At 40.2% G+C, this 288,358-nt stretch overlaps 1 protein-coding gene across 1 annotated transcript; it reads right to left on the bottom strand.

Annotated features, from left to right (window-relative positions):
* Window positions 1-83,732: 83,732 nt before the first annotated feature.
* On the bottom strand, window positions 83,733-284,574 carry FAT4 (FAT atypical cadherin 4). Its single transcript, XM_075287307.1, has 17 exons — window positions 278,878-284,574; window positions 156,512-156,643; window positions 149,793-150,054; window positions 148,129-148,479; window positions 140,507-141,429; window positions 140,218-140,392; window positions 127,224-127,404; window positions 125,911-126,158; window positions 120,297-124,646; window positions 116,070-116,174; window positions 111,793-112,100; window positions 103,781-103,866; window positions 102,185-102,364; window positions 99,971-100,095; window positions 98,470-98,681; window positions 88,505-88,766; window positions 83,733-86,504 (listed from the first exon to the last, which is right to left on the bottom strand). Exons 1-17 carry the CDS (start codon window positions 284,056-284,058, stop codon window positions 84,646-84,648), a joined length of 14,940 nt encoding a protein of 4,979 aa, XP_075143408.1. The 5' UTR covers window positions 284,059-284,574; the 3' UTR covers window positions 83,733-84,645.
* Between the last annotated feature and the right edge of the window lie 3,784 nt (window positions 284,575-288,358).

Raw genomic sequence — 288,358 nt, 5'->3', positions numbered from 1 at the left:
ATTTTGTATATTGCCATTTTGCCAACACAATGTTGATGTGGAATTTTCTTCCATCCCTTGCAGGGATAACAGCAAGATAATCTGGGTTCTTTTTTGCTTCCCAAGACTTGTTCTCAGGGTCAGAAATTGAATCCTTTCCATTTCAGAAGATGTTCTAGCTTTTTCAGCTGGCAGGCCAGGCATGCTTATATTGTGCACAAAAGTTTGCCTGAAATTCTATAACTTGACTGTTCCATGTGCTACTGACACTCTGCTGGCTTAAGAAAAAGACAATAACACAAACAACCCTACCACTGCTCCTTCCAATATCTACAGAATATTGGTGTGACATTCTGTCCTCATGAACAGTTCTATGTGTTTGTTTCCAGGTTTCCCACATGAATAAGACCCTTGTTCTTTTGCAGTGTTCAGGTCTACTTGACTTAATTTTCCAGTGCTCTCCTGATGTTTACATTACAACCAATACTGCAGATTAAGGTTTTCATTGCAGATATCTTTAAGGACAATGAGGATCATTGGTGTGTGTTGTTAGTGTTAGCATTTTGGGATACACCTAGGGAAAGACTCATGAGAGATCAGAGTCAAGACTAGTTTGATCAACACACTATGTCTATCATCTGTTTGTTCCATCATCTAACTGCCACTACCATCATCTAATTTCCATTGTCACGCTCTTACAGTCACTTTTTGCTGAATTCTATTTCCTTGATTTGCTACCTAGTAGTGATGCGACATGTGCTTCATATTTCTTGCTTGCTACATTTCAATACAAGAATGACAGTACTCGTGTCAGGGTCATTGCATGCGGTGGTTGAAGGCAGCAGTGTGACTGTTATGTCTATGTGCTGGGAGGAGGTAGGATTAGGCATGGCCCAAGTATTGCTTGTTCTAGGATTTGCACATCTATATCCTCATAAGAAATACAATATAAATGTGCAAGAGCCACTCTATTCCCTTATCCCTATTCTTTATGCATGTAGAACTATCATCGTGGCAATGACTGGAGTTGACTGATTTCAGTCGCTTACTATACATTTACAGACACATCTTTTTGTGACTTATTAGACATTTTGATATAATCAATGCATGAAAATAGCCTAGGAGAACAATAGTCTAAATTTCAGCACATTTCCCTATGGAACAATAGCATTCATTTAGGTAACAAGGTACTTATTGCTTGTTTAAGATTTGCTGAACAAACAGATCAGCAAATAGAATTGCCATTGATTTAACTCAGCAGTAGAACAAAGTGCTTTCTAAAGCAAAGAATCCTGTCGAGAGACTCTAAAGCCCAAATACTAGATCATTTAGTTATTGTAAATTTTGTGAGCAATTTTACAAACAACATAGTTTCTAGATAACATTCCTGACAGGTTGCTACAGTTGTAAATTCTTTCGACTAAGGCTTCACAGTACTGTCAGTAGCAAAGAATAGTCCTCAATCGTAAGTTTATGGACACATAGCAGAGTACATTTGTTGGCATGGAAGCTGAAAAGGCAAATCTAGGGCTGCACCAGCAAGCCTCTTTACTGTGGTTAGGTTCTTTGCTAAAAGAAGATACAAAAAAGACATCTGCAGAGAAGACATCTGTAGAGACCCTGGTCTATAGTCTCTCACTCTGCCAAATTAGTATCCCTGCGTTGTCCATAGCTGGGAATCTGTTCCTTTTGGAATAGAAATATTAATTTGGCAATAAACCCCGCATCATGTCAGTAGGCTTATTAACTGAGTCATGCATGATGTTAAAGGGGCTGCCCATAGAGGGCAGCATACAGAGGCACTGTTTTCCTAATTACATCCTGAAGAATAGATTTGCACAATTTTTACCCAGAATCCCTAGCAGAGCAGGAATGACTTGTAAGTCTCCGTACGCCTATGTAGGCACACGCTCTCCCTAATGTGTATGATTATCCCCTGACCCAGGACCAAGCAAAGCAGCACCACTCTTTCCTTCACACTGTTCTGCTTACACCTGTTTGGGTCACACTCATGGTGTCATAAACTTTGATCAGCAGTGATGGCATAAGGGTGATTCAGGGGTAATTAGACTGCAGGGATCAAAGGGTTGCCATGAAAGCCAGAAGGTCAAGCAACGGCCTCCTGACTGCCTTTCCCTACTGCACTTAGGCAGCTGATGTGCAATGTACTGCAATACAATGTATTGCACTATATTACACTGGGGATCAACACATGCCAGGTTCAAGTCTCCTTCCGTGATAGAAAGTTCAATAAACTCACGTTTTAATTTAAAAAAAACAAAACATGATGTACACACAAAAAAATAAACAAATATATTAGGTATCCCCCTCACTTTCCAACAGGAGAATAAAAAAGTAATGAATTTTGGAAAAAGGAAAAAAGTTGCAGAGTATTAATTTATAAACTACCCTGCATCCTTAGGGCCCATTCACACGGCGTAAGAGCGCCGCTCATATAGACACGTATACCCGTGTCCGAGCGCGGCGCTTCAAACCAGAGCCCATTGATTTCAATGGGAAGCGCACATATATGCCGATATACGCATGCTTCCCATTGAAATGAATGGGCTCTGTTTTGAAGCGCCGCGCTTGTACATGTGTATACGTGTCTAAAAGAGCGGCGCGCTTACGCCGTGTAAAGGGGCCCTTAAGGTGGTTATAGTAGTTTTTGGTTGTGTGCTTAAGGGGGTACTTGTCAAATACAATAAAATACTTTTTCTACCATATCACAACACATTTCCTAATAGTATTTTGAGCTATTTCATAATATTATTGAGAGTGTCATCAAAGACCAAAAATATAGCATTACTTTGGATCCACTATGCAAGGTTATAATATGGAGCTGCGTAATCATTAATATGATATTATTAACACAATCACATTTTTAATTTCAATCCCATAATAGGTGATATTGCAGTATTCTATTGGCATTGTTACCAATCTGGATATCATTCGGGTTGTAGCTTTCTATATACACAATCCATATACCAGTGTAAAGCAACTGTAATTGGAAACAATTTTAAGGACCTATGGTAAGCTACTTTTTGTTCTATAGAGCATTAGGAGGTCCAGATATTGTGACTGTAATAGGGACACTAAAAACATAAGTCTACCTTCATTAAGTTTTTGTATTCTTAAATTCCATTGTCTATAATGTCCATTTATTTTACTGAGAGTAAAGCTGTTACTGTTTAAAGGAGTCCAATAATAATATGGATATCAGTTATCCTTGAATGGTAAATCCATTCATGCGTACACGTGTGTCCATGTGAGTGTTTGCTCTTCTAATTAATCTACATTTCTGACAGTCTTAATGGTTAATTGTGCATTATAAAACCTCCTTGTGTGGTCCTTAAGGCTTTGCTCCTATTTATAAGACTGTCAGAACCAGTTACCTCCATATGTGTTTAAGCCATTTGATAAATTAATGGACAATGTAAATATTATGGTAACTCTTCTGTGTTCCCCGACTCAACTTTCCAGAGTAGGATCATATTTTTGAGTTGAAGACCAGGCTGGCATGTCTCCTACGTCATCCGTAAATATCCTCAAGGATATTCTGTTTAATGGAAATGGGCAGATCACAGCCAAGTATTGAATGTATTGCTTTTAACCAGATGGTAAGAAAATTACTTAAATGTTTTTTAGAAGTAAATATCTACCCTACGAAAAACATTCCAGGGCAATGTTATGGGTGGCAGTTCTTGTATAAAGCATTATATAAAGTGCAACTTGGCGTAACCTAATCCCATCTGCAGCTGGTATTTTCGGATGGTGTCTCCAATACAAACACTCAGTAAATGGCACACAGTGGACTTGAGAAAAAAAACATCTTATAACCTTCAGGAAATGGAATTACAGGTGTAAAGCATCAATGAGAGAAAAATGTGAGGAGAATGAAAGAGAAAATGGAACAAATGACCACAGTCTTCTACTGTCTACTGTGGATACGAGGGTTAGTAACATTATTTTACAGTCGTCCTTTATACACTGTAAATTCTGTAACTTAGTTAATAGAAGGGAGATGGAGATTTTAGATCACATGGAATTCTTGGGAATTTACATGGGCCTACTGACATATTCAGATCTGAAGACCTTCAAGTCAATAAACAACCACATGATAGTTACCGCAGTGCAATGTCCCTTCATGAATAGGTATATGCACCCCCTGCAATGGCAATTCATATACAGATAGCCATGCTGAGATGTAAGATGTGTATAAAGGAACACCCTCTGTAAGGCCTTAGGGGATGTGTCCTTGCCTGTGTTATGGCATTCCCAATGGAACTTGCTCATACACCTGTTGCCTTTTGGGATTTAGCCGTTACTTGGACTTATCTTGCGGGAGTCCTGTGATTAAATGACTCATTTGGACTTCACTGCAAAATCTATTATTCATGTCATTGCCTGATGAAGGGACATTCCCGAAACATTGCATTGTATAAATAAAGAGTTTTTTGTGAAGCATAACCATAGTTGGTGTGCCGTTCGTTTCTATTTTCCAGTCCTCTTCAGACGTCCACCAGCCTCTTCTGTGATGTCATTCACCCCTGTGATTGTGGTGCAAAAAAAAGTCACAAAAAATCCTGGAAGACACCTAAAGAAAACTGAAGACACCTGGGAATGCACATCAGACACCATGAAGGAGTCCAGAAGAGGTGAAAGGTGAATATCAGCAATTTTTATTTCACCACACCTCCCCAAGCTTTCCACTTATTACAGTATACACTGAGGTTTAAAGAGACAAATTATTCCTCAAGTCACCATTGAAGACACCTTTAGCTGCATGCAGCGTATACATCTGAGCTGGAAATAGCTGAATTACATTATGTTTAAGGGGGACAGGTTTACACATCCAGTGACATCTCAGGTATAGAACATCAGACATTATCTCATTTGTGATTTTGCTATATATTTGCACCAATGCCCTTATAACTAATAGTATATTGGAGAGACTACCCTTAAATTCAAAACCCACTTGAGTCACCATAGGTACACGATCTGGAACAAATGACTGGATCTGTCTGTCATAAAAAATTTTACAGAATGAAGACACTCCAAGCATCATATGAAATTCAGAATTATAGACTTTGTATCCCCTTTGATAACAGGTGGAAACAGAACTGAGATTCTTAAATGAAAGGAACTACAATGGATCTATAGGATAAATACTCTTGAACCGCATAGCTTACATGTTGATATTAAGCTGAGTACTATTCTTTAAAGAGGACCTTTCATGGTCCGGGGCACAGGCAGTTCTATATACTGCTGGAAAGCCGACAGTGCACTGAATTCAGTGCACTGTTGGCTTTCCCGATCTGTGCCCCGGGTAAAGAGCTTTCAGTGCCGATACCATAGCTCTTCACAGTCAGAAGGGCGTTCCTGACAGTCAGTCAGGAACGCCCTTGTGCCCAGCAGCACCTATAGTGCTGTGCTGTGTGAGCGGGGAGGAACACCCCCTCCCTCTGTCACACAGCTCGTCCATGGATGAGTATTATCAGGAGGGGAGGAGGCGTTCCTTCCCGCTCACACTGGCGCTGTACAGTGTGAGCGGGACACTATCAGAGAGCTACAGTAAATCTTTTTTTCCACTTGAAATTTTTATCATTTTGGCATTTCACTAATTTGTCGTAACATTGATATGAACAGCAACTTTTTTTTTTTATTTCAACCATTTTATTGATTTTGCATATTCAATACATATTATGTAGTATAAACTATGACCCTTTAGTATTAACCTGAAACTGATAAGAGATGTAATAGGATAAATAGTAAATCCAGTGCAGGCCTCACACAGTATTAACTATTACTATGACCTGAAGGAGCTCACATCTCAGTAATTAAAACCACCTCACTGGCTGAGGCCCCACATTGCAGAAATGCAGCTTTTTTTTGTTGCAGATTTTGTTGCAGTTTTTTGAGACAAACTCAAGAATGGCTACAAGAAGGATGGGAAATATATAGCAAGTTCTTATACTTCTCCCTTCTGCTCAATCCACTTCTGACTTTGGCTCAAAAAACCGCAGCAAAATCTGAAACAACAAAAAATCCTGTGTTTCCGCAATGTGGTGCTTTAGCCACAGGCAGACTTCTGTAGCAACTATAGCAACCAATCAGAGTTCAGCTTTCACTTTACCTCAGCAGCTTCAGTAATGAAAGCTCCCTGTATAACAAGCAATAATGACAATCTTACTATGAGGCAGTTTTCGCCTGACCAATATTACTGCTCCGTAAGGCTGCTTGCACATTACAGGATTTTTCATGGGTCTCCGGGCCATGAATTCTACAGCTCAATAGACTTCTGTGGAGCCTGCAATATTCACAGCTTTGTGTACAAAAGAAGTCTATGAAATCTATGGCCTGGAGGCCTTTGAAAAATACTGTAGTGTGCAAGCAGCCACTAAGGATACCAGATGTGTTTTGTCAGTGCATGTGTGCACGCGTGTGATCCATATGTTTGTATGTGTGTGTGCATGCATCTGTGTGGTCCGTGTATATGTGTGCGCGAGTGTGTATGTGCATGCATGTGATCCATGTGTATGTATGCGTGTGTGCATGCACGTGTGGTCTGTGTATATGTATGTGTATATGTATGTGTATATGTATGTGCGCATGTGATCCATGTGTTTCTTCGTGCACAGTGCAAGTGTCCATGCATGCAGTAGTTATGTGTGAGTGCATGTGCTCTGTTCATCTGTGTGTGTAAGGTACATCCATCTGAGTGTGTTTGCGTGTGTGTGTGTGTGTGTGTGGTGTTTGCATGCTTGTGTGTGGTGTGCATGTGGCATTTATGGGGTGGTGTTTGTGTTGTGTGTGTCTACAGTGGTCTGGTGTTTGGTGTGTTGTGGTATTTGTGTGGTGTTGTGCTTGTGGGTTGGTGTATGTGTGCTGTCTGTGTGATGTTTATAGTCTTTGTGAAATGTTTGTGTGTTGTGTGTGGTGGTGCAGCCCCTTTAGCGCCGTCACTATATGCCTGCACCAGCATCCAGTCGCAGTTACTCGTATTTTGGTCCAGAACCAGAGATGGCCTCTGCCTCAGTTTCCGGACCGAAAAAACCCATGTGAATTTACCCTAAAACCTGGCCATGTTTTTCAAATCCACCTCCTTTAAGGTTTTAGTCATGGAAAAGTAATGTATGTATTTTACATTGAACACACAATTCTGTCATTATACATAACTTGAACAATTTGTTTCCTTTCAATTGGTGACTATGACAATGTTTTCTAAATGGTCAACCTAGCCAAAAATAATGGAAGGGAAAATGCATCAATGGTACAATTTTAGAAATATATGTATTTTTTTTTAATATATGATGAGTTTGTGGAAATTACGAGGATTAGAAGTTAAGAAACGTCTAGGATGTGTGCTGCCATTAAAGTTTGTGGAATTTGGATAGTCAATGAAGCGTATTGAATATGGATAAAGTATTGCTGCGTGTGCAGAACATGACTATTAAGCTAACAGTAGTTGACCTCATTTAAGAAATTAAGTCCCTTTATGCTCTGTGTTACTCCCTTGGTACATCCACTTATGCTACGCTATGTAGCTGTTGATGTTGTAGGGTTTTACATGGGAACTAAGATAGTGCCAGGTCATTATGAATTTACAGCAGACTTGGCAGACTCATCTGATCCTAGTAAAATATTTGCACCTAATAAAGCTAATAGGATGTTGCTAGCATTTTTCCATTAATTAAATCGGAAAATCTATAGCAATGACTCACAATCAACTCATCAGAATCATCTAAGCTTCGTCATTTGGCTTCTGATAAATACCTGTCACTTACACTTGGTAGGACATTTTTCTCAGCTGGACTTTTCTAGGTCATAAAATATATAAATCAGCTTTATACGTGTGGAATAGGATAGAAATGATCATATCATTGTTTCTTTTTTGCACTGACAAAATAAACTATCTATCTATCTCTCTATCTCTGTAACATACAAATGTTGCGAGAGCAGAGACAGAGCATAGGAAATTTGATGAATACTAATTGTTATGTACCAATATATTTTGGGGGTTCCTCTATAATAATTGATTAACATTATTCCTATGTGTACACACATAGCGATGCCCCACGTAGCAAGCTACATCCAAAATGCGTAAATACTCAAATTCTGCAAGTATATTTGACATGCTGCAATTTTCAAAAACATGTTTTTTTTCTGCTGCATTTCCACTGTGGCCAAAACGTAGCGAATTTGCAGCGTGGCATAAGGTTGAGGCCCCACGTTGTGGAAACGCAGATTTTTTTTTGTTGCAGTTTTTTTGAGCCAAAGTCAGGAGTGAATTGAGCAGAAGGTAGAAATATAGGTTCTTTCTATAAAGTTTCAATTCCTTTTGTAGCCATTCTTGGCAAAAATAAGCGGTCCCACATTGCTAAAAAGCTGTGTTCTTTGTGGCAGACTTTGCTGAGGTTTTTTTTAGCCAAAGTAAACATTGGTTTTGAAAGGAATGGAACATAAGACTGTGATACTTCTCTCTGACAATCTACACATGGCTTTGGCCCAAAAAATGCTGGAAAATCTGCAGCACAAAACGCACTGTGTGGCCTCAGCCTAAGTCTTATTTCATACAATATTTGGCAGAGGTTTTTGGTGTCTTTAACCATTTTTTTTTTATAAACCATCTCTAAAATGCAACGGCAAGATGTAAAAATTTACACTGACATAAGAATGTCTAATGACATACATAGTGTTTTAGGAGGTTGTGTTTTCGCAGCTCTTTTTTTTCAGTGTCTGTGGAGTGAAACGCAGAATGCTCTAAATATTGCAATTTCTTTTACATTTTTGCCAGACTTCTCAAGAAGACTTCAAAAACACCTGGAAAAAGTGTTCATACAAACTAAAAATGCATGTGCAAAACACCTTAAAACACTTCAAATGTCTGGCATTTTCACCTACAGAAAGAAAATACTGTCGGAGTAGACGTGAAAAAATAAAACTAAGGTATGCCATGCCATGCACTGGGAAAAAAGAATGAATTATTGATTTGCCTTAAATATTGTCTCAGCACATACATTTCCATTTCATGGAAATGTTTTCATGAAAAGTGTAGACCAGGCAAGTAATATATACCATATCTGAATATACAGAAATTCACTCATCATATTGCAAATAATCACAGTCCTACCTTTTAGGGTAAATTTACACATTCTATTGGCAATAAATAGAAGATAAATTTAAAAAATAAAAATAAAAAAGATTATTTAAAGTCCAAACATACAACACTTTTCAGGGTTTGCTACAATTTGTGAATCGATTTTTATATTATTTTAAATGGGTAGTCTGAAAATAAAATAAGTAACAGAGCAAATGTCTGAAAACAACAACTAAAAACATATGTTGGTATGGCCCATACGAAATACGTTTGCAAAACGCCCTATTGTTCTGTGATTATTACATCATGTAAATTTAATTGAGTTTTTAATATTATTTATTAATTTTTTGCATAAATCAAATAACTTCTAAAATCATCATGACACATTGATGGGTTGCACCACTAGATAACATATTGGGTGGAGGAGTAGGCTCAGCGGTAGCAGCAGCGGACCCAGACAGTCAGAGACAGACACAAAAATCAGGTTCAACAGGTTTTTAAACCTGTGTGTTTATTTTGCAACAAAAAGGAAGTGTCAGATAAAAAATAAACAAGCCTTAGCTTGAGGCAAAAATGGTAATGCAAAAACCTGCTCGTCTGAGCAACTAACTAAACAAAAATATTCTAGCTATATCTGTGGCTTGCTTCAGCAATACAGGAAACAAAAACAGAGACTGTGGTGCACACTGGTCTCTCACCAGATATTAGGCTGAAGGGATAGAACCCGACTCTTCCACTCTCCCCCAGGAACTGCTCAGGACTGAAGTCTTGACAGGTTGTATAGGCCTGTAATGAGGCCCAGCTCCCATCTGTGCATGAAAGCTCCTTCCTACCAATTGCTGGACATTCAGCGTTTATAAGGAATGAATGGCATCGGGGGCACATGTTTCGGTTCACTGCTCTATTCAGAATAGGTAACAAAAATAACCATACTTTTATAATCCATGGAGGTGTTAGAAGTCGAATCCCCACCAGTTTGAAGCGTATTCCCTATCCCTGTAGAGAGGGCATAAGTTCTTCGGTTATAAGTTAATGCTTATTGGATTCATGTATGCATACATGTTAGTTAGAAATACCCCTTAACATATCATATTGACACAGAGTTTTGCTGCAATATATATAGCTTTAACTACAGGCTCAGTCAGAACAGTAAAAGTAAATGAAAATACTGTGACCATCAATGTAAACCTTAAAAAATGCCATTTTTATGATCACAGGACAGGAGAAGATAGTGTTTGATTTGGCTCACTTTATATGAAAGACACAGAACATAAACATTTGTTATCCATTCATATCACTAAGAAAGAATATCCACCCTATATATGGAATGCAAGCCTCCTCATATAAGCTGCTAAACCAAATATAGCTCTGCTACCCAAATCAAATAAGCCATTTTCATAGTACATAATCTAATAAGTTTACCCACAGTTACATCCCTTGTGAGAACATGATCCCAGCCTTTAGCCCTGGCAGTCAGAAGATTAGTTTAAAGTAAAACACAAACAACATTAGCCAACATCAATTGGGTTAATGTGATTTATTTTACCATAGAAAAACAGTAACCCCCTAGACATCATGAGATCAGATTTTATATACAAATACTTGTAAATGGCTCTCTAATCACAGTAGTTAAATATAATATCTGAAGTTCTGCTTTGAAGTTCTGAAACTACTGGCAGACAGAAGAAGTGTAGAAGATGATAGCAGGACTGTCCCGCTGAGTGCTAGGTTGGCCCAAAAGAATGCAAGGTTCAGGCACAAAATCTGAAGCTAGCCAAGTATTGGCTCTATATACAGACTAAGGCTCTGTTATTATGTATATTTGCTAATAAGTTCATTTCTCATTTTGTATTATATGAGCAAAATGAGATTATGTAATAAATATTTCACAGACTTATTTCCAGGAAACAAAATGACCCTAGATAACTTCTACATAGAATTCCATAACTGTGTCTTTACCCATAAAGTGACCACCAGGATGGAGGGATATTGTATTCCTTACCAGATGTACCTCAGAACTGGTGGCATACACTCAGGGTTGGTGTCAGCACCCGCCAAACCGGGATAAGTTCCAGGGCCCTAATCCTCTGGGGGCGGGGGGGGGGGGCAATCAGCTGACTGCCTCATTTGGTTTACCCTCAACTTCCCCTTTAAGTCGGTGCTTGATGACAGCTCCCTCCTCAAGCCGGAGTATTGTACTTCAAGTAATGAAAGTCTGATCGATTACACTAAGCGTGTGTATACATGTTCTTTCTTCTGTGTGTGTGTGTATACATGCTCTCTCTACTGTGTGCATACATGTTCTGTCTCTTTTGAGTGTGTGTACGCATACCTCCCAACTTTGAAAGGACTGAAAGAAAGACAGAATGTATGTTGTGCTGTGTGCGCTACAGTGTATTTGACCCACTAGCTTACACTTTGATTCCATCCATTCCCATCCCTTTCTTTTATAATATAATGCCCCTTCAGTAACTGTAACATGTCTTTCTCCAGTTGCTCTCACAGCATTATGTCCAGCTCCAGCTGTCCCCACAGTATAAAGTCCCTCTCCTGGTGTGCAACAACAGTATAATTTTCCCCCAGCTGCCCCCCAGTTTAATGCCCCACTCTAGTTATCCCTCCAGGTTAATATCCCCTTTAACTTGTGGTTAATATCCCCCCTTAATTTGTGGTTGCCCCCACAAGTTAATGTCTTCCTCCAGTTGCTCCCAGTTTAATGTCCCCCCTCGAGCTTTCCCCCTCTAGCTACCCCCAACATTTAATGACCCCCCAGTTGCCCTCAGTTTATTGTCCCCTTCAAGCTCCCCATAGTATAAATTCCACCTTCCATTACCACCACAGTATTATATCCCTCTCCTGGTGCCCCCACAATATCAAACAAACATTAAAAAAATGAATCCCCACCTCTCCTCGTTCCTCTGCAGTGTTCTCTTCTTTCTCTGGTCCTGGAGGTTTCTGGAAGTAGCGGGTGTGATGTCGCTACATTGTGGTTACTACTTCCAGAGCGAAATCAGAGGTCAAATAGTGAAGCAGGTAGTGGACGGCTCTCTACTTCACCATTGCATTCAAATCATCTGTGTCCTCTCTCAGGGCTCGTTCACATCTGCGTTGTAGGGTCCTTATTGCAGGTTTCCGTTTCCTACATAAAACAGATGCAGGAGACGGAAGCCTGCAGGAGACTTTCTCACCCATTCATTTGAATGGGTGAGAAAGCTGTCCGGCCGTGCGCGGCAGTGAGCGTTTTGCGCTCTCCGCCGCGAAACCGGGTTTTATAATCCGGACACAGAGTCGGACATGCAGTACTCTGTGTCCGGATAAAAAAATCCGGTTTCGCGGCGGAGAGCCTAAAACGCTCACCGCCGCGCACGGCCGGACCCGGTCTATGGTTTCCGTCTTCTGCCACGCAGAAGACGGAAACCATAGTACGGAGACCCTGAACGCAGGTGTGAACCCAGCGTCACTGACCTAGACAGCACTAGAAATCTTGGACTTGGAGGTATAGTGTACAGTACCATTCAAATGAATATGTCTGAACTATAGCATGGTCATGTGACCAATGGATATGATGTCATTTCCTGGAAAGAGAAAGTAGAGTTCAGTATCATAGTCCAGGATAACCCCACATCATGCACAGCTTTGGCTTTCTTAAAGACAAAACATGAAATCTATACCTGCTATGAGCAGACATGGGTTTGCACCAAATTTTTCCCTAATATCTGAAATAAGTAATAGTTAAGCTGTCAGTACGCTGGAACTGTGCCTCCACCGGATTAACAATGGTTACATTTCTCCATTTGAATACCTTCTCCTAAAATCACAAAAGATAATTCTAGATTCTGAAATTATAAAATATAATTAGGAATTTCCATTGAGTCCACAAATTTGTCAGGACACAAGAAACATCAAGAGTACTACCTACACGTGTACCCCAAAAATGACTCATTGACATTATTCAAAAAAATCTTTAAATCTTTATTAAATACAATAAATATAGCCAATCCATTAAAAACGTGTAAAACGTGGAGGCTGGAAGGTCGTGACTACTGACACTGCACAAAATATAGCAGACCATTATATATGGTGTCCACTTCATAGGGAAAAGTTATATATAAAAAAAAAAAAAGGAATCAAAGGAAAATAATGATGCATCAAGTAATACAAAAAAAGTCCTTGCAGAGGGGGGCGGAATCTGACCACGCACTGACATGAACGTGCTCTTGTAAAGCTCCATAGTATCAGCCTATCTTAACCGCTTATCCTTAGCCTATCTTAATCGTGGCTGACGATGGTAAAATACGGCAAGGACAAAGGCCAGGAACCACCAGGTACCCAGAAAACGAGCAAACAGCAAGGAGATATGCAGTCTTACCTCAAGAAGAAGTCCACGCTATCTCCGGCGAGGTTTCTCAAGATGGTGCCGACTCCCTCCAGGAGCACCGAAGCGGGAGACGAATCGGAGCTGGAGAGCATAGCTGCAATGGAAAAAGCTGATGAAGGTACTGTGGTGATCTCTAAATCCTTCTTCCATCGGACACTGTCTGCTGCTCTCATGCTCTAATGGAGCAATTAGCAGACATTAGAGGTGTGATGGAGTCACTAGGCCTCAGAGTCACCGGCCTAGAATTGGCATATAATGCGGTCTCCACGCATACAGCGGCAGCAGCATCCCAGCTAGCTGCACATAAAGAATACATAGATAGATCGCTAATTTTAATCGAGGATCAGGAAAATAGAGGGAGAAGGAGGAATATACGCATAAAAGGACTACCGGAGTCGTGGGCACCAGGGAATCTATCTAAAATGGCATCTCAGCTTTTTATTGATTTGCTGGGGCAAGAGAGAGCAGCAACTGTTGTGATTGAGCGTATACACAGGGCTTTGAGACCAAAGCCACAAGCTGGTGACCCGCCTAGAGACATCATATGTGGGCTGCTGTCTTACCTAGATACTACAGCTATACTCGTAGCAGCTAGACAGCAGCAGAAGTTCATAATTGGGGAAAATGAGATTGCAATTTTTCAAGATATAGCCCCGTCTATATTGGCAAAGCGACGCATTATGAGACCCCTGCTGGAAATCCTCAGAGCAAGAGGAATTCAGTATGCGTGGATATATCCCTTTGGGTTGTCAATGACTTATAATGGTCGGAGATATAGCAACACCCAGAGATCTACCAGCGGTATGGAGAGCACTTAATATGGAACCTCTTGCTATTCCTTTCTGGATGCCGACTCCGGACCCCCCTGACTTTCCAGAGCTACCAGAGAATATTGGCGTATCCCCACCGATTAGACACAAATCACCAAGGAGCAAAGCAATTTTTCCAAAGAAAGCACTTATCTCTTTCTCAGTGAACTGTAGCCAGTGGATCCTTGTCACTGTAAGAAAGACTGGCCTTGGCAGCGTGACATACCTGAAGTCCACAGTCCTTATTTGTATCCTTTATAATACCAGTCCTCGACTTGTACTTCTGCAGCAAGATCACATTGCATTTTCTTCAGAGTTCTGAGAGACTTTTGTTGTCACTTGTATTTTCACTATATATTTTAAAGCTAAACCGTAATCAGCTGCACCCCTCATTGCTGCTACTTATGTTATAGATGATCTATGCCTATGTAAAGTAATAGTTCTCACCCATATTGCCGAGAAGCGGTGATAGGCGTTTTCCTGATCAGACATTGTTTTCTCCGCTAACTTTATTGATTCCACAGAGACTGGTTATATCTCTTGTTAATAGTGTTACTGGTTGTAATACTATACACCTTGACTACTTTGGGTTTTCCCTGGCAGAAACTCATTGCATTTGATTTAGTTGGACTTTAAGGTTTACATACAGATTCATTGTACCTGTGACTCTGGTGGCGCATTTTATGATATAGGATAGATTGTTCCCCTCCCCCCTTCCTAATCTAAACTTTAGATCGTGTTCCTCCTCCCCCCCCCCCTCCCTCATCTTTCTTTCTTCCATTTAGAGGTGTTGGACGATAAGAGGTCCTGAAATTATGGCTACCATTAGAGTAACATCTTTTAACGTCAATGGAATACTTACGCCCCAGAAGAGACATTCAGTGATGCAGATAGCCACCAAACTGGAATCTCATATACTTATGCTATCACTGACTACTGGGAGCAAATTCAAGAAATAATAGCTGAGGTTACAAACCAAAAATTGCATTTGACTCCTGCACTGATTTGTCGCTCAGCCCCTTCTCCGGAACTGAAGCCCTCCAAGAAGAACCTCTCAACACATCTAATAGAAATTGCCAAATCTCTCATCCCTCTCTACTGGCTACAAACTTTGCCACCATCCTTACCACAGTTTTTGAATAAAGTAGATCTAATAGTCAGGTTCGAAGAGCTATCCAGCTGGGTGAATTTTTCACATCACTGATTTTTGAAAACTTGGTCCCTGTGGCTAACTTACAGGAAAACTAAAATCTCTGCTGATTACCACGTTTAATACTGTCATTAACTGACTGGACCGGCGTCTCATGCTCTGTGCAAGAACCGCTCTATCCCTCAAACGTCCCAATCACCTCTCAGCAACAAAAATTGAAATACTTTCTCCCCTTCTACCTTCCTTCTATCTTTCGACCCACCACCCCTTTATTTCTCCAGTTCATGGCGCATTGAATGTACCCTTATAGATTCCAGTTTTATTACCTGCGGCAACCTGCTTGTGCCTTTTGTTACTTGTTGTAATGCTTGTAATATAAGCAAGTCACTCTGTGGAGATGTTTGACTAGCCGTGTCATTTCAACACTGTATTGTGGAATTGTAAACTGTTGTAAAATAATAAAAAAACTTTGATTTACAAAAAAAAAAAAAAAATGTCCTTACAGCTATGCACATGAATAAATCCCAGTGACAATAAATCTACTCTAGATACTACAATAATATGAACCATATACAAACCGGTGTAGGGATAATGCCATTGAATAGATAATCACGACCTCCAGCTGGAAGATAGAAGTGGGTTGGTTGTGTCTTAAATGAGCACTTTTCTCAACACTGCCAAAAACTTGTAGAAATGGTCTGATAAATAAAATACTTTCTCTCAAAAGACAATTCTAGATTCTAAAATTTTATGAAAAGTAATGATGGATGTACCAGACGACTTCTATCTACCTCTATGCTGCTACAAACTGCAAGTTCTAAACCGCAGCATTTGAGGGGTTTAATGTTTCAAGTCATTTACAAGCAATGTATATGGAAATAAGGGATTATTAGCAAGTCTATGATACATATTCATCCGCTACAGAATCTTCCATGCACCGATTGCTCACCAGCTACTTAGTATCTAAACCACTGAGCAATTCATTAACAAAGGAATCATTAATCCTGTTGTACCCCGCTAGTTTCCAGCTATTAGTATTGCTTCAGTAAGATCAAAAGGGTTCACAACATAATATTATTTTCCAAATAACGATGTTTGCTGCAAGTGTATACATTGACAATCAGAAACATTATAATAAGCAACACTGCCTTGAAGTAGCCTGAAGTCCTCCTACACTATCTGCTTGTAAATTCTATAGTGCACTTTAGGAGACCTTTATCATTCATGCCTTGCTTGGTTTGCGAAAGTCTTGAATATAATATTCTAAACAAAGAAATTTTCCGCAGAAAAAATACATATAGCATTATGTTGACAAAAAAAATTGTAGCAGCAAGCAGCCAGTCTGAAGAGCATGATCAGCTATCTTTACAACCCTTAAGCAGTTACTATTAAGGCAGTCACTGGGCTGTGGATTTTGCAAACTACAGTAAGCAAGTTCACCTGTATCCTCTGGGATCAATCTAACGCCTGATAAATGAAGCTTTTCTGTACTCTATACCCTGATTCTACAACACAACATATTACTATTATAAGTACTGCAGAGAAAGGGCTTTCAGACAGAAATGAAGAATGTTTTAATTTAATCTTTACTGTCTGTATAAGGGGCAATATCATTTTGTAATTTTCCTATTTGGATCAAGAGCAACCAAGTATCTATGTACTGTATGTACAGCAAGATAAAAAGATAAAGATATCATGTTTTTTTTTTCTTCCATACATTACATACACTTGGCAATTTACACATAGTTTCTGTCAAACTATTTTAGTTGCTGGGAATGTTTATTATTATTTGTATTTATATTTTAGTAGTGCAAAACTACCCAATGTACTTTAATAATTTAAGAGGCTTAAGGTTTATGGGCCTATTTTTAAGAACTCTTTTCATGTCCTCTAATATTGTGTACGTTATACACCGCTGCAAAACTGACAGTGTACTAACTTCAGTGCAGTGCCAATATTGCTTGCACCTGCCCTGATTGCAGAGATATCTGTACCGTTAGTTTTAGTACCTATATCTAATATCAGATATTGGTATTAATTCAGCACATTGTCAGCTTTGCTGCGCTATATACACTCACCGGCCACTTTATTATGTACACCATGCTAGTAACGGGTTGGACCCCCTTTTGCCTTCAGAACTGCCTCAATTCTTCGTGGCATAGATTCAACAAGGTGCTGGAAGCATTCCTCAGAGATTTTGGTCCATATTGACATGATGGCATCACACAGTTGCCGCAGATTTGTCGGCTGCACATCCATGATGCGAATCTCCTGTTCCACCACATCTCAAAGATGCTCTATTGGATTGAGATCTGGTGACTGTGGAGGCCATTGGAGTACAGTGAACTCATTGTCATGTTCAAGAAACCAGTCTGAGATGATTCCAGCTTTATGACATGGTGCATTATCCTGCTGAAAGTAGCCATCAGATGTTGGGTACATTGTGGTCATAAAGGGATGGACATGGTCAGCAACAATACTCAGGTAGGCTTTGGCGTTGCAACGATGCTCAATTGGTACCAAGGGGCCCAAAGAGTGCCATGAAAATATTCCCCACACCATGACACCACCACCACCAGCCTGAACCGTTGATACAAGGCAGGATGGATCCATGCTTTCATGTTGTTGACGCAAAATTCTGACCCTACCATCCGAATGTCGCAGCAGAAATCGAGACTCATCAGACCAGGCAACGTTTTTCCAATCTTCAATTGTCCAATTTCGATGAGCTTGTGCAAATTGTAGCCTCAGTTTCCTGTTCTTAGCTGAAAGGAGTGGCACCCGGTGTGGTCTTCTGCTGCTGTAGCCCATCTGCCTCAAAGTTCGACGTACTGTGCGTTCAGAGATGCTCTTCTGGCTACCTTGGTTGTAACGGGTGGCTATTTGAGTCACTGTTGCCATTCTATCAGCTCGAACCAGTCTGGCCATTCTCCTCTGACCTCTGGCATCAACAACGCATTTCCGCCCACAGAACTGCCGCTCACTGGATGTTTTTTCTTTTTCGGACCATTCTCTGTAAACCCTAGAGATGGTTGTGCGTGAAAATCCCAGTAGATCAGCAGTTTCTGAAATACTCAGACCAGCCCTTCTGGCACCAACAACCATGCCACGTTCAAAGGCACTCAAATCACCTTTCTTCCCCATACTGAGTGTACACTATGTGATCAAAAGTATCCAGATACCCCCAAAAACATTCGATTTTCATGTTAGGTGCATTGTGCTGCCACCTACTGCCAGGTACTCCATATCAGTGACCTCAGTAGAGATTAAACATCGTGAGAGAACAGAATGGGGCGCTCTGCGAAACTCACAGACTTCGAACGTGGTCAGGTGATTGGGTGCCACACATCACGCAGGTCAATGCCAAATGACGCCTCGCTTGGTGTAAGGAGCGTAAGCATTGGATGGTTGAACAGTGGAAAAACGTTGTGTGGAGTGACGAATCACGGTACACAATGTGGCGATCCCTGGCAGGGTGTGGGTATGGTGAATGCCCGGTGAACGTCATCTGCCAGCGTGTGTAGTGCCAACAGTAAAATTCAGAGGCGGTGGTGTTATGGTGTGGTCGTGTTTTTCATGGAACGGACTTGCACCCCTTGTTGTTTTGCGTGGCACTATCACAGCACAGGCCTACATTGATGTTTTAAACACCTTCTTGCTTCCCACTGTTGAAGAGCAATTCGGGGATGGCGATTGCATCTTTCAACATGATTGAGCACCTGTTCATAATGCACGGCCTGTGGCGGAGTGGTTACACAACAATAACATCTCTGTAATGGACTGGCCTGCACAGAATCCTGACTTGAATCCTATAGAACACATTTGGGATGTTTTGGAACACTGACTTTGTGCCAGGCCTCACCAACCTACATCGATACCTCTCCTCAGTGCAGCACTCCATGAATAATGGGCTGCCATTCCCCAAGAAACCTTCCAGCACCTGATTGAATGTATGCCTGCGAGAGTGGACTCTGTTATCAAGGCTAAGGGTTAGCCAACACCATATTGAATTCCAGCATTACCAATGGAGGGCGCCACGAACTTGTAAGTCATTTTCAGCCAGGTGTCTGGATACTTTTGATCACATAGTATAAATGAACTATGTTAGAGGACATGAAAGGAACTCGTTAATGGGGTTGTCCAGGATAAATTAAAACTTTACCACAAAGCTAAAACCCTCCCCTCACCTAACTTCTAATATACTCCCTTTAAATAAAAATGTATATTTACCCATATGCCTGGGGCGGTAATATGTACTTGTCTCCTTTCCCCCCATCCCCCGTCCCTTCATACTTACCAATGTCCACTTCCTCTTCCTCTGCTGCGCGTCGCAAGGGACCCAGAGCTGGCTCCTGCACAATAGAACGCTGTCAGAAGCAAAGAGAAGCAACATTTTATTGCGCACGCGTGTCTTCTGCCAGCATTCTATTGCACAGGCACCAGTTCCAGATCCCAGGAGTGGGCAGAAGAGGGGACAGCAGCACCTGAAAGTCATCTCCAGGACTGGAAGAAAAGTCAGTATAATGGGGAGGGGAGTGAGTGGGGAGACTGAGTTAGTTAGCTAGTTAGCTAGGTACAGTATATCTGCAGAGACCCCAGAGTATAATAGGTGGAGGCCCAGGGGAGGTAAAAAAAAAAATACTCATAGTCACCTTCTGTTACCTCTCTTGTGTCGCGTTGAATGGTAATAACTAGAGATGGGCAAATCGAGTAACAAGCTGGATTCGTCACTTTGACATAACTTTGGCTGTGTTTGCCTTAGAGGGCTACAAATTAAATAGATAGGTTCCTAGTAGCCCTGACAGTATTCTACATTATGTTTCAAGCCAGTTTAAAGTGTGGTTCATACTGAATTGCTTAATCTCAAAATGAACCATGGACCCAAGACACCAAACACAAAATGAATCTTAAGAGGTTCACCTACCTCTAGTAACTTTGGAATGCTTTAACTTACCAAGTGAATTTGATTTTTTTTTTTTTTCATGATACAGTGTATTAAAAGTAAATTTTAGTCAGATCAATATTTTTTCATTTATTTATGAAATTTGGTGAAAATTTGTAAAGATTCAAAATTCTGAACAACTCTGCTTTGCAGACAGATAGCCATACCATTTAAATGTTGGCATCATCTTTTAGTCATCATTCAATTTATTTTTGGACGTTAGAAAACTTTTCCAGATTTATAGGAAAATTTCCCAAACTCATGTTTATCCCCTTCCCGCCGACGGCATTTTTTGATTTTCGTTTTTCGTTTTGGACTCCCCTCCTTCCAAACCCCATAACTTTTTTATTTTTCTTCCCTCAGAGCTATATGAGGTCTTAATGTTTGTGGGACAAATTTTTCTTCGTAATGCCACCATTATTCTTTACAATGTACTGGAAAGCTGGGAAAAATTTCAAAATGGGGTGGATTTGAAGAAAAAGTGCATTTGTGCGACTTTCTTATGGGCTTCTTTTTTACGCTGTTCACTGTGCAGCCAAAATGGCATGTCACCTATATTATATATTTCAGTACGTTTCTGGGGATACTAAATTTATATCGTTTTGTTTACATTTTAATTCCTTATTAATAAAAGTCGCCATATTCTGACACTCGTAGCTTTTTTTTATACTTCCATGTACAGGGATGCATAGGATGTCTTTTTTTGCAGGGCCATGTGTACTTTTTATAGTTATACCATTTTGGGGACTTTTGCTGTGTTCACTTTTTATTTAAATTTTTTTCAAAACAGTGAAAAAACGGCGATTTGGCACTTTTGACTTTTTTCCCGCTACAGCGTTTACCATACAGGATAAATATTTTTATAGATTTGTAGAGTGGGCATTTTCAGACACAGCGATATGTAACAGGTAGGGGTTTCACAGTATTTAAGTACTTTCATATGTGTTCTAGGGAAAAGGGGGTGATTAGAATTTTTATTTTTTTTAATGTTTTTTTAACTTTTTAAAAATGTTTTTGTGCAGTTGTTAGACCCCCTAGGGGCAATGCATAGCAAAAACCCTACTTGTCTATTGCAGCCTACATAGAGTAGCCTACAATAGAATCCATTGAATGACAGGCCGGGGAGTTTTCACAAGGCTCCCTGCTGTCATGACAACGTGATCCTAGCCCCGGAAAATGGCGCTTTGGAGGGATTAATGCCCCCGATCGGTGCAATGCTCATTGTCTAGGGGCTATAGGGGTTAATGCTCATTGCCTAGGGGCTATAGGGGTTAATGCTCGTTGTATAGGGGCTAGACCTAGGTCCACAGGGTGTACATGGCACTTATGCTCATTGCTTAGGGGTTTCTTTACTTACCTGTAGCAATGTCAGTGAAGTTCTCCTTCATCCACTTCAATACACGGCCTGGATCGCTTCTCCGGGTCTTCTGTGCAGCCCTGTGAAGAGACGACTGCCTGATCTCACGAGAACTCACGAGAACACGCAGCTGGAAGCAGCGCCGACACTGTCCAATGCTAATTGGACAGTGTTAGACTGACGTAGCTCTTGTCAGAAACGCCCTTCTGACACTGAACGGCTTCATTAACATACAGAGAGCCCCAGAATTAACGGGGCTCAGAGCTCCAAAATGAGGGGGGCTAGGGAGATAATTCAAAGTGCACCAGAGTCTGTGCAGCAGCGCCTATAACATGGGGTAGAAAGCTGCACAGGCTTGGAGTGGTGAAAGGTCCTCTTTAATACAAACTTCACCAAACTCCAACCAAAATGTGGTATCGGTTGGAGATGGGAGCCAGTACATACTGCTGCTATCTATGTAATTGTAATCATAAGTAATTATGCACACTGATTCTTTAGTGTGATAGATTTTGCCTAACATAATTGATTTATGTTCCTATATAGATTATTGCTAATTTTGATAAATGTGATTTATAGGTATCTGAAATATCCCACTTGAAATTTGATTACTCTCTACTTATTATTCAATATTGTGTATATATCATGGTCTGTGATATTGATAGATCATCCTTGGGTGTCATTATTATTATTTAATATTATTTTACATTTGAGTGTTTACATACAGTACACAAAATATACATGTAGATATAATACTATCAATGACCGACTGGCACAGTGGGGTAGAGGACCCTGCCCGCGAAGGCTTACAATCTATGAGGGAAGGGGGGTAGAGACAGAAGGAGAGGGGGAGACTGTACAGATGGCAGTGCGGTGATAGTGTTATTGGAGGTTGTAGGCCTTCCTGAATTGGTGAGTCTTCAGGGCCTTCTTGAAGCCTGTGATTGTGGGGGTCACAGTCTTATGTGTCTTGGTAAGGAGTTCCAGAGTATGGGGGATGCACGGAAGAAATCTTGGAGACGGTTGTGTGAGGAGCGGATGAGAGCAGAGCGGAGTAGGAGGTCATTGGAGGATCTGAGGTTACGTGTGGGTAGATAGCGGGGATTAGTTCAAAGATATATGGAGGGGACAGGTTGTGGATCACTTTGTATGTTAACGTTAGTAGTTTGAACTAAATTCGCTGGGCTATGGGTAGCCAGTGGAGGGACTGGCAGAGGGGAGCAGCTGATGAAGATCGGGGGGAGAGGTGAATTAAGCGAGCAGCGCAGTTTAAGGTGGACTGAAGGGGGGCGAAGGTGTTAGCTGGGCGTCCATGGAGAAGGGTGTTGAAGTAATCTAGGTGGGAGATTATGAAGGCCTGGACAAGCGTCTTAGTAATTTCAGTGGTGAGGAAGGAGCGGATTCGGTGGATGTTCTTGAGTTGGAGGCAGCAGGAAGTGTTGAGGGTTTGAACGTGTGACTTGTCCCTTATTGTGCAATGGATTCCAACCTTTGATAACAAGGATTTCCAATGTAACAACGTTGGTTATATGTGGATTGGACTTAACATGTAGTTGACACCCATCCGACCTCTGATGACATGCTAGGTAGAGACTTTAGTCCCACAACAATTAACATGCTCCAAATACGAGAGTGTGCAGGAGGATGGATGAGGCTTATAATATATATATCTGGCTTTGTGCCGTGGCAAGTGTCTTTCCATGAGTGTCCACAATCAGGGCCCTGAGAAATTCAATTTTAACTGTATTAAATAGGATATCACTGAGTTGGCAGTTTATCTGCCATCACATCACGTCATCTTTATCACAAAACAACAGAAAACTAGAAAACAGTATACATAGCAGTTACATAATAGGGGTCAGTGAAAAGCACTTTGCTTTGTGAAATATGCCATAAACAATTAAGATCGAAAGTGATCAATTTTATTTCAGTAGCTGCAGTTTACACCTCTGACTGTGCAGAAATATGTATTATGACATGTCTATATACATGTATATCTTTCTGCCAGAAAGCATTTACAACACCTCTCGAATTGGTAACTTGTTGTCTAGTATAGGATTTCTATTAGTGCAAGGTTTTCTGAGGCCAACCTTTAGCTGTTCTTGATAAACCCAAGAAACTTTTATTGACACAACTGTCTAGCTGGTTGCCAAAAGCTTGTTTCTAGAAAAACCAGCCAGATTTTTTTCTCAATCCTAGACAACACCATTATATGATACCATCAGACTTCAAGGTCTGGAATTTGAACCATTGCAAATTCATTAAAGGGTAAGTAAAATTTCAATATTGAGAGAAAATATAGAAAAGTCTAACTTTGGGGACAAATATCCTTTAACAAATTGTTACTTTAGAGGCTGTAAAAAATATCTGTTTGGCAAATGTAATTTCTCTGCAAAACCAAAAAATATAACTAATATTATACAATTTAGAATGAGCTATCATTTCATGGAAATTTATGGAAAACTTGCTTAAATTTCTCATTCTTCGTTATTAAAAATATTTTGCTGTCATCACGGCTCCACTAAGTCTATAATTTCATGGTAGAAACAAATTATTTCTCTACTCTCTGGCTTGTACTAGTATAGTTTATTTTGCATGGAAACATTTTATCTTAAAATATTTCTGTTTGATTGACAGATCATTTCTATAATTTACATTATTTTGGTATCAAAGTAACACATTTGCAACTATTGCTAGCACATTACTATAAATGTAAAAAAATGTATATGTGTTAAAAGCTACAGGAAGCGACTAGAGGCTGTTATCTTTGCAAAAGGAGGATCTACTAAATATTAATGTCACTTTTCTGTTGAGGTGCCCATACTTTTGCACCGGTCAAATTTTGGTTTAATGCATATTGCACATTTTGTGTTAGTACAATAAACCTCATTTCAATCCTGAAATATTACTGTGTCCATCAGTTATTAGATATATCAAACTGAAATGGCTGCTGCAAACACCAAAATATTTAGAACTAAAAATGATTAAGATTAATAGGGGTGCCCAAACTTTTTCATAGGACTGTATATATATATATATATATATATATATATATATATATATATATATATATATATATCACCTATATTTTACTATCCCATATATATGTATCACTTATTTTTTACATATTATTATTTCTTATCTGTTTTGTTTTTCTGTTTGTAGATTTTTTTCTGTTTTCTTTACATGAATATGAAGCAGCCATCTTGTCTCAACTGCAATTAACAGCATTTAGAAATATGCTTTACAGCAGTCACATGGCCCTCATGATCCTGTAGGCTGGAGATGACTAACTGAAGTTTTCCAACATCAGTCCACTGGAGAGAGATGTGCCTAATATCAGCATCTATATATAGCTAGGAGCTAGCTATAATTTACTCCAAGTTATGATATAAAGTATAGCAAATGACACTTCCACTAAACTCCTCAAATAGGCAAAAATTCTCAACTTTCTTCTTTGTGACAAAATTCTGACTTTTTACAAATATTTTACCACTTTTTGGTGTAAAATATTTTATAAATTGCCAAATTGACTTCTATAGGATTGCATTCTAAACATAGTTTTTCACTAGTCGCTACTGGGCCTGGGTGCATAAATTATACCACCATGTTAAATGGCACCGTAGGGTCCCATTGCAGATTTTGCATTGGGGCCCAGCAGCTTAAAGACACGCCTTTGTTTCTCGCCTGTGCAGAAATCACTATGCAGGAAGGGGGGGGGGGGGGGGGGAGATGTAAGCATCACCTATTGTGAACAAAAGATCCTAAATAAAATAATAAGAGTGTTAACTTTGATTGTAATCCTGCTTGTGATGATTAGGAGATGAGTTTAAGAAGTTATCTGTACAAAATAGGGAATGTCAGTTAATATGAGGCTCAGTGGGCAGTATAAAAGCGATTTAACTACAAAAAATATTTGTATTCTAAATGCTTGACTATGGATACCCTTTATTCTCAGGGTTTAAGTTATAAAATGTAAGCCTATTACCTACTGCAATGTATGATATTTTATATGTAGAACATTACAGATTTCAGCAGATCCTCTAACATATCTACAAAATATAGAATCATAGAACAGCCTGAAAACAGGTGGTTCAGAATGAAAAAACTTCCATCGTCACCAACATATTAATATATTGTAGGTTTCAGGAACAGACTGGCTCATACAATATATTGTACTGACAGCTCTGTTTGTTCTAGGACAGAAATACCTAGTACAACAGGCAAAAAAAAAATGATAATAATGTATTGTTCTTTTAACATATAATAAATCAATCCAAAACAATTATTCAATTATATATCCCAGGTGAAAAGAATACTGTGTCTAAGACGTGAAGATGTAATACGAGGAAGAACTAACTTGGACACTTGCTTGGCTTAGGTGGTGATATTTTCCAGAAATACAAAACTATTTTAAGTCTTTGTGATAGCTTACTATCCTTGTGAATTATGTAACCTGGCAAATATGTTTTTACTGTTGAAGGTTTAACAATAATGAAGATCATGTCTGATAGGACTGCCAATTAGTTATTTAGGAAAAATTCACCAGATCCTTATCCAAATGATTTCCAGATTGACCTAGACTATGTGTAGTTCACCAATGTTACCATACATGGACTAGCTACTAAGTATAAAGTAGTGTTGAGTGAATAGTATTCGAATCCTAGATTCAAATACCTCTTCTTCCATAGGAATGCATGGGAGCAGCCGATGGCAAAGGGTTAAGCGCCGGCTTCAATGCATTCCTATGGGAGCGAGGTATTCGAATACTATTCGCTCAACACTAATATAAAGGCTTCCCATCAAATATTTACATACCCTCTACCCAGAAAATTCATTGTAAGCAAACTAGGATGCATGGAAATGGCCCAAGGAATATGAAATGTGTGTATAGATGGTGGCAAAATGATAGGCTATTCTGTTCTGATGATAAGGCTATAATGGGAAGTCTAGTTTGAGTTTCTATAGGGAGTCTTTTCTCTTCTTTGTACTCTTCTGTGTGCAAGTAATGTTAGTCCATGCAGTTTTAAAGCAGAGAATCACAGGGTTCCTAATTGTGAACATACCTGGTTGTGTTTGGAGCACTGTACATATGGAGGAATCAACTGTAATCCCTAGTGTATTGGATTTTCAAATACTCACTAAAGCTAGGAGTCATGTTTGAGGCTACATAACAGTTGATCTTCAATTTCCCTTCTATATGTCTATTAGGGATCAGCCAATAGACTTGTAACTAGCTGGGTTAGTTAGGGGGTGTTTACACTTGCACCCGTGTCCACCCACTTGATCTCTATCTTATTCTCTGGGGAAAATGCATATGGGACAGCTTCCCAGCAGTCAGTTTTAAAACCCATTCATTTGAATGGGTTTTTAAAGCAAACTGTCGGTGTCCGTATGCAGCCTCTCCGCAGGAAAACCATTGTTTTTGATGTACACAAAGTCCTGAATGTCCGACTTTGTGTCCGGCCAAAAAAAACGATTTCCCCGTGGAGAAGCTGCATATGGACACTGGCGGTTTGCTTTTAAAACCCATTCAAATGAATAAGTTTTAAAACTGACTGCTGGGAAGCCGTTCCCTATGCAGATTCTCTGAGGAATAGAACAGAGACCCGGCGGGTGGACACAGGTGCAACCGTGAATGCTCCCTTACAAATTTTACAAAAGAGGGAAATAAGACTGGGTGCAGCAACAGAGCCCCGGAGTGGTGAAGAAAGGCGAGTATGAGCTGTTTATTATTTTATTGCACCTTACTAGGGCCTTCAATTATTATACATTGGGGTGTTCAGAGACCCAAGTATATAAGTATATAACAATAGCACTGACAGCTCAGACCAAGATCAAAGCTTTAAGGCAAAGCTTGAAAAAAAATTTGAAACAAACATTGTGAGGTTCACCTTTCACTACTCTCTATCCATATATTTATCTAGTTGCCTATATATGTGCTAGATTCCTTGTATGTACTGAATTTCCCCAATTATCTTATCTTATCTTATATACGTCTGAGCATATGAAGGAATTATTACAGTCTTTTCAACATTGATGCAATAGATGAAAAATGCAATTTTCAACCTGCATCACAAAAGGATTGTTCCAGGCAGTTAGCTTGCATGTGCAGGGATGGTAAGGGGTCATAAGGGTCAGTGCAATGCATTTTACTTTGTGAAATATGCCATAAACAATTAAGACCGTAAATGATCCATTTTATTTCAGTAGCTGCAGTTTACACCTCTGACTGTGCAGAAATATGTATTATGACATGCCTATATACATGTGTGCTTTTCTGCCACAAAGTATTTACAACTCCTCGAACGGGTAACTTGTCGCCTATTCTAGAGTAGGAATTCTACTAGCGCAGGGCTTTCTGAATCCACCTTTCAGCTGTTCTTCATAAACCGGAAGAAATTTTTATTGACACAACCATCTAAATTGTTTGCCATTCTTAAATCAAAGATGACAACCCTAAACCGGATGCCAAAAGCATGTTTCATTTTGAATAGAAACTGTTGTGAAAGATCACTAGACCATCAATTTTTAATGCTGCATAGTGTAAAGCTAAAGAAAGTTCAGCTCACGTCCACTTCCTGCTAAATAGGTCAGATTATGTGGCAAGCAATTATTGTGAGCTATAGGTGAACTATAGATAGGACCACTATGAGAAATCTTCAGGCTTTATTTATTTAAATTATGGTATTTTTTCATTGGCATCTAATAATTTTATTCTACATCTAATTGTGGTATATGCTTTATAAGCAATTACATGCAAGCACCGAAAATTATTATTGGACACCAGTGGCAGAATAAGTCACAGGCAGAAGCATAACTGAGTAAATAGCTACTCCTATGTATAAACACTATTAATGTAACCACATGTTTTTCCAAAAACACCACTGAAGCATTAGCTGTACTTTATCCAATTTATTTTACAGATTCTCAAAGTGGAGGACAAATTAACAGAGGGGAAAGTAATGCAAACAAGGACTGGCTCCGCATCTTACATAACAAGAAGGCATCTATGAATGATTGATTTAGAATGTAAGACAGGGATGGCAGGAACTCATACACTGGAATGGCAGTATACAATGAGTTACTTTGTTACTTGTTTTATCAACGCTATATTGAAAAATTGAAGCAAAAATTAAAGTAATAATACTTATGATGACGAGAAAACGATGGGTGAAGGAAAAGTAGACAAAGGCATACTGTGAAAGGTCTAGATAGAAATAGCGATAGTTCTAAAAGGCTTGTAGACGGTAGTATATGTATTAGGGAATTATTGTTTCTTCTTCTACCATGTTCATTCATAATGGATAATCGAGTGAAGCAGAAGAAATTGACATATGATGTATCAAGTGGCTCCAATTTATTAAACTGCTATAATAATAGGTAAGTGGTGCCACTGGGAACAGAGTGGAAAACGCTGCACCATACATGAAGTAAAGTAAGGTCATGCCTTTCCCTGCAAGAGCACAGACTTAGTCCTTGTTTTATGCCTGGCAAGGCCAATCAGGAATACAGCAATTGCCACAAATAAAGTTTAATTGGCTAAAGTCATAAATAGTCAGATTATCTCCTAGGTCCTGAAATAATGAAGCTCAACAATTCAATGGTAGATGAATCCATCACCAGATCCACACTTTTACCCTTAACTCATCAATCAAAGGGACAACATTTAATCTCCAAAACTCTAATGCTAGGATCACCCTGAGTTATGGTTTCTGTTCATTGGTTCCGCTTGGGTCCGCCTGGTTTCCACCCGATAAATGTGAAGAGAACAGTTCTGCTTGTAGGACATTTCTTTCCACATTTTTTAAGCGGAATGGTGGACGGAATACCCAAACACAGATGTGAACCGGGCCTAACACATTCCAAGAAATGCTTATGCTCACATATTTAAAATCTGCATCAAAAACTGTCAAACCAAGAGTATAATCATAGTACCATGACAAACTTCTCTATTAAAGGGGCTTTCTAGGGGCTTTCTAGACTTTATAATTAAAGACTTAACCTAGAAAACCCCTTTTAGGCTGGGGTCTCATTTGGTCAAATTAGTGTGGCAAAAAACACTGCGTTTTACATTACCTGCAGCAGAAAAGCTGCTATTTCAAAAACATTTGCAAAAATTGCAGCATGTCAATTACACCTACGAAAACACTGAAATTTTCCCCATAGGTATAATAGGGGCAGAAAGTCCACAGAGGAAAACTCCGTGGACTTACTGTGAAAAAGGATGCAGAAAAAAAACGTGTTGCATTTCCACCACAGTCTTTTCTGCAGCGGTTCTGACTGAGCCTCACTATGTGGGATCTGAGCCATAGTGTCTGCCATCAAAAACCTAGAATAATAATTAGTCTCTTAATTGCTCCTTTCAATGTCACATTTGTATCTCTCAGAAATAGCAGAATATAATCTACCTAAATACAAAGAAAATCCTATCACTGCAAACAAGTAGACAAAACTGTCTGGTACCTTCCTCTAAAGCAAAGTCTTCAGGCAACTCAACTTTATCATATAGTATTAAAATCTGTCTCCTAAAGTTTGGGCCAAATTCAAACTTTTCTAATACGAAAAAAAAATCCCAACAATGAAATGCCGGACACATCAAGACATAAAATCGCACCTTCATGGTTTTCCACTCTCCAGATCTGAAGATATGCCAACACTGTAAAAATCAATGTGCTAGGCATAATTCCTGCCTGATCTTGCCCAAAAATATCCAGGATTAACTATGTTAATCTATTTTCTATATTCAAATTCCATTAAAGACTCCTTAGCAGTGGTTCCATTGGTGGAGGAAATAGTCCTGCACGGAGGACTTTTTCTTAATCATTTTAATTTTAAAAGTCAATGGGGTTCTGTAAGATCTACGTATTACTTCTGTATTAGCGGGCCACCTCTCAGTTGTTTGGGTCCCCAGATGGAGCCAGTGGTAAATGGCATTCATTACTTACCAATAGGTGGATTAATGGTAATATGGGCCTCATGCTGTTAAGAAAGCTCCACTCCACCTTCATGCCAAAGATCCATGTAACAGAATAAAGTCCCATAGCAGTCCTCCGCACAGTATAATGTCTCATAGCAACACTCCACATCGTACAATGTCCAACAGAAGCCTTCCAGGCAATATAATGTTCCATAGTGGCCCTAAAACATTATAATATTCCAAACAGTATAAGATTTGATAGTGGACTACATACAGTGTAATTTTCCATAGTGGTCCTCCATACAGAATAATATCCCATAGCAGCTGCTCTCATACAGTATAATGTACTATAGTGGCCCATCCATATAGCATAATGTCCCATAGTGGCGCTCGTGCAGTTTAACGACCCATACTAGCCCCAATGCACTATAATGTCCCATAGTGGACCCTACATACAGTATAATGTCTCATAGTGGCCACCATGCAGTGTTATGTCCCATAGTGGCCCTTCCATACAGCATAATTTCCCATAGGGGCCCATCCACACAGTATAATGTCTCCGAGTGTCCAATAAATTAATAAAATAAAAAATACCACATACATAGGAATTTTCTAACTATTTCCTGAACAGTATTTTTTGGGGTTCGGACAAACTCAAAATTTTGAGGGCTTCTCACCCACAACTGGTCTCTTCAGACCCTCAGAGCATATTTAGTGGAGGCTTGGGGGAGGTGAATAAAAATATCAAACAGTGTTATTCACCTCCCCTGAACTCTGGAACAGCTCCCTGTGCTCTTTGGTCTCTAGAGATGACATCAGGGATCTCTAAGGCTATGTACCTTCATGCCACATGACCCTGTGATTGGACCTCAGTTCTCTCTGGCATCATCTTTTGAGGCTCGAATAGCACAGGCAACAGCATCACAGTCAAGGGGAGGTGAGTCAGAAATGAACCCAGAACATAATTCTAATTCATGGGTGGCCAACCCCACATGGTGTGGGGGACTCTCAACACTGTGTGTACCCCTGGTGATGGCTGGATGTACCTGAAGAGTTTGTGTACCACACCTTGATTACCACTGGTCTAGTCTGACTTTTAGACACTATTAGTAAATCTGTCCCATTATGTCTTATAGGCCAGGAAGACATCCCTCCCATTACATATTTGTAATTTACAAACATATTTTTATTTTGGTCCCTCACCGTTAACTATTTATGCTGTACTTCCAAAACTGACAACCAAATCTTATTCTTTCCTTTTTGGGATTGTTAATATAGCTATTTTCTCTTAATCTTAACAAATTTACTACATTCTTCCTGTGAAATAGTGAATTTTCCTTTTTTAATAAGACCCTCAAAAATGCTTTTGGCGCCTCACAACAATAATGAATTGAAACTTCAACCCCAATTAGTGCAGAAAAAGAATTCTTAATCCTTATTAATAATCTCATGTATTGTGAAAAATTCAGAGAATTTAATTTAAATTAATTTAATTTAATTTCAGTTACTAGAGTGCACAGAATTCTCTAAATTAAGCAAGTTCATTGAGTAATCAGATAACTCTCAATGACTAAATCAATTCTAGACAATGCAATATGATAGAAAATATGAATATTAAAAATTATTTCTAGTTCTACGACCGCCATTTAATTACCAACCCAATTTCCTTAATATATTTACTAAAAAAGGACAAATTTGTCTCTTCTTATAATCCCCAATAAGTGAAATTATCCCAATTTAAAAGTGTAACTTAAAATTTCTAACAACTTTTGTTATTTGTGGCGGCACTGGTGACATTAATAAATATTGAAATAATCTGTTAACAAATTTTAATTTTGGCTCCTTTCTGTGAAATTTTGTGCTGAGATCATGGCTTGGTTTCTGAGAAGTCCCAGACCATAGAAATTTCCTGCTTTTGTGGTCATATCCATTGGCAACAGATCAAAAAAAAGATGGTTAAGAAAATCATTAAAACTGCAAGAATTTAAATTATTTCTATTTGCAAAAAAATGTTGAACTTTTCATTAACTACAAATTTGGTTTTGAAAAAACACTTTTAACATGCACACTAAGGAAAAAATCAGACATAAATAAAAAAAAAAAAAAAAGTGATACTGACACTACTATAACTGGTGGCACAACTGAAATAGGCTGATGCCACGCAACCGTACAACCTCAAGATGACAGCAAGGATGATGGTATCACCTGGAGGATCTCAGTAGGCGAGGTAACTAGTGCATTGTTGAGTCAAATTGGCTACGGCAGCTGGGCTTGTACAGTTGGGGGTGATGTTGGAATGTCTCCTCAACATGTTCTGAGAATGCAAAATTACCCATTCTCTGGAAGATCTCATGGATATTATCCTAACTCAAGAGTCGAGGATGCAATCACTCACCTATTACACGGGGTATACTCCCATCTTGATAGTAGGGGGCTTCGGCTTGAATGACATTCTTTGACTTCAGCAGTGAATTCAACACCATCTAACCTGGTTTTCTTGCAAGAAAAATAAGGAAATTGAATGTCCAGTGGTCCCTAGTGAATTGAACAACTGACTACATTTCATTGAGAAACTTAGCTCATATCAAGAGATATACACCAAAACCAAGGATTAGCAAAGTTTAGTGGATGTCACTAGTACTGATCCTGCTAGCAGCTCACATGGTGAAAAAGGATGATAGCTAGAATTCCATCAACACCATTAACCATCAGTCAGTTCCACTATAGTACAAAGAATTCTCTAGAAAATTTGGTAGATAGTATGTATATCAACTATATGTATATACTGTATGTATATCAAGTTCTCAATGTCTTTCGATAAAATCCACAGACTTTAAATTCTCTGTATGCAGCTTCCTACTATACCAGTGAACACTGCATGATACTAATGAAAAGGAGTCCCAAAGCTGCCTGGACCACTCAGCTCCTCTGTTGGGCCCTCATTCCAGTATAACCACAACAGGGACCACAAAATCATTCTCCACTGTCAACGTGAACATTAGTGAACTATACTGTCTCCTCTACTTCCAAATATATGTGCCCTACAATGGAAAGGTACACCAGACCTTAGGCAGGAAAGGAGAGGTAGGAGCCATAAGTGAAGCTCCTGCACTTCATAACCACTTACATGACCCTGACATGTGACTGTCTCTTTAGAGACTCGGCATATAGCAAATAGTAAAACTTTAATGGGCTCTGCTGGCCTCTTTGTTTGCTTCTTACAAATTGCTCTAGTCATATCAGGTAGTTATTAGAATTACTTTATATGCAAAATATATTACTTTGGACAATTTACTGTAAATTTTCTTTAGTTAAATTAGCCAAAAATCTAAATCTAATAAATATTTGTATAGTACTATATATTGAGTAGTCTAGCTATGTAGCTTATTTTCTCAGAAGTCTTCCACCGAGCATTTACATATGCTGACAGATTTCTCCTCTACTTAAGTCATTTTGTCTAGACAGAAATCAGCTGGTAGAGAAATAATTAGCAATGCCTTACTTATCACAGTGTGCGCCTCTGAACTTGTGTGTCTGGGGTCAGATGAGCTGATACATTATTAAAAAGTATATGCTCACATTGCATAATATAAACAAACCAAGCAAATGTTCTCCAGAAAGCCTGTCAAGAGCGACCATCAGACAATTATTGATAGCTCCATAAAGCTTAGAAAAAACATCATAGATGTATAGTGGAGATGGATGAACCTGTAAATAATGGATCCTAATTAATAACGGAAACGTGAGAAAAGTAGTCCGACATTAATCCATCCATTAGGGAGATAGATGGTTTGCGGTAACATTTTTTTATGCCATGATATGTGGACTTGTGCATAATCTACAGAGTATTACGGAGATCCTAAAAGTAGCGGAAGAATTCTCTGTCTATAAATCCATTGAGCACAATGATAGGTACTGCTGAGAGTAAAGGTTACAAACAAGCCCGTGACAAAGCCACATAGAGAATGGAAAATGGAAATATTGCCGAGTCCTCGTCACAGAGACCAATATATAATACTGGAATACTATATCATTGTCCCCATTTTGCAATATGACTATTCATACCCATTATAATTAAAAAACACTTAAAATGTAAAACTGATGAAAGCAGCTAAGCACGGCCATGTTTGCTATGAAGAAAATCATATCAAGCAGAATAACATGTTAAGGGGATTTTCCTTTCTAAATTATCTTTAAATGTTGAGTTCTTGTATATTGGCCCTTGTCTCAGGGCCATTTTAATTATAAGGCAAACGGTACATTTGCACCAGGTCCTATGGTAAGGAGGTACTTATAGGGTATGGCAAAGAGACTTACAAGGTTTGTCAATTTTCCATGTACGTTGCATGAGGCCTTGCACCTTCTTCAGAGCCCCCGCTCATCCTTAAAATAACATTGTTAAACTTACAGTCATGATGCCATCAGCCCAGGAATGGAGTGTGGTTAGGTGAGCACTAATTGTTTCTGCCATCCAATCTAGCTCTGTGTTAATGCCAAGTTGCCAAGTGTAAAGTAACACAGAGTAAGATTGATGTACCAGGAAAACTCCACAAATAGTGGTCATGGATTTACTTTTCCATTATAAGTTGTGGCTATAGGTATAGTATTACTAATAGTCTGACTAGGAAGTGGATATATGCTGCATTCACCAAATGACAATGACATACACTCACCGGCCACTTTATTAGGTACACCATGCTAGTAACGGGTTGGACCCCCTTATGCCTTCAGAACTGCCTCAATTCTTCGTGGCATAGATTCAACAAGGTGCTGGAAGCATTCCTCAGAGATTTTGGTCCATATTGACATGATGGCATCACACAGTTGCCGCAGATTTGTCAGCTGCACATCCATGATGCGAATGTCCCATTCCACCACATCCCAAAGATGCTCTATTGGATTGAGATCTGGTGACTGTGGAGGCCATTGGAGTACAGTGAACGCATTGTCATGTTCAAGAAACCAGTCTGAGATGATTCCAGCTTTATGACATGGCGCATTATCCTGCTGGATGTTTTTTCTTTTTCGGACCATTCTCTGTAAACCCTAGAGATGGTTGTGCGTGAAAATCCCAGTAGATCAGCAGTTTCTGAAATACTCAGACCAGCCCTTCTGGCACCAACAACCATGCCACGTTCAAAGGCACTCAAATCACCTTTCTTCCCCATACTGATGCTCGGTTTGAACTGCAGGAGATTGTCTTGACCATGTCTAAATGCACTGAGTTGCCGCCATGTGATTGGCTGATTAGAAATTAAGTGTTAACGAGCAGTTGGACAGGTGTACCTAATAAAGTGGCCGGTGAGTGTAGACCTCTTTTCCAGGTCCTGCAAGGGAAACAGGGACATGAAGCATTTGCTCTCTGGGATTTCAATGCACTTCTCACATGATGACCGTAAGCTCCTAGAGGAAGTTTAAAGCCTAAGGGGCTTCCAGGTGGTGTGTTGCACCAACTGGAAGCCCAAAATACTGTTTCTATCTTGTGCAAGCTTTTATATAGCAACATTATCTACACAAGCTTGCACCACATGCTCTTTGTATACAACAAGTGTGCTTTTGACTTAGTATCTACAATCGTAAGTGTGCACATGATTTTGCGTGCTTTTCAGAGTACAGTATATACAGTCTGCAATTCATATCCCTATATATGCAGTAGATCTATATAGTATATAGTACACACAAAAACATAGTGTAGATACTGGAAGACATTTATCAGTAGCTCTAGGCCAGTTTTCTGCCGTAGAGGGAGGGTATTGCAACTAACACTTGGTGCAAGGCCCTTTCTTGTGCCAAACGTCCATCACAACCCTCATTTTGCATCTCATTCGCCGCATGTGCAAATGTGGGCAGAGAGGGATGGGAAATCTTGAACCAACATATTCATTATAAATCACACTGATTTTCTGCAAGTGAGTTATAATGGAAATCTGCGCCAGTAACTGGCATAGACTTCCATTCTAATGCTGGTACATGCGGCTGATTTATGAAGAGGCCGGAGCTCCATGGCAATGGGGTTAGGTGAGTATAACTTTATTTTTCATTTGTATGTAATATATTGATAGAACGGACACCGAGGAGGCATTTATGTGGAGGTTACTTGAATAGATATTAAAGGCGTTGTCCAAAAAATTATGAAATTCTACATAAACAACATACAACAAAAACATTTTGGCTACATGTTAAATTCAAGAGTGTGAATGAGGAATGTGAAAAGTTGAAGATAGGCAATCTTGATAACTCAAGAAACAATAACATGATGAATAAATTCAGATTAAAATAAGGAAGTAGCAAAACAATATTTTAATACAATTTATTCTCCACCTGTATAGTTCTTGCACTATATGTCTAGGCATAGAAATAATGACCATACAAGTCTCGATGTATTATGAATAGGATGTGATTTAATATGGAATAGATTTATTATGTAATACATAAAACTGTAAAGCTTAGTATTTTATAATTTTTTTGTGATAATTTATGTCAGATTTGTATTTGTATAACATTCCACCCATTGGCATCCATCCTATGAACATACTGTTTTCGAAATTATGTATAGAGACTATAAAACATCATTTTCCAGAGTAAAAAAGAAAAAATAACCATGAGGAAATTGCTATTTGAATCTAAAATAAAAGAATAATAAGAATTAATTGAAATGATTGTGGAAGAATGTGTAACACAAAACTGTCAATTCAGAATAGCATTTTACAATTGTAACCCTAGGATCTGAAACATATATGTGATTTTGCTGTATCAAAGCATACTTAGGTCTTGAATATTGGATATATTGTGGTAAATGAACAACCAAATATGTATATTAAATACCTTTATTAACATTATAAGGTTTTCACAGATTTTTAGCTTATTATGTACTCTGCCATGCAGAAACATAATTTTGCTTCTTGGTTGATACAAGTAGTTGTTGAGCACTAGTTGAGCTTGACTCAATAACTCATTAGACTCAATGGGGACTACTGATTTTGCAAATAGGTAAAGAACCTGAGATGTAGCAGAGCCGTGTATACGGCACAGCAGGGAGGAAACAGAAGAGTAGTATGCTCCCATAGGAATGAAGGGATGCAGCCGGCAAGCAGGGGGTTAAGCGGCCAGACCTCGGCAAAGTCTGTGTGCCGGCCGCTTCCATTCACTCCTATGGATGCATGCTCATTCATCTGATACTATAGCTTTTCCCACAATGATTGGCCAGTAGCCAAGCATTGTGGGAAATAACCTCCGACCTCGATCCCGCCGGAAAAGATCGGGATCGGAATCAGAATCGGGAACATTTCCAATCCCGATCGCTCAACCCTATATATGGTGCATAACTGTATGCCACATAGCTGTCCCATACGTGTCAAAAATTTGTTATACTTGTTTATGTAACACCTTTCTGACAAGCGACGTTTATACATAATGCATGATGCACATTAATTTAGGGAATACAAATGACCCGCATATGTCAAAAATGTGTTTGTTTTTTTTCCGTTCAAAGTAAGCACTTTATTAGCTTTTTTAAAAAATTGAAATACCTGAATACATGGTGGAACAGCTCCTGAGAACAGTACCAAAAACAGTTGGTTACAGACAAGAGGAGAAGTGAAGATACTCCAATTGCCTATGTACAGTACAGCTAAACCTATATACAGTATATGGCAACTGAGTTTCCTCAAGTCTGTTATGGATGTACAAGAGGGCTGTTTGTTTCTTTACTTTAGATCAGTCAATGAATTTCTAGTGTCTCATTATATAACCAAGGTGATGGTGGAGGAACCCATATAAGATTAGGGTTATTTCAGCAGATTTCAGCGATGGTTAGGATTGAATTGGTAGCTTTATATATGCAGTCATAGCTATAAGAGACTCAAAATGGTATCACTAAGAGTAGGAATTTATATCCAACACATTTAATAGTATATTTGATCAGATAAGATAGAAACGGTCACTGTAATTTTAGATCATAGATTTGTTCACTAGAGATGAGTGAACAGTAAAATGTTCGAGATTCGATATTCGTTTCAAGTAGCCTCTCAATATTCGACTACTCGAATCGAATATCAAACCCTATTATAGTCTATGGGGGAAAATGCTTGTTTCAGGGGTAGGCAACGTTCGATCATATTATACTTACCAAGTCCACGAGTGAGGGTCGGGCTGGATCCTCCAAGAAGTCTTCTCCGTGCAGTGTCCCCGTGGCATCTTCCAGCTCTGAATTCACTCTGCCAGGCATCGGGCCTGGGCAGAGCCGACTGCGCATGCCCGCTTGTAGTGCAGACATGCGCAGTTGGCTTTGCCCAGGCCCGATGCCTGGCAGAGTGAATTCAGAGCCGGAAGACGCCGCGGGTTAGCTGCACAGAGAAGACTTCCAAAGGTAGGAGAAGAACCAGCGTTGATTGGCCAACTGTATAGCATTCGGCCAATCAATTCTGGTTCTGCATCGAACTTTTGCATTCGAATAGCGAGTGGTACTCGATCGAGTACGAGTATTTCGAATACCGTAGTATTCGATCAAATACCTACTCGATCGAATACTACTCGCTCATCTCTAGTGTTCACCAATTTCAATGTGATATGATTAAAAGTTATATTTTATAGGGGTAAAATTTGAACCTTAGTCCCTATATGGGACTGTTTCTCCTCACCTACTGAATTGGTGCCTATATTGAAGAAATCCCTTTTTTTACTATGCAAATGCACTGTATGGAGCTACACCAATATCCCCAATTGTATATTGCCCAAAACTGTGATAACGTGGCAACAGAGGCACCAGTTCACAAGTTTGATTCAATTTAACCTACCTATCGGGCTGGCTTGATATGATATATTGAAGATAAAATCTAGCTTCGATTGTGATGCAATTTATCCAAACATACATGGTATCATTAAAATTAACTTTTATTTAGCAAAAAGATTAAAAAAAAGTCACATGGCGACTTTGGGAATCAGTATACAAAAAAGCTACGTGTTTCGGGAATAGCTCCCTTCCTCATGGCCAAGGAATGCCATGAGGAAGGGAGCTATTCCCGAAACGCGTAGCTTTTTTGTATGCTGATTCCCAAAGTCGCCATATGACTTTTTTATCTTTTTGCTGAATAAAAGTTAATTTTTATGATACCACGTATGTTTGGATAAATTGCATCACAGTCGAGGCTGGATTTTATCTTCAATATATTGCTTCATCGCCTTCAAAATCCAAAAGGCTTCCGTGCTTCTTGGATTCAATGCCTGCACAAGTTAATATGGTGAGCTGGATTTACATATTTTGAGTTGCAAAATTTCTGGCTTGATATGCTTTGTTTTGGGGAAAAATTTCTTTAACCACTTCAGTACCGGGCCAATTTGTGGTCCAGGACCAGACACATTTTAGGTTTATTTTGTATGTGCGGTTTTGGGGGCTGTAACATTTTTCCCCTATGTCTCAGTCAACTAATTTTTGCGTCTTTTTTCGGGGACACATAGGGCTTTATTTTTATGTTGTTTTTATTTTCAAATGTGTTTTAATTTTTTTTATATCCGGGAAAATATAAACAAAATAGGAGGGAAATTGTGTCTGGTTTTCAATTTTTTTTATTTTTTATTTAATAACACAAAGTGTCACTGAAAAACTTTATAATATAGTTTTTCCTCTCCGTTATAGTAATTTCTATTTTGTATTTTTTTGTATTGGAGGCTGATTTCTCCTATAATTGGGGCTGCTACATTTAACCCCAGATGCAGGAGAAATACAGCCTCCTACACACTGTATACACAGCTTACTGAGCTGATCTGGGTCCTGTAGGACCCAGCAGCTCTTGGAAGACGCTGCTCCCGGTGGATCACATGACCACCGGGTCAGAGGACAGCTGAATTATGACAGCGTCCATAGCTGTGTATACAGCGCTCATTGAGCGCTATATACACAGCGATCGAGAAGGCAGGGGAGGTAATAAATCTTCCCTGCCATCTCTCTGGGAGCTCTGGCTGAAGTTACAGCCGGCTTCCAGCTTCAGTAGTTGCATGATCTCCGTGCAGCTACTGTGTTCTGACTGGATGTACAGGTACGTTCTGTCAGAACTAGGCAACCACTATCCGGACGTATAAAGTCTATGGGCGGTCCGGAAGTGGTTAAGAAAGGTACTTTGGCCCAAAGATGCTACATGTTATCAACCATTGATGCTCGAAAAGTGGCAATAAATACAAACTCCCTTTAAAGGGTTTGTCCAGGACAAACAAGTATATATTAATGTTTATATACTGAAACCTTATACAATGTTCCTGTATACTTTTTTAGATAAATACCTCATGGTTTTCTAAATCTTAACTTACCATAACATTACCATTACACAAACAATAACATTTATTTTCTAAAACTGTAATATGCCACTATGTACAATGATGTAATATGTTAGCGTTATATAATATCTAAATTATATTTGGAGATGGGCAAACCGATCTGAGGTTCAACCCAAATATTCCATATTGTTAATATTTTAACAAAATTAACTAAATGGTAATTTTTTTTTTAAATTATTTATTTGTTAGATTGTGAGCCTCATATAGGGCTCACAATCTATATTTTATCCTATCAGTATGTCTTTGGAGTATGGTAAGAAATCCACACAAACTCAGGGAGAACATATTAACTCCTTGTAGATGCTGTCCTTGGCAGGATTTGAACCCAGGACTCCAGCACTGCAAGGCTAACCACTGAGTCACCGTGTTGCCCCTAACTAAATGGTATTTTTTCTTGGGCAAACTAAAATGGCTGCTACCACATGTCTTTGTGACATTCTGTCATTAGCTGATAGCCTTTCATCCAATAGTCAGTGGCAAGTGGACACCTTACAGAGCTGATGTCATTTACATCATGTAAGGTGCTGTGGGCTGGAACACATGGCATTTTAGGGATGGTGGAAGTAGGGGATGTATGAGTTATTCATCACTGCATGATACTGAGTCCTGCATGCTGAAAACCTTGCAATATAATTAGAGAAATTTAGGAGTAGGAAAAGTAGAAAATACTTTAGTCAGATTTAATCTGTTATTTGATCAATTACAGGCAAATTAGTGATAGAAATCATAGATAGGAGTGATGGAGAATATTTGTACCTTGTCAGCCAGACTACTGCATTAATACAAAGAACAGTTCAACTTTCATTGCCAATAATATAATTTTGTCTAAGTAAATACAGCAGTTTGAGCTGTCCACAGAGTGTTAACATAATTTTTACTGTCAAAGTCACCCTTTATTTGTTTCCCAGAATCTCAAATGTACATTCAACATATCATCAGGCTCTGGTGAGAATGTATGATGAAAAGTTGCATGACATGGGTGGAGAGAACAAACCTTTCCTTAGCCACAATCACAAAGCGTGCAGCTGGTTCAGAAGAACCAGAAACACAGTGCAAGTGGTTGTTGAGAAGCTGGTGACCTATTCTGGAAACCCTGAAGATACCAGAATCCTCAATGCCTTCAATAGGCCCTGAAGTCCACAACCACAAACCTGTAGTTGCTAAGGTCAGACAGAGTCAACAACACTACTGAAAAAAACTGTTTGTAGTTGAATAAAGCTCCAGAGCTTCTTAACAAGGATGTTTTTATGCCCAATGTTCCTAGGCAGTTTAGAAACAGCGCAAAGTACTTGGACCCCACTATTTGAACCCAGTCTTCACGTGTACGTGGTGGCATCACTGTTGCCTTGAGACTTGTCACTTGACTTGACACATCAACTAGAGGATCCCTAAAATATAAATGCTCCCAGATAAAAGTCAAAAGCAGAGACAGAAAGGCATTTCAAGTCATCAGCAATCTATACATTATTAAAAATAAAACACAACTGTACACTTTTTTGTGTAATATTTTTTAAAAGACCATGTTAATGAAAATTGAATCATGCAAATAGTGGGATGGCATTATTGTGAAGATGAGAATAACACACATGTTAAAAAGTGAGGTATGTAATATTAAAATGGTACTATGGTCTTAGGAAACAAATTGTTACCTTGAGGTAGGTTACTATCATCCATTCCTCAGCAGAAATCAACCATCTCATGCTGGTCACCTGGTGGGTGGGACCACCCAGAAGAAACTTTGGTAGCCTATTGAAGATCTGAATGGATTTTCAGCAGAACACATGGAACTTCTCCATAGAGAAGTAGAAGGGTCCCTTTCAGGTCCACTGAGATATGATAGGAGGAGTCCAGTACCACTGCTTCTTCATCCTCGGTTCTTCTTCTCTGAATCACAGAGAAATCAACCATAGAAGAAGCAAAGGACCCATGGCTGATGAGCTTAGGATGGCAAGCCCAAAAATGTCAGAAACCAGTGCAGTGAAGCAGAGGAATCCAACACAGCTTTGTAGCCAGAGAGAATGGTGCCTCACTAATCATTTCCAGGGGATTTGGATAAAGATTTTTGGACAAATTAATTTTGTAGCACCCATTTCTGAATTGAGTTTTTGTTTTCCCCTAAAAACATGAGATCATTTTGGACGATTTTTGCAGCCAAGTACGCAGTTATTTTGGGTTCAACTCCCAGTACATAACCTAAGAACACTAAGTCACATTGTGACTGCATGTTAGTGAATGGATAGTACTGAGACTTCAAGAGAGCTGTGACTGCAACTTTTAGTTGCAAAAAAGTCAAATAGTGTTAAACTTGATGTCCTGGTTGCAGCAGTCTTGGGATCGCAATGCAACTCTATTCACTAACATGAGTGAAGAAGTAGAAGGCAACCTGTGATCTTTAGTTATGTAACGGCAGTCACAGCCAAAATCATCATGTAGCCCCAGCCGATTGCTTTCATAAAGGACTAGGATCATTTTATGATAACATTGTATATTTCTTTCATCAAATGTAGCCTTTCCAATTATAGGTATTGTCCTATGAACACAATCTCTTCTCTAGAACCCGAGCCCAGCCATCAGCTGATCCCCACATATCCTGTTCTTGGACCATTAGCATTCAGTAATTATTATTGGGGAAAGTTCTGTCAGTCCATAGACCACATACCCAGCTCTTGGACCCTTGCCATTTAGTTATTAGAGACAGAATATCTACTTCTAAGGAGGAACAGTGGAACAGCTCTGGTAATGTCCTGAACTGCACTTTCAGGTCATCTTGTGCTTGAAGGAGCTGCAACTTCCTGTGCTCAAAGCTTGAGAAAGAGACAAGTTAGTGTAGTAATGCAGAGATTCATTTATTTAATAGATATATTCTAAAAGTATAGGTTAAATATAAACCAACTTTTAAAAAAAACTCCAAATAATGCAACTCTATTCAGTGAAGAAGCCTGCTATTCAATGAATGCTTTTTAATAGAAGAAATGGCTTATTTTGCAGCTGAGGTCTGTCTGATATCCGTGGCTGCATTATTTTTCCTTCTAGCTGCTCTGTGAAAGCTGTCCCTACATTGTAAATCCACATATTCCATCTGACACCTGCAGACTTCTATAGACACTGTACAATAATCCTGTTTAACAAAGATGGATCAGTAAAACCATGAAAGTTATTAATGACTACACATTTATAGATCACAATACTTGAAAAGAAATTTATGCTAATGCATCTCAGCTCAATTAGCTCTTTATCTAAGGCAAAGTAATTGGGGGCTATTGAATGGGTGACAGCATCCCCTTTTACTTTGCTGACTGTGCTGCTTTTTAAAGATCAAAGAAGCATCAGTTCACAGTGCAAACAGCACAAGTGTTCAATCTTTTGTTTTATAGTATGAATCCACTTCAGTATCTAATGGAGGGATACATATCTGTGGTTGATGACGGTGGTGACTGTATGATAATTATTTCTATTATTACGCTGGGTTTACAATAAAAAAGCCCACATTAAATAGTTTTTGTAAATAATAAAAAAAAACTCTTTCACCATTTCAGTACGATCATCATCCCACAAACGGATTGCGGATTAGTAACCTGAAATGTGTTTGCTAGTGTTCGAGGTTTATTTGTGGACTAGTGTATTACAGAAAGGGCTATGATTAAGTTAGGTAGCTTTTAATTTATAGCTTCATTCTATTATACCTAACACTGTAATTACCAATAAGTTAGGACCAGTGGTGTAACTAAATTCTTGTGGGCCCCAATGCCATCTGTTGTCCGGGGGCCCCTACAGCGAATACTTGATAGTGATGGTTATGGGTGCTAAGGAGTTTAATCTACCTTAGTGTGGTAGATTAGGGTTAATCTGTGGGTCTCCTTGGCTTATGGGCCAATGGAAGCTGCAATCTCAATACTAATGCTAGTGCTTATGCGTACCCTAAGGCTCCTGGGTCCCGGGGCGACTGCACCCCCTGGATCCCCTCATCTTACACTCCTGGTTAGGATAGACTTTGTGAGAATATTATAACATGTATACATTAGTATAACTAAAGCCCTTGGCATTCTAGTATATTACAACTCAACCTTGTACCTAACCATAATATTACACTTATAGAAGTCTCAGGGCTCGTTCACATCTGTGCCCACCACTCCGTTATGCAGGTTTCCGTTTCCTGCATAAAACTGAGCAGGAGACGGAAACCCGCAGGAGTCTTTCTCACCCATTCATTTGAATGGGTAAGAAAGCTGTCCGGCCGTGAGCGGCGGTGAGCGTTTTATGCTCTCCGCCACGAAACCGGGTTTTTTAATCCGGACACAGAGTCGGACATGCAGTACTCTGTGTCCGGATTTAAAAAAATGGTTTTGCAGCGGAGAGCATAAAACGCACACCGCCGCTCAGGGCCGGACCCGGTCTGTGCTTTCCGTCTTCTTGCATGTAGAAGACGGAAAGCACAGAACGGAGTGGTGAACGCAGGTGTGAACCTAGCGTAAGGTGCATACTGTCCCTTCATATACGGCATCTGATTTCATATGAAGGAACACAGAGATTTTTACTGTTGACTCTCTAGAAACAGGAAATGTCTCAAAAGATTGACAAATAATAAATGTTGTGCCAATATACAAAAAGGGGTTAAAAAGTGATCCTGGAAACAATAGGCCTATCCTCAATGGTGGGTAAAATAGTTGAAGGATTTCTAAGGAATGCTATCATAGAATGAAAATAACCTTATGAGGAGTAGGTCTTCTCAGACTAACCTGATCAGCTTCTATGATGAGGTGAGTACTGACATGGGTGGATGTGGTGTATCTGCACATTTCAAAGGCTTTTGATACTGCACCACATAAAAGTTTGGAAAGAATGTTGAGATCAGTGGGATCCCACAGAAGTCAGTATTGGACCCTTCTTTTTTACTATGTTTCTTAATGAACTAGTAGAGGGTTTACAGAGCAGTTTCCTGGAACCATGGACAGAGATTTGGTTAATTAAGTTTAATGCAGACAAATGTAAGGTCATGATTTTTGGTTAAAGGAATAACATGAATGATTATGTAATTAATCATAATTATAATAATTATTGATATTATTACTGGGTAAGATTGCCGCTGAAAAAGACTTGGGGACTTTAGTCGACAGTAAGATTACCTTTGGTAACCAATGCCAGGCAGCTGCCACTAAGGCAAATAAAATTATGGGACACATCAAAAGAGGCATATCAAATCTATAAAAATCAATAGTATGGCCAGACATAGACCATTGTGTGCAGTTTTGGTCCCCAGTATACAAGGGAGTGTGTAGAGAAGAGTGACAATGACAACTAGAAGAATGGGTGGATTTGAGTACGATTCATACATTTGGGGTTATTCAGTTTAGAGAATAAACAGCTATGGAGATACCTAATCACAATGTATAAATACATGAGGGGACAGGACAAAGACCTTTCTAATGATCTTTTTACTCCTAGTCTAGTGACAGTATATTTCACCAGCATCATAGATGGGGAGTCTTTACTCTAACAACATACAGGCTATTGAACTCACTGCTACAGGATGTGGTGATGGTGGATTCATTGTGCAGTTGAAAAAGGGCCTGAATTATTGAATAGAAAAATATTACAGATTATGGGTTTTAGATTTTTAGTAGATAACTTGATCCAGAGTTTTATACTGATTTCCAGATTTGGAGTCGGGCAGTTGGCTTAAGCCTCATGGGGTTTTCTTCCTTTCCCTGGATCAACATTGTAGGATTATCAGTTGGACTTGATGGACCTGTGTCTTCATCTAACATCATTTACTATGTAATTTCATACAAATCTATTTGTAGCAAAAAATATCTATATGAATGGTAAGGTACCACGTCCACACAAATGTGGAGCTATAAGAAAAAGAAAAAGCCTTTATTAGATTTCCTACCAGTGACGGCCATTGAGCAGAGACTACAGAGGCTAAGTGTGTAGTCCCAGAAGAGATATAAGGATTCTGAGGCCACAAAGATATCTGGTGAGGAGGAGCTGAAGAAAAAAAGAAAGGTTCAGCCCCAGCATGTTGGCCATAACAACAGCAGCTCCAATAGCTTTGAGAGGGTAGTGATTTATAACCAGAACCTGCCTGAGACCTTTTGCAACTGTTCTAAGCTAGTACCTCTCCCAGAGAAGCAGTTCAGTAAAGACTATGGTTGAGCCGATCTTGAGATTTCAGGATCGTTTTTAAAATCCAATTTCCGATCATTTTCCATTCGAACCTGATCCCAAGCCCAATTCCAATCTTAATGCAAGTCAATGGGATCTTTTTAATAATCGAAGATCGGATTTTAAAAACAACCCTATTCACTACACAGCATGGAGTCTAAAACTTGAACGCTAGGGGCTACGTGGTGACTCAGTGGTTAGCACTGCAGCCTTGCAGCGCTGGAATCTTGGTGTTCAAATCCCGCCAAGGGCAAAAAAACCATCTGCAAGGAGTTTGTATGTTCTCCTGGTGTTTGCATGGATTTCCATCCCATATTCCAATAGGACATACTGATAGGGAAAAAAAAAAGTACATTGTGAGCTCTATGTAGGGCTCATAATCTACATTTAAAAAAAACAAAAAAAAAAACAACTTGAACTCTTTAATTTTTAGACTCCACACTGTGTAGTGATTAAAAAAAAAATCCTCTGGCTACTTTGTCCCCCCTGGTGTCCACTTACCTCCATAGATCGCTGCCGCTCTACGCTGCTCTTGCTCCTCTTCTCTCTCTCATTTACAGGCCTTCAGAGTGCCATGTGCGCCCCGCCTCCCTAGGCTAGTGTTAGAGATGCTGGGAGTAGGCAGGGCTTGTTGTGGCTTAGGAGAGTGTGGGCGGGTACAGGGCGTGGAGACGTGAGTGCATCACTCATGTCTCCCCTCCCAGTACCCACCCACACTCTCCTAAGCCACAAGCCTCGCCTTCTTCCTAGGTCTGTTACACTAACCTGGGAGCTAGGGGCGCGCACAGACCGAGAAGAATGGGGAGCGACAGCGGCAGCGGATCTGTGCAGGTACGTGGACTATTCTGTTTCTAGTGGACTATACTATTCTGTTTCCTCTCTGCTGTGCCATAACTGGACTCTGCTACATCTGCATTACTGTATATTGACTTGTCTATCTACTCTTCTGCTTCGTCCCGGCTTTACCCTATACTCAGCTCTTCTACATCTGAGATCTACATCTGTAAATAATATCTACATTTCTGTTTCCTCCCTGCTATACCGTAGGAATGAATGGTGCAGCCGGCACGGGGGGGGGGGGGGCTAAGCGGCCGGAAGCTGGCACAGGCTGTGTGCCGGCTGCATCCATTCATTCCTATGGGAGCGTGCACAGTTTCGAATAGTACTCACTCATCTCTAGTAGCTAACATTGTTAGCTTTTCCCACAATGCTTGGCCAGTAGCAAAGCATTGTGTGAAATAACCTTCGACCTCGATCCCACCTAAAAAGATCAGGATCGGAATTCCAATCGGGATCGTGAAATTTACTCGATCGCCGGTCGGAATCCTATTTTTTCCGATCCTGATCGCTCTACCCTAGTAAAGACTCATCCCCTAATGTACATGTTTTCTCTGCACCTTCTGTCCGTTACTGCCCAGAATCTTACAGTGGCAAAATGATAGCATTTTATGGGAACTGTATATTTTATGATATATATATATATATATATATATATATATATATATATGGTATATTATGATATATACTATTATATTATTATTATTGTTATTATTATTATTATTATTATTATTATTATTATTATTATTATTATATTGATTATAATACTGATGTAATAATTCATCAGTCTTACTCTCAGTTTAGTTTTTTCCAAAAAATGTGAGTAGGCCCTATACATATACTTTATAGGTCACTGTGGACTTGAATCCAGCCCTACACTCAAGCTTATAATATTATATATACATACTGTAGATAGATAGATAGATAGATAGATAGATAGATAGATAGATAGATATGCATTTACACACAAAAAAAATCTACCTGTATATAAGACACAGTAAGATTTTTACATTTTCATAAAAATAGAACATGAACCATACATTAATTATCTCACCATGCAAGATTATACAGTAGTAGGTAAATATTCTAATTTGTATTCTCACCTTTAAGAATTAGACTTTGTTCACTTCTTCTTTCGTGACTAGATTCTCACGATTCATGACTGTGCATAACGGTTCCCATGTATTATATTTGCACTATTTTACTTGATTAGAAATATACACTATTATGATCAGTTCTGAATTTTGACATTTCATGATTTATGGAGCAATTTTGTTAATTATATTTGTGTCCATGCAATGTTTTCTCAGCTATTTGTGAACCTAGCCATGCATTTGCTGAGTGGCCTCTTATGTACTTATTAGTCCCGTTTTCTGTATTTGCTGTACTTAATATTGTATTCTAAACATTGTCTTGCTTTATTCACATTTGGGGTTATGGGAGTATACTACTCTCTACTTCATAGATTACAATTCTCTACTAAATAAGGCTTTTTGTTAACTGAGTAATTCTGGTCATATAATGCTTCCTTTATTAAAACACCTCTACTGTATACTATACTGTATATAGGATGAGCTTTGTACTGTCTCATAGGATTGCTACCATGATTGTTTCGCTGTTACATACATTTCACTTTCACCTCAATTTTGCACCCAAATTACATTCTGGCAACCTATACGTTCTCAAGGATGTAATGGCTGAATTGTGCCAACCACTATAAGGAATCTGCCTCAAAATCTATTGCCAAAAACGGCTTCCATTGATTTCAATGGGAGCTGCTCGCTTCTTTTTTCCACTAGCTAGTAGCGCAAAAACGAAGCAGCATGCCCCTTCTTTCCGCGGATTCTGCGGCTGACTCAGCTACCAGGTCCGCAGCATGAGACTACCTCCCAATTAGGCCCATTCATTCGGGCCTAATCTGGAACAAAATGCCACAACGGGATGCCGGTGCACTGCACTGGCATTCCGTCGCGGATAGCCACGTGGAATGTTTGCACGCGAAATGCAAATTCCTCCATGTGAACATACTGTAAAGTCTTACATTTGTATATTCAATAGAAACAACATTGAACAGAGAAGTCATTACAAAGAACTCACCCTTCATCTATTCATTCCAAGAACTGGGTAATTCACATGGGAACATCATTTATGGAACGGTTGATTATACAAGACCTAACAATGAGAAGAATAAAATGCTGACACTATTTAGGTATAATCGGATTTAAGCAGCACTCCTTATTAAGTACAGAATGCTCTGATAGGACCTCACTCCTTGTATAAGTATGAAAAAGAAATTGAACACTTAAGATAATGTATTGGAATTATTTATCAGATAGTCCAATTACTGTATGAGGACTTTTTGTAAACCCTCACAGGCAGGGTCCTCTGTCCCTCTACACAAGATGGTCACCATACTAAATCAGCAAAAAAAAAAACAGGTCTCATAATAAACCAAAAGAAAATTTTTCAACCATGCAAGGTACAAAAAATTAGGGAACCCAAATCAATAGTACTCAAAATCTACAGATATTCTGCAAAACACATTAATCAATAATCTAAAAAATTCTATAAGTAAATCAATCTTTTGTGATTCAATCCATAATATATCATGTTGCAAGATGCAATTAAAAACAATTAAAACAAATTACAAAAGACAGTATGGTACAAATGGGCAACCGGCCATTAATAATACATCATATACATAAAATACACATATATATATATATATATATATATATATATATATATATATATATATATATATATATGGCAGGGGTTTGGGCTAAGAGGGTAGGGAAGGGCGGAATAGATAGAGAGACAGGGAGGGGGTATTGGGAGGAAGAGAGAGAGAGAGGAGGGAGGGAGGGACAGAGGAAGGGGGGAGGGAGGTAGGAGTTGGAGTAAGGTGAGTTAGTGTGTAAGTCACATAACAGGGAGCTGAACCAAATAAACAAATACAGGAGATACCAGGAGTTCACAGAGACAACCAAAAATCACTGAAACATGGCTCAAACCCCTTTAAGGCTGGAGAAGAAAAATATTAAGATGGTTAGAGAAAATCTTTAAAATTCTTCAAAATGTTTAATTATTTATATTTGCAAAAATGTTTAACTTTTAATTGTCTACAAATTTAAATATGGTTCTGTTCATGGGAAACCCCATTAAACTAGACCAAGCATTTGTAATTATCAGTTTATTAGCACAATTTTGCCTCCATGTTATAAGCCTGAATACCTGTGGTTTGGAAATGAATAATACTATTTAGTGATTACTTTTGTTGTAAATGTAGCTGGATAGATCATCTGTATATCTGTTGTGCAGTTGTAGGTATTGAGTCTTTTGGACCAGTGTCAAAAAAGAATGTTGAATAGACTATAATCTTTTATTACTTTTCCAAATTCCACTTCAGAGGTCATGACACCCCGATTTGTTCACAGTCATCATTGTCTTGAAAAAAGAGAAACAAAGCTGCCTGAAAAACATTGATGAGATGTCTGCTGAAGAGCGGTGCTTTATTCATACAGCTCCATGTCTGAGTCTATCGCATGCATTTCTATAGCAGTAAATATGCAAATGTATGTAAATTCTACCCTCATAGGCTTCACTTTCTTCTGATAAAATTGACTGCGTAGGCAAAACTGTTGTGAATAATAATAAGTTAATATTTATAGCTTTGCCAAGATGTAAAATGCCCATTTTGGCAAGAATTTATTATTTAAATCACATTATGATGTTAATGAACCTTTACCCAATCTTTTTCAATCATTGTGTTATATCTCTTTAAAGGGGCTCACTAAGGTTATCTATACATTTTAGTCATTCATCCAGTAATGTTAGTGATTCCCAACCAGTGTACCGCGGCAACAAGGGGTGGTGTGGGAACCTGCCAGGGGTGCCACGCTAAACTGGAGGGGAAATGGGCGCATATCCTCTGTCATTGAACAGAAAGGTGGAGCAGGAAGTTTTTAGCTAGGTATCGGCTAGTGATGTCTGGTGAAGACCTGATGCAACAAGCTGCAGACAAAAGCAGTAGAGCTTTAGGGCAAGAAGGATGGGTAAGAGTTACTTGTTCTTTTTATTTATTTAGCTCAATTACAGTGTGTGGGCCACTGGGGAACTTTACTATTTACTTGGGGTTCCTGGCGATTACTACTTGCCTATAACAGTTCAAGGCATGGACCCCACATGACTTTCAAAAGTGTACTTTGGCATCTGGCACCAACACATTATAAACAAAGTTGTGAAGTGGGGCCTCCATGGTCTCCTGTTTTTCATGCACTGATGCACAATTGGATTGATATCTGTAGAGTTTAGGGTGAGATAATAATCCACTTCATTATATACAGTTACCTACTGTAAGGGTCTGGGGTTGCTAGGTGGGGTGGCATAGACACACAAGTCCAGTTTCTTTAGTCCAAAACAAAGGTAGAGCTTTATTTTCACTCAAAAATACAGCGCAGCAACAAAAGGAAACAATACAAAAATAAATACCTGCCTGGCTAGGCTCTAACTAAACATAGAATAGGTTACTTCACCTAGAATGACAGAAATAAAAAAACAGTTGAATCTTTCAGGGCACAGCTCCAAAAATACGACCTCCAGCTAAGCTCTGCCCAAAGTCTGCTGCTGGAGCTGACTTCTTAAGCCTCCTTTGATGAGCAGACTCTCTGCAGCTGAGTCGCTGCCAGAACATCCCCAAAGTGTGGACTTGGGGGTGGGGGTGGGGGGGTGGAATGACAGGTCCCACTGCCATTCCTAAAAATCCAACCCAGTAACCGGAACTTTGAAATAATCCTCAGCAGACAATAGTTATCTGCTGAGAAACATTCTTTCTGGAGTTTCTCATCTCACCCACCTGGTCTGGGTGAGATGTACACCTCCTCCATTATCTGGCCAGCCATCGGCTTACACTACTCATCGACAATTTACATGTTATTTGTATATAACTATTTTCAGTGACATTTTTGAAAAGAGACAAGTGACACTTTTATATAAAACTAGGTTAGGAACATGCATCTCTATATAATTCGAAAGCAAGGTTTTATAAATTTCAACAAATATAATGCAAAATATGTGTACCCCAAACTAATGCCTAGAAACTACCAATTGCCCTAAAAAGGCCTTCTGCTGCTGTTGGGGTAAAAGTTAAAAACTTCTTACCCCTAACATGGTGAGAGAGGGGGAACAAGCTAGAGGACTAACTGGTCAGTTGTTAAGGGAATAATTTAGCATGAACAAAATGACCTAAAAATAATATTCGTTTTATAATATTATTTTTTTCCAATAGCAATAGAAATGACCATTAACTAAGGTGAGGTGCCTCAGAGGTCAACGTAAGAGATTACTCATGGCATTTCTTGCTACAACTTGAATAGAACAAGATAATATTAGCAGTAAATATTTTTTATCGTATTATTATGACCAGAATAATCAGGGTTGCTTCATAAGAGGGGTCCCCTTAGTTGATACAATGCTCCCTGTAAGTTGTGCAAAATAACATTGGTAAGATCCTCAAAATAACATTGCCGAACTCACTGTCATCATCCCATCAGCCCAGGAAATAAGCGTTGGTAGGTGGTCCCTAGTTGTTCCTTCTACTACTTCTTCCAACCCTGTATTGTGTACAGAATGGGCTTCGGAAGAGCCTCTGTACAGCTGATTGGTCCAGGGGCCAGGTGTCGGCCCCCTATCGATCAGTTATGCATGGCCGATCCTGAGGGTGGTACATAAAAAATTGAATTTTTAAATTCAAAATTAAAATTATGGTGGGTGGGGGAGGGAGCCCACTTTGCACTGGGCCCATTAATGTGTTAAAATGACCCTGAGAATAATGTAGTAGATCTTATTTTGCCTTCTTAGTACACTGCCAGGAGATGAGTGTGGCGCAAATAATAATTCACTTTATAAGATATATGTGCACTAGAATTGATTCTCAACGTGGATAACTTGGGCAGCCAAGCTTGCACTGTGTGTGAGCAGCTTTTTTGCCAGTACTATATTATTTAAGCTGATGACTTTGAATATCATTAGTAACATGACCTGAATTAGTTGGCAAAGATGGAAATGGCTTTCCTAAATCTATTCAGCATATGTACTGTACTTTTTAGGTAAAGAAAATGGAATATATGACTTGTCAATTCATACGAAGTATATACAGATAAAAAAAACGTGAAAAACAAACACCCATTGTCCTGTTTAACCACAAACAGCAAATAATTGTATTATAACTAATTTCAGTGGCTAGCATAGGCCCAAGAGCTGTGAAGGTGCCGTTAGCAGTATGTGCCAGTTGTGAGACATGGCCTAATAGTTTGAGGGATTACATAATAGTTTGCCTGTCAGTGTAATATTACTTAAAGGGGTTGTCCCGTCACAAGGATCCTATCTATAATGCTTGTAAATGTGAATGTAAGACTTTTCCTAAATACATTGCTTCAGCAAAACTGCTTTGTTTGGCCACTATCTCACTTTATTCATTTTTTTGTGGCCACAGCCCTGACCTAGCTGCTCCTGAGTCAAGTGATGTATCAGCCTGCTCTGAGGGGGGAGGGAGGAGGGGCTAAGTACACGGGAGCGAGCCTGGAGGGGGGGGGGTAGTTTACCCTTTGGGGGACAGGTGAAGCCAGCAACATTGCTATGCTTCTGAACTGCATGAAGCCAGCAGCGGCAGAAGCGATGCTGCTATTCCGGGGCGGAGGAGCGGAATAACAGCAGCGCTTCTGCCGCTGCTGTCTTCATGCAGGGCAGAAGCATAGCAATGTTGCTGGCTTCACCTGTCCCCCAAAGGGTAAACTACCCCCCCCCCTCCAGGCTCGCTCCCGTGTACTTACTGTTCCGCTCCAGGGTCACATATGCAAAGCCAAGCGGCGAGATGCCGCCGGCCCTGCATGCATGCTCATACACCAGTCTAGCCTTCACAATGCTAATACAGACCCGCAGGGTGTCGGGTCTGTATTCGCATTGTGAAAGGTAGACTGGTGTATGAGCGCGCATGCAGGGCCGGCGGCATCTCGCCGCTTGGCTTTGCATATGTGACCCCGCCCACCAATGACGAGACAAAGCCGGAAGACAGAAGATTTTAGAGGAACGAAGACGGGTAAGTATGCGACATGGGAGTGCCCCTTTAATCCCTTCAAGTCGCAATCATGTTTTTTTTTTTATTTTTTTTTATTTTTTTAGTCTCACCTTCCAAAAGACACAACTTTATTTTTCCACTGAAAAACATTCATTTGTAAAAGTTATGAGGGCTTATTTTTTGCAGGACAAATCATACATCATAATAATACCATTTAATATTGGGTACAATGTACTGGGAAGCCATTTACTGTGCAGATAAAATGTTAGCTATATTTTGGGGGTCAGTGAAATTACAGAAATACCAAATTTGTATAATTTTTGTTATGTTTTAACACCTTGACAAAAATTTAAAGCTTTGAAAAATAAAAACGTCTTTGAATAGTTATATTTTGGCATTCATAACTTTTTCATATTTCAATATCGTCGAGCCTTTACAAAAACAAAAAAGGAAAATCCCCTCACATAGTCAGAGGGTACTATAACATTAAACTTATTTGCATTGCAAAAAAAAAAAAACCCTGACTTCCACCTTGTGCCTACACCAATAATGTAGAAAAAATTTTTATATCCCTCTAAAAAGAGTCTAAAATAATAGCATCTAGCACTCTGGAAGCCATTTATACTATAGTATTATGGCCACTAACTTGTTTTCTGTATAGTAATACATAAGGAGACTAGCCTGCAGAACTAGCTCCAAACTAATGGCTACTAGACTAAAAAGCAAAATAAAAAACAAGCAAAGTGTTGGAACTCCCAATGTACAGCACCATTTTTTATATCCATGCAATTCAGTTTTTTGTCCATATGCTTACTTCTCATCATAACATGACTGACATGGAGCGGTATGTTAGGCCTCATTCACATCTGCATTGGTAATCTGTTCAGGAGAGTCTGCATGGGGGTCTGTGTGCTTTCACTGCACACCGCTTGTAAATTTGTTCGGTAGTCCGTTCAGGGGGGTCCCCAAACAGAGTACCAAACGCAGATGTGAACCAAGGGTTACCTGACATGTCACTCAGCCTCCTCCCTTCAAACACACTGGACCAGCACTAGAGTCACAAAGACTCAATTGCAGTTGGCAGGTACAAAACATCGGCATGGAGGAGGCTGGCTGACATATCCGTTCACTAGCCCCTTTCAGTAGCCATGCTATAGACACAATCTACTTGTATCCAACACAAAACAGAGGCCTAACAAGCGGGTGAGGTTTGCGTAAATGTAAAAATTGTCATAGTACATTAATAAAGGATAGATTAGTTAGCGATACATGTTTATCTTTCATATACATGTTTAATGTTAGGTAAAAAGTGACCAACCCTATTAACAAAAATTGGTTTGATATTGTATATAATTCTACCTGACACATCATTCTATAAATTGCTTGTTTTTTCTACTTAAGTTCCTTATTCTTTCTTCCATATACCTAACCAACCATATATTTAGTGTCTCCCACTTATATACTGTAACAGGTGACTGTGGTAGCATACCTGCTCTTATCCATCCATACTTTGTCCTAGAACAGCTGATCCAGCCTTCCAGAGTTTCAGAGTGTCTATCCAATATATCCTCATTCTACGCATTTGTAAAACTCAATATGGATAAAATAAAATTCATGATTTTCCTCCATTTCACATAACAAAACTATCAATGACAGTTAAAGAGGACCTCTCATGTCCTCAGGCACATGGGTTTTATATACTCCTAGAAAGCCAACATTGCACTGAATTCAGTAACTGTTGGCTTTCCCATTATATGTCCCGAAGCTGGAGATATTAGTGTCGTTATAATGGCACCAATCTCTGCCCACTGTCAGAAGGGTTTTCCTGACAGTCTAGAGGGCTGTGATGAATGACCACCCTGACAGGACTATCCATAGCCCTGTACTGTCAGAGGGGGCCTTCCTTACATCCCAGGTATGACGCTAAGCTGTGAGGAACGCCCCTAGTACCAATCTAAGGACGAGTACTGTTAGGAGGGGCATTCCTCACAGCTCAACTAGACTGTCAGAAACGTCCTTCTGACAGTGGTCAGAGATTGGTTCCATTATAATGGCACTGATATCTCCAGCTCCAGGGCATATAACAGGAAAGCCGACAATTCAGCACACTGTTGGGTTTCTAGCAGTATATAAAACCACATGTGCCCGAGGACAAGAAAGATCCTCTTTAAAGGCCCCACACTTCCCCCAGTCTGAATAATACACTACCACTGGTAGTCTACTTTTTTATTCTATTCTGTCTCTCTAGCCATAAATCATTATCTTTAATTCTATTGTCTGGTTACTCTGTCTCACCCCTTTTAGCTCTACTGCTCCTCCCTTCTGCCAATCCCTTCACTAGTCACTTAGGACAATGTAAGCAGTACACCTAGGCAACATTTTACTCTTGGCGACTATGTAACTATACAAGGAAATAAAGGAAACATGAAACCAATGTTTCCATTTTCTTGTCCATTTAGTCAGTATTATATATTTTTCTTACTATTTATATGTACTTTTAAATGAATCCATGTTCTTTTTGTGGTAGTAGTTATTTTGGAATGACAGAAAAAATGATAGCTTCACGGATCACAAATTTTCCTCCTAGTTTTCTTGTACAACTGTCCATTTTTATGAAATGTCAAACGTAAGCCAAGACAGTTCCTGTTCCTTGGAAGCTGCTGACTTTATTGGCATGTTGTACAGCATGAAGCATGACGATGATTGCCTTTTTAGTGGTTTTCGAAGAGAATATCAGAAGAGTCAACTTTTGGAATGTCAGGTCTCTGAAAGAACATTGGCGATGTCAGATGTTACCACCAATGTAACATTTCTGTTGTAAGAAATAATCTAAAATAATGGCACCTGCAGATATTATCACATAACACTAGTGTTTACTTGTATACAGGTGAAATCTTTAAGGCAGCATTAATAATGGTCATGAAACTTACTTATGTTTCTTTAATGATACTCTAACTTGTAGTTTATTTTTTCAGCGCCAGCTCTTAGCAAATAGATGCTCCTGTTATGTGAGTTAAATACAAATATCTTGGCTGAGGGAATGAAGCCAACTTCCCTAGTTACCATCAAAAGGTTAGCAAAGAAAACCATACAAAGCAGTACCCAGCCTAATGTATTCTGCACAATTCACATGCTGTGTCTATCAATCCCCCATCTTAAGACAGCGCTTTACTCAGAAGCTAAAAAAAATATTCTTCAGTGCAGCAGAAAACAAGTCAATGTGTGAAGCCGCTTACAAACAGTTTTACTTTGGAAACACAACTCTTGGGTGTGTTGATTTCTTTATTCCTAAGAGAAAATCTGTTGGCACTAATTCAGTCACTAAAGGAAGAGCATGAAGTTACATAGCTCATATAAGAACTGACAAACAGTTATACATCGCCTTGAAGACAGTTATAACATGTCGGAAACAGCGACACTCTTGTTCGTGGGCTGTGTCTGCCATGTCAGCAAGCATCAGTCATTAGAATAGCGATGAGATGCAATACCAGACACAAACCATGAACAAAGGTGGCAGAATTATTTCTGGAAACAAGCTGTCATGTTTTCTAATTTCATACAATAATATCTTATATTGAAAAACTGAGATTAGCAGATGGTACTCGGGAAGTTGGTTCCTCAAACCCTGCAATACTATACCTAGACTGACTACATTTTAGGCTAACCCATTTTACAAATATTGGATATTTCACAATTTGCTTTTGAGACAGATTACGCCCTGAATCTGCAGTCCATTGTTTTCAATGGGAAGCAGAGATTGAAGCAAGATGCTGAAAAAATAAGATTGCTGTTCAATCTTGCTGAAGATTCCCAGTCGCAGAATCCACTGGAAAAGGGCACTCTGACAGTCAGATCCATTCATCTGGGCTTAAAGGGGCTCTATCATTGGGAAACGTCATTTTTAACTAAGCACATACATGCATAGCCTTTAGAAAGGCTATTCCACACCTATCTTTTTATGTAAATCGCCTCAGTGGCTTTTTAATGAGCCAGTTTTTATTCATATGCTATTTAGCTTCCAGCCAGCACAGGAAGTTCCCAGCAGCACTCGTCTCTACTATTCTCTCCTATCTGTGTGTGCAAACAGGAAGCAGGAAATCAGCAGCAGCAGCCTGTGCTGTACACATACATAGGAAAGAATAGGCAGAGGGTGCACGGTGAGACTTCTGGGGTGCACCGAGAGGCTAATTAGCATATGAATAAAAACGGGCTCATTCAAAAACCACTGAGGCGATTTACATACAAAAGGTAGGTGTGGAATAGGCTTTCTAAAGACTATGCAAAGATGTGCTTAGTTGAAAATTACTTTTCCCAATGATAAAGCCCCTTTAATCCCTTAGTAAAATTTTGTAAATTCGCAAAAGTTAAAAACAAACAATAGGCTGAAAAGTTCCAGTAACGCCATTTTGTTTTCATACTAATATTATTATTTTTATGTATTATATAGGAATATTAACCTAAAATAACTTTCCTTTTAATCTTCAAAACATAAATACTTCAATTCAGTAATCTAATATAACAGAACTATTACAGATTAATGGCACCTTAGGACCTGCTTAAAAAGGATCCCTAAATACTTTCATGGCTCCTCACGGGCGGATATAATGCCAATGTAAGATATCCTTATTGACACGTACTTATGATCAGGGGTTCCCTAAACACTTGCCTGTTGAGGTGACTGTTTGATAAGGCTGAGATGGTGTATATGTGCTGGTAGCCACTCACCAGGCAGGCATTGACCAGCTAGCACAGGTCGACCCTTGTTCTCACTTGTTCTGAAAGTTATTTGTCAGACATCTATGGTATCCCCTGCGAATAAGCCATAAATGTGTGTAATGCCTCTTTAGCAGCTAAAATTATATTACATATATATATATATATATATATATATATATATATATATATGGGAATTTCCTCTTCTCTGCTCTTTTTATAAACATGGTGCAGCAGTATCAGTGGATTTTTAATGCCCTGAGGTTGGAATGTCAAATGAACCCATTGATCATTGGGTTTGCTCTGCTGCTGAGGATCTCAAGTGTGAAAAAGTATATAAAACGCCCATTGATTGCAAGCCTTTGGAATCCAGTGTTCACCGGTAGAACAAAAGATACTTGAATGTTCCCATCAGAATTAAACATATGAGGAAAACTCAACTAGCCAAGGCACAACTCAAGTTCCCACTAAATAAAGGAATGAATGTAGGGGCCATAATGTCTCCCAATCATATAACATAGAAATTTCTGAAATAGTGAACAAGTCTCTTCTTTGGATCTTTCCAAGCATAACTTTCATCAGACCTTTCTATGTAGATTTGCTGCATGCTGCCCCTACTCTTAATGTTCCGCAGCCTACTTCACTGCTTCCTTTTTTCAGATAAAATGCTCCTTTGTTGGCAATGGATACATAACAAATGCATCTCCTTTCAGTCAGGTTAGCCTATTGTTTCCTCTGGTGAAAAGCATCTCTTTCACAGACTGATTTAGCTTTTTTTATGTACTTGATCTCACTTAGATCCATTTAATGGTCAAATTACTGAATGTGAAATACTTGAGTTTAGAAAATAGCACAACTTTAATAAAACTTGTTACATGCGTTTTAAGTCTAATAATACACCGAAAAAATAAGTGAGATAATCAGTGCTAATAATAAGTGATATAATAAGTGATAATAATAAGTGAGATAATCAGTGCTAATAATAAGTGAGATAATCAGTGCTAATAATAAGTGATATAATAAGTGATAATAATAAGTGAGATAATCAGTGCTAACAATAAGTGATATAATAAGTGATAATAATAATTGATATAATCAGTGATAATAATAAGTGAGATAATCAGTGCTAATAATAAGCGATATAATCTGTGATAATAATAATAATTTATATAATCAGTGCTAAATAAGTGATATAATAAGGGATAATAATAATTGATATAATAAGTGATAATAAGTGAGATAATCAGTGATAATAATAAGCGATATAATAAGTGATAATAATAATAATTGATATAATCAGTGATAATAATAAGTGAGCTAATCTGTGATAATATGTGATATAATGTGTGATAATAAAAAGTGATATCAGTGATATAGCAGAAAGTAATCACCAAATAAAAGAGATATTACTGATATTACTGGATGAATTACTACAAAATTGCTAATCTGACTTCCATGATGTAATTAGGATGTCAGTGCCTCAAGTATGGACACCAATAGAGGGTGCTGACTGAGAATGTGCAAGTCTATCTTCCATGATGTAATTAGGAAGACAGAGTCTCAGTCAAGACATCCAATAGAGGGCGCTCCCTTTAACATCATGCCGACCTTCTCAGAGGCCTTTGTTTGCAATGATGTTGGGATTTTACTAGATACAGTCTCTCAGCCTAGGAAAGCTGTTTCGATGTATTTGCATCTGTATCTGGTAAAATCCCAACATCATTGCAAACAAAGGCCTCTGAGAAGGTCGGCATGATGTTAAAGGGAGCGCCCTCTATTGGATTGCTTGACTGAGACTCTGTCTTCCTAATTACATCATGGAAGACAGACTTGCACATTCTCAGTCAGCGCCCTCTATTGGTGTGCATACTTGAGACACTGGAATCCTAATTACTTCATGGAAGTCATATTTGCATATTCTTCCCATGTTCCTTTGCACAGTGGAGCGCTCATGGCTTAATAAGACTCCACACACCTAAATGGTGGTTCTCTCCCTATGGAGTGACGATATCCCTACAGAATTGCTCTCAATATCATTGGGGTTGCATTGGATAAACCATGCCATAAAGTGCACAGTTCAGTTCTTCAGACTAGGCTCCCTCAAAATCACAACACCTTTCCCAGTTAGGGTCAGTGCACACTGAGTTTTTTGGCGCTGATTTTGAGGGGGAGGCATTTATTCGGAGGCTGATTTTGAGGAGGATTCAGCGTCAAAATCAGTACCAAAAAACTCAGTGTGCACTAACCCTTAGGGATTCTTCCGCTCATTTTCTAAGTATGGGGATGTGGGTTGAAGTTCCTGATGGAGCAAACACTGCAAACATTTACAGTTCTTTCTGGGCAAATGTGCTTCCTGGACCATCAGATGTTACAGAAGCTATGGTCAGCTGTTTCCTGACAAAATCATGTGGTCATGTAGTGAACAACTTAACCCTTGACAGTTTTGAACTTATCCTGCTTGGGGTTTGAGAAATATACATTACAGTTTACCCTAAACTTGGCTTTAAAATAAGGCCATGGCTGTATCCCTGATATCACTGGTTAAAGTGGAGATTCATTTACTTAATCAGTGTACACAACAATACGTGCAGTAACAGAGAGAGAGAATTCCTCGTTCTCCTGTCCCTGTGACCATGGACTTTAGTTTTTTTTTTCAGTGCTGAATCTGACGTGGATTCCACACCAAATTCAGCACCATTTTCCTCCGTGTGAATGCACCCTTAGGGGGTTAAAGGGAGTCTATCACCAGGAAACCAATATCACACCAGCCACAGAGTATTGTAGGCTAGAATTATCAAACCCATAGATAGACCCATAGATGCATTATATTCTTGAAAAGGCCATTTTATAAAAATGGACAAGTGAAACTCAAATATAATGGGGGGGGGGGAGGGGTGTAAGAGACTCCCAGAGCTCTATATTCAGTTGAATTGCTTCTCTTGTATACTTGATTGACACCCTCTTCTTGTCATACAATTGTGATTGTACTTAAAATTTCCACACATAAGCCAGATGGAGCCTTTGGAGGCTTTAAATTTATTTGAGTGGCAAGTTGTACTTTTTATAGGTACCAATGTTTGGTATGTGTGACTTTTTGATCACTATTTATTACTATTTTTCGGGAAAGTGAGGTGACCAACATATGTTATTTTGCACATTTCATTATATATTTTTTTTGGCATTCACAATACGGTATAAATAACGCTATTTTGGTGGATTATAATCACATATGAATACTTATACATATTTGTTTATTTTTGTTTACGTTATGAAAGTAGGTGCCCAAAAACCGGAGCATTGAACCTTTGTTCTTCTACAACTCATAGTCATCAAGGAAACCTGCTTTTTCTCTTTATTATAAGTTTTCAAGTCCTGAACGTTGCTTGGGTATAAAGTGGAAATCCAAAGATGATAACCTGTCAGCTGCCACTAGACATGAGCGAATACTATTCGAAATGGCAATTTTGAATAGCACGCTCCCATAGGAATGAATGGGAGCGGCCGGCGCACAGGGGATTAATCGGCCAGACGCTGCGTCCAATCAATCCTATGGGAGAGTGCTATTCGAAACTGCTGTTTTGAATAGTATTCACTCATCTCTAGCTGCCACAGCTCTCTATGAGTTATAATTGAAAAGTTTAACCCCTTCCTGAGGGGGATCATCAGCTCCAACAACACGCTCATTACATGGTATCGCAGTGAGTTTCTGAGATGCTGGAACAATCACGGACACAGCACGAGGAACGAGTTCAACAGCAGGCCAGCTTGACAGCTGATGAAACACCAGAGCAGCCGTATCATCACGCCAACAATATGCTCATTATATGGCGTCCCAGCGAGCTGTTGAGATGACGGAACAATCACGGGCACAGTACAAGGAATGAGTTTAGCGGGAGGCCAGCTTGACAGCTGCTGAAACGCCGGAGCAGCCGGATCATCACGCCAACAATATGCTCATTATATGGCATCCCAGCGAGCTGCTGAGATGCCGGAACAATCACAGGCACGGCGTGAGAAACAAGTTCAGCATCAGGACAGCTTAAGAGCTGCCGAAATGCTGGAGCAGGCAAACCACCAACGGCAGCAATTTGCTGAATGTAGGGGGATCATCGACGCCAACAACACACTGACGAAGTCGCGGGCAGAGGCTAGTAGTATATATACAATCCTCTGATAGTAGGTCATAACAGAGGCAACAGTGAGTGAGTGCTGTATATATACAGGGGCGAGCCGGTCCTGGTGAGGTTACCACGCGGGGTTATTATGATGGGTATGTCTCTAATATAGGTTTATTTTCTTTGTGGCCACATATGCTGTGTGGTACTCTCTAGTCAGCATATCTCCATCTACGCTTATATAGATTCTATGTGTCTCAATATGTCCATGTATTTTTATATTGTGATCTTATGGGAGTTTCACTCTAGTCTTAGCTGACTTATATAAATGTCATCATATATGGATGTAACCATTTATTACTTACTAACGTATGTTTGTTGGCTACCTTACCTTCTGGCTTGATACATTTGTCTGCACTTGCAGGTATCTTGTGGGTTTCTCATAGTATTGCTGCATAGGTTTATTTTACCCTCAGGGTGATTTGATTCTGATTCTGGACTCTACTTAGTGACACAGATCTATACTCACTCTTTGATCTGACTACTCACTACTATGTGGCTTTATCTGATATGCTAATACTTACATTTATTTATTCAATGAAATTATAACTATATATTGTAGTTATATCATACTTACCCATCATTATACTTACCTCTAGTGCCTTTGGCTCTCCCCCCTTGTCTGATGGTGCTTTGACTTTATCGGTATTATGTTATGTGTATTTATAAATAAAGTTTGTATTTTGTGGTACTTTGAGTATTCCTTTCTGTTTCTTTTGTTTTGTGGTTCCTTGATTTGGATTTAGGAATAGAACTGTTGATCTGACCCTCACAGAGGGAATGCTATTATGTAGTTATTATTAGAGATGTGCGAACACTAAAATGTTCGAGGTTCGAAATCCGATTCGAGTAGCCCCTCAATGTTCGACTACTCGAATCGAATATTGAACCCTATTATAGTCTATGGGGGGAAAATGCTCGTTTCAGGGGTAGGCAACATTCGATCACCTTGCTAGCTTCGCCTATCACCTTGTTGGAAGTTACGGAAGCTATAGCCTCACTGAAACCACTAAAATCCCCTGGCCCTGACGGCTTTTCAGGGATCTATTACAAGAAATACGCAGATATTTTATCCCCTCATCTTTTAGCTGTGTTCAGGAAGGCGGCGGAGGAGCAATGCTTCCCGGAAGAAATGTTGTCAGCCACTATAGTGACCATCCCTAAACCCGGCAAATCTCCCACTGTCCCGGCTAATTTTAGACCTATTTCCCTCCTGAACACGGATATTAAACTGTACGCTAAAATCCTTGCTGAGCGGTTGCTCCTCCTACTCCCCCAGTTAGTTAGTCCTGACCAGGTAGGTTTTGTATTCGGTAGGCAGGCGCCAGACGGCACACGGAGGTTCATAGACCTTGTTCAGAAAGCCGAAAGAGATGGTGCGCCTTCTTTGCTTCTGGCTTTGGATGCTGAGAAGGCTTTTGATAGGGTCCACTGGGATTACTTAGACAGCCTTTTGGATAAGTTTGGTATGGGGTCAGTCTTTAAATCTGCTATTCTGGATCTGTACTCCCACCCGTCGGCTCGTGTGCTCTCATCAGGCTTCTTGTCTGAGCCCTTTCGGATCTCGAATGGTACCCGCCAGGGTTGTCCTCTTTCCCCTATTATCTTTGCGCTGGTGATGGAACCCCTGGCGGAGTCCATTCGGACGGCGGAAAATATTGAGGATATTACTGTGGGCCGCCAGCAACATAAAATTGGTTTATATGCTGATGATGTTATACTGGCCCTGACTTCCCCTGGTTCTTCCTTGAGTGCTGCTACGGAGGTTCTAAAGAGATTTGGTGAAGTTTCTTATTATAAGGTAAATTCCTCCAAATCACAGATATTGCCTGTTATCATCTCTCCCTCGTTGAGACGGGATCTCAGTTCTCAATTCCCTTACCAATGGAATGACTCCCGTATAGCTTATCTTGGTATCTCCCTGACGGCCCCTAGTTCTGATCTGTTCTCTGCTAATTATATCCCCCTTCTGACCAAAATCACTTCTCTCCTTGCCTCCTTCTCACAACCGACGTTGTCTTGGGCTAGCAGAATTGCCATTGTCAAAATGATGGTGTTACCCTTAATTTTGTATATGTTTCGTACAGTCGCCATCCCCCTCCCTGACTCATATTTTACTAAGCTTCAGTCTATTCTTTCCAACTACATTTGGGAGGGTAAGAGATCCAGGGTCCGACTTAAGGTGATGACGCGCCCTTGGTCCCATGGGGGTGCGGGTGTCCCGGATGTTAGAAAATATTATATGGCGTCTATCCTTGATCAACTTAAGGTCGGGTGGGATGAGACTTCTAAATGGCATTGGGCCGAAATCGAGGAAAGCCTTCTAGATGCCCCGCTTATGAGTATTTTACGCCCTAAGGATTTGAGCCCACCCATCACTTCCCCCCCTTACTGAGTATTAGGGCCTCAGTGTCTGCTTGGCGTTACTTTTTGTCGTACACCTCCAGGGAAGACCTGGTCCCTTTGTCAAAGCTACCCATATTATATTTGACCTCTTTTCTCCCCCAGCTGCGACTCCGTGGATGGGTCTCTAGGGGCCTCTATAAAGTGGCTCATCTGTATACTGATGACGGGTTTAAGTCGTTCTCCATGTTACAGGAAGAGTTCCAGCTCCCTAAAACGGACTTCTTTAAATATTTGCAGTTGCGTCATTTCTTTCAATCCTACGAGCCCTCTAGATTGACCTTTCCTAGGCTAGCCTTAAAACTGTGGAATAGGTCCTCGCCTGTTAGAGGTGGGTTATCTGTGTTTTATGGCTTTTTCTCTGTCCCCCCGGAGTGGGTCAAGCCTCTTCACCTGCTCCGTTGGGAAGCGGATCTTGCCAGAACCATCCCTCTGTCGGACTGGTATACGGCAGCTGGGTTTGTTAAGCGCGTATCTAAAGGGGCGGCACATTGGGAAACGGCTTTGAAAATTATGCTGAGGTGGTATAGGACTCCGACCCAAATGGCGCATATTGATTCTTCTTGTTCCAGACTCTGCTGGAGGGGGTGCGGCCAAGTAGGTTCATTCTTGCATTTGTGGTGGGACTGCCCACCGGTTCGAGCCTTCTGGATAGCGGTATTTCATTTCATATCCACCATAGCTGGTTTTGATATCAGTCCTTCTCCTGGTCTCGCCCTTTGTTTCTTAGATGTTGGTAGTTTTCCCTCAGAGATGCAGGTCGTTCTGGGTCAGATCGTGCTCGCAGCTTGGGCCATGATTGCTCGTCAGTGGAAGTCCGCTCTTTGTTTGACCTTAGCTGAATTATTTCACCATGTGAACTTGGCATGCACCTTGGAACGTCTGCTGTCCAACAAAAACCATACTTACGCCAAGTTTCGATCCCAGTGGTCTCTTTGGATTTCGTATGTGGAGTCTAATAAGGGTGTTCTTTCTCCTCGGCCTCAGGCTGCTCCCATGGGGACCCCTTGATCACTATCTGCCTACTATGTTGTTATCCCAGGTGGCTTTATTTTATTTTATTATTTTATTTTTTGGATGTATTTTGTGTTTCTTTGGTATTATATTCAGGTATGTGGTTATGTTGTTTATGTCATTGTTTGGTTTTCTCGTTCTTTTCTGTTCCTATTCCGTCTCCCCTATTTTTCTTTTTCCTTTTCTGTTCCTCTCTGGTTGTGTTCCCCTTTTCATTCCTTTCCTGTCTTCTCGTAGAATTGGTGTCTTTGTAGCGTTTGTATATCTGGTCCTTTGGTCTTTGTTTGTTTGGTCACGTTTGTGTCATCCATGTATTTGGGTTGCAGCCCGAAGTTCCAGCTTGCAATTCCTATTCTACTGATTGGACTTATGCCGATTCTTCTTATGTTTGTAATTGCTTTTTTTATTGTATTGTAAAAGTTTTTTTCTTTTCAATAAAAATCATATTTAAAATAAAAAAAAAAACATTCGATCAAATTATACTTACCAAGTCCACAAGTGAGGGTCGGGCTGGATCCTCCAAGAAGTCTTCTCTGTGCAGCGTCCCCGCGGCATCTTCCGGCTCTGAATTCACTCTGCCAGGCATCGGGCCTGGGCAGAGTTGACTGTGCATGTCCGCACTATAAGCGGACATGCGCGACCAGGCTGCATAATTTACATCAGACCAAGCGAAGATCACTCTGCACAGAGAACTAATGATTATGACTATGAAGTCTTCCTTCTTTTTCTTCTGTTCCTTAGCTGCTATGGACTCCTAGTATATATTCTCTTCTCAGCATATGTGTGCCTATGTCTGTAATATATTACTGTGTATTATCCTGTATCTGTATTACTATGCTGCTGTAACATGCTGAAATTTCCCCACTGTGGGACTATTAAAGGATTATCTTATCTTATCTTAAACTGTGGTTCTAAAGGGTCCCACTGAATTCAGGAAGATCGCCTGCCAGCTGCCACCCATTTTAGCGTTATGACTGAAAAATTTGATATATATCCAAAAGGAGAGCTCCACTCCGATTCGGACGCCAGCAAGGTGGAGGTGGGGTAATGGTATGGGCTGGTATCATCAAAGATGAACTTGTGGGACCTTTTGGGTAGAGGATGGAGTGAAGCTCAACTCCCAGTTCTACTGCCAGTTTCTGGAAGACACCTTCTTCAAGCAGTGGTACAGGAGAAAGTCAGTATCATTCAAGAAAAACATGATTTTCATGCAGGAAAATGCTCCATCACATGCATCCAAATACTCCACAGCGAGGCTGGCCAGTAAAGGTCTAAAAGAAGACAAAATAATGACATGGGCCCCCTTGTTCACCTGATCTGATCCCCATAGAGAATCGGTGGTCCTTCATAAAATGTGAGATCTACAGGGAGGGAAAACAATCCACCTCTTGGAACAGTGTCTGGGAGGCTGTGGTGGCTTCTGCACGCAACGTGGATTGCAAACAGATAAAGCAACTGACAGAATCTATCGATGGAAGGCTTTTGAGTGTCATCATAAAGAAAGTTGGCTATATTGGTCACTGACTTTTTTTTTGTTTGTTTGTTTTTGAATGTCAGAAATGTTTATTTCTACATTTTGTGTTGTTATATTGGTTTACCTGGTGAAAATAAACAAGTGAGATGGGGATAGATTTGGTTTTTATTAAGTTGCCTAATAATTCTGTACAGTAATAGTTACCTGCACAAACAGATCTCCTCCTAAGATAGCCAAATCTAAAAAAAAAAAAACACCCCAACTTCCAAAAATATTAAGCTTTGATATTTATGAGTCTTTTGGGTTGATTGAGAACATAGTTGTTGAACAATAATAAAAAGAATCCTCTCAAATACAACTTGCCTAATAATTCTGCACGCAGTGTACTTTCTGTATCAACTCTTCACGGTTTTCTAGATCTTTGCTAGCTGTCATTCATTCTTCTTATTGCCAGTAGATAAAAATCAATCCATAGTCATATGATATACAGTCCATGGTCATGTGATATACAGTCCATGATCATGTGATATACAGTCCATGGTCATGTGATATACAGTCCATGGTCATGTGATATACAGTCCATGGTCATGTGATATACAGTCCATGATCATGTGATATACAGTCCATGGTCATGTGATATACAGTCCATGGTCATGTGATGAACACACAGGTGCACAGCTTATTATTAGAGATGAGCGAACAGTGTTCTATCGAACTCATGTTCGATCAGATATTAGACTGTTCGGCATGTTCGAATCGAATCGAACACTGCGTGGTAAAGTGCGCCATTACTCGATTCCCTCCCACCTTCCCTGGCGCCTTTTTTGCTCCAATAACAGCGCAGGGTAGGTGGGACAGGAACTACGACACCGGTGACGTTGAAAAAAGTAGGCAAAACCCATTGGCTGCCGAAAACATGTGACCTCTAATTTAAAAGAACAGCGACGCCCAGCTTCGCGTCACTCTGAGCTTGCAATTCACCGGGGACGGAGGTTTCCGTCCAGTTAGCTAGGGGTTAGATTCTGGGTAGGCAGGGACAGGCTAGGATAGGAAGGAGAAGACAACCAACAGCTCTTGTAAGAGCTAAATTCCAGGGAGAAGCTTGTCAGTGTAACGTGGCACTGACGGGCTCAATCGCCGCAACCCAGCTTTCCCAGGATCCTGAATGGAATACACTGACAGTGTATTCCCGTATACCCTATATATACCCCCGATACCCGTTCCAACGGTGTGCCCCCCCACCTTCACCCCAGAAATACACTGCAAGTCCCCTAGCAATAGAATTGGGGCTATATACACCCACTATTTTTGCTACTGCCATATAGTGCCATTGTCTGATTGGGAATTCAAAGAATATATTGGGGTTACAAATACCCTCATTTCTTGCTACTGGTATATAGTGCCAGTTTCTGACTGGTAATTCAAAGAATATATTGGGGTTACGTGCACCCACAATTTTTGCTACTGGTATATAGTGCCATTGTCTGACTGGGAATTCAAAGAATATATTGGGGTTAAAAATACCCTCATTTATTGCTACTGCCATATAGTGCCAGTTTCTGACTGGTAATTCAAAGAATATATTGGGGTTACGTGCACCCACAATTTTTGCTACTGGTATATAGTGCCATTGTCTGACTGGGAATTCAAAGAATATATTGGGGTTACAAATACCCTCATTTCTTGCTACTGCCATATAGTGCCAGTTTCTGACTGGTAATTCAAAGAATATATTGGGGTTACGTGCACCCACAATTTTTGCTACTGGTATATAGTGCCATTGTCTGACTGGGAATTCAAAGAATAAATTGGGGTTACAAATACCCTCATTTCTTGCTACTTGTATATAGTGCCAGTTTCTGACTGGTAATTCAAAGAATATATTGGGGTTATGTGCACCCACAATTTTTGCTACTGGTATATAGTGCCATTGTCTGACTGGGAATTCAAAGAATATATTGGGGTTAAAAATACCCTCATTTCTTGCTACTTGTATATAGTGCCAGTTTCTGACTGGTAAATCAAAGAATATATTGGGGTTACGTGCACCCACAATTTTTGCTACTGGTATATAGTGCCATTGTCTGACTGGGAATTCAAAGAATATATTGGGGTTACAAATACCCTCATTTCTTGCTACTGCCATATAGTGCCAGTTTCTGACTGGTAATTCAAAGAATATATTGGGGTTACGTGCACCCACAATTTTTGCTACTGGTATATAGTGCCATTGTCTGACTGGGAATTCAAAGAATATATTGGGGTTATAAATACCCTCATTTCTTGCTACTGCCATATAGTGCCAGTTTCTGACTGGTAATTCAAAGAATATATTGGGGTTACGTGCACCCACAATTTTTGCTACTGGTATATAGTGCCATTGTCTGACTGGGAATTCAAAGAATATATTGGGGTTACAAATACCCTCATTTCTTGCTACTGCCATATAGTGCCAGTTTCTGACTGGTAATTCAAAGAATATATTGGGGTTATAAATACCCTCATTTCTTGCTACTGCCATATAGTGCCAGTTTCTGACTGGTAATTCAAAGAATATATTGGGGTTACGTGCACCCACAATTTTTGCTACTGGTATATAGTGCCATTGTCTGACTGGGAATTCAAAGAATATATTGGGGTTACAAATACCCTCATTTCTTGCTACTGCCATATAGTGCCAGTTTCTGACTGGTAATTCAAAGAATATATTGGGGTTATAAATACCCTCATTTCTTGCTACTGCCATATAGTGCCAGTTTCTGACTGGTAATTCAAAGAATATATTGGGGTTACGTGCACCCACAATTTTTGCTACTGGTATATAGTGCCATTTTCTGACTGGGAATTCAAAGAATATATTGGGGTTACAAATACCCTCATTTCTTGCTACTTGTATATAGTGCCAGTTTCTGACTGGTAATTCAAAGAATATATTGGGGTTACGTGCACCCACAATTTTTGCTACTGGTATATAGTGCCAGTTTCTAACTTGGAATTCAAAATGCGCAAGGCTCCCGGAAAGGGACGTGGACGAGGCCGTGGGCGAGGTCGGGGGAATGGTTCTGGGGAGCAAGGTAGCAGTGAAGCCACAGGGCGTCCTGTGCCTACTCCTGTGGGGCAGCAAGCATTGCGCCACTCCACAGTGCCAGGGTTGCTTGCCACATTAACTAAACTGCAGGGTACAAACCTTAGTAGGCCCGAGAACCAGGAACAGGTCTTGCAATGGCTGTCAGAGAACGCTTACAGCACATTGTCCAGCAGCCAGTCAGACTCTGCCTCCTCTCCTCCTATTACCCAACAGTCTTGTCCTCCTTCCTCCCAAAATTCCCAAGCTTCACAGAACAATAACCCCAACTGTCTCTCCGCTCCTTTCATTGTCCCTCAACCTGCCCCTCCACGTCACGATTCCACGAACCTAACAGAGGAGCATCTGTGTCCAGATGCTCAAACACTAGAGTCTCCTCCATCTCCGTTCGATTTGGTGGTGGATGACCAGCAACCCACCCTCATCGACGATGATGTGACGCAGTTGCCGTCAGGGCATCCAGTTGACCAGCGCATTGTGCGGGAGCAGGAGATGAGACAGGAGTTGGAAGAGGAAGTGGTGGATGATGAGGACACTGACCCGACCTGGACAGGGGGATGTCAAGCAGGGAAAGTAGTGTGGATGTTGAGGCAGGTGCAGCACCAAAAAGGGTAGCTAGAGGCAGAGGCAGAGGTCAGCAGCTTAGGCGAAGCCAGGCCACACCCAAAATCTCCCAAGATGTTCCAGTTTGTACCCAGCCCCGAAAAACTCTCACCTCGAGGGCACGTTTCTCGAAGGTGTGGAGTTTTTTTCAAGGAATGCGCCGAGGACAGATATAGTGTTGTCTGCACAATTTGCCTCTCGAAATTGATTAGGGGCTCTGAGAAGAGCAACCTGTCCACCACTTCAATGCGCTGTCATTTGGAATCCAAGCACTGGAATCAGTGGCAGGCAGCAACGGCAGGACAAAGGCCGCCTGCCGTTCACGCCACTGCCACTACCTCTGCCTCTGCCACTGCCACTGCTGACTGTGCTGGCGATGCACTCCAGAGGACGAGCCAGGACACCACTTCATCTGCCTCCGCCACTTTGTTGACTTCTTCCTCATCCTCCCCTGTTCCTGTCTTATCTCCTTCTCCTGCACCATCAAAGGCACCATCAGGCGCTTCTTTACAACAACCCACCATCTCTCAGACATTGGAGCGGCAGCAGAAATACACTGCTAACCACCCACACGCGCAAGCCTTGAACGCCAACATCGCTAAACTGCTGGCCCAGGAGATGTTGGCGTTCCGGCTTGTTGAAACTCCCGCCTTCCTGGACCTGATGGCAACTGCGGCACCTCGCTATGCCGTCCCTAGCCGTCACTACTTCTCCCGGTGTGCCGTCCCCGCCTTGCACCAGCACGTGTCACTCAACATCAGGCGGGCCCTTAGTTCCGCGCTTTGCACAAAGGTCCACTTGACCACCGATGCGTGGACAAGTGCATGCGGACAGGGACGCTACATTTCACTGACGGCACACTGGGTGAATGTAGTTGAGGCTGGGACTGCTTCCCAAACTGGCCCGGTGTACCTCGTCTCCCCGCCTAACATTCCTGGCAGGGACACGAGAAGAACACCCCCCTCCTCCTCCTCCTCCACCGCCTCCTCCTCCGCCACCGCCTCCTTCTCCGCCACCGCCTCCTCCTCCGCTGTTAGATTGACCCCAGCTACGAGTTGGAAACGTTGCAGCACTGGCGTTGGTAGACGTCAGCAGGCTGTGCTGAAGCTGATCAGCTTGGGGGACAGACAGCACACTGCCTCCGAGGTGAGGGATGCCCTCCTCGATGAGACGGCAATATGGTTTGAGCCGCTGCACCTGGGCCCAGGCATGGTCATTTGTGATAACGGCCGGAACCTGGTAGCAGCTCTGGAGCTTGCCGGACTCCAACATATTCCATGCCTGGCCCACGTCTTCAACCTAGTGGTGAAACGTTTCCTAAAGAGCTACCCCAATGTTCCAGAGCTACTGGTGAAAGTGCGGCACATGTGCGCCCACTTTCGCAAGTCGACAGTAGCCGCTGCTAGCTTAAAATCTCTCCAGCAACGCCTGCATGTGCCACAACACCGGCTTTTGTGCGACGTCCCCACACGCTGGAACTCAACGTTTCAGATGTTGAATAGAGTGGTTGAGCAGCAGAGACCTTGCAGGAATACCAGCTACAAAACCCTAGGGTGCCACAAAGTCAGCTGCCTCAGTTTCACATCCATGAGTGGCCATGGATGAGAGACCTTTGTGACATCCTACGGGTGTTTGAGGAGTCCACAAGGAGGGTGAGCTCTGAGGATGCGATGGTGAGCCTTACAATCCCGCTCTTGTGTGTTCTGAGAGAATCCCTGATTGACATCAGGGATAACTCAGATCACACAGAGGAGTCAGGGATAGCATCCGATCCGTCACAGCTGGAGAGTAGGTCCACACATCTGTCCGCTTCATCGCGTTTAATGGAGGAGGAGGAGGAAGAAGAGTTGTCCGATGATGTGATGGTGATACAGGAGGCTTCCGGGCAACTTCGAATCGTCCCATTGTTGCAGCGCGGATGGGTAGACATGGAGGATGAGGAGGAAATGGAGATTGAACTTTCCGGTGGGGCCAGAGGAGTCATGCCAACTAACACTGTGGCAGACATGGCTGAGTTCATGTTGGGGTGCTTTACAACCGACAAGCGTATTGTCAAAATCATGGAGGACAACCAGTACTGGATCTTTGCTATCCTTGACCCCCGGTATAAAAACAACATCTCGTCTTTTATTCCGGTAGAGGGGAGGGCCAATCGCATCAATGCTTGCCACAGGCAATTGGTGCAGAATATGATGGAGATGTTTCCAGCATGTGACGTTGGCGGCAGGGAGGGCAGTTCCTCCAGTAGGCGACCAAGTTCTCACCGGTCCACACAAACGAGGGGCACACTGTCTAAGGTCTGGGACACCTTGATGGCACCCCCTCGCCAAAGTGCCGCCACGGAGGGTCCTAGTGTCACCAGGCATGAGAAGTATAGGCGCATGTTGCGGGAATACCTTTCCGACCACAGCCCTGTCCTCTCCGACCCCTCTGCGCCCTACACGTATTGGGTGTCGAAGTTGGACCTGTGGCTTGAACTTGCCCTATATGCCTTGGAGGTGCTGTCCTGTCCTGCCGCCAGCGTCCTATCTGAGAGGGTGTTCAGTGCAGCCGGTGGCATCATCACTGACAAGCGCACCCGTCTGTCAGCTGAGAGTGCCGACCGGCTCACTTTGATAAAAATGAACCACCAATGGATAGAGCCTTCATTTTTGTACCCACCTGTGTAAAGCACCCCAACATGAAACTCCATGTCTGTACTCAACCTCTCCAATTCCTCCGCATCCTCATACTCATCCACCATAAGCGTTGCACAATTCTGCTAATACTAGGCTCCCTCCACCCTGATTTCCCCCAACTCTGCTGGTTAGAGGCTCCCTCCACCCTGATTTCCACCAACTCTGCTGGTTAGAGGCTCCCTCCACCCTGCTTTCCCACAACTCTGCTGGTTAGAGGCTCCCTCCACCCTGCTTTCCCACAACTCTGCTGGTTAGAGGCTCCCTCCACCCTGCTTTCCCACAACTCTGCTGGTTAGAGGCTCCCTCCACCCTGCTTTCCCACAACTCTGCTGGTTAGAGGCTCCCTCCACCCTGCTTTCCCATAACTCTGCTGGTTAGAGGCTCCCTCCACCCTGATTTCCCCCAACTCTGCTGGTTAGAGGCTCCCTCCACCCTGCTTTCCCACAACTCTGCTGGTTAGAGGCTCCCTCCACCATGAATTTGCCAAAACTGGGCTGGTTAGAGGCTCCCTCCACCCTGATTTCCACCAACTCTGCTGGTTAGAGGCTCCCTCCACCCTGATTTCCACCAACTCTGCTGGTTAGAGGCTCCCTCCACCCTGATTTCCCCCAACTCTGCTGGTTAGAGGCTCCCTCCACCCTGCTTTCCCACAACTCTGCTGGTTAGAGGCTCCCTCCACCATGAATTGGTCCAAACTGGGTTTTTTAGAGGCTCCCTCCACCATGAATTTGCCCAAACTGGGCTGTTTAGAGGCTCCCTCCACCATTAATTGGTCCAAATTGGGGTTTTTAGAGGCTCCCTCCACCATGAATTTGCCCAAACTGGGCTGTTTAGAGGCTCCCTCCACCATGAATTGGTCCAAATTGGGGTTTTTAGAGGCTCCCTCCACCATGAATTTGCCCAAACTGGGCTGTTTAGAGGCTTCCTCCACCATGAATTGGTCCAAACTGGGTTTTTTAGAGGCTCCCTCCACCATGAATTGGTCCAAACTGGGGTTTTTAGAGGCTCCCTCCACCATGAATTTGCCCAAACTGGGCTGTTTAGAGGCTCCCTCCACCATGAATTTGCCCAAACTGGGCTGGTTAGAGGCTCCCTCCACCATGAATTGGTCCAAACTGGGCTGGTTAGAGGCTCCCTCCACCATGAATTGGTCCAAACTGGGTTTTTTAGAGGCTCCCTCCACCATGAATTGGTCCAAACTGGGGTTTTTAGAGGCTCCCTCCACCATGAATTTGCCCAAACTGGGCTGTTTAGAGGCTCCCTCCACCATGAATTGGTCCAAATTGGGGTTTTAAGAGGCTCCCTCCACCATGATTTTGCCCAAACTGGGCTGTTTAGAGGCTCCCTCCACCATGAATTGGTCCAAACTGGGTTTTTTAGAGGCTCCCTCCACCATGAATTGGTCCAAACTGGGGTTTTTAGAGGCTCCCTCCACCATGAATTTGCCCAAACTGAGCTGTTTAGAGGCTCCCTCCACCATGAATTGGTCCAAACTGGGTTTTTTAGAGGCTCCCTCCACCATGAATTTCCCAAAACTTGGCTGTTTAGAGGCTCCCTCCACCATTAATTGGTCCAAACTGGGCTGGTTAGAGGCTCCCTCCACCATGAATTTGCCCAAACTGGGCTGTTTAGAGGCTCCCTCCATCATGAATTTGTCCAAACTGGGGTTTTAGAGGCTCCCTCCACCATGAATTGGTCCAAATTGGGGTTTTTAGAGGCTCCCTCCACCATGAATTTGCCCCAACTCTGCTGGTTAGAGGCTCAATCCACCCTGATTTTCAAAACAAATGTTGGTGCCAACCTCAACTTACTACAAGGGCCAAATTCACTGCTGGTGACAAGCTCTCCTCACTGCAAGTGCCAAATACACATGTTTCAAGGTGTTTTCCTACTGTCAGAGAGGTGGTATTGAGTGTGTAAAGTGTGTAGTTGTTAGGCTGTGATGTTGGGGTAATAGAGGGTCTTTGGTGTGTTAGATGCCCCCAGACATGCTTCCCCTGCTGTCCCAGTGTCATTCCAGAGGTGTTGGCATCATTTCCTGTGGTGTCATAGTGGACTTGGTGACCCTCCAGACACGGATTTGGGTTTCCACCTTAACGAGTATATGTTCCCCATAGACTATAATGGGGTTCGAAACCCGTTCGAACACACGAACATTGAGCGGCTGTTCGAATCGAATTTCGAACCTTGAACATTTTAGTGTTCGCTCATCTCTACTTATTATAGTCACAGCACAATAATCAGACATCTGCCTGGTAATGAGTTTTGTATCTGTGTATCCATCACATGACCATTACTGATTTTTATCCACTGGCAGTAAGCAGAATGAATGGCAGCAACCAGAGATCTAGAAAACCATGAGGAATTGATACAGTGCTTTACGCTAGGTTCACACTAGCGCCCGGAGTCCGTTCTCAGCTTTCCGTCAGACCGGATCCAGCCGTGAGCGCCGGTGAGCGTTTTATGCTCTCTGCCGCGAAACCATTTTTTAAAAAAATCGGACCCAGAGTACTGCATGTCCGACTCTGTGTCCGATTTAAAAAAAACGGTTTCGCGGCGGAGAGCATAAAATGCACACCGGTGCTCACGGCCGGACATCTTTCAAACCCATTCGAATGAATGGGTATGAAAGAGTCCTGCAGGTTTCCGTCTACTGCCTCTGTTTTGTGCAGGAAACGGAAACCTGCAGAACGGAGACCGGGCGCAGATGTGAACGAGCCCTTACCGTGATAAGGCAAACCGGTGCATTAGAAGTTATCATCAGTCTTCTCACTATTTCATATATCTTCTCTTGTACACAGAAAATATTTGCTCTTGTGTTATCACTGATGATCTTTGGATTTGTATATGATCATATTTACAGTCACTGATTGATAGCATTTACTAACTGCTTCACCAGTCCAAAAGATTGTTAATAAGAAAAGAGAAGACCCTTACATCCATTCAAAAATGGGAAAACTGTCCTTGATTCCCAATTCAGGACTTTTAGACTGCAGCACAACCACTACTACTACTATCGTTTGTGTATCTTTATTAGAGATGAGCGAACATTGTTCGGATGAGCCGTTCCGAACAGCACGCTCCCATAGAAATGAATGGAAGCACCTGGCACAGCGACCGACCACCAGCAAAGTGTACGTGCCAGGTGCTTCCATTAATTTCTATGTGAGCGTGCTGTTCGGAACGGCTGATCCGAACAGTGTTCGCTCATCTCTAATCTTTATATATATCTTCCTCCCTTTACACAGTACATATAGGCATATAAATACAGGGGGTCAGTATCTGTGTGGCAGGCATTGTTCTTTCATTGATGCATGCTTTCCTTTATCGCTGGAAAAGCACCAACTGAACACAATTACAATACACTGTACATTTCTTTGTGTGCGGTTGGGCAAAGCTATCATGTTTAGTACAAAAAGTTTCATGATATGGGCACAAGTATGTGTTATACAGAGACAGAAGTTACAGGGCTGGAGTACGCACCGTATGTGCGCAGTGCTTTCAATGCACGTATATTAAATAATCGATTCCCTAATTTTTATATAAAGTAATGAATTAAGAATTGATAAATCCTAATATATCGTTGTCATCAAAACATGAAAAATGATGTAAAATCAAATCATACATCTACTGAGAAAATAAAAAGCCAAGGATCTCTTAGTACCAGTAATAACCAAGGAATGTTAAGCCATCCGCTAAACATCATTTTTATGTTATTTTCCAACACATTACCAGACTGCTCTGCTATAGCTATGTTAAGTAATAAACACCAAGCCCATACGTTAGTGGATAATGTGTGGGTTGGCAAGCTTCGTGCTTTCAGGTACATTTTGTAAGCCCCACTTCAGAGCCAGCCAGGTACTTGTAAGGAAGTAGAAAAGACAAAAATTCCATGAAGCACATATAATCTATTATGACAGATGGAGGAAACTCATAACTGACAATGGAATAATCATTTTCACTTCTAGTAACATGTTCTGGGGAATTAAGAAGGTTAACAGGATGGTTTGACTCCAGAATCTGCAGAAACGGGTTACAGACATGGTTTGCAAATGTGAAGGCAATTGCAATGTGTATATATTATATATTAAAGGCCAATATTTTTTAGTACATCTTTTCCAGTTCTGGTGAAATTCCATGTACAGCCATTCTACACCCTATTTTTAACTCAAAGAGGTTTCACTTTGGACAGTACCTTTTGTTAGCCCAAATTTTTATCCCCATATACAACTTTTCTCCAGCAACACCACAGTGTAGAGAAGCAATGCAGATTGCCTAGCGAAACATCCACATGTGAAAGAGGCCTTTTGTGGCAGCTCTGTGATCTGACTAATAAAGGAAGGTGCTGAATAGGATGCTACTTTGTATTAAAAGTTATATAATACAAAAAAAGACCAAGGTTAACTTCTTACAGTTGTGTAACCCCAGAACAAGGTGGAAGTGTCTCCATGTCCTGTATGTCATAAAGTGTTACCACCCACTTGGCTAGTATACCTTAATTTTCATCAACACTAAAAGGTCTCATATTTTTGGAATGGACAGATTTGGAGAAACAAAACACCAAAATGATCAGGGTGACATCACCTATCAGATGACTAGGGAAACACTCTGTTAAACTAAAAATTATAAAATTTAAGCTGTGTTAGAATTGTTGGACCACAAGGTGATAAGAACTAAAATTGTTGGAAGTGATGGGAGGTCCTTTTCTATTACAACTATATTAAAACCTACAGCGTTTTCGCAGTTATGTCACATGCTGCATGTCCGATGCAGATATTTTCTGCAATGTGTGGATGGGATTAGCCAGAATCCCATCTACTTTGCAAGTACTGTAAAATGCAGTAGTTTTTGTCGCGGTGTTTTCGCAAATGTGGGAATTTCCCCATTAACATAACCATATTTACGTTTTTCAACAATCAAAAGTTAAACATTTTTGAAAATGTAAGTAACTAAAAAGTAACTCATGGCTGAGTTTCTAACAAGTCTTAGACCACAAGAGAATTCCTGCGTTCATGGTCATATTCACTAGCAACTGATCAAGACTGTCACCACACAGATTGCTAAGGTAACTTTTTAAAACTGTGCAAAATTATTATTCAATTCTAAATAGAAATATGGTTAACTATTAATTTTTAAATATTTTTATGCTTATGGGAAAACCATTGCGGTTTTGAAAATCACAGCATGTCAATTATACCTATGGAAACGCTGACTGACTCCCTATAGGTATAATTGAAGCAGAAGGTCAGACTTTCTGTGAAAAGCGATGCGGGAAAAAATGCAATGCATTAATACCACGGCATGTTTTTCCTGCGGGATGCTACATGGGGCCTTAGCCTAAAATGCAGCATTTCTTCTGTGTTTCCATAGCAGACAAAAACACTGACTTTCCACAACATGGGGTGACAGACTAAAGGAAAACATAGTTTAATGTAATCAGGGCACCTTGTGCTATATGTTACCTGTGGTAAGGAGGTAAAGGCAGATTAAATGATTTTGCAGGTTCCCTTTATATGACAATGTAAAAAAAGATGGCATGTGCAGTTGCAAAAAACAGGGCTCACAAGCCTTAAAGGGGTTGTCCCATCTCAAGGATCCTATCTATACTGTTAGATTATGTAAATTGAAGACTTTTCCTAAATATATTACTTTAGAAATGCTGCTTTGTTTTCATGTGAACTTATTCCTCTCTTTGTTTACTCAGCGTTTACATAGCACTGGACCTGTGTGATAAGACAAGTCATTCACTGCTCTCACTGTTATCTGCAGTTCTGCCAGTAGGACAATCAGTTCAGATAATTGCTTCATATTACTTCATAGTGTCCCATTCAGCAAGCTGGGGGGGGGGGGAGAGAAATACAGGAAGTGAGAAGAAGAGATAGCAGGCAAACTGCTGAAACAGTAAGATAGGGAAACCCCTTTAGGCCAGGGCTCCATGGATCAGAAACGCTGTGAATTGCCCGTGGCAGAAACCTCATGGAAAAATTGCAACATTTTACAGTAAGTGCAAAGTGGATGGGATTCTATTGAATCCTATGCCCACTTTGCTGTAAAAACAACGGTGCGGACACGCTATGATATCCAAAACCGGCGTTGTTTTGGAAATTGCAATATGTCAATTATATCTATGGAAATGCCAGTGGTTTCCCCATAAATATAATTGTAACAGAAAGTCTGAAGCCCAAAAGCAATACTAAATCTATAAATGATAACAAGAAACATAGACTAATCCTGATGGAAACATTGCTACAGAAATCCTGCAGGCGGTAAAGGGGTCTTCTCCATCTTTGACTGGAGACTGACTTGGGACTTCGTATAGCCAAGTGACGCTTAACAATCTTTTTGTGCCTCTTACATAACTATGAGAAGGTTAAAGGGGGAACATGGCCACACTTTTGGGATGCTGAGGGATCTCTATATATTTATCAGTTTTAACAGTAAAATGAGTGTTTATCATTCCTTTAAAGAAAGTGTTCCTCCTTCCTAATATGGAATTAAAGAGTCTTAAAGGGGATATTCGAGACTATGATGATGCTTTTGTGGCTTCTTCACTACTTATCAAGCACAGAACCATGCATCGTACAGTCACTATGCTTGGTACTGCAGCTCAGGCCCCTTCATTTCAATGAGTCTGATCTGTTCCTTGTCCCTGTAGCCCATAGCCATTATGTTTCTGCCTTGGAAGAGGAAGTGGACCTTAATATTATAGTCTCAGATAACCTATTAGGATTTTCAGTACGTATTCTCTCAATGCAGTGATGCTCACTACTGTTGCTTTAAGGTTGCCATGCTGACATGTGAAGCTTTCACTGACTCAGTCAGAGGTCTGAGATGATGGTCCCTCCAATCGGCAGCTGGGGAGGGATACTTAGGGTCTGTTCAGAACTTTCTATGTGCTTGCTATAAAAATTTTTTTTATCTAGGTTCCTGTTCTCAATAGAAGTCTGTTTGCTGTTTTCTTGGTGACTGACTTTGGCTAGTTTACTGGATATCCACTTGCTTACTGTTTTGGCTTTGACTCTGAACTCTCGGCTTGACCTCATCTTGAACGCGATTCTGATTTGGATATTCTGTGCTCTCCTGATTTGACCTTGTTTGTTTTTGCTGTGATTCCTTGTCTGATTTCAGTTTGTACTGCACTAGCTACTGGTTTGATAACCTGTTTCCAGATCCGGCCAAGACCATCTGACCTCACAGAAGGCTCTGGTGAAGACGCCTGGGTAGCCTTAAGCTTTAGCTGTCAGGACAGTGTGAGATTTAGGTAGCTTGTCCTACTGCTCTTTGTTATCTGCCAGTTTCTGCATTTTTGGGAATTGCTTTAGAGGCAATTTCATGACATCAGTGCTTTAAACTAGCATTATGCTATGTCTAACCTTATACTGATAAAACACCATATAACACAGCATCTAAGGTAATAAACTAGGTACAGTACCTGGACTAATAAACTACACAATTACATTTACAGAATAAAAGAATACTTTCTAAGATGGACTCAATCTCGGGATATCTTCAACTGAAAACAGAAGTCATCTGAACAGAAAACAGGAAATTAAATTCCCTTCTTATGAAATAGACTATAACAAGTAGCTTGTGTCCATAGTACATTACAGATTGCCACAACGGCAGTCTATATTTTGCAGACATACTCTCAAGGAAAATGTAGAAACTTGAAGCTGTCCACCTTCGTCATTCACTGCTGCTTACACTTATCTGTGTATTATGTAATTTCCTAGACCAATAGTACACAAGATTTTCAGTATGAGCTTGACTGTTTGTGGATCCCGAGTTAGGCTTTTTACTAGGTAAACAGATACATGAAGAGAGATACCCCATCATAACTACATCAGCCACAGTTCCTTAGCCATGGCCTCTTCACATATGAAACTGAAGGTCAATTTCTCTGCTTTTTTCTATAGTGAATATTTTGTTAGTGTGTTGAGGACTCAGTAGCCTTTAAGATTTGCCTATGAGCATTCTAGAAAAATCACAATAAAACAAGACTAAACGGGTGCAGGTTTCCTATTGTGCTAAGGCTGGATGGAGAACAACCTAGAAATATTGAAATCTCCTGGCATTGGCATTGAAACTTACTGTACTATCAGGCTACGGCCCCGTTCCCATGGAGTAACGTGCCGCTCATTCTGACACGTAAACACATGTCAGAGTGAGCGCTTCAAAACAGATCCCATTGACTTCAATGTGTAGCGCGCGTAAGACGGCTTCCATTAAAGTCAATGGGATCTGTTTTGAAGCGCTCACTCTGACACGTGTCAGAATGAGTGTCGCGTTACTCCGTGGGAACGGTGCCTACCACTGCTATTAATATATTAGCCTTTAAACTTTATAACTAGAAATAGGCTTTCAGTATTTTTACTGAAAATCTAATTAAATTCCACACAAAATCTAGATAAGTAGACAATAAATGCACGACACAAAAGTAACTTACCTTGCAAACACAATATTTTAAATAAATATTTTAATTTTATTATTGACATTTACAAGAAGGAAAAAAAAGCATACTGATATGTTACAATTGTATCAAAATTTGAAAAATATGTATGTTACACAAGTAACAGATTTTACAGAAAAGCATTTTCTTGCTTTCCCTGAAAGTAAGAAAACTATACAGCATAGGAAAAATACCAATATCAAAAACAGATCAGATAAAAGCACTTAAAAAAAATTGTTCCACAGTACAAAGCATCACAAAAGTGGAGTTCAAATGTCAACGTACAAATTTCTATGTAAGAATTTCAGTAAAAACTAGTATCAAGGTTTCAACAACTTATTTCCCGTTTTTAGTGACTGTTTGGAAAAAGTCTTTACAAAAATAAATCATCTGAAAGCAATGGATGCAATTTTGAAATGTCTTCATTTTACAAAGACGGAACTTTTAAAAAATGTTTTTGTTTTTCTTAGGAAATTAATGTAAAGAAGATCTATAGTGTGACCATCTTCAATCTACTATAATCCCTTTTTTTACTACCCATGTTGCCAATATTTTGTGTTATCCATTATTTGTCTGTAAGGTTATAGTCTACATACATTAGAAGTTCTTAGAGAATAAATCTGTCTTTCGTTGTCCTTATCCCTTCAGAGCGATTCAAAAAACATGAAGAACTACATTTTTAATATTACCATAACTGAGAAAAACAACATCAATTATAACATCCACAAGTATCACAATGGGACCAGTTTAAAGTAGGAAGACTACTTAGCTTTGTGCATGCTGGAAATTAGGTTGTGACGTGTAATACATGCAGGTAAATTGAATAATGAACACAATTGCTTTAAATACATCTCAGTCCTTTCCAGCAGCAATAAGTTTATTATTATAAAATGTCTCCTTAGATTATAGACTGCACTGGCCGGTTCTTAAAATGGAGACGTTTTGTTGTAAACAAACATATAATGTTTGACTGTCATAAGCGTTTGCAATTCAACAATCCAGTTATGCCATATCTAGACATATTGTTCTGTTTCTCCTTCCTTAGAACCTGTTTTAGATGGACTTGCCTTTGATTCTTCATTAACATTTGTTGAAGCCTTTTCTGGCAGTGAAGCCAGATCTTTGAAAACATCTACATAATGCCCAAAACCTGGACCCCAGTTCAATAGATTGTCCCAGTTGAAATTGCTAGCTTGCTGGGTTAGCTTCATAGGTAAAGTACTATCAGCTGGTAGAGTGGCTGTAGGCGATTGAGCTCCTGAAGGTCCACCCTCACCTCTGCGGCCTGGATATCTCCGAGGCTTTAGTCTAGCACCGTAATTGTCTTCATCATCTGCATCTGACTCATTAACTTGAGTTAATTTTGGCATTCTTGATGTGTACACCATTGGCTTGTCTCTGTCATACTCCATTTCTGAGCATGTGAAAGACTCATGTGAATCACTGTCAGATGATGATTCTGGAGCAGGAATTCCATCAGCTGGATTCCTAATTCTTGAGAGAGGCCTTTGGCAGTCCTCCTCTGATGAAGATCTCCCATGGTCTGCACTGCAGATGCTAGGGTTTCTTGGTCTGGGTGTATTAAGCCTTTCTACTTCTTCTATTGAGAGACCAACAGGGGGTCCACTTTCCATAGGAATCTGGCCTATAGGTTGCTTAAGGCGACTTCCTGGCCTGGAGTTATGGCCTGCCATTGTTTGGGGACTCTTGCTTCTTCTACCCAGACGAGTTGCATAATTAAAAATACCAGGCTGGCAGACATCATTATGCATTTCCAATGATGAAAGGTGTAGTTCTCGTGCTGGACTGCTTCTGTAAAATGTTGAAGACTTAGAAAATGGAGCTGGACTATGACGGGACAAAGCATTAGGAGGAGGACATCCAGAATGGCCAAGTGTAGCAGTTCTAAGTCCCTGGCTGTATGATGGTTGATATGTTAAACTGCTTGCACCCAAAGGCAGTGGAGATTGTCGTGCAAAGCCAAGTGGACTATGTCTCTGAATTGAGAATTTGGGAGTATGGCTCCGGAATTGCTTATAGTGTTGAATAATATCAGCATCGGAGGGAGCAATACTGCTGGCATTATCAATATCATAGTGCTCTATTTCTGTATCAGGCATAGCTAAAGGAGCACTAGGTATTATTTCTGAGCCATGTTGAATATCTGTTTCATCATATATGAGATATGGATTTTCCCTTTCAATAATATCAGGTTTAGGGTTCCCTTCAGGCTGTTTTCGAATAGTCATGTCATCACCATATGGTGGAATATTGTCGGGATCATCAAATGCAACATTCTCACTTCCCTTTTTCTTCTTTTCTTTTGGTTTCTTCTCCTCTTTTGGCACTTTATTTTTTCTTCCTCTACACTGGTTACACAAAATCAAGCTAAGGACCAATAGAGCAAGAATAGTAGCACAGCTTCCAACAATTGCTGGGACAGCCCAAAGTGGGAGGGATAGCTGCTCAGTATTTGTGCTTACAGTACATATATAGCCTCCATTTAATCCACTCTTACAAACATTACCCTGAGGGCAAACTACACCAAGACAAGCTACGACAGATTCACAGAGTTTTCCAGTGTGTGTCTCAGGACAGATGCAGTTAAATCCAGATTGGGAATGAGGTTCACAACTTCCTCCATTTTGGCAAGGGTTTGAGGAACAATCCCCAGGCGGTACACAGGTGTATGCATGCCACTGATTTATGCACATTAGATCCCCCCAACAGGGATTACTGGCACATATATTAGGACCTCTACATCCTAGTTTAACTGATGACTCAGATTTAGATATGCGAACCATATCATGTTTTCCACTGAATGGAAGATTCTCCCGGTTATACTTCACATAGGCAATGCAGCCATCAAAGCCTAAAAAAGGAAAAGGAACATTTTAACATATCATACTAGCAACTATGTACAATTTGGGCTTTATGCAATTTTATGTTTTATGGATTTAGTCTACAATATGTAATAAAAGTTTTAATAAAACAGCATATTACTTAAAATGGCTGCATAGCTTAAAGCAGTGCATTTTGCAAATGTGTAAGAAAAAGCAGAATAAGAAGCTTATTAATATATATTTGTTATAGCTCAGAGCTGATATGCTCATTGAGCAGCGCCATCTTGTCTTTACTGCTCATCAGTCCCAAAGTGGCTGCTGATTCACAGACACATAAACACAACCACCCATCAATGGCCTCCTTTAATTGTACTGACAAGGTCATGTGAGAGTAGTTCATTTGTTATACCATGAGAGCTTTTTAGTGGCGGTTGATGGACTGGTTTGCTCACTTTACCCTTCATCAGTGTCCCTGTTGGAATAGTGTAGACAGGGGAACAGACTGTAATAAAAGGGTTCACTGCTGCTCAACTGGGACATCAGCTATACAGCTTTAATATCTATCTATCTATCTATCTATCTATCTATCTATCTATCTATCTATCTATCCATAGCATAAATATTCTTCTAGATGGAATTAGGAGAACAGAGTGCACTCTGTACACCACCCTATAGAGGGCAGCATCCTTAACATCATGAACGACTCAGTTATAAAGTCTTTTAATCATGATGTGGATTTAATTGCCAAATCAGTATTTCTGTCCCAAAAGGAACAGATTCCCAGCTATGGGAATCTGTTCCTTTTGGGACAGAAATACTGATTTGGCAATTAAATCCACATCATGATTAAAAGACTTTATAACTGAGTCGTTCATGATGTTAAGGATGCTGCCCTCTATAGGGTGGGGTACAGAGTGCACTCTGTTCTCCTAATTCCATCCAGGAGAATAGATTTGCATATTTTTTACCCATAATCCCTAGCAGAGCAGGAATGACTTGTAAGTCTCCGTACTGCCTATGTAGGCACACACTTTCCCTGATGTGGACGAGTGTCCCCAAACCCTATCCATAGCATAGTATCTTATTGTTCTATTTTCAGCACTTTTGAACAAGTTAAAGTGGTATTCCCAGCTCATACTTATAGATGAAGCTGAAGTTTTATGTGTCTTGCTCTATTTGGCAGATACAGCTAAATATGTCACTTCAGTATTTACAGATGGTTGCCTGAGTTAGAGACCTTGTCTGGTCAGACTGATGACTCATTTACTGCTCCAAGCCATTTATATTCTCTACTTTTCCCCACTTTGCATATTGCTTTTAGTTGCTGAGCCCTGAAAGTGCTCAAAAAGTTTCTGAATCAGAGCCTCTGTTATCTCTGTATGTAAATTCAGAGATAACTATGCAGGTTACAACCAGCACAGGCACGCTACTGGACTGGGATGAAAACCAGGAAGTGGAGGAGAGTGGAGACAGGGGAGCAGCTGAAATCATGAGATAGGGAACACTCCTTTTTAGGTCCTTGGGCATAGGTGGTGTTATATACCGATAGAAAGTCGATAGCGTGCTAAATTCAGTGCACTGTCGACTTTCCCGTTATGTGCCCTGGGGGAAGAGATATCAGTGCAATCACCGATAGCTCTTAACCATCAGAAGGGCATTCCTGACAGTCTACTGGGAACTACTCTCCTGACAGTAGTGTCCATTGCGCTATACTGTTAGAGGGCACATTCTTTACCGCCTAATTGCATCCATATCTCTTCCCCCAGGGCACATAATCTCTTTAAATGGAGTTTACCACCTCCACCAAGCATATTCAACTGTCATCATGTTACAGAGTAGACTACAATGGTAAAAACATACTTTGGTCATGCATATCACTTTTATATATATATATATATATATATATATATATATATATATATATATAGAGAGAGAGAGAGAGAGAGAGAGAGAGAGAGAGAGAGAGAGAGAGAGAGTTAGTTAATGGTAGTAGTAATAATAGTAGTTTATGAATATTGGGATGTTTTACCATTTTGATTGTTTTGAGGTATCTGTGCAGGCGGAGATCCACCAAGTTGAAGAGTGAGAACATTGAGACCTCCAAAGTCTTGTGTTACATGATGAATATCTCGGCTGTAGACTTTGTCCAAAGACAATGTAGTTAGTGAACCATTCTTCTCCATCAGAAGCGTATGCCACCTTCCATCAGCTACATATATTTCTGGGATGTTTCTCTCTACTTTTCCTGCAACTCCTGCATCTGACGTATAGTGTAATTTGCCATTCTTCACCTATTGAGAAGCATAGAATATCCATGTATTATTTTCCTACAGCTTTACCTCCTTGATTTCAAGAATTCTGAATTTTCCCCATGACTATGCAAGACAATTAGGACTGGCACCGAAATGATGGAAAAACCAAATTATATCCTGACATTATAAAAAAAATAGTCTTTACACCAAGCCACAAACTCTTTTGCAATGTTGAGATGCAGATATATTCAAGTTGGAGATATACATGTGTGACTAAATAGCTGTAGTGTTTTATGAGAGCACATAACCATTCCATGCATTTTATAATCATCTTATATAGGTGAGGGCGCCGTTAATTGGTCTGTGGTTCCAGCGCTCTTTGTTAGCTACATAGTCTATAGTCAATCAGAAACAGAATGCATTGCATTTAAATTGATCATTTTCTGCTTCACCTAATAAAAAGTATAATCTGGTAGACCCAGAGCAATAAAGCATTGTGGGTATATCAGACATTTTTCCATTTATCCAAGTAAATTATTTAGGACTGAGGGCAAAGAGATAGATAAATGAATACACATTGTTCACTGGAACCGTCGTACAGAAGGCACTTAGTGGCTTTTTTATGTATCGGCTCCATCTGTGACTTGAGGGCCAGCTGGTCTCCATTGTTTCTCGCCATGTCGCTCCTAGACAGCAAACTGCTACCAATCACACAGTACTCCCACATCGGCTTTTAGGTTTACTGTCAAACTAAATTTTACTATGACCGATTGACCGAACCTCCAAATACATATTCAACCTTAAAATCTGCTTTTGGGTTTCACATACACTTTTTCTACTGTATGTACTCAATATCATGCAAAATAGTAATACATGGAAATGTTTAATATTTCAGAATAGCAGACCTTTTTACTCAAATCATAATATATATTTATACCTATGTTTTTTTTTTTATATATATCTATAGATATGAACACATATGTATATTGGGAAGCATCCCAGAAGTCTTGGGAACTTTTGGCTAGTGATCTGTCCAATAAAGTGTTTTGCCAGCATTACTGCTGCTCTCATTTAGAATTATGACATGTCTGACTGAGCCATAGCCAGGGACTAAAGTTATCAGGTTCTTCAGGGAGAGGTAACTTCTGCAGACTTGTGTTTTCATACTGAAGGGAGAAAGATAGGGACACTTTTCTGGCTTCAAAACACCTTTCAAAGTCTGTAACTTGTTTGCCATCTTTAAACAAATTTAAGAAGAGACAAAGATCCAAATGTAAAATTAGATATGGCTTAGTCTGTGGAATTCATGAAGAACAACAGAAAGACTGCTACAGATGATAAAAGGTAATACAGGATTACCATGTACTTTGGAACGGACAAGAGAAAAAAACAGAACAATAGAGCGATTGCAGAATCGGGAAGAAATACTTTCATATATTTTGGGCTTAAAAACAAATGAAGATGTTTGTTAATTTGTAACTAAATTACAGGAAACTTGTCCCATTATACAAGTAGTGTGATCTGCATGCAACATATTATTATTATTATTATTATTATTTATTTATTTATATAGCACCATTAATTCCATGGTGCTTTACATTTGGGGGTTACATACAATACACAAAATATACAGGTACATATCATACTAACAGTGATCGTCTGGCACAGTGGGGTAGAGGGCCCTGCCCGCGAGGGCTTACAATCTATGAGATTATATATTATAGAGCAGGAGGAGCAGCGTAGAGCGATAAACAGTATTGTAAGGAACGTGTACGTGTAACTTGAAATGTATTGATGTAAATTACGGCTCATTCTTGGTTTAGGAGTTCAGTGTGCACCTTTTTTACAGAGAAGGATGTCAATAACTGAGTAGAACTACTCACTGGACTTCTAAGTGAAGAATATGTAGGGATTTAGATAAGTGAATAAAATAAGTTATAATACCCATCTGTTCAATACTTTCTCCTCTGTATTGTGATACCCACAGAGTGGGCTGCATTTTCAATGTGACAGGTTCCCTTTAATATATTTTGATAATCAATAACACAAGCCAGATATTTGATGTCCATAGTTTTAAAGGGAAAGTGACGCAAGGAAATTGCAGTCCATTCTATAAGAAGCCTGCCATAGAGCAAGAAGAGCTGAGCAGATTAATGTATGGTTTTAAGGGAATAGATTCAGTATCACCAGTCATTTACTCAGGGAAAAAATTACTGATCTTTCTATAGCGAGACGTTAAGAAAGGTATCAGTACTATAAGTAGTCATGGGAGACGGTTGTCAGTCACTGATAGGACCATCTCCTTGACTTCTCAACATTGAGGAGATTTCAATGAATAAATGAGAGATTATGCTAAATCTTTTCACACATACTATACTACAGAGCAATCTTGTTAGCTTCTCCTGCTCTATAACATGGTACAGATTGACCAGCTTTTATACAGTAGGGTTTTATGGATAAGACAGCTACTTCTCAGCTGACAAGGTGCTGCTGACTATGGGGCTCTTACATTTGGGACCACCCTTATTCAGTTGTGCTTTGCATACAGAGTAAAACCGGTTCTATTCTTTTACTCAATAAATAATCACTGTCCCTATCTGCTTCGGCTAAATGGGTTACAGAATTGGGGGCTTCCCCCTTATCTCCTCATATCTCAATGAATCATCTGGATATTGGAATTTCAAAAGCAGTTAACCATTTTACTAAATAATTAAGGAAATGCATCAGACAAAAACTCATGCCTGAAACTTGCTATACTAGAGGGCCATAGCTGAAGGTCTGAGAACCCTTGCTCTGTCTGCACTATTGATGTGAGCCTCCCTCCCCCTCCCTTTACATCTGGCACACATAGACAGTGTCCCTTGGGACTAACTGACAACACTTCCACTGGTGAAGGGGTTAATGCAGTGTGTAAGGGAACTCTTCTGCTCTCTGAACCCCTTGCTCTACCTGCTGCCTGGCCTCCCTGCATTGCCTGAAGTGGAGACACCTCACCCCCCCCCTGCTGTTTTGGCTCCCATCCTGACACTTTCTGCTGGGACATTCTGCTAACTCTGTGAGTACTCCCTACTGTTTTTTTGGACTTTCTTACCCTCTTCAGAGACCTTTCTAGCAGGGAAATTTTTTTTTTTTTTTTTTTGTTGTCGTGCACTGCAGTGGTGTGAAGGGAGTGCTGAGCCCCTACTCCACCATCAGGGGGGGCTCCTCACCTTCCTCCACTTGCTGTGTGTTCCACGTTCTGCAGTATATCCCCACGGAACTAGCACTTTTCCCATTGCTCCTTTTGCACCTCATGGGTACCAGGTTTGATTATGGAACTGTGTGACCGCCTCATGTAAGGCCTGGTGATACTGCGAGTGTACCTTCCTTACCTTCTATGGTCGCTTCTCATTGTGATATGTCCAGAAGACGTCCTAACACCTCTACTGCTCCTTCCCGCACGCCGAGTCGCTCTCTTACTCACTCACCGTCAATCTCTACCTTCCTGTCCCGATCTGGAACCTCGGCTACTGGGTCTGGCACTGATGACATGGCTCCTCCATCTCCTCCGCTTCGCCAATCGCAGCCACCTCCTTCACTGTCTGCCACCCTCCCTGGACATGACGTGCAATCCATGGATTCGGCCTCCCTGCCCTGCTCGGCAGCCCATATTGCCTCTGCGGACTTTCAGCTACTTCGGGACCTTATTCAAGCTCTGCCCACTAAACAGGACCTGGATGCTGTAGTTTCCCGAATGGAACAATCCCAGGCACAGGCCCTCGGTGCGATCCAGTCTGATGTGTCTCAACTTACTACTAGGGCTGACGCTACTGATCAAACACTGTCCTCTTTGGAACAACGCCTGTCTGCAGTGGAGAGCAATCAAACCCACTCTGAGGCCCGCCTTCAACAAATTGCCTTGCTCCTGGATGACCAGGAGAACCGGGGTCGCAGAAATAATATTCGATTACGAGGAGTGCCAGAAAAAGGCCCTCAGGATGATCTGATCAGCCGTATTAATACCATTTTCAATATGGCGACTCAACGCCCGCTGGATGCTACCTTCATGATGGACCGTGTGCATAGAGTCCAACGTTCTGGCCCGCTTGACCCTGCTAATCCTAGAGACGTTCTGTGTAGACTACATTACTTCACGGACAAGGAACACATCCTGAGGTGTGCCTGGGATATGGGATCGGTGCCTTTTGAGAATGCCTCTGTCAAGCTCTACCCAGACGTCTCATCCCGCACATTGGCTATGCGCCGTGCCCTTCAGCCGGTGTTGACTCTGATTAAGGACTGTGGAGGTTCCTATAGGTGGGGTCATCCCTTCCATTTGATTGTTCGTGTTGGCTCGTCTTCGATTGTTGTCCGTTCCCCGGCGGACTTGCCTGATTTGTTTGCCTCCCTGGATGTGCGCCCTGTCTCAGTCCCGAACTGGCTTGCTCTGGATTCCTCCCGCCCTTCTATACCCAGGCGCGGCCGCGGTTCCAGGCGTTCTTCTTCGGCTGCTTCCAGAGAGAGACCTCGGCGAAACTCATCTCCACGACGTCTTCCAATACCGGATCCGCCTGGGTCTCCGCTCCGCCAACCAGATCTCTCAGCTCAGCTCCCCATTGAAGCATGAGCCCTCATGCCGCCGGTCTTTGATCTGCCCACAGGACAGTGTTAATGTCCTTTTATGTTGAGTGGTCTTGGACTTGTTTCGCGGTTGGTGGACATTTTCACTATGTTTATTTTGTTTTGTGACTACTATGTTCCTCTTGATCCTGTTCCTGCTGGGCTTTATAGATGGCCCTTGTTGTTGGTATTGCTGTGTTTTTATACAATGTTGTTATTTGGACCTTAGAGTCAGTTTGTAGCCCTGAGCTTCCTATCCCTTTACACTTTGTTGGGGGTGGGGGCATAGGGTCTTCCTTACCAGGTACACTCGTGGTGCTTGCGGGCCCACTTCTCCCCCCATCTTTTCTTACTCCCTCACTCCTTCCTGTCTGTTGTTGTGCCCCTGGCCCATTTGTCTAGGGGTAGTTAGATTTGTTCTACTCTTGGTTCTTTTTCCCTTTCCTTTCTCCCCCCCCCCCCCCCCTCATTCTTTACTGCTCTCCTTCCTCTACTCTGTTACTTTTCTCTCTTTTTTTTTTTTCTTTTTTTTTTTTTCTTTTCTTTCCCTCCCCTTTACCCTCTTCAATTCTTCGCCCTCTCCCCTTCCTCCCCCCCCCCCTTTTTTTTTTTTTTTTTTTCTCTCTCTGCTCCTAGGGTGTGAGCTGGGAAAGCCCGTCTCCCTCCATGCCTCCGCTTGATCGCCTTTCCTCCATCGCCGTGGGCTCCCTCAATGTGAGAGGCCTTCATAGTCCAGAGAAGCGCTCCGTACTCTTCAATCTGCTCAAAGGTAAGCGCCTTCATGTTGTGTTTTTGCAGGAAACTCACCATTGCTCTACCAAGCCATACAAGTTGACTAATGCTTGGTTTCCTCATGCATATCATAGCTCTTCTCCTGACCCGAAATCCAGAGGGACTAGTATCTTGATTTCTCGCTCCCTGCCTTGGGAACATTTGGAGACTCGCACTGATTCTGAGGGGAGACTTGTTATGGTCAAGGGTCGTATCTCCTCTCAGCTTTTTACTTTTGCCTCTTTGTATTTGCCTAACTCGGGACAGGGTCGTGCCCTTAGTTCTTACTTAGGGCTGTTGGACGGCTTTGTGGAGGGCTTCCTGGTGGCGGGGGGTGATCTTAATCTGGTCCTAGACCCTTCATTGGACTCTTCTGCTGGCGTCTCTTCTCACCCTTACTCGCTCATCAGGAGGATTAAGAGGGACCTTCATTCCCACCAGCTTGTGGACTCCTGGAGGTTACTCCACCCATTGGATAGGGATTACTCCTATTACTCTCCGGTCCATCACCGATACTCTCGTATCGACTACCTCTTTATCCGTCACCAACATCTCCACTCTTTGTTGGCTGCGGAAGTCGATAACATTACTTTCTCCGACCATGCTTTGGTTACTTTGTCTGTTTCCTTGTCCTCTCCTATTCCCTTCCAGCGTCAGTGGAAACTTAACGCATCACTTCTTGATGACGTAACCATCCTGGATGACATTAAGACCCGTTTGGGGGAATACTTTGAGAGGGAGGAATTGTCGGGGATTGCTCCTCCAATGGTGTGGGAGGCTCACAAATGTTTTATCCGGGGTATCCTGTTGCAACATGGTTCCCGTTTAAACAAGGAACGCCGGGCTTGTATTGAATCTCTGCTGCAGTGGATCCGCTCATTGGAACTTCTTCATAAACGCCAAATCACTCCTGATGTTTATTCCCAGCTTGCCAGCGCCCGAGAGGAATTGCGTACGCTCGTCACTGATAGGGTGAAGGGTACTCTAGCTAAATGCAGACGTCATTTTTATGAGTTTGGAAATAAGAGCGGGCGTTCACTAGCTAGGGCCCTTCGGGTTCAGCAGTCCTCCACCTACATTCCATGCATCAATTCCGCCCAGGGTACTCGATTACACATGCCCCTTGATATTGCAGCTGCCTTTCGGGACTACTATGCCTCTTTGTATTCTGTAAACTCTGGCCCTTCTCCTCTCCCTGAAGCAGAGTTCCGAGATCGCATTCGTTCTTATCTCTCCTCCTCTGGTCTCCCGTCGTTGTCTCTAGAGGAATTGACGGCCTTGGAATCTCCTATTGTTGAAGAGGAAATTTCTTTAGCTATCTCCAGTATGGCAACGGGTAAGGCCCCAGGCCCAGACGGCCTTACCTTGGTATACTATAAGAAACTTGGCCCTGAACTCCGCCCCAGACTGTTGAAAGTTTTCAATTCTCTCACCGATGGCTCGGCCCTTTGTCGTGACTCCCTGTGTGCTCACATAGCGGTTATCCCCAAACCCGGAAAGGACCCTCTTCTGTGCTCTAACTACCGCCCCATTTCGCTAATCAATGTTGACCTAAAAATTTTAGCCAAGATCCTTGCGACGCGTTTATCGCCCTTGTTAGGAAATATTGTTCACGCGGATCAAGCTGGATTTTTACCCGGCCGTGAGGCTCGAGATAATACTACCAAAGCTATCAACCTCATGTATGGGGCTAAACAATCGGGCTCTCCTCTCATGCTTCTTTCAACTGACGCTGAGAAAGCCTTCGACAGGGTCAACTGGCGGTTCATGGAAGAGACCCTGTTACATATTGGTCTTGGAAATCGCATGATGAGTTGGATCATGGCTCTATACTCTCTCCCTACAGCGATGGTTAGAGTGAACGGTTTATTGTCCCAGTCCTTCCCTATCCGAAATGGCACTAGGCAAGGATGCCCCCTCTCGCCTCTCATTTTCGTCCTGACTCTTGAACCCTTCCTCCGCCAGGTTCGAGCCGACCCGAACATCTCAGGCGCTGCTCATTCTTCCTGTTTATACAAAGTGGCGGCTTATGCAGACGACTTGCTATTTTTTCTCTCCTCCCCTCATGTTTCTCTTCCAGCTCTGATGTCTGCCTTTCAGGTTTACTCGACCCTTTCGAATTTTAAAATCAACTTTTCGAAGTCGGAAGCCCTTAATGTGACCCTTTCCTCCTCGGCGGCCACCTCCTTGAGTCAATCTTTCCCTTTTCATTGGGCCCCCACTTCTCTCAAATATTTGGGGGTTTATCTTACTCCGGACCCGAAAGATCTCTTTCGTTGCAACTTCCCCCCACTTCTGGCGTCTATCAGGGCTGATTGTACTCGATGGTCCACTGGAGCCTTTACTTGGTTCGGGAGATGCGCGATTTTTAAAATGAACATTCTCCCTCGTCTTCTCTACTTGATGCAGGCGCTTCCCATTCACATCCCTCTGTCTTTTCTTAGATCCCTCACTTCCGTCCAATTGAAGTTCATCTGGTCGGGCAGACCCACCCGAGTGAGCAAGGCTTTTCTCTTTCGTCCCAAGAGTTGCGGTGGTTTATCGCTTCCGGACCTGAAGTCCTATTACTTGGCTACCCACCTGACTCGTGTCGTGGACTGGTGTAGGCATGCTGTTTCTAAACCTTGGGTCTACATCGAACAGGCATTCTCTCCGATCCCTTTGCAGGTTGCCCCATGGCTGGACTCCTCCTCATTGTCATCTCTCTTTTCTCACCCTACCCTTGGTCCCACGCTTCGGATTTGCTCCAGGGGCCTTGTTCGCTCCACTCTCCTCCCTAAGGATTCCGCTCTTTTCCCAGTGCTGGGCAATCCTGCCTTTCCACCTGGAATGTTTGACCGAGTTTTTCGTAATTGGCGCCGTCATGGGATTTTCCGTGCCTGTCACTTCCAGGACGCTGGGGGATGGACTACACTTCTGAATTCCCAGGCCCCTCCTGAGCTGCCCCCTTTGGATGCTTGGCGGGGGATGCAACTTCGTCACTTTTTACATTCTCTCCCTGCTCCTGCAGAGTTCCGCGTCGAACCTACCCCCTTGGAGAAGATTTTTGTTGGTGCTGGCCCCCTTCGCCACTCCCTCTCGCTCACTTACCGGATCCTGGTTGAACCTCCGGAGGACTTTGTTCCGCCGTTCTTGTTGAAATGGGAATCTGACTTATCCCTTTCCCTCTCTCAGGAGCAGCGTAGGCGCATTTTTCGCCTTTCTCATACTGCTTCCATCAGCTCTCGCCACCAGGAGGCCAGCTACAAAATCTTGTCCCGATGGTATAGGGTTCCTACGAGACTCCATGCTATGTTTCCTCAGGTCTCCCCATTATGTTGGCGCTGTGGCGACGAGGAAGGCACGCTGCTACACATTTTTTGGTCCTGTCCTGCCCTTTCGTCCTTCTGGGAGGGGGTCAAGCGGATAACCCTCCAGCTTACTGAAACTTCTCACCATTTGGGCCCTGCCCTGTTCCTCCTTAATCATTGTGAGTCTTCTGTAAAGGTCTTTAAGCGTTCCCTACTTAGATTCCTGATCCTCGCTGCCCGGGCTTGTATCCCCCTTTTTTGGAAACGAGTGGATCCTCCTCCTCTCTCCCTCTGGATTTCGAAGGTCAACAAGATAATGCGCATGGAAAATCTCATGTCTTTCCTGCATGGCACGACTGAGGCGTACATCAAAACCTGGTTCTACTGGTTCAGGTTTCAACAGTCTGCAGAGTACCGGACGCTCCTGGGCTCTGACCCCTCCTCTGATTGATACTCTTGTTGTTCGTCTCAGGTATTTGACCAGTGGTTGCTCCCGAGCCCTTCCCAACTGGCTGTGGTATGGATGACCTGGCGAGCGCTCTCACTGGTTTCCTGACTGCTCACACTCACCCCTACCTACCCTTTCACCCCCCACATTTAGTCCTCTCCCCCACTCATCTGTCCCACTAACCCCTCCCTCCCCCCCCCTTTTTTCCTTTTTCTTTTTTTTTCTATGTTGCTTTCTTTGTCTTTAATTTTTTTTTTATTTTATTTTATTCTTCTGATTGTATTTTGTGTTGCACTGTGTGCTTTTTCTGTTCGCAGGGCGGGTGTTCGCCTTGTAACTTGTAATTGTTTTTTCTTTTCTTATTGTTTAAAAAAATTTTCAATAAAAATTTGAGTTATAAAAAAAAAAACTCATGCCTACGACAAATTGAGTCCTAGACACCAAATTTGATATATACTATTCATATATCACCTGAATCTGTAAATAACTGCATGGAAAGGAGGCTACGGTGAGAAATTTGCAACATAAGAATATAATGGTATATATACGTGTACTCAAAGAAAAAAAAAACAACAACAGTAAAAGTGAATATAAAAGTAACATTACTAAAGTATGTGTTCACCAAAATACATACCTTTACCATCGTGTAATTGCTGCTTTCATGAACCTGAAGTAAAATCCCATTGTCACTTCTTGTCCTGAATTTTATCTCCAAATGATTTACGTAGATAGTCTCTGAATCCACAATACGATGTCTTAAAAGATACTCGCGTTTCTTGGTCTGGCTTATGGTATATTCGAGGAAACCTTTACCTTCAAGTGATAAGGCAGTGTCTGGGCTTATATCTAGAAAATTAATTAAATGAAATGAGATGGAACTTTTGGATTCTTAGTAACGAGAAAACAGTAGAACACACAGAAAATCTATATGTTACTACTGGTTTATATGTAAACGGTGAATATGAGACAAGAAAAGCTGGAATGCGATAGATAAATGTCATATCAGATCAATGGACTTTCTGACCTCCCCTTAAATTCAGACATGAATGCTATATTATCACTATACTATATAGACTTTCATACCCTTTATTTAAGCAGTATCCCCTAACAACTCTGAGCTCTCTAGAAAGCTGCTTATTGGTACTTCCAACAGTCAGCAAAAAACAGGCCTCAAAGGGGAACTTTTTTTTTTCAGGTTTTCCCGTTGTAAAACATGGGACAATACTGCATCATATGCTGTATCTGAAAATCAGAGCTGGGCCCTCCATCATTAAAACCATGGGATCCATATAAATAGAGAGATGTGTTTTTGGTAGACTTCATCTTTAAGTAAAGAAGCTTAAATTTAAGCAGAAACTAAAACTTGACAATATGGTGTGAACCTTTGACCCAAGAGATGTAATGTAGCAGTAAAAATACTATTCTACCATTATCCCTTCTTAGGGTAGGTTCACATCTGTGCACAGGTCTCTGTCAGATTCCGTCGGGTTTCTACTATTTAAATACTGAAATTGGAGTAGAGCAAAGGCCTACATACAGTTTCTCCAGTCTCCAACGGATGTGAACTTAGCCTTATGGTTTCCTCTATCCATATGCCGTATTACAGAAAATGGATATCTTACACTAGGTTCTCATTAGCGTTTGGGTGTCGAACGATGGAGATCTTGTCCTCATTGCATGACTTTTTTCTCCCCCAATTTTAAGTAGAGTTTCCTATGGAAACTCCAATACAGATGTGGACCTAGCCTTAGAGGGGGACTTTTTAAGATTACCATCTATCTGCCAGAATATAGAACTGCTAAGAGTAAATATTGCTCTAGTGGATCAGCCGAGTCGATGTATAACCTGGTAACTCAATCTTTCTAATGGATGTCTGGTTGTAGGTGTGTATTTTTATTCCTGTCAGTTAGTAAATGAACCGTAAAACATCATTCATTAAATGAACCTCTCTGATGTGTAAAATCTCAGTTTCAAATCTGGAAAACCCATAGAAACACCTGTAGTGTATATGATAACACTTAGGACTGGAACAGCATAAAACCACCATATAAAATGCATTACTTTATATTGTGAGCACTTAGGCTATTTTTCTAGTGAAGTCAGGATATTATAGAGTGGTGTAAAACTTAACGTACACTTTTCACAGTGCTTTCCTGTAAAGCCATCTTTACAGTTACATTGCTGCCAGGACCAATTATCAACGCAGGTTGCTCCATTTTGGCAAGAAGTCGTAGAGCAGGCTCCTTCTAATCTTGGACACCTAGACAGAAAAATGAGAGAAGTGAAATGTGTATTAAATAAGTGGGGAAGCTGAGCAAAGCTTGTTGTACAGTCCTCTGAGATGAATTTAAGATCATGAGAATGTGAACGTGGTTTTATAGACAATTGAATATAACATAAACATATTTTATAGTAAATACTGTCTGGTAATTAATAAATATTAATTCATTGGAAAGATCTTTGGACTGTCCATTCACATAATTGTACATATATTTGTACATTGACCCCCGAGCCATCTTTTTTCCAAGCTAAACAGCACCATGTTTGCTAGCCTGTCTTTATACTCTAATCCTCCCATATTAGACAATGTCTCAAGGTGCTTTAATAGTCAGTGAGTATAGACATTTTCCAACACGTTACACATATCAGCTGTCTCCGTATTAGTATTTATCATCTCTTATTTAGCAGATGCTACAGACATCTTATCATGTATTTACAGCTAGTGGCTTACATAGAATGGACTACCCATTGGAGTAGGAGGCTTTGCCACCTAAGACATTAGGGCTTTTGTTTGTTCCCCGCTGACCTCTTTCTATGGATCTTGAAATATTTCCCCATATTTTGTATGGAAATAAGGCTGTTCCTTTGGACATGTTCCTGTTTGATACTTAAAGGTGTTGTCCAGGGAGTTATATTTACCTGCCCTCCTCCACAGTGGTTCAGAGCCTGAGCCATGTTATTGACCACTGCCGCCAACATTCGGGTCACTTGGTACCCTCCCTTACCTCCTGATTTCACCTGTGTGATGGGGCTGGCTGACTAAAGTAAAATTGCCTATGTGCCTATTGTGATATCAGAAGAGGAGCTAGGGGGCAGAGCGACCAGAGGATCACCTGACCTATAAGGTAAGTGTAACTGCCTTGACAACACCTTTGAACTCTTTTTTCAGCTCTAAACTCATACCATGTTCACCAGACCTTTATTATGTAGCCAAGCCGATGCTAAAATTTGAACAATAGGATATCTGTCCAGTCTGGCCCATAATATGGGTGGCCAGCATTTTAGTTCATTTTGCCAGATCACTGCTAGCTCAGCTGTAGCCTAAGGGCTGCCAATGGTTTTCTTAGACTGCATTATTCACTATTCATGATGACAATTATCATTAAATGTCGAGAGGATTATTATTGGACATAGGGGTAATTTTGAGACTACATGCTGCTATATGAGGCCAATTTCCTGGTATAACTGCAATTATTGCAGCGAGAGCAGCCAACATTAACCTGGCCAACTCTACACATGCTACAAGAGCTAGATCTCAAAATTACCTCATAAACCCCAACCAAAGACTGGTGTCACATAAAATAATACGCTATTGAAATACAAGTAATTCACCGTTGAATGGTTGAAGCAATCAATAAAAAATGACCTGTCGGGTAGTCTTGAGTTAACATGCATTGCTTAAGGTAACACAATTGAGGAGCTATTGATGTTCGGTAATTGTTTCCAGGACATGAATGTTGGAGGAAACAGAAAGCATCTTCTATTTTAGTAGATAATTACAGTAGTTATTGCATTTGCACAAATTTTACAGGGGCTGTCCAGTGCGTAAAATTACCTTTTAACCAGCTCATAGTAACGTACAGAAAAAATAAGTCATACTCACCTCACTGATCCCCTGCGACTGTCATTGTGTTCCACCAGGGTCCACTGTCCCTTAGAAAATAACTGCTCAGCCAATCAGTGGCCACAGCAATGACCCGCCTCAGATAGTGATTGGCCAAGTGGAACCACAAAACAGGGATCGGTGGAGATCTTGAGCAGCATCAGAACACTAGCAATGTGGGATCAGTGAGGTGAGTAAACCTTTCTTTCTTTTGTACACAATTGTGAAGGAGTTTAAAAGTAATCCCATTTAAGTAGCCCCCTTAAGTGATAGTATTATAGAAAGGGAAACATATATATATATAACATACTGTATTTCACTTGCAATATGGTTCTGTGAAAACATAGTGTGATCAATGTAACTATATCCTTATCCATATCCTAAGTGAAGAACCTTAAAAGTTATGTATAAAAACAATGAGCAAGTGTATCATTACGTTTCAGATTTCGTGGTCCCTAACACATACCGATCTAGGATTCCTTGTGCTGACAAAGCTTGGCTTGGTTCTAGAGGACGTCCATTGACTGCAAATTCCATTATACAACCTACAAAGTCATGGCTTTGTACTTGTCCTTTTCTTTGTAGTATTGGTTCCAGGGATCTGATACCTCCTACTGTTATTCTGTTTGGCTGAACATCCAGAGTCCTGTTCCAAGAAAGAAGAATTATTGCAAACCAAATAACTTTTTTAAAGCAAATGATGATCATAACATAAATCACCTTCACGTCTAGACTGAAGAGAAGATAAGTAGACCTTTTAAATACAATCCTTAGTTTTAGTAACATATACTTAGGCTAAACTTGATTTTCAAGCTTTGGGACTATGAAAGTGGGACTATATAATGTTCTAGGTCAAGGTCCACAGATGGAAGATCAATAGTCAATATGTATAGGCATGTCAATATGGAACATTAGAAGGGATTCTGAACTTTTTATTTTAAGTATAAAGACCAAAGCAGAACTGGAATACTGTACAATACCAGTGAGCATATTTAGAAAGAAGAGATACAATTTTGCTATTAATTCTACTTATTTGGCTCTGTTCACACTCTGTATAAATGGCATACATTTTTTTGCAGAATCTCCCTACAATGAAAGCATCATTGGCCATGTTCATCACTCAAATGTATGCCATCAGGACATTTTTTTTTTAATGTAGATTGCGAGCCCCACATAGAGCTCACAATGTACATTTCTCCCTATCAGTATGTCTTTGAAATATGGGATGGAAATCCATGCAAACACGGGGAGAACATACAAACTCCTTGCAGATGGGTTTTTTCCCCTGGCAGGATTTCAACACCAGGACTCCAGCACTGCAGTGCTAACCCCTGAGCCACCTGTGGCCCCCCGCCATCAGGACATTTTTTGCATATATTGCGAACCATGACACGATTTGGCCTTATTTAGCACATGTACCTGATTTATTAACATATACCCTTTAAGAGCGGAAACTAAAGAATAAAGACAGCCACATTGTTTAGTAACAGTTTAGGAATAGTGTAAAATACTGTAAAACAAATCATTTTACTTCTTTGAGTGACATGGTGGGAACCCTGGTGTTTCTGTAGATGCTCTATAATAACACAAAATTCAATTGTCGCAATAAAAACGACTGTAAGTATTGGTTAAGTGTCCCATAGTTAATATGTCGAAGTCCGTTAAGCAAGACAGGCACAGACATAGGAGGGGTCTTTACAGTTCATTGAAATGAATGAGTAATATAGTCACAGATTTTATAGAGTGCATTCTAATAGGAAGTTGGGGCCAGAATGTCCTGGATATCCATCCTTATTAAAAGTAACTGCGCCTGTAGGGAACATCTTGTGAAGTTTAGAAGCATTTTACTACAAAAACTGACAGTAGGTTGGATGACGTTTTACTTATTAACAACTTAACAGTGAGATCAAGTTTGTGGGACAAGGTGAACCTATATAAGGGGTCCGCCAGAAACTAAAAAAATCCTACTCTGGTGAAATAATCAATTATATTTTCGCTTGTCCTAAATTGTGCACTGACATCTGGTATTATTGGAATATACTGTAATAGCTTTGAGATTTACCAGTCACTGGAAACAGCTGAAGTACTGACGGTACAGAACCCTGGCTCCTGGTCCTCTGAGCAGGTATCAACTGTCAGCGATGCCGCCTGCAATAAAGATTCATATTCAGGGTTAGAATATGATATATGGAGGATATGGAAGTTAACAAATGGATCTAAAGAGAATGAAAAATCTGAACTTGTTCCGTGGTACGGATTATACAGTATATGGTGTCAGTTTATGCCAAAGATTTTCATTGCAGATTTTGCCCTTTGGAATATATACAGAAAATCTGCAACAAATCTGCATGTAATATATATATAGTCTTTGCATGATACTACATCACAGAAATGTTATTCCCTAGAAGGAATGCTTTTAGAGAAGAATAGCTAAGTTATATGGAATGCATTGGAAGAAACCACAATTCCTTTTGGATTCCAGCTGGAGAACATCTCCATATGCCTCTGTATTGCAATAGATCTTCAGTTTATGGAAGCAGCGTATGGCCCCATATCACGGTTCTGTACAACATGAAACCAGGATGGCGCCATGATGAGAGATATTTATGATCTCCAACTCAGTGTAATGAGATTGCTATCTAGAAATTTGATAAAAAATACCTAGTATTCAAAGCCAACATAGCTTTTTTTATTTGCAGAACTTTCCTATTCCCTTTCTATTTTACAAAAACTATGAAAGACATTCTTGTAAGATCGTATGTACTTCCATCTCTCTGATCTCACTAAATAGACGTTGATGATGTATTTACTCGCAGGACATTAAAATGGCAAACACGATATTGTATTTGAAAGGTATATGACATTGTTTTTCAATATTTGCTGTGTTTTTATTTTCCCCTTTTCTCATTCTATTCTTTTCTAATCTGCAATACCTCAAAAATGACAACTTAATGTTTTTACCATTTTCCCATAAACTCCCTCTGCACTGTAGGAAATGACAGATCTGAAATCCTGTGGGTTGAGGACAGACGTAGACTGTGCAGTTTTACATGTGGAAATTGCGTTTCGCTAAATGTTTATGGCAGAAAAACTGTTATTCTGTTATTTTTAGGTTCCACAATTCCCAACATAGAAAACAAAATTGAATTAAATTTACATACAGGCACAGACTGTATCCTAAGAAATTCTTGTCTGTCTGCGTTAACATTTTAACTATAGTGAAATCTGAACATTAGCTCTACCCATACGCCGATGCTGGCCTCATAAATGCTTGTTTTCAGCTATATAATGACTTTAATATGTCTATGGTACTCCTACAACTGCCAGTAACTTTTTTTTTACGCAATTAGACAGATTGCGCCGTTATAAAGGAAAACCTGATATCTGCCGAGAAGGCAGATCACTATAAATATTACACTATATTAATAGTCACCACAAACATTACAATGTGATTCTGTTTTATAGCATGAACAATTTATGCATGCACATTCCACATAGTAATATCCCATTGAATATCTGCCTTTTCTTGACCTCTGGTCTTGGCAGAAAAGTGTAACCTGTTTGTACTGGCAGAAAATCTCAAGACATAAATGGAGTAGCCCCAAGTTAGAAAATTCAGCGGCCCATTTAGGTGAACAATATATAAGGCTAACACATCTGTAATGTATTATTCTTTGCAATTTTTTACTGTGCCAGTTGCAGCATATGGTAGTTATGTATAATGAATATATTATAATTGTGTGCCTGAAGGCAGGGAACTCGGAAGGCATGCAGGAACAAGGAAAAGTGATGAAAAATCAACCTATGAAATGGCTTGTCCACTTGCGCAATTGTTTGTTCCCAGGCGCTTGTCAAATACTCTAACACTTGCATCCACACAGAACCCCTTCCTTCTAGCTAAGGCTGAGTTAATATGTGACCTTAAAAATACCAGAAAGTCTACTGAGCATTGCTTAGCAATGATAAGGCCATATCTTCTGTTGACCAAGAAAAGTGACAATATTATTATAGGATATGTGGACTCAAGCTGGTGTAGGACTAGCCCACCAGGGTACCACGGGATCTCAGAGGTTCTTGTAACCCCAATTTTAATTGACATTTGGAGCCAATCAGTTAGTACTATGATCTATTTATAATGGAATCAGCTCACTTAATATAGGCCTTGTGTGTACAGTGCTAATAACACATACGAGTTTATTATGTAAGTTACAATGGACATGCACGTGTTCTGTATCCGTAAACCGAGGGTCACCAGGATCATTTAGACTGGTTGACCGAAAGTATCCTTAAATGAAGTATCATATTTAGCCAAAAAATGTCCATCTCAGAAGATTTAGGCCTTATTCACACGACAGTGAAAAACGGCTACGTGGCAGATGTTTTTGTAAAACATTTTTAACTTCAATGTGTCTATTGAAACGACCTTTTTTTTTGAACAAGCGTTTTTCACGGCCGTCAAAAAAGTGACACGCTCTATTTTTGACTGTTTTCACAGACACAGGAACCCAACAGAAATTAATGGATCCATTTTCAACTGAAGTAGACTGGATTGACGTCTGTGTTAAGTCAGTTAAACCAGATAAGTGGGTTTAAATGACCGTTATAAACTGATTCAAAACATTTTCTTGGTCCATCAAAAATAGAAAAACGGCATGATAAGGATGTAAAAAGGCTGTTACAAACTCAGTGTTTAACCTTTACATGGTGTGTGACTCGAAAAAAAGGTGGACTTGTTCTCCCAAAGCAGCGACTGTCCGGTTACTTAGCTGACTTAGCTACGTCTGCTATTACAGCCTCATATTCATCAATAATCTGCACAAACAACTAAACTCTACCAAGCTAGAGGTCACTATTACATCCTATACCAAACTAGAGGTCACTATTATATCCTTTGCCAAGCTAGAGGTCACTATTATATCCTATATCAAGCTAGAGGTCACTATTATATCCTATACCAAGCTAGCGGTCACTATTATATCCTATACCAAGATAGAGGTCACTATTATATCCTATACCAAGCTAGACGTCACTATTATATCCTATACCAAGCTAGAGGTCCCTATTATATCCTATACCAAGCTAGAGGTCCCTATTATATCCTATACCAAGCTAGAGGTCACTATTATATCCTATACCAAGCTAGAGGTCACTATTATATCCTATACCAAGCTAGCGGTCACTATTATATCCTATACCAAGCTAGAGGTCACTATTATATCCAATACCAAGCTAGACGTCACTATTATATCCTATACCAAGCTAGACATCACTATTATATCCTATACCAAGCTAGACGTCACTATTATATCCTATACCAAGCTAGAGGTCACTATTTTTATCCTATACCAAGCTAGAGGTCACTATTATATCCTATACCAAGCTAGCGGTCACTATTATATCCTATACCAAGCTAGAGGTCACTATTATATCCTATACCAAGCTAGCGGTCACTATTATATCCTATACCAAGCTAGAGGTCACTATTATATCCTATACCAAGCTAGAGGTCACTATTATATCCTATACCAAGCTAGCGGTCACTATTATATCCTATACTAAGCTAGAGGTCACTATTATATCCTATACCAAGCTAGAGGTCACTATTATATCCTATACCAAGCTAGCGGTCACTATTATATCCTATACCAAGCTAGAGGTCACTATTATATCCTATACCAAGCTAGAGGTCACTATTATATCCTATACCAAGCTAGAGGTCACTATTGTATCCTATACCAAGATAGAGGTCACTATTGTATCCTATGCCAAGCTAGAGGACACTATTGTATCCTATACCAAGCTAGAGGTCACTATTATATACTGTACCAAGCTAGAGGTCACTATTATATACTGTACCAAGCTAGAGGTCACTATTATATACTATACCAAGCTAGAGGTAACTATTATATCCTATACTAAGCTAGAGGTCACTATTATATCCTTTACCAAGCTAGAGGTCACTATTGTATCCTATATCAAATCAAATCAAAAAAAGCTTTATTGGCACGTCCGAATAGATATTTGGCATTGCCAAAGCTAGTAAAGTGTGTGTGTGTGGGGGGGGAGTTGGACTCGGGTGGGTGAGTGGTGGGTATGGTGGGGGTGGGGTGGGTGGTTTGGGGAGGAGGAAGTCACTGAAGAGGAAGGAGCACTGGAGATGAGCTCCTGAATTCCCTCCAACTAATACCTTGTAATGAGCTACCTGTAAGACGAAACTTGGAAAATAGCGACTCCATGGAAGACACAACTAAGGTGGACTAAAAATATCTTAAGGAAAAGAGAAACAAGAACAAAAAGGAACATCAAAATCCAAGACAAGAATCCTACAGGACTTGGCTTTATGCAAAAGGATCATCACATCTGACCACACAATCCCACACCAGAGCGGATCATCTAAAGGTAGGGCCATCTCTGGCTAACTCCCCAAACCAAGTACATTAGCCCTGTAGACTCCAGCAGAAATAAGAACATTGAGAACACCCTAAGAATCTGGGAATTTTGGGAAACTACAATATGGATATCCAAAATTTAGAACAATGCCCCAATACTACAGCCCTTAGTAAGACAGAGCTGAGGACTGCATTCTTGCACAGCAGGGGGTCAGGCACCCTGGAGATTGTTTATCCTAACAGCCTAAGCTTCAATCAACAGAAAGCCATAAAACATGCCACGCTCAGGGAACATCCAGAGGTCTTGTTTGCTGATTACTCTCTTAATGGAGAGACCAGGAGAAGAACCAATTTAATATTCTATACTACGCATCTATCTGCCTGGCACACCGCTCTGTCCACCTACTATAAGAAAATTTCAGAAGGGATCAACAGCAGGGGCAGACGAATTAGAGTAGAAGACCCACGAAACAATGGCGATGTGATACTCACTATATCTGTATACAATTCTGGTAATATTACAATACAGGGCAGAGAAGTCAAACTACAGCAGTTTGTAGATGCCTTTCCAAAGATTAAGAGATTGGCACAAACCCACAAACAGAAGACAGACACCTCTGCCTGCACACAGAGACTGACACAGGGGAGCCATCCCTCCAGCAAACCCCCCTCTACACGAACCCCCAGCAGCAAATCCCCCCCACTGCTCCAAGCCACAACCCCCCTCACCTTTCACTTGAGATCCTCAGAGACTCCTTATCTGAACATGAAAGAGATTTCACATACTTCACTATTGTATCCTATATCAAGCTAGAGGTCACTATTGTATCCTATATCAAGCTAGAGGTCACTATTATATCCTATACCAAGCTAGCGGTCACTATTATATCCTATACCAAGCTAGAGGTCACTATTATATCCTATACCAAGCTAGAGGTCACTATTATATTCTATACCAAGCTAGCGGTCACTATTATATCCTATACCAAGCTAGAGGTCACTATTATATACTGTACCAAGCTAGAGGTCACTATTATATCCTGTACCAAGCTAGAGGTCACTATTATATCCTATACCAAGCTAGCGGTCACTATTATATACTGTACCAAGCTAGAGGTCACTATTATATACTATACCAATCTAGAAGTCACTATTATATCCTATACCAAGCTAGCGGTCACTATTATATCCTATACCAAGCTAGAGGTCAGTATTATATCCTATACCAAGCTAGAGGTCACTATTATATCCTATACCAAGCTAGAGGTCACTATTATATCCTATACCAAGCTAGCGGTCACTATTATATACTGTACCAAGCTAAAAGTCACTATTATATACTGTACCAAGCTAGAGGTCACTATTATATAATATACCAAGCTAGCGGTTACTATTATATCGTATACCAAGCTAGAGGTCACTATTATATCCTATACCAAGCTAGAGGTCACTATTGTATCCTATATCAAGCTAGAGGTCACTATTATATACTATACCAAGCTAGAGGTCACTATTATATACTATACTAAGCTAGAGGTTACTATTACATCCTATACCAAGCTAGAGGTCACTATAATATCCTATACCAAGCTAGAGGTCACTATTGTATCCTATACCAAGCTAGAGGTCACTATTACATCCTATACCAAGCTAGCGGTCACTATTATATCCTATACCAAGCTAGAGGTCACTATTGTATCCTATACCAAGCTAGAGGTCACTATTATATCCTATACCAAGCTAGAGGTCACTATTGTATCCTATACCAAGCTAGAGGTCACTATTATATCCTATACCAAGCTAGAGGTCACTATTGTATCCTATACCAAGCTAGAGGTCACTATTACATCCTATACCAAGCTAGAGGTCACTATTATATCCTATACCAAGCTAGAGGTCACTATTGTATCCTATACCAAGCTAGAGGTCACTATTACATCCTATACCAAGCTAGAGGTCACTATCACATCCTATATCAAGCTAGAGGTCACTATAATATCCTATACCAAGCTAGAGGTCACTATTATATCCTATACCAAGCTAGAGGTCACTATTACATCCTATACCAAGCTAGAGGTCACTATCACATCCTATATCAAGCTAGACATCACTATTATATCCTATACCAAGCTAGAGGTCACTATAATATCCTATACCAAGCTAGAGGTCACTATTATATCCTATACCAAGCTAGAGGTCACTATCACATCCTATATCAAGCTAGAGGTCACTATAATATCCTTTATCACCCGATACATGAAAACTCTAGTACGGGATGACGGCAAAGGATACTACATAGATCACAATAAACTGTTATTCAAAGCCAAGAATTGGTACAGACCATAAAAACCTTGAACTGGAATACACTGGTTCATTACATTAAGAAATGGGAAGGAAACAATTTCGGAATTATCTTCTGCTTCATAGGGAGTGGCGATAATTACTCTCATTGGTCAGAACAGGATGATAGGACCCAGATGTTTACCAGACACCTGTTGCTTTTTCAGTGCATGACAGCTTATTGACTTATTCAGTATTCGTCTATATATTTGTATAGACAAGTGGAATCACAGGTCTGTATAATAACACAACAATTACATAGACAAAAAAATATTGTAAAGGAATGAATCATAACACCAGATGAACTTGTGAGAAAACCTATGGCTAGGAGATGAGGGGGTCCTAAGCATATTTCTGGGTGTAGTTGGATCTAATTTAATCTCATTTAAATTTCTACTTGATCTTTTTTGTTTTTTTGTCTGAGAAGTTTCTCCTCCATAGCTAGCATTTTTCTGAACTAGTTGTTCTCCACTTGGCCTTTAGGTGGCAATGATAAACATTATTATCTAAACCAGGATCCCTCAACATAGCCATTCTAATGTATATGTCTGTAACGTAGTAGTGATCCTGAGTTCCTTCACCAGATTGGGACTAGTGTTAACTTTGCTGTTAAGGTTAAACAAACAGCATTATCATAACTTAAGTGAAGGGTGTAAGACATGTCTGAAAAACTGTATATGTCTGAAATAGCCCTATGAATCATCTTGATCTCTACAACACTATGTTCCAGATTTACTAATAGTCAGTCAGTGCAAACATAGACAGACAGTCTGAATATTCACCAGATTTATCAGTGACTGATGCTGGATGATAAATCAGACGTATCTTTAGGTTGCATTTATACCATTTTCTAGTTGGTTTACTTTGTGTCAGAATTTTTCAATAATATCTTGGCACATTTTAGGCACATTGTGGTACATTTATGAGTTTCCACGCCCACATGGCCACCATCTATCTATCTATCTATCTATCTATCTATCTACAGTATCTATCTATCTACAGTATCTATCTATCTATCTATCTATCTATCTATCTATCTACAGTATCTATCTATCTACAGTATCTATCTATCTATCTATCTATCTATCTATCTATCTATCTATCTATCTATCTATCTATCTACAGCATCGATCTATCTCCTATCTATCTATCTATCTATCTATCTATCTATCTATCTATCTATCTATCTATCGTATTCCTGCAATTCAAGTTTACACAATCCATATATCTTCTAAATAAAGTAACATAAAAGTATACATGAAAAGAAAAGTAACTGACAGCAAAAAGTTAATCCTTATCATTAATAGAAATATATTTGTTGCCAATAAATATTAAATAAACTTACCATTCCAGCTCTGCGAGCTATCACTGTGTGGAAATGTCCGTCCGATACTTTCTTCATTGTAGTGAGTTTGTAAGTTCCACCACCAAGATTATAGGAGAACCTCAGTCTTTCCTCCACTATCTCCAGAGCAAGAAATTCAGCTGTGTCACCAGTCTGGTTGTCATAGTTATATAACAGCAAGGCACTGGCTTTAATGGTAGAAAACTTTATGTAAATGTAATTATTATTGGGATCCAAACTGGGAAATTCCATGTAGGATAATTCTTCAAACCCATAGCTGTTTAATTCACAGTGTTTTCCAAAAACACCTACATTTGAAAAAAAAAAAAAAAAAATGTTGGTGTTAAATTGTAGTTGTAAAATTTTTTTGGTCAATGTTTACATAAATGTACAAACATTCGTTCCCAAGTATAATCTTTCCTACAATTATGTTCTTGGCTGTCAACTACTGTATACAGATGTCTATGAAGCTCAGATAGTAGGAACCATCGTCTTATTCCATAACTGATGTCTCTGTTGAACTGCATTTCCTAGCATTCCTTGATTTCTGGTTTCTTTAGAACGTTATATTCTCTAAATTAAAGAGGTTGTGTATGATAATTTGATATATATATATATATATATATATATATATGTCAGAAGTGGCGGAAAAAAACCATACAAAACAAAAAACATTCACCTGTCCCAGGTGCTCCGATGCCTCCCAATCCGGTGGCTTAAGGAAAGGACGCAGGGACGTCACAGTTAGTGATGTTCCCAGGTCACATGCAGCGGGGCCTTCCATTGGAACCCTTTTGGGAGACAACAGAGCACCAGGGACAGGTGATTATGTTTTGGTTATCCTTGACAACCCCTTTAAGTCCTTAATAGTTCATAGTTCACTCTGGGAACCTGTGGTGATCATAAACCTAAGCTCATCATAAAAGTTGTAAATGTAGTCAATGGAGCAAATAAATTTCCAATTTATTGACAACACTCTGTAGCAGTCCACCACAGAGCCCCATTGTCTAAATTAATTGTAAAGGAGGAATACGGAATCCATTAGCTGTCTAGACCTCTAGCACTGCAGTGCTAAGGGACCTCATTTCACAATTACCTCCCAAGAATAGGTATCTAAATTACTTAGTGGAGTTACTTTCTTGTAAGAACAGTACGAATTTTGACTATACATAGATATAGGGGTGCTTTTCGGGCTGCGCTTGCAGGCAGTGGACTAAAGTGACTATTAAAGTTACTGACCTAGGATGATTATACCTTAGATAGTCATGTACAAGAAATAAGAGATGGCCTCACTATGCAGATATTGCAGTTTGCATTCCCTTGTATGTAAGTCAAATGTGGCTTGCTTCACTTCATTAATCATCTTGTGTCTTTCATTCCTTCTGGAGTCTTCATCTAGCTTTCACATGAAAACCAATGGAAGAATTTGAGGCCAGAAAGTTGAAGCTGCTTCATTTTTCATATAAATTTGTTGTTCGTGATCTCTTCCTTTGTGTATTATCCAAAAAAGTATGTTTTAATGATACACACAAGTTTAGGGAAGTTGGCTTACCTTTTTATATAGCCCTATTAAACCTTAAATCCTCCTCCTATAAATTTTAGTGAACTGTATCAAATAATCCAGTTAAAATTTGAAAGCAGAATCATCTGGAAATGCAGAGGTCTGAGTTATCTGTACCAGGAATATAGACTGCTATATATTGTAGTACATCTTGAAATATGCTGAGATCACCACACTATATACTATAGAATCAAACTAAAGAGTACGTCTGCAATTGAACTTTCTCCATTTATGGTAAGTATCGAAAAGTAAGTTTAGTAGAGAAAGGCACTTGAGCGAAATACATTTTATATGGAGAGAAGGTCGGACACCGACGCTAGTATGAACCCTGCATTACTGGCAGGATGGAACCGATTCTTATCTACAATGCTAAAGTGTATTATTTAATATACTAAACTGTGCTTAAAGGAGTTGCAAGTATGTTTGATCACTTAAGATCCCAGTAAGGGTCCTAACAACACTTTCATCACCTATCCTATAGACAACCCTTCATGAAATAACCCCTTTAATAGGGTGACAGGGTAAATGTTTATCTATTATTACAATATATACATATTGACATATATTAGTCCATCAATAATAAACTTGAACAACACATGTAATATTCACTATTCTTTAAATGTTTTATTCCAAATACTCAAGGGAGTATTTTTCGCTTTATTTAGTATATTTTCACAATGTTGCTATCTATAACTGTCTGTTGTATCTTTTTACACTGTGAGTATCCCTCCATAGGTATACGTTATTTGGTTTATAAGTCAAATAACCCTATCTACATCCCCTATCAGTATGTCCTTGGAGTGTGGGGGGAAACCACAGTACCTGGAGGAAACCAACCTATACATGGGGAGAACATATAAACTCCTTGAAGATGTCTTCTCATTACAGAAATCCCAAATCCCCCTTCCTATGTGGATTATATCTCTTCACTACTGCTTCATCAGGGGACATGATCGTAGAGCAAAGTTTGTTATCATTTTATTATTTATTATTTTATTACTATGTGTTATTATTTGTTATCTGACATAGCTACAGTATATATATATATATATATATATATATATATATATATATATATATATACACACACACACGTTTATGTAGCTGGAATCCCTCTAGTCCTAAATCAAAGACCTGAGTCTTAAAAGTTTAATAACATCTTCAAGATAACTAATTGACTGAATTTCTCTGGATTCTTCCAAGCTACAATGATCACTAAGTTGATAAATACGATTGTATTCTTATGGAAAACCTGGAAGGCACACACCAACACTGATGAGGTAACTGCTTTATGAGAAAATATATCTCTGGCTTTCAAAGAGAGTGGAAAGAAGTGATTTAACAGAGAGTGTCTTCCAAGATGTATGAAGACATAGCTCTAATTATTTAAAGACAACTTTCTCAGCTGATTCCTGTCCAACACTCGATCCTATTGGCACTTCACAAATATTCTGGTTCCAAGTCCTTATTACTTAAAATTAAAGATGAGCTGCAATAAAGGTGATAGTGAAACTCCCTGACTTCATCATTTATTGAACTTTTGAAGTGTGGACAAAACCTTGAATGGTTCAGTTCAACTTTTACCTTGTACAGCATTTTCAAAGATGGAATTTGTAGCTTAAAGTTGTCCAGACGTAAATGTGAGTAATTATTACCATATACATCTACATAATCACAATCTTCATCGGGTATTTACTTGAGCTGTAAGTTGATTTTTATTGGAAAACTGTCAAATTAAATTGGGCTGTTTATCCTTACCGTATCCCATATCAGTACATGCTGAGATAATAGTGGTACTTCCCATTTCCTAATGATGATAACAATATTCACTAGAACATCCCCCTATAGAGCCCAATGAGTCCACTGAAATCGGTAGATGAGATAAAATTCCCAATGACTGTAATAAGTTCCCTGGTTTGTCTGCTTTCAAAAATAACTGACTATACGAGATCAGATATTGTGACACCCAACCTTTATCCACAGTTCTTCTCACATTGACCCATAATCAGCCAGTGAGTTGTCTGAATCCCTTTAGCATGAATACAGTTGCAGAATAGGTATATCAAATAGAAGAACCGACTGATCAATCCAATTTTTACATCTCATACCATGCACAAAGTCATGAAGAGCAGCGCACACACCACCAGTCTTCAGACCCACTGTCCTTTGGACTCAGACACTACTGCATTTTCTTAGAAGGACCAGCTAAGAGCAAGAATGTCTCAGACCAAAAATCCACAGTGTGATAAACAGGAGTAAAGATGCGCCTCGTAAAAAATTAGGCACATGTCTGGCCATCCGTAAACTCAAATCCATATGGATTGCCAGGTTGCATGAGGTCAAGAACTCTCCTCTAGGTCAACTTATGGCTGGTTCACTTTTCCTAAAAGTTACAAGCACAGTAAAAAACCACAAAGACTTGTGCAAAAGTGGGATAGATTTTACAGAAGTGAATGAATGGCCATTTTAGAAATGAAGAGAGGACAAAGGAGTGGAGGGGCAATGCCGGAAAGATTAAGAAGGAGGGCAGTGGGTATTTTAACTAGGCATTTACCCATTAATTGCTGAATTTTATTGAAAATCTGAGGTCATTTTACATTTCTAGTTATCATAAATAGCAAATGATCCTAAGTTAAAGTTTTAGATTTTATCTATTAATGCACCCAGTCACCAACATCCCGAAATAAGTAAAATGAAAACACCTTAGAAAACTCACCAAAAGGACAATGGCAGTAGTATCCGTCCATTCCACTTTGGCAAGATCCCCCATTAAAACATGGGTTGCATTCACAGTAGTTAATGGCAGATTCACACAGTTTACCTAAAGGAGAAAAAGACTTTGCTGATAATTTTTTCTCAAGATAAAAGTATTACTATATATATATATATATATATATATATATATATATATATATATATATTAATAATATATTTATATTATCATGAATATATATATCAATGGATCGAAATTTAACCTTAAAATGTAGAAGTCCAAATAATCTTTATACACTGCATTATATGTAATGCAAAGTCTATTATGTCTGAGGCATAGCGCAAAGTAACACAGAAATTGCAAGTTCAAAAAAAGAGTCCCTCTCACACCAAATCTCAATCCCTATACTAGAATGTATAATTCTCCATCTCGCATTGTTCACTGTAAAATTTCTTTTATACCACCCCTCAGTCCCTACACTAGAGTCTCTTATATACAGTGGTGGCCAAAAAAAATGCACCACCAGTGGATTTTGTCAAATGTATGTGATGCATATAAATTGAGTCCCTGCAGATGATATGTATACCTCCTACTACGAAATCGACTGAAAAATGTACAAAATGTATATGTACAAAATTGCCAAATACTCGTCAACCAGAGAGAAGAGGATAGATATGGAAAAAGACAAGAAATCATTTTCAATACAATCATTACATTTTGTGAAATGTTGCGGTTTTTTTGGTCGCCACTGTATCACCTCATTAGTCCTCACAGTAGGATCCCTCATATACCATCCCACTGTCCCCACAGTAGAATTCATCATGTGCCACCCTCAGTTACCACACTAGAATCTTTCTTACACAACTCCATTAATTCCTACACAGGAATCTCTCATAGACAACCCCACAACCCCCACACTAGAATCTCTCATACACCACCCATTGGTCCCTGCACAAGTTCCTACCTACAAAATGTTTATATTTGGTAAAAATGTACAGTATGTAATAATTCAATAAAAATCACTTGGGAGTTTAAACCCCTGCCCGAAGTTTACAGAAGAATGGATTACTTTCTACTGTATTGACACCAGGCTGAGTAAAGTATGAGACTAAAGCCATGTCCCTGGTTAAAGCTAGTCACTACTTTCAGTAGTCTACTCATACACATTGATGTTGGATGAACCCGTTGATTTTGACGAGATCAGCCAACATGTAATGTGTATGGCAGTTTCCTGACTCAGGGTTGGTGCACGCAGAGATTTTTGGTGCTGATTTTGACGTTGAATACGCCTCAAAAACAGCCTACAAAAAAAGCCTCCCAATAGAGTTCTATTGGGAGGCTTTTTTGGTGGCTGATTTTGAGTCGGATTCAGCGTCAAAATCAATGCCAAAAAACTCCATGAGCACTGACCCTCAAATGGGGAGAGAAGGACTGAGTCGTTGGATTCCGCATGCCCAATCCTTTTGTTCTCAGAATAAGTAAGTCATCTCAGAGAGGTCTGATCTTGCATGTCTATGGGAGGGTTAGGAGTAATAGCTTATGATAATGATATGTATGGCCTGCTTTAGCCTGTTTGTTGGTTATAACCAATTAAATAATTTTATCTCCATTTATCAAATATGAAGATGTATTTTCTATATACATAACACATGAAATATGTAGCCAGTCATCACGGGAATATGATAGCTACATGTAATTCTACTCCAGCAACCAATATTTTCAGATTGTCATTTGAGCATCCAATTTATAAGCTGATAGCAATTCCACATGTTCAGAAATGTACAGGACATCAAGTTGAATCATGGACTGGACAGGGAATATTGGAAGCAATATGGTTCTGATCTGTCAAATACTTATATCCACCGAGACCTTAAAGGCATCCAAAAATGGTGGAACATCTTAGGCAAAGATTCACATCCTGATTAAGGAATATTTCATCTGCATTGACATACTCATATAGATTATAGAGTTATAGATTGATATTTTCATTGTTGTTTCTGGTACATTAGTGTACCAGGACAGCCTGACCTCTGGCTCACGCACAACAGACTAGGGCTGTCTGACTCAGTTAGTCATGATGGTTTCCAATTACATGCTTTATAAACACATACTGTATGCAGTGCCTGCACTATAAACAAGGAGTCGGAGATATATGCAGGGGTGTAACTCTAGCCGTAGCAGTACTTGGTTTGGATAATTGTCTACACCATAGGAGCCTTGGACGCAGGGGAAAACATGTCTCTCTAGGGTTCACTTAGCAATCAGATTTGGCAGCTATCAATGTATTTGCTGCTAACTCAGCAATATCACATGCATGCATCTTGAGTAACAGAAAAGTTTTAGTATCGTTTTCAGAATTATGTCATTTGGGTCAGATATAAAATTGCAAATAGATTTATTAAAAGCAAAAACTGGATTTGTACAAATAAAATAACTTGTGTAATGTGATCATTTTGCACAATTCAGAATGGTTGTAATGACATTTTCCACAATTCTATTATTTTTCATAAACCAGTCTTGCATTAAATCCTACTTTCAATAATGTTTGCAGATCCTACTAGAAGTGTGTTCACACAGCCGTTATTTAAATGGATCTATCATTAAAAAACATGTTTTAAATAGAGATGAGCGAACAGTAAAATGTCCGATGTTCGATATTCGTTTCGAGTAGCCCCTCAATATTCGACTACTCGAATCGAATATCGAACCCTATTATAGTCTATGGGGGAAAATGCTCATTTCAGGGGTAGGCAACGTTCGATCAAATTATACTTACCAAGTCCACGAGTGAGGGTCAGGCTGGATCCTCTGTGCAGTCTTCTCCTTGCAGCGTCCCCGCGGCATCTTCTGGCTCTTCATTCACTCTGCCAGGCATCGGGCCTGGGCAGAGCCGTCTGCGCATGCCCACACTACAAGCGGACATGCGCAGTCGGCTCTGCCCAGGCCCGATGCCTGGCAGAGTGAATGAAGAGCCGGGAGAGCCGGAAGACGCCGCGGGGAAGCTGCACGGAGAAGACTTCTAAAGGTAGGAGAAGAACCAGCATTGATTGGCCGACTGTATAGTATTCGGCCAATCAATGCTGGTTCTGCATCGAACTTTTACATTCGAACAGCGAGTGGTACTCGATCGAGTACGAGTATTTTGAATACCGTAGTAATCGATCGAATACCTACTCGATCGAGTACTACTCACTCATCTCTAGTTTTAAACTAAAAGCACATAGGAATAGCCTTTCTAAAGTCTGTTCATCTCTTACCTTTATCTTGAAGGTCCGCGCCGCTGTTTTTGAATTTTTGCTCATTCTTCATTGTGCTCAGAAAGCACAAGGGGCGTACGAGCATTACAGTGCCGCCTTTCTTCTGTTCGGTTGGCCATTCTCCTCCTCTTCACTATTCTTCTTACAGGGGACCACCACAAAATGGCCGACGGAACAACTGACTGTGCATATCCGTCGATCATTTTCTGGTGGTCTCTTACACAAGACCACCCCAAAATGACGGAGCAGAAGAAAGGTAGCGCTGGAATGGTTGACAAAGGGGAAACACACCCTGTGCTTTCTGAACATAATGGAGAATTAAGAAAAATTCAAAAATGGTGGCACGGACCTTCAAGATAAAGGTAAGAGATGAATAGCCTTTATAAAGACTATTTTTATGTGCTTTTAGTTTAAAACATGTTTTTTAATGATAGAATCCCTTTAATCTTACGGCAGTAAATTTCAGCAAAGATTGTAAAGACAGCAAATACAGTCGCACACTCACTAACACACACGACGCAATTGCTGTCTATGGGAGTGGTCTCACATGTGACATCGATATGCAACATAAAGCTGGACAAGGTTGGATTATTGTGTGACTGTTGCAGCTGCAGCATGTCTCATGTCACAAGTAACATCATAGAAATTAGTGTGTGTGTGTGTGTGGGGGGGAGTTTGCATGCAAATTTAGTGCGATTTTAAGGTTTTGGTTTGTTTGTTTTTTTTAGACAAATTTCGCCTTGTTGCCCTAGACTTATTGTAAATGGGAAGTATACAGATATGGAAATCATACTCTAAAAGGGAAATAAGCATACATTGAATAATACTACTAAAAAGGCATAGTTGTTACATGACTTTTTACCCTTTGAAGAATATCCTGTTCAGAACATTTTACCTTATTTCATAGTTCTGAAATATTCCTTTTCAGTTTATTCATTGTCTACAGTAATATGTAAGGTAACCTATATCTTACCTGTGGAGCCAGCTTTACAAGCACAGTTAAAGCCTCCTGGAAAATTCTGGCATATACCTCCATTTTTGCAAGGACTGGAAAGGCACTCATTGATATCTCTCTCACAAGCAATTCCTGTAAAACCATCTGGGCAACTGCAGGAAAATCCTCCAACTAGATTGTGGCAGGTTCCACCATTATGACATGGAAGCGGCAAGCATTCATCAATATCAGTTTCACATAAATTCCCTTCATATCCCGGCATACATTTGCATATGAATGTTTGTAGCGGTTCATTTCCCACGATTATAACAGGAACACTCTCCAACACTGTAATTCCTGGACTTACAGCAAGTCTTCTCATACAGCTCCCGCCATTGTGACAAGGATTATGTGTACAAGAGTCATGATCTACTGATTCTATCCATACCCCACTTTGACGGAATAAGACTTCTTTGATGCTCTCGAAAAAAGTGCCAACTCCACTTGGGTTAACATACTGGTTACTGCCTCTTTTCACAGCAGTCATGACATAAGTCCTGTTATTCTTCTCAAACACTCCACATACTTGTACTGCAGTCCCAAGTCCAGTCAATTGTGAACTGGCTATACGTAGGAAATGCAGGTAATTGTTGGTTAAAAAGTCTTTAACAGTTGGTATGTTTAGCCTAAGAAGAATACTATTATCAATAGTAGCATTGCTGAATCCTGTAAAGAAAACTCGGACGTTATTTGTGACGGCACTGTGTAAACCATCATTACTATGTATCAGAAGATCAAATGTCCCATCGGTAGATCTTGACTGAGAATGGAGGTCACAGCTGTCTGCTGGAATACTAAAAAGGCTTGTAACGCCTGACGTTAAGGTGCAGTGGAAACTATCCAAAACATCAGGATCTTGAGGTTTCACACTACCCAACGTGCCACCAGGGAATACATTTCCATAATAATGAACAAAAATCTCAACTGTTCTTGATTCCGATGGGTTGTCATTTTGATCAATAACTCTAACATGTACAGTTCCCGTGGAAGACATTTGTGGAAAACCAGAATCTCTTGTCACAACAGATAAGAAAAATTCACTGATTTGTTCTCTATCAATTTCTCTGGTTGTAGTAAGAACTCCACCAGGGCTAAGGCTGAAATAGCTAGTAGCAGGTCCAGTGCTAAGGAGATAGTAATTAAATGGACCTTGATTTGGAGGAAGGTCCATGTCTGTAGACTGTAGGGTCATCACATGAGTTCCAGCTCTGTGATTTTCCTTGACTTCCCCTTCTGTAGTGGTTAAAGCAGGCCCATTGTCATTGATATCCTCCAGGGATACAATAAGGGTCGCACTTCCTGTTGCAGATGGTGTTCCTGAGTCAATAGCTAACACGGTAAGGTTGTAGATCGGTGTGGTTTCTCTGTCTAACTCAGTGGTAACAGTAACCTGGCCTGTTTGTGGATTTATTGAAAAGGCACCTTTATCATTTCCAGAACCAATAAAATAAGAAAATCGGCTCCAACTTGGAACTGAATCAGAGTCAAAGGCACTAACAAAAGTGACATGTGTTCCAGGTGGGACACCTTCACTTATCTGAACATTGTAAAATTTGAGGCTGAAAACAGGAGGGTCATTAGCATCAAGTACAGTGATGTTAACATTGACTTCATCTATATCAGCACCACGAATACTTCCAATATTTTTTGCCAAGACTTTTAGAGAGATCCTTTCTTCCTTTTCTCTGTCTAGCAGCCCAGAAACATAAAGCTTGCCTGTCTTTTTCTCAATCTGGAAGCCCTTTTTCCTGCTGCTGCCAAAAATTAAATAGTGGACTTCCCCATCGACCCCTAAGTCCCGGTCACTTGCAAAAACTTCTCCGACTACAATGCCTTTAGGAGCAGCCTCAGAAACTTCAAAATAGTACATTTTTGATACAAATCGAGGTACATATTCATTTGCCCCCTGAAGCTGGACTGTAACAGATACAAAACTGCAGCGTTCTTCATCGGGAACATTAAATGCTTTCACAGTGAGGTGGTAAGACTGTTTAGTCTCATAATCAAGAAAACCTTGGGTCGTGATCACGCCTGTGTTTGGGTCAATCACAAAAAGGTCACTGTCTGATGACTGGATGGAATAAGCTGTAACCGCATTTGGTGAAGAATCTGCATCTGTTGCGTTTAAGCGTATAACTGTTGTGCCACTTGGGGCGTTTTCCATGACACTGGGCGTATAGTCCTCTAACTGGAAAACAGGAGGATTGTCATTGACATCTTTAACATGTACTGTTACAACGCAGTAACCTGTTTTAGCTACCCATCCTCCATCAACAGCACTGATGGTTAAGTCATGTTTTTGGCACGCTTCATAGTCAAGGTTTTTGGACAAAGATAATGCACCTGTGGAAGTGTTTATAGCAAAGAGACCAGCTTCATTTCCTGTCGTTATGTTATATGTGATCACTCCGTTCATGGAAGTATCCCTGTCCCTTGCCGATACAGTCCTGATAACTGCTCCGACACTAAAGCTTTCCAGGACAGTTATGCTTATATGGCTTTGAGAGAACTCTGGTGTATGGTAGTTTTCCTCCGTGATGGTAATGTTAACCATTACCTGTGATGATAGTGGAGGATTACCTTTGTCTTTTGCTGTAACTTTAATCATGACATTTTTATGTAAATCCATCATTAAAGAAGAGACCACACTAATCCATCCGGAGTCTTTGTTTATATGAAACTTTCCACCCGCGTTCTCAGCTGACATTGAATATTCCACTTGAGAATTCAGGCCAAAGTCTTTCTCATCAACAGCTGTAACTTTAATTAGTTTTGTGCCAATTTTTGCATTTTTGGCTACGGGAGTAAAATATTTGCTTTGTAAAAATTTAGGGGGGTTGTCATTGCTGTCAACGATATTAACTGATAATGTGGTTTCGCTCATGAGAGGAGGGCTACCTCTGTCAGAAGCACTGACAATAAAGCTGTGTCTGTTGATATTAATGTTTCCCGATGCACTTGGATTCTGATACTTCAAATGCTGCTTGTTAAATATCTCTCCTGTTGTAGAATTGATCCTAAAAAATTCAGATTGGGATTTGATGAAGTAGTACACTTGGCCATTCAGTCCTTCATCTGGATCAGATGCTAAAACTTGGGTAATCTTAGTTCCTGGCTCTGTTGTTTCTGGAAAGTTTATATAATAGGATGGCTTACTAAACCGTGGAGCGTTATCATTTATATCAGTCACAAATATGGTAACATCGGTGCTTACAGTCCAGCCAGAATCGTGAGCAGAGACCCGAACAATGTAGCGATCAGTATCCTCTCTGTTAATTGGTCTGCTTACGGTTATCACCCCAGTGTTAGGATTTATATGGAAAGGAAGACTAGTGTCTGCAATGGTGTACCTACTAACTGCGTTTGCCCCCGAGTCTTCATCGGATGTTGTGACTTGTGTGACAACATAGCCCAAAGCTGCATTCTCTGGAACTGATGCACTAAAAATCTGAGAAAATCTTGGTGCATTGTCATTATCATCTAAAACATTGATAACTACTTTGACTATTGAGCTCTGGGGAGGAGTCCCCTTATCCGATGCTTTGATGGATAAGATATGCTGAGAAACTTTTTCCCGGTCCAGTAGTCTTGTACTTCTTATTTCACCACTAACCCTGTTTATACTAAATAAGTTATCTTTATTTCCATCAACAATGGCATAATCCAGTTGGCCATTGGATCCACTATCCTTATCCTTAGCATAAACTGTGAGTATCCTGCGAGGTGTCAAGTTTTCCATGATTTCTGCAATAAAAGGATCTTGTCTAAATTGAGGCACATTGTCATTAACATCTAAGATATTAACTTCTATCTTCTGATAGGAGGAGAATGGTGGAAATCCCATATCTCTAGCTTCAATCCATAGAACATACTTTGAAATGGTTTCAAAATCTAATGGGTTTTTAATGTAAAGCTGTCCATTTAATTCATCAATATGGAACGTGTTGCCGAAGTTACCACTGGCAATATAAAACGATAAACTTCCACCTCTTGTAGATGAGCCAAAGACTGTTGTCACCAATGTTCCGACATCTTGATTCTCTGAAAATGCAAATGTTGTTTGGTCGGCTCTAATCTGAGGGAAGTCAACTTGGTTAGCAAATCTGACTGTCACGGTGGTTGAATCCGATTTGTAGTTAACACCACCATCTTTTACTTGGACCGAAAATGTTATCTCTGAAGATCCCTCTATTGGCTCTGCAGTCTTTATAGCACCACGCAGAGGATCGATGTGAAATTTATCTGAATGTCGGCCTTTCAAGGAAAAATGAAGCTCTGAATTTGTGCCAATATCTTCATCAGTTACCGTCACAGCAAACACAAAAGAATCTAAAAGAAAAATAAAACACTATAAGCACAAAGAATGAACACCATTGGCTTCAGCTTCGGAAATCTAATGGAACTGAGCTATTGTATATCAAAAAAAATTGTAATATTTTAACATGGCACCGTGTCTTGGTAAAAAATAAAGAGAGCGGACTGTGACTCCCTTAATTCAGCTGACCAGCAATTCTGAAAGTTTGCAATGTCACACTCACATGAGTCCAGGAGCTGAGCTATATTACGTGGTTCTGCCATTACATCCCATCCAATATCTGACATGGATGTGGCCACTGAAGAATTTCTTTTAATATGTGAACTCTTCAGGTAACAGGATAGACAGACTGTATAAACAGACTATAAATGGCTTTCTGCACTCCATTGATGTCACATATGCCATTTCTGTTATTTAGGCGTTTGCGATACCAAACATCAGCACAGATTTCAGCTCCTGAACTTTACAATTATGCTTATGACTGTAAGATTGTCTCTTGCAAACTGAAGTTAAATTTTAAGTTAAAGTGGGTCTCTGAAATCTATATGATATTTGCATTTAGTAGACATGAGTAAAACAATTTGGATCAAACCGGTTTCAACAATTTTTCCAAAAGTTTTGGGTTCCACCAAGGTTTTTCACCCACGAAACACTATTATATTCTGGGGTTTGTTCAGAATATAACTAGTGGAGGCCCAGGAGTTTCTACTGGGATCTAATAGGCCCTTGGCATCCTCTTCCAGCTTTCAGTCTGATATTATGTGTGCCAGGGTCACTGTTGATGTCTGTGATAGGGCTTCAGCCATCAAGTGTGTTGTACCACTGTCATGAGGCTTAGATGAAAGCATTAAGAAGTCGTCATGCCCCAAGTGACCTATGAAGCCAAATCACAAGCCTCACCAGTGACACCAGCCCACAGGCCAGAAAACCCCAGATGAGGGCATTGAGGGACCTCTAGGCACTGGGATGATGCCCATGAGAGGTGACACAAGGTGAGTATAACAGATTATTCTGTTGCTGCACTCCCGCTAGGCCTACACTTATTATACTCTGCAATAGACCCCAGAGTATCGTAATAGCAATTCTGGTTTGTGCCAAACAAGTTCAGCCTGAAATGGACTACAGAGCCGAACCTCACGAATATTTGTTGTTAGATATATATATGTAAGATATGTATGGGTGTATATATGTATATATGTTTATACAGTATATGTATATTTATATTAGTTCATAAGCAATATTATTACATGAGCAAAATCAGCAGTGAAGACTTCTTACCTGATGCGGCAGGCGATGGTATGTGAGTAACATATGGGTGATGTAAAAATCTTGGTGGATTATCATTTACATCCAGAATATTGACTGTAACACTAGTAGAACTGGATAAGCCCGGGGAGCCACCGTCAGTAGCCACAATGAGAAGTGTATAATTGTCCTTCACCTCTCGGTCTAACAATGAGCTGCTGATGATCTGACCGGTAGAAGGATTAATTGTAAACTGAGAATTCCCACCGACCAGGCTGTAGCTGTGCGGAAAAAAGGAAAGTCATTTCATATCTGCTTATTAGTTTTTTATTAAACTCAATAAATGTTGCTTTAAGTGAGAAGATTATAGAGTCTATCACTTGCTGAGGAGCAGTATCCCCTAGACGCAACAATAAAATGAGTAAATCTGAAGAAACTCATTAAAATGTAGATATTTGGCTAATGAATACTAAGCCAAGCTGAAGATTTAATGTTCTATTAACAACGTGTCTGCTTCAGATAAACCTCTGTGATCATTTTAAATGAGTTTAATATTGCGGCTATCACCGCTAAATCCTTGCTCTTAATGATCTGCATCCAAAATAAATAACCTCCTTTATGAAACATTAAATACTAAATATAGACTCCAAACAAATTACATTATGATCAAAAGAGCTATCATTTTAATTCACTCTTTGTTTGTGGGAACCGGACCATGGACTGTACAGTTAGAAATACAAAAGTTCAATGGAGGTCCAAACAATAAGTAAAATAGATTGTTAATAAAAGAAATATATATACTAGAATTTATATTATTATATATTATTTTTAAATATATTCAAATTAATAAAATGTAACATATATATATATATATATATATATATATATATATATATATATATATAAATAATCTATCCGTCCATCCATCCATCCAACCATCCATCTAGCGTTAATATATTTTCCATATATATTTTCTATTTAATATTTTTATATATATTTCCTATATCATTTTATATCCTCAGCTCAAATACTGTTGCTACAGTTTTCAGCTTTCAAGATGTTTCTCTATATAGTAACTCCCGCTAGCAGCCAAGACTTAATTATTAAGTACTAAGATTGTTTAGACTTCCTTGAGCACTCAGTAGGTAGCACTCCACTTGTCAATATAGCTTAACATCCTCATTACTTGCCTTGAAAAATATACCAGCGGCAAATACGTTAAATGATGGTTTGTCACATGAAGCCTAGTGGTGTTGACAACAGGAGGTGGTTTTCAGTAGGGGGTTGAATAGTACAACTTGTAACGAATAAGGCTACAGGAAATGTAATCATGTGATGCAGCTTACCGAACAACACCATTCAGGCCCGCATCAGGATCAGAACAACTGACCAGAAGGACATCTGTGCCAGTGGGTGCATCTTCTGGGATGGTTATAAAATGCTGACTTAAGGCAAATGCAGGTTTGTTGTCATTGACGTCATCTATGTTGACGATAATTGTTCCTGTTCCAGTGAGGGCTGGAGATCCTGTGGGGGCATTAAAAGGGAAAGTGAAAAAAAAAAAAAAGAAGTAAACTTAATACCATGGAACTCGGAGAACATTGAAGGGTTTCTTCAACTAGGTTATAAAGGTGATAATAAGCTTTTTTTTACTGTTCATTTATATGTAGCTTTTTTGATATTTTTATTATTATGATAGTTATTATCTCGTTTTGTTCTCTACAGTCCCCATGTCCCGAGCTTTTTTAGCTCTCTGCAAAGATTTCCCAATCTTAATATGCCAAGACGTGGCCTTGTAGCAGTTCCTGTTGCGGTGAAAAAAGGGTGTTGCTTAGCCGGAAAAGAGAAAGAGCCCTTTCAAACAACTGGGGAGGGGGGGGGGGGTAGGACCCAGACCGAGCCATGTGCAGAGGAGTCACACATCATAAAGTCCTACACACCGAGTAGACCAACTGGTCTGGAATGGTGCTCAGATTGGATCACAAGCCAAAGCTGCCCCACTATGGGTTCAAAACCTATGAATAAACTTATATGGAACAATTTACACTGCTGATGAATGAATATTATATGTGCAAATAATTTCCCATTTTGGGTAAAATACACACTATTTTAATTAACCTAGGGACTCTAAAACCCTAACATTTCAACATTGTAATTTATAGACAGATTTATTTTCCAGGAGACAATTAGTATATTCTTCCAAACTCACTAGTCATAAGAAATACCCAAGATATAGAATGTAAGTGGCCAATTAGCACATTCCCAGTAACATAAGACCTATTAGTGTGACTCATTTCACACCATGCTCTACTGGAAATGACAAGACGTGTTCTTGACTTTTAAAAAAGTTGCTGAGTGTTTAGCTTTAAAAACTCCATATAAAACAACCATCAGCAATTTAACATTTGTCAACAGTAATAAAGTCGAGGAGGAAAAAGAAACGTGCAGTTACTTCCTGATTTCAACAATTACAGTACGAGGAGAGGAATGTTCACACTGACACTTCGCTCAGGTAATAAACTTTGCTTTTTTTCCACTATTAATTAACATTTCTATCACCATGTCTTAGAAATAAATCTCTCCTGGACAATTTTCCTTTGCAGTTTGTTTCACACAGTCGCACATTTTGGAAGTCTTACTATGGTACGTTGCTAGCGTTACTATTTATTGCTTAGTAATATTTATACAGCACTGCCATATTCAACAATGCTGTACAGTTAATGGAGTAATCCCATCTGGGAAACTCCATTGCATTTGCCCCATTAGAGGAAAGTGACATCATAGGGTCAGAATATCTCTGGCTCTGATGAACTGTCAATCTCGACGTGTTGCACGGCCTTCCATGTTTGCTGCAACACTACATCCTGCTGCAGGAACTCATACCTATAGAGTACATGCCACACACTATTGATCTCATAAATCATCAGGAACTTATATTAGGAGGCTGCCCAAGAGAAAATTATTAGATTATTAAGAAGACGAGGCCCATTTCCTGCTACACTGCACCAAATACTCAGCTGTGAAGGCCTTCTACTTCCAAAGACTCTCTGCCCACATCCCAGACTTCACATCAGCAGACGAGAAGAGTAAACTCTACATCCTACTGGGAGAAGAGGAGTCCACTGTGGGGATCGCTGCCCAATATGTGTCCAGCTGTCACCAAATGAGGAGAAAATTATCACCCATCTAATCACCCACCCACCCTATGCCCTTCCATACCCACATGTCCCAAATGAGAACAACGAGACCCCAAGGACTATTGTACCCCCAAAAGCACCCTCCCACTCATCCACCCACTCCACACCCACCAAAACCACCCCCCTTCCTCACCCACAACCACTCTCTTTACTTTGGCAATGCCAAATGTATATTCGGACGTGCCAATAAAGCTTTTTTGATTTGATTTGATTTGTGTCTACAATGTATGAAGAGATAACTCAAATTCATTATATGACATATGACATTTTGGTAAATTTGGTGCAATTTGTTCTATCTTAAAAGTTTCCATCATATTTCTAGTCTCACACGGCATACTTCTAACTGCGTTTGTTCCTGACATGCATAGCATAGGCTCCTCTGTGATATCTTAGCACAGGAATAATTTTATAGTGAAGTCACCAGACTAAGCACAAAGTGAGCTGGTAATATTTTAACTATGTAGCCTGAGCTTAATACCAATATCATATTTGTGGTGAAAGATTCTGTTTTTCTTGGTCAGGCTCGTTTCCCAGAATCCTGGATTTCACTGCAATAGTACTTACTCCTGAGGACTGGGTTTTTAATCATTTAACAGTGGACCACCAGTAAGCCTCTCCTAAAGCTTCCCTTGATAATAATCTACATGATGAGGACGAGAGCTTTAGTGTCTCTATACACACCCTGTGAATTGTGTAATATTAACCAGCATAGGGAGAATATCTTATTAGACATCAGGCTTATAACTACGAGGATATGTATAGACGCTGTAGTCAAACTCCTAACAAAGAGTCTGCTTTATACAATCCCTCACCCTTAGCGGTAGTTTAGGCTACAGTTCGGCAGGGTGCTACGCCCTGATCAGGTAAAAACAATATATGTATAATTGATCCTTTTCCTTGTTCCTTAAATCTATGCAATAATCCATTCTCTGCCTCTATGAATGAGCTTTAGTTAGCAAGCGTCCAATGATTATCATTTCATAGCAGCAGGAGGGAAGTTCAAGAGAGAAAACTAATTACCAGTAATTACAATTAGATTATAGAACTGCTGCCATTATGTATAATATTCCAGAATTATCTAGCGACAACAATTATGCCTTTATTATGTGCTCATCACATTGGACTTCAAGCCGATTTAGTAACGTGGAGTCAGGAATCCTAATGTCTTTAGTCATGTATCGCTAAAATGGATGGATAATATTACAAAGCGTTTTCATCATATATAATGTTTATTTACAATATCTATTCAATGTAACAGAAGATCCAGAAGAAGAAGATGTTAGATTTTAGTGGAAAGCTTGTAAAAAGCAGACAGTATAGTAAGTCAATTAGGAAAAGCACCTGCTCCGCGCCGGGAGGATACGCTACATTGGCATACACAAGCTCATTAATATTTTGATGCCTTATGTCTCTTAATCGCTAACATGTCTGACAACTTACTTAATGGTATAAGCTGATTAAGACACTTTTCAGAATAATTAGGTGACGGAAGCCTGACTGGGAATACACAGATGTAGTCTCTTGTCTTCTAGAAATGTGAATGTTAAGGAAAAAGAACAGATGTACCAGGGCTCAATGTGTCAACTTAAGTGGATCTATCATTATCATACTGCAGTATGTTGCCCTCTCTAGGGACAACATGGTATGTGGACAGGTCTATTCTACTATTAGCTAGAGATGGGAGAACCTTATGAGTTTTGTTTGAAATATTTGTGGGTTCTCTTGGTTGTTTCCTTTCCAAAACAGAACTTCTATTGTTATAATTTGGGGTCTCTTCAGACTCAAGGGTATATAAGGCAGAGGTCCAGGGGTAGGGCCGCTTTAACCATAAGGCTAATAGTGCTGCCCCGCTGTCCCACTGCTCCAGACAGTGAGGTTTTATATGAGGATGTGGACATGAAACTGTGGGGGGAACCAGAAGGGTGACATGAAACTGTAGAGGCACCCAGAAGGGTGGTATGATATTGTGGGCACGCCAGGAGAGGAACATTATACTGTGAGGGCAAACTGGAAAGGAACATATGATGTCTCTTTGGACCCATCAGGTAGAACAGGGTAAAGGTCACTGCGGGGCAAGTAAATGTATGATGCCGGTGTAGGGGAATGTAACTGTATTGGCCAGCAATGGGCATTAAATTGTATAGGTCTACTAAGGAGTAATTATACTGTGTGAGGGCCACTAAGGAACATTATAATATGTAGATGCCACTGAGGGGATGTTATAATTTGTGCAGGTCAGGTATTGATGGGCCCAACTATGTGTTAAAATGGCCCTGTCCAGGGGAGGAGAGAAAACATAACAGTCTTTCTCACCTCTTCTGGCTCCATCCCTCAGAACCCTCTTTTGACCTCCTGAATGATGTTAGTGGCTGCTGGGGACCTCCTTAATGACATCAGAGGCCTGTGATTGGCCCTCAGTAGTCACATGGGGGTCACCAATGTTATGATGCTTAGACGCAAGTGTCAAGACATTGGTGTGCTGCCCTACATAATCAATGAGGCCCGATTACAGATACTGCAAAGGAGTCCAGGAGAGGTGAGTAAGGGCTCGTTCACATCTGCGCCCAGGACTCTGTTCTGCAGGTTTCTGTTTCCTGCACAAAACAGGGCAGGAGACGGAAACCTGCTGGCATTTTTCAAATCCATTCATTTGAATGGATTTGAAAAGTGTCCGGCCGTGAGCATCAGTGAGCGTTTTATGCTCTCTGCGGCAAAATAGTTTTTTTTTTAAACTGGACACAGAGTCGGACATGCAGTACTCTGTGTCCGGTTTTAAAAAAACGGTTTCGCCGCGGAGAGCATAAAACGCTCACTGGCGCTCACGGCCGGACACTTTTCAAACCCATTCAAACCTGGTATTTTCAAACCTGTCACGGCTGGACTCGGCATGACAGATTTCCATCTTCTGCATACAGAAGACGGAAACCTGATAACGGAGTCCAGACGCTGGTGTGAACCCAGCGTCACACTGTTTATTATATTTACTCACTTCTTGTGAGCCTTGGCTTATTATAATCCAGGGTTGGAAGAGAGTGATGAGCCCCAAAAATTTAAAATTTTGGAAAATTAATAACAAACTTGTGATTTATTGTTATTATTTTTTATATTATAAAACATACATGAACAATAGCACAGCTTTAACTTGTCTTAATTGTGCTCTACTTTGACTGAAAAAAATTCAATTATTTTATATTGATAAAGAGGTAACATAATAATACATAATAATGTAAAAAGGGAAAACATTAAAATGTTAGAAAGTTACTGTCCATCGTCCTGTGCTTCACTATGCTCATGGACATAATGTAATTATATTAGCTATTATCTCATGGGAAACAGATGCAATACACAAGTGAGGCATCCACTCCCAAAGATCTTTATAATCCAGATACATCTCTGGTCTGACTTCATAGAACAACAAAAAAAATTCTGCATCAATAATAAGCTGCCTGCGGTCGAGTCGAGACGTCTAGAAGTTCTGTAGTGTAACTGGCAGTGATTATTGTAGACCCACAATGCAATATTTATGAAGAAGTCAAGTGTGAAGTGTGAGAACAGTTATTGCTTATGCCAGGTTACATCTCACAAGGGGTGAAAACACATTGCCAGACACAGCACAATGCCTGCGCAAAAATGGAATCTCATTCATTTATAATGAGATTTTTTACATTTATTTATTAACAAACATACTACATTGGTACTTCATGAAGACCATGGCATGCTACGGATGGGTGAAGACGCAAGGACTCCATTTTTAAGAACCTACTCTTGTAGGTCAATGCAATTTACCTGTACTGCCACTAAAGGCTCTTCCACGCTCCATTAAAGAAATTACTTTGCATCTATACTTCCTCTTTGAGAAGATGAATTTAATGGGACACTGGTTGACATTACTGAGTAAAAGTATTTTAATTGTTTGGTGGATTAGCAGAAACTCATATTTTAATACAGTAATACCATTATTACCTTACAGTGCTATATTCTGATGGAGATGTACTGAATGGCCAAGCGTCTTTAAGGCTGATTAATAATACAAATAATACAATAGGGATACAATAGATTTCCAAAGTGTCCTAGTTGGGTGTTACTATTAATAACTAGCTAGCTAGCTATATAAATACATGGATACTGTAGATAATTTGCTACAAATACACATTTTCTTTGTATTTATACATACAAATATATGCTAAATTTTCTATAAAGTTATCAGTCGTTCCATAAATATTTCTATAAATTGCCAAACCTAATGCATTTGAAGTATTCAGTAATATTTTACCTCTTTCTGTCCAACCATTTCACACGCTTGGTTCCTATGGGAGCAGTTGGAGAGTCCAGGACGAGCTGTAATAAGTGAAGTACTTTCACACCTACATCTCATGGCTTTCCTTGTGTTTGATTTGTCTGCCAATAACTGCATTAAATGAGCCTCCCAAAGTACAGCTAAAAGATAGAAGCGTGGCGATGTCCTGCCGGAGGTGATTTGTGTGTGTCATAAAGCGGATATTCTACAGAGAGTATGACATAGCTGCAGTGACAGAGCAGACAGGATAGATGAGGCTTTCTCTCCAAGTAGAAAGCGTTTCATTAGTGTCCTTACTTCACATTCTCAATCAATTTGTTTGTAAATTACCACTTTCTTGAGATCATCCTACATCAATAAAATCATACCCAGATGTTTTCTAGAAAAGCGCAGGAGGATACTAAATTTCATTTTAAATTGGCAAATTTACTAGAAAAAATATTTGATACTTTATAAGTGTGTTTGTTTTACTGTACTCAGCTTAAATGTCTTATAATTTAACCCAAAGTAGCAATGTAAACATTCTAACATTACATGCCTAGGAATAAAATCAATCTTAAAGACTACTTTCCTTATTCAACCCATATACAATAAGATCCTTGTGGCTAATGAACACTATATACATTATTACATCTAACTACTGAACAACATGCTTAAGAAAACACGCCTCCTTAAAGCTATACCGACAAATTGTTCAGTATATAGAACAACTCAGCCTGATGGAACTATTATTGACTTCATAATAATTTTTAAACAACCCTGTATGTAAATAAATAAATATATATATATATATATATATATATATATATATATATATATTTATTTATTTATTTATATATTAAAATATGGAGCTAGAACCTGGAGAAATTATATAGGGAAAAGGCAATAGCTACATTGTGAGAGATAATTTTTCTATTTTAATGACTCACATTAACAATGGAAATGAATAATATTGCCATACATTTTGTTTATTATGCTAAGGCCCCAAATAGCAGGCCGCAGTGAAAAAGCGCTGCGAGAAAAACCTTTGCGGAAATGCATTACTGTTGTTCCCGCAGCACTTTTCATAGAAAGTCCACAGAGGTTTCCGCTGCTTGTATTTTTCTGCAATTCATTAGAATCCCATCCGCTTTGCAGTGACTGTGAAACGCAGAGTATTTTGCCTTGTATGGTAATACTGTACTGTATATCTAAAAGGAAAGGCTGTAGCAGAACTATAGCACAATGATGTCATCAGTATTCCTGAAGCGTATACTGCACAATATAATGTATATGTTGAAAGTTTTGTATAAAGTTGTGGGTGGTTCAAAATCTCTGAGGTTTTTCTATTCCATGAGTGTTGTTTATAAGTCTTTATAAGGCTAAGCCTACATTCACATGACCATTGATCCCTCCATACATTACTTTCAGTTACAATGGACAAAAATAGAGCATAACCTATATTTTGGCAATCTGTGACAACGGACCGTCAAGATTTCGGTCATCTGAATAGCCCCCATTCACAGACGATGAGATGAATGTAGTTGTGTGACGCCACTGACAACACATTGCAAACCCATTGCAGAATTTCTGAAATCAGATGGTTTTTGCTGCAGTTCGCCTACAAGTTTCTCTGTGGTCCTGCAGTTTTATACCTCTGCACTGGAAATCTGCAGGTAAAACCCACAAAAATAGTTTGATATGTTCCAGGGTGCTCTGTGCACTCCAGGTGTGGGTGGCAAAAGCACTATACACAATATAATACATGAATATATATTATAGAGAAGGGCATGCATAACATAAAGTGAGACCTTGCAACTATCACAGAGCCTACAGGGAATGAGGAGGAAGTCCTGGTAGGCCTTATGTTCCTTCCTTAAGGTATGGATTAGATGTACATTGTATGGCCCTACAACACTAAAACATGGGAAAGTAAACTATGTAGACGCTTTTCTGCCCCAGATTGCAGGATGATAGGTGAAAGTCCTATGATTTTACTCTGGAATCTCTTTCACACTTTAAATCTTTCTGAGAAAGAGCTGGTTGTATAACTATAACTATATAAGGTCTAACATTTAATGTGGTTATGAAAATATTATAATCTCTTTTCCTCCCCGGATATATGTTTTAAATAAAGGACACTACACATATATGATCACAAATGTCAGAAACATGTTATGATGGAATATGAAGGATCCAATAGAACTATGGCGTTCTTGAAAAATTCACTTTGGATATACTGTAAGATTCTTTTTAAAAGTTCTGTCTGATACTAAAATGAGCATTTTATGAGTCCGGAAAAAGTTATAAAATTCTTATTTTAATATCAGGCCAGAAAAGGCTAATATTACCATTCTGACTTAGCTTCAAGGTAAGTACAGCGCCTTATCAGGGCGTATATGTGCAGGACATACACACATTGTATTGGGAAATCTGGTGACAGATTCTCTTTAAATATTCTGGTAATATGTTAACTTTCTATATAGTAATGTGACCTTAATCTACCAGTTTCAGCTATTACAAAGCATGACTAAACACTGGAGATCCTCTATGTACAGTAAGCTGCAAGTACTGTAAGTTACAAATGGTATTTATGGCTTGGATGCAGCTGTGCTTTATAGCGAACCTTTGGACGCCACAACCTTGTCTCGTATTGAAACAGTAGACCATGACTGTTAGCAGGTTTCCAGATGTGCAGTTCAATATCTATGCAACCAATAAATAAATGGATGCTGATGGCTGGAATGTGAGTGTTTTCCCAATAGAAAAATGTTCAAAGAGTTAAAGATATTAATGAACAAAGCTGCCGTAGCGGTACTATTCCTGACGTCCAGCCAGAACTTAATATTTACCTATCTTGCTTAGCCTCTGCCAGATGGAATAAGAGAGATGTATATTCTCATTGGCTTTCTCACAAAGCAAGCCACAGCTAGGCAAAACAGTGATTTATACACTCGCAAGCTGCAACAGTCCCATAAAAACACTTTCACATAGACGCCTGTTGCTTTCCTGGCAAAAGTGCAAGGTAGAATGATAGGCCCGTATCTGCAATCTGAAAGCTGTCATAGATTTTGGAGGATTCATGACATTACCCATAGAGATTTAAGCGCAGGATATGCTGGTAAATTTTCACATTATAACAGAATACCCTGGGAGAAACTCACAACATGAATCTTAGGCATGTTTGCTATGGAAGTGATAAAGTGCTTTAGGGAAGTGTTCAAATAAAAAATCCTGGTGTCTCCTATTGCTATCCTGGAAATTAATAATAATATGGATTGAATCTGCACTGCATTTATAGCTATGGCCCTTACGTTTCATTATAAATAGGTACAGATGGGTCCTTCTTTACTTGACCTCTTAGAGATGTGTAGTATGAGATGACCAGATCTGGTCATCCTTTGTCAATGGATGTCTATGCTATATGCGCATATATATAGATAGTTTATGTTTTGGACTGAAGACTGAAGTGTATATATACTGTATGAAGGTCACTGAATGCTTAATTTGGAAAATGTAGCTGTGTGACTATATATGTAGATGTAGTTCAGTTTCTAAACTGCACTGGATGTCCTTCCACTATGTCACGTACACCCCATTGTAGACACTTTTTTGACTCCTGGGATTTCCATTACAAACTACCTTAAACTTGTCTACTGAGAAACAGAACTGTCCTCAACCTAATGAGACACATAAATGGAAATATATAAATGAAGAAGGAGCGGTATGTGATTGCTATGGTCACATATCACGGCTGCATGTATAGAGCAGGATTATAGTTTGGTTCTGTAGTCACTTGGACAACAACCACCTACGATACAATACACAATATAGCAAAACCATGTGAATATTTGTTAAGTCCATGGTTAATGTGGATCACAGCTAACTTAAATGGGTTATCCAGGATTTAGGATTTTATAGCCTATCCAATATTTGGAAGAAGAAGGTGGATAGCCGAAACGGCAGGTGGAGACCACATTGTAACTACGCTCTAGATGGGTATGTGGTCTGTAACCTAACTCTATTGTGTGATTGTCTTCCTGTGCTATATACATATACCAATATATTAACATATATGGTTATTGTAGGGAGCACTGCTATCTCCCTATTGTGGACATATAAGAATATATGCTATATAAGAGCTTTGCTTTTTCCCTATTGTGGACACATAAGAGTATATGTTTGTCCTGATTACAGGTATTACCTATATTTCAATTGGTGCATTTACTCCTGCACCATACTCACCTCATTTTCTGCATGTTGGTCTCCCCTGACATATTTTGGGAAATTGTGTATTGTCAGTTTTCATCTATGTATTTCTATTTCTAATAAATATATAATTTTTAAGACCCCTTGGGCATTCATTAATGTTGAGTGTCTTATCTCCTTCCATTTTGTTTCTTTGCTTATTGTTTCAGGTGTAAAGGCACATCAGTTGTAGAAAATTTATGGCTTTTTAGAAGATAATAGTGTTTTTAAGACTGGTTGTCCCTCCATTTTCTCCTACTGTGTGGTGCTATGTTTCCTTTAGCATTGGTGGGTGGGCCAACATCCCGACCCTTTCCCCCAAGCATGTAAGGGGCCAATACTATACACCGGATAGAAGGCAGAAGCATTTGGCTTTGTGACCAGGTGTCATGATTACAACCCAGCTCCTACTGAAGACAATGAAAGCTGAGCTGCAGTACTGGCACTGGGCCACAATACCAGGACAAGAGCTATCTGCTGCCGACCCCATGTTGTGTATCAATGGGCATCAAGAAGTGGCCGATACAGCTAATCGATGAGGGGGCGGCTGATATCACCCCACTAATCAAAAATGTATGGCCTATCCTAAGAAAATGTCATAAAATCTGAAGTCTTGAACAACCTATTTAAGCTCTAGTTATACTGATATCATGGCTTCTTCAATGGAGACATGACTGATTTGTTGGAATTTATTTTGTAATGGATCCTGACTGGTATTACCAGCTTTGTTATTACTTGGGTCCTTCAAGATTTGGGTTTTATTTATTTTTCTTTTATTGAGACAAATCATACAGCAGACTATACTACTGTGACTGTCAGGAAGAAATGAAAACCACTAGGAAAGAACTAACTGAAGTGTGAACAGGGCTTAACATGTGGAAAAACTGAATCAGGTAACATAGTGAAGTGAACAGATGTTTAAAGGACCATACTGATAAAAACATCATTCCTTGCTCATAAAAGCATATTTCTATTCCACTGTTCCTGAAAGAGTAACATTTATCACTTATAGAGAAGGTAAACTGAGGACAGTTCGTAGTCATACATCTCAAGAGAGAGACCAGACAGTTTAGTTTTACATTGCCGTACACACAAATGTAAACACTGGATTGTACGATATTTTATCTACAAACCCTGGCACTGATTATAAAGAGATATTCCGTCCTATGAAGCTTATATGCAATGATTAAAGACTACACATTTGTTCTCTGTCTCCATATTGGCCTCCGCTAAATATCTGCATGGTAAAAAATGACTTAGGACTCGGTAAGATCAACTGTGTGTTGTCTTGTAGTTACATCGCTCATTGGTAACTGAGTATCTCAGACATACTTCTCCAAGTTTCAAGTGGCTTTAAGGATATAATTCAAGTACAGAATATTAATTTCTTTAACAAACAGAATATCCCATATATGGCTGTCCTGGGTGAGTGGGAGAACAGCACGACCGTGTCTCATGTATCCTCTGAGAGGTCACTTACAAAGTTTTATAACTTTTCTAATGAGTAATTGATTTCTCCAAATTGCTTTATGTGCTCACAAGAAGACATAGAAAAAACCTATCCGTATCCAGTAAATGTAAGGAGGGTGATAAAATATTAGTAACCCAATGTATCCAAGTAATGTTACAGTTCATCTACAGCAAATGGAGAACTGAAAATGGTGAAGAATTAAAACACATTGGGGAGATTTATCATTGGTCTAGTAGATTACATAGCTTTATCGCTGCCCTGAAGGGCACTAGATCTCCGAAATATTCTCCTTTAGAAGTAATGTCTCTATGCTACAACTTTTCTTTTGAACCGGACACGTACGCCCTTACATTTCTATGGCTGTACATGTCATACTGATCTAAAGAAGGGTGAGCGGATACCCCAATATGTGTTATACAATGATAATATAGGAATTCTCTGATACTCCTCAAGTGGCTTACTTATACCGTATAGGCTGCAACATGGGCAATATTACAAGGTAATCTCAGTACCTTTATATTTACCTAAATATAACTACTGTTACCATTAGTCATATGTACCATTTATGCTAGGTTCACACTAGCGTTCGGCAGTCTGTTCTTTGGTTTCCGTCTTCTGCATGCAAGAAGACGGAAACCACAGACCGGGTCCGGCCGTGAGCGGCGGTGAGCGTTTTATGCTCTCTGCCGCGAAAACGTTTTTTTTTTTTAAATCTGCATGTACTACATGTATTGCATGTCCGACTCTGTGTCCGGTTTTAAAAAAGAGCTTAAACGCTCACCGGCGCACACGGCCGGACATCTTTCAAACCCATTCAAATGAATGGGTATAAAAGAGTCCTGCAGGTTTCTGTCTTCCATCTCTGTTTTTTGCAGGAAACGGAAACCTGCAGAACGGAGACCGGGCGCAGATGTGAACAAGCCCTTACTTTATCTACATAGTTGTGTCAGATTCATATAACCACATAAGGAGAGATTCTGTCACATAAGTGCAGGTCACATTTTACATTTTCTTTCACAAATCCTTGTTCCATGAAGTACCTGTTTTTATATGTTTGTACATTATAATATCATGGCTTCATACAACTTGAAATGTGTTTATAGCTATATTACCATTATGTTAAAATAATAATAATAATAACCAAGTACCTGAATCAGTAGCTGTGATCAGTAATATATATTGCTCTTTCATCTCTCGATCCAGACTTTTCACCACACTAAGCTGTCCAATAGAAGACAATCTGAAGGCCCCATCCTCATTGCCAGTGGTCAAAGCATATGTTAACCTGCTGTTAAGTCCCTGGTCATCATCTCTGGCTACAACCTGAAATGAGTAAATGGTTTCATCTTATAAAACAAGACATTTTGCATTTCATAAAAGCATCTGATGTTTCTAGGTATGTCTAATAAAGAGAATTAAGTAAGAAGTTACACTAACCTGGAGCACTGTCTTGGGTAATACATCTAGGTTCTCCGGTACATTTACTGAGTAGGGGGACAGTTCAAACTTAGGAACCACATCATTAACATCAGACAAGACAATGCTGACTGTGGCTGTGTCAGTCCGTGGACTACTGCCACGATCTGATGATTGGATGACCAAGGAGTATGAGGACTTCTTCTCACGATCCAAAGGCTTGGCTATTGATATTATTCCAGTGACTGAATCAATCCTGAATTCATTGCTTGGATTTCCATCTATAATAGCATAACGGACCATGCCATTTACTCCTTCATCTGCATCCATTGCCACCACTTGAATGAGATCCGTTCCTGTGAGTATGTTCTCACTTATTTCCACTTTAAAGAGGCTTTGTGAAAAGCGAGGGTTATTGTCATTAATGTCAAGAACCATGACTACAACATCCACAGAAGAGGAAAGTGAAGGCTCTCCTTTATCGGTAGCTATAATTGTTAAAGTATAATTGGAAATATCTTCTCGATCTAGCTCTCCTGTTAGTCGCACTTCACCATCAATATTTCCTATACTAAATTTATTTCCCAAGGAGCTAAGCAAGGAGTACTGGACATAGCAGTTTGGTCCACTGTCTGGATCAGTGGCTTGAGCACGAAATACAATTGTTTCAGTGGGGGTGTTCTCTTGGATATAAGTCAACTTTGGAGATATAAAGCTTGGTGGATTATCATTGACATCCAACAAAATTATGGAGACTTCCACAGAGCTTGTGTATCTGTATGCTGGTGGAGGGGCCAAATCATGAACCTGTACCACTAGATTGTAGAAAGACTGACTTTCCCGGTCCAATGTCTGAAGAATACTTAAGGCTCCGTCCTTGTTAATCTGGAACTGACCCATACTGTCTCCGGAAGAAATACTGTATAGCAACTTAGAGTTCAATCCTGATAAAAATCAATAAAAAAGTACATTATATCACTCAATAATTGATTTAATTTAAAAGTTACAAACACAGCTAAAACAAACTCGTGAAATTCAATGGATTAGTCTCCCAACACAACTAGGATCCAGGAAGGGATTGCTGTATATGGTACTGGATATGCTACAAAATCTCTCCAGAAGGCTACCTCTATGAGAAGGTTACCCCTTATCTTTATCTTTTTCTTGGGACAGATTTTCCATTTCACCATATATTATGATGAAAATAATTCATAACAAATTTTAACATATATTGTTATTATATTGTTATTATTGTTATTAAAAAAAAGCCCGTTCTTGGGATCATTGGGGGTCTCAGCAGATTGACCACTGACCATTAATTTCCCCTATCCTATATTTTTATCATTCATTTCTAGGTTTAGTGTTCTTTTAAAGATTAAATGTGAGCTGTGATTTTTCTTACAGTATGAGAATTCGCTCATTTTGTAAAACACATTTTTGACGTTTCAGCCAAAAAGACCAAAGAGACATAAGGAATCAGCTGGATATATTCTGTTCCTATAGCAATGTGCTTCATATTTTAAAGAACTTTTAGGGAAACACCCTAGATATATATTTCAATTTATAGAACACTACTACGTAGTTTGTCAACTGCTTCCACGTGTGAACCATGGGATCCCATTGTGCCTTAGAAGCTATCCTTCCTGGCGTAAAGAAGCAGATAATAGAATACAGAAATGTATAACCAAACTATAATGAGATCATGATTAGATTGAACAAGTAGAGGCTAAATACTAAATTCATATGATGCCAAGGGCTACAAGACTAAGCAGATCCTCCAGAAAACTGATGGACCACTGAATGATTTGGTTAAAAAAAATGAGTCCTGAAGTAAGCCACCGAAGACAGGATTATATAAAGGAGCTTTAGGGTTTAGCAGAGCTAGCAGCTATGGATAGGGAATTAATTAGGTTAATTGTTCAGGAAGGCTTGCTTTACACTCTTAACTCTTGTGTTATGCTTTCTTTGCATGATTTATCATCATTACTGATACTTAGAGTTTGTTGCATTGGATAACATTTATACTGACTTGTAAAGGGAGCAGCAGACTATGGTTGTAATATCCATGTATCAGCAGTTATTATGCTACATGCCATATTAATTACTGTATATTATAACGTCACAAGTATAAATATCATAGACTTTCATTTGTATATGAAAGAAGAAAATGGGAATGTAAACAACTAGGAAAGTTTCCTTAATTTCCAGTCCTGAGAAATTCTCACAGACAAGAGTTTAATGTCTGCAGACAGTTCCATAACACTGTCTACAAATGAGTAATATGACAACAGGCATGCTTAAGCTCTTATCCTAATGGGTCTTGGCAATTTCTCCAAAAACATAATGTAAATATAAGTAAAAGAGAACAATTATTTATTAGACAAAAAATACAAAACACATCATGTGAGATTATGTGTTCACTGGGAAATTGCTATGGCTAGAAATGGACAGTGTGGAACAGAAAAATATTACCTACATTTAACAATATACCATTTATTTGCTATCCAATGAGCTTTTCCAGGCAAGTGTTTTGTATGATAAAATGGTGACGCAGAATACATTTGTTCTATAAACCCATGATAAAATGTACAGGGACAAGAGTTCCTGCTGACAGACTCCTTTTAATCACAAACCAATATGGCCTTAGAAATGACTGTACACTGGACACCTGATAAACTGACAAAGGTGCTAAACTACTCTCTCCACTGGGGCTCTAAATCCCACACCCTCCACTCTTAAGGCTAGGAGCTCCGTCTGTCGGATTACCAGCTAGTCTGGAGCTGACATTCTCGCCCTCCCTACTTTTTGTTTAATAGTGTAAATTGTTCTCATTCGTACATCTTACACTGTTGTCCTTTTCCGTTTTTGCTACCATTCTCTCATTCTAGGTCACAGATGGCGATTGGTCAATGTGCAATGCTAACATTTTGCCTTGGAAAGTAGACATTTCCATTGGGAGCCCTGTTGGGCATGCACCTTCTTGGTTAATGTGTTGAGCTAAAAGAAAACCTTAGAAAACCTCTACAAGTCATTCCTGTTCTGTATTGTTAATAAAGATGTGATCGACCTTCACCCAAAAAGTTGAGTGCATCTTTTTCTATTTTCTTTTGGACAGTTTTAGGAGGTACCAGAGAAAGTGTTATTAAAGGGATTTTTTTAGTGGTGGAAAACTACCACAGTCAGAGTTTAGAGGAAACAATGACAATATAAATGCATACTACAAGGAAGGAGAGACCAAGCTATTTAAGGCATTTTGGCTCCAACTGAGTTTTTCCCTGCCATGTACTACACCTCAGGGGTGGGACAATCGCCCTTGGTGTCACCTCCCTCCAGTCATTATACTGTAGCTTTCAATAGGATAGTCATTTATTTAATTGCCCCCCTTACCCTTTTTATCACTCCAATTTCTATTGTTCTTACACTGGGTGACACTTATTGGTACAAAAATTAACATACATTGTTTTTTTCGCTTTAAATCCACAAACTGTGTTCCCTACCTAGTTAGGTGCCTACTCCCACACCTCATCCTTTCCCAACATTTACGTGACACACATCATATTCTACTAACATGCCTTCACTTGCCAACACAGGAAAACATTACTTTAAACATAAGACTTTAAAACACCTAAATGTTGAGAGACTTGAAGATAAGGATGGTTCCTACTTGTCTCACCATTTTTTGTAAGTCACATAAATATTTTTACATTCATTTTCCTAGGAATAAAAATATGTATTTTTAAGCTTAGTTTTACTAAAAACTCTTATTCCTAGAAAATGAAATATAGAAAAACAGATGAATGTGACCAGTGATTTGTAAAGCCCGAGCAGACGCTCTAAGTCACAGTGAGGATTTTCCTTTGAATGGATTTGGACTACTGTCATTGTTGTAAATATTCATGATTGGTGTACGTGGAAACTTCCTGAACAGCAGACAGCTCCTTTGTGTAGATTCCTGCAAGTATTAATCATGAATGGCCATAGCTGGAAAGGGTGTAGAGCGAAATTTGCGAGCACAATATTCAGGAAGCTGCTAAGATAAAAACAAACAATACTGCAGGAGTACTAAACCAGGGGTACAATAGTTTAAGAGATTGCAAACGTTGGAAACTAAATAATAGGGATTCTGAATGTCATACTGACATTTGGCCGTATTAGCGGTAGGAATTCAGAAATTCAGAGATCCATGTAGAGTAAGGTGTCTCTCAAATGCATATTTTAACATCTGTATCACAGACACAAAGTCCAGGCCTCTAGGAAACCAATCAGTTCAGAAGATCCATGGAAAGTTCAGGTTCATTAGTTTTAGTTGAACTTATTTCTAATACTAAATTAAACTACAGATAATTATTATTGCTTGAAAAACCTATTTAATTAGATCCAAATACTATGGAAAGTAGTCCACGGTACACTCAGTGGTCTCTCAGCTTCTCCTGAAGGTTTTCATAGCCATTGAATGGTGGATTGGATCCCTTAACAATATACTGTACACTTAAGGTGAATATCGGCCAAACCTGCCTAATCTGGGCGACTATTGAATGTACATGGTGATGCCCCACAGGATGTTTACTCACTTTCTGAGCTGAGAGTGCATGTGTTTAAGGTGGAAGGAGACTGTCAGATGAAAAAGTTGTTGGCCAAGTGAGTATTTGTCAAACAGCTATATAACATGTATTGCTAACCTAACACCCTGTAGACTCTTAGGCAAGAGCAGGAAACTGGCAAAGCAAAGAGAGAAGATTTTTTTCTTTCTAAACACTTGATAAGACGTAGGATCAGATTTCTGAAGACCCCGACTGGCACAAGGTGTGTCTGAAATGTCTTAAGATGCTACGAACTCTTAATAAATGAGGCCCACACCTGTTTGCCAAAATGGAAGGCTACATCTAACAAACTGGCTAGGACTGGGAGAAATCTGGCATTGATGTGTGGATACATTCCTGCCATATTGTCAGATATGTTAGAGATCTGCCTGTTTTATCTTTTAAATAATATACAGATGTAGCAAAGTTTAACTTGAAGCTTAGTAGAGTTATTTGGACTCTTATGTTGAAATGTATTATATGCTGGGATTTCATATTGATAGATCCACTTTAAGGGACTTAACAAGATCTCTATAATCCTTTCTGAATGTGAAGAATAAACATTGTAAGGATTAAGCATTTTTATAGGGATAAGGATATGCATTTGGCACAGACACATGATATACAATCTAATTAAAACAATTAGTATAGATTTCTTTAATTGCATTTTTACATTTGATAGCATTTGGCACAATGATAGGGGTTTGTTTTACTGTGACTGCACGATCTTAGTTCAAGTGTTTTGTCTCAGTTGGTCGCCATGGTAACTGTGGTACTTAGCATATCGCTGAAAATAAATACTTCATATTATCTAAGTAAACGATCTTCATTTTATTCAAATAATCAAATTGTTTGCAATGTGCTTACTAGCAGCTGGTGTGGCATAGAAAGCTGGTCCATATGCCGGGATCCCAGATGTCTATGGTGATTCCCAGCACACTGGTCTACCACTATCACTGTATAGAAGTAACTAGTGATGCTGTTATGTTGTGGAAATACCAAAGGAAAGGAAGAACGCTTACTCGCCCCATCACCTCTTATACTGTGCGCTACATTCCCTACATACTTCTACTGACAGAGAAAAGGATGTTTCTACAGAATTAAAGGTTGCTCTTTTTTTGGCCAATCTTACCACTAAGAACGTGCGATGGACAGTGGTCTCTTTTGCATAGGTTTTTACTGTAAAACAATCCTTAGAGCATATTAAAACAATATAGAAAGAAACTAGGGTACCCAGAGAAAGCCACAGCTATGTGACTATGGGCTTATTCACACATTCACTTTCCATTCTGCTTTATGTTCTGGGCTTTTTGAGGTTGATCAATCTCCACACATGTCAAAAATGGTTCCATTTATTCATTTGTTTGTTTGTATTACTAGACTTTACAACGTGTCTAGGTCCATGAAAATCAGACACTATATACGAATAGCATCTGCGTGCTGTCTGTGATTTTCAGGGACCATAGGCTAGAATGGAACTCAGTAGACCACAAAACCGACCAAAATAGAACATTTCTCCATTCTTTTTCCAATGACTGTTGGATCGTGGAAAAGAAATATACATCTGCATGCACCTATTAAAGTCAATGGGTGTGCATGCAGTTCATGATATAAAAGAAAATCACACTTTCGCTGAAAGCAGACGAGTAAATAAATCCTAATTTATACAGAGGTGCAAGGCATAGCAATACACTGATAGTAAGTCTGCTACTTATTAACACAGATATAGCTTTTCTATAATTCTACACTTTTGTGCGTTTGTATTGGTTTCAGTTGGGGAATCCACTAACCTTTGACAGTAAGATCTGAAATATCTATCTATCTATCTATCTATCTATCTATCTATCTATCTATCTATCTATCTATCTAGATATACGGTAATTGTTTTATTCCACTTCACAATGTGTTCATACATTCGAAAAATACCTCTTTACTATTATGGTTTTTGTGTATTCCCCTTAAGTCTACCGCTAAACTCTGGGGTGGGCAGTGTCACATGATTTTTTTTTTATACCTACAACTCCCCAAACACCTTACATGCACGCCATATGTGTTTTATTCGCCCTTGCTCTAAAACTCCATCTCCTTCCTGCTCTGGCAATAAATATAGCCCCAATTATTCTCCCCAGTCAATCTCCTTTCCCCTCTGGCAGCCATACTGTATATGTATCTCCCAAGGAGTTCCACTGCATATAGATAACAATTGTATCATGAAGTGTATGCCAGTGAAAAAAATAGTACATCTTCTATCACAACAAGTCAAAATTTAGAAGCATTCTTCTTGATGTTACTATATGAGGCCATTTTGTACAAAGATGTATAGAGAAGCATAGTGATATACTGGTAGTTGGGACTGTCACCTGATTAGACAGTTATGGATTTTAGATAATTCTATACATGTTTGTGTGTTTATATAGGTTGCAATTAGAAAATCTATTAACTGTCCACTGAATAAGAGCTGGTCCTGCCATGACAAGCAGCGTAGAAGCAATCTGTAGGTTGCCATTCAATGAACAGAAGATCAGTACCCTGAGAATAGGTGTGGACATTGAGGAGTGTGACTCGGCACTAACACTTATCTCTGCAGGTGGGGGGTGCACATTACTATATATCCAGGTAACACCACACTATTTATTCTCATCAGAGGATCATTATTATAATGAATGTCTTATAAATGGCAAAATCTATCAATTCTTATTATCAGTACAATAAACATTATACTTATCGGTTGACAACCCTTTAAATGTATGGTCCTGTGAATTGTGCAACCCTAAATTACTTACGAAATTTGCTGTAAAGAATAGAATTTACAGTATACACATTAATAAGTACTGAAATCTCTGCAAAACAGAATACATATCTAGTCATAGGCGTAGCCAAATCTCTGACACCTTCATCACATAGAATTGGTTTTAATTAATGATTACATTCTGGATTAGAAAATGCCATATAATCAAAAATTCTTGCCAGATATAGACCACAAGAAGCATCTTGTCTCCATGGGATGTAATAAACGTAATGAAATTAGTAAATGAAAATAAAAGTAATGGGAAAACTGCATACCTTCATCTGCATCAGTCACATTGAATGTGAGAATCGTGAATCCAATCGCTGAGTTCTCCATTACAGAAGCACTATAGGAGCTCATGCTGAAGACTGGGGGGTTGTCATTGATATCCATTATATTGAAATAGACTCTCACGCATGAGAATTGTCCTCCACCATCTTGTGCACACACCGTGAGAATGTAATACTGCTGTACCTCAAAATCCAGTGCACGTGTTACATTAAATACACCAGTCACAGGGTTCAGAAAGAACATGCCATCCTCATCATCATCCGTAACGGTGTAGGTGATTTCTCCATTAATACCAGAGTCATCATCTGTAGCCAGTATTGCAGCTACAATCGAACCTGATTATGTGAATAAACAGAACTTCATAAAAATATATAATACAAAAATTACTTGAATAAGTAAGAAAATAAAATATAACATCATATAAAAAGATTTATATTATTGCCATGATTATGGGGGCTGACATCTTTCCTAAACTCCTCTACTCTGCTAACAAAATTTAGTGATATGTTTTACAGAAGAGTCATAACATAGGTAGTTATAGACTGGAGCGGACTCATTGAGGTCTACAAGAGAGTATTCTAGACATGTTCTGTGCAAGGAAGAGGAGTAGATAAACTGTGACATCATCTATTGTCAGTAGTAGATGCAATGATGGATCCCTATCGATGTTCCCAGTACAGATGTGATCTTCTATTGTAATCCTGTTTGAGATGTCTTGTCTGTGATGTAAATGATGTAGATAGTAACTTCAAAAAAAAAAATCATCAAAATTTTAAAAATATGTTGAAGAATCTGACGTGGTCTATTTGAGATCTTTCATCAAGTAAATGGAGTTTTATTTTTGGCAAAATTTGTAGCTGTAGAGAAAGAATTGTGAATTTACAAGGCCATATTTTTGGTCCTTGTAAGGTCCTTTACTTGGAGTCTTCTACGCTAGAGATGAGCGAGTAGTATTCGATCGAGTAGGTATTCGACCAAATATTACGGTATTCGAAATACTCATACTCGATCGAGTACCACTCGCTATTTGAATGGAAAAGTTCGATGCAGAACCAGCATTGATTGGCCAAATGCTATACAGTCGGCCAATCAACGCTGGTTCTTCTCCTACCTTTAGAAGTCTTCTCCGTGCAGCTTCCCCGCGGCGTCTTCCGGCTCTGAATTCACTCTGCCAGGCATCGGACCTGGGCAGAGCCGACTGCGCATGCCCGCACTATATTTTCTTGTAGTGCGGGCATGCGCAGTCGGCTCTGCCCAGGCCCGATGCCTGGCAGAGTGAATTCAGAGCCAGAAGATGCCGCGGGGACGCTGCACGGAGAAGACTTCTCGGAGGATCCAGCCCAACCCTCACTCGTGGACTTGGTAAGTGTAATTTGATCGAATGTTGCCTACCCCTGAAACGAGCATTTTCCCCCCATACACTATAATAGGATTCGATATTCGATTCGAGTAGTCGAATATTGAGGGGCTACTCGAAACGAATATCGAATATCATATTACAACATTTTACTGTTCGCTCATCTCTATTATACGCTCCTGTGATGAAATTTATTTCTGTTTTTGGCAAGAATGATAACAAAATTTTTAATTTTAGAAATGCTCACAAAATACAAAACAACATGAAAATGTTATGTAGTATCTTGCTTACCTGGCATGGTGTCTTCTGCCACATCAAATGAATAGACAGCTCGGCTGAATTTTGGAATGTGATCATTGACATCACTTATTGTGATATTTATTCTTATATCTGAAGACTGAAGACCATCATCTGCCCTAACCAAGAGGGAGTACTTAGAGCGACGTTCTCTGTCCAAGCGTTTGGTGGCTATCAAGTCTCCTGACTCTGGATCAATGCGGAAACTGTCATCGGCGCCACTAATAATTGTGTATGTTACAAGAGCATTAGGACCCTAAAAAGAGAAATAGTGTATTCTCCATTAGATTGTATGTACAGTATAGAAAAGTTGGTAAAGAAGAAGCAAATGAAGTTGGAGAAGCATTTTGCAAGTAACTGTAAATAGAAGCAATACCTAAATAAAGAAGTCTACAGAATGCTGAGATGAAAATCTGATACTCATGAACCTCTTGGAGAAAGGTGGCCATACATTTTACATTAATATTGACTGGACATACTTATTGTGGTGGGATTGGCCACTCATCTACTGTATAGGGTTGTGCCAACTTTCTGTTCGATAGCAGATGTTGAGGGAAAGGGGGAATGGACTTTTTGAATTCCACATGCCCAGTCCTTTTCTTCTTGGGAGGCATAAGCTACCATGAAGAGCGTTTGAGCCAAAGTATCTGTACATAGGCAATACTTATGTAACTAAATTGTATGGACAGCTTAAAGGGATTCTATCATTAGAATCAATTTTTTTACAAATACCACGTCAGAATAGCCTTTAGAAAGGCGATTCTTCTCCTATCTTTGTCATTCTGATCTGCGCCGCCGTTCCTGAGCAATTTCTTATTTTCTCTACAACACACATCCCTCATACCATAGTCTTACATTGACTATATGCTAAATGTGTGACTTCTTTTATTCCTTTATCATAAGTGTTTTAACTATCCATCCACACTATATCCCTTGCCATTAATAAGTCATATCGTCTGTCTCGTCTTAGAAGACTACAAGCATGGAAAGAATGCAGATTGCTCTTCTAGCATGATAACATCTTCTATATTCATTTAGACAATTAACCAGGGAGATCAATGGCTGTGAAATATACAAAGTATTAGATATATTTACAATTATAAACAGATGTTATTGTAAAAAATGTCCATTTTCCCTGTTATTGTTTGAGTCAGTTTTGGATGTGTTACTGATAATGTGTAATGTGAACTTGTAAACCATACAAACATTCACAACAGTCACTTTCTATTATGTTGTTAAATTACATACAAACCAAAAATTGGAAACATACAATGAAATATAATTTATGTTAATACAAAATGATTGAAATAAAGAAATCCCTGCTTTAAAATCCAGTCCCCAATGAATATTAGTATCATTGACTTCATATATTATTAATTTTTTATAAAACCTCGCCCAATGTGATGGCTATTATCTGATATTTACTGTACCAAATACTATTGCTAGTGTCTAAAGCAAATGAATGTTATAAGATAAACTTCTAATTATCTGAGGTCATACAGAATATAAAGTGTGAAGTAAATTACTAAAGGGAACCTGACACATTGTACGTGCAGTTCTATCTGTAGGCAGCGTATCAAAGAGCAGGAGGTCCTGAGCAGAAACAGCTTTGTGGGAGAAGGCCCAGTATAACGTAAAGGGTTTTACAGAAAGGTCATTGGTATGAAAAATCAATATAGGGCTGGACAACCCCTTTAATTCAAGTGCAGTGAGTGGTCCTAAACAGCAACTGCAACTCATCTCTATATGAGATACTGAATGACATCAACCATTGGATTCCTAAACGCAGATATTTGCATCAATACGTTACACATTATACTGAATCCCTTCCCACAAACCTATATATCGATCTGCTCAGCTGATCCTAGTATATAACATAATGTTTGTACATGGGATAGTCTTTTTTTTGGTGACCGGCTCCCTTAGAAAGTGAAGACATCAGTGATTATATTGATGCATGGGAAGAATATGCAAATCTGACTTCCATGATGTAATTAGGAAGCCAGTGCCTCAAGAATACACACCAATAGAGGGCGCTCCCTTTAACATCATGCCGACCTTCTCAGAGGCCTTTGTTTGCAATGATGTTGGCATTATACCAGAGACTGAGAGACTGTATCTGGTAAAATCCCAACATCATTGCAAACAAAGGCCTCTGAGAAGGTCGGCATGATGTTAAAGGGAGCGTCCTCTATAGGTTTTCTTGACTGAGAATCTGTCTTCCTAATTATATCATGGAAGACAGACTTGCATATTCTCAGTGAGCGCCCTCTATTGGTGTGCATACTTGAGGCACTGACATCCTAATTACACCATGGAAGTCAGATTTGCATATTCTTCCCATGTTCCTTTACACAGTGGAGCGCTCATGGCTTAATAAGACTCCACACACCTAAATGGCGGTCTATCTCTATGGAGTGACGATATCCCCTCAACCCTATATTGATGCAGACAGAGACTTGGGCGCTGATGTACAGACTTTCTGCTGGTATCCAGTAACTTCAGGTTACATTTAAGAAGTCATCCAAAGTGTAGTGCCATCCAGAAATCTATTATATCTAGAGCAAATGACGTGAATAAAGGAATCACTAGCTATTCTGCTTCTCACCTCCGGTACTTTACAGCATTTACAGTAAATTGTTCTAATGTCATCTGAAGCGTTGGATGAGATGAACGCCTATCAGCTCGGATTCTGTCCGCTCTAGCATTTCCTACATCCCATTGTTACTTGAAGGACTCGATGCATGAATACAAGTGAATTCTGGTGTAAAAATCGGAGCTACTTCTGCCTGAGGAATAGCATTCATGCTATGCTACTTTTCCCAAGGATGTTCTTAAGTAACATTTCATTTATGAGATGGAAGTAGATGATGTATTAAATGCAACAACTATTTCCTATTGAGTAACCTGATGCAACAATGTATTTTTCTTATTTCGGCAATTACTTTGATCTGTGTCTTTGGTGACATCTTGAGCATCAGTTGTCTATTAATATAAAAGTCATTCTGAAGCTAAAGATGAAGACACAGTAAAAATATACTGTAACGTACATTGATCTAGAAGGTCTACATTCATGAATTATAAAGCAATTACCTTCAATACAACAGTCCAGTACAATACTGACCACTTATATCTGTACATTTACCATTACACCAATAGAAATCATATGGATGCGGAAGGAATAATGTAGTCTAATATGTCACAAGTAAGTATATTATTATGTGTTTTTATTATTCAGTACCATACAGGGATCTCTGTTGTTTTAGACAAATCTATCTTAAAAGATACTATTTAGATAGGGGCTGTAAGCCCCACATGTCAGCAGAGAGTCGCTCACTCATGACAATGTTAACAATTCATGGACTTGTTAGCCACACAAGAGAAATAAAACACTGATATTTCCTTTCTGTCAGTTACCACTTATACCAAGTGTCACATAAATATGTGATGTAAAAGATATTACAAAAATGTTAAACAGAAAAACCACAATTCTGGAAGAAAAGACCAGGTGTCCGCAATCCCAAAAGACATATACAATCCTTTCCTTGTTTAAAGAGGTAGAAGTGGTTAAGATGTGCTGTATATATACTTGTCATTTTATTACACCATGTAGATAAGTGTTTCTAGATGATAGATAGATAGATAGATAGATAGATAGATAGATAGACAGATAGGAGATAGATAGATAGATAGATAGATAGATAGATAGATAGATAGATAGATAGATAGATAGATAGATAGATAGACTTCTGCTTTGTAAATGCTAAAAAACTAAGGCTATGTACACACTTGTGATGGGCTCTTCGCCATTTGGGTCCCCCTGTGGACCTGAACTCTGTCTGCTAAAAAAGCAGTTACCCACGGATATCCACAGACTCCATAGATTATAATGAAGTCCACCGAGTTTCTACTGGGTTTACACGGAAACCGGCGATTTTTGTCAAAATCTGTGGCGGACTCCAACACAGATGTGAAACTAGCCTTACAGTGCAGTGAATAGGGGCAGATGTTTTTAGAGCCAGAATGAAATTTATACTAACGTCCAGCTGCCTGCATGTAATGTAATAATGCACAATATCTATATACATATCTAATGTAAGGAAAATTCAACCACAGTGATTACATTATTATTTAATATCACAGAGCACCATCACACCTCTGCTCTGCACATACTAAAGGTAAAGCACTAGGAACCAGATGTATATGGGCGCTTGTACAGAACTATACTGGGTTAACAAATAGCTTATCGGTGGAGGTAACAACAGTCAGACTCCCTTCAAGCTAATATACATGACTTATCCTTAGTATCAATGTCCATTCAGACGTAAGGTCCCTTTAACAATTCTAAATGTCAAGACTTGCTGAAATGCTGAAAATGAATGTATGTGGTAAGCTGTATAGTATACTACGTAATACACCCTCATAATGTATTCCTATATAATGCACTCAGAGGACTACGTGTCAAGTAATGTTTGTTGACACATTTGTATTTGTAATGATAAATTAAATTCAGTACTAAAATATTCATTTGATAGAAAACACAGATGGAATTCCATATGGAGAAATTAGCATTTGCCCTTGTAGAATTCCAATGTGTATGTGTAATATTGCACACATCTTGTACTTTGATATTAAACATAATGTGTAATGTCGTCAAATATGCCATTATTAATAATATTATTCCATACTAATAATAATAATATTTCATTCACATACTGGATAAGAGAACTGCTGTTCCTGTCCTCAATTACTGAAATTACTTTTCAGCGTCATAAATCATACCCTCCACATGTATGTTTTTGGCAAATATACACATTGCATATTCCTCTACAGCAGAATACTTGGCTGCCATCTGTAGTTTCTCTTTATGCTGTCTTATATTCTCTTCCTATTCTACAAGTGCAACTGTTTAAGCCAGCGCTAAACTCTAGATAGCTGTCAGCCAAACACGTCTATGATTGACATCTAGCTTGCCTAACTCACCCGCACACTTACTCATTTGGCACAGCCAAGTATTGCGTGTGTACTGAACGGAGATAGGGGAGACAAGATGACACTGGCAATGGCTTATCTTCTACAAACCTAATGAATAGGACAGCTAAAATGCCTGATACTTATCTCTTCTGTTATCTGTTGTCAGTCAGAGGAGAGTCAGAGACCACCATACCCATTACATGGTCAGACCCACAGGTACACATCTAATGTATATTGCCAGCTTTATTATAACTTAAGAAGCCTCATTTAGAAGCATCGGAAATAATAATGTGAACACATTGGTGGATACTTATGAAGAATGGTGTATTCACCGCCAGTCTTCATATCCCTGGCACCAACACATGAACTGCCTTACTTATGACTAGGCGCACTCCTCTTCATAAATGCAACAGCTCTTCCACCAGCTCATGTGCTCAGTGCACCTTTAAACAAAGAGCCAATGGTACACTTGTACTGGGCCTTATGATAGCGGGCCCCCAGGGCAGGCTACCCCAATTCAAGTTGAAGACAATGATGAAGTAGGGAGCTGCCTGCTCCCTGCTTCATAACCCATCTGCTGTCTTGAAGTTGTGGTGGTAACCTGGGGGGACATGACACTGTGTGGGCAACCTGAGGAGGACATGAAACTGTGCGGGCAACATGAGGGGACACATGAAACTGTGGGGGCAACCTGAGGGAGACATGATGTGGCTGGACATGTGAGCGTAACCATATGGAGGGTGGGGGGACATGATACTGTGGGGGCATCCTGAGGGGGATATGACAGTGTGGAGGTAACTTGGGCAGGCACATGACACTGTGGGGATAACCTGGAAGGGAACTTAATGAAGGGCATTATATGGCATGGGGCTATTAGGAGACATTATATGGTGTGAGGGCCCCTTCACACGGCGTAAGCGCTAGGCTCATTCTGAGCCATACACGCGAGCACTTCTAAACTCTTCCCATTCACTTCAATGGGAGCGCACGTAAAGCCGGCTTTACGAGCGCTCCCATTAAAGTGAATGGGAAGTGTTTAGAAGCGCTCTCGCATGTACGGCTCGGAATGAGCCGAGCTCTTACGCTGTGTGAAGGGGCCCTAAGAGGCGTTATAATATGTGGGGCCATTGAGGGGGCATTAGAATTTGTTATCATCACGACCAGTTTTCATTTGCAGCAGTAAACTAGCGTAAATATTATTAAATGTATTGCAACTTCCATGCCACAAAAAACGCAAATTGCTACAATAATTGTCACAACTAAGATTTAAACCTTGGTTTTTGTTTTGTTTTTTGTGTAAATTCATAATAAATCTCCCTGTATGAATCACAGGTCTTTGCTATAAATTTCTTATTCTAGCAGAGCTTTACTCATTTTAATAGTGGGGAATGTAAATCTGTTACATCATCATCATTACAAAGGTGACACAAACAGTTAATACAAATAAGGAAAACTATGCATCAGCCGGAAGTAAAGCATTCAGCTCTCAGCTATCTACGGTGCGACTACTGAAGTGAATGGGAGCGCTGTCCAGCACCAGTCATGTCCACTTTCAGCTTGGCTGTGGTCAGGCTGAATGTCCAATGTGGGATAGGTCTTCCCGTTCTCAATTTGTGGGATAACCCCTTTACCATTAACGTTGTCATTTATAAAAGACTGATGTCTATCTGTTCTTCCTCTTGGTGTCCTATAATCATCTCATATTTGAAATAAAAAAGGTAAAAGAAGGTTAGGAATACCTCATCAGCATCTGTTGCAGTCAATTGCATTATTTTTGAGCCATCTCCAATGTTTTCTTCTACGGTAAGGTCAAGAATATCCGTTGGAAATACTGGTGGGTTGTCATTGATGTCCTGAAGTGTGATTTCCACCTGCAGAAGAAAGCATAACACTGGTCACAAAGCTATCTACAGATCACATTATCCATAATGCAAGGTATTGTTCAACAATGGACCAAAGGTGGAAGAGAGTCTCTGAACCTATTGTTTGCAGTGAGTCTGGTCGGCCAAAGTTCCATTCATTAACTGTTTTACTACATCTGTTTAGCGTATCCAATTAACGGATGCAAAAAACAGGAACACAAAAATATGGATACAAAAACTTAGTATACATTGATCTCTATGTGAATGGATGGCCAACAACTTACATTAGAAACGAATGTAAAAAAATGTAGTTAGACCCTAATGTGTATAGAGCTTTCTCAACTCTCACCAATGGTAGATGTCAGAAGAAAGAAGGATCAGGCATGCTGAATTTCAGCCTTTCATTCCTATAAAAGAGAAGCTTTTTCCCCTCTCCCCATTAAAGTAGCAATCCACTTTTTTTTTTTTTTATTGTCCCCTCATTTCTACACTAGTAGTTCAGTGGGGTGGTGTAAAGGTTAAACTTACTAGTTGTGCAGATATATTGCCCACACTGCCTCGGTTGACCTGCTTCTTAGCGGCCAGGGGTCACTGTCTTATTTGCTTTCAATACATTCCTATGGAACAAGGGTCTCATAGGAAGGTATTGACCTGCTTTGATAAATAAGGCAGTGACCTCCTGCAGCTCAGAATCAGGTCACAGGGGGCAGCAGAGAGCAATGTATCTGCTGCTAAAAACAAGTAGTAAGTTTAACCCTTACAGCACCCCATTCAACCAGCAATGTAGAAACAAGGGGGCAATAAAGAAAGGTGGACTGTTTCTTTAAAAACACATGCATGGGGAGTTGTATTGGTACATTTAGACTTACTACAATATATATAAAAGGTAATATCTTCTCCCTGCTATAACACATCAACTTTATTTATGTCCTATTGTGGTAAAACTTAATTTGACACTCTAATATTCTTAAATATTCAATATTATCTATTGACATTGGATATATCCATGTGGAATTATATCCATATGGCCAAGAACATATGAAGAAATAATACTCCTCCCTCCCCTTCCCTTAACACTAAGGACATTAGCAATTCCGATCCACATATTTCATTGCTAGAATAAACCACAGCCATAGAATTCATATAGTAACAGTTTCTAGACGTTATCAGGGTACGGTGGCCTTAGGGGCTTTTAGACTTAATCAAGTGTAAATACAGTCCAAATTCACAGGCTCAGTGGCACGTATCTGCCAAGCACTAGCTGAAAACAGCTATTCACTCCCTGAAGAATGTAATTGACATACAGATGAGGGGAAATAAAACACTCTTTGATATGTTTATACATCCGAATCCCTCCGTGACAGAATACAAATTTCCCATTTTGTATGAATTTGCAGACCTTTTTTTTTTTCGCTCAGTACAAGCAGACAGACCTATTACTAGAGAGGCTCCTCATTCAGTGACATCTTAGCATATACTCCTTCTTCTTGTAACATTTACTTAGTCTTCAAGAAAGATTCAGGAATGGCTGATTTTCACATAGGCAAGTGTTACAGACACTCAGATGTAGCCTTGAAAGACAGTACTGTTTGTTTTCTTAAGTGTGCAAGGCCTGTAGATGCCTAACCTCTGATAAGGAAAAGCTACACAACTGGTCAACCCCAGAGCAATTTATTCTTTCACACCACCAGCAAAACAAGGACCACCAGTAAGACAAGACTTGGTTGCAACTCCTCGAAATCTAGTAGCATTTAACCCTTGGCTCTGGTGCCCTGCATGACATTTAACAGATGGACGGCTTGAGACATGCTAAAGTACTATCACCTTCCTTAAAAGAAATCAGTTTGTGTAAATCGATGCTATGTGAAAAATTATATCTGAACTGCTTTGTATAGAAGGTCTTTCTATAGATCATAGATAGAATCTTCCCGAATAAGTGGTTGTGGAGCCATACTGTATATAAGGCTTTTAGACTCCAGCTGCAGATATTATTAGGCTACATTCACACCAAATAATGGCATGTGATGTCCGTTAAAAAAATAAATACAATATTAGGGAATGGGGCTATTCACTTTACCAGTCAAAAGAAAGGTCATATCCTATATTTGGCCGTTTTCACGGATCCCTCCATACACTCAAATGTATAGGGGATCTGTGAGATGGGTGCATCTTGGATGCAAGACAGCTGTGAAAAATGGACGTCATCTGAATGTAACCTTATGCACTCACGACACTAGGAATGTTATAATATCACCAAAATATGGTACTATCATCCAAAACATATCACTGCAGTTTACTGGGGGATAAAAGCCATGTCATTAATTGACTTTTTCCCTTAGGCCTTGTCTGGGCTCTGTGACATTTTTGATACTGATAACCTATGGGCAGGGTAGGTCATCAATATCTGATTGGTGGAGTCTGATACCCAGAACCCTGCATCAATCAACTGTAATGGCCACCTTCCGGGCATAGGACTGTATACAGTGGGCAGATCCAGAAGCAGAAGCAGCCGTCCACTGTATATATCAGCCAGTCTCTTAAGGATGGCTCATAGAGACGATCGGTGTGGGATCTTTTTTTTTTTTTTTTTTTTTTTTTTTAATGTAGATTGTGAGCCCCACACAGAGCACACAATGTACATTTTTCCCTATCAGTATGTCTTTGAAATATGGGATGGAAATCCATGCAAACACGGGGAGAACATACAAACTCCTTGCAGATGTTTTTTTTTGCCCTTGGCGGGATTTGAACACCAGGACTCCAGCACTGCAAGGCTGCAGTGCTAACCACTGAGCCACCGTGTGGCCCCCGGTGTGGGATCTTTGTGGTGGACTTCCATTGATTCTATGGCTAGGTCAATGATGATAAAACCATCACAGAATCTGGACAACTTCTTTAAGGCTAAGGTCCCATGTTGCATAAATGTTGCAGATTTTGCTGCGTTTTTTTTGAGTCAAAGTCAGGAGTGGATTTAACAGAAGGGAAACATCTTAGGGCATCCTTTATACTTTTTTTTATTTTTTTAAATCTGCAATAAAAAAGGATGCAAATATGCAACGTAGGGCCTTATCCTAATGTTGGATGTAGCTCATCACCATATATTGAATTTCAAAATTATTGGCAATTTAATAAGATTTTAGGACTTCTATCATTTTGTATTAATGTTGGTAGTAGAAGACTGTTTTGCTGAGAATTTTCCTACACCTCTACTTTCAGGGTGAAAAGATCATGACAATGAATTATCTGGACTTGTCTCTTTGTAGTGCTATATGTGCACTCCCTTTAATACCCCATGCATATTGTGGATGACAGATGCTTTTATCCAGACACTTACTTAGTGTGGCTTGTCATGTGTAAATCTTCAACCACAGTCTATAGCCATATTTGCACTGCCTCCAGTGCCAAATACTCATTTACATGCTGTGTTTGTTTTCAGAAACTGATCGCTGACATATAGACAAGGAAGGAATAAAACATTCCTCCTATGTCCACTAAACATAGTAGATCGCAGCTACACAAACATGTTACATTCCCCATAGCAAAATCTATTGAGACCCAAAGAATTATAATCTCCATTCCTTTGTCCCTGGCTACAATGTATATGTCCTTTCTCTAAGATATTGTTGGTGGTTGGTCGTTCAACCCTTCATTGCCCGGAGATCTCAGTGGGCAGAAAATAACTTGCAGCTAGTTAAGGCTCCAGAAATTTTCCAACATTCAAGCTGATTACAAGGAAAGACAGTGAGATTAATAGATGGCGAGGAATGCTATCTGGAAGCAGAGCGATTTAAAAAGGGAGACGGTCATATTTCAAACTGAAGGAAACTTGAAATACTACTGACACAGACTACTCCTTAACTTAACGTTCATTGCAAAAGCATGCATAACACTTAGAAAATCCATTTGAAGTGTAATTAGAAAAATTAGATAAACGAGAATAAACACGCAAATGAACTTCCACAAATCTCATCAGGGAATGCAAAGCACAGCAGAATCTTAGGAGCAATTGTAGAGCAGGTCTGCAGAGCATTTCACTTGTCAAAACACTGTAGAGTGATGTCCTGAAAACAGGGATGTTGTCCTTATTAGTACTATTACAGTATGGGTATTTATTTCATCATGTCAAAATACATTGCACCACAAAAATGTCTATTTCTTCATATATTGGGTTATTTAAGTCTACAGCCATTATGTAGGATTATACTGTACCCGTCAATGTACAACTATGCCTGTTCTATGCATACAAAAAGACACTTAAAAAAGGAAAAAGAAGAAAGTAACTTAGTGATGACTGGGATGGGTCCCATATGGATGACGGGATTAGGTTATGGACCTCTGTCGGGTGTCAGGGGAACACATTACATTTTCATCCCATGTTCCCTGTAGTCACCAGTCAAAACCAACTCCATACATATAGACTGACAGGTTCTGATTCATGGCAACTACAGATAAAATCAAGCGCTCTGCCAGGCATAGACACATCCCCAGAGCAACCAACAGCTCACATAAGGATTAAAAGTTGATTTTATCATGTCAGCGGTTTAGAAGTGATTTTGTTAGCGGTAAACTCCCTTTAAATGCTGTGAATACCTATGCATCGATTTATTTAAAATAAAGAATATATTATGTGCTAAAGAAATATTGAAAATATCAATTGTTTCTCAGTAGCCTGCATGTGTTCTCTAAGGGTTAGTTCACACGGCGGAAACCTTTTCTTCCGTGTGGTTTTTCACGTGGCTAGCCACGACAGGATGGCGATGCAGGGCATTGGCATCCCGTTGCGGTATCCCGCTCCTGATCAGGCCCGGATGAATAGGTCTAATCAGGAGAAGTCTCAAGCTGCAGATGCCGCGGCTGACTCAACTGCGGAATCCACGTGAAGATCGGGCTTGTCACATTTTTTTTTCCGCTAGCTGAACCCATTGAAATGAATTGGAGGCATTTTTGCAGGTGAATTTTGAGGCGGGTTCCGCACCAGAATCCGCCTGCAAAAAACTCAGTGTTAAAACACCCTTAGATTGCAGGCTGCACAGTTCCACTTCGAGTTAAATCCATCAAACTCGTTCACAGCTTACTCTGAAGCCTTCATCTCTGCAATATTCTGAGCTAAAATCTTTTTGCTTGGTTGTAAATTTGCCAGGTTGAATGATAATTCTACAGAGAGAACTGTCAGCTTATCTGATGATGTTACGTTATACGGCACCAAGCAGCTTGCAATGTATAAGAACACATGCAGGCTACAGAAGACCATTGAGAATTTTTAACTAAGACCAAATATAGAAATTAATTTTTCTATCACATGCAAGACAAATGTGATGTAAAGGTATGCATGAGGCAAAGACTGTGGATATATAAAGGCCAATATTGTACTTTTATCATTCTGGACAATGTTTAGCATTCATGTAATGTACTGTACATAGTTACCTATTACATAAATGTGTATTTAGTCAGGCATGCATAGTTTATACCATTCTCCTGTTAACCCTATGCACATCAGAGTTTAATGTATAGACAGTTCACACAGTAGCTATTACTGAATGTATACAATATACAAATCTCATTCTAATCATTTTATCACCACGGTACCAGTTTTGGCTTGTATTTTACTGTATTAGTATATGAAGGATGGTACAGATGGTACCTGGCGGGTTCTACAAGCTAAAAACTGTAACTAAATGTATAAAGCCAATGCAATCTTGGGATTTCTCAGCGTATCTTTTATCACTAGGATGCCTATTTACTGCATGTATCTTTGCCATTATTAACAAAGGCTTAAAAAGACAAGATTGAGTGAAACTCTGTTTCTTAAGACTTTATAGACGACTGCTGCTAAGTGCTACATTGTAGAGTGGAGCAAAGAAAACTCTGGCAAAGAACGCTGACATCTGGATTCTTTTAAAAGGGAGAAATAGTTTTCATGTGTTTCTGTTTCTTAGCCGGCTTCAATTTGTTTTCCAGTTGTGAAGTCCAGAAGGCGAGGTTGTGGGGCTGCAGGACAATTAAGTTAGGAAAACAAGGGGTGTTCATGTAATGTAATTCATTGACTACTGTGGCCCGTCCTATAGCATAGTGGAAATATAAGGCAAAACTTACAGTCTATATATGAGGGATGAGCTGAAAAGCACCCTACTATTTTTGTCCATAGGCTGTGCAAACATGGCAATGCCAGTTCCCTTGCAAATTATTCTCCGCATGTGGGAAACCAAACGTCTAGAGCTGTCTAGAGTAGATCAAGACACTTATGGCGGAGTTCAAACATACAGACTGCTGTCTCCAGTGTTTGCTCCCAAACCAGAAGCCTCAATCTTTACTACATTATAAGTGTTTCAGCAATGGAGGCCACCTGTCAGTTTAACATGAAGCAGCCTCCATGAATATACTGAGTGATGGAAAACCGATGGGGGAATTTTGGAAGGAAAAAGAACCAAAAATAACTCTCATTTCTCTACGCTTGACTTCCAGTGCACAAGTATTTTGTATTTTATATATGTGGCCTGTGGAAAAAGCATCTCCATTGTTTTCTGAAAATATTTTTTTTTATAAAATCAAAAAAGATTTAATATGTGTCATTTATCAAAACTGTCTACTACTAAGACCGTCTTTGTTCCCCATAGCGACCAGTTAGATTGCAGCTTTAATTTCTTCAAGGATTTGGGGAAAATGAATACTGAACTCTGGTTTCTATGCATTGCTTCTAGTTAAGCCTCTGCTGCCCAGGTTAATAGAGGGGTGTAAAGATTTTAGGATACCCCCTTTATACCTCTATATACTCTAATATGACCTCATCAGAGAAAAGTATCATATTAGTGTCTAGTGAAATTACAATATACAAAGGACTAGAAGATTGGAAAGTTTTTGCAAAAAATTTAACTTTTCCATGCTTAAACATAGAACACTATATATTTTGGAATTTTTTTTTTTGCATAAAATTTCACGTTTACTTGATTAAATATAGAACACTATATCTTTAATGGAGACTTCAGTGCGGATTTTTTATTTTTTTTGAGCAAAGGGAAGAGTGTCATAAAACAAACATAGCATATGGAAACAGTTCTGCTTCCCAGCTTTATAAACACATGTTAATAATATAATTGTGGGTAGAAGTAAATCTTGGCAAACTACATCATAGGTTTATTAAAATCTCCCTGATCCATCAGACGGATATAGGATGACAGAAATTACTTCTTACATTGAGGGTTAACTGACTTCTCCTCTTAGTACGAAATGTGAATTCAGTAAAATCTAAATTTCCTATAATAAACCAAAGCTATAAAGTTAATTTCAGGCACCAGAGTGGATCATAACAGAGGCTTTGGGACACGGGACCAGTTCCTATAATAATAAGATAGTCAAAATTTTCTCCACTTGTCCTTAGGCTGTACAGTCCTTTAGTAGGACTGCCATATAGGTCTATCAACCATCTACTATATTTTTCTAGGGCTCCAATTTAATGTGGAGCTATAAAGAAATTTATTTCAGGGGGATACCTTCCAGAAAAAATGGCATGCTCTATTTTATGTGATACATATGAAGGTATTCTCCTAAAAAAAACACTGATCCTATAAGAAAACAGAGATGGGTCCTTTCTTACAGGCCTCCTGAGATGTGTTGCACAAGATGACCACCTTTAAAAGAAACAAAAAACATGATTTTGTGATACTATGCCACAAGATGTCTAATATATATATACAGTCCTATGAAAAAGTTTGGGCACCCCTATTAATCTTACTCATTTTTAGTTCTAAATATTTTGGTATTTGCAACAGCCATTTCAGTTTGATATATCTAATAACTGATGGACACAGTAATATTTCAGGATTGAAATGAGGTTTATTGTACTAACAGAAAATGCGCAATATGCATTAAACCAAAATTTGACCGGTGCAAAAGTATGGGCACCTCAACAGAAAAGTGACATTAATATTTAGTAGATCCTCCTTTTGCAAAGATAACAGCCTCTAGTCGCTTCCTGTAGCTTTTAATCAGTTCCTGGATCCTGGATAAAGGTATTTTGGACAAACAATTCAAGTTCAGTTAAGTTAGATGGTCGCCGAGCATGGACAGCCCGCTTCAAATCATCCCACAGATGTTCAATGATATTCAGGTCTGGGGACTGGGATGGCCATTCCAGAACATTGTAATTGTTCCTCTGCATGAATGCCTGAGGATTTGGAGCGGTGTTTTGGATCATTGTCTTGCTGAAATATCCATCCCCGGCGTAACTTCAACTTCGTCACTGATTCTTGAACATTATTCTCAAGAATCTGCTGATACTGAGTGGAATCCATGCGACCCTCAACTTTAACAAGATTCCCGATGCCGGCATTGGCCACACAGCCCCAAAGCATGATGGAACCTCCACCAAATTTTACAGTGGGTAGCATGTGTTTTTCTTGGAATGCTGTTTCTTTTTGGACGCCATGCATAACGCCTTTTTTTATAACCAAACAACTCAATTTTTGTTTCCAAAATGAAGCTGCCTTGTCCAAATGTGCTTTTTCATACCTCAGGCAACTCTATTTGTGGCGTACGTGCAGAAATGGCTTCTTTCTCATCACTCTCCCATACAGCTTCTATTTGTGCAAAGTGCGCTGTATAGTTGACCGATGCACAGTGACACCATCTGCAGCAAGATGATGCTGCAGCTCTTTGGAGGTGGTCTGTGGATTGTCCTTGACTGTTCTCACCATTCTTCTTCTCTGCCTTTCTGATATTTTTCTTGGCCTGCCACTTCTGGGCTTAACAAGAACTGTCCCTGTGGTCTTCCATTTCCTTACTATGTTCCTCACAGTGGAAACTGACAGGTTAAATCTCTGAGACAACGTTTTGTATCCTTCCCCTGAACAACTATGTTGAACAATCTTTGTTTTCAGATCATTTGAGAGCGGGCTGTCCATGTTCGGCGACCATCAAACTTAACTGAACTTGAATTGTTTTGTAGAAAGAAATGGTCCAAAATACCTTCATCCAGGATCCAGGAACTGATTAAAAGCTACAGGAAGCGACTAGAGGCTGTTATCTTTGCAAAAGGAGGATGTACTAAATATTAATGTCACTTTTCTGTTGAGGTGCCCATACTTTTGCACCGGTCAAATTTTGGTTTAATGCATATTGCACATTTTCTGTTAGTACAATAAACCTCATTTCAATCCTGAAATATTACTGTGTCCATCAGTTATTAGATATATCAAACTGAAATGGCTGTTGCAAACACCAAAATATTTAGAACTAAAAATGATTAAGATTAATAGGGGTGCCCAAACTTTTTCATAGGACTGTATATATATATATATATATATATATATATATGTGTGCATCCATCCAGTGGTTGTGTTATGGATTGCAGCCTGTCAATGGCTTTGCTAGCGTGAAATTATATTGTATCGTATTGAACTGGTTTCACGAGAAATTGGAGTCTATAGTCAAATTCAAGCCAAGGTAAGGATGTAGTGTTGTACATCCAGCACGCAACAGAAAAAGGATTGGTACCAAACAGACAACATACATTCTCTTGCAGGTGACCATTTCCTGTATCACATGTGAATTCCTCTATTAATCCATATAATAATCTGGGTACAATATTTAAAATAATAGTTTGTTATAACAACCCCAATTCTAAAAAAGAGTTGGGACTCCTCACTTCCTAGTTGTTTACAGACTGTTGTAAAAGGAAGAGGCGATTTTCTACACAATGGATGACATGGACTTGTCCCGACTTTTTGGGCTGAAATGACTACCTGGCAAAATGGTAGGATAGCCAAACATCTCACCCCCTACCCCGGGTTCTGCCTTCTCAAAGTGACTCCTGTGGCAAAAATCATCAATCATTTTGCAGTGTTTTGCTGTTGCCTGAGGCCTGCTGATGTGTGAGCTTGTACCCCCACCTTAGAGGGATCGAGTTCAATGAAAGAACAAGTCAGGCCGCAACTGAAGGAGAAAAATATTGTAAGGCAAGAACTAGAAAGCAAATTTCTACAGAACAAATGCCCCATGTCAGGTCATATTTGCACGCCGCTGTTCAGTGGGCTTCCAGCATGAATTTTTGGTAAGCCTAGGCACCCCAATGCAACACTGCTTGAAGTCTTAGTGTTACAATATTACCCTTATTAAGCCTACAGTAGATTTTAGGTATGATTTTTTTTTAGCATAGTCTTTTATTTTGCAATTTATAGACCAGTTTATCCTGGTCTAACATATGCTGATTTTTTTGTAATAACAACCATTACAGTGTCCATAAAGGGTTATTACCCAATTTCCTATTTGTATGTCAATCATACCCGCCTTTGCTAATTCTGTAGCTGTACCTGCCATCTATAAAATAGTTAAATAATGTGTTTTATTTACAAGCTTGCATATAACTTGGCTCCTTACTATTTTTTCCATCTCAACTGGTACAATGTGGTATCCAGAAACGTCAGATACTGATATTTTTTAATAAAAGGAACAGGTATGGCATAGAGTTCTGACTGTACAGCTAAGCGGGATAACAAACAAGAGACAGATTCCACAGGAATGCTGATCTAGCTGATGTGGCTAAAGCTGGACTTTACATTGGCAGGAGCTTACTATTAAATTGCTTGACAGTAATCCCTGCTACCAAGCATCATGTCAGAGTGTGCTTTGCAGAAGTGTCAAGTAATAAAATGCAACTTTAGAGAAAAAAATTTCCATCACACGACAACCATACTATGAAGGGTTTAACCATTAAGGGGATTTTCCGTGGCTTGGGGGGGTTTAATGTGACATTCGGAGCTTAAACTTTATAATATGTTGTACTTACCTGTAAAATTATATTTCGATTCATGGCCAGGTGTGATCGGTAGTCTACAGTGACATCACATCCATAGGGAGGAAATGCTCTATGTTTATGGAAAAAAATAATCCCTGACTGCATTGTCCTAAGGGCTCGAGCAATTGTGTTTCATGTGACTGGATGAACATATATTACAGCCTAATAGGTACATAAGAAGCACAAGTCACTCGAATGTAGCTGAGCTGGAATACTAGGCAAAACACATGATAATAAAGGCACCGTTTCTAACAATAGGACACAACCTTTCTTGGATCTTTAATATCCTCAGAATAGGTAGCCAACACCAGATTGTTAATGGTCCCATTCCCAGCACCCCCACCAATTAGACTGATGCAGGATTGAAGTAAATAGGTATAGCGACTCATTACCTATTAGGATCGGCCGGGTTTATTCCTAATGTTTCATCTGCTACCTATTTACCTGACAATATGGTAGTTGCTAAAACATAGTGCCTGGTAAACAATGGAAAGGCTGTAGGGCTGTGGTCTCTTCAAACAAGTGATCGATGGAGATGCTAACCTGACATGAATGACATAACCTAAGAAAAGGTCATCAGATTTAAGTCTTGAAAAACCCTTTGAAAGAAACAGAAGAGATGAAGAGGATTATCATTATCTACAAAAGAGTTATGGTGCCCCAAACAATAATGACTTCAAAATGAAACAATTATATTTAGAAAAAAAGTCATAAATTTAGTTTATATGCACCTCCTCACCACGCCCTCTCTCCGTAGGTGTCTCCCAAGACTCCATCCTAGGACCCCTCCTGTTCTCCATCTACACCCTTGTCCTTGGCCAACTCATAGAATCTCATGATTTTCAATACCATTGCTATGCCAATGACACCCAAATATACATCTCTGGACCAGACATTACCTCCCTGCTGGCCAGAGTTCCAGATTGTTTAGCAGCTGTAGCCGCCTTCCTCTCCTTCCACTTTCTCAAACTCAACATGGAGAAAATGGAGTTCATCATCTTCAGCCCATCCTGTATGGCCCCTCCACCTGACCCATCTATCAAAGTTAATGGAACCACAATTACCCCTGTCCCACGGGCCCGATGCCTTGGGGTAACCCTGGACTCCGACCTATCCTTCAAGTCACACGTTCAAACCCTCAACACTTCCTGCCGCCTCCAACTCAAGAACATCCATTGAATCCGCTCCTTCCTCACCCCTGAAACCACTAAGATGCAAGTCCAGGTCCTCATAATCTCCCGCTTAGACTACTGCAACACCCTTCTCCATGGACTCCCAGCAAACACCCTCGCCCCCTCTAGTCCACCTTAAACTGCGCTGCTCGTTTAATTCACCTCTCCCCCTGATCTTCATTGGCTGCTCCCCTCTGCCAGTCCCTCCACTGGCTACCTATAACCAGCGAATTGAGTTCAAGCTACTAACATTAACATACAAAGCGATCCACAACCTGTCCCCTCCATATATCTATGACCTAATCCCCCGCTACCTGCCCACGCATAACCTCAGATCCTCCAATGACCTCCTACTCCGCTCTGCTCTCATCCGCTCCTCACACAACCGTCTCCAAGATTTCTCCCATGCATCTCCCATACTCTGGAACTCCTTACCAAGACACATAAGACTGACCCCACAATCACAGGATTCAAGAAGGCCCTGTCGACTCACCTATTCAGGAAGGCCTACAACCTCCAATAACACTATTACCACACTGCCATCTGAACAGTCTCCCCCTCTCCTTCTGTCTCTATTCTTCTTCCCTCATAGATTGTAAGCGCATGCGGGCAGGGCCCTCTACCCCACTGTGCCAGTCCGTCATTGTTAGTATTATATCTACCTGTATATTTTGTGTATTGTATGTAAACCCCCAAATGTAAAGCACCATGGAATTAATGGTGTTATATAAATAAATAATAATAATAATTATACATCAATATTATAACTTTTTGTTCTCATAACTTTATATTTTAAAATTATGACGTCATATCTCAAAACTGCAATTTTTCTCACATATGCTCTATATACTATATGACTATATTCTTATAATTATGGACTCTTTAAAAGGCAATTATGATTTTTTTTTTCTCAAAATTAAGATGATATGTTCTTAATATAATTTTTAATGTTACAAAATTGGCAAAGATTTACTAATACTGTGTAAAGTGACATTACATAGTTAGAGAAGATCATTTACAAATGCAGCAAACTTCGTCATTCTTTATACCTACTATTGGCTGAATTTACACCAGAAAAATGTGTACATATTTGTCTCACAGACTCGCAACTCAAATCCCGTCCACTTCCCAACAAAACCATGCCCTTTGAATCCTGGCACATAATATTTAGAAAAAATATGTGCGTTTTCTATAAAATATTGCTTAGAACTTTTATGTGTTTGTATGTTGTATGTGCTTTATATTGCATGCATTTCTTAATATACAATACAAGAATATAAGAATATTACAGGTAAGTAATATGTTTGAGGGACTTTGCCAAATAATAAGATTCTTAAATTAGAATATCGCAATGACACCCCCAAACAAGCCATCCCTGTCCACGTAAGCGGATTGTTGTTACATCGGATAATTAGGGGCTCACATGACACATTCTTGGATATCTTTACAGCTGGAAGTCTTCAAAGAGTACCTGAGATTGTCACTTGAGCCCTCTTAGAGCCGCTGACTGGGAAAGCTTATTTGAACAAAGAGCAGCTACCACATATGCAATAAGCTCCGGAGCCTAAGCCTGCCTCTCAGACAACGGAGGCTCAGAGACCTCATCATTTAGAGTATTAATTCTGCAGTAGTTTAACATTGATCTTTGCTGATACGTTTCATTCAAAGGAGTTATCTGTTTCCAAAAACACATTAAAAAATTTTAACGGAATTGAGAGAAGTCTCCCATTGCTCTACTAGTGTTGAGAGCAGCTACAAAGAGCATTTCTTACTCTGGAGGACCTGCTATGTCCATGCATTCCATACACAGACCATTCATTTTAATGAGAATTGTGTAATAACTCATTTCTCCAGTGGTGGTGCTACATAAAAAATGAACACTTGCTGCCAGCTCCCACCAGAGATAATGGCTGATTTTTTGGAGGTCTTAGGACATCCTGTACTTATCTCATTAAGGGAGCTAAAAGAATAGACATGAAGGATAACAGGGGACTTTTACAGTTACCGTGATAAAGCCACAAGTATTGTGTACATGCATATTACAAGTTTTCAGACACAACAATGGCACCTTTTTAGCCTATGGTCATTTGTTTCAACAAAGTACCACTTTGCCCATTTTCTGATGTGCTCTTCACTTTAGAAAAAAGTAGGAGGAGCAGTGCAGTACTCAAGGGGGACCGAGGCAGGGCATCTTGGCCTAGCGTAGATTTTAATCCTAGTGCTCAAAACCTCCCCAGAGGAACCACACTTTGAGAGGCTGGAACTTCTTTATTTTGGTGCAACTTGTGCCAGTGGAGGAACTGATTAAGACTGTTCTACACTGTTTAGCAATAAGTATTTGGCCACCCATGCAAATGAAGATATCGTCACGCCTTCCACCGTTAAATAGGAAACAGCATTGGCATTAGTGCATTGGCAAGATGTCACGAAGTGCAGAGTTGTCTGATTTCAAGAAAGGGGTAATTGTGGGGTACCACAAAAATGGTTGATCCTTAAGGGACATAGCAAGTGAACTGAATTACCTAAAATCCACAGTGGCCTATGTGATTACGAAGTGAAAGGTGAACGGTGATTGTCAGAATGTGCCCCAAGTCAGCAGACCCCCGAAACTGGGAGATAGAGACCGACGAGTGCTGGCCAGAGAAACCGCACCGAACCGATGGCTCACATACACCAGGAGTTTCAACAGGCATCCGGGTGTATTGTGTCACTCAACCATCCGTAAGGAAGCATCTGCTGGGGTCTACCAACTATTGGATATGAATAAATGTTGTTTTTCTATTCTACCACACGTGTCCAAGTACTTATTGGTAAACAGTGTAAGAAATGCCCAGTCTCCCCATTGACTTTTGAAAACTTTGGGGAAATCACTGTAGCATTCTGTCTAACCAGCAACAACCAAGCCGAGAACCAAGAAAAAAATAACCAAGAAAGCAGGGCTCTGTAACATGTCAGTACATCATTCAGATCAGAGCTAACATTGATTATTCCAAGAATAACATCAGATGGGTATCTCAGTGTTTACTAAGTTACATTACATTCCAGAAGTTAACATTATGCTCTAAATGAAAAATAGTAAAATCAAACATTTTCATCAATTGGGCCAAATATAATGTGCAAATTCTGCCAATTTTATACTTTTTTATGTTACTGGGTTACCAGTATCCTGGATATAAGATCGCATACCTGTTCTATTCTTAGCTACTTGTTATAACACTGTGTTGAAATAAATGAGATTGTTTTATACTGTGACTTTTTTCCTTTTTAAAATATAGCAGTTCACATTTCCTGGACTTGGGGGTAGAGCATGACATTCATGTTAGACGCTAAAGCATTTTTGTGCAAACTAAGCCTGCTTTATATTGCTAAATGGATCATTTTGTCTGCAAAGTTGAACCTTGTGGATACTTGAGGGGAAATCTTATATTTCTTGGCCACGACATATGTAAAACAGCTTTAAATAACAACAATAATCAGAAGTGAATGATTGACCGACCATTGGAACTTACAGAAGGTATTCTGTTCTTGCATATTTTGAATATTTAACAAACCTTTTTAAAGGTGTTAAAACATGTTTGTTATGTTTTTCTAAGGCTGTTTCTTAAGGTAGCCCTTGGGAATTTTCTCTGCCTGGAGTCTGGATTAAATTTTCTGTGCATCCAGAACACTTCATCATGCAGCTTAGCCAAAATCTGTTCTGGTTTGCTGGTGACTCATGCTGTAGGTATGAGAAAGCCATAATAAAGAACATTTTACATGATATGCCAAATGCATGGTAATTTAATCCCGAAACCAAGAAGGTACATACTGTTTTAGAGTGAAACATGGTCTCGTCTCTGCAGACAAAAGGGTTTTCTAAGCTTTTCATGATGATGGCACATTGGGGAATTTATATAAAAACTTGTGCAAATTAGAAATGGAGTTAAAAGAAGAGATACAGTACCACTGCACTCGAGACGTTCACAACTAGGATTATTGGCTTGGTCAGAGATCAATTTCTCTTCCAATTGTTATTTACCAGATAATTTTGAGGTCTAGCGGAAGACTTCTCTGGGTTGGACTGAAGTTAACCTTAATTTTCCATGTCCTCAAAACAATAGAAAATTTACAGTTAAGGATAGTATTTACAAAATCATCTCCAGAAAGATTCAGTCCAGTCCAAGAATTAGATTTCCATGATACCTGAAATTCTCTCAGCACTTACAGCATAGAAATACATCTCACATTTATAGGTCTACTGGACAAACTCCATAAATCCTCAAGCAGTGACAAACCCATGGACCAACTGTAGCCCCCCCAAGAAAAGTCTCTGACTAATGCAAAATCTGGTCACACGTCATAACCTTAGTGGCTCCAGTAACTAGTAGGGATGGACACTGGTAACCCCCTTATCTCCATGCCATTTCTTCAGCAGAGATAATTCTTCAAAATGATGATCTCGTACAAGTGTGACTAAGATCCCCATAGATATTATTGGCTTTAAGCATATACTTGAGGTACTCAGTATATATCATTTTCGTTTTTACTGTGGATGAGTATTCGGAAATGACGGCTCGAAGCAGTTAACTCTGTATCAGTGTGAACGCCATATCCATAACCTTTCTTTGGCATATAACTCGGCAAAGCACATCATTCTGTTTTAGGCTTGAAAGTTTCGCCAAATTCTGTGAATACTTTACAATCCGCAAGTATTCAGTGGAAAATGCAATACAGATATTTAACATGAAGTACAAACAAATGTTTCCTATTCATTCTTACACTACTATGAGTTGGATGCCAGCATGCATTTGACCATATGCTTCACATTTTATCCATGTTCAGATTTACGTAGCTGTGCCAATAGCTTGACAAAAGTGTATAACCAAATCAGTCGAACTTTCACTCGAAAAGTTATATAACCAAAAAAGACAATGCTCAACCACTATTAGATGGAGGACAAATGATTGTTCTATGGATAGTGATATTTCTGTTTGGGACTATATGGATGACCATATTCAGTGATAACACAATAGTCTAACGCAAATACATTCCATAAGACCTTTGTTTGGTAATGGGGAATCCTGAACAACCCTGGCTTCACAAACTAAACCACTGAGCACAGCATATCTTAGCTCAATTCTGAGGTTGGATTGCTCCCCCATGAGTCACACAGCTGCTTTTAAGCCTATGTAAGGAGAAAACCAGAAAATCCAAAATGGTCACTGTCGTTTCAACAAGTTTGTATAACAGTACAGTTTCTTATAAGAAACTTTGTTATATATCTTATCAGAGAAAAACATGTATTGTTCTCCACTCATCAGGCTCCTTTTCTCCTTCTTCTCCTAATTTACTAAACTCTTCATGCACTTTTTACTGAGTCCACTTTAGCCCCCCAAGACAGACTGTCAGCTCACCGATGTATCCGATGACATATTCTCCATAGCAATCTATAGAGAGTGAAATAGGGAAGAGGGAGAGGCACACAAGAAAGACACACATAGACATGCTACAGCAGCAGGTAATGTGTTAAGCCCATCCAAAATGCTTTATTTGTATCAATACTGCTCAGTACTTCTCTATAATGTCCTATATGTTGCTGCTGCTGCTTCTGAGTGAGTGAATGAGAAAGAGATTACAAAGAAGAATTGATTGATTTCTCCATATGTTCTTTATTGCAAACTGGGAGCAACTAGTTTGATGAACTTGCTTAACCCTTGAGTACTATTATGGTGTCTATCATAATGATATGTGCATGATAGTGGTGTATGATAGACACCATGATAGTACTTAAGGGTTAAGAAAAAAATAGAATTTGAGATACAGCCTGCAGAGCCTACTGGGTCATCCAAGCATATTCAACCACCACCACATTATAGAGCACATTACAGTGATAAACAACATACTTCTATGTCACTATTGTAGATTTGGAGAAAAGCAACTTTTAAGTCTTATGCAAATGAGGCAGCTGGTACACTGGAGGTGGACCTTCAGCTCCCTGGAGCAATGTTCTAGCTTCTCTAGTAGGATAGCTGATATCATAGCAGTGGGAGAATCAACTATCAATGTACACGGTGGTGCAGGCAGGAGATGCTAGGTATTTGTGCTGTAACAGTGGGCAAATGAGCTGAAGGTCCGCCTACAGTGCACTAATTGCCTCAGTTGCATAAGACGTCAAAGTTGTTTTTCTCCAAATCTACGAAGTGTCATATATAACAAAGGTATGATATTTATCAATGTAATGTGCTCTGTATCCTGGTGGTTATGCTTAAGGGAAGTGATGAACTCCCTTTAAGACATGCAGAAAACAAGTCAGATAAATGGTCAGCTATAGTGACAGTTATCAAGTGCACACATCAGCTTAATGTACATTGCCAGCTCTAGCCTATGTGAACCAATTTCAAGGTAAAGATATCTTTTCAAGATAAAGTCCAGTTCTTTAGTTAATTTTTTGTAAGTCTTAGCTAAACAATGAAGTTTTTTCCTAGGATGAAGACATCAGTGCCGAGTTAAGATTAGGAATAAAAGGGCTGCAACCTTCTTTAACATCTTTATGTGGGTTACATTGAAATCAGATTCAATAGCTACCTGCAAATACAGCATTTCTAGACACTGGCATATTAGAGGGGTCTCTATGGTTGCAGCTGTGATGGGGTCCAGAAGTCAGGGGGACCCACAAGTGGCTTGAAGTATGTGCATCATAAATTTATTACCCCTGTCCTATGGTACGCTGGAGCGAGAATTATGATACACATAGCCTGTATTTGTCAGAATAGAGAGAGTTAATCCCTTAATGTAAAAAATGAGAGTTGGTCAGCTACATATATAATCAATGAGAGATTCTATGGAGGAGGCGTTGGTATAAAAAGGGGGATCATTATTATGAGATGGGTACTGGCCTGGGATGGGAATGATGGGAATCCTGTGTTAACAAGTTATCATGGAGGTCAGTGCCCAGGCAGAGAAGAAAGGGGAAAACTAAATGCTGCTAAAATTTACAGATGGGACACAGATGTCATGAACAGAAGATGTGCAGAGGGGCCCCAGCTGAGCTTATGCATCAGGGCCCATGAATCTTTGGTTATGCCCCTGCTTCTAGGTCTTCCAAAAATCACCCCATATGATTTAGCACAGAAGAATCTATTCAGCATGTATACTGTACGGTGATTTAAACAAGTCACAGAAAATATAAGATTCATATTTGGACAATAAACAACAAGGAACACCCTGTGTCAAATTCCTATACGGTCTAAGTTCTCCCATACTATGGTCTGTTCATGCAGGTGTGCGGCTGACCGTTTGCGCAATGAATTATTGCCTGTGAGCTACAGCTCTGAAGTTGCATAAATTATGACTTCCATACAATATTATAATAACACAAACACAATTTATTTCATAAACTTAGAGCAATATTTGGAAGGGAACTTCTCTACATTCTGGTACCTTTTAGATAGCAGATTTACACACAGACTCAGGTTGTGGGAAGTTGGGGTTGGAGGAGGTGAAAGGGGGACACAAGAGAGATTAGGTAACTACTATTGAACTACTGTGTGTTCTGAATCTGCCAACAGCCTCTAAAACCGAGCCAAGGACAGCGTGTGATAAAATGTGTGTTCATTGCACTTATTAAAACCAACTCGGAAAGTCAAGAAGTGCAGATAAAAGGTGGACCAGCACGATGGATCTGGATGTGCAGGAAAATATGTACCATGGTGAAATAAACAACCGCAGTGCTTAATATAGAAAATTTCCATGTAAGATAATAGTGCCTACATTGAACTATTGGAGAAAGTTGTTACTCTTATGTTTTCTTAAGGCCTCAGCTGTTCATAGGCAGTAGTGAGGAAGAATATGGACACCCTGTGGCTCTGTACTATGTAGTTCTGTCCTATTGGTAATACTCCTAAAGGAGAATAAATCCATTGGAGAGCGTCATGACTTAAGTATATCATTCATATATACAATTTTTCTCCACAAAAAAGCCTGTCTAGGGGGTGTCTTAATTTTATCCATAAACACAATCCACATTTCTTACTTAACAAAAAAAAAATCAACATTTATTCAAGTATAATCATGTCATCACATTCTGGGGTCAAAATGTACCAGGGCAGTATATTTCTTGTTCCTCTGTTTACTGGTACATACGGTACTGAATTGCAGTAAATGGTGGATGACTATTCACCAAGAAAAGCAGGCACTCCCAAAAGAAAAAGACTCTGAAAAGAATCCATTACCACCTTAGACCCAAAACAATTTGAGTTGGCAAGTACCAATGGTGGATGGGCTCTCACACTTGTAAAAGGCATGTCACAGTCAGGCGCCTTGCCGTTCCTGTCCACTGCATCCAATTGTAGCTGTTGGCTCCCCCTGGTGACCAGAAGCAGGTACAATGCTTGGGCTCTGGAGTGGACAGATGCCAGCAAGTCTTCCCTAGTCTGTGTATGAGAGCCCAGAATTACTGGTGGTCAAATCTTATTGTTGTAGAGAACTATCTCACTAGTGCCATCTTGTATAGATAGCTCCTTTAAGGGCAATGCTCTATTTTTTGTGAGTACCATTCTTTTGGAGGTGCCTGCTTTCATTTGGGGGTGTCCGCCTTCCATGATAAAGAGTCTACTGTATCTGTCCTGTTCTATTCTATGTACTTTTTTACATGTATGTGTTGCCTGGACACTATTTGTAATGAACTATAACTAGGACTTATTTTTAGAGTAGGGCTTATATTTCAAGCATACTCCAAAGATCCTTACAAATTCATGCTAGGGCTTATTTTCGGGGGATCTCTTATTTTGGGGGGAACAGGGTATATAATTTACAGAGCTATCACTGGTTGAAGGCACAGGTGGGTTTGGGATATTTATATGCAACTATTAACTAGTGGGGTCACATTTTAGCAGAGGGACATAATCCCGTCTCTTGTTACTCTATCACTTACCAGTTTCCCACTGTATCTACTTCCTGTTCTCTTTACAACACAAAGAAAATGGCTAGAAATGCCTATTAAGCCAATCGCTGTCCGATCCCCAAGTGGCCGTTGGCTAGCTAAGTAGCACTTTCTGTGCATTGGCTGGCAAGCTTATAAAATTGTGAAAATTCATTGAACAGAACTGTAGACAAAAAATATTTCAGCCCCTAAATCCTTCTAATGCACTTGTAAATGAAAAAGCCGGTCCAAAAAAGAAGAGAATACTTTATGTCTACCGCAATAGATTTAGTTTCATTACTTTTTCTTTAGAGTACTTTAGCAAAGGTCTTTTATTTTCTTGACATTCCTTCTTAATATAAACCGACTTGTTTATGTGTTTAGATATTCTGTCAAGTCTTTCTACTTGAGATTGATAGTAATGTCGTGTTAAGTTGTTCAGGGCAAGTAGGGTCAAACAGACAACGGCAGACGTGAATTCAACCTTTCAGGTATCATAGTTATACGAATATATACAAAATAATGTAGATAGATAGATAGATGATTGATAGATAGATTATCTGAATATTCTCATATGGCATAACAGGCCTGCAGAAGTAAGTAATTTCAAAGCACCTCCAAGTGGATTATTACAATTATTTATATCTTCAGTAACTACTTCTTGTATGTTGGTCACTTTTTACAACATGGAGCATTGAAGATACTGGATTGTGTATTGCAGATTCTGTTATTACATATACAAGATCACTTGTAAATCCATGCAAATCAAAAGTAATATTGTTAGTCTTGCTCTTAATATAAATCTAGATATTTAGAGAGCCCCACTCAAAAGTGACAACTTGGTATTGGGTACAATTCTCATCTCTAGAAGGCCCGTTCATAAGGAGTAAATGTGCGTGTATTTTGGCAAAATACATGTGTAAAAAATACAATAAGACTCCCATTGACTTCAATGACATTTTACACATATATTTTGACATGAATTTTGATGTGTATTTTGAAATGTTTTTTTTTACACGCTTAAAAAATGTCATTGAAGTCAATGGGAGTTACACGTGTATTTTGCCAAAATACACGCGCGTTTAGGGTGCATGCACACTACGTAACGCCGGGCGTGTATGAGAGCCGTACACGCCGGCGTTACAGCAGGGCTGCCGAACACTTCCCATTCACTTCAATGGGAGCGCTCGTAAACGCCGCTGTTACGAGCGCTCCCATTGAAGTGAATGGGAAGTGTTCGGCAGTCTGCCGTAATGCCGGCGTGTACGGCTCTCATACACGCCCGGCGTTACGTAGTGTGCATGCACCCTTACTCCAGAGATATGAAGTTTCACAGATGATGAAATGCATTTTTAGGGTAGGTTCACACAAAGTTTTTTGCAGACAGATTTTGAGCAGAATCCACCTCACTTTTTTTTCCCGCTAGCAATTTTTTTTCAGGTAGTGGGAAAAAGAAGCGACATGCCCTATCTTCCCCCAGATTCCATGGCTCAAGGCTGACTCCCGATTAGGCCCTGGGTGGGTCTAATATGGGTCTAATTGGGAGCGGGATGCAGTCACTGCATTGGCATCCCGTTGCGACTAGCCGTGCAGAAAAGTCACACGGCAGAAAAGGTTTCCGCCGTGTGTATATACCCATACAAGGATCACATCAGCCCACCTTCTTGTTACTGCTAGATACTCAAATGAAATTGCTAAACCTTAGACAGTGATAAACTAAGGGTTCATTCCATAGACTGCCCCGATTTCACCTAGTCTGGCATTAACCTTTGGCAACTTCTTTCAGTGTTTTTAGGAATCTTGTCAATAACATGGCACTAACTAGCATGTATTAAAAGTTACTATAATTTGGCTGCCAGTGGTTAAATCTTTTTAGATATTAAGTTTAACAGTAAATCTGTAAGCATTATTATAAGGAAAAAGCGTATTAAGTCTTTCTAGAAATATAGGGTTAATATAAAAAAGCAATTGTTTCCAACAACCAAAAACCACAAAATGTCTTCTGGCAGTCAGCAGCATATGTTCCTTGGACTGAAATGTGTTTGTAGCCATGAACAAATATGCATGTGCAACAGGCAAGGCTGGAATTCAGCCATAAACTGCAGAAAAGGATCATATAAGAAAAAGGAAAAAAAGAAAACATTATGCATTCAGGTCAAAAGCATATAGGATATATAGAGTGTTCCATAACAATGCTAGTTTCCATTTTAAAAGTTTATTAAAAAAAAAAAAAAAAAAGAATCTTAAATCCACAAAAAAACTTCAGTTTCCTGTACATCAACCCAGAAGGTATAAAACACTATTATTTGGATTATGAAGTGTTATTAAAAAAAGTCTTCCTTAATAAATTTACAACAATGGTGTCAGCACAAATTTCTACATTACATTAAACTGAAATCCAAATCCCTGAGTAGGACCGCCCACTGGACTCCTAAACTTAGAAAAAGCAGAGAATTAAATGAATATAGTGTAAGTGTAAACGAGTATAAGCCGAATTTTTCAGCACAGTTTTTGTCTAGTTTTTGTCTTTCATTATCTAAAGGTGGTAAATATATTCCAGCAGCCACATCTGAACACAGACCTATGTCTTTGATAGGAAGACAGTGCACATTTTTAGTGCAGTCACCGGTGGCCGCAGAATGATAATGTCTAGTAACGTAAACACTCGCTCAAGTAACAAATTCAATGTGCGGATGTTGTTTACTCTGTTTATTGGTGGTCTCCAGGACAGATCCATCATTCCCCATATGTTCCATGCAGACAAGAACCAGGGCAGTTGTGAGAATGTGATAAAATGAAAAATGTCATTAAACGCTAATTAACCTTTTGACGTTAAGACACCACTTAGCGAACTTCTGAAGTTTCCTCTGACTCAATACAAATTGCTTAAATATCATTCAAATATATTGTTACTTCAACATGCGTATAATTCGCACCGATATACTAGTGATGTGAAAACGATTTATTCTAACATGAATATAACTTGTTTATCTAAAAGCAACTGACACCATAAAAAATATAATAAGAAAAATAACCTATAACAATATGTTTGTAGATATTGTAAGATATATTTTTATGCCACTTCAACTACAAAATCCAAGGTCGACTTCACAAAGGAAACCAAGCCTTTCCATGTACTGTATTTTGGACTGTGACAAGGGTAATTATGAACATAGGGTCAACTCTGGGTGATGACAGGCTGCAGTTCACAACACAGCCACTGTGTGGCTACATGTAGACACATAAAGGATAGACGTCTTGTGATAGAGTATCAGGAAACCAAGATTTTTAATATTAAGCTTGTCATCTTGCACCACACACATGAGGATATGTTGAGTGAATTTGTATGTGAATCCGTATGTTTGTGTTCATACATATATGTACATGTGTATTAAATACATGCTAACAAAGCACTTCATTATGTTCCCCCAAAACTATCTGTAAAAATTCTTTTGTGTCATTAACCCCCTGTGAAGTAATCAGAAATTTTCCAATTACATGAATTAAGTCATATGATATAATTTTGTCCCCGGAGACATATGCCAAAACCAGCGACATTTTAAATTGCTCCGCAGACACTGTCATTGTGAAGCAGACAAATGAACATGTGCAGCATGTTATGTTCTATTATATATTAAGGCACATATTAAAAAAGCATGGCTCAGACAAAATGAAATCACTGAAGGATTCACTAGAAACCATTAAAACAAAGAACCGGTAGAGTATATGAATCCATTGAACTCCCAAACATATGTATTCATTTAGAATCTTTGCAGGGAAATAAATGAGTCTACCACATAATTTCTAATTTTATTATGATGTATATGTTCGCATTCTAAAGTGCAGACGTCCATGCGGTTAATTAGTAAATTCCTGAAATCTGCTTGTCTAGCGCTTCAATTAGGAGTGTATTCAGTGAGTGTGGTGTAATGCCTCAGTGCATGTGGATGGGCTGAGCTTGTACCTTCATACTTGCTAGGTTTCCTCATTGCTTTCGGCCATGTGCTGCAATGTCTGCACTAGAGCTGATCCCGTAAAACACAACCTAAGCAGTTTATGGGCTCAGACACACGTACATGTCCCCCCTCTCCTGCATCTGGTCTATGTTATAAGGGGTTAAGCAGTTTGTAATATTGAAGGCCTATCCTCAGGATAGGCCACCAATATTAGGTCTGCAGAGGTCTGACACCCAGGTCCCCCGCAGATCACCTGTACTGATTTTTACATATAGTAAACTGTGCTGCTCACTCGATGTACAAACAGTAGTGTTGAGAGTAGGTACTGCAGAGCTGTCTCATAGACTTCACTGAGCGAGCAGTGCAGCTTGTGGTATTAAAAAATAACTAAGGGGGCAACACAGTGGCTCAGTGGTTAGCACTGCAGTCTTGCAGCACTGGAGTCCTGGGTTCGAATCTCACCAGGAACAACATCTGAAAGGAGTTTGTATGTTCTCCCCGTGTTTGCATGGATTTCCTCCCATTGTACAAACACATACTAATAAGGAAAAAAAAATGTACATTGTGATCCCTACATCGGGTTCCCAATCTACATTAAAAATAAAAAGACAAGATCCGTGCCGTCTCCATACAAGTGATCTGTCCAGATCCTGAAATTCTAATATTGAAGGCCTATCCTAAAGATATGCCATCAATACTAGGAACTGGATAACCCCTTTAACAAAAGGGCAGGTGAGTAAAAAGTGCATCTGAACTCTTAAGGAGGACCCTTGAGCATTCCAGACATCTTTCTTTTGGTACATATTTATATAACAATTCTTGAACAATGAGTTCTTAGTCATCTCTCTGTTATTCCTCCTAGCATTTTCTGAGTGAGTCATTCTAAGGATCAGAGGGGGCGACCTATGGGTAGGCAAGGCACAGAAAACACTTTTAATATATTTGGTTGTAATTGCAAAAACTGAAATGATATGAAAATATTCGTTTTGTGTCAAATATATTTTGTAAGATGCTGAAAATTAACCAAATGGAAAGCCAATAAAATTGTCATTTTTGCACACTTTTCTGGTACAGATCTAGCAAACTTTAACTTGACAGTAGAATGTTAAATACACAATTGCAATAAGCTTTAACTGATTTCTCAATTCTGGTTGATGTGTTAAGTGTCAATTTGATGTTTACTAAAATAGCGTATTTAATGTGTTGTCACAAGTTAATGTATGTAGATTTCCTTTAAGTTATACAAATGCAGTCCAGTCTGCAAATAGCATGTTATAGAGTAAGAGAGTTGAGCAGACTAATATATGCTTTTGTGGGAAAAGATTCAATATAACCTTTAAGTTATTTATCCTGCATGCTCTATACTTACAAGCAGTAAGTATAGTGATAAGTAGACAGCCCTTTATGTATGACTGTGATCACTCAAATAGTTGTTAATTACCGAACAGTCATCTAGTCATAGGGGAGGTGCTATCAGTGATTGACAACTATTCATGCATGACTGCCCCACAGATAGCTACCCGTATATGAGCAGGAAAACCCCTATGACTAGATGACTGTCCATACATAGAGTTCTCAATCACTGAGTAGGACCACCCCTATGACTAGATGACTGTCCATACATAGAGTTCTCAATCACTGAGTAGGACCACCCCTATGACTAGATGACTATCCATACATAGAGTTCTCAATCACTGAGTAGGACCACCCCTATGACTAGATGACTGTCCATACATAGAGTTCTCAATCGCTGAGTAGGACCACCCCTTTGACTAAAACACTGGCACATAGATAACTGTTAATCACTATGTAGGACCACTCCCATGACTGCATTTTTATGGTGAAAGGTTCACTTTAAGTACAAAGAAAACCTGCAGCATTTCATATACTTGAATAAATGCCTAGTTTTATTTTTGTTCCTCATTTACTATTGGGCTATATTCCCTAGAGCAGGAGATCTGCAGATCCATGGCAGACCCCGGTGCAATTTACAAGTCTATTTCAGGCTAAAGACTGGAGGTATGTGATGTAATGTAGGAAGTAGTCTGCACCTGCTCTCTTCATCACCTTTGTGGACGCTTGACCGAATTCTTGAAGAAACTGAAACATTCATAGAGGAAATACATAAAAAGACCTTTATATGATCTGCAACAGCAGGGTTCTGAGCCAAGGCAATCTTTTGTAAGCCAAGATTAAATCAAATGACCAGGAAGTTTAGCAGAATTGCTTGACACGTTGAGTCTCTATTCATCATGGTGAGAAACAGGGCAATGAACACTCAGCAAGGCATTACTTAATCTGCAGACGACTTGGTGTACAGTTAAGGCTACAGAAAAAGACGAGATTTTTAGAGGGACATATCTGATTGATAATATGTTATGTATCTATTACCTATTATCCAATTACCTATTATCTATTATGTATCTATCACTGTACTCTTTAATGATACATGTACTAGTTGTAGATTATGTACTACTACAGATTCTCCACAGGTTATGATGACCATAATAGGGGACTACAAAAGGACTTGTCATACATCTCAAGGGATATAATATAAATAATAATTATTATCAAACTAATTAGAAGATACAGTCCTATGAAAAAGTTTGGGCACCCCTATTAATCTTAATCATTTTTTGTTCTAAATATTTTGGTGTTTGCAACAGCCATTTCAGTTTGATATATCTAATAACTGATGGACACAGTAATATTTCAGGATTGAAATGAGGTTTATTGTACTAACAGAAAATGTGCAATATGCATTAAACCAAAATTTGACCGGTGCAAAAATTTTGGTACCCTTATCATTTTATTGATTTGAATACTCCTAACTACTTTTTACTGACTTACTGAAGCACAAAATTGGTTTTGTAACCTCACTGAGCTTTGAACTTCATAGCCAGGAGTATCCAATCTTGAGAAAAGGTATTTAAGGTGGCCAATTGCAAGTTGTTCTCCTATTTGAATCTCCTCTGAAGAGTGGCATCATGGGCTACTCAAAACAACTCTCAAATGATCTGAAACCAAAGATTGTTCAACATAGTTGTTCATGGGAAGGATACAAAAAGTTGTCTCAGAGATTTAACCCTTCAGTTTCCACTGTGAGGAACATAGTAAGGAAATGGAAGACCACAGGGACAGTTCTTGTTAAGCCCAGAAGTGGCAGGCCAAGAAAAATATCAGAAAGGCAGAGAAGAAGAATGGTGAGAACAGTCAAGGACAATCCACAGACCACCTCCAAAGAGCTGCAGCATCATCTTGCTGCAGATGGTGTCACTGTGAATCGGTCAACTATACAACGCACTTTGCACAAATAGAAGCTGTATGGGAGAGTGATGAGAAAGAAGCCGTTTCTGCACGTACGCCACAAATAGAGTTGCCTGAGGTATGAAAAAGCACATTTGGACAAGGCAGCTTCATTTTGGAAACAAAAATTGAGTTGTTTGGTTATAAAAAAAGGCGTTATGCATGGCGTCCAAAAAGAAACAGCATTCCAAGAAAAACACATGCTACCCACTGTAAAATTTGGTGGAGGTTCCATCATGCTTTGGGGCTGTGTGGCCAATGCCGGCATCGGGAATCTTGTTAAAGTTGAGAGTCGCATGGATTCCACTCAGTATCAGCAGATTCTTGAGAATAATGTTCAAGAATCAGTGACGAAGTTGAAGTTACGCCGGGGATGGATATTTCAGCAAGACAATGATCCAAAACACCGCTCCAAATCCTCAGGCATTCATGCAGAGGAACAATTACAATGTTCTGGAATGGCCATCCCAGTCCCCAGACCTGAATATCATTGAACATCTGTGGGATGATTTGAAGCGGGCTGTCCATGCTCGGCGACCATCTAACTTAACTGAACTTGAATTGTTTGTCCAAAATACCTTTATCCAGGATCCAGGAACTGATTAAAAGCTACAGGAAGCGACTAGAGGCTGTTATCTTTGCAAAAGGAGGATCTACTAAATATTAATGTCACTTTTCTGTTGAGGTGCCCATACTTTTGCACCGGTCAAATTTTGGTTTAATGCATATTGCGCATTTTCTGTTAGTACAATAAACCTCATTTCAATCCTGAAATATTACTGTGTCCATCAGTTATTAGATATATCAAACTGAAATGGCTGTTATAAACACCAAAATATTTAGAACTAAAAATGATTAAGATTAATAGGGGTGCTCAAACTTTTTCATAGGACTGTATGTCTGGCTATGTCTAGCTTACCTATGGCATAACACAGATATACACAGATGCATAAAGAAACTCATTCAGATAGTAAAAGTGCTGAGGCACATCCTCAAGGCATTATCAAGACTGTCGTACTAAATACTGGTCTTCATAAATCCCCACCTCTATGTCTATGGTAGAACTCAAAGCTGAAACAGGGCAGAGAATCTATAAGACCAAATAGTTGTACTTATATGGTGGTATAGATATCTTAACTGGCTACATGTACTACTGTTACATGATTTACAAAATGGTTATGGCCAAGCCTTGGGATCCAAGTATCTAAATGTCACATATAAGACAGAGTCCTGTATGCAGATTAGAAACAATCGGGTAGACAGAACATTACTGTCAGATTTGTGCCAGTAATGCGGAGTGTGACTCACCCTGGAGACTGCATTACTTTATGTGCCTTGCATGCTCTAAGTAGCTAAGACATCGGTTTCAGTACATTCCACATCTCAAGTACATGTGGATTTAATTGTAAAGAAAATGTTATCACAGTCAGACCTTTCACCCTCGTCCATGAAAACGCTACATGTAGAGAAAGGCTTGTGTTTCTTATTTGGTTTACAAATACTGGAGGTTGCCATGTTCTGAGTTTTTGGGATCTTTTAGCAAAAGCACATGACATATATAGCAGGTCATAAAGGCACAGATAATGTAGTCAATAGAAGCACAAGTGTGATCATCATTGAGTCCATTATATTAAAGACTTACAGGGTTTTTCCATCTTAAAGAGGTTGTCACGTTGTGACTCAATTAGGATTGAATGTAAAAAGCCACACACACACACACACACACACACACACACATATATATATAGGGCCTCTTCTCTTCAGTCTCCACCTGGATGTAGCTGCTGATGGCCGCCTTATCCTGCTGATTATTAGACAGAGAACCCCATTTTTCAAGCAGTTTAACTGTATCTATATGCTTCCTTTTCCTCATTGCTACCTTTTCCTTATATACTTCTTTTTCCTCAATCCAACCTCTGTAGCATCCAATAAGAATTACCGTAGCAATATGGAGTAAGGAATATATCCAGTCCTGTTTACTTTACTACAATTATAATATTAAAACAGAAAAAACTTCATATCATATCAATATCTGGTTTTCTAAGATTTTACAAACATTCCAAGGCTGACAAACTAAAATATAAAACAGTCTTAGGATTAGAGCCAGATCGGTGTGCCAACAGCCAGATTTAGCCTAAAAAAAGTATATAATTTATACATCATATAGAGTAAAGCCTCTTTGAGAAGATGACTCAAAAATGCACTGCTAATCGGTCTTCTGATGGCATGTACTTCTGAAAGAAGATGGCCAATATTGTCTGAATAACATATGGTGGAACTTAAAATCTCTCACCAGAAATTTAGTCTGGATAAGGAGGGGATCTTTTGGAGAGATTTCATTGTACATGCATTTTATCAATCCACACAACTAGACAATGATTCCACATTTCTCTTTTAAGTTGATACCACTAATCTAGTTTACATCCCATAACAAATAAAAGATTAGAAAAATGGAGATCAATTAAAGGATGCAGCTAACGGGGTTGTGAAAGTCGATGTCATACTTGGGTTTTGGTGTCTGAGGGCATTTATAAACCACTTTTCCTCATAGAGAAAAAGCCATAAAATTATAAATGCTACCTTGTAAAGGGGCAACATGGTGGCTTAGTGATTAGCATTGCAGAAATTTAGTCTTGGGTTTGAATCCTGCCAAGGACAAAAACTGCAAGGAATTTGTATGTTCTCCCTGTGTTCACATGTATTTTCTCCCATACTCCAAAGACATACTGATAGGGAAAATGTAGATTGTGAGCCCTATCAGTATTGTGAGCCCACAATCTACATTAAAAAAGAATATCTATCTATCTATCTATCTATCTATCTATCTATCTATCTACTATCTATCTATCTATCTATCTATCTATCTATCTATCTATCTATCTACTATCTATCTATCTATCTACTATCTATCTATCCATCTCCTATCTATCTATCTATCTATCTATCTATCTATCTATCTATCTATCTATCTATCTATCCATCTATATATTTTTATTTATTTATTTTGTAAATGCCACCTTGTAGGTTGTAGACCCTGTTATAGCTTTTACGTTGCACTTTAGGAGCTCAGAGTTCATAAAATCGCTGATAATGATCGCCTGTCGCACACGCACAGGACCCGTTGTTAAAACTGTGACTCCCACCCCAGTTATGATGAAGTCTTCAACCTTGTGATAGCAGCTTGATCAAGTACTAATAAAAACTTTAAAACTTTATTTGACAGTATAATAAGCAAAACATTCCACTTACAAAGATGCAATATCTGCTCAGATCGCAACATATTGTATGGTAAAATTAACATGTCAGCTATCCTCAAAACGTCTAAGCACTATATAATAAAGTATGGCCTTCAGAGCGATCCCTCCTTTAGAAAAGTGATAGATGATAGATTATGTGATTTAGTACAAGAGAGTGTGCATTCACTGGCGATCAATCGGAAAAAGGCCAGACCACATGGATCGCATTAAAGAACATGCAAGGAGAAAGTTCTGCGATTCCAAGGCTAACACTGTTCAGGCCATAAGGAGTACATTTTTAATAAGACTAGGAGTATATATGGTGAAAGATAAGATAATACATTTCATAGTGTTGGCCTCCGACTACATATACACAATGTCAGCACGTTCTGTGACCTTGACACCGCTATTTACATCTGCTAGATGCCAAAGACTACTCTTGATAGCTTGGGAATGGACTAGATCTGGAAGCCATTCAGTAATGCAGACCTAACCAGCATCCCACTAGTCGCCTATTTGCTTTGGGGTCTCACAATAATTTTGGTTTATTATGTTTTGTAATTAGGTCTAGTTAACATTTTTTCAGTAACAAAGAATGTAGAACCATTAAATCCAGTGTCAGATAAAGACTATTTGGTCATTTTGGGATGTTTAGGTCTTTTTGTAATTGCCTGAAAACATCTGTCTGTGAAGTTTTCCCTTCTATTATTTCTTGAAGGTTTAACTTTCCCCATCCATATTAGCTTATCATCATGACTTGGATATGCCCCCAGTGAATGAGAACATTATACAAAACAATGTCTAGTCTACTAAGTACAAGTCAAAATGACATTAATACAGACTTTTCTTTTTACGCCTATGATAATAAAACAACTGATGAAAAGCTGATTAATGCCAATTCCATCAATTCTGCGCAAACAAAGCAAGTGGCAATTGATTAATGTGCCCGTAGCTGCGGACTAGAAACCAAAGCCTGTTCAGCCAAGGTCAGCCACCAAAGCAGTGTTTGTGAAGACCCCCCAGAGAACAGCAATTAATGGGCCTACATATTTCAGGGCCTGCAAGTTGTGTGTTCTCACTCATCCTAGGTTTCAGTCTCCAGAGGCTTGAAATAACAATCAGCAGGATCAATCTAATGGGTGTTCAGAGATATCAAAGGTTTTACAATTACTCAGACAACCAAAATTCTGTGTTTTTCCATCTTTTTAAGGGATTTTTTTTAATAGTTGTCATGGAATTAACATTAGATGATATGACATCATTATGTAATTGTAAAATTCAATATTGGTATAGAACTACAGTTTCTTGGTACATATTGGATAAGAAAACCCTTTAATTTTTCTTCTTAAATAGATGTATTGAATTTTTAGAGCACAGTCCAACTAAGAAAGACCTGTCTCCATTTTTGGTTACGTAAGACAAATACCTTATCCATAGGCAAAGGTCTATGATTACTATGCAGTGGCCCACACTTAAATTGGTCATATTATTTAAAGAGAATCTGCCAAATAACTTGGGGACATAAATTTACCAACAGATGCTTAAAGTCCGGTTATTAAGTGCATTTTTTTTTAGTTTTTATATGAGTCACAAATGTACCACTGTTGGGTAAGTATAAGCATTTATTTATTTTTTATTTATTTACTTAGTTATTTATGGAGTGTATGGAGATAATGGAGTAAAATCAGGTGCTGCCTGGTACGTGGTGGTAGGTGGTCCTGCCCCTTGTGACTGTTAGTATGAGGCACCGCCTGCTGTATCCACGTCAAACCAGGCTGGCTAGGGTTGCACATAGGAGAAGCATAGTTAGCCTCTACTTCAATGCTGAGGCTTTGGGTGTGTTAGCTGTGATGTGCTGCCTGACCAACCCTCTACCGTTTTATGAGATGAGGTAGCGCCTCCTACTGAATCTATACCTGATTTAAACCATGCATTCTAGACTTAACCCTTACTATTTGGAGTTATTTGTCACTTAGTATCTTAAATGTCACTGATGGTTTCCGTTATAGCACTTTTTAGCCAGTATTAACCACATAAAAGTAAAGTGATTCAAGGAAATCTTTAGCTTTACAGAACACAAAGATGCATATGGCAGGAATACATAGAGCCTGTATAGTGCCGTACACATACCATGTGGTTCCAGACTGTCAAGCAATAAGCAACGCACATGCCACCAATTGGCGCCTTTGTGATGGACCTATTACACATGTGTTCTCCCCAGGAAACAATACTTTCACAGAACCAATTAATATGGCTCCCAATAGCAGGGCACATTATTTTCTCTGATTCCGTATATGAAAGCATGCATGCAATTTATATGATTGTTTATTTCTTATTGACTGCATTGCCCATTTTAGTTTTATTATTATTCAAGAACATTTGGAAATCTCATTTGTTAATATACATATTTGGAAAAGATAAGAACATCCATGACAAATAAGTAATCCCTGTCTCTAAGCCAAAGCACGTCAAACCTCCAAAGAGACAAAGACAAGGCTCGAAAAACAACTTTTATACATAGGTTCTCGGCATACTCTTTGGCTTCTCTCTTGCCTCAGTGATATTTATTGGTAAGATATACTTGACATGACATATAGACACCTGGAAGAAGTTGCCATGATGTCTGTCCACTGTAAAAAGAGACTTAAGAGAAATTACAAAGAATAAATTTCTTTATATGTTGGAATGAACACATCACGATCTATCATTTGAATGTCATATAAGACAAGGAGAAAGCCAAGATCTCTGTTCCACAGAACTACAGGTAAGTAAGGGGGGGAATATTAATGGTTAACTCACAGTTACAAGTTAAAGTATTCACTTTAGAATGGTTAGGCTTGGTCATTAGTAGAGATGAGCGAACAGTAAAATGTTCAAGATTCAATATTCGTTTCGAGTATCCCCTCAATATTCGACTACTCGAATCGAATATCGAACCCTATTATAGTCTATGGGGGGAAAATGCTCGTTTCAGGGATAGGCAACATTCGATCAAATTATACTTACCAAGTCCACGAGTGAGGGTCGGGCTGGATCCTCCGAGAAGTCTTCTCCATTCAGCGTCCCCACGGCATCTTCCGGCTCTGAATTCACTCTGCCCGGCATCGGGCCTGGGCAGAGCCGACTGCGCATGCCTGCACTACAAGCGGACATGCGCAGTCGGCTCTGCCCAGGGCCGATGCCTGGCAGAGTGAATGAAGAGCCGGAAAACGCCGCGGGGAAGCTGCACGGAGAAAACTTCTAAAGGTAGGAGAAGAACCAGCGTTGATTGGCCGACTATATAGCATTCGGCCAATCAATGCTGGTTCTGCATCGAACTTTTCCATTTGAATAGCGAGTGGTACTCGATCGAGTACGAGTATTTCAAATACCGTAGTATTCGATCGAATACCTAATCAATCGAGTACTACTCGCTCATCTCTAGTCATTAGTACTTTTTTTTCCTGAAAAATATTGGAATCCTGGTTCAAAGGAGTTTGTATGTTCTCTCTGGGTTTCCTTCAACACTAACTAACTAACTAAGTAACAAACCCAACCAAAATCCATATACATGAGAGACAAGACTTCCATTTACATCAGCACCTATTACAATTAATATAAGGAGCCAACTTCCTACATGTTATTCCAAGAAAGAGTCTGTCCATCTTGCCTTTGTTGTTCAATTGGACAATTATCCTATACACAGATCACTCATCTGAAAGTATCCATCCAAGACCAAATTTGGCATTTTGTTTCTAAATTATATTTCTATATATTACATGGTAAATAGCTATTCATTGTACGTACATTATCTTATCACAAGTAACCGTTACTGAAAAGCTAAATGCGAGTGTTAACTTCTGATTAGTGATGGTAACCATATCAGAGCCGCTACAGTATGTTAATGACTTTGTTGGTGAACTTCATGGTTAATTAAATCCCCACTAAATATGTAACATTTGCGACGCTCTTTTCATGATTTATTTATTTATCATAACATTGACCCATTAAGGTGATACACCTCGAAGAGGGCAATGGCTGTGTTACATGAATATTTTACAGGGCCCTGCAGATTATTTTACTCTTGGAGATTATGTCTTGACAGATGAACCCAGCTCTAAGAGATTGTAAGAGTAGAATAGGAACTGCATGCCGAGGATGTCATGTGTCCAATTACTTTATACTTTTGTCTATTTCTACTATTAAAATACTTTATGTTTTGAAAATTATTTTTCCGTGTTTTTTTTTATCTAAATAAATGTAACATTTCCTACATGAGGGCATGTTGACAAAAGCCAGCATCATCCTACCAATCCTATCCACGTGTAAGGAACCTGATGGAGTCTGTATTACATCTGAAGAAGGCCATTCTGATCCAGCCTGAAATATAGCGTACTGTTTGTAAGGATTATTTGTGGAGTGAATCTGTATGCTGGAGGTATGGGGGTAAGAGTAGCCTCTATTCTTCATGGAGTCCTGTTCATTAATCATTCTGTGACCATGACAAAGGTTGAATATGTTACCAGATGGTCACAGTCTAAACAGTAGAGATTATAGCAAACACCGGGGAAGCCTTTATGATATGCCACACTGCAGTCATTCCCTTTAAGCATTATTAAACATACATATGGACAGGTCGGGGCTCCTATAATCAATCAGGCTGTACAAGCTTGCGTGACTTGTACTGTACTAATCCTTAGACTTAATATTCAATATTTGCTATTTTGGCATGTTAATTATCATATTATTACAGTAATGTCAAAGGATTTCATTCCCGCATATTGTCATGTTCCACATAAATTCTAAGATATTTTTCCTCCAAGATTTTTTTCGAGTTTCCTCAGACCTTGCTCTCTGGCTGCTGTGATTACAGTGACTACAGAGCGTCTAGGATACAACTTGGGTTTTATCATTGGTACAGGCTGCCCCTTTCTCATACCTTCTGTTCTGCCAGCTCATATTGGCAGCTGTGTATGTTAGTGCATGGATAGCGGATTTCCAGGACTACAAGAGCAGAACGTTGCATAAACCCCATCATTTGACCATGGTGGAAATGCTGCAGCAAAAACTGTGGCGTTTTCTAGTACCTGCAATGTGGATGGGATTCTGGCTAATCTCATCCACACATATCAGAAAAATATCTGCAGCGGAAATGCCAGGATTTCAAAAACTGTTGCGTTTTTGTAAATCACAACATGTCACTTATACCTACATAAACGCTGGCGTTTCCAGCGCGGTTGTTTTCGTAGGTCTTTTTGGCTCTGGCTCACTACGTGGGGCCTTAGCCTACAGTAGAGTTTGCAAAACAAGAATGTCAGGTAAATGCCATACATGTGCTAAGGGGAAGAGGAAGGGAAGAGGTTCATCACATTATTCAGATCCTTATATGACTGAAGCAGAATCTGATCATGTAATTGCAACCGTGTAAGTAACAAACATCATACATAACAACAACAATAGTTACTGACAGTCGCTATAGCTGTGGTGCAAATCTTTTTGGTGCTAACTGATGGAAACTCTATCAGGGCGAGTTCACACCTGCGCCCGGTCTTCGCTTTGCAGGTTTCCGTCTTCTGCCCGAGAAACTGCACAGGAGACAGAATTCGGCAGTCATTTTTCAAACCCATTCACTTGAGGGTTTGCAAAGTGACCACCCGTGAGCGTCTTCTGCCTCTCCACAATGAAACCGGCTTTTTTAACCGGACACAAAGTCGGACATGCAGGACTTTGTGCCCGGTTAAAAAAAAAAAAATGGTTTCGCCGCAGAGACCAGAAGATGCTCACGGGCGGACACTAACTTCCGGGTTTCCGTTTCCTGTCCAGTTTCTTGGGCAGAAGACGGAAACCCACAAAGCGGAGACCGGGCGCAGGTGTGAACCTGCCCTCAGTCAAACCTCCAATTGGACTTGCTTTATTTTTGTATATATTGTTTTCTTTGAAATATTACACACAAAAGCACAGGCCAATGTATGAAAAGCAGTATCCCAAGTCCAAGGGCCGCTATTTCGAAAACATACTTGAAATATTACTATTGTATACTTTTGTAAAATCAAAATGTGCCAATGAAGTATATTAGTATTAGGTATTAACATTCTCTTTATTATCTGTGTATAAGATAAAATAATCCTTTAATAGTCCCACCATGGGGAAATTCAGCGTGTTACAGCATCATGGATAGTACAGTAGTATATAGCAAGAGAGAAAACATACAAGGTCATAGCAGATAGAGATACTAGGAGTCATAACAACTAAAAAGAAAGAGAAAATCTTCAGGATCATTTAGTTCTCTGTGCGAAGTGAGGTTGATAATACAGCCCTACCACCATTGCTGATCAAGATAACAGATCTGGACCCAAACATATCTATCAATCTAGTTCAATCTGAAACCAAAAATTGTATTGTTACTGCAACAATACAATGAAACATTATTCTAAAATGTAAGAATGAACAAGACAATTCCTAACACGTAACGTGTAGGCGCATGACACATCTACAATTGTGACTGCATTGCTCACTGCTTGTAGTTAAACAGATGGCGTTAACTTATAATATTATTTCAGAAAATTGCAGATATTCATTACACATTATAGAGTCCTCCTAATCCCCAAGTACAACATTTACAGCGGACTAATACTATTATTAGCGATTATTGTTTAATTATACAACTTCTCGTAGCGCATAATTACTGCTTGAGCCATATGTTTTATAACATAGCAAAATCATATCCTACACACACATGCCCATAATGGATGAGGGGGCCAGTTAGAGAGGTTGAACTAGTCACATGGGGGAGATTTTGTTTTCATCGAGACTGCAGGCAAATTTTTAACAAGCCTTAACACTCTAAAACACAAAACAATACAAAGCCTTGTCGGCTGAAAAGCTGCACATACATTTTCAGCCATTGTGTCTTCCGTGCCAAAGTGTTGCAATAATTAAATACTGTTGAACTAACATCATTGTGTATTTCAATAACCACAGGGAACTGTTTAAGTGCATCTTGACTGGGAGTTTACACTGGTCCCCCCACCGCTGTTTATATACAGAACTAGCATAAACAGAGGCCGTCTGTCCTTGAGCGCTTTTAGCGAGCCACCTCTGGGACTTCAGACATGGGACAGCTGTGGGAGGATTAGATACTCTCGCTGGCTTTTTTCATAGCAGCAGGTAAAACATCACAACCCACCCACAACTTATCCATCTACACAGAGGCCTGACCGCTTTTCCTGTAATTTATCTTATCATTCTGACAGCCAAGCATCCATCAAGTTAAAGGCGGCAATGACTTACAAGCTCATTACTGTGCTTATGTTTAATGGTGGCCTCAAGTCTCATTTGCTCAGCATGGACAGACATGTAAATGGAGAATTAGTAAGACTGATATGTCAAGTGTGAAATAGGGGAAATAATATTATTAGACATGGATTTACGGTGAACATACTATCATTTATCATTCCATTAATTATGGAATAAGACAGCGGCATAGGTAGTTATAGTTTTACTAAGACTATGAAAGATGACAAATCTGACATATCTAGTAAAGAGCTTGTTCTATCAGGGATAACCCGTGTTTATATGCTCTATAAGAGCACATGGAAATAATAGAGGGGTCTGACAGTCAGGATATTTCTCTGTGATCCAGAAAACAGCCGCTAACAAGTAGCAGTTATGACACTCTCCGCTATTGGTGACTACAATGTAATACTGAACTACAGAGAACACAGACAACAAATGGTCTCAGGAGCTGGACTTGTGGCAATTCACTAAATGCTATGTTGGTTTAACATTTAAAGGGATTGTCTGTAATAAAACAAGCCGTTAAAAGCAGCCATACAAAGATGTGGCTATGATTAGATGAATGCTCAGATACTGTAACAATTTTTGGAATATGCCATCACTTTAGGATTACAAAATTATCTTGAGGCCAGAGAACCCCTTTAAATCAGACTTGGACATTTTACGGCCGCAGGCCACATCCGGCCCTCTAACTGTCTCTGATCGGCCCGCATAGGGTGTAGGATAAAGGTAGATGCCGAATGACAAGTCGGCTAAAGGACCTTTGATGACGTCATCAACAGTCCTTTAGCTTAGTAGGATATGATAAGACTCGTTAGTGGGTGGAGCCACACAGGACAGTGTGGTTGTGTTACACAGAAAGAGCAAGCTGCCGGGAATAGAGACTGATGGAAGATAAGGAGGAGAGAAGAGACAGTATGTATGAGCAAGAGGGATGAAATGGAAGCTGATGTAGGGGGCAGTTAAACTGAAGGCAGATGGAGGGGGACATTAAACTGGGGGGCAGATGGAGGGTGACATTACACTGAGGCAGCTGAAGGGGGACATTAAAATGGGGTCAACTGGAGGACGATATTAAACCATGGGGGTAGCTGGCAGGGGACATATTTACCTCTAGTTGCCCCCAGTTTAATGTCCCCGTCAAACTACCCCCACTGTTTAAAGGGGCTCTATCAGCAAAATCATGCTGATAGAGCCCCACATATGTGTGAATAGCCTTTAAAAAGGCTATTCAGGCACCGTAAATGTTATATTAAACTACCCCCCAGTTTTAAAATAAAACCCTAAAAAAGAATATTATCTATTTACGGATCGTGCACGCTGGGCGGGCATTCAGGGTGCGCCGTCTTCTTCATCCATGCCTCTTCTTCCTCCGATGTCGTCCGGTCCCGTCCTCCTCCGGCGCTCGCGAACTGACACTGATTAAAAAAAATGGCCTGGGCGCCTGCGCAGTAGCCGTAGTAGAAGCCGCATGCTACTGCACATGCGCCCAGGCCATTTTTTTATATCAATGTCAGTTCGCGAGCGCCAGAGGACAAGACTGGAGGACATCGGAAGAAGAGGAGGCGTGGATGAAGAAGACGGCGCACCCTCAATGCCCGCCCAGCACGCACGATGCGTAAGTAGATAACATTCTTTTTTAGGGTTTTATTTTAAAACGGGGGTGGGGGGGGGGGGGTAGTGTAATATAACTTTTATGGTGCCTGAATAGCCTTTTTAAAGGCTATTCACGCATATGTAGGGCTCTATCAGCATGATTTTGCTGATAGAGACCCTTTAATGTCCCCATCCAGCTGCCCCAGTTTAATGTCCCTCTCTAATTTCTGCTAGTTTAAACTGGGGCACAAGGAGAGGGACTTAATACTGTGGAACATTTGGAGGAGAACATTATAATGTGGGGACATATAATGTTAGGGTGACTGTAGAAACATTATACTGTGTGGAAGCACATGGAAAAATAGATGAGAATGGGTGGAGTCAACGTAGAAGTGGGTGGAGCTAATTTTGCGTGCATACTCCTCTAGAACCGTGCTTCTCCTTGGTGCCGTGGGCATTTGCTCTGCGCTACAACTCAGAATTTTGCATATTTCTCCTTCTAATTGGATTTTTTGCGGGCCTGGTCTGGCTACAGTGGATGTAGACTGGATTGACATATCTAGCACAGCCCTTGATTGATCTTATCTATATTTGTATATCAGAGTCTGAGGAAGGTCTCAAGACCGAAAATGTTTACTCAACTTTACTCAACTTTACAATAAATGGTGATTGGTTTATATAATCCAGTTTGAAGTTAATCTCGTAGCCCTCTAAAACTGTTTCAATTTCTCATGTGGCCCCATGGGAAAATTAATTGCCCACCCCTGCTTTAAATGAAACTGTGCTGTAGGTCCCACACAGATCCAGGAGGGTCTTCAGTACTGAATCAGTGCAGTGGCCCCTTTATTCCCAGTATCGGTGGGGTCCCAGGGATTAGTCCCCTTCCGATCATAAAGCGATGACATATCCTAAAAATTATACTTGTTAGGTTGTATTTCTGGTTTATGTATACTGTAACTATTCCAGAGCTCATAGCAGCACAATATCTCACAGTTATATGTCATGAGTCAGATGTTCCATGGTATAAAAGCATTCTCCCATATAGTACTGAAGGTCTGATGTTTACAGTTCAGGTTTAGGCCTGCCTTACCTACATATGGTCACACACATTAAAATCCAATTATACCGTCTGCCTCAAGAATAACAGTGTCTGTTGTGAGTATTCAGCAACAACTGACTTTTGGAATAGAGATGTCAAGATATTCTGTATATGATTTATTAGGGTTGATTCATTTGTGAACTCTATGAATTTTCTGCACATTAGCTAATTGAATTTACATAATGAGGAAATACAACCCCAACCATTGATTGATAAATTTTGGTCAATATAAAGAGTACTTCCCATGGTCAATGCTGTAACTGTATTATAGTGACCAGATTAAAGGGATACTACTATTAAAATCATTTTTTTTCTCGTTGACACGTAGGAATAGCCTTTAGAAAGGCTATTCTTTTCCTACCTTTAGATGTCTTCTCCGCGCTGCCATTCGGTATAAATCCTGCTTTTCGTCGGTATGCAAATTAGTTCTTTTGCAGCACTGGGGGCATCCCTAATGCTGCAAGAGAACTCTCCAGCGCCACCTCCATCGTCTTCAGGAACGGCCTTTGCACGAGTCTTCTTCTGGCATGGACAGTGAAACCTCTAGGCTTCGGGCCTAGGGCTGAGCCGACTGCGCATGCCCACTGTCCACAAGAAAATGGCCACTTACTTACTGTGTATGAGATTCTTTTTTATTTCCCATTCATTTTAAAGCTACTTCTTGCTTTGGCTCAAAAAGCACAGTCAAAAAAAAACACAACTTTTCCAAAATATATGGCTTCAGCCTTATGATGCTAACAATAATGATGAAACTAACATTTTTTTTTTTTTCTTTGCTACATCATTTTTTGTGTATTAGAATATTTTACAATCTCTGAAGATCTGGAAAAAGCACAATACCTGAGTGACAATTATCTCTAATCGTACAGACTGAGAAACCGAAAAACCAAGCGGCTTGTCACCCATGAGAAGACATGCAGGTTTTAATTTCACCATTCAGTATTCTGATCCGTCAATTAAGTGAGATGCTAAAGCAGAAGGTAACAGTAAGTTCAATGTATGTAACTTGCCACCACTGAATTAATTGCAGATATCTATCTGCTGTACGGTTTGCATTACTTAAATATGAGACTCTCAGAGTTATTTTCACCATCTAAAGGAATAAAATCCTTCTAATTCTACAGGCATTCATGTAAGAATTGTTATACTATGGTAAGCTTCGTACGCAGTGAAAATATGAAAACATTACGAAAAAACTCTAAAAGTCTAATTACAAAGTAAATCAATAAGTAGTTATATGGATAGAGCAGTTAAGGACTGTTTATATAAGCAGTAAGCAGGACGAGCACTCTACACTGTCTACATTTAAGGAATACATTACAGTTACAGCGACATTACAAATGCTTATTGCCATGATAAGAAGTTTACCATTATTGGTCATACTAGGAGCACGTCTTATAGAATGAAAATATCCAATCAATGCTCTTTTCCCTATGGAGTATACAAAGTACGGTGGTCTAGTTATCTATTCTAGACAATACTAGGGAGTTGTCAGGGATTAAGACATACACACCACATAGGACATCAGGGACAGTGACATAACACATGCTTTATAGTATCTGAGGATGAGGAATGCTTACATAGAGCCCTGTATGCAAGTAACAACACTGGAAAAGAGAACTAGTGCCATCAATTGGAGTTAACTCCCTTTAAGTCAATGTCTGACTCTTTAATAAGAACATGACTAGAAATAATAGCAAAGCCATGCTTCTGTCTATGTAAGGGTGTATGTCTTAACTACTATCATTAGTCAAATCCCAAAGTTTGCAAAAGAGAAAGAGATTGCCTTACAATAGTTATTCTAATAGTTAGACTAACTGCAATAGGTGGCACTAGTGAGATAGTTTTCTCTCCCTGTGAGAGCCATTTGTATATTTTTTTCCCAAGATGCTCTGCCAAAGAGGCTCCACACCAAATGTTCTCCTTAAGGAGACCCAGTACTAACCCAAAGGTAGATAACTACAGAATGGTCCTGTTGGCATCAGTACTTTGTATATGGAAGAGTTGATTACAAATGTCATTGCATTGTGCTGTGATGTCACCTTATGTAAGATGATGCGTTGAATGACTGGCCAAACGCAGTAGTGAAAAGCAATCAGTACAACTGGTGTGTTCAGAATGGGATCTGCTACTAACCCTTATCATCTGTGTGAGTTAGAAAGGAGATTATTAGAAAACCACAGTCTATTATCTTCATTTAAAAAAAAGGTAATAAAAATATCTCCCATTCATTTCAATGGGAGTCACTCGCTTTTTTTTCCCACTAGCGATTTTTTTCAGTTAGCGGGAAAAAGAAGTGGCATGCCCTTCCTTCATGCGGATTCCGCGGCTAAGTAAGCCATGGTATCCGTGGCTTGAGACACCCTCCTGCTTAGGCCTATTCATCCGGGCCTAACCAGGAGCGGGTCACCGCGCCATAAAGCCTGACGGCGGAAAAGGTTTACGCCGTGTGAACTTACCCTTAGGTTTTGTTGATGCTGTTTTTGAAGTCAAAACCTGATTGAAAAAAAAAACCGAGAAGTAGCACCTGCCCTTTATATGTTTCTCCCTTTATGATTCACACATTATTGGTTTCATACACTGCGTCACCGAAACCTGAACATGTGTCTTTACCATCCTGTTTTTCCCAGTAGCTGCAATCAGAGATCATCAATCAGGATCTTTGATAAACTCGCCAGATTTAGAATGACCCCGTCATCTGACCCTCAGTAACTAAATTGGATGTAATCTGACTGATGAGACAATTGAATCTAATGGCCAGACTGATGCTGACTCTTAGGATCCAAGGCGTATGACATGTAGATCAAACCTCCTGGAGATTTACTTTTTTGTTGCAATGTGTAAACTGTACACATCAAAGGGGTTTTCCAGGAATATTATAGCTTATCAAAGCATTCAATGTATTAGTTAACCTTTATTACCAAAATATAAGCTAGTACACTGGAGCCCTGGAATTTACCTGTTGCAGAGCAGAAACTCTCATTGCTCCGACTCCTGGTCCCATGACTGACACAAAGAATCCGTAACCGTAGTAGAGAGTGACCTCAGGCACAACCAAAGCAGCTGCAGGGAAACAGTGCTCACACAGTTCCGTCACCCCATTGCTCTCTACAAAGGTAAACTTTGAGGTTCAGGGGCACCAGCTTATACATCAGTAGTAAAGCATAACCAGTGCAGGGATTGCAGTAGTAAGCATTATTAGTCCCCGGATAAACTGTGTTTTAACTGCAACTGTGCAATGTGATCATAGAACTGAATATTTTGTAAAGTTTTTTTCTTCTACGAGTTGGTAGGCAGAGCACAGCTTCATTGAGATGAGCTCTGTTCCTTTATGTCACCAATAAACGTGGGAATAAGTTGGAAACCAAAACGCCTCTTCCCACAACTAAGGATTTTTTGAAGATTTAAATTGACTTGGACTCCTTTACACAGCCAATAAAAATACCAATATAGTCCCGCAGTAGCTTCCATAATATATGGTAAAAAGTGCAAAGAGCAAAAAAAAATAATCCGCCATATAATAATAATACTGCTAAGTAATGTTTCCTATAACCACCTTGTCAGGAATGTGTAACCAACATTAAAGAACAAATACCAGTGCTAACTAAAACATATTGGTCAAATGTTTCCTACACCCCCACACCATTGACTTCCGTTTGTTCTAACTTCAAATCCAAAACGAACATTGCAATTTAAATGTTATTTCATGTTAATGTACTTTGTAATTTTGTGCCACCGCAAAATGCTAGATATGTTTTCTTGTTCCTGTGAGCGACCCATATACGCCATACTGTAATATTACTTAGCTCCTGCCACCAAATCATTGTGTGCACTTAGCATTGGACTGGGGTAAAAATGTAACACAAAAAATACATGATGACATGTGTTAAAATAGCAATATAGTGCAGTACAATGACAGAAATACATAGAAAGCGTAAACAGGTATAAGACGTGGTAAGAGATAAGTAAAGGAGACTTATCTCATTTTCGGTGAGGACAACTTAGTGAATACCATATTGTATACACCTGAGTCTGATACTGTATATGTGGGCCCTTGGGCTTAGGAGTCACAGCAGCTCCACTATCCCATGCTTTTTAAGGGGTTGTTTAATACAGTAAACGTAACAATCAGTTGTATTACCTATGAGGTATCAGAAATACAGAAGGAAGAAGACAAAAGGAACAATGGCAGAAGAATGTTCTCAGAAATGAATGGAATGGAAATGCATTATAACAAACTGCTCAACATTTATGGTCTACTTCTGAAAGTTGAAGACTTAGAGTTCTTGCATTAGCTAATATGTCCATGTGGATGAGAAATGGTTGTGGTGGGTTATTCTACCAAGATCAATTACGAAACAGTTAAAGGAAGAACTTTGTGCTGACTCAGTGGGTATGTAAACCCTATGATTAATGGAGCAAACCACTGTTAAAAAAATGGTAAGTTCTTAGGTCACCCACCAAGGGAGATAACTGTACTCCCTCAAACTAAATTTACAATGCCACCTCATGTCCTCCCCCCTTCCCAACCATACAGAAATGCACACACATAAACACATTCTTCTTCTGCCTGAGGCGCCTTTGTGCTTCTCCAGGCATATTCTGTCATATTTGTAATATGTCTTGAGAAATTCTGGCAACTTGCCTAGTGAACTGCAATTGCTGATCGCTTCTAATTTGTCATTTAATAACAGTTCAATACATGAAGATCAGGAACAACTTATTAATATTTTACCCTATTACCGTGCTTACAGTAATGACTTGCTAGAATTATACACCAGTCTTTGAGCTGCGTCAAAGATGTCTGTAGGTTAAGAATGCATATGTAGCACAGATGTAGCCTACACTTTAATGTTTCCATATGTAATAAATTGAAGAAATGAAATAGATATAAAAACATTTTGAAGCTCCTCCATTTACTTTTTCTTACACTTTCCTTTACTTCATTGTACAGCGTGGTCATTTTCAATATAAAGAATCAAAATATGTTCCTTTATAATGGGAGTCAAAGGGCAATCAATGTATGTATCCATATGGTATACAGGAGGGGTTAAACACTCAGTATACACAATATGTCAGGATATGCCCTGGCATAAATGTCGAACATGGTGTGAACACATAAATAATATGCTGCTGACACTGGCAAACTGTTCATTAGAAGATAAAGCTCTGTCTCACTTAAATGGGTTGTGCCACCATATCCATTACTTTTTTATACTATTGGATGGGATTCCACTTCCAGAATCCGTAGAATCACAAGAAGGTGCTGTTGTTTCATCCAATCTTTATGAGACTCACAAAGGTAGCTACATGCAGGTCATCTATCTTGTCCAAAGACATATGCGACCACCACATTAATCAAATGGAGGACTCAGGAACCCTGTTCTCATGACTGGTGGGTGTCCCAGGGGCTAGTATGGATAAGTAATAAGTATTCCTATAAACACCCTCCATCACAGACTGCATTCTCAACCTACTCTCTCCTTCACTTCCTTTCAGTACAGTTCTCATCTACATTCTTCTGTCCCAAGACATATGCGACTACCATTCAATCAAATGAGGACTTCTGTTCTCAAGACCAGTGGATGGTCCCAAGGGGGTGGATAGGTAATAAGTATTCCTATGAACACCCTCCATCACAGACTGTATGCTCAACCTACTATATTAAATATACTATATTCTTCTGTCTCAAGACATATGCCTCTGCCATTCCAATCAAATGAGGACTTCTGTTCTCAAGAGTGGTGGAGAGTTCCAAAGGGGGCTAGTATGGATAGGTAATAAGTATTCCTATGCACACCTTTCATAACAATTTCAGACTACATGCCCAACTTACTCTCCCCGGCCCCTCCTTATGTTTCCTTCTATTGCCATCCAGCCAACTGACCCTTGTTCATCCATTCTCTCATATGGATATACACTCAATGTCTATAATTGGAATATTCCTTTACTGCACCATGCAACTGTATGAGCAGAACATTATCTGGAATGATCGTCATTCTCTCAATGTAACATGAATGTTTCTATTCATTAAGAACCAGGAGAAATCTAGAAAATAATGAGCAATGTAATCACATTGCAAAGAAAGCTGAAAACTTTTTCATTGCACCACGATTACATTTTATTTGTATAAAACTGAAAAAAAAACAAAAAAACACGCGTTTCCAATCTAAAGCCCAATAAAATTAATGAAACAGACAAATGCCCCTTTGCTCGACTGGTATCTGAAGTGTATTTTTTCTTACATTACTCTAGTGGTCTTCTACATCTGAAGAAACAGCTACAAAATAAATAACACCGCGGCACCGAACAAGAGGAAAAATAATAGGTTTCTATGCTGGCAGAATAATAATGTACTTTAACTATAGGTAATATTTGTAAATAGTGCGGTTTAGCAGAGTGCATAGTGATGGCAAATAGGACTTTGGGAAAAGGTCACTGTGAACATTAATCCCTTCTCAAAGGCATTCACTAACTAACTGATCAATGGCACTGCCTTCCTCACAAATCCCGCTGAACTGCATGGTATGCACGGTGCTTTGTTTCTGCAATGTGCTTGAATGCACAAATTAGAAGGCGCTTGAGAAAGGGAAAAGCTTTCATGACCATAGCAATGAATTTTAAGCTTTTATATGCTGTAAAGAGCATATTCTCTATGCGTTATTTCTCAATTATCTGAAACATTTAATTAGCAATTCTGTTGCTCCCTCCTTCTCTGAATAAGCTACCAGTCATTATTACTCCGGGCTTCTTAGAATAAGCCTTGTCTGAATAAAACTCAGAGAATGCATCTGTGGCTGTAAACATTCTCATAATCTAATTGCATCTTCAGGAGGCGCGGCCAAGTCCATCCATTACATGCACAGCCCATAGAATTTAACAAGAATTCTGTACAACGGTTAGCGCCCCAATAGGGTCAATGGAACACTCGCTGCTATGTTCCCAGTTTACGGCCAATTGTTGGGGGGGGGACTCAGAGGGACACTTCATAATTAACTTACTGTCTAGAAGAAAAGATAACAAAAGTGATCAACCCCTTTAAAGGCCAATAAAAAAAACACTCAAAAAAAATTATGCTGTAAAAATATTTGTTTTTTTACAGGGAGTCTGTCATCAGTAAATTGGCAAATGAGGGGGGAAGTGTTTTGGAATGTGTCTTAGCTTGCCTGAGCTTTGTTCACAGCTCTTGATTCCCATGAAAATCACTTTTTCCATCATTTGAATATGAATAAAACAGCAATTTCCATGAAAATGGAGTGCCAAAAGATGGATAACAGAGGCATATTTGGAATCTGTAGCATCACCTCTACAAGGTACTATGAGACAAGAGAGCCAAACGATCCCCTTAAGGGTCTTCAAGGGTCTTCAATCTAAGTATATTTCTGGAAAATATCTATAGCATTGTACCTTCCATGATAACTGGATTCAAAATTACACATTTAGCTTAAAGTGGTTATGTTAAGGCGAAGATATGATAAATATATGATCGCTTTGGGCCCCATGGCTGAGATCCCCACTGGTCACTGGGTTCCTAATGATAGCTCCAGAGTAGTTTGACAGGAAAGGTCAACATGCAAGGTCTACTACCACTCCATTCAAGTTTATAGGACTAACGGAGATAGCTAAGTACACCAAAAGGTGTGCAAAACATAGGGTAAAATGCTGAGTAGACAACTAAGACAAAGGGCGTATTTTTTGCTTCCCTAACTATAGTGGAAAATCTATGCATGGATCTCCTACTGTGATCTATTTGTAGAGGTAAAGATTAAAAATCTCTACATCCTACTATTTCATGATATTTAGGACATGGGGGGACAGGGGGTGAACTAACATTTAGAGACGCTCATTTTGATTTTTGCTATTGATCTATGCACAGCCTGGTTAGATTTATGATACTTAACATGTGTTTATTTGCATGTAATATGACCCAAAGAAAGTAACTTTTAATGTGCTTCCCACACATATTTAGAAAGTAAATGAAACATAAGAAAGGATCAAACACGTTGTGCTTTCATTGTGGTCATTCTTCCCATTAGAAGACTGTCTCTCTGCTTCATCAGCATCACTGAAGCCAATGGGAACATGCAACCAATTTGTGAAAACAGGATTCAGCACAGAGGAAAATACTGACATAATTCACCATACTAAATTATATCATCATGTTTTTGACATGTGCATAAAGATATAAATTAAGGAGAGTAGCTGGGTCATTTATTGAACAGTGTTTATTGATCCGCCTATTGATAGTGCCTATAGTGCCTATTGATCCACCAACATTTAAAAATGTATATAAATTCCCCCTAGATTTTGCGAAAGTGAAATGCGCAAATTCTACATTTAATAACCTTCCATTATTCTATTTCATTATTCATTTATTATAGTGTGAGATGTGAGTACTGTACTTGGCAGGACCCCTCACAAACAGACACCTTACCACCTACCCTGTGAGTAGATGAAAGCGTTGACCATAGGTAAAATCCATTAATAAACAGGCTGTGAACTCAGTAGCCAAAACCGCTGATCACGACTCTTCTATTTTTCCACAAAAAACTTGATAGTCTTCAGTAGTTGATACCTTTTTAATGGCTAACTAATAATGATGATTACAACGTTTCGGAACTCTAGGCTCCTTTCTCAAGTAAATTTAAAACCATTTCTGAAGGATGCAGAAATGCCTTACATTGATTGTAGCAATTACTAATGACCCTCTACCCCACTTCCTCCTGGAATTCTATCCCTATGTGCCCTTTTGTACATAAATATGCATCCTTCAGAAATGGTTTTAAATTTACTTGAGAAAGGAGCCTAGAGTTTCGAAACGTTGTAATCATCATTATTAGTTAGCCATTAAAAATGTATCAATTACTGAAGACTATCAAGTTTTTTGTTTTTTTATATTTCCTACCCACTGGCTAACACAGTACGAGAACAAACATTTTCCTTATATTTTTCCACAGTCAGACTCAACTCCTAGTCCAACTCTGTCATAAATCACTGACAGCCATAGTCAGTCAAAAGCAATTTCTCTAATTTGCAAAAATGCTATAGATTGAATTCCTATGAAAGTAAATATGCAACCAACTATTCATAATGATTGTGCATATAATTAATAATAATCATTTTATTTTGAGAGTGGAGTCAGATCTTTCAATACTTCACTACTTTTACTTTTACTCTTGACTATAATGGGGTCCGTGTGTTTTCTGAACGGTGTCCGCATGAGTCATGATGAGAGAAAAGTACGTCAAGAACTACTTTCCTCTTCGTATGACTTCTGCAGAGACTGCGTGGAAAACACACGGACCCCATTATAGTCTATAGGGTCCGAGTACTTTCATTGCTCATCGCTTATTAATGCGTTCAGTATTCTGTTCGGGGGGTGCCCAAGTGGACTCCCCGAGTGGAATACTGAATGCAGATGTGAGCCAGGCTTAACCTGTTTGTGCATCATAATAACTCATACAGTAAGTCAATAAGTTCATCTAGGAATCTATGTAAAAAAACAGATAACACATAGTTAGGTTACAACTGATTGTACCAAAAGATAACCTCTTTAGTTTATATACCGCTATATATACTGTTATATAACATTGTATGGTAAATGTATTGCTACATTGATGAAATATGTGGAGCCTTTGACCACTACGGTACAGTATAATGTGTCTTACTCTCCTTTGGTCTTCTTTAACTGCTTTGTATACAGGGCTTTCTTATTCATATACTTCTCAATAGGAGATGTGAAGGACCAAGCTTCGTTCTGTCTTGAAGTGGATGAGGGTTACCAGACCTGTCACTTCATTAATTTACACAGTTTGGAAACAATGTGTGAGGGCTCTCAGAGGCCATTCACACCAGGACAACAACAGTCTGTGCCGTAAATGACAAGCCCCCTACAAAGAAGGTCTGCGGCCTTTGTGGAGGCAAGCTGCACACAAGGCCTAGGGACACAAGCCTTCTGTGCTTTACAGTATACTCGCTGACACACTCTCTACCATTGTGGCAAAACTATTCGTAAAATATTTACCTTCCCATTCGGGGATCTGACAGCCGACACAAAGAAATGCAACGTCCTATCCACATGGTCACAGGAGCGACTGCAATGAAGTCATAAAAAGGGAAGATTCTAGGACAAATTCACATTTCTATCATCTCTTATTTCATTGAAAGGCTCCTTTAAGCATTTGTCTGTGAAAGGTGACATGCAATGTTGCTGTGACATGATGACCTGCTTCAGTGACCCATGTTATTGTAGCCCAGGCAAGTGAAAATAAAGTAGACTGCCCCACTGCTGTGGCAGCATTGAATTCATGCGGTGCTAAGAGCTAGACTGCAGATGACAGATGTCACCATGTAGCCTATATGCAACTGGATCACGTATATCAAGTCCCTGCCACTAGCCCTCTGCTGGTTTCTTAACACCTTTACAAAGCATTAAGAAACAGCAGGTGGCCGAGTTCTGTATCCTGACTGGCACCTCTTAGAGTAGTATCTTGGACGGAAAATGGTGTTAATGGGATCTAAAGTATCCACAGTTTTTTATTTTTGTAGATTGTGAGCCCCATATAGGGATCACAATGTACTTTTTTTCCCCTATCAGTATGCCGTTGTAGAATGGGAGGAAATTCGGGCAAACACGGGGAAAACATTCAAACTTGGAGGTGTTGTTCCTGGCGGGATTCAAAACCAGGACTCTAGTGCTGCAAGGCTGCAGTGCTAACCACTGAGCCACCGTGTTGCCCCAAGTATCTCCATTTTTGTTACAATTTGTTACTTTCTATTTGCCACAAAGTACATACAAAGAGGAGAGCTCTTATAAAGGCACTATCACATCTCCTAACATGTTTTAGTAAATCCTAGAACTTAGTGTAGACTCTTAGAACCTCTGTTCTAGGTATTTATTAATAAATTGACAAGTGGGTGGTACCAGTTGAGGGTATGTCCCTACAGAATCTCAGTGTCCAATCAGTGCTACTCGTACTACCATATAGGGACCCATCCCCAACTACTAACACCCACTTGTCAGTTTATCTATAAGTTTATAGAAGGAATAACAAAGGAGCAGAGCATTGCATTAAAAAAAAAATTGTTATATTGTAGGGGTATAAGTAGTTACCAAATTTGACATGTCAAGCACTGACAACAATCAAGTGTCATTCGCCTAGATATAAAATAAAATTTGGTAAAGAATATACACCTACAATTCCATTATATCATATTTAATATTCATTATATTCTATTCAATATTCAATATTACTGTGCTATTAAATAATTGTATGTCCTATTTCCATTGAACTTCTCACCAAACCACAATGAACATGGTGAAATAAGATCCCTATTTTCTACCACGAATTATAAACACGGGGAATGTCTTTGATTTCAATAAACTCAAGGAGTAATGTTAAACTTTAGTCCAACACGTAAGCCAGAAATCCAATCTACAGTAAAGGGAGATTGCTCCTATTAAAATAATATCTCCTCTTCAACCATAAGTGATGGCACGGCCACTAAAATACATTCTCTCTCTGCAGATGCCAAGCATTGTCATTGAAATCAGGGCATTCATTACAGCTCAGAATACAGTTTTATTGTTTGCGCCATTAGACCTGTGTGTAATAAACTGCTGCCATTGTCTCCTGGAGCATCTATATCTTCATCATTGTCTCCTGAGAAATCTAATCTCTAGCTTCGAATGCTTTATAGAATACATTTAGTTTATGACTATCTCTCCTTAATAAGTCCTGCACGTAATAATCCGCTTGTCAACTACATAAGTAAAAGAAGACATAAAGACGTATAGTACTGTATGACTTTTTCAACTTTGCAGCACGACTTTGGCTTCTTTTGTGCAGTGTCATAGACTGTATATGAGCTATGAAGGATAAGGTGTCTATTATAGGATGTAAACCCATTCATTCCTGCACCAATCTGACTGCAGCTTACCTATAGCTGTGCATACCAATGATACAAGTGACATGCAACAAAATCTTTTAGGGGTGATCCTACAAAATACCTCCTATACCTACTTATCAAATCAAAACAATTCTATATATCATGAACATAATAAAAATAAATCACCCGGTAAATCCTCATTTTAATGTACTGAAAGGTAACCATGATGGTTGGCACAATGGCTGTAAAGCTAGGGTCATGCTGTGTTTGGGTACTAAATACTGTACATCTATGCCCATAAACTCTTTTTTTTTTTTTAAATGTAGATTTTGAGCCCTATATAGGGATCACAATGTACTTTTTTTTTCTTTTTAAGACTGTCTTTGTAGAATGGGAGGAAATCCACGCAAACACAGGGAGAACATACAGACTCCTTGCAGGTGTTTTTCTGGCGGGATTGGAACCCAGGACTCCAGCACTGCAAGGCTGCAGTGCTAACCACTGAGCGACCGTGTTGCCCCTATGCCCATAGACTTTTATTAGCCAATATGTTTGGTTCATATATGGTTAATATTCGTTTCTTTCAACTGCAATCAAATGTGTATTTGGCTATGCTATGACTATAGTCAGAGGGAAAAAACTGTTTATTTGCCAAAATACACATATAAACGCATAGAAACTGTTCACCTACACAATAAAAAGCATCATCATTGTAATAAAGTTGGTGGTATTTGATATCCTGCATTTCGAGCTTCATTGTCTTTCATAATAAACATGACCGGCATTTAGTCCATATAATATTTTCTTTTGGGTCTTTTTTGTGCACTTGGCCCTGACCACCGGGACAGAATAGAATGAGCTCAGCTGCTTTTTTTTGTACTTTTTCAGTTGTTCAAAGGCGCGGTGGCAAGGGGCAGCTTTTATCAGCTCTCCCTTTGGGTTTATGAACTGAGTGGGATACGTGTGATGCATTTATGACAGAAGACAAAACATGATTGAGCCAGCGGGGTAGCTTCTTTTGAGATATTGGTGTGTCAATCAGGGAGGGCAGCTGTGACTGAGACAATGCTCTACTGCACTGAAATGAGCTTAATCAGCTTCCTTGTGCTTATGTATGCCGAGCTCGGATGAGATCAGCCTAATGTGTATTAGGATGCAGAGCAAGTAAGGCGAGAGAAGAAGGCGCCGCCACTGGATAAAAAAAAAAAAAAACACTAAAAAGGATCATAATTAAAAAATGATAACCAATGTAACTTTTTTGCGATTTCTCTGTAACGTCTAGCACATGTACGCCATGTGAACATCCATTAATAGATCATATAATTCTTTTGTTAGAACTTTTTCGTGAAAAAAGTGGGAAAATGGGCCTGTAACAAAAAAGGTTCATAGTACTGGAGAAGAAAATGCGTCATTGGAAGAATCAAAAATATGAGTCAAAATTTGTATGTGATATCTCTCATAATATTTCATATTTCATGTATACAGCAAAGTCTCATAGCAAAATTAAAATGGCCAGCAGTTGTTGAGCAATGCTCATACAGAGGAACAGTCATTTTACAGCGACACCATGATAAGGAGTATCCGATAGATGTCGTTTTTACAGAGAATACCCCATATGGTGGCACATCACATGGTATGTCATGGTCCCGGAGTTCACAACTACAGAGAAACTGTGTGTTACTATACAGTCTCTGAATGCCTAGTGCAAAATGGATTATGTCAGGGAGCAAATGGTACTCCTGGCTTATATGCAGTGATGTAACTAAAGTCTTTTGTCCGGGTCCCCTACCTGATCCATACAGTGAATTCTTGATAGTGATGGTTACGGGGGCTAGGGAGTTTACTCAACCTTAGTGTGGTTAGGGGCAATCTGTGGGTCTCCTTGGTTTATGGGCCAGATGGAAGCAGGGGTGAACCTACCCCTTTTGCTGCCCGAGGCGAACGACAGAAAGCCACCCCCCCCCCCCCCCCGCCGGGAGGAAGGAGCGGAGCAGAGGGGGCGTGGCGGAGCACAAAGGGGCGGGCGACACAAAGGGGGTGGGGCTTAGCGGCATTCGCAGGCAGGGAGAGGACCTGCTCTCTGCCTGAGCGTGAGGGGAGGCTGCTGGAGCAGTGCTGCTTCAGCGGCCTCCCCAATCCACCGCTCGGTGCTAAGCCAGTCCAGGACAGCTTATAAACAGGACCAGTCCAGGCCAGCTTGTCCTGGACTGGCTTAGGTAAGCAAAAATGCCGCCCTCCCTGACATAGCGCCGCCTCATGGGAGGTGCGGCGCTGGATGGAAGCTACAATCTGATTACTGATGCCTAAGGCTCCTGGGCCCCGATACGACTGCACCCTCTGAACCCCCCAAGTTACACTCCTGCTTATATGTAAAATCAAAGAGAATAATAAAGAACAGATTAATAGAATTGTACAATATATCCGTTCCCTTACAGTATAAAATATAGAAGCAGGCAGTCTTCAGTGCTGTCTGGATACATACAACAATTTATGAGGGGATTACTTGTTTACTTGTATGTATATGTGAAATTGATCATGAAAATGGTACTTGTAGGGACATACCGTGTGAAATGTGTAGACGGACCCTGAGACATACCTGGAAAGTAACCAAAGGTCTCTGTAAGTTATGTTAAGAACATAATCTGCTTCTGCATATCACAGAGCTGTCATATAAGTATACTAACATGTGTCAGAAGAGAAGTGCAGACACCAGGTGACATCATGAGCGGCTGAGACATAATAGCAGTCCTATGCTGTACCACCCCTCACTCAGCCTGCCGCAATAAATAAGAAGATCTGAGGTGGAACAAGCCTGAGATGGAATAGAATTAGGCACAGCACATTTCTTTTTGATCTTTTGCCAGTTCTAGTAAAACAGCCAGATGAAATTCCCCCACACGCAGAGTAATATACTGACCATCCACAGTTCTCGTAAAATTATTGTCAACTTTAACACACATCTTCACTCACAGTAAGACTAAGCATGGTGGGAGATGAAGAGAGAAGAAAAGTGAAAGTGCTGCCTTATGCGCTTATGTGTCTTAGAATGCTGATAGGCTATGCTGGAAGTGATAGTTTCACAAGAACCAGAGATCCTCAAGTTACACACAAGAAAAGCATCTAGAGGAGGAAACCGCTGCACATATGGAGTCCTATACAGCATGCAATATATAAATTCAGAGGAATATGAAGGTTCACACCATTACATTTGTATAGACACCATATTATGGCTCCATGCAGTGCATAACTAAAGTCTTGTGGGCCCCAGTGCAATCTTTTAGTCGGGGCCTCCCTACCTCATCCCTACAGCGAATTCTTGATAGTGATGGTTACGGGTGCTATGGAGTTTAATCCACCTTAATGTGGTTAGAATAATCTGTGGGTCTCCTTGGTTTATGGGCCAGATGGAAGCTGCAATCTCAATACTGATACCAGTGCTTATGGGCCCACTAAGACTCCTGGGCCCTGGTGTGATTGTACCCTCTGCATCCCCTCAAGTTACACCCCTAACTCCATGCAATTTCGTGGTTGTATGGAGTCAATAAGGCAGTCATGTACTGCCCGTTGTATAAGGCAATGTAATACACACAGTTCTACAATGTCCTATGGATCCTACTTGAAGCATCATATAACACATATATCAAAATTTGTTGTGGGATTTCTATGGGTGGTACAGAACTCTGCACAGAGAAGACATGTGCATGAGACTCGTGGATGAGAATTATATGTCATTTAATTACTTTTTTGTTTTATTCTTGTAGTAATAGTTTAGAAGTAAAAATATGCAGAACATGTCCTTTATATGTAGAGATGAGCGAGTACTGTTCGGATCAGCCGATCCGAACAGCATGCACCATAGAAATGAATGGATGCACCTGGTACTTCCGCTTTGACGGCGGCCGGCCGCTTAACCCCCCGCGTGCCGGCTACGTCCATTCATTTCTATGTGAGTGTGCTGTTCGGATCGGCTGATCCGAACAGTACTTGCTCATCTCTATTTATATGCACTTTACCAGTCATTGGGGCAGAATGTGAATAGCTTCCATGTCCAGGGCTATGCTCTCTACTGGGGTAAAAATGACTTTAAGACAGACTTCAATTCCCTACATTAAAACCTAATCCAATCCTCTTTAGTACTTTTTAATTGCAATGACAATATTGTTGCCAGGACTACTAATGACAATGTCTCTCTTTAAGCCTTAGGTGTCAAAACTGGACTTCTAATACTATCATCCTTAGCAGTTTGCATGGAAATTATATTCCAACTTTTACAGCATCTCCTACCGTGAAAATCTGTAATCTTTTCCATTTAAGAATACTAAAAAGCAATTGGAAAATATTTTTCTGGGGCATTAATATTATGTAAAAAAAAAATCAAATATTAAAATTAATTTAAATTGATGTTCTACTTCTGAAAAGAACTAGGGATAAGACTTCTCTGGAGCATGTGGTGCTGTGAGATACAGGAGAAAATCCGCCGTAAAAAATTGTGTTTTAAAATATGATCGATGCTGCTGGGGATTTTTTTTTTTAATTTAAAAAAGTGTGAAACACAGATTAAAGAAGAAAGTGTAAATATAATAAATCCATGGTAATACGTATTAACCACTTCCAGGCCAGCATCATTTACTTATTAGTGAATTATAATGCGTCATTTTAAATATCGCAATTTCAAGATATAATATATGTTAAATGTGATGTAATGGAAACTCCATAAAAAAAAGTGTAAGTGTTTACATAGAGGAGGAGAATCCATTGTAAAAATCAATATGGACGTACCTGGTGCTTTGCCTTTGTCCCCTATCTCAGGATAAATAAATAATGACATGTAGGAGAAAGGGAACCCCATGACAAGGCCGCCTTTGTCTATGCAAAGACTCTTTCTAAAGAGAAGAAGTCCTGCTGGGGCTCAACTACCCATGGGGTTAGGAAGAGGACCAAAATAAGTTGGGGCCCATATTAAGGGACGCAAACAACTACAAGGACTGTCTTTATTACATGTACATTTTCAGTCTGTTTACTGGTAAGAAGACAAGCATATAGAGGTACTTTATCATTTCACTGGCACCAATATGGGGATTTTTCTTACTTCTAACTGTGGCCTTTTGACAGATGTATTATTATTACGTTAGACAGAAAATTGTACAAATCTATGTCTGATCATAGCTGGTATATATTTATTTTCTGTATTTAGGACAACTCACAAAATATATTAGTGAGTGTGGATCTTGTAATAATTGGCACAATTTGATCCAAATTTGCACACATTTACTCTATTGTTTAAAGAGGTTATCTGGACTACAAATATTGTTGACCTATCACTTACATACATCACTAATATTAGATCATTGGGAGTATGACACTCGGCACCTCCATGAGCAGATAATGGAGCAGGGAGCAGACAGCACTGTTCTCTGTGTAGTGGTGGAACTGAGTCACTGCAGCTTAGGTCCTATTCAAAGAAATGGCAGCTGATCTGCAGTACCTGATCTAAAGAGAACAGGGCTGTCTTCTTTTTGCTCAATTTTCTGTGCATCAGCTGCTAAGAACAGGTAATCGATAGGCGTTCCCCCACTCATCTGATATGGATGACCTATCCTTAAGATAAGTCATCAATAATTTTACGAAGAGTAGAGAACTCTTCGCATGGCTGATTGTCCTCCACAGTCCAGAGGCAAGGTTCAGCACCTCATTTAATCGTTCTGTCGGTAAGTCACGGTCTACACTTTTTTCTATTTGTGAATCAATAATTTTAGCCTGGAAAACCCCTTTAAGATTGGCATATGAAACGACAATATCAATAAATGTGGGCCATAATCTGCTCTGTATTCAGTTTATTCTGCAATTGACATAAATCAATTTCATTCAAAGATTTCCCCATATCCAAATAGTAAAAGAATTAAAATGTCCTTTCTGTCTATCATGCCTATCAACACGATAATGGATTATGAGTAGAGATGAGCGAACACTAAAATGTTCGAGGTTCGAAATTCGATTCGAACAGCCGCTCAATGTTCGTGTGTTCGAACGGGTTTCGAACCCCATTGTAGTCTATGGGGAACAGATACTCGTTAAGGGGGAAACCCAAATCCGTGTCTGGAGGGTCACCAAGTCCACTATGACACCACAGGAAATGATGCCAACACCTCTGGAATGACACTGGGACAGCAGGGGAAGCATGTCTGGGGGCATCTAACACACCAAAGACCCTCTATTACCCCAACATCACAGCCTAACAACTACACACTTTACACACTCAATACCACCTCTCTGACAGTAGGAAAACACCTTGAAACATGTGTATTTGGCACTTGCAGTGAGGAGAGCTTGTCACCAGCAGTGAATTTGGCCCTTGTAGTAAGTTGAGGTTGGCACCAACATTTGTTTTGAAAATCAGGGTGGATTGAGCCTCTAACCAGCAGAGTTTGGGCAAATTCATGGTGGAGGGAGCCTCTAAAAACCCCAGTTTGGACCAATTCATGGTGGAGGGAGACTCTAAAAACCCCAGTTTGGACCAATTCATGGTGGAGGGAGACTCTAAAAACCCCAGTTTGGACCAATTCATGGTGGAGGGAGCCTCTAAAAACCCCAGTTTGGACCAATTCATGGTGGAGGGAGCCTCTAACCAGCCCAGTTTGGACCAATTAATGGTGGAGGGAGCCTCTAAACAGCCAAGTTTTGGGAAATTCATGGTGGAGGGAGCCTCTAACCAGCCCAGTTTGGACCAATTCATGGTGGAGGGAGCCTCTAAACAGCCCAGTTTGGGCAAATTCATGGTGGAGGGAGCCTCTAACCAGCCCAGTTTGGACCAATTAATGGTGGAGGGAGCCTCTAACCAGCCCAGTTTGGACCAATTAATGGTGGAGGGAGCCTCTAACCAGCCCAGTTTGGACCAATTAATGGTGGAGGGAGCCTCTAACCAGCCCAGTTTGGACCAATTAATGGTGGAGGGAGCCTCTAACCAGCCCAGTTTGGACCAATTAATGGTGGAGGGAGCCTCTAAACAGCCAAGTTTTGGGAAATTCATGGTGGAGGGAGCCTCTAACCAGCCCAGTTTGGACCAATTCATGGTGGAGGGAGCCTCTAAACAGCCCAGTTTGGGCAAATTCATGGTGGAGGGAGCCTCTAAAAAACCCAGTTTGGACCAATTCATGGTGGAGGGAGCCTCTAATTAGCCCAGTTTGGACCAATTAATTGTGGAGGGAGCCTCTAACCAGCCCAGTTTGGACCAATTAATGGTGGAGGGAGCCTCTAACCACCCCAGTTTGGACCAATTCATGGTGGAGGGAGCCTCTAACCAGCCCAGTTTGGACCAATTCATGGTGGAGGGAGCCTCTAAACAGCCAAGTTTTGGGAAATTCATGGTGGAGGGAGCCTCTAACCAGCCCAGTTTGGACCAATTCATGGTGGAGGGAGCCTCTAAACAGCCCAGTTTGGGCAAATTCATGGTGGAGGGAGCCTCTAACCAGCCCAGTTTGGACCAATTAATGGTGGAGGGAGCCTCTAAACAGCCAAGTTTTGGGAAATTCATGGTGGAGGGAGCCTCTAACCAGCCCAGTTTGGACCAATTAATGGTGGAGGGAGCCTCTAACCAGCCCAGTTTGGACCAATTAATGGTGGAGGGAGCCTCTAACCAGCCCAGTTTGGACCAATTAATGGTGGAGGGAGCCTCTAAACAGCCAAGTTTTGGGAAATTCATGGTGGAGGGAGCCTCTAACCAGCCCAGTTTGGACCAATTCATGGTGGAGGGAGCCTCTAAACAGCCCAGTTTGGGCAAATTCATGGTGGAGGGAGCCTCTAAAAAACCCAGTTTGGACCAATTCATGGTGGAGGGAGCCTCTAATTAGCCCAGTTTGGACCAATTAATTGTGGAGGGAGCCTCTAACCAGCCCAGTTTGGACCAATTAATGGTGGAGGGAGCCTCTAAAAAACCCAGTTTGGACCAATTCATGGTGGAGGGAGCCTCTAATTAGCCCAGTTTGGACCAATTAATTGTGGAGGGAGCCTCTAACCAGCCCAGTTTGGACCAATTAATGGTGGAGGGAGCCTCTAACCACCCCAGTTTGGACCAATTCATGGTGGAGGGAGCCTCTAACCACCCCAGTTTGGACCAATTCATGGTGGAGGGAGCCTCTAAACAGCCCAGTTTGGGCAAATTCATGGTGGAGGGAGCCTCTAACCAGCCCAGTTTGGACCAATTAATGGTGGAGGGAGCCTCTAAACAGCCCAGTTTGGGCAAATTCATGGTGGAGGGAGCCTCTAACCAGCCCAGTTTGGACCAATTAATGGTGGAGGGAGCCTCTAAACAGCCAAGTTTTGGGAAATTCATGGTGGAGGGAGCCTCTAACCAGCCCAGTTTGGACCAATTAATGGTGGAGGGAGCCTCTAACCACCCCAGTTTGGGCAAATTCATGGTGGAGGGAGCCTCTAACCAGCCCAGTTTGGACCAATTAATGGTGGAGGGAGCCTCTAAACAGCCCAGTTTGGGCAAATTCATGGTGGAGGGAGCCTCTAAACAGCCAAGTTTTGGGAAATTCATGGTGGAGGGAGCCTCTAACCAGCCCAGTTTGGACCAATTCATGGTGGAGGGAGCCTCTAAACAGCCCAGTTTGGGCAAATTCATGGTGGAGGGAGCCTCTAAAAAACCCAGTTTGGACCAATTCATGGTGGAGGGAGCCTCTAATTAGCCCAGTTTGGACCAATTAATTGTGGAGGGAGCCTCTAACCAGCCCAGTTTGGACCAATTAATGGTGGAGGGAGCCTCTAACCACCCCAGTTTGGGCAAATTCATGGTGGAGGGAGCCTCTAACCAGCCCAGTTTGGACCAATTAATGGTGGAGGGAGCCTCTAACCAGCCCAGTTTGGACCAATTAATGGTGGAGGGAGCCTCTAACCACCCCAGTTTGGACCAATTCATGGTGGAGGGAGCCTCTAACCAGCCCAGTTTGGACCAATTCATGGTGGAGGGAGCCTCTAAACAGCCCAGTTTGGGCAAATTCATGGTGGAGGGAGCCTCTAAAAAACCCAGTTTGGACCAATTCATGGTGGAGGGAGCCTCTAATTAGCCCAGTTTGGACCAATTAATTGTGGAGGGAGCCTCTAACCAGCCCAGTTTGGACCAATTAATGGTGGAGGGAGCCTCTAAAAAACCCAGTTTGGACCAATTCATGGTGGAGGGAGCCTCTAATTAGCCCAGTTTGGACCAATTAATTGTGGAGGGAGCCTCTAACCAGCCCAGTTTGGACCAATTAATGGTGGAGGGAGCCTCTAACCACCCCAGTTTGGGCAAATTCATGGTGGAGGGAGCCTCTAACCAGCCCAGTTTGGACCAATTAATGGTGGAGGGAGCCTCTAAACAGCCCAGTTTGGGCAAATTCATGGTGGAGGGAGCCTCTAAACAGCCAAGTTTTGGGAAATTCATGGTGGAGGGAGCCTCTAACCAGCCCAGTTTGGACCAATTCATGGTGGAGGGAGCCTCTAAACAGCCCAGTTTGGGCAAATTCATGGTGGAGGGAGCCTCTAAAAAACCCAGTTTGGACCAATTCATGGTGGAGGGAGCCTCTAATTAGCCCAGTTTGGACCAATTAATTGTGGAGGGAGCCTCTAACCAGCCCAGTTTGGACCAATTAATGGTGGAGGGAGCCTCTAACCACCCCAGTTTGGGCAAATTCATGGTGGAGGGAGCCTCTAACCAGCCCAGTTTGGACCAATTAATGGTGGAGGGAGCCTCTAACCAGCCCAGTTTGGACCAATTAATGGTGGAGGGAGCCTCTAACCACCCCAGTTTGGACCAATTCATGGTGGAGGGAGCCTCTAACCAGCCCAGTTTGGACCAATTCATGGTGGAGGGAGCCTCTAAACAGCCCAGTTTGGGCAAATTCATGGTGGAGGGAGCCTCTAAAAAACCCAGTTTGGACCAATTCATGGTGGAGGGAGCCTCTAATTAGCCCAGTTTGGACCAATTAATTGTGGAGGGAGCCTCTAACCAGCCCAGTTTGGACCAATTAATGGTGGAGGGAGCCTCTAAAAAACCCAGTTTGGACCAATTCATGGTGGAGGGAGCCTCTAATTAGCCCAGTTTGGACCAATTAATTGTGGAGGGAGCCTCTAACCAGCCCAGTTTGGACCAATTAATGGTGGAGGGAGCCTCTAACCACCCCAGTTTGGACCAATTCATGGTGGAGGGAGCCTCTAACCACCCCAGTTTGGACCAATTCATGGTGGAGGGAGCCTCTAAACAGCCCAGTTTGGGCAAATTCATGGTGGAGGGAGCCTCTAACCAGCCCAGTTTGGACCAATTAATGGTGGAGGGAGCCTCTAAACAGCCCAGTTTGGGCAAATTCATGGTGGAGGGAGCCTCTAACCAGCCCAGTTTGGACCAATTAATGGTGGAGGGAGCCTCTAAACAGCCAAGTTTTGGGAAATTCATGGTGGAGGGAGCCTCTAACCAGCCCAGTTTGGACCAATTAATGGTGGAGGGAGCCTCTAACCACCCCAGTTTGGGCAAATTCATGGTGGAGGGAGCCTCTAACCAGCCCAGTTTGGACCAATTAATGGTGGAGGGAGCCTCTAAACAGCCCAGTTTGGGCAAATTCATGGTGGAGGGAGCCTCTAAACAGCCAAGTTTTGGGAAATTCATGGTGGAGGGAGCCTCTAACCAGCCCAGTTTGGACCAATTCATGGTGGAGGGAGCCTCTAAACAGCCCAGTTTGGGCAAATTCATGGTGGAGGGAGCCTCTAAAAAACCCAGTTTGGACCAATTCATGGTGGAGGGAGCCTCTAATTAGCCCAGTTTGGACCAATTAATTGTGGAGGGAGCCTCTAACCAGCCCAGTTTGGACCAATTAATGGTGGAGGGAGCCTCTAACCACCCCAGTTTGGGCAAATTCATGGTGGAGGGAGCCTCTAACCAGCCCAGTTTGGACCAATTAATGGTGGAGGGAGCCTCTAACCAGCCCAGTTTGGACCAATTAATGGTGGAGGGAGCCTCTAACCACCCCAGTTTGGACCAATTCATGGTGGAGGGAGCCTCTAACCAGCCCAGTTTGGACCAATTCATGGTGGAGGGAGCCTCTAAACAGCCAAGTTTTGGGAAATTCATGGTGGAGGGAGCCTCTAACCAGCCCAGTTTGGACCAATTCATGGTGGAGGGAGCCTCTAAACAGCCCAGTTTGGGCAAATTCATGGTGGAGGGAGCCTCTAACCAGCAGAGTTGGGGGAAATCAGGGTGGAGGGAGCCTAGTATTAGCAGAATTGTGCAACGCTTATGGTGGATGAGTATGAGGATGCGGAGGAATTGGAGAGGTTGAGTACAGACATGGAGTTTCATGTTGGGGTGCTTTACACAGGTGGGCACAAAAATGACGGCTCTACCCAGTGGTGGTTCATTTTTATCAAAGTGAGCCGGTCGGCACTCTCAGCTGACAGACGGGTGCGCTTGTCAGTGATGATGCCACCGGCTGCACTGAACACCCTCTCAGATAGGACGCTGGCGGCAGGACAGGACAGCACCTCCAAGGCATATAGGGCAAGTTCAAGCCACAGGTCCAACTTCGACACCCAATACGTGTAGGGCGCAGAGGGGTCGGAGAGGACAGGGCTGTGGTCGGAAAGGTATTCCCGCAACATGCGCCTATACTTCTCACGCCTGGTGACACTAGGACCCTCCGTGGCGGCACTTTGGCGAGGGGGTGCCATCAAGGTGTCCCAGACCTTAGACAGTGTGCCCCTCGTTTGTGTGGACCGGTGAGAACTTGGTTGCCTACTGGAGGAACTGCCCTCCCTGCCGCCAACGTCACATGCTGGAAACATCTCCATCATATTCTGCACCAATTGCCTGTGGCAAGCATTGATGCGATTGGCCCTCCCCTCTACCGGAATAAAAGACGAGATGTTGTTTTTATACCGGGGGTCAAGGATAGCAAAGATCCAGTACTGGTTGTCCTCCATGATTTTGACAATACGCTTGTCGGTTGTAAAGCACCCCAACATGAACTCAGCCATGTCTGCCACAGTGTTAGTTGGCATGACTCCTCTGGCCCCACCGGAAAGTTCAATCTCCATTTCCTCCTCATCCTCCATGTCTACCCATCCGCGCTGCAACAATGGGACGATTCGAAGTTGCCCGGAAGCCTCCTGTATCACCATCACATCATCGGACAACTCTTCTTCCTCCTCCTCCTCCTCCTCCTCCTCCATTAAACGCAGTGAAGCGGACAGATGTGTGGACCTACTCTCCAGCTGTGACGGATCGGATGCTATCCCTAACTCCTCTGTGTGATCTGAGTTATCCCTGATGTCAATCAGGGATTCTCTCAGAACACACAAGAGCGGGATTGTAAGGCTCACCATCGCATCCTCAGAGCTCACCCTCCTTGTGGACTCCTCAAAGACCCGTAGGATGTCACAAAGGTCTCTCATCCATGGCCACTCATGGATGTGAAACTGAGGCAGCTGACTTTGTGGCACCCTAGGGTTTTGTAGCTGGTATTCCATCAAAGGTCTCTGCTGCTCAACCACTCTATTCAACATCTGAAACGTTGAGTTCCAGCGTGTGGGGACGTCGCACAAAAGCCGGTGTTGTGGCACATGCAGGCGTTGCTGGAGAGATTTTAAGCTAGCAGCGGCTACTGTCGACTTGCGAAAGTGGGCGCACATGCGCCGCACTTTCACCAGTAGCTCTGGAACATTGGGGTAGCTCTTTAGGAAACGTTGCACCACTAGGTTGAAGACGTGGGCCAGGCATGGAACATGTTGGAGTCCGGCAAGCTCCAGAGCTGCTACCAGGTTCCGGCCGTTATCACAAACGACCATGCCTGGGCCCAGGTGCAGCGGCTCAAACCATATTGCCGTCTCATCGAGGAGGGCATCCCTCACCTCGGAGGCAGTGTGCTGTCTGTCCCCCAAGCTGATCAGCTTCAGCACAGCCTGCTGACGTCTACCAACGCCAGTGCTGCAACGTTTCCAACTCGTAGCTGGGGTCAATCTAACAGCGGAGGAGGAGGCGGTGGCGGAGGAGGAGGCGGTGGCGGAGGAGGAGGCGGTAGAGGAGGAGGAGGAGGAGGGGGGTGTTCTTCTCGTGTCCCTGCCAGGAATGTTAGGCGGGGAGACGAGGTACACCGGGCCAGTTTGGGAAGCAGTCCCAGCCTCAACTACATTCACCCAGTGTGCCGTCAGTGAAATGTAGCGTCCCTGTCCGCATGCACTTGTCCACGCGTCGGTGGTCAAGTGGACCTTTGTGCAAAGCGCGGAACTAAGGGCCCGCCTGATGTTGAGTGACACGTGCTGGTGCAAGGCGGGGACGGCACACCGGGAGAAGTAGTGACGGCTAGGGACGGCATAGCGAGGTGCCGCAGTTGCCATCAGGTCCAGGAAGGCGGGAGTTTCAACAAGCCGGAACGCCAACATCTCCTGGGCCAGCAGTTTAGCGATGTTGGCGTTCAAGGCTTGCGCGTGTGGGTGGTTAGCAGTGTATTTCTGCCGCCGCTCCAATGTCTGAGAGATGGTGGGTTGTTGTAAAGAAACGCCTGATGGTGCCTTTGATGGTGCAGGAGAAGGAGATAAGACAGGACCAGGGGAGGATGAGGTAGAAGTCAACAAAGTGGCGGAGGCAGATGAAGTGGTGTCCTGGCTCGTCCTCTGGAGTGCATCGCCAGCACAGTCAGCAGTGGCAGTGGCAGAGGCAGAGGCAGAGGCAGTGGCAGTGGCGTGAACGGCAGTCGGCCTTTGTCCTGCCGTTGCTGCCTGCCACTGATTCCAGTGCTTGGATTCCAAATGACGGCGCATTGAAGTGGTGGACAGGTTGCTCTTCTCAGAGCCCCTAATCAATTTCGAGAGGCAAATTGTGCAGACAACACTATATCTGTCCTCGGCGCATTCCTTGAAAAAACTCCACACCTTCGAGAAACGTGCCCTCGAGGTGGGAGTTTTTCGGGGCTGGGTACGAACTGGAACATCTTGGGAGATTCCGGGTGTGGCCTGGCTTCGCCTAAGCTGCTGACCTCTGCCTCTGCCTCTAGCTACCCTTTTTGGTGCTGCACCTGCCTCAACATCCACACTACTTTCCCCGCTTGACATCCCCCCTGTCCAGGTCGGGTCAGTGTCCTCATCATCCACCACTTCCTCTTCCAACTCCTGTCTCATCTCCTCCTCCCGCACAATGCGCCGGTCAACTGGATGCCCTGACGGCAACTGCGTCACATCATCGTCGATGAGGGTGGGTTGCTGGTCATCCACCACCAAATCGAACGGAGATGGAGGAGACTCTAGTGTTTGAGCATCTGGATACAGATGCTCCTCTGTTAGGTTCGTGGAATCGTGACGTGGAGAGGCAGGTTGAGGGACAATGAAAGGAGCGGAGAACAGCTCTGGGGAGCAGGGACAGTTTGGGTTATTGTTCTGTAAAGCTTCGGAATTTTGGGAGGAAGGAAGACAAGACTGTTGGGTAATAGGAGGAGAGGAGGCAGAGTCTGACTGGCTGCTGGACAATGTGCTGTAAGCGTTCTCTGACAGCCATTGCAAGACCTGTTCCTGGTTCTCGGGCCTACTAAGGTTTGTACCCTGCAGTTTAGTTAATGTGGCAAGCAACCCTGGCACTGTGGAGTGGCGCAATGCTTGCTGCCCCACAGGAGTAGGCACGGGACGCCCTGTGGCTTCACTGCTACCTTGCTCCCCAGAACCATTCCCCCGACCTCGCCCACGGCCTCGTCCACGTCCCTTTCCGGGAGCCTTGCGCATTTTGAATTCCTAGTTAGAAATTGGCACTGTATACCAGTAGTAAAAATTGTGGGTGCACGTAACCCCAATATATTCTTTGAATTCCCAGTCAGACACTGGCACTATATGGCAGTAGCAAGAAATGAGGGTATTTGTATTCCCAATATACTCTTTGAATTCCCAGTCAGACAATGGCACTGTATACCAGTAGTAAAAATTGTGGGTGCACGTAACCCCAATATATTCTTTGAATTACCAGTCAGAAACTGGCACTATATGGCAGTAGCAAGAAATGAGGGTATTTGTATTCCCAATATACTCTTTGAATTCCCAGTCAGACAATGGCACTGTATACCAGTAGTAAAAATTGTGGGTGCACGTAACCCCAATATATTCTTTGAATTCCCAGTCAGACACTGGCACTATATGGCAGTAGCAAGAAATGAGGGTATTTGTATTCCCAATATACTCTTTGAATTCCCAGTCAGACAATGGCACTGTATACCAGTAGTAAAAATTGTGGGTGCACGTAACCCCAATATATTCTTTGAATTACCAGTCAGAAACTGGCACTATATGGCAGTAGCAAGAAATGAGGGTATTTATAACCCCAATATATTCTTTGAATTCCCAGTCAGACAATGGCACTGTATACCAGTAGTAAAAATTGTGGGTGCACGTAACCCCAATATATTCTTTGAATTCCCAGTCAGAAACTGGCACTATATGGCAGTAGCAAGAAATGAGGGTATTTATAACCCCAATATATTCTTTGAATTCCCAGTCAGACAATGGCACTGTATACCAGTAGTAAAAATTGTGGGTGCACGTAACCCCAATATATTCTTTGAATTCCCAGTCAGAAACTGGCACTATATGGCAGTAGCAAGAAATGAGGGTATTTGTATTCCCAATATACTCTTTGAATTCCCAGTCAGACAATGGCACTGTATACCAGTAGTAAAAATTGTGGGTGCACGTAACCCCAATATATTCTTTGAATTACCAGTCAGAAACTGGCACTATATGGCAGTAGCAAGAAATGAGGGTATTTATAACCCCAATATATTCTTTGAATTCCCAGTCAGACAATGGCACTGTATACCAGTAGTAAAAATTGTGGGTGCACGTAACCCCAATATATTCTTTGAATTACCAGTCAGAAACTGGCACTATATGGCAGTAGCAAGAAATGAGGGTATTTATAACCCCAATATATTCTTTGAATTCCCAGTCAGACAATGGCACTGTATACCAGTAGTAAAAATTGTGGGTGCACGTAACCCCAATATATTCTTTGAATTCCCAGTCAGAAACTGGCACTATATGGCAGTAGCAAGAAATGAGGGTATTTGTATTCCCAATATACTCTTTGAATTCCCAGTCAGACAATGGCACTGTATACCAGTAGTAAAAATTGTGGGTGCACGTAACCCCAATATATTCTTTGAATTCCCAGTCAGAAACTGGCACTATATGGCAGTAGCAAGAAATGAGGGTATTTATAACCCCAATATATTCTTTGAATTCCCAGTCAGACAATGGCACTGTATACCAGTAGTAAAAATTGTGGGTGCACGTAACCCCAATATATTCTTTGAATTCCCAGTCAGAAACTGGCACTATATGGCAGTAGCAAGAAATGAGGGTATTTGTATTCCCAATATACTCTTTGAATTCCCAGTCAGACAATGGCACTGTATACCAGTAGTAAAAATTGTGGGTGCACGTAACCCCAATATATTCTTTGAATTCCCAGTCAGAAACTGGCACTATATGGCAGTAGCAAGAAATGAGGGTATTTGTATTCCCAATATACTCTTTGAATTCCCAGTCAGACAATGGCACTGTATACCAGTAGTAAAAATTGTGGGTGCACGTAACCCCAATATATTCTTTGAATTCCCAGTCAGAAACTGGCACTATATGGCAGTAGCAAGAAATGAGGGTATTTGTATTCCCAATATACTCTTTGAATTCCCAGTCAGACAATGGCACTGTATACCAGTAGTAAAAATTGTGGGTGCACGTAACCCCAATATATTCTTTGAATTCCCAGTCAGAAACTGGCACTATATGGCAGTAGCAAGAAATGAGGGTATTTGTATTCCCAATATACTCTTTGAATTCCCAGTCAGACAATGGCACTGTATACCAGTAGTAAAAATTGTGGGTGCACGTAACCCCAATATATTCTTTGAATTCCCAGTCAGAAACTGGCACTATATGGCAGTAGCAAGAAATGAGGGTATTTGTATTCCCAATATACTCTTTGAATTCCCAGTCAGACAATGGCACTGTATACCAGTAGTAAAAATTGTGGGTGCACGTAACCCCAATATATTCTTTGAATTCCCAGTCAGACACTGGCACTATATGGCAGTAGCAAGAAATGAGGGTATTTGTATTCCCAATATACTCTTTGAATTCCCAGTCAGACAATGGCACTGTATACCAGTAGTAAAAATTGTGGGTGCACGTAACCCCAATATATTCTTTGAATTACCAGTCAGAAACTGGCACTATATGGCAGTAGCAAGAAATGAGGGTATTTATAACCCCAATATATTCTTTGAATTCCCAGTCAGACAATGGCACTGTATACCAGTAGTAAAAATTGTGGGTGCACGTAACCCCAATATATTCTTTGAATTCCCAGTCAGAAACTGGCACTATATGGCAGTAGCAAGAAATGAGGGTATTTGTATTCCCAATATACTCTTTGAATTCCCAGTCAGACAATGGCACTGTATACCAGTAGTAAAAATTGTGGGTGCACGTAACCCCAATATATTCTTTGAATTCCCAGTCAGACACTGGCACTATATGGCAGTAGCAAGAAATGAGGGTATTTGTATTCCCAATATATTCTTTGAATTCCCAGTCAGACAATGGCACTGTATACCAGTAGTAAAAATTGTGGGTGCACGTAACCCCAATATATTCTTTGAATTACCAGTCAGAAACTGGCACTATATGGCAGTAGCAAGAAATGAGGGTATTTGTATTCCCAATATATTCTTTGAATTCCCAGTCAGACAATGGCACTGTATACCAGTAGTAAAAATTGTGGGTGTATATAGCCCCAATTCTATTGCTAGGGGACTTGCAGGGTATTTCTGGGGTGAAGGTGGGGGGGCACACCGTTGGAACGGGTATCGGGGTATATATCGGGTATACGGGAATACACTGACAGTGTATTCCATTCAGGATCCTGGGAAAGCTGGGTTGCGGCGATTGAGCCCGTCAGTGCCACGTTACACTGACAAGCTTCTCCCTGGAATTTAGCTCTTACAAGAGCTGTTGGTTGTCTTCTCCTTCCTATCCTAGCCTGTCCCTGCCTACCCAGAATCTAAGCCCTAGCTAGCTGGACGGAAACCTCCGTCCTCGGTGAATTGCAAGCTCAGAATGACGCGAAGCTGGGCGTCGCTGTTCTTTTAAATTAGAGGTCACATGTTTTCGGCAGCCAATGGGTTTTGCCTACTTTTTTCAACGTCACCGGTGTCGTAGTTCCTGTCCCACCTACCCAGCGCTGTTATTGGAGCAAAAAAGGCGCCAGGGAAGGTGGGAGGGGAATCGAGTAATGGCGCACTTTACCACGCGGTGTTCGATTCGATTCGAACATGCCGAACAGCCTAATATCCGATCGAACATGAGTTCGATAGAACACTGTTCGCTCATCTCTAATTATGAGATGTTTTCTGCCTACAGATACTGCCCATAATGACTACTCCACAAGTACATGGTAAATCCACAAGAATACAGTAATGGTTTTGTAACAATATCTCCGGTGTTACAGTTATCAAGAAGCCATAACTTTATCAGCTGTCACACAGCACCATTATTCTGGCTTGTACATACAAAAAGGACATGGAAAAGATGGCGTCATAGCATTTGGCCTGAGCTCATATAAGCAGTCATTAAGAATCCTTAAACAAAATACACTTTATGGTTAGTATAAACTGCGTTGGAGAGATCTCAGCGGCAACTATTTAATGATCGATTCTTTCCATTTTACAGAGAACATTGCTAAACAAGGTGGTGGGTATTCCTAAACTGATATCTTCAGTGAGCAGGAGCAAATTACAGTTCTGCTAACATAACTGCCCTGGTAAAACTTTTATTACTCTTAACAAGCTGAAAATTTATATACATCACCATCATAAATCCAAGCAGACTGAATACTATGTTTACTTACCCTTTACTGGAGCCCCACATGGAGAGACAAAACATACTGTGAGTAAACCAGTCTTGTCCAGGCTCATTGGACATTGCTTTATAGACATTAGGAAAGCTCTAGCACATACAATATACCTCTATAGGTGCTTTCCATGTCCCTATATTTACATCTTGTTTTACTTTTCAGCAATTATAGGATTTGGCTCTTCATAAATAATCCCTATGCAGTATTCATGACTGTAAAGACCAACACAAGGCCACCAGAGGAGTAAACAGATATATAGTAGTTCTACAAATCAAGAAAAATGCCTTAGCAGTCCTTGGATCTGGTAGAAAAGAAGAAGAAAATGGGTCCCAGGAGAACTGCACAGCTGGACTCAGCTGTAGATGTTTTTCTGAGACATCCTGCATTGTAAATGAACTAACGCAGACAAAGGTATTCGGGTCATAGGTATCGGAATTAGCCTGTCATGTTATGTCATTAGAAAGAGAAAAGATATGACTAATTCTAGAATTATAATTTTATCTATGGAACAAAATATAGGACTAGATTTTTTTTATAAAATCTCCCGATAAGTGTTTTTCATGTGAAAATATAAACACACGTGTATACGATATTAGGCATCAGGTATTTATTACTTCAAGGTTAGACATACAGTACAGTCAACCTATCTGTGATTCATGATGGATCCATCAACACATTCCATTCATTTCTATAGGACTGAAACTAATATTACAGCGCATTAGTCTTCATTATTTTTACAGAGATTTTTTTTTCCTCATTAAGGTGAATGGTTGAAAGATTGATAAAACTGATATAATTGATAAATTGTGTAATTTTTTAAAATTCCTTTTTAATAAATTTTAAATAATAATAAATTTTACCTACTGTATAGGGAAACCACCATCATTACATATAATTCACATGCTGCGATTTCCAAAATCGTGTGTCCACAGCACGTATTTTACTGCAACGTCGGGATGGGAAAACTACGTTTTTATTAGTTTTTTTAATTCACGCCACATTGGGCCCCCGGTCTTAAAAGATAGATTGTATGGACTGATTGTCAAATAGAGACATTGAGACTGTTACAAAGGATCGTCCAAATATCAGTCAAAAAGTACACATGCAGTTTTTTATGCAGTTTCTGATGCAATTTTTGAGCTAAAGCCAGAAGTAGATCCAGCATCAGGTAGAAGTATTCCTTGTGAATCCACTTCTGGATTTGGATCACAGTAATACATTAAAACCAACACTAAAAACGGACACAAAATCCCATGTGTGATTTCCGTCTAGTGGTATAACTCATTGTAATTTCGTTACAATCAGTGAATCCACAGAATGTGTGTAGTAAATTGCAGCCTTCACTCTACATAAATTACCTCACTGCCAAAAAAATAACGCATCCAGGTAGATCCAGGTTCTGTTTGCGATCGATGATGGTCAGACTTGAGTATGGCCATCTTGTGTTGAGCATTTTAATTCTGCTTTTGCTGCGGTGCGACACCAGCGATCTGTCCCAACTGCTGGTGTAATGATCTGGGGAGCTATCACATACATGCAATGTCTCCAACAGATTGTAAAACTTCCTTGGCTTGCCAAGATACCAGATTTATTGGGACCAGCTGGGATGCCAGCTTTGGCAACCTACCAATATTTAGAATCTAGAGGCCCAGCTGCAACATCTGTGGGCAAATGTACTACAGATACCATATGGAACCTTTATGTCTCTATGCCCAGCTCTATGTCATCTTATATGAAGGGTAGAGATTGCTCAACAGGGTATAAGAACCTCCTTCCAATTGTACAGTTATCCCAGTTTTTGTAAAATCAAGCATACTGATAAGGGTGCTGCCACATGGTGTTCTGATCACAGTTTAGCCACATTCAGTGCTGAGTCCGCTGATGATTTCAGCTATAGTGAAACACTGGCTAACTATGGGATATTTCTATTACTGGCCATGCAAAAACAGCAAAACCACAAACCCAGTAATAAAAAATAGCCTGTAGTTAATCAACCCCAGCACTGAATTTGGTTATGCCACGTTCGGAACACCATGTGACAGCACCTTACGTGTATATAAAGGGATTGTTGCTGTTTGCGCAATTCCCTAGTGACTGAGTGTGCATTAGGTCTGCCACAGGTTAAATTTGCAGATTGCTATACTAACCATTCCTGGACAATGCAGGTGCATAAGTTTAGCACAAGCCACCTCCTGCTTACAGTGCACATATAGCTTTAGAGACAATTAACCCTGGTGTTCTTATCCTGGCCACAGCTTCAAAGCAAATATATAAAGCAAAATGCATTAAAAACAAACAACATGCACCATAAATCCAAGGAAAAAATGCAGATTTATATTTCAACTCCTAGGGATATTATTAAACTTTAAAAAGGCAATAAACATTTTTGGGGGGTGGGTTAAGTGATTTAAGCCTAGCTCTAATACATTCTTGGCAAGAAAAACTTGGCATTAGACCAACTGTTCAGGGAAAGATATTGAACAATGAGAGTTATAAATAGAAAGCAGGGTAAACTAAAAAAGAGAACAATAAGAAAGCAGTCTGAACTCTACCCGTATAACACCAAGGACGCAGAAATACAGATGATCTTATAGTAAAGTGTGAAGGTCAAAGTTACAGCAATTCACATGCCTAATACTGCAGGAAAATGTGTTGTCTAAGAATACATTACTATGACGTATTAACCATTTCAGGCCAGGAACAGGATCACTGATGATGTGTGTTGTAATTGTATTAATCTCCGGTACTATATGTGCATGGGTGAGGCCAGAGTTAGAGGTTCATATATGAGATATAGAACATTTTTATGGTATTAGGAGGAATCACTGAATCTTGGATAGTCCCTTTTTAAAAAAAATAATCAAAAAGTAAATACTACATGATGATGATGATGTTGGATAATACGTGACACCATATATCATATTTCTTTACAAACCATACAGTGCTTCTATCACATGGTTGCTGCTAAAAGGCATACTAATGTTAGGAAAGTAATTTTGTACAAACCTGCAAATTTCGGCAGAATGACCAATCTAACTTTCAACTAAAGAAAACAAAAGAACTGTCTTTTGGACTTTTGTTCTGAGGAGAGGTGAGTTTTCCCTTCCGAAAACTCCAGCATACTCAGCTAAAGCCAAGCATGCATGTATATGTAGATTAAGAGGAACATCTATTGGCCAAGTCAATAACTGTCTAACGTGTACCACTAGAAATGAAGGGACATGGACTGCTGTTAGTTATTATAATGTACAATGTTGCAAGATTTTGGCGATGTATAAACAAAGAAATAATTTAATGGATTTGTTAAAGAGGAGTATAAAGGACATTTAGCATAGGAGACTCTTGTGTTTACCATTATATCTCCATTATGAAATGATCTTTAAAGGGTAATAGTCCTTTAAATGAGCTTCCTAGGACCCCAATTTAATTACCTCAGTGGAGGTCTAACCCTCCAATAAATGGCAGTATTAAGTACAGTGTACAGAGCTGGGAGCAGGGCTATTATAGCTCAGCAACCATTCATGTTAATGGGATCTGACTTGAAGTAGTGCAACCTGGACATTGTATGGTGCACAGAGCCATATGCAGAGTATATGTGAATAGAGTAATTCTCAATGTTCACCCTGTGGCCCCATGCACATTGGAAAATCTGGTCTGTTTATCCCACATCATTTGCAGCAAAGGCCTCTGGGAAGGTAGAACATGATGTTAAAGGGAATGCCCCCTAGTGGGCTGCATGACTGAGGCACTGTCTTCCTATTTACATCATGGAAGACAGATTTGCATATTCTTCCTATGATACAAGGAGTCGCAGTCTTCTGACTGGCTTTAGGCCATTAAACCTAATCTTAGAAAGACAATGTGGCCTTAGAACTTAGTTACCCGTTTTTATACATTTACTGTAAGTGACAGGGTTTCGCATCATGTCTGTCATAAGGAAATACACTTAACCCATGAGACATCAGTAAAAGGCATCCATTACAGACGTCCAGTATTTGATACCATTTATTCCTTATCACACAGACAGCACATTTATCTCCTTTGGAAAGGCTGAAGTAATTTAAAGCTATTTAAGTAGCTGGCTGCAAGAAGAAGAAAGGACAAGCTTGGTTTAGTTGGCATGAAGAAAGTAACTTAAGTAAGTTAGAATCTGCTGGTGGCATAGACGGGGAACACCAACTACAGACTTACAGCTTGTCGGATTCACTTCTGTTATGGGGGTAGTAAATGCTTGGTTGTCTGTATGTCTATGGTGATCTTTATGTTTGTTGCTTTCTCTAAAGTCATTGCAATGCCATTACTATTGCCAAGGGACGGATTCTTTCTTTCCAATATTATGGTGTATATAGCAAGTCAATAGCATTCATTTCTTTTGGCTCACTCCCCCAGCCAGTGCTCATACATGTAAGACATCAATACCAGAGGCTCTTAGGTTCATCCGAGATTCGCTGCGGCAATGCAGACCAGGCCAGGCCACCCACTACTCTTTATATTTATTTTTCTACACCAGAGGTTTCTGTGGTTATCTCCTTGCTGCTTTATAACCTGCTGTGCAGCCCTTTTTATGGTCAGATTTCTACTCTTTGAAACCTAGGACATAACCTCAAAGATCTACAGGATCAGGATGGAGTAAATATTAATGGAACAAACCAAAAATTAGTAAGAAAAAAGATAAAATATTATCAGTCTTTAGTGCCATTATCTGCTATGGAGCTGTCTGTGGGGTCACACTCCTACAGTGTCTGGCCAATTGCTCAATACATTCCCTTTATTAGTGAAATGTCTGACAGCTTAAAGGCTGTGGAAAAGGTATTGGTAGTATGTTTCCAAATCCCTCAAGATACCATTAAAACAAAGCAAGATGGTTTCTTTGATGAAGCTGAAAACAGAAGTGCATGATGTCATTGCACAGCTCTTTGGAAAGTGACATAAAGCAGTTACCACTGACATTTAACACCTTAAGGACAAGAAGGACCAGTGTAAATAATGTTTCTCTTTAGCAACACTTTGAGCATTTTCACAGACCCTTGGAAATGTGTACATTGTAGCGGCAGGTCCGTAGTTTAACCTCTTAGTCTTCCCTCAAAAGACATTCACAAAACACAACTAGGTTGGAATATTAATAATCTTCCCTTTAAACAGTTTCTGCTGACTACCAACATTTTTAAGAAATCATAGACTTCTTTGTATTGTACAGTGTATACTGGTGATATAAGGGTGACATGTTGGCACATTAAGAAAACAGAAGCTATATTACTTGAGAGCTATTGTCTTCACAATAAGGCCTTATCCAAAGTTTGTGTTTTTCATGGATAGCATCCCACCCTGCTCATTTCTGAATAGTGCTCTATCCGTACTTGATCACATGTGCGAAAAGCAGATCAATTTATTTAATTTTTGTTTCCTATATTCTGAATGTCTATGGGTTCGTGAAAAACAGATGTCATGTATCAGTGAGGCATCTGCATTTGTGAAAAAAAACAGACATGCTTGTGAATAAACAGATTGGCATCAATGGGTACTTATAGTATACAAAAAAATACAGATGCAATACATACGTGAACTACAGACATGTGAATAAGGTCTCAGGGAGCAATTTCACAACCTTAAAAATCATATTGGTCTAAGTTATATCGTCTGTAACACCTAATTTTTTCTTTGACATGAATGCCTACACTGTTGTATGGCGCTGTTTGTAAGGCTGGCCATGCACATTAGATTAATGTATATCTAACCTGCAATTTTCACTGGGTCTAGTCAGCCATCTATGTATTTTGGGGTCTCCTAACTCACCTGTAACAGCAGGGAAAGAAGGGTTGGGCATGATAAAATGTTTAATGTGTCCAATACTAAACTCCAGTCTCCCTTGCGCGCTCATCTGAACCAAGCATGTATATGTATGGGGGACTGGGAAAGAGAACTATTCAGCCAACAGCGATCAGAGATGTATGGCCAACCTTAGCTATTATTATTTCATACACGATGACAGATGCAGAGTGTCATTATATAATAACAGCTCTTACAGCGCCCACAGGGGTTGTCACTCATTTTCCATAGACCTTGTGACCATATACTGCTTACAAATGACTTATATTAGACTTATATTACTTATATTAGCTTATGACTTATATTAGCTGTAAAGTAACCCAAATCTCCTACTGTCAGATTTACACATATAGCATTTATTGAAGAAAATGCACAACAAAATAGAATGCAATGAATGCAAATTTGTATGTGAATATGGGCCTATAGTTCCTTCCTTGAGGAATATATTGCATGGAATACATAGCGACAGTGACTAACACATTTTGCAAAATTCCGTAAACAGCTACATATATATGACTGCAGGCTATGGAGATCTCCTGCAATAGAGAATATAACTAAAACTAGTAAAACTAGTAACATTAGCCATTAATCTAGTTTAGCTACAGTCTCATGTAAACATCAGTCAGTCTTCAATTTTCTCATGAATTGTTATCAGGTAATTATTGTCCTTTCCTCTTAACCTCTGAAACAAATGGCGCTGTCATCATTACTCATGTCACGGACCAGAAAGAAGGACTCTGAACAAACAGTCAAGACGATATAATATTATCAAAAAAAGATTAGGAGAAATGTATACACAGCATAAACATAATGGTTCAGGGCAGAAGTCTGAGACATAATGAGTTAACTGCGTATCGTATGATGTCAGCCAACTACAATTAGTACCAATATAAACTATATTACCATGAGATTTACAGCAAATCCCAAATCTGTGGAAATCGCACTACATAATACAATAACTGCACGCAGGAAGGACGACCAATATTGTAACTGTAGGGATTACGTTACACGTATATGAATAGGGTAATACAATATTACAACATTTACATCCACTCTGGCTTTATTGCATTGTCTTTCAGCAAGGAGCTTTGAAGCCACTCATTTAGTCTCCATTACATCTCCTGGTGCACAGCACGCCGCCTTTACCACACGCACAACATTTCACCGTTGTCAGCTACAAATACTTATTTTTGGGATCCAGCCGGATCTCTTACATTAGGGTATGAATAGGCTGTAATGTAAGTAAGGGGTTTCACTGTCTGAACACACACTAAAGAAAACTCTGCTAGAAAAGTTTTTACAAAAAGTTTCCTAAAGAAATTAATGTTTTATTTGGACATTTTATTTTCTTTCAGTTATATTTCTATTGCAGAAGCAGACTCACTTTAGTCCCAGAGCCTTGTAGGGTTCACAGTCAGATGTACCGGACTATAAGGCACGTCCCAAAAATTAAATAATTAAAACTTCTAAGGTGGCGTAAGGAAATGGATATCACTGGCACTGGTGGTCTCAAGTACTACGTACAACTTTAATTTACGATTTTGGTCCATGTCTTCATGCTACTAAAAGCATCTCCTATAGAATACGCAATCTATATTACCTAGACTACACTGACTGCCACGTTGAGGAACACTTATTCATCCCCCATCCTCTAGCATCATCCCTGTTCCACGTTATATCCACCAGTGCATACCCATCTGCCAGTGCCGCTTACCTCTCCTCTGAAGTAGTCTCCTAGGCATCAGAACTTCTCCCTTAGGCACTCATGGCATCTGCTGTCCATATATACTACAGTATAAGGTATTGTGTAAGCATTGCCTTCCAGGAGTACACTGTGGCAGCTTGTGAACACTACAGATCCAGCAAGGTACTACAACTTGACTTTGACTGCCTCTTGCCCTAGGAAAGCAGCAGTTTACACTAGTGTTGGTAGTACCAGTATTCTTCATGTTTACAACCCGGTACCAAGTTTCTTATTGACTATAAGCATTTTATAGTCTTAAAAATACGGTGCCAAACTTGTGCAAACATACAAAGCCAATAAGATAGGAAGCCAATCGCTCTAATGTGCCCATTTGTAAACCACTGATGGTGAGCAGAATCATTATAAGTATCCAATAGACATCCCTATCAGTATAAGCAATGTATATCGAATGTACATTCAAGGAAATGTAAGTGGAAGACAAAATGAATTTTATACATGCATAAGTGTGGATTTTCAGATTGTACGTGGATGCTTCTAGAGTGAGTAAGTGTTCAACGCTCAGACTGGTGTTAGCTAATAGAGATATTTCATACATAAATGGATCATGCTGTATAAACCCCTTTATGTTTATTTAAAGGGCGTCTGTCACCAAAACCCAACATATCTACCCAGCAACACAGATAGGTTATGGGCACTTGAATCAAATGGTGTTTCCCCTTTGTGAATCGCTGCCTCTGATGCTCAGATATTGTGCGGAACCACTTTGGAGCAAAGATGGAGTTGCCACTTACCTCTTGGGAGCAATGGTGATGCCCTCATTGATCCAAAGAGCTGATTTGCATACTCACAAAAATGGCAATATCTCAGCAACAGTAGAAGGAAAGTACCAATTCATTAAAGTAGCCCTGGGGCTGGGTTGATATGTTGGGTTCTGGTAGCAGACTCCCTTTAAGAAATGTAATTTATAAACTTGATAACCACTTGAGGGTTAGGCTGAGGAACAAAACATAAGAGTTGAAGATATTATTTTTTTAGTAGGTCACAGAGAAGTGTGCTATAATAGAATCTGATTTATCTCAGGTCCTTGGATGATAGGATAGCCAAGGTTCTCCTGGCCTGCTTCCTCCAGATCTAGACAGCCTCAGGTTATGTACTAAGCACAGTCATTCTGTCTATCCACTGTATAAATAAATACCCCTTCAACTAAATCCTGTGATATCTACCAGAGGGAGTTTTCCTTTGTACAGATGACTGGCAGTTATGACAACAATGTTTTATAGCCTAGATTTTTTTCTACACTGACCTTATTTCTTCCCAAGCACTACTTCCAGTAAAGTTGGAAACCTATACAAGACATTATCACATCTGCCTTTCAAGATAAGCTCTTTTTAACTCACTGCAATAGACACAACTTCTTCTAACCAAAAGGATTCTCCAGTAATTGACTATGGGATCCAGATTTGAATACACATTTCCCATTTTAAGTGAATAGTTGACTATTTTTATTATTTTTTTATGTAGATTGTGAGTCCCATAGAGAGATCACAATCTACATTTTTCATATCAGTGTGTCTTTGGAGTATGGGAGGAAATCCACAGGGAAAACATACAAACTCCTTGAAGATGTTGTCCTTGGCAGGATTCGAACCCACCACTCCAGCGCTGCAGTGCTAACCACTGAGCCACGGTGCTGCCCCCTTTTTGACTATTTTTAGTACTTATATAATTTTGATTTTGGTTTTTATATTGTCGATTTGCTTTAGTACTAATATTACATAAGAGAGGCTAAAGAGCAAATGATGGATGTACTATACATCAATGGAGGTTCTCCCACAATTCTGATGTCAAAGCAGATCACTATTCCCAAATATGGTAGTTTCTTCATATTAATATGCGAAAATGATACCATGCTCAAAGAATTTCTAGTAAAATCGATGGCATCATGCGTATGAAAAATGTAACCAGTTGTAACATCTATAATTTCATTGTGAAGCTCGCAAACGGTTAATAGGTTTCCCCTCTGTGCCGGGTTGTGAATCAATAAAGATTTCCATACTGAACAGACCCTTTATTTTAAGGCCTTTTAGACCAGCGCTTTCCCAAATCAAAGATTGCAAATTTTAGATTTCACAGCCAACATTGTGTATGTCTCTTTTTTATTAGAGAGGGGGATGGGGGTGAATTGTTCAGAAAGAAGGTCTTACCCCAGGAACAATTCCTTTGGCCATGTCTGCCATTCAGGAAGAAAGAATAATCCCTCTCCTGCTAATGGCATGGGAACAGGAGAGGGGGTTAACATGAAAATCAAGGGAGGACCCCAACACTGTCATAAAGGCAGTGAACAGGAAAGCCATAAAGGAGCAACATGATACCAGCCAGGAGTCGTTCTACAGCCAGTAATGTGTTCTTTGGAGGGGAAGTGAATTTCCTGGAGACACTTCAAATTGTCAGCTAAATTTCAACAGTGGAAAAAAGTCTCATTTCTCTTTAAAGTGAAATCATCCAGGGCCAGACAGAACTGAACTGCAGCGCTCAACATGGAGGAGCTGAAACCTTTCTGTTGACATGGCCCATCAACAAAGGTCATACGTGAGACAGCAGAAAATATGATTGTTGAATGAAAGGATCTAAATTAAAATTTTAAGATCTTGAAGTTTAGAGGAAGAGTTTCCTCAAAGGGAACCCATTACATTGAAAATGCAGTCCAATGTGTGCACAACATATTATAGAGTAGTAGGGGCACCGCAGATTCAGGTATAAATACATATAGCTGTAGAAAAATTGTAATATAATGCTAGTAATGTATTTATTTCAATTTGTGATGTCTTCAGTGGGCGGTCATATTCAGTGATAGACCGCCTTCTCTATAGGAGTGTGCATAAAGAGATTGCTGTCAGTCACTGAGCAGAACCACCTACTGGACTCCAAAGCTCTGTGACTGCAGAACTTAAAGGGTTTATCTAGGATAGAGCTTAGGATACATTGTCAATAATAGATCTGCAGGGGTCTGACACCTGGGACCCCCATAGATCAGCTGTACAAGACAGCACAGCTCTCAGTAATTTTTACACACCAAGGCGCAACACTCACTCACCATACAAATCGTAGCAGCAGATATATGTATTGCAACACTGTCCCATTGAATAGGTGGGACCCCGCAGATCTAATGTTAATGGATTAACCTAAGGATAGACCATCACTAATATAAACTGGACAACCCCTTAACTTAATAAAATACTAGTTCTAATGAATTTTTCCAGTAAAACTTTATATTAATCGACTTAGCTCCCCCTGCTCTATAACATACTGCCTGTAGACTGTAATGCATTTATAATGGAACAAGATATCTATGTAATAATTCTGCCTTATAGTACATGAAGTAATGATAAAAATATAGCCAAATAGCATTCATCTATAAAACTGTAAAAAAAAATGTGTCAACATCCTTCCAAAGCTTTGCTAATAGTGTGCTCTCTCTATATATATATTGTATAATGACTGATTTAGATCTATATCTCATCAGTGCAGCTTTATTATTATTAATGTCTATAGGGCTGCCATGTCTTCTGGACTTCTACAGTTTCCACTCATACAAGTAGTGCCAAATATGTCTGCCAACAGCACATTGCCCCACACTGCAGATATAAAATACTTGTTTGCCACAACTAATTAAGAAAGTTAATGGGGAATAATGATATCAGAGCCAGTCATTACTGGGACATCCTTCAGATGATACATAACTACGATAGATAGATAGATAGATAGATAGATAGATAGATAGATAGATAGATAGATAGATAGATAGATAGATAGATAGATAGATATAGATAGATTAGCTATGAATTTTTGCACACTTCATTTCCATGTGGAATGAAACCCACTCCCACTCACATGTAATAAGACATTTTATTAAAATGACAGCCTGATCTATTGTCCAGAATTCCATTGCTACTTAAAATATCTCCAATCTATGTTAAAAGTCTCTGCAGATTTTCATAGCCTCTGCACAATGTGGACATACAGTATTTATTCCTACTTATGCCCCAAGTCTTTGAAATATTCAACCTTTAATTCCTATTCTGCTACTATTATTTCTGCTATTGTACAGTATTGGTGGGCATACGAAAATATCAAATGTTAATGCTAATAAGAGAAGTTATCTAGACCCTAGTGGGGCATATAGACATAAAAAGTCGGTGTCAATAATGGAGAACTGCTTTAGAAGATTGTCTCCCACCCATATGGACTCAGTTTGGGCTGTGGGTCACTGCTTCATTTAAATGACATGTAGGGAATTATGTGATCTAACTGATTTCTCAATGTGTTTGCCATTTGAATATGTCATGCATTTTAATGATTACTAGAGCTTAATGAGGACCTTTCACCACTTCCACCAATTCAAGTTCTTAGCAGCTGTTAACAGTAGCCGCTCCACTGATTCCAGCACTGTTGGAATTTTTTCTCTAGCCCCCACTGTTCCCAAGAAATCAATGCAGTTATTGTGGTGTCTGATGTTCTATTTAAGCTCTATAATATCAGGTGGGTGGTGTCAGGAAGGGGGTGTGATTCACAGCTCCAATCAGAGTCAGTCAGTATCTGAGCTCAGAATCACACCCCTTGCCTGTTCCTGCCTGACACCGCCCTCCTGACAATACAGAGACTAAATATCTTATCAGACATCAAAACTAACAGCAATGATTGCAGCGCTGGCTAGAGAAAAAATTCCAACAGTTCCAGAATCAGTGGAGCAGCACCTATTAATTGATGTTAAGAGCTGGACTTGTTAGAGGTGGTGAAAGATCCCCTTTAAAGCTGTGTAGTATAAACATACTGTTACCAGAGAACATTCACAGATAAGGCGCCATGCACACGACCGAGTGTGCTTCCAATGTGGAGCTGAGTTTGCAGCTTGAAGTGACATCCAAATACATTCTGAGATACACTCGCCTCTATGGATACTTCTGATCCATTCTGTTTTGATGACACAGAGTAGAATAGGACCTTCTCTATAATTATAAGATCAGAATGGATTGAAAGTCCCCATAGAAGTGAATGCATCAAGGAATGTACTCGGATGACACTCAGATGTCACTCCAAGTGTCATCCAAGAGCATTCCACTGCAAACTAGGCCCCACATCGGATGCACATTGGGTCATGTACACAAGGCCTAAAATTTCAGTTGCCAAAAATTGTGTGAACTATATTTGGCAGCACGACTCTGGGTCCTGGGTTCGAATCCTGCCATGGACAACATCTGCAAGGAGTTTGTATAATCTACCCATATTGGTATGGGTTTTCTCCTACACTCCAAAGATATACTGATAGGGAATGTAGATTGTGAGCCCAATATGAGAGAGTGACTGACAGTCTGTAAAAGCGTTGCCGAATATGATGGTGCTATACAAGTAAGAAAAAGAAAATAAACTCAAATGATCTTTCCATGTTGGTTAATTTCATGGGTACACAACTCCAGTTGTGAAACATTGTCATGGATGTTGGGAGTTGTAGCTTTGCTATAGCAGCAAAAATACAAGTTGAAGACCTCTGCCTGTAGTGTGGTAGTGGTGGAGAGGACATCGAGCAATCCTGCAACACCATGGAATGGAAAATAGAGCATTGCTATTATGCACTGTATAGGCAACTCCCATAGATAAGAATGAGAACTATGGAAACAGTGTAGCTAAATGTTCTATGCTGTTTCCATAACTCCCATTCACCTTTATGAGAGTTATAGGAGAAGCATTGAGTAGCACTGCTGGCTGTTTCAGTAACTCCTGCACTAGAGGGTGGGACATTGGAGTAGTTTTACCCATCTTGGCAGCAATTTGCTGAGCTAGGTATAATCCTGTATGCTTTGTTGTACAGCTGTACCACATGTTTCTTGATATTCACATGTTTCTTATTTGGTATATCCTCACTTTTATACATGACTTCATATAACAGCATAAAATGTAATGAAATAAAAATAACTAAAATGTGACTACCATCAGATAATATTAGCAGATAATATTAGCATTAGTTATAATAGGCACTGAAAGTGTGTATATTATATAGTCAGTATATAACTAAAAGGAAGACAAGCACTTCAGATAATAATGGGGCCATTCTACTGCTTTGTGTTGGAATACAAACTGTCACTGCAAACAAATACAATTTCCAAATATTTGCCTCAATGGTCCATTAAGAAGTAGAGCGGGGCTGGCCGCACAATGTATTGCTAGTAAATGACTTATTGTTTCCCCTATCAATGATGTTGTGTGTTCCATTCAGACAATCAGTGAGAATAAGTAATAACCATGTCAGAAGCGTCAGAGATTCTTTGCCTTTTCTTTAATCTTTTAATATTGGAAAGGTTTGGCTGCCGCGACTTTTGCTCACAGCTTGCTATTTCATCAATTGCAAAAGAAAACATTTATGAGTCAGAGTGCATACAAAGTCCTGTTTGTGTATAGAAAGAAGTTGTTAATGAGAATTCCTTCCCTCGCAAGTCTCGAAGCTTGCTTCAAGTGATTTATTTACTCCGAACACTGTGGTCTAAACCATACTGGGTCTGGTATAGCTCAACCTATTGCCAATGCAGAACTTCTAGGCCATTAAACCTTTCAAAACATTCAAGCTCCTTACTTATGTGACTGACATATTGTATATATTTAATATTTTGGCTTTCTTGAGACAAGTTGTCTCCTAAGATGTTGGTCAATCTTAAAAAAACTCAAAAACATATCCATATAGTCATATCATTATATTCAGAAATCATATTTTAGAAGACAACAAATAATGATGAAACAATTAAGAATAATATTAATTAAAGAGAATAGTAAATATTATTGTGTCTTTTCAGTAACCAGATACTACATGGTAGGTAAAAGGATTTTGTGAGTCAAGCAGTTTTCAATGTATGCTTTATTTTTTTATAGATCCTAGTTATCTGGAGTTTTTGATACAGTTTTCTACCATGCAATTGGAAACAGCAGACAAAGCGTCTCAGGCCTGGTTCAAATCTGCGTTCGGTATTCCATTCGACGAGTTCGCTTGGGGAACCCCAAACGGAATACTGAACGCATTAAAAAGCAGTGAGCAATTAAACCCCATGGACCCGGGGTCAGTGTGTTTTCCGTGCGGTGTCTGCATTAATCATGTGGAAAGAAAAGTACTTCAAGCAGCATTTTTCTCTCCGCATGACTCGTGCGGACACCACATGGAAAACACACAGGCCCCATTACAGTTTATGGGGTCCTTGTGGTTTCATTGCTCACTGCTCTTTAATGCGCTCCCAAGCGGGCTCCCTGAACGGAATACTGAACCTAGATGTGAACCAGGCCTCAATGGCAAAATTGATATGAATTTACTTTGCAAAGGGTGAAATCTGCAAAGAAAATCTACAAAATAAATTGATATGCTGAAGATTTCATGTCCACACCATAAGTTTTCTATAGCATGTGGGTGAATGATAATTTAGTAAAATTTGTGAACATGACCAAAGGTAAATTCTTCTGCAAATCCAAAGCATTTCTGCAACAATCATGTACATGTTTTTTTTTTTTTCTGCTGCAGACTTCCAACAGAAATGCTGATTTCCACTTTAGACAATCTGCAGCAGATCAACCCTAAGGCTGGTGCACATGAGAAGAGATCATAGCGGGTAAGTCACTCTTTGACAGCTAACCTACTGCAATACAGTAGCAGCACAGTGGAAGAGATTAAGCAAATCTCATCTGCATACTGCGACTAAAACCCACAGCATTATGTCACTTGCACTGCAGGCTTTAATCCTGCGGCATTGCTCCTGAGGACAGGTAGAGAAACCCATTTCCAGAACTTTTGGTGGGATAGATTGCAGAGGAACAATGGACTCTAGATTTTAAGGACACGTTGATCCAGGGTTTTTATACTGACTGCCAGATTGGAGGTGGGAAGGAATTTTTTCCTCTGAAATGAGGCAATTGGCATGAGCCTCATGAGGTTTTTTGCCTTCCTCTGGATCAACACTGTAGGGTTATAGGTTGGATTTGATGGACCTGTGTCTTCATCCAACCTCATCTACTATGTAACTATGTAAACTGCATACTATCCAAGCATAAAGGAACAGTTCTTCAAAAAATTTATAAAACAACAATTACAGTAAACCTGTAATACCAATGGTACATTCTTACATTTTTTGTATTTTAGTGGTACAGTAATAGTGTGATTCTCTGCCATAGCATTATCGCATCATACGACTACATACCATTTGCAATGAGATAAAGGCTGCATTCACACATGCAGGTTTTGTTGCTTTTTGGAAGTTTTACAGAAGAAATTTACTTTTTGTTCTTCATGAACTTTCAGTATTTTTACTAAAGATTTTCCAAAATGAGACAGAACCCTGACAAAGCTATAACATAAATGTATCAAAACCTGCACATGTGGTTGAACCCGTAAAGTATTTAGTATTATTTTCTCTATTATGCCATCATTTTGTCACAAACATATAGAATTAAATTGACCTATTAATCTTCCCCTCGTATAACAGAAGCTGAACATCTACATAAAGACTTTAGGTGGTGACACGCTTTAGAATAAGATCAGTCATGCCTGCTATTTTCCATGGGAGTAGCCAACTATCTAATGTGTATTAGATATCTGGTGAAAGTAAGATTGGCCTATTTTCGGAAAACAAAGCTTTAGGCATATGGAAATATAGCATGTCTGATCCTTTGTTTTTAAAGGAGATAAACAGCCACTAGAAGTTTCTGGTTGTGGATTATTAGGAGGGATAGCTATTATTGACTGTACATGGTCGCCTTTGTACCTGATTCAACAAATATTCACAGATCTGAGATTTTATTACCATCGCGCAATAGTACAGAACAAATCTTCATATTTTTTCCCTTGAAATGTGTTGTCCCGATTGTACAATCACTTCTGTTCTGCTTCTCTCTATGCATGCCTACTGAGGCTTCTATGTTGTAGCGCTAATGGTTGCCATGCAATAGATTATGGAAACGGTATACAGAAGTAGCCATGAAGTATGCAGTAGACTTATACACCTTGATCAAACTGTATACTAAGAATCTCATGTTCATTTTAGTACATTTTGCTGAGGGCGGGTCCACAGCTGTGCCTGGTCTTCGCTTTCGGGTTTCCGTCTTCTGCCAAGAGAAACTGGACAGGAGACGGAAACCCGATGGTCAGTTTTCAAACCCATTCACTTGAATGAGTTTGCAAAGTGAACGCCCGTGAGCGTCTTCTGCCTCTCCGTGGTGAAACTGTTTTTTTTTTTTTTTTCAACCGGACACGGTTTCGTCGTGGACAGGCAGAAGACGCTCACTTTGCAAACCCATTCAAGTGAATGGGTTTGAAAACTGACCGCTGTGTTTCCGTCTGCTGTCCAGTTTCTCTCGGCAGAAGATGGAAACCCGAAAGCGGAGACCAGGCGCAGGTGTGAACCCACCCTGAGACGCGTAGATCAATGTATAATACTGGGTTGCGTGGTCCATATCTATTTTTCTAAAATGTTACTGCAAAATAAAATAAATGATGACATATTCCTTTTCCAACCAAGTTACCTTAATTCCAGTGACAGGCGGCAATTGCTTTGTTACTATAGATCACTGGAATGCACGTGCATTATCAATCATATCTGCCAAATGATCTAAGCATCCGTGGCTAGTTTTCCACAATGAAGCTCCCACACTATACTAAGTTTCTACCCACGTAAGTGAATGTCAGGGTCTACTGAGATATTTCATTTTGTTCCTGTGAGGTATAGCAAAGAAAAACGTATAAAGACAGGCCTTGTGGAGTGCGCATTTCTAACGTCAGCCCCCCGGTGCTCTGTTACACTCCTCTTTCCATGTTCTCATTTTCAGTAGAATTGTTTAATTACAATTCACCCATCTCTCATGTCAATTTACATAAAAATAACACAAAGAGGGAGGAGTGAGGGGAGAAGTGCTTTTATCTGGACGCTAACAAGTATTAGTCAGTCAACTTCAGGACACAAGGGCCACTGTTCCCATTCAGCGCTTTGTTTTAAATATTGCCTTGTTTTTTCTCAACAAACCATAGTGCGGCACTACACTGCACTCTGCTTCCAAACCGCAGCTGTCAATAAAGGGACTGTTTACCCTATGAATATGCTGTGCAGAGTCAGTCTTCCCATGAAAATCAAGTCATTGACCTGACTACCAAGCCCCTTGTGAACCAAAGGGGGACTATAATTTTTCCCCCTTAGTTCTCACATGTTGTAAAAGTTCACTTGTTACCTAATACAAAATGCATTAATTCCTCCGATGTGAGCACACCATGAATGATTTAATTGTGAGCGATTAGACATAGTTTTTCTTACTTTCAGGGGGAAAAAAATAACTCTGGCTATGGTAAGAAATGTTTCCCTTAAAGTCTGCCTTAGCTTTATTATCTAATCAAGTGGAAGACAAAAGCTCTTTGTTCCCATTGGCCCATCCAGAGAGCAGCAATAAAACGTTCTCAAGATCTCCTCAATCTTTTGTTATCTAAAAGGGACTCGACCATGGTGAATAGATGTCACATACAAATATATATCAAAACAACAAGCCGAGGTTAGATACAAAGCTTCATCTTTTTTGTCTTTCCTTCTTAAAAAAAAAAAAATCTGTTATCCAGGAGGAAAGGAATCTGATAACAACATTACACAGTCACTTTGGAAAGATTTGCATCAAAAAGATTATACCTAGGTTTCAATTCAGGACTCTTCCCTGTGACCATAGAAATATTAGAAATGGTAGAAAATTCAGTCCACTGAACTTCAAATGACTTTATTAAAGTGTCACTAATCAGAATGAAAAGACACAAAGTTTTAGTGTTTGGGCTAACAAACCGAATAACCTTTAAAAGCCTAATGACCTTCTAAGAGCATTACTTTAAGGAAACCTTGTAGACCGCAAGCTAAATAAGAAATCCTTCTCCAAAAGATTAATCCCAAACAGATCACACACACTGAGCCGAACTGAGCTTGTGAGAAAGACGCAAGGAACCCAGACCATTATTAAACTCAATGTATACAAATGCACCATATGTACAGTATAATGAATCACTCTCGTCTGTGAAGGTTCAGACCTAACAGAAGTAAGTATGAAGTACTGTCTGTTTCTTTATTAATTCATGACTAAGCCAACTGGTCACTCTAGTTTAGACATAGTAGGTTCATTTTGAGGATAATTGGCAAGATAAGTGGAAGATACACTGGACCTATCTAGCATTTAAGAACTGGAGACAAATTGGTCCACAAGAAGGCTGGCCAAAGGTAATACATTAGATCAGCGATGGCCATAATTGTGTTCTTGGCAAGACTGGCCATCCAACATGCTTGTAGGCCTCCAGACTTTCAACTGATGACTATTATTTGGGGAATGAAGAAGCAGGCATGTTGGATTTCAATAGGCCCAATCCTCTTGTTCTCAGGAAAAATCAGAGGTATCTGCAGGGCCGGCTCCAGGTTTTTATGGGCCCTTGGGCGACAGAGCCTCAGTGGGCCCCCTTGTAAAGGAGGTGGGGGAGTCGAGACACTGTGCGTTGCAGATGAAGCGAGTGACGTCATGCAGGAGTGTGGCGTCACCAACGCCATACCTCCCAATCTTTTAAAGAGTAGAAAGAGGGGCAAAATGCGCGCCGCTGCAAATTTAGCTCCACCCACTTTTATGTTGATTCCACCCATTCTCATTCATTTATTATGTGCTCCCACACAGTATAATCCTCCTACAGTCACCTGTAAATTATATGCCCCCCCTCCATCTCTCCCCCAGTTTCATATACACCCTTCCTCTGCCCCCAGTTTCGTGTCCCCCCTCCATCTCTGTCCCCAGTTTCATCACGTTCTCCCCCTTCATCTGCCCACAGTTTCATGTCCCCCGTCTCTGCCCCAGTGTCATGCCGTTCCCCCCCTCCCCTTCATTTGCCCCTTCAGTTTCATTGGGCCCCCTCAATCTCTGTCCCCAGTTCCATGCCGTTCTCTCCCCACCCCCTCCATCTGCCCCAGTGTCATGCTGTTCTCCCCCCCTCCATCTGCCCCAGTGTCATGCTGTTCCCCCCCCTCCCCTTTATTTGCCCCCCAGTTTCTTTGGGCCCCCTCCATCTCTGTCCTCAGTTTCATGCCGTTCTCTCCCCACCACCTTCATCTTCCTCAGTGTCATGCCGTTCCCCCCCTCCCCTTCATTTGCCCCCCAGTTTCATGGGCCCCCTTCATTATGTTTCACCTTAATATGTAATACAAACAAACACTTACACTCACCTTCTATCACTCACCTTCCATCATTCCCCCGATGCTCCTCTCTCCAGTCACATACGCGATGCAGGAGCTGTGAGATCAGCTCCTGCTTAGCTCCGGCCCGGCTTGCGTGTGTAAGCGTGATGCGATGACGTCATCACGCCTACACACGCAAGCCGGGCCGGAGCTTTAAAGCAGGAGCTGATCTCTCAGCTCCTGCATCGCGTATGTAATTTCAGCTCATCGGCGGACGGACGCCGATGAACTGAAATTGTGACAGGCAAGTGCCGGGGGGCCCCCAGAGGCTCTGTGGGCCCCGGCACTTGCCCGACTATGCCGTGCGCTGACGCCGGCCCTGGGTATCTGATAGATGACTACTTCCCTGTCAACATTCAGAATACATGCAAGCTTGGTAGAGTAAAGTGCACATGTGTCTTGAGGTCTGGAGGGATAGCTGTTGGCTCAATACTACCTAAAATATTTGGCTAGCTACCCAAAGCTTAACACAAGCTATCTAAAGCGCATGGTCAGCCAAACTCTGGTTTTGTCATCCGTCATATCAGAGATGAGCGAGTATATTCGATCGAATACCTCCGCTGCATAGCTCCCGATGCAAAAACACTTCCAGGGCATCAAATTTTTATTGCCCCTCCCACCTTCTCTGGAGCCGGGAGCTATGCGGTAGAGGTATTCAATTGAATACACTCGTTCATCTCTAGTCCTTATCAGTATTACATACACAGAGTGCAGCGTAAAACTAAATCTTGCCAAGCAGAACAATACAGTTAATGGAAGCCAAATCTGCTTGCAATAGACAAAATCTTTCCCATTCCGATGACAAAAGAAAGTGACGGGATTCACTGCCCCGGGATCATAGGAAAGGTGACTGTCTTTGTTAAAGGGACTTTAAATATGTCAACATTAGAAAAAAATCATTATTATCATTGAGTTTGTGGGCAGCAGACCAAATGTTAATGCAAACTGAAGGAAAGTGATATTAAAGAAAACCGTGCCTCTATTATCTCTACATGGAATAGTTGTGATGAAATAGATGATGGTTGGATTCTTCTTGAAATCAGACTTGAAAATAATAGGCCGTCCATATAATGCCACTTTGCACTGTTCTGAGTGGAAACACCTATTACTGAATTAATATCTCTTCGCTATGCAGATTTCCAATCAAAGCAAGTTTCTGTCTGCGCCAAGACTTCCATTTCACAGATTTCCATACTAAACCTAAAAATGATTACAATGTAACTACAGACGATCATGTAAAACAATCCAGATCCTGAATATGCTTCATTTGGGAACATTCATCTAGTATGAAGTTGATTAAGGAGACCTGATACTTATGTTATTGTAAGACCATCACTCTAAGTGCCTCGCTGAGAGACCACTCCCAAAGTGAAGACAGTTTCAAGGACATCGGGAAGAAAGCAAAGCAACGGGTAAGAAAAACAGCTCAATTTAGCAAAACACCTGCTTTACTACAGCACTTGCCTATGTCCAGCAGACGTGCAGATGAGTTATATAGCCAGAATGGAGCCTTCAATATTTCCCTTATCCACTCTATAGAACCTTCTGTTCGAATCTTGGAATAGCGAAATAGGACTTGTTATCTCTTGACATGTCTGTTTTATTAACACAAAAAAGAGGAAACTAACGCTCCACTTGGTTACACAGCATGGATTTGAGGATGTGGTTGCACGGAAAAACACCCGACTGTTGTAGGTGAATATAAGACGAAACTTTGAAAAATTCCAGCAATCCACTGTTTTATAAAACTTAACTTTTACTCCATATAAAAATTAAAAACATGGATATACATCACCATACACGGATACATGGCAGAAAAAGCTGACACATTTCAGGACTGATATTGTTAGCGTCCCTTACTCATAGCATAGCTTGTTTTATTAAATATTTCCAGTCCTAATGAAATAATTCAGAAACATCTTTTCTAGGGTTGAGCAATCGTGTTCGGAAAAGATCGGATTCCGATCGGCGATCGAGAAAATTTCACGATCGCCATTGGAATTCCGAACATGATCTTTTTATGTGATTTTTCCCACAATGCATTGCTTAGCCTTCACACTGAGTATACGCTGTATATTCAGTGTGAAGGCTCCGCTGCAGTTCCATAGGAATGAATGGAAGCAGCCGACACACAGCCTTAACCCCCTGCGCGCCGGCTGCCTCCATTCATTCGAATGGAAGGCTAAACTAAATCTCTAGCAGCTACTTACCTCTAGAGATGGCTGCTCCGGTGCCCTCCTTCTTCTTGCCTCGCTGCCCCACCTCCCAGGTTAGTGTTTAAAGCGCTAGGTAGGCGGGGCTTGTGGCTTAGAGTGTGGGCGGGTACAGGGCGGGGAGACGTGACGTCTCCCCTCCCAGTACCCGCCCACACTCTCCTAACCTGGCAGGGAGGGGGCAGCGAAGGAAGAAAAGCAGCGTGGAGCAGCAGCGAGGCGAAGAATGAAGGCACGGGGCACAAGACCAGCCATCTCTGGAGGTAAGTGGACACCAGGGGGTAGGATTGCTCTTAAAATCCGATCTCCGATTAATAAAAAAAATCCCATTGACTTGCATTGGGATCGGAATTGGGATCGAGATCGGGTTCGAATGAAAAATTATCGGAAATCGGATTTTAAAATCGATCCTGAAAAGTCAAGATCGGCTCAACCCTAATCTTTTCTTATAACCTTTTGTGAGTCCTCTGTTTGTCCTCCTAGAAATTTATGAATGAAATAACAACAGGGTCTTACTATTCCTCCTGACAACTGGTAATATCCAATTCATTCAGAACTATTTTGGAAGAATAATAGATATTACATAAAGCTATAAAAAAGATGCTCCAAAATTGTTATAGTATATATATATATATATATATATATATATATATATATATATATATATATATATATATATTGTATGAGACATAAGGAGTTAACTACATACTACCACTATCATGTTACACAATGGTATGCCATTGGTACGTAAACCTACATTGGAAGTTTTCCATATATAGTGCCAAGGACGTCTAAGTATCTAAGACGCACCTACAATATTGATATAAACGATTCATAATCTCAAACATGAGCAGACATATGAAGGCACACATGTGCCACACAGAGAGGGTTGACATCTAACTAGACAGCTGAAGATGAATGCATGAACATTGATATGCCAATGCACCTAGTCTGTAGTCTCCCTCTGTGCTTTTTAAAGGTAAAAAGAATTCAATAAATATACAGCCTTTAATAAGAAACCATGAGTCGTACTGATATACCCCATATGTCACATGTGGATAAGAATTACAACCAACATCATTATATTATATTATATATTACATTATTATTATTATTATTATTATTATATTTTTTCAATGGGGAATACAGTTATTTCGGAGAAGTGACAAGTTCTCTTTAAGACATATAAGCAAATGTTGAACTGTTTGCTATATATAGTTTTGTGAAGAGGCCTAAACAGAAATTTTATATATTTATTTATATATAGATACTGTAAATGTGTCTAGCATGTTTAATCTTCTTGAGAAGGGATAGATCATATACTGTGCGAAACATCTCAACAAACTAGCAAAAGGTCTTATCCATTCAGGAAATAGGATGTTAAAATAAGTAGCTGTAATCTGGTAAGGGTGGGGTCCTCTGAAACAGGAAGATATACTTTATATTGATGAAGACTGTCTTACATTCTTTTCTAAACAGGCCTGGATAACTTACAGTTACCAAGGACAGCACAGAGGAACGTGTTCATAGTTATTACACGTAATGGTGAACTACTTATGAGATCAATGCAAGAATTGTTCCAAAAACTTTGTATAAGCAAATTACAATAAAATGAGTTTGATCAGCGACTTACTGAGTGATGGTCAATACGTCTTGTGGTAGGAATTAGAATCAGCGTTTTGAGAAACAGAAAGAGTCTGGTAAAACGATTAATGGGAGGCTTGTAATGCATGGATTTCAGTAGGAAATTAAAGAAAGACAACTTGGATATCATTCAAATTGGGAGGATTTTTTCCATTACATTGAGCCAGATAAGATCCAGCAGCCCAAAGCACAAACAGGCGAGGAGCGAACACTGGAGACAAGAGAAGATTTTGCATCTGATACTTTGAAATCATAAATAATCCACCTCGATAATGACACAGCCAAGCTGTGAAAGCGATCACTTCCTCACACATAAAAATAGACTTTCCTACAAGTCACAGTAGTGGAGGGTCAAGAACCAAACACTGAGTTTTATGTCAATTTGGGGAACTTCAATAGGAACACGACTTACATTATGTTCCGTCTTTTGTATTTGAGATGCTTCCCATGAGATGCTACTTTTATGCCAACTCCAAGGTATAATTATTTAACATGCACCAAGCATTTACGCAGACATATAATTCTTGCAAATTTGGCAAACCGGTACTGGAAATCATGTGGTTTTGGATGCTCTATGGAAAACAAAGGCAGATCTCTATTCCTCGACAAAAGAGAAAGACTCTGCTCAAGTTCTCAACACGTCTCGAAATATCATTGATCAACATCATGAATCAATTACAATTCTGACAACACAGCAAGAGTCAACCAAAAAAGATACTTTCAAAGCGCCTACATTTCTCAGTGTTATAAAATACTAAAGTAATGCATTTTTAACACAGAAATAATAGATAAAGGGAAACATCTGTGGAATAATAGTTTCACCTGATGGAAAATACAGATAGAGCTCCCGCTACACTACTATTGCCATTCATACAATGTCAGGGGGTGGGCAAAATATTGAAGACATTAAACGGTCCATACATAACCAATTTGAAACATTGGAGGGACCGGTAACAATCATAGTAACCTATAAAAACAAACCACACAATAGGATCAAATATCAAAACTTTGTTCAACAGTACCCTAATATATACGCACCATCTCATAGGTGTGCCCTCTTAAAACCACAAAAGAGAGACAGTGGTTCCCTCTATTAAATCCATAGACCGCAATGTAATACGTGTATTATCATTACATATAATAAGACATCATCTAATTCAGTCCAAAGTCAACGTCTGTAAATGTGGAAAGAAAACCACAGCCTCAACACTTTCATTTTGCAAATGTTTTTAGATAGTGGGGTTCTCATCTGTCTGTGTAAATGTGCTAGTCAATAATGTTTGCTTCCATTGGTGGATGTGTTGTTTGAACTGAGGTCTGTAGGTTAATATATCTGTAAGCCAGAAGAATTTGATGGACATAAATAGAAAAGAACATAAAAAGTTTAGTCCAGTAGCACATATCTATGCAATTTAAAAAAATTACCTGTTCTTCTGTTAATCTTGGAAATGACAGAGTGCGACCAGTTAGGGGGACGGGTGTGCCTGCGCAATAGAGCCACTTGCACACGACTGTATGAATGGTCAGTGTGTTATCCGGGTTTATCCCGATTACCAAACTGATCCATTCATTTCTATTGGCCCGTACACATGACCATGAATTACACAGTCACATGTGCGGGCCGACAGTCCAGGTTGTAAAATATGGACCAGGTCCTACTCCTGTCCTATTAGTGCTGCTACAGTCAGAATGTGTAGGAACACGTCTCTTTGACAAAGGTATTGATAATACCCAGTTGTCAAGTATCCATATAGAGGAACAGCATATAGTTCTAAGGAAAGATGTTCATCATCAAAGATCAACAAATTTTACTTGTCTGGAAAAACCTTCTAATTGTTCTGGTCTCCTAGTACATCAGAAGTCAGGGTACTTATCAAAATCTAGACCAGTCCTAATATTTGTAGGTAGTTTGTGGTATTACTGGGAATTTTAGTTATTAACAGCTGTGTATAGTATGTAGCAGAACGTCTGGTGTTAATTTTCTCTGTAAATCTGCCAAAATATATGTATGCCTATGTGCATATTTAACATGCATATGTTTAAGCAAACAATAATTAGCAGTCCTACTGCACATAAATAAATTATAAAAAAAATAAAATAAAATAAATTCATATGAAGGTATGTTTAACTGGAACCCTGAAAAGTGTTGAAATCCTGGTCCATATGTGGTCTCTAGAATGAAAAGGAAAGGAGATCATTAACCATGTATGAGATGGGCAAAAAATCCCAAATATGGTGGGAAAAGGATGTATTATATATATTGATTAATGTAATATATATATATATATATATATATATATATATATATATGAAAAAACAAGCAGGAAACTAAATAAACATAGACTTCAGGCACAAATGAGCAAAACTAAATACAGCCTTAACTTCAGGCAAAGATAAAATAAAAACCTGCTCGTCTGACCAAGTAACTAAACAGAACTGATAACCTAACTATACGTGTGGCTTACTTCCAGCCACATGAACAAATCAAGAGCAATATTGTCTCACCGGACACAGGGTTACAGGACAGAACCATACACCTCCTTTCACCTCATGAACCTGTCATGAACTGCAGGTTCTGCATCCTTTTATGGGTCAGTAATGGTCACCTGGGCTGAGGCCTACTCCAGATCCGCCCTGGACCACACATATGTCAGAAACCTGGGGTTGATATATCTGGACTCCAGTACTTTGCCTGTCAACTTCTCACGATATATATATATATATATATATATATATATATATATATATATATACCGTATATCATATATATTTTGTTGTAGTGTTGAATCTGTGAAGGATAGCAACGCGGCCTGAAGCACCATTATTGATTTATACTGGGTCAGTTGGGTTTGGCTTATGTTGGTCATGTATGTCATTTTGTGGCAATTATGACTGAATCTGAGACAGAGGTTCCATAAATGTGAATAGAGACTTACTTAATAACTTTTGGCATACACTATAATTTTTTGGAAAACTTCATATTTAGTTCACACAATGATTGTATCCCGAAGCATCTATAAGGTGTCAGATACTAAAGGCCCCTATCACACAGCAATATTTCATTCTGCATTTTATATCAATACTTGTAAACAAAAACCAGAAGTAGAACCTATAAAAAGTAAAAATTAGTACGATGGATGTAAAATGTTCCCATATTTTAGACTCGCTTCTAGTTTTGGCTTATATATACTAGTGCTACATCATGGCCAAATTTCCACCATATGAAAGTGGGTAAAAGTGTCATCTGTTTAGAAGTTATTCTTAATCCTATACTCTTCAGTCCATAGAATTGTACAATGGCCAGGAGCAGACACGTCATACACTTTGAGACGTTCATGTGCTCTAACCACACTCTATTAAATCTAGTTTAGAATTATAACTAATCTGTCTGCACAAAGTAAAATTAGCAATATAATAAAACAATAGTGTCTAGGAAAAAATAAAGGAAAAAAGTAGCAATAAAACAGGCCATCTTGTCTCTATGAGAGTGAATCCTCTGCCATAACATAATACCACAGACTATTTGCTTGTGCTAATTTTAGAGTAATTGTTTGGACAGCGGAGTGTTTTCTTTTTTGGCAATAGTAGAGTGCACTTCATATAATCATCCATGAACTTACCGCATGTGCCTTGTCAGGACTATAATGGTAACATGCCGAGATTGTTCAGCGCCAGTCACACTCTCTGCTGGGGTTTATTTCACGCAGCGGGTGTGGCTGACAAAGCCAAGTATTCAACTATCACTTATTTTTTTATTGCAGATGTTGAATGCCCATGATATATCATATGTCTTTTCATCATGTACAAAGAAATGTCTGTTCCGCTAATCAAAGTTAGATGAAGCGATTCTGAGTATAAAAACTATAATGGAAAATCTCCGAAGCTTATAGATCTAAGAAGATATTTTGTTATTATCCTTAAAAACCTGATGTGACCTGCAGTTCGTGTACCAAGATATGAGTGTATTTACTGCTCAGGAGTCAGACAAGGAAATTGATTTCTTAGGACACTACATACAAGCAACCAGCATATACAGAAATCTATAGAACAGGCTAAATCCATGAAACGTATTCAGGTCTTAACTGAATCGATGATATTTGGTAGTATTACTAAACTGTAAAGATGAAGTAATGACCTTTATACTAAGAGCACAAGAAGTCATATGTAAATTAACTTAAGAAGTCTCAGTGGGCGGAAAAATATTCAGGCTATACTGGACGTGATTGACATGTCTCTCGTGCCATCAGGAAGTGAAGGGACTGTGAAGGAGATGTCAATCATGGCCAAGACGTGTTATTAGCAAGTGGACAAGGCTGAATCTGTTTCCCGTCCTTCACGACTACTTAGGATAATTCACATATGACTTTTTATGCTCTTGAACATTTATAACTTCACTTTCAAGCAACTGAAAGATTATAGCAGAGCACCAATGAAAAGAGAATTACTTGATCCTGCACATGATGAGGCCACTGGACAGGTTCCCTTTAAAAATCAAAAGTTTATATCTTTTATTGACTCTAATGGAGAGTGATCATGTATGCAGAGCCAACCTGCACCAGGAATACAGGCAGAGCACTTGCTTTATCCGGATTGGTGAGATCCCAACAGCTGAACTCCAACAGATCAGAAGTCTTTGATGTCCACAGAGCAGAAATCCATTTTTAACAATATACTAGTTTCCAAGAAGGCGTTGTCTGGTTTAGACAAGTAATTTTACTCTATTTGGGGTTCCCATTGTTCAAACAGAAAGGAAAATGGTCGCAAAGTGTGTTCACAAAAAATAGAGTGAACCTGGCATATTCATGTTTTGGATTCACATTTTTTGCTCTATCATAAAAACGGGAAAGTTGGATGTAAATTAGGGACAGTTTTGCTACATGATGGGCGCTAAGGGCACCCATCATTGTGTACATTATTTTACAGGGCGATATTACGTTGTCATTTCTGATGGAGACTCCTTCCTCCTCTAAACTGAACTTGCCAGCTTTGAGTTCGACCCAAAATTATGGTTTATCACAGGGGCTCCAAATAATCAGTTTATCGTCTAGACACCATCCCATGCCATATATCTATCTATCCATCTAAACAAAGCTGGTAGTGTATATCATGTACTGCATTACGCTTGGGTATAACAATGGCACGGCCCTGCAGTATACCACATTTCACAGCCGCTTTGTGCCCCTAACAGAAAAGAATATTTAGTTAATAATTAACCCTTCTCCATCAAAAAACAGACATGCTAACTGTCCTAATTAATCAATGTCTATAGAGATCACAAGAGAGAATCTGCAGCCTGCTTTTATTTCATTCCTCGCCCTTCTCTTCCAGTGTCAAGCCTTCATTGTGATCAACTATGCAGATTGCTGCCTCTCTATTCAGCAATGCAAAGTGATTGAACATTGCGAGACTGCCGAAAAGGATTCACACTATTAAAAGATTGGCTTGTGTGAAGCTTTCTGGCATGCTGCACTGCTAAGCAACCACCTCTTTAATGAGTCTTAAAAGTATATTTATGGATGAGCATTGTACAGGGCTACACAGAGCGCTGAAGAGACCTCACTACTATGTAACAATCTATAGGACCGCATCAGCTATTGAAGCCGTTATCCCACAAGCAGCCCTTCTGTCACACTGAAAGGGAGGGGGCCTAAACTTTTTTTCTTTTTAGGAATAAATATGCTTAGTTACAATATAATAATCACTCATTTATTAATGTAAAATTTTCCGGGTCTCAGGATACAAATAAAGCTTAATGAATATGTGAATCTTACAAAGTATTCAGGAACTTATAAAGAAATAAATAGGAGACATTACAAAATACGCCCTTGGACCTAGGCATTCATGGCAATAAAAATATAAACCTCCAATAACACAAGGGGTAGCCTCACCACTAAGTATCATAGTCACTGTATAGATCAACAATTAAAAAAAAAACAGAACATCACCTATACTAACCCCCACCCCATCATACTTGACTGTCTTCTGGTCCAGACCATCTGGCCACGGGATGTCACTTTTTCTGTGCAATAGAGCTGAAGTGTCGGCCACTGTGCATGCCCAGAAGTGACATCCCGTGGCTAGAAGGTCCGGATCAGAAGACTATGATGGGGGTGAGTTATTTAGGAAGGGCGTGTAGTGGGTGGTATAGCTATGGAGACATGGAGGTGGTGTGAGTAAGAAAGGGATGCAGAGGGAGTGAGAGAGGAAGGTGGTTTGAGTCAGCTCTGAGTGGCTCAAGGCATTATGGGAGTTGTAGATAAACTGGAACTGGAAGCTGCCCATGTAAACAAATGCATAGGATGCCAGGAGCTCACAGAGAAACCCAAATTCACTCAAAACACTGCTATTTGTGTTTGGTTGCACTTATTAACCTATTAATAGCACTAACAGACCTTTTTTGAAAAATGATTCTTTGCCCAGAAAACCCCTTTAAAGAAGACTCTTTCTGTAGGAATGTAAGAAGGGACTGTATTGTCATCTGCTACAGAAGGAAGGACACTGATACTGTCCAGAGTCTGTCCCCAGCAGGGCAGGTTAGTAGCAGTACCAATGATGACCTACCCTAAGGATAGGTCATGAATATCAGATCAGTGGGGTCCAACACCCGATACCCTCATCAGCAGCTGATACACAGAGAATGGAGAAGGAAGCAGCCAGCTCTGTTGTCTGTCTAGTGGCCAAACCAGATAACTGCAGCTTAGTTTCTATTCATATAAATGGGAACTGATCTATAGTAATGTGGTCTGGCCAGTAAACACAGAACAGCGCTGTGACTTCCATACAGTCTATTGTAGCTCTCTGTGGCTTGGATGTTAAACTGTGGTTTATAGCCCCAAAAATCATAGCATGTCCCTCAGATGCTGTATAGAGGTACCATATGGCTGTATAGGCCCTGTACAATAAATGGCTCTGCTATACTAATGGAACCTAAAATGACAAATTTGACTCACAAACATTACAAATGAGAATACATATCAAGACTACAGTATACGTCATTATAAACAAAAAAAAAGTCTGCAAAGGAATGAAGCTGACATAAGAAGCAGGATGTGTCCTCCATATCTATATAGCACCCGCTGTTCCTAATAATTCTATAGCAAACAAATCTATTTTTCTGACCTGGTAAAGGAGTCAGAGAGTCACAATGTGGAGTAAATATTTACCTAATAATGGTCTTTGTGAAAAGTGATCTGGTGATTAATACTTCATTTTCACACAGAAATAAACTGTTTATACAAGAACCCGATCCCCTCTCATGCGCTTTTCCTGCTCTATAGATGTTATGCTAAGAAATTAAATAGTCAGACAAGAATAAGTCTCCTTCTCAGTATATGAGCCCAGGCCGGGTCCTTGTTTTTCTTCTTACCCACAATCGCACAGACCCTGATGTAGATCACAGTTTATGACCGCGCTGGTTTAGTCTATAAACATGCCTGTGCTTTAATATCTGTCAGGCATGTGGATATCTATGTAATCCTGGTGTTTTAGTGATTCCACTTGTCTTTGCTATTTAGTATCAAAGACTCTTTGTACGGTGGGAAATGTTATTGTTTTCCTCTATTGATCAAACTCATTCACGAAAATGATGACATATTTATTACATTACGTATAGAAAGTGTTACTTATACATGGGGAACATATTCTGTAGTGATAAAAAATAATGACTTGAGGTGACCTTATATATTAGATGAATGAACCGAGGCAATACTGCTCACAATTTATTGGGTATGACTCTACTTCAATGACAGATATCGGAGCATGCCTGATCCAGAGGGAATAGATGTCATTCACTTAACAGCTATTAAAGTTATACGACCACTTATAGTCCTTGTCACCTATGGGACTCACAATCGAGTTTTCATATCTTATACACACTGGGACCTTCAGTATAAAGCACATTCTCATCATAATGCTGGTTTTATAAGAAACTAAAATGTACTATGTATAATACAACATACCTAAATTTTATAGGCTGAGAACCTATTAAAGGGATTATACAAAGCATTCATGTATACTATTTGCATTATATAAGGGGAAACTGCTGCATAGAGCTATACTATAGGAGAACCGGCGTAGTCATCCTTGTTCCATATGCTTAAGAACTAACTAAGAACAGGAAGAAGTAATCGTCAAGCCCAGACCCTGGTGTCTGCGAGGGCTCAAAGAACCATTGGCTATATACAAGGACAGCTGTTTTATAAATCGGGGGCCCAGTAACAGATCTTTCACTGACACCCAAGAGCTTCACGTTACGCCTTTACTTGTAGGAAGAACAGTTATTAACATTGACAGTTTTCACCTGGATATTATCAATCTTACACTTGCTTCATGATCCAATATGAATAAAGGAACTGACAGCGGGAAAAGAGAGGAATTTTGCAAATAACGATATTATATTAACATTTTGGATTTTTGGCACATCCTGTAGATTGGAAACAGGTTTATTGCTAGGTGACAGGACTGACAGTGTTACCAAGCCTGGGGCATACCCTATCAGATTGATCCAATCCACTCTTTTGCTATCTTTATACTAGCATACCATGACACCTTCATACACAACTGCAGATTTCATGTGTTACATATAAGACTATGCGTATACAGTCCTAAGCAATCAGAAATGTCGTCAGCACGTACTTAAGGGGCATAGATCATTACTGAATCACTAGATATTCTCTCATTCGCTCAGACCTTCTTATTTCCATTCCTCGGGGAGATGTTTGGTAAGAGACCTGACAAGTGTAAATGATTAGGTGAGGAATTACAGGAAAGAACTGGAAAGTAACGCTGATAATAAATCTTCCATAAACAATAAAAATCTATACCTTACATATGGATACGCTGCCACTAATTAAGAGTTAAGATTATTTTACAAATGCAAAAGTACAAGCTGTACTGTCCTTCATGACCGCAACTCATGATATGATACCAAGAATATGGTTTTCAGAATAACATCATAAATTTAAAGACAGAAGAAAATTCAATACATGATGACACTAAAGAAAAAAAAATGCAAAGTGCTCCCTTGATAAAGGCATTAGGCAAATTGAAGATAAAATATAACACATTAGAGAAATTATCTTTCATCAATACTGGTTAAGTAAGTGCAATTTACATGATGCCACTAGATGGCACTGTAGTGCTCTCACCATATCCTACAGCACTCAGCATCGCATACTGTACATAAAGGATATTCATGAAATTGATGCAGTTTACAATATCACTATCATCTATGAGAAACAGAATAATAATAAGAAAGAAAGAAGAAGAAGTAGAAGAAGAAAAAAAAAGAAGAAGAAGAATAAAGGAAGAAGAAGAAAAAGAAGTAGAAGAAGAAGTAGAAAAAGAAAAAGAATAATAATAATAAAGGAAGAAGAAGAAGAAAAAGAAGAAGTAGAAGAAGAAAAAGAATAATAATAATAAAGGAAGAAGAAGAAAAAGAAGGAGAAGAAGAAGGGCCCAGGACATTAGGGACACGGCGACAGCCGCTACGCTGCATTTTGTTTTTCTTAATAGACCGTTACCAACTGGATTATCCAGTCGGTAAAGGCCCCACAAACACTATTATTATACTCGGGGGTCCCGAGTATAATGATCGGAGGCCCGGGAGAGGTAAGGGAACATAAAAAAATAGCGTTACTTAGTTGTGTGACGTCCATCACCAGGTCATGTGACGTCCCGAAGTGACAACTCATAAAAAGTGCAGTCAGGCTAAAGCGCCATGTTGCACAAAAGCAGGGTTTTTTTTGTTGCAGATTTTGGTGAGGCTCTTTGAGCCAAAACCAAGAGTGGATTGAGCAGAAGGGAAAGAGTAAGTGTTTCCTTTGTATTTTCCATTCCTTTGGTACCACTACTGTGTTTTGGTATTCTTGCACCTGCACTCTTTTCACAGGAAATAAAAATGCATAATGTGAACACAAACTAATGATGAGTCTTTAAAATTGTAGCCTTAAAGAGAGTCTACCACCTCCCTTGAGCCTATGCAATGGTCACCATGGTGATCAGTGCTCTTGAAGCTGAAGCCCCGCCTCCAGTGCACCAACTGCCTCATTTGCACAAAACTTCAAAGTTGATTTTCTCCAAATCTAAACAAGTGACACATATAACAGAGTTTTGTGGTCTATAACTGTAATGTGCTTTGTAACACGGCGGTGACAGATGAATATGCTTGGTTATGTGGTAGGCTCCCTTTGATTCTGATATAGTGAAGGTTTCATGACGTGGGGTGAGAACCTGCCGTCTACCTGACACTAATTGTGTCGCTTGTTACTTAGATATCATCCATCACTGCCTTCAAAGAAAGCTTTACAATCCCCATAATCCAAGCTGAAGTATTTTCATTAGGGCATTTCCTGGTTTCTAATGTGCTGATATGCCATGAATTGTAGGAAGGTCACACCAAAGACCTTCTTAGGGTCACAGGGGTCTCTCATGCAGCACTTTAAACTCATTGCAGCAGGTGTTAAATGAGCAATAATGTCCGTGAAGACCAAAAACACAAAGGAAAGGAAAGAAGTTCACATGAATATGTAACTAATACTTCCTAATATGAGGCTGTACTAGTGCTCGAGCCATGTGTTTCCATCCCATATGTTGTAACATACAATGGCAATCTATTTTTGGTAAATTTTCAATATTTGCAACAGATATGGATATCCCATATATTCTGAATGTCAGGGTAACCTGAATCTATTTAACAATTCCACCTATTTAGAGCATAGGTGACAAGTCCTTGGTCAGTCGGGGTTCGATCTCTGGGACCCCAACAATCACAAGAACAGAAGTCCCTTGTGCCCCCATCGTATACACACACTGTATCTCTATTCAACTCTATGGGACAACTGAAGATAGCCAAGCTCAATTCTGTAGAGTTGGATGTACCTTTATGACTGTTAACACAGGGGTACAAGGGACCCCCATTATTAAGATCAATGATATTCCCAGCAATAGGACCATGAATCAGACATCTATTACCAAGGTGATAGATGTTAAACTTTGTACAACCCCTTTAATAACATTTTAATGCCAACACATTATAACTGTATACCCCTGCCTTGGCCTTTATGCAGTAATATTTATATCCCTTTTTTGTCGGGGTTCTTTCAAATGTGTAAAAGCCCTCCTATGGTGAGCGGTGAGTATTAGGACCCATGCACAGCCGCATGTTACAGATCTGTTTTGTGAGGTATCATAACAAGGTGGTTTATAGAAGGTCTATGGTTTATTGCACAAAGCCAACACACAGGCTTTGAGCACATAGTATCGCAGTATGAATGAGACCTTGAGCATTTGAAAGAATATATTAGGAAACGGCATATAGAAATTCCCTAATATCATGTCATCACAATGGCACCTTTTAAGCAGTAGCGATCCTGTGATTTACCTGCAGAGACAAGAATAATAAGACCTGGACTACAAGGCAAGCACAACCAGAACACCCCCAACGTTGTGGTCTGTTAAGGCTCTAGTACCAACTGGGAATTGGGGAGGATGATGAAATTTAAAAAGAAAAATTCCAGGCTTCAAAAAGGATTACAAAGTAAAAAGTAACACATATTGTTCTCTTTCAAAGCAATGCAAAAAAATGACACAGAAGAAGAAACATCTTAAAACTATTTAATGGAAATCTAACACTACAAATCAATAGAAAAGTACAATGTAATGTATGTAAAATATATATAGCTGGGGAGTACCTTGCAAGATTAGATTCCCTGGCTTTAGGTATGGTAACCAAATCTCTCTATAACTGGAACAAATCTGCTGAAAGTTAATACTGTAGATGAACATTATTTGGCTCGTGTCCTAGCTGATTCTTTTAACAGACATCTATACTGAACAGGCAAAATAAAGAATAAATGATTACAATAGTAATGTGATAGAGGAGGAGTCACATAATAGACAAAGCTGGAATCATTTACACATGCAAGTGGACTGAAGACAGTCATTTGAAGCATCACACCCCGTATGGTTACGGCCATACCCATAAATGGCTAAAGCTGGGTACATCAAAAACTGTAATCAAAATGACTCAATTGGAACGTTACTTATTACTTGCTTATGTATGTTTTGGGTGATCATACAACTGTGATATGTCTTTAAAAAATCATAGGGTTCCAAGAGACTGGATTCCCATCAATAGAGTTAATTTATTGTGTAACCTGCAACTTTCGAATATACTTATAACTAAACCATACTTGTAATAAAATCATCCCTGCTGCAAACTAATGTGGTCCAGATCTAAAAAGAATGCCTGTGTGGAAAACAACATTTCCAGTGGTTTCCTTTGGAGCCCATCAGTGAACAATAGACTACTGCTTCCCAACATCAATAAGGTCCTCCTGAGTAGGATTCACTCTTCTGTGGCGTTCACACTTGCGCATTGTACCTGTCCGCTGTGATTTTGCCTAAATCTTGGGAAAAACGGCTTGCTGATAGTCAGTTTAATTTGAATAAGTTTTTAAAGCAAACCACCGGTGTCCGTATGAAGCCTCTCCGCGGTGAAACCTTTTTTTTTTTTTTTTTTTGCAAAGACACAAAATCGGACAAGCAGGTCAAGCAGTTTGTCCGAGAATTTAGACAAAATCATGGCGGACAGGTACAAGGCACAAGTGTGAATGCCCCATTACAGAGGCACTCCACCCTGACAAATACCTGGACAGAGGACCCCTCTCTATGGTGTACACATGTACACATACAAGGCCACCCTAACTGGACATCCATACTGTGTTACCCTGGAATAAATAACAGTGCAATATATTACTGAAATTGAATAAAAAACACCACTGTGCCGTAGATTTCCAATGAGCCTCTTGGGGAAGTGATTGGAAACGCTGCTTTATTTATTGCATATTCTGCTGCATTTTTTTGAGCCGAAGCCAAGAATGGCTACAAAAAGAATGGGAAATATATAGGAAGTTCTTCTAAAAAAAAGCCACAAAATCTGCAACAAAAAAAGCTATGTTTCCGCCACATGGGGCTTTAGCCTAATTGATTTTTTTCCATCTAATAGGGTGAAGGCATATCAGTAGGATGTTCCAATACTTTAGGAGATCGGCAACCCCCATAGATCCTGAGAATGATGGAGTTCTTACCCTGCACAGTCATCGTCCTGGGAAGTGCCTATTTCTGTTATAATTCATATGGCCGGCTCCCGATCCAAGAACGTTGGAAGATGATGCCACGCTATCAGCACTGCCTCCTCTTCGTTCTTAGCGTGGGAACAGTCCCCCATTGATCATAAAGCGATGTTAGCAATATGCCATCGCTTAATACTTTACACTTCTTACTATGTCAGGACATTAAACTTTCCTTATATTCCGCTAACAGTACAGTAAAATAAGTAGGTCATTTGTGGCAGATAAAATTCTAGTTGGGAGGTGAGATCATGTTTACACTAAACCTATATTGTGAAACTTGTAAAGCAAACGAAAATAGTTCCCATATAAGATCTGCAGATAATCTCATAAAAATACTGTCTCCATGTGGTCCCTGCATGTTGAAAGCCGTAAAGGTTATTTATTTTAAGCATGGCCCATTTATTTTACCTTAGTATTATTTAACAGACTAAACCCCAACAAGGTCATAATAATCCCAGACAAAAAGTAAATCCAGACGCGATTCGCCGTATTTTGTGTATTAAGCAGTTTTTGTTTACCTCATTTACTAAATTGCTGGCTCAGTAGCAAAACAGAAGAAAACACAGATTTTTCACCACAGCGGGTGGTTAGAAATTGGCGTCAACCAGTGCTAAATTACAGGAAATAATTTATGGCTGTTTAGACCCACATAAGAATTTATTGCCCTGTCTCGCACTTCTGTATTCTCTCCCCATCACAAGTTGAATAGTAACCATTCAGGTTTTTTGAAGACATAAGAAAAAGGCCTGGACTAGTGAGCAGAATCCAAAATGCTTATAAAAAGGTCTGCACGGCTTGCCTAAAATTGAAATGCAATGTCACCGAAAAGATAGCGTTGAGTGTTATGAAGTGACTACCCGAGCATCTCGCCAATGACATAGCACAAGGTTATCAAGTCGCGAGTAAAAGCATTGCTCTTCTGTTCTTAAGTCCTGCCAGAAATAATTTTACAAGTTTATGTGACTTGGGTCTTCCCTAATAAAAATAGAAGAATCTGAACTGAAAACACTAAGTGTAGGGTAAAATCACACAGCGTAGGAGGAAGCAGCGTCTGTTTGCCAAAGCCTTGCATTGGACTAAGGGAACACAGATGGCTGTTAGTGATAAAGGTGCAATGTATTGTTCTCTGCACTCAGCACTATGAAGTCCAGAATTTACCCTTTATTTCCAGTACACTAATACGTCTTCAAAGTCAGAAAAATGCCTATAGTAACTCCTTCTGACTAAGCATTTCCTTTCCCAGGTTATTCCTCTCATACAGACATATATGACATAGTGAAGGTAAAGAGAAAACAGATTTCAGACATGACAATATTCTCTAACATTGTATTCTTTATTTTATGTCATTCTCCTTGTAACTTTTATTCCATACAAATCCAAGTCAAAATGCCTCATCTTCACCTAATATGTCATTGAATTGTTGCCTTGTGTGACCTGACTATATGTACCTTTATAGGACCATTACCTATCCTTTATTTCACAAATGGAAAAATATCATTTATTGCTCCTGATCTTTATCAAATAATAATAAATGAACTATAAATTAAAGAGTAATGGCATATCACAGGCATGTGCTGTGCTGCAGTTCCCCTGAAAAGTGAGTGACCAAAGTGCGATTGTGTAGGGTAAGGCCTGGTTCACAACTGCTATTCCGTTCAGAGAGTCCGCTTGGGGACTCCCCTAACGGAATACCGAATGCATTGACAAGTGGTCAGTAGAGATGAGTGAATAGTATTCGATCGAGTAGGTATTCTATCGAATACTCGAATATTGAGGTCTACTCGAATCGAATTTCGAATTTTCGAATATTTCACTACTCGCTCATCTCTACTATATACGTTTTTTTTTTTTTTTAATGCCTACGTTGTCCTAGTTCCTGTCCCACCTCCCCTGCATAGTTATTGGTGTAAAAAATAGCACCAGGGAAGGTGGGAGGGAAATCGAATTTTTACTGCGTTTACCATGTGGTATTCGACCAAGTACGAGTATTTACAATACCGTAGTATTCGATCCAATACCTACTCGATCGAATACTATTCGCTCATCTCTAGTGGTGAGCAGTGAAAGCACACAGACCCATAGACTATAATGAAGTCTGTGTGCTTTCCGCACGGTGTCTGCGCGAGTCATTAGGAGAGGAAAGTAGGTCATGAAGTACTTTCCTCTCCGTATGACTCATGCGGACACCGCATGGAAAACACACGGATCCCATTATAGTCTATGGGGTCCATGTGCTTTCATTGCTCACCACTTGTCAAAGCGTTCGGTATTGTATTCGGGGGGTCCCCAAGCGGACTCCCCGAATGGAAGACAAAACACAAATGTGAACCAGGACTTATCTCATACCTTAAATTGAGCTCCTGAACTGCATTTAAAAAGGTATTTGTTCCTATTAGAGATGAGCGAGTACTATTCGAAACGGCCGTTTCAAATAGCACGCATCCATAGGAATGAATGGAAGCGGCCAGTTGCGTCCATTCATTCCTATGGGTGCGTGCTATTCAAAACGGGAGTTTCGAATAGTACTCACTCATCTCTAGTTCCTATATCAGATGGTCAGTGTGTGGCATAAAAGGTAACTCGCTCTCTCTCTCTATTTCTTTGAATGCAGCTTTCAGACACAATAATGGCTGTAACTCAGGATGAGTATAAGATAATGCAATGCAAGGTATTTACAACTATATTGGTAGAATATTCTGTATAGCCTGCATTTTTGATGAGTGAAAGTATGCCTTAACAACTTTGTAATGCAGGATATATTCTCAATATGCATACCAACAAAAAGAGTCAATCACATTTTTATGAATATTTAAATCTATGGATTTGTCAGAGTCATATTTCGCTTTGATCAGCAAAATTCACCCAAGTGAATAATCTCAGACCAAATGACAGTTTTTGCATGCTTATTGCTTTATTCGACATGCCGTACAGCTCACTTCACACCGCTTCAGCTTAATATAATCTTATTAACTTGCACAGAGCCAGTTCAACATTCAGTAGTAGAGGCATCACCTTCTGCTGAGTAAGAGACTTAGTAGATCTGAAATCTAAATATTCAATAGAAATCCTTTTTATTTGTTTAAAAAATTCATCAGATTCAGTAACCTTCACAAAAACTCTATTGCACGGGATATGATACTTAATACTGAGGTTTGTTGTTTCAGCATTCTTGGAAAATTCAACAATTCCCACATCGCTCAACAATGACTAAACCTACTGTTAATAAAGGGAAACATAGCGATCAGGTGGCGGCTGGATTTATAAAAGTATGGAATGATGTCATATATCTCATCAAATACAGCCATATGTAAACAAATGAGTAACAAGATTACTGACTCATAGACTATATAGAAAATACAACATTTGGATGCGCAGTCCCGGCACCCACCTATCATGGCACTGACATATCATGGCACCCACCTATCATGGCACTCACATATCATGGCACCCACCTATCATGGCACCCACCTATCATGGCACCCACCTATCATGGCACTCACCTATCATGGCACCCACCTATCATGTGCACACTAATAGCAAAAACACAGAAGAGACTAAGTGACTGTGAATGCGCCTTGTCGAGGGCACCAAGCCTGGTCTTCCTGATATCTGGAGGGTGTAAATGCACCACTTGGCATGCCTTTTGTTATGGACGATCACTGAGCTACCTGCTAACTCTTTAACCACAATTTATGCAGGATGTAAGGACACAAGCAACAAAAGGCGGCTACAATATCCTAAATGGCTCATTGTAAAGTTCACAGTGATATGACCACTATAAGGACTTAAAAGGATTTTTTTTCCATAAACAAGATTTATCACTTATCCATGGTTAGTATGAACGCAGGGTGTGATTGCTGGCACACCCAATGAACACAAGAAAAGGGGTCTCTGATTCCCTTGTGTGAATAGAAGAGTACTGTACATGTACCACCACTGCTCCATGCACTTCTATCGGATTGATGGAGATAGCCAGTACAGCACTCCACCAATAACATAGAAGTTAATGGAGGATTGGTCATGCTTGCACTTTACTGCTCAAGGACTCCTGTTCTCATAATGTGTGTGGGTTCCACAAGTGATCATACATATATAGCCTACCCTATGGATAGCTGATAACGGTTCTTTATGGTAAAATTCCCTTAAAAAATGGTAAAATAAAAAAAGCATTTAATACTGATATAGCACCCAGCCCTTTGTAATCTGTATATACATTGATGGTTGATAACCTGTAGCCCATTACAACACATCACATGACCTTTGATCTCGCTACGGATAAAATATCAAGGGATGTATCATTAGTATGGATGTAAGTCACTGTGCGCCATGTTTGCAAAGGGCTGGTCAATATGATGGGGCAGTAGACCTAGTAATATAATTGTTTTGTAAATTACATTTTTTGTTAGGGAGCCTTCACACGGAGTAAACGCTCGCTCATTTTGGCAAAATACACATGTAAAATACACGTGTAAAATACGTGTAAAATGTCACTGAAGTCAATGGGAGTCTTATTTTTATTTTTATATGTACTATTCGAAAAGGCCATTTCAAATAGCACGCACCCATAGGAATGAATGGAATGGACTTTGTCGGCGGCCGGCGGCTTAACCCCCCCGTGTGCTGGCTACGTTCATTGATTCCTATGAGTGCGTGCTATTCGAAACGGATGTTTCGAACAGTACTCGCTCATCTCTGTTGCTTACCCCTGCTCTAGATCCATGAAGGTTTGGATAAGGTCCATGCACACAGCTATGTGACCATGAGTCCATATTCTGCCACTGAATTAATTCTATTAGAAGAAAAAGAATATAGATAGGATGTAGTGCTAGACTTAAACTTTCAGCTTTGCCCAAAGTAATAATACTATGAAAATAGTAATAAAAAGTGATACATAGTATTCATATAAAGAAGCAAAGCAAATAGTTCTATTCTGTGCACATTACCATTTACCGAACTGGAAAGCCACATAACTTATGAGGTCATTTAGATGCCTCAGCATATGATGCAGCAAATCATGAGTTGAACTTCAGGTCAGCAGTTTTCCAACTTCTTCAAGAACTTTTTACAACTATCTGTCTGTATGTAGTCTATAGGTTTGTTTGTCTTCCATCTGCTTGTCGTCTGTCTGTCTAACTGCCCTGTGCACGGGTGACTGAACTTGCCATGAGATATAGCAAGCAAAACACTATGGGGAAAACAATATAAAGAGATCAAGAGGAGGACAGATATTATTAATATTTTTTTTTTAAAGAGGGCTCCCGTCTATGCTAATGCCATGCAGACATCAATTTATATATTGTTTTGTATATTATTAAAAACTGTATCACAACTCTAATATCATAATCTACAGCAGGGCTGCGGCTCTTGGATGTGATTCTCCAGTATTTTTTGGCCTCTCCAGTGAACTGAGAGCTCCACAGAGTCTGCTCCATTACATTATTTGTTAAGTATTATTTGGCCTGGGAACTCACAGTAATAACTGTGTGTAAAGCAGTGGATGTCCAGAGACTTATATCAGTCTGAAATCTCATATTATTGTTTGATACGTGGCCTCCATATCAAGTCATAGAAATTCTCATTTATCTAGTTACATATGAGTCTACAAATAATCCAAGCACAATGGGGTGATGAGACTGTTGAAAACTGATATGGTAGATTCTAAAATGGAAGTATTCAGGACCCAATGAAAGATGAAAAAAAAACGTGAAAAGCGGTTTCTTCCTGGTGTTCATCCTCAGAAAACTTTAAAGAGGACCTTTCATATCGTCAGAGACATACAGTTTTATATACCTCTAGAAAGCTGATAGTGCACTGAATTCAGCGCACTGTCGGCTTTCCCGTTATGCACGCCAAAGCAAGAGATATCAGTGCCGTTACCGATCACTGCCCACTGTCAGAAGGGCGTTCCTGACAGTCTAGCTGGGCTATGAGGAATGCCCCTCCTGACAGTACTCCTCCATAGCCCTGTACTGTCAGAGGGGGCATTGCTTACTGCCCAGCGCTGATGCTAAGCTGTGAGGAACGCCCCTCAGTAATAGTCTATGGATAAGTACAGTCAAGGGGGGGTGTTCTTCACAGCTTAGCATCATGGCTGGGCGGTAAGGAACGCCCCCTGTGACAATACAGGGCTATGAATGTGTACTGTTATAACGGCATTGATATCTCCAGCCCCCGGGCACATAACGGGAAATCTGACAGTACGCTGAATTTCTGGCTTTCTTCAGTATGTAAAACCGCATGTGCCTGAGGATATGAAAGGTCCTCTTTAAGCTTGCCTCCCACCCTGAGCATTCCCAAAACTTTAAAACTTCTTTTCTGCAACATCTAAAACTGACAACTGCATGGTCCCCATATATAGTATCAAAGTGCAAACTGGTGGCAATAAGGGGAGAGTGTTCAATATTCTAATGACGCCTAATAAGGCTCCATAGCTTTGGTGAGGCACAACCAATGTATGACATGGAATGATCTATTGTATATCAGCATGACATTACATTTCAGATGCTTCAAGCAGCAGAATGACCGGCTCGGGTGGGACAAGTCTTTCAGGTGCTCCTACCAGGTGCTTAGAATGTACCTTAGAGTAATAGCTTTGACTGTCCATACATTTCACCCATAGATATCCCCCAGTAACATACATGTTTAGTTCTGCTGAGCATGCATGTCATATCTATGCATGTCACAAACATATACCATGTCACCGTGTCCATTTGGTTGTTGTCAAAAGAAAATAAAAGGCAAATGTACAAACCATAGTGTTGTTTGTAACCTGCAGTATTTCTATGTTTGCCCCACAAATTCTATAGTTCACTTCATATAAACAGAGCATAGGGAACAAGTAAAAGCACAAAAAAAGATAATAGATAACAGAAAAGTAGGTTTTATGGATTTGAAATGTCAGTATGAGGTACAGCAGTGAGAACACGGGCACTTAGCATATCAGCTGGCAGATACAGAATGGCAAGGATGCAATTAATCAACAATGGCATCTCAAGTATGTCCAGTGGGTTTATTAAACTTCAGAGGGTAGAGTGCCAACAAGATCTGCGGAGTGGGAACTAATGAGTTACCTAGCAACAACCCATCAGCTGGACATGCCAGTACTGTAAAGACTGGAGGGAAGCCCAGCGTTACGGTACGAGGGTCAGCACTGAGAACTGATATCCTACTGCGATACCCACTGCAGAAAAAGACTCAAACTACTAGGCAAAAGCTTGTAGAATAAAAAATGATCTTTTGTCATTGCAACAATAAAAAATTATTGAACAATTCAACAGGAAGAGCCTGGTTTCCTCTTGTTCTCTATTTTATTACAAAAGGAAGCCCTGACCATTCTCCTGCTAGAGGCCTCCCTAGGCAGCCACTTATATACAGTCTATGGCAGATCTAATATAATCGTATGGCTATCTATAAACAGATGGTTAAGAGAAAAAAATGCACATTAGGCTCAGACATAAGGTGACAGGGATCATCCCAAATAGCAGAGGATAAGATTAGGCATAGAAATACCGAGAAATATACAGTGGGGCAAAAAAGTATTTAGTCAGTCACCAATAGTGCAAGTTCCACCACTTAAAAAGATGAGAGGCGTCTGTAATTTACATCATAGGTAGACCTCAACTATGAGAGACAAAATGAGAAAACAAATCCAGAAAATCACATTGTCTGATTTTGTAAGAATTTATTTGCAAATTATGGTGGAAAATAAGTATTTGGTCACCTACAAACAATCAAGATTTCTGGCTCTCACAGACCTGTAACTTCTTCTTTAAGAGTCTCCTCTTTCCTCCACTCATTACCTGTAGTAATGGCACCTGTTTAAACTTGTTATCAGTATAAAAAGACACCTGTGCACACCCTCAAACAGTCAGACTCCAAACTCCACTATGGTGAAGACCAAAGAGCTGTCAAAGGACACCAGAAACAAAATTGTAGCCCTGCACCAGGCTGGGAAGACTGAATCTGCAATAGGCAACCAGCTTGGATTGAAGAAATCAACTGTGGGAGCAATAATTAGAAAATGGAAGACATACAAGACCACTGATAATCTCCCTCGATTTGGGGCTCCACGCAAAATCTCACCCCGTGGGGTCAAAATGGTCACAAGAACGGTGAGCAAAAATCCCAGAACCACGCGAGGGGACCTAGTAAATGAACTGCAGAGAGCTGGGACCAATGTTACAAAGCCTACCATCAGTAACACACTACGCCGCCAGGGACTCAGATCCTGCAGTGCCAGACGTGTCCCACTGCTTAAGCCAGTACATGTCCGGGCCCGTCTGAAGTTTGCTAGAGAGCATTTGGGTGATCCAGAAGAGTATTGGGAGAATGTCCTATGGTCTGATGAAACCAAACTGGAACTGTTTGGTAGAAACACAACTTTTCGTGTTTGGAGGAAAAAGAATACTGAGTTGCATCCATCAAACACCATACCTACTGTAAAGCATGGGGGTGGAAACATCATGCTTTGGGGCTGTTTCTCTGCAAAGGGGCCAGGATGACTGATCCGGGTACATGAAAGAATGAATGGGGCCATGTATCGTGAGATTTTGAGTGCAAACCTCCTTCCATCAGCAAGGGCATTGAAGATGAAACGTGGCTGGGTCTTTCAACATGACAATAATCCAAAGCACACCGCCAGGGCAACGAAGGAGTGGCTTTGTAAGAAGCATTTCAAGGTCCTGGAGTGGCCTAGCCTGTCTCCAGATCTCAACCCTATAGAAAACCTTTGGAGGGAGTTGAAAGTCCGTGTTGCCAAGCGACAGCCCCAAAACATCACTGCTCTAGAGGAGATCTGCATGGAGGAATGGGCCAACATACCAACAACAGTGTATGCCAACCTTGTGAAGACTTACAGAAAACGTTTGACCTCTGTCATTGCCAACAAAGGATATATAACAAAGTATTGAGATGAAATTTTGTTACCAACCAAATACTTATTTTCCACCATAATTTGCAAATAAATTCTTACAAAATCATACAATGTGATTTTCTGGATTTGTTTTCTCATTTTGTCTCTCATCGTTGAGGTCTACCTATGATGTAAATTACAGACGCCTCTCATCTTTTTAAGTGGTGGAACTTGCACTATTGGTGACTGACTAAATACTTTTTTGCCCCACTGTACCTATTATGCTGAGGTTGTTAGGACGGCAGAAATAGGGTCAACCAATCTTTCGTACTTCTTGTAATACATGTGGTCACAAAAGGAGATCTACGCAACTGCTGTATACCTGCACTGAAAATGGGACAATACTGAGGCGGACTAACCTCTTGGTAATAAGTATACTGTACGCTACAGTTCACAGAGGATAAGTGTGAGGGACGGGGGTCTCAGATGGGGAGAAAACCTAAAGGGAAATATCTGACAGCCACACAAATAATGACTCCTGATATTGTGACAGTAAGACAGAATATTCTGTTATTTTACTAGTAATTATTATTTTTAGATACACAAATAAAGGATAATCTACCGAGTGTAAACAATGAATGTACTGAACAGACCATTACCAATACAGTAATATACACACTAACAGATAACACATAAAAACAACCAACACATAATGAATCCATTAGGACGGCTATTTGGAGAATGCGATCACTGGTGAGTGTCTAATGCTGATCATTGCAGACTACAAAATTACACTTAAATCTAATTTGTGTAATGAAATAAACAGCGTACTTGGCACAAAATTGTCTTCCTGGTCGTAATAGTAAGAGGTTACTCTCATCACAAACAATACATATAATATATATATAGTATTTTGTAAAAAAAAGAAGAAGAAAACATGAGTAAGTGATCCCAGTGTATAATAATATTTATGTCTGTGAATACATTTGTGGCAGATTCAGTCCATGAAAACACAGCGGACCAAAACCGGAGACTGTGCCATTAGGTATACGGTACTGACTTCCCACGCCTTATCTGCCTCGCTGCAGTATGATGCCACACTGTACACTTTGGAAATGTCTACTGACAAAATTGTTCTAGTAGCCGCAAAATCAGGGCCGCAAAATAACGCGGCGTATACGATCCAGGCTACCATTGAAATCAATGGGAGCTTTTACGGCGCGCAAAGTCTCACACGCCGCACACGTGCCACATCACGCGGCACGTTACTCCGTGTGAATGCACCCTAATATGTCATATATGGGTATACAGAATCGCCCTAGTTTGATATGAAGGTCTGACTCATTTTATAACAGAGAGGCAGAGGTGCTTAGCTGAGTCCTGTCCCCTTCGGTTCTCACTGGCTGTGTGCGGCTTTCCTTGGGGAGTTGAATGAGCGGTGTATGGACTAACTTTCTAAACGTATGTTCACACAGCAGAATTTGATCCTGATTTTGAGATGAATTTCACTTCAAAATTAGCACCAAAATTTGCCCTGAACCTTCCTCCTATTGTATTTCATGGGAAGTGGAGATGTAAGCAGAATGGTGAAAAAATAAGCCTCCTGCCCGATCTTGCTGCAGAATCGGCAGCGCCAGTGATTAGGCCCATTCATCTGAGCCTCAGTAAGTGAAAGCCAGAGGGGTGGAAAGTGTAGAGGAATTCGGGGCAGAAGTCAACCTCAAACTCCTTTCTGGACCACCATGTGCAAATATCCTAACAGTAAAATTGTCTTTGTTACAGATAGCAACCAATCAGAGCACAGCTTTTATTATTCCACAGCATTGTATGAAATGAAAGCTGAGTTCTAATTGGTTGCTATAGGCAACAAAGCCATTCTTATTTCCTTACAAGGGAGTTGCGCAGATCTCTCTGAGACTGTAGCACACGTGAGAAGTGAGCAAAAGTGATCAGAGCCAATAAGACACAAGGCTCTGCTAAGTGCTTCTACCCCTCTCTTTTAGGATTTATAGCAGTCATGTTAAGGGGTTGTCCAGGATTAGGAAAACATGGCTGCTGTCTTCCATAAACAGTGCCACACCTGTCCACAGGTTGTATGTGGTATTGCAACTAAGCTCCATTCATATCAATGGAGCTGTGCTGTCGTGCCACACACTACCTATTAACATGTTTGGTGCTGTTTTTGGAGAAGAGAAGCTATGTTTTTCGAATCCTGGAAACACCTTTAAGAAAATGACAGGTCCACTTTACAATGCACTGCCAATTTCATAAATGACTGCAGAATGCAAAAACAATTGTTTTTCTAAATCATTGTATTAGGGGTAGACCTGCTGAATTCTATGACTCAGTGGATAGCATTGTAGCCTTACAGCACTGGAGTCCTGAGTTCGAATCCAGCCGAGGACAACATCTGCAAGGAGTTTGTACGTTCTCCCTGTGTTTGATTGGGCATCCTCCAGTTTCCTTTCACAATCCATACCGATAGGGAATTTACATTGTGAGCCCTACTTGGTACTGCTCCTAGTAAGTTACCATCTTCAGACTGTTATCCAAAGCCAGAGAATACCTAGCTCATTCTCTGAAGATGGCAGCTTTCTAGCTCACTGTAGATGGTAGACTCTGCTTAGTCAGTAGGCTGATGGCAGAATTTCCTAATACAATGATTAAGAAAGACTCCCCAGCTTTTCTGGACTACTGAATGTCAGTCAGCCTAGTTCTGCAGTGATATTGGAAAGGGTGAAAAGGTTGGAAAATAATCCAAATTCCACCACAGGATGTTTGGGTTTTGCGGTCATATTACTCAGGTCTGAACTGAGTCTTAAGGGGGAGGGCTCAATATCTTATAATCTGCTATCCATCATATTAGACTTTTTAATACCATCATTACTATTGCTATACTGTGTGAAAGTATAAAAACCATAAAAAAACTCTCTACTCATAAAACCATTCCTGAAGCTAAGCTGCTTCTAGTCCATTATGTGTGTCTGTATCAATGAATAGTAATAATCTGCGCCCCTGTTTGGTCAAGTTCTCTAGGGGTACAGTTATTAATAACAGCGGCTACATCTGTCTAGTGTATTCTGAAATGTGTACGCAGTTCCACTGGAATCTCCCAGTAAGGTTATTACTTGTCTGAAATGTAAGGGAAGAAGCCATGCAAACATCAACTTTACCCTCAAACTAAAGATCTTAAAATGCTTGACTAGTAAAACATTTGTTTTTCATTTGAGGTAAGACTTGTGCTTACAAGTAAAAGCCATAACTCGCATGTAGAAAGGCTCTGTAAGCAAAAGAACATTTCTCAGGCTACTGCGACCAAAAAGACTTTAGCATTGGCTGGAAACCTGAGCTCCTCACTTAGAGGAGAAGAGTTGCACTGAAACACAGAGTATGCCAGCGAGAGAGCCCTCTGAAAATGTCTTCAGTAAGTATAAAGAACATCATCTTGTGTTTGGTTTAAGGTCACACAACTTTCCAGAGCTTTATTCAGTGCTTAGGTAGATAGCTGGCATCACAAAGCAGCAGAAAAGTTGCTAAACTGAACTGGAAACCTTCGGTGCCATCCTGTTTATAAATGAAGACATGCCCTATAACACACAAAGGTTAACCACTATCTCCAATGGCTATATCTGGGCACATAACATGTCACAGGCCTTATAGCTGCTCTGCATTGAGTGATATTCTGATCCATATCTATAGGGGTTGCAGAGTTAGAATTAAATCTAGGACCCGGGTGCCTACGGGGAGCCCTGGAGTTCCTCTATCACATATGAAGACACCAATATTATAAATAGCATGTGGTACATAAGTAAAACTGTCGTAGTTTGTGTCACATAGATGGTGACCAGGAATTATGAATCGTTGTCCTGTCATCATCTGTCAAGATGTTAACACTTCTGTTCAGACATTCCTGTTCTATCTGTCTGTGAAAAGCATCATACCCCACAGAGGTAGTTAGTCCAACAGCTTCTTTGTCCTCTTGAACAGCCAATGTGCCTAGTTATTGGCATTACATAGTGGGAACTGTTCTGTACTCTAAAATCATGGTTGGCCATGCAAAACAGAAGGGTGGGGAGACCATAATGGAGGCGATAATAGGTGCAGCTTCCAAAGAAAGTCTGAACAGCCAGAAAATGATTTCGAAAACTACAATAATTTGCAAATAGATGTTCAAAGAATTGTACAACTAAAACGCTACCTAGCAATAAAATACATATATATTATATAATAACCATAGAACAGCAGAAGGTTTAGCAGGTGTCCTACGGAGCTGCTCACCACCCACCAATCTCACTTCTTACCTACATAAAATATTTCACCACTTAAGGGATATTAGAGCCCTCAAGTTCTCAATACAGCGACTTAAGCACAGTCTTGGATAGGCTGTATATAGTAATAAAACACATAATACCTTCTGAGCAACATAAACAAGTACATATAGGATACAATAGAGTGAGACAAAAAAATCTTACCTCAGCTTTCTGAGTCCTGGGAAAACTGCTTTCTTTCTCAATGGCATACACATCCAGCAAGTAAAGCTTGGCTCCACGCTCCCTGTCCAGCACGGCTGCAGTTTGAATGACACCTGTATTGCGCCCAATGGTGAATAAACGTCCAACAGTTTTTCCTTCACATCTGACAGAGACAATGAAATATTCCAGTGTAGTCTCTGAGCCTCGTGCACTAGATGCCTCAATAGATAGAACATTTGTACCAACAGGCTCTCCTTCTTTTACAATGGTTATATATTTTGGCTGGGAAAATACCGGGCCATCAGTCCCTTGCAGAATAATGGTCAATTCCGTTGTAGTTCTCTTTCTTTCCAGTCCTAAGTCAGTGGCAGCCACGATAAGGTTGTAAATGAGATGTGATGGTACCATTGCCGATGCCACCCTCAAGTCCCCACTGTAACGGTCCACAATAAAAGTTTCAGTGTCTCCATTCACAATTTCGTATTCTATCTCTCCATTGGGGCCTTCATCTGGGTCAATAGCGGTAACTGTGGTCAGGACAGAGCCAATGACCATAGTAGGATCTGCAGCAAAGGCATTCTGTGACACAAAGGTGGGAACGTTGTCATTAAGATCATTAACCAATATAGTTACATTTTTCAGGGCATTTTTTCGGCTCTCTATGGGTACAGCCTGGTCACTGGCTCTAACAGTGAGTTCAAAAAGATTGGAGAATTCTCGGTCAATTTCTGCATTAGTGAAAATTATGCCCCGCACCTCATCTATCACAAAGTGACTTCCCCTTGGTTTTTGATGGATTATAGCATAGTTCAGTTTCCCATTGATGTCTGCATCAGGATCAGTAGCAGTCACCGTCAAGATGGATGTACCAATAGGGACATTCTCTGTTACAGTTTTGAAGATGTCTCCATCTGGGAAGCTGGGTGGGTTGTCATTGAAATCTCTGACTTGTATGACCACTGACATGGTAGATGAGCGGGGAGGCCTGCCATTATCTTTAGCCGTAATGTTTAACTTATATAATGATTGGGTTTCAAAATCCAACTTCTTAGCCAGGAAGATGCTTCCGGTATTGGGGCTAATGCTAAAGGTTCCATGGTTATTAGTCCCTGTAATACTATAGTGAATATCGGCATTGTCCCCAGAGTCAGAGTCTGTCGCTGCAACAGAAGACACCAGTTCTCCAACCCTCATATTCTCTAAAACATCTACAAACAGGGCAGACCTAGGGAAAGAAGGTGTGTTATCGTTCTCATCAAGTACATCAATACTTAAGGTGCATGTTGAGCTTAAAGGGATATTCCCAGTATCAACACCTTGGATGATAAGAGAATAGGCAGCTGTGGCTTCATAGTCCAGCTTCCCTACAAGTGATACCTGACCTGTGCTGCCATCAATAGAAAAGTGATTTTCCTCATTGCCTTTAATAATAGAATAGCTTATTAACCCATTACTTCCCTCATCTACATCAGAAGAAGAGACACGTAACACTGGGGTCATGTTTTCTGCCAATTCTGATATACTGGCTTGGTAGAGGTCTTTGGAGAACTTGGGAGCATTATCATTGATGTCTTTTATGTAAATCTGCACAGTGGCTTGGTCTTTCAGTGGTTTTGGTAAACCTAAGTCCGTTGAGACCACTTTAATAGTAAACGTTGCTGCTCCCCTTTGCCTCATGAGAGTCTCTCTGTCAAACTGATGGGTGCTCGATATGTCCCCTGTAATTGTATTCAATTCAAAATCAGGTTGCATGGTTTCAAATGCATACATTATGTCACCATTGGAACCAAAGTCCCTATCTACAGCAAAGACTTTACCAACAAATGTGCCAGCTCTCTGCTCCTCTTCAAAATAGAAGACATAGTTTGTGCTGTTAAATAGCGGTCTATTGTCATTGACATCCTCCAGAATGATGGTGACATTGACTGTGGCTCTAAGGGGCTCTACAGCTCGGTCTGAAGCAGTAATAAGTAAAACATATATATCTTTAACTTCTCTGTCCAGTTCACTCTTCACATATAACTGCCCATCAGGGAATATACCAAATGCATCCCCCACATTGCCATCTGTTATGTGATATGTGATTTCCCCATTGGCCCCAGAATCTTTGTCAGAAGCATGCACTTTAAAAAATCTTGAATTAACTGGTTCAGATTCTAACAGGGTAACTTCATATGAAATCTGGTCAAAAACAGGAGGGTTATCATTGACATCGTGTACAGAGACAGTTAATATGAAAGTGGAAGAGAGCTGAGGAACACCCATATCTGATGCCAAAATTTCTACTTGGTATGATCCAGCACCAACATCTAGAACTCCAGTGATGCTCACCGCACCACTGACTTCATCCACCTGAAACAAGCTTAAAGGGTTCTGCTTCAAGCTGTAAGCAATCCTGCCATTAACACCTTCATCTGGATCAATGGCCTTAGCACGAAAGATAATGTGACCTGCCTTCCAATTTTCTACCACATTTACACTTTCCACTGCATGCAGAAAGTGGGGGGCATTGTCATTTAAGTCTTTCACTGTGATATTAACAACTGCTTCTCCAGTTACTGCTCCACCAGTGGCCACAACCTTAAGGTGGTAAAAGCCCTGTTCTTCTCTATCCACCATTCCTACTGTCATGATTAGACCACTGTGTTTATCTATGGTGAAGATCCCCTTTTGGTCCCCTGTAGTTATAAGGTATGTGATATTTGTATTGAGATCCATAGTGGTTGCTGTGACTGTTCCAACATTATATCCTGAAGGCACGTTTTCAAACATAACAAAAGTATATGTGTCCTGGGTGAAGGCTGGTGGATTGTCCTGGGTGTCTAACACAGTGATGGTAACAATGGCATGGTTGTGAGATTGTAGGCCTCCTCCATCGGTGGCAACGATTTTTAGCTGGTAGGTTGTTTTTTCTTCTCTGTCCAATGCAGCTTTTGTAGTAATAGCCCCTGTATCAGCATTAATCTGAAATTTAGATGTATCTCCGACTTTAATGGAATATTTAACTGTGCCATTTGCACCCAAGTCAGGATCAGCGGCAGTGACAGAAACAACAAAACTTGCTGGTGGCTCATTCTCTTGAATGTTGGCAAAGTACTGCACAGGATAGAAAACAGGACTATTGTCATTTACATCCAATAAAGACACAGAGATTTTAGCAGAGGAAGAAAGTGGTGGGATTCCTAGGTCAGTAGCCAGTACAGCCAACGTGCAGTTTTCTTGATGCTCCCTGTCCAGGTCTGCTCGGGTACTAAGTAGGCCAGACAAAGGGTCCAAACGAAAAAATGCTTGACATGGGCTTGGGTTGTCAGAATCAAGGTAGAAACGGATAGTGCCGTTGCTCCCAAGATCCCCATCTGTGGCCTTTAGAGTGATGAGCTCAGTTCCTATAATAGAATTTTCTGGTATGGAGACCGACTGCTGGTTATCTGCTTGAAGGCCTGTGAAGGTGGGCCTTTGGTCATTTACATCCAAGAGGTTAACAAGTAGAGTAGCATAACTTGTTTTTGGTTGAGGGCCTTGATCACGTGCGCTGATATTAAGTAGTAATTGTGCAGCCGTTTCCCGGTCTAAAGCAGATATACTGGTCACCAGTCCACTGTTTTCACTAATAGAGAACCAGCCCAGCTTATTTCCAGATACAATTGAATATCGTAGGTTGGCATTAAGGCCGGTATCCCCATCTGTTGCTGAAACTCCACAGATATAAGATCCAGGCGGTAAGTCCTCATTGATTTCCACTGTACTTTGTGGCTCTTGGAAGACTGGAGGATGATCATTTATATCATTCACATAGATGACAAGGCTAGCCACAGATGATCTTGGCCTAGGAAGACCCTGATCTGACACGCTAACAGTCAAGTTGTAAGAAGGTATGCGCTCCCTGTCCAGTGCGCTTGCTACTTTGATAAGGCTTAGGTTGGGCACCTTTAAAGTCTGTACTTCAAAGTGGCGCTGTTCATTTCCTCCCAATATAGCCACTGTGACATTTCCATTTGCAGCAGGTGAGTCTGAGTCCGTGACAGTAAGTAGGGCGACCACTGTACCAACCTGAGCGTTCTCATCAACTGAAGCATAACGAGAGTTGGCAGGAAAATAGCGGAATTTTACAACAGGATCATTATCATTAACATCAATTAAGGAAACAATTGCTTCTGCACGGCCAGTTAGTGGTGGGGTGCCAAGATCTTTAGCCTCAATACTTAATGTATATTGTTGTTGACTTTCATAGTCCAATGGCTCCCTTATGGTAACAAGTCCACTTTCTGGATCAATCTGAAAAGGGGTTCCTTCCGCTAGTTGGTATATGATTGCAGCATTATCCCCTTCATCCCTGTCTGTAGCCTCCACTTTAAGAACACTTGAACCTACAGGGGCATCCTCTTCAATTCTAGCTCGGTATTGAGAGCTACTAAACATTGGTGGGTTGTCATTAATATCCTGCACTGTTACATTCACTTGTAAGTGGCCGACTTTTTTGGGTGTACCTTTGTCTTCAACTTCCACCACCAAATAATAACATGGAACAGTCTCTCTGTCTAATGGTCCTTGTGACATTAAATGAAGAAAAGCACCATCCCCACTTGGGTTAACTGTAATTCCCAATTTGAAGCGCCCATCCTGATTTCCTGACACAATACGGTAAGAGCGGTGGTCCACACCATTGGTACCAGCATCAGAATCTGTAGCAGTGTCCAGTATAACTTGCCTTCCTCCTTGTGTGTCCTCTTTAAAAGACACTACAATGGAGGGATCAGGGAACACAGGTGAATTGTCATTGATATCCAGGACAGTAATCCGAACTTCAGTTGGATATGTCGGTTGACTTGAGAGAACAACCAAATTGATAACATCATTGGCAAGACCCTCGCGGTCTATGGTTGAGGTGGTGTATATGGAGCCAGAGGAGGAATTAATGCTAAACAGTGCATGCGATTCACTAAGTCTGTAGGTAAACCCTGGTTTAGTGCTGATGGTGCCTACATATGTCCCTGGTGGTTGTTCCTCCAGAACTTGAAATATCTGGCGAGGTTGGGAGCTGCCGAATGCTCCAGGCATAGATAGCAACAGAAAGTAGACTATGAAATGCATCAGTTCATGTAGGTTAAGTGTCCACACACACAGGGGACTCATGTTGCACATGCAAGTCCATGCAGAGTATTGCAAAGGTGCTAAAACCATCCACTTACTGTGTTCAGGGGAAAGCAATGCACAGGATTGTTAGCTCCGAAAACTTAGCAGCTCCTCCTTGACAGCACTAGATGTAAGAAGTGCATGGGATGATGAGTTCAGTTGTGGATCCAGGAGCTGAGTACACTCACACATCCCGCACTGCAGTCACTTGTAGTCAGCACCATCTCAGATCAGCATCCAGGCACCTTTACTAGTCAGGCAATGTGGAGCTCCTTGTAGAAGCCTGGTCCATCCAGATCTGCTGCAGTACAGATGTATGATGCCCAAACACTGCCCAGAGCCTTCAGATGGTCTCCTTGGCAGATGCCTCTTGTATTGTCCGCATAGAAACCCCTGTACTGATCTGCATCCCGGAGAAGATGCCAAATCCCCAGCGCATCCTCCTGGAATCCAGTGCCCTATAGCATGGCACCGGGCATAGCTGCTGGGACCGGGCTCGGTGCAGCACAACTGGCTCCTACTGCCGTCCCTGGAACAAAAAAACTTTCTTGTCTCATTGATCCCTGTTCACTTCAGCCAGGCTTCTGCCTCAGCCTCCCCCTCCCTCCCTGAGACCTCCGCCCCGCCCAGCCACACGCTTGTCACTTCCAGAACCTCCTCCGGAGCCCACCATTGGGCAGCAGCTACTGGAGGGGCAGCCCCTCACCCGCTGCCACTGCGACCCCCTCCTCCCCGGGATTGGCCGCCGCCAAGGGAGGCACCGAGGTGGAGCGAGGACCGGCCGGGGAGAAACCGTTAGCTGGGCAGGCAGGATGGATGGAGGGAGCCGGGCAGGAGGGAGGGAGCCGGGCAGCAGCCACGATGGAGCCGGGCGGGAGGTAGCTGAGCAGGATGGAGGGAGCCGGGCGGCGGGCAGGATGGAGCAGGCAGGCTGCTTTGTTACCCAGGTACCAGGGCACTGGTATACACAGGGGAATGGAGGGAGAAAGATGTAGGACAGGATTCTCCATTTTATTAAATATGTATACATTTGTTTCTGTTCCATATACAATATTGGGATGAGAAGTTGTGATGTAGCTGAGATCCCGATCTACACCTTGTATTACTCTACACAGCCGGGGGGTGGATGCAATGGACAGTATAGTATGAATGTAGTGTATACTGTCTAGTATAGACAATCTATGCTGTATAGATAATGTATTCAGTATATATAATGTATCCAGCAAAGTCAGTCTATGCAGTATATATCATCTATCCAATATAGGCAATAATACCCAGTATAGATAAAGTATGCAGTTTATACAGTGTAGCCAGTATATACAGTCTATCCGGTATAATGTATCCAGTATAGATAATGGATGTGTCTATACAATGTATCCAGTATAGATAATGTATGCAGATATAAAATGTATCCTGTATATACTATCTATGGAGTGTATAGACAATGCTCTTGTCCTGACAGTGTGCTATAGTTCCAGTGCTGCATTGGTCTGGCATTCAGGCAGTTTAGTTTACCTGGACAGGCTATAATAATATGCTTTATATACGTCCATTCACTAACAGCAATTAATTGATAATTGATAAGGAATTCCTGTGCAAAATTTCCCACTATATAACCTATAAACTTTAAGGTAAATTCTGTAAAACCAGAGAGTCATTTAGGTTATGGAGACATACAGAGTAACATAGTGGAGGACATTTCTGCAAATCTCATCCACATGCTGCTGCTGCAAAAAAAAGACAAAACCTGCAACACAACCTGCGCTTTGGGTTTTACACTACGTTAATTACTGCTGCAGTTTTTACCTGCAGCTTTAAAAGTTGAAAGCTGTGTGTGACTAAGGCTTTGTTCCCACAGAGTAACACGCCGCTCATTCTGACACATAAACACACGTCTGAGTGAGGCACTTCAAAACAGATCCCATTGACTTCAATGGGTGCTGGCTTACGCGCGCTACAAATTGAAATCAATGGGTTACAAAGCCTCCCATTGATTTCAATGTGTAGCTCGCGTAAGCCGGCACCCATTGAAGTCAGTGGGATCTGTTTTGAATCGCCTTACTATGACACGTGTTTACGTGTCAGAATGAGTGGCGCATTATTCCGTGGGAACGGAGCCTTAGGGCTTAAATCATGGACTGCATGTGCACACATTGATTTTATGGGCACACACAGACATCCATTCATTTTTCACAAAGACATGCCAAATGCAGACATGTAAATAAGTCCTTACAGCAATTCCTGCAGATGTGCCACAGCAAAGCTATCCGATTTAAGGTGTATTTTTTTGCTCTAATGGCTTTCAGTGGAGCACGTCCTATGTCCATCCCATGTGGCCTCAGGCTTAAGGCTACGCCCCACGTTGCGGAAATGCAGCTTTTTTCGTTTTTTAAGTCAAATCCAGGAGTGGATTGAGCAGAAGGTAGATATATAATACATTCCTAGATATTTCCCATTCCCTTTGTAGCCATTCTTGCCTTTGGCTCCAAAAACGCAACAAAATCTGCAACAAAATAAGCTGTATTTCTGCAATGTGGGACCTCAGCCTAAAGGAGATTTCTGGGACTATATTATCAATGTTAGATTGGTGGGGTTCTGACATCCAGGACCCACATAGATCAGCTGAGCAATGTAGCAGCTGCACTGCAGTGAGTACCATCTCCACTTTACAGGTCACGTGATGTCACATTTATCGGTCACATGGTCTGTTTGACACTCTGGAATACCAAGCACAGTGACTATACTATGTACAATGCTGTGCTTGACATATAGCATTTTCTCAACATTTTATCCCAAAATAAAGTGATTCCAATTCATTCAATCCAGTAGTATCCTCCTTTTGCCTCATTCACAGTTACATGTATATGTATGTGTGTGTGCATATACACAGAGGGGTGGTCTCTACCTCCTGTTTACATAACGCAGTAGAAAACTCATTTGCTATATTTCACTGGTGATATGGGAAACCAACATTGGCATATCTCTAGAAGTGGGGATTCAAAGCAGATCTCAACATCCTTTCCTTAGAAACAGGCATAGGCCTTGCATATTGATCATCGTACATTCAATAGCCACATTTGATCTCTGCCCTGTATTGTATCATTAATCATATAACTATGTATTACAGATATCACAGAAGGGCTATAGAGCAGCACTATAGAAGTGGAATTGTATAGTCAGCCTGCACCGTATGTGGTTAACATGTCACACACGTCTCATGGGTCAGTGTACAACATCTACTCATCGTTTAATTGAGTAGTAAAGAAGAAGAGGATAACATCAAGTACATAATACACAGTCTCATGTTTGAAGAGGGATTAAACTTCTGCTAGAAGAGTGCTGATGCCAATTTGTATGAGCGTTAGCTGTGTAAACAGCCCCCTCTAGTGGCATTATATAGGTATTGTAACAACATTCACTGTGAGCACTTACACCATTGTGTTTGCAATTGTTGAGGTTACTGCTATTATAGAACTAGTAGAGATCAGTGACCAAAAACATAAACCAGATATTAATACAATTATTAAATAAGACTTTCCAGCACAATAAAAATATTTTCTATGAATTGGAAAGCTTCTCTAAGCTGGAAAAAGTGTAACATATCAAACATAAAATTCAAGGAGTATTCCCATCTGGGCATTTATTGCTATCCACAGGATATCCTAAAAAGACCAGATAGATATGGGTCTCACCTCTTGGGCCTGCATCTACCTTGAGAGTGGGGGTCCCTGGAGCCCTGTTTTATGTCTCTAGTGAAAGAAGAGATCGGTCTGTATGCATCTGGAGAACGTTTGGTGCACATGAAATGATGGTTTTACACTGTCTACCAATAAGTATTTGGACACCTGCGGTAGAATAGAAAAACAACATTTATTCATATTCAATAGTTGGTAGACCCCAGCAGATGCTTCCTTACAGATGGTATTGAGTGACACAATACTCCCGGATGCCTGGTGAAACTCCTGGTGTATGTGAGCCATCGGTTGGGTTCAGTTTCTCTGGCCAGCACTCGTCGGTCTCTATCTCCCAGTTTTGGGGGTCTGCTGACTCGGGGCACATTCCGACAATTCACCTTCCACTTCATAATCACATAGGCCACTGTGGATTTTGGGTAATTCAGTTCGCTTGCTATGTCCCTTAAGGATCAAACATCTCTGTGGTATCCCACAATTACCCCTTTCTCGAAAACGGACAACTCTGCACTTTGTGGCATCTTGCATGCGACTAATGCCAATGCACTAATGCCAATGGTGTTTCCAATTTAATGGCGGAAGGCGTGACGTACATCACAACCGCAGATATCGTCATTTGCATGGGTGTCCAAATACTTATTGGTAGACAGTGTATT

The sequence above is a fragment of the Leptodactylus fuscus genome, chromosome 1 (assembly GCF_031893055.1).
Source record: "Leptodactylus fuscus isolate aLepFus1 chromosome 1, aLepFus1.hap2, whole genome shotgun sequence".
NCBI classification, from domain to species: domain Eukaryota; kingdom Metazoa; phylum Chordata; class Amphibia; order Anura; family Leptodactylidae; genus Leptodactylus; species Leptodactylus fuscus.
Note: the sequence above shows the minus strand (reverse complement) of the source record. Positions and strands in the feature narration are given on the sequence as shown.

Coding starts and splice junctions, on each gene's coding strand:
- FAT4 (XM_075287307.1), bottom strand. CDS start 284,058: ATGGTTTTAGCACCTTTGCAATACTCTGCATGGACTTGCATGTGCAAC. Junction 112,101..116,069: donor CTACTGCCATTGTCCTTTTG/GTGAGTTTTCTA, acceptor TTTCAAATGTAG/GTGTTTTTGGAAAACACTGT. Junction 100,096..102,184: donor GCACAAGGAATCCTAGATCG/GTATGTGTTAGG, acceptor TTTTCTGTCTAG/GTGTCCAAGATTAGAAGGAG.